The sequence below is a fragment of the Oryzias latipes genome, chromosome 7 (assembly GCF_053564925.1).
Source record: "Oryzias latipes strain Hd-rR chromosome 7, Olatipes_Hd-rR_3.1".
Classification (NCBI taxonomy): domain Eukaryota; kingdom Metazoa; phylum Chordata; class Actinopteri; order Beloniformes; family Adrianichthyidae; genus Oryzias; species Oryzias latipes.
This window is the reverse complement of record NC_136243.1, coordinates 2,409,347-2,672,810: the sequence shown is the minus strand read 5'-3', so window position 1 is coordinate 2,672,810 and position 263,464 is coordinate 2,409,347. Positions and strand designations below refer to the sequence as shown.

Sequence of the window (263,464 nt, the reverse complement as noted above, 5' to 3'; positions counted from 1 at the left end):
GGACTAGGCTATTATATATAGATTTATACATTTCTGACTCAGTGACTGAACTTTTCTTGCAGGTTTCTAATGGATTCAGACTTCAAGAGAAAGTTGGCCTTAGCAATAAAAAAGAGCTAATCCAGATGGATCACTGTGGTACCAACTAGAAATACAGTCTGGATATGTTCAAAACATTTGTTGGAAACAGATTTTGATCAGAGGCCAGACTGTTTGATTGAAACCTGGAACCATACCATCTGTGTTACACAAATTGATCACTAACATGAATCAGTATAAATCTATAGTTATAAACTCAAAATGTATAGTATAATATAAATATACTATATAATATAGTATAGTATAAATCTATCTTTTTGGGAGCCGGTTTAGCTCGTGCTGGTTTGCGGCGCCCTCCGTCCGTGAAACCAGGGTTCGAATCCGGGCTGCTCCCTGTTCCCTTCTCTACTTCTGTGCCGGTCCCAAGCCCGGTTGCTTTGAGAAGGTTGCGTCAGGAAGGGCATCCGGCGTAAAACATTGCCAAGTTTACCATGCGACTTGTTCGCTGTGGCGACCCCTGATGGGAAAAGCCGAAAGAGAACAACAACATAAATCTATCTTTTTCTTCTTTTTTTTAAGGGGTAGATCTGTTATTGACTTTTGGACTTATTGTTGAATTATTGATTTATTCTTATTATTGACCTATTATTGATTCATTCTTATTTATTATTATTATTGGATTTCTATTGATTTTTTATTAGTATTTGTTATTATTGATTTATTATTATAATTATTGACTTATGGATATATTGTTATTATTTATTATCATTATTGACTTCCTATTGACTTATTGTTGGGCTTTTCTAAATAATTTAAATTACATGTCAAAGAGGTCTAAAATTTCCATGTTTAAAATTTATTTTTAAAAATTCTTTGTAATAATCTTTTTTGTCCTGCAACTATGCATTTTTCATTAAAGTTTGTGTCAGGTTGGGAGGGCTGGGCACCATGAAGGACCCAAAACGCAGAGACGGGAGGCACACAGTTCCAGGGCAAGGGGTTTATTCTCAAACAAAAAGCGCTGCAGAGCAGGGAATCCTAAACAAAACTCACTCTGGTAAACCATGAAAACGTGGCAGAAGACAGTCAGGGAAAAGACGTTAATGGACCAGCACAAGAGGAAGACAGAGACAAGACTTAAATAAAAACAGCACTGACAAAACACAGGTGAACTTGATCAGGAGAGATTGGGACTAAGGAAGTAAAACTCAAAAGCATGACATAACAGGAAACCTTTCAAAATAAAACAGGAAACAGAACTCAAACATGACAGAACAAAATGGAAAGCAAAAACCTACTGAGAAACCCAAGACATGACAGTTTGAGCTTTTAAAGTGTGGATGCCATGCTTTGAACAACTTTGTCAAATAAAAAAGCCTTTTAAACGCTGATTCTATTGATACCAATAGTTAGCGTTGAAAAAAATCCGAAGCATATGAATAATAGACATCTTTCGAAGGAATCAGAGATTTGAATTTGCCGCTAAGAGCGCAGGCTGGAAGTGACCTCGATATGACCTGTGACGTCACGAAAGGCATTGACTTTCGCAGTTCCGCTTCGGACAGCATGTAAACAAAACAGGTAGTCTTCGTTTCTCTCGTGTTAAATCTGTTAATCATCAACATGCTAAGTCGTTGTGTGGCAGCTGGATGTAGCAATACATCTAGTGAAAGTGTATCTGTGTATAAATTCCCAAAACAAGAAACGCTGCTGAAAAGGGGAAAGTTCAAGAAGGTGGACGGCGAAGGATTTTTCCCTCCAGATCTGCAGGAGAGAAGTCTGCGTTTTCGAAGGGACAAAAACCGGGACACAAACGAAGAATTTTGAACGGAGAGTTGGGAGGAGGATCTTGGCTTCTGAGTCGAGGAAAGGCGGGTGAGCTGGAAGCGAGCGAGCCGTTTTCTGGGTCGGAGAGGACGGCGCTGGAGACGAGTCGGGAGCGGAGGCTGCTAAGCTAGTGTGCATCACGATGGATCACATTGAGGCGAAGTAGTCGTGTTTTCTGTTGTCCTTGGATCCAACTGGAGTATTTCAACGCACTCAATGTTTTGCAAGAGAAGCAACAGGCCTGCAACGTTTTTTTTTCTTTTGCTTTTGAGGTGCCGGTACCGTGAGTAAACTGAACTGTGTGTGTGTGTGAGCGCACGCGCGCACGAGAAAAGGTTTCAAACTGGTTCAAACAGGTAAAACTGTTAATGTTCCACAGTTGTTAATGGTATACAGTGACTTTGTTAACTAAAGAGTAGTTATATCTGGGAAACTTTTATTTTGTGACATTTATTTTGTAAATTGGGTTGAAAACCAGTGTTTACCTTTGTTTAGATTAGGCCAAAAGGGGACATTTTGAGTATATTTTAGGGTAAGTGGAGTAATTTAATTTTATACATTTTTTACTTAATTGGAGTGGTTTATATTTTTTGTTGGGGTATCAATTTATATTTTATTTACCAAATTATAATTCATTAAACAAAGCTTTTGCAAAATTTGGCTAAATATTGAAAGATCTCTGGAGTCTCTTTATTTTCTTATTAGGAGACACGCTTTGATTTATCAGGTGCACCTTTTCTGGTATCCACCTGGACATTGTTCGAACCCAAGCACCCACCCCCCTACTCTAAACTAACAGGAGGGCTCCACGGGTGCTACATAAAATTGGCAACTAACCATGCCGTGTTCTGGAGTCTAGCCGAATCTTCATGCTGGCTATCGTCATCGGCATCACTAGACCTACTACTTTCTGCTATATCCTCCTCACTTTCGCAAAAGGGTTCGAATCAATACGGTTGCAAAAGTGACTCATCATCATGATAATCTCCGCAACTTTCCTCTTCATCTTTCTGTTCATCTGATGATAAATCGCTAATAGAGACGGTAGCATCACTCTGTGCTTCGCTATCGGTGCTAGCCATGTTGTCTGCCTTTCGTTACGTCACAAACATGGCGGCGCGAAGTCGGCGGAATGCGTGAAGCCGGCGGCCGTCCTCGTTGTTTATATCGCGTTTTTCGCTATTTATTCTTTTTCGAAAAATATTAAAAACAATCGCAACATGAAATAGAGACTATTTACTATATTTTGGCTTATTAAAATAGGCCATGTCACCCACACTTTAAGGCTGACTGTTTCTCTCATTTAACAACAACAAATGATGTATATATATATATATACATAAACATAAATACTTATAAATTATATAAAAGCTACTTAGATGTGACCAAAGGCTATAGAAATCATTGTCATGTGGGCGCCGTCGACCTCATCAAGATGGCGTCACGCTCCGCCACCGTCGGCCAGGCTTCCCAAGCGGGCGTGTCTCCTCTAGCGATATTACTCATTGGGTGAAACATTGATTTAAAAAAAAAACATTTAAAACATTTTTTTCAGAAGTGAAATATTGACTGCATGACAGTTTTTGTATCGCGAAATCAACAACAAAACTACCTTCTTACCGTAAAAATGAAAAAATGTTTTAGCATAATTTTACGGTACCAATTTAGTAACTACAGCTGCCAGTGTTTTACCAAAAAAAACACTTTCTTTTTCACAGTGTGACGTTTCCGCCACCACTATAGCTTCAATTAGTTATTCTGATGAATGATGGATGAATAATGGACCTGCCCCCCATTAATAACCCTAATTAAAACCTACTGGGAGGCGGGGTTGCGGGTCAGAACACAGAAGAGTGGAGGAAGGACTGACTTGCTCAGAACATGTTTGCATTTTGCCAGTGCAGGTATGCGTCATGCAGGAATCTGGCAAAAAAAAAGAGACTCAAGAAACAAACAAACAAACTGACAAACATCTCGGTGTAACTTGTTTTCTAAGGCTCTGAACAATAAACTACACACAGTTTCTGTTTGATTTGGTGTTTCATTCACTCTGCTTTAGTTTTTCACATTTTTATGTAATCTTTTTGTTCAACCCATGGAATAAAAGCTGACAGTCTGCACTTCAATGACATCTGAGTTGTTTTATTTAAAATTAACTGTGGTAATGTACAGAAACTAAATTAGAAAGAATGTGTCTCTGTCCAAATATTTACGGTCCTGACTGTACATTAGATACGAGTAGAGGCAGGCCGAGCTGAGTCAGCATCAATGTCTGATTTTGAGTCAGACTTCATGTACAGGCCTATGCTTGATAACTTCCTCTTGGAAGATGGAAACCCGTCACTTGCTGTGGAAGAAGAGGAGCTTTGCTCTGTCATCAGTTTTCATGAAGTTCATCTGTGACACAGCCCTCCCACATGAAGGACTTCCTGTTGGGAAGCATGTACGACTGTTTCATAAATAGTCAGGCAGTCTCTCAGCATTCCCTGAGGCAGACTTTCTGAATCAGTGCCGTCAGGCTGATAGCAGCTCCAACAACGGCTGGAGGTTAGAAAACCTTTCCTGACAGTCTAATGTTAGTGCTGCGGGTGTCTCCTTATAAAGGAGGGACAGGGAAACAGGCACGGATGCTGCTCTGAGCGTCCTGTCAGCAGCATTCCAGCACTTCCTCCTCCACAGATTAACTTATCTCCCACAAAGCAGGACGGATCCTCACCTGACTGCAGCGAGGCAGACGCTCTAGCACAGCTCATTGTCGTCCTCAGGAGAGGCGCTGCTGTGCAGAGTTCCCTACGAACACCCCTTGGAACTTAGGTTGAAATGTCAGGCAAAGAGCCCCCTTTGACCAACAGTGGGAGGGGCTGAGGTTTTCCTGAAGGCTGGAATGGAGAGCTTTCCAGTCAGGATGAGGGCACATATTAGTTCATACACGCACACGTCTAAGAAACTTTTACCGTGGTGACCAAAGTGTGCTGTGAGCTTAGTAAACCTTAATGATCGGCGGATGGTAGGGATGAGCGGTATGGAATTATATATCACTATATTGTTTAATTCACATCAGGCTATAATATCACAATATAAACCAGATAACTACATTTGTCAAATGTATACACTCTGCTCTGATAGAAATGTGTCATCCTCAGCAGGTTGTTTAGATCTAAATGTTTATTTCTTTGTTTTTTCTGGAGAATCATGGTTTCCTTCAGTGACATTGAACATGATTGGTGGATCTGCTTCAGCTGATAAAACAGGTTAATGCTGTTTCCAGTTTTAGCAGGAACATGACTCCTGCATAATTTGCTGTAAGTTACTCTGTTTTATGTCAGATTTTAACGTAATAACTCCACACAGAGGCAGAAATATAAGTTTTGAGTCACCGACCATGTTGGCCGTCTGATTGGATAACATCTACCAGCTAAACATATTTTTTACTGGCCAAATTATAACATTATTCAAACAGAAATACCTTCTGAATTTTTTTAAAGAAAATGTAACTGCATAATAGTATTTTATAACTGGTTTGAAGACGTCTTTATTGTCATCTAACTATAAACTCCAATTCAAACATGCTGAGAAAACAAGAACAGATTAACACTAGATTTCCTAATTCTGCTTCCAGGTGATCACATTTTATATTAAATCATAACAAAAACAGCCTGAAAACTTTCATGTTTTGGATTATTGTTACTTTCTATCATTGACATTAAAGCTGACGCTGTCATTAGGGAAACAACATCTGACAGGTGACCGTTTTTGGAGGAACACCGGCTCTGTAGCGCCACAAAGACGCTGCTAAAACACAGTGGATTCAGTTCTGTTCTGGTATTTTGTGAGCGTTGGCAGCGATCCAGGCAGACAGCTGGATCAAAATGCAGCAGGTTTATTAGATCAGCTAAAATTCCACAATAATTCCATAATACAGTGCATAATTAGAAAGTTAAAGCTCTTGTTACGGAAATTTTTGTAAATCTTTTTGAGAATCTAAAGGTTCTCTACACATTTTTATCATTTTGGGTAAGTTATAGTTCAGTAGAACTTTTGTTTTGTATTTTTAAGATAAAAATGTATAGGGAGAAAATAACTTTTTTTCAATATTAAATTGACAAAGCAGATCAGACAGAAAGCCAGTAATGTTTCAAGATATCTTTTTCCTTGGCAAAATAAAGTAGATTTCTGAGTAACCTTACGGCATACACATCTAAAATGTCCTTTGTTTTTCTTTGTTTTAATTGAGATTTAGCTAAATGTTTTTGTGTCTTACCGTTTATTTTAATAATCAATAATGGTCAATTATTTTAATAACAACAGCAAAACAAAATGATTAAAAATGTATAGGTCAGGCGTGTAAGGCCAGCAATTGGCTGAGTTGGTCAAGTCCTTGGCCAAGAGGGCAGGCGGCATGGCAAAGTCAGGGTCAGGCCAGCAGTCGGCTGGCGGGTCGGGCCAATATTTAGAGTAGGCCGGTGGTTCAGGCCTGCAGTCGGCCGGCGTGAAGGAACCGGGGTTGGTAGGGACCTCCTCAGGGACATAGGCGGGGCGGGGCGGGGCGACCACCACCAGAACAGGGACGGGCTGGGGTGTGTCTGGGACTACCATCGGAATAGTCGAAGAGGGCAGCGGCGGTCGCGACGATGATTCCTCCTTGAAGAAAGAGTGGGGGACTGGAGTAGGTCAGAATCCCAGTATGAACTGGTCCCGTCTGCTTCTAGGCAGCAGGCCTCCAGAAGCCGCCTGTCCTGCTCAGCTGGGACCAGGAAAAAGTATGGCTGGTCCATTCTGTCAGATGAAAATGAAGGACCCAAAGTGCAGAGATGGGAGGTACACGGTTCCAAGGCAAGGGGTTTAATATCAGAACAGAAAGCGCTGCCGAGCAGGGTAACCAAACAAAAACTGACTGTGGGCTAACCAGGTAAACAGACAAACGGAACAGAAGACGGTCATGGAAGAAGACAGTATGGACCAGCACAAGAGGAAGGCAGAGACAAGACATATATACAAACAGGACTGACAAAACACAGATGAAAATGATAAGGAGAGATTGGGCACAGGGAAGTAAAACTCAAAACCATGACATGCAGGAAACCTTTCAAAATAAAACAGCAAGCAGAACTCAAATCATGACAGTGATGTAACGGAAGCAAAAACCCAAACCATGACACCTTTCAAGGGAGTGGAATATTCATTGGGAGCTGTTCAGCTTGCAGTGCTGAAAATACTCCAGGCCAGAGACCTGGCTTTGCAGAGACAGGATGTAGTAGCTGACTATGAGAATAATCAGAGTACACCATGTGTGGTGCTAGGATAACACACTGCTCAAAAAAAAGGAAACACCTTAACAACTCAGTGTTACTCCAAGTCTATCACACTTTTTTTTAAATAAACTGTCCGATTAGAAAGCAACATTGACAAACATTGAAGACTGAAACACTGGGACTTCCGGGTTAGCATGACGCTGTGACGCGGACCGGCTCGAGACCTGGTGGAAAATAAGATGATTTAATCCTGGGAAACTAAAACAACAAACAAGCCAGCGGAATATCTTTTTTCTCTCTTTTTCTTCTTTTTTTGGATAAATACACCGTCCCAGTGCCATTCCCCTCCCCGATTTTTTTCCAAAGTAAACTCCGAACGTCCTGGAGAGCTGCAGCAGCGAGGAGGATCTGGACAGCCTGACAAGCTACATCGACGAGCAATACGAGCGTCTCGTCATGGGAAAAACCCCTCAGTCAGCCAAGCCAGCCGCCCCCACCAAGCGGAGCCGACCCGAAGAATCACCGGGAGCTTCTCCACCGAAGACGGAGTTTGAATCTAACGCGTGGGATATGCTTCTTAGCATTGATGCCAAACTATCCAGCTTCGACAGCCGTCTTTCCCTCCTGGAAGTTCTTCACCGGGAATTTCAAGAGATCAAGGATGCTCTAGAATTTTCCCAAAAACAAGTGGAAACCCTGACCGCGGAGAATTCAGCGCTGAGGGAGTCGGTAAAGTCCATCACTGATGGAATGAGCCAACTCTCTGAAGAAAATAAGAAGATCAAGGAGTCCATTCTGGATCTTCAATCAAGATCCATGAGAGATAACCTGGTGGTCATGGGAATACCAGAAACACCAGAAGAAAACGCCGAGGAAAAAATTAAAAACTTTATTCAAAGCCAGCTAAAGCTTCCAGAGGAAAAAGTTAAAACCATAAACTTTCACCGTGTGCATCGCATGGGAGCAGTGAGACCTGGGAACCGCAGGCCCAGACCCATCGTGGCCAAGTTTGTCCTTCACAAGGAGAAGGAAGAGGTGAGGCGCCGTGGCAGGGAGCTCCGGGGAACCGACTTCAGGATGGATGATCAGTTCCCCAAAGAAATCTTGGAGCGCCGAAGGATCCTGTTCCCCATCAGGAAGAAATTTCTGAGCGAAGGGGCCCGCGCTGTCATATCTGTGGACCGACTCTATGTGAATGGACAGCTCCACCGCGACCCAAACGTCACTCCCTGGCTCTTCTAAACCAGATATGTATCCACACCCTTTACACTCTCTGCACAGGTGTTAGTTTATGCTTATATGTGACACACTGGGCATAACTCACGGGGCATAAAGGTTTCCACTTTAGGTAAAATCACCACCAGTCTCCTCAGCAGCTTCAAGCCTGTTTATGATAGGTTTGTTCTGTTTCTACCCTCCCTGTTTCCTTATTTATCCCCCCCTCTGCACTCCTTTCCCTTTTTTCTTTTTTCACACACTATTCCCTCCCCCTCACCTAAGCTGCCACATAACCCAGCCACTCTACAATAGTACTGATCTGCACAACACACTCAGACACTCAGGATGTCCAGCATTACATCACATGCACTGTGCATTACACATTAAGCCTCATAGCAACATCAAGCACACAATTATGTGTACATATATACTCATTTTTGCCTCCATCAACAACATACAGTTTCTAGCATTCACCTCAACAGCAGCATGTCCACCCTAAGGTTAGTTACTTGGAATGTGCACGGAACTGGAACCAGAGAGAAGAGACTGAAAGTAATGAGCAAATTAAAAGATCTCAAAACTGATTTTGCGTTTCTTCAAGAAACTCATATGTCTAGTTCCTCAGTGAATATTCTCGCCACAGCAGATTTTCCCAACGTATATTCAGCCTGTTATAATTCTAGACAGAGAGGAGTAACAATTATGATAAATAGGGAAATTAAATTCACAGAAACTAGTACAGTCATAGACCCAGAAGGAAGATTTATAATAGTCACTCTTTCCACCCAAAATATGCAGCTGTGTTTAGCTAATGTGTACGCCCCCAATGTAGATGACCCTAAATTCTTTCATTCCTTCTTCTCTGCGCTATCTGAACATACAGACAAATCGCTAATCATTGCAGGTGACCTCAACATGTGTTTAGATCCAGAGATGGATAGGCTAAATAACACAGGAAATCTTAGAATCTGGCAATCCACAAACACTGTTAAACAGTACATGGAGGATTTTGGTCTTTGTGATGTTTGGCGTTTATTCCACCCCACGAAAAGAACTTATACCTTTTTCTCCACAGTTCATCAATCATACTCCAGGCTAGATTATTTCTTGGTTAACAGCTCCTTGTTGAGCATAGCTACGGAAGCACAGATCCACCCCATTACTATCAGCGACCACGCACCAGTTTCCCTGACTCTTAAAAACAAAACATCACTACCTTCATTAAGGAGCTGGAGGTTCAATACATCGTTGCTCAGAGACCCTAACTTTATAGATTTTCTTGCTAAAGAATGGTCCTCATATCTTCAAAATAATGACCACCCAGGTATTTCCTCGTGTCTTTTATGGGAGGCCGGGAAAGCAGTCATGAGAGGAAAAATAATCGCCTTCTCATCCCACAAAAAAAGAAAAGAAAACTCTAAACTAGTGGATTTAGAGCAAAAAATCAGACTGTTAGAGGAAACCTACAGCAACTCTCCGGATGAACAAACTCTACAACAAATAAGGAAAGTAAGAATCGAATTAAATGAAATAACTAATCAAAGAACACAGTTTTTATTACAGAGACAACTCTTGGAGAGGTTTGATCACAGTAATAAATCTGGGAAATATTTGGCAAATCAACTCAAAATAAACAAAGAGAAGACAACTATTTCATCAGTCATAGACCTAACAGGAAATGCAACACATGATCCAGCTGCAATAAATTCAGTTTTTAAAAACTTTTACCAATCTCTCTACTCATCCCAAATTAATCCCTCTGACAATGACATCAACAGTTTTCTCAATAGCATAGATTTGCCTAGACCAACAGAGGAACAAATCACAGCCCTGGAGTCCCCTTTTACTAAAGAAGAGCTACATAAAGCATTAACCAACATGCCTAGTAAAAAAGCCCCAGGACCAGACGGCTTCCCAGCAGAATTTTATAAAGAGTTTTGGCAAATCTTAGCTCCCATTTTTCTCAGAATGACAATAGAAATTAAGGACAACAATTATCTACCTCCAAATATGAATTCTGCTAATATAATCTTACTTCTGAAACCTGGGAAAGATCCCACATCACCATCCAGCTATCGACCCATATCGCTGATTAATGCAGATCTTAAAATAATCTGCAAAGCTTTGGCGGGAAGGCTGGAGAAGGTAGTTCCCTCTCTAATACATCCTGACCAAACAGGTTTTATAAAGGGTAGACATTCATCTACCAACATGCGCAGATTAATCAACCTCATAGATTATACAACCATCAACAACCGAGAAGCAACCATTTTGTCACTGGACGCAGAAAAGGCATTTGATCGGGTCAACTGGAAACTTTTAATAGCCACCCTGAACAAATTTGGCTTTGGAAAATCATTTATTAACTGGATTAAAATACTATATGCCTCTCCTAATGCTCGTATCAGAACAAATGATCAAACATTTCCAAGCTTTAATTTACAAAGAGGAACCAGACAAGGCTGTCCACTATCTCCGTCTTTATTTGCACTATTTATTGAACCTCTAGCTGCTGCTATTAGGCAAAGTCGAGACATTGAAGGCATTCAAACCAAAAATTTAGAACACAAAATAAGTCTTTATGCAGATGATGTTTTACTATTTACTCCTAATTCACAATCTTCCATCTGCCAAATCATCTCCCTAATTAATAGATTTTCCTCAGTTTCAGAATACTCCATAAACTGGTCTAAAAGCACAATTTTACCAATTAATTGCAATTATCTAAATCCGTCATCTATTAAAATACAAACAGGCAACATAAAGTACTTAGGTATAAATATCTCCTCTAGGCTTTCTGATCTACTCAAGCTAAACCACACCCAACTACTTAAAACAACCGAGGCTGATCTCACTAGATGGAAAACTCTACCCATTTCTCTAATCGGGAGAGTTGCAGCCATAAAAATGATGATTCTCCCAAAAATTAACTACCTATTTTCAATGATTCCTTCCAAACCTCCAACTACTTGGTTCAAATCATTAGACTCATTCATTTCCCAATACCTCTGGGAAGGTAAACCCCCACGGATTAGTTTAAAAACTATTAAAAAACCTAAAGATAGAGGAGGACTAGGCCTTCCAGACTTCCAGGACTACTACTCCGCGAACAGATTGTGTTATGTACAAAAATGGCTGAATCCTGGTGTGCTGGATGAATCCTGGCTAGACATTGAACAAAATCTCTGTGATAACCTAGATATTTCTAATTTACCTTTCTTCTGTTCTAAAATTAAACAACACAAATGCTTCAGAAGTTTAAACATCAGCTCATCCTTAACAGCTTGGTGGGATTTTCTTAAAAAAAACAACCTCACATTATTTCCATGTAAACTTACCCCCATTTGGAATAACCCTGACATTTTGATTAACAAAAACATGATTCATTTTGCTTCATGGAAGAACAAAGGAATCCAGCAGTTCCAGCATATAATTCAGAATAGAAAATTTATGTCCCTCTCAACGTTATCCTCAACCTATGGAATTAATATAAACAAATTTCTAGAATATCAGCAGCTTAAATCAGCTATAAGCACTAAATACTGCCTGACCCAAATAGACCTAGACCCTCCCCTTACAGTAACACATTTCATGGACCTTAAAAATCCCAAACTCACCTCCAAAATTTATAAGATGTTATCAGACATAGATGAAACCATTTACTTACCCATGACAAAATGGGAGTCTGAGCTATCATTGAATTCTAGTGATCAATTTTGGCTACAGATCTGTTTGAATGCCTTTAATATGACCAAAAGCCCTAATCTGCAACTTATTCAATACAAGATTCTCCACAGAACTCACTACACCGGACAGAGGTTATTTAAAATGGGTCTCAATCAGTCTGCTACATGCACACAGTGCATAGGTAACAACATAGACGACTATTTGCATGCCCTGTGGGTCTGTCCACCTGTCCAATCATTCTGGCGTAAGGTTTGTGAGGATTTATCAATCTGGTTTAATCATAAGATTCCTGCTTGCCCCAAATTCTGCTTATTAGGTGACCTGAATAACATCAACATGGAATCTAACAAGGCTTATATGGTTCTCACCGCTGTATGTATCGCAAAGAAAACTATCCTCCTAAACTGGAAATCTAAAAATAATCTTAGCATCAACCACTACAGAAACCTCATGTCAGAGCATATTAGTTCAGAGATAATGTCCTCCACAAAAAACCTGTCGGCTTCAGACTCTCCCTGGCTCCAGCTGGTTAGTCACATCACCTAGTGGGGGTGGGATGGTGATAGGTTGAGCCGGGTCCTGGCTGGTTGGGTGGGCCGGGGTGGGTTTGGGGGGGTGGGCTCTGCCGGGCCTGTCGTTCTCCCGGTTCGGGGCTCTGGTTGCCTGGGTGGGGTGGTGGTGGGGGCGCACACTCTGCCGGCAACTTGGCAGGGGTTCCTGGGCGGGTGCCTGCTGGGCGCAGGGTAGGCAGTGCGGCTGACCGGGAACGGCGGCCGGGTGCCGTGCTGGGTGGCTGGTCGCCGTGGCGGGGGCTGGGGGGGGGGGGCTTGGGGCTCTGGGGCCTGGGGTCGTCTGCCCGTGGCCGGTGTTTCGCCCGTGGCCTGTAGTTGGCGCGTGGCCTGGCCCCCCGGGGGTCGGCGCCGCAGTCACAGCAGGGGTTAATGGGTTCACTTGGGTGGGTTTATTTCATTATTATTATTATTATTATATTAATTATTTTATTATTATTATTATTATTATTATTATTATTAGTATTATTAGTATTATTAGTATTATTATTATTATTATTACTTATTTATTTTTTGGGGGGGGGGGGCCTGGGGGGGCAGTGTGCTAGTCCTTAGGGGGGCCAGGGTATGAATGGTGGGGCTGGACCCCCTGCCCCCCCGTTCTGGCACCGGGACCCTTCCTTGCTGGCTGTCTCTCGGCGCCGCGAGGCTCTGGCCTCCGACTGCGGCTGGCTTGGCGTTTCTGGCTGCCCGGCCGCTCTGGGAGGGGGGGCGCCTACCGCGGCCGGCTGGGGGGCCGGTCGCTCGGGGGAGCCTTTTCCCCCGGTTGTGCCCATCCGCCCGCTCCTCCCCGCTCTCACCCAAACAAATATTGCACACAGGCACATAGGGCCCCGGGATCTGGATGGGAGGGGTATGCTGGCGGGGCTCACTGGGGATGCCCCTCTCTGGGTTCTCGTTGGCACCCGCCCTCCTCTCCGCTTTTTACTTGCATATTAGACACTCTGATTCATCTAGGGCCTTGTGGAGAGGGTCTGGTGGAGGGGGGCACGGTGAAACATCCGTGCTCACCTTTCGCTGGCCCCCCCACAATTTTAACTTCCTCTGTAGACACACACACTGCATGCTAGCAGCACACACACAGCAAATACACACCACTCACAGAGGGACTCCGGAGTGGGGGGCTTTGCGGCTTGGCAGCGGTGGATCCCCCCACACTGGTGACCTCCTATTTTACCTGCAGCACACACACAGCACTCCCACACCTCCATACATGGGTGGGGTCGGGGGGGGGCGGCCGGTCTTCACCCGCCTGGTCCTCTCAGGGCGGCCGGGCTTATGGGTGTCCTGTCGGCTGCGGGAGGGGTCGGGCATGCGGCGCTGGGGGTCGGCCGGCTGGGGGGGGGGGGGGGGGGGGGTTGCTGCTTGGCGGCGGGGGTAGGGAGGGTAACCAGATGATTGTGAGTATGTGTGTGTGAGTGCATGGGTAGGACCGACCTGGGGGCTGGCTCGCTGGGACCCTCTGGGGCTTTCCCTCCCCATCACAGAGAGGGGAGGGCACTGAGAGGGTTGGGGAGGGGGGGTCAGATATTATGGCGGGGGGGGTGGTAGTGCGTAGGGTTTTAGGGGGGTGGCTGTGGCTGTGGGTGCGTGGCGATCCCTGGGTTGCTAAGGTCGCGGGCCTGGGCTGGCTTGCGGGGACGGGGCGCCGGTCGGGTGGTGGCCGGCTCTTGGGTTCCGGGGGCCCTGGCTTCGTCCTGGCCTTTGTCTCGGTGTCCGGCGCCCGGTGGCCCCCATGGCTGCCGCCTGGTACGGCTAAGCGCTCCTGTCTTGTGGCCTGGGGGCCGGACACTGGGTTCGCTTGTGCCTCTGGGCATTGGGGGGGCCCCTGTAGGGGGGCCCTCTCTGTGCCTGGCTGGTGGGGTGGGCGGTCCCCTCCTCCTCCCCTCCCGGGCTGCCTGGGTCCGGATGCTGGGGGGGCTTCTGGCCTGGGGGGCTCTCCTCCCCTCTCCTGGTCTGGCTGGTCTGGCTGGGTAGGATCTGGCTCCCTTTATGAACACACGGTTCACGTCGGCAGCATGCATGTATCTCCACCCCCACGTGCACGTGCACACTCCACACTGCTCCCTGTCTGCTTCATCCCTCCTCCTTACCTACAGTGTATTGATGGACAGTTTTTTTTTCTCGCTCATCTTAGTGTCAGATTTTCACCTTTGATGTAACATTCGTCTTTCCAGCAGATCTGGTATAATTGTTACAGCTTAAATTAATAACTTAGTCAAATCAGTGCTTGTATCCCCCACCTTTTCACCTTTCTTCCTTTTACTCTCTTCCACCCTCCCCTCACATTCTTCCCCTCTCCCTCCCCACACACACTAAATGTAACAAATAAATAAAAAATAATACGACAAAAAGGGGTTTATACAAATCTACACTCTAGTTTCTTGAAGCTATATAACCTCTTTTTGTGATAGTAAAACCTGTCCAACACAAAAAAGCCTTCAGCTCTAATCTGTTTGCTCAGCTGTTGGACAGAACAAGTTAAAAAGAGAAAAAAAAAAAAAAAAAAAAAAGCAACATTGACTGACAATCTATTCCACATTTTTTTGTGTAAGTGGAAGAGCAACAGGTGGAACTAATATGTAATCAACAAGAACCACTCCAGGAGTGGTTCCTTTAGTGGTGACCACAGACAACTTCTCCATCCTTGTTTTTTCTTGCTAATGTTTTGGTGACTCTTGAATGCTGACAGTGTTGTCACTCCAGCGGTACCATGAGACGGCGTCTACAACCCACACAAGTGGCCCAGGTAGTGCAACTCATCCAGGATGCCACATTAATGCGAGCTGTGACTCCATGAAGGTGGTATGAGGGCCTGATAACCACAGGTGGGAGTTGTACTTACAGCCCAACACCGTGCAAGATGTTTGGCATTTGCTAGAGAACACCAAGATTGGCAAATTCACCACTGGTGCCCTGGGCTTTAACTGATGAAAGAACGCTTCATACAGAGCACACCTGACAGACGTGACAGAGTCTGGAGACGCTGTGAAGACTGTTCTGCTGCTGAAACATTGTCCAACATGACCGTCTTGGCAATGGGTCAGTAATACAGATTGGGGCGGCACAGCTCCTTTATCCTATTAGACATGACCAAATCCTGCTAATATATAACAGAAACATAATCATTGAGAGGAAACATGGAAACTTACATGCTCACAAATGCACAGTGTCAAAGAACCAGAAGAGCAGGTCAGTGTCTTCTGGTTGCATTTGAAGAAGTGAGTTTTAACTGAGAACATTTAACTAAGAATAGGTATAATTTTAACTGCAGCATTTCTGCATTCAAATGTGTGGACTGATCAGAGGAGAGGTGTGTATCATGGTTTGAGTCTGAAGACTTTTGCATTTTTATTTTAACAAAGATTTATTCTGAGCACAGACAGTGGTTAGAGGTCAGACCAATCCAAAGTGTCGCTCCAGGTGGAGGGCGGCAACCTGTCTAGAATGCAGAGGCAACCATTCATGAATTTAAAGTCACAAAATCGATTGTGATTGGCTGTGAAGAAGGAAGCCTATTTACTATTTGGTCCAAAGTAAAGGCCTAATTTATGATTGTGTGTTGAGTGACATAACAACCCAGGTCTTTATTGAAATGGCACCAAAGTTTAAATTTGATTTATGGTATGGTCTCTGTGCAGGTTGGCTGTTGCTCCTCCTGGATGAGTCTGTTAGCTGCCTCCATGTTGTCATAGAGTCTATAAGGAGCTGCTTCTTAATGATTAAAAAAACAAGTATTTAGTTTTACAAACAAGAATAGAATTCTGTCCTTGCTTGATTCTCTTTAAGAAGCTCTTTATCCTACACTGGTTAACCGCATTAATTTCATCTGTTTTAACTGCTTATCTGAATAAAGACACCTGTTTACAGCCTTTAACAGGCAGACTGTAACCTCTCCACTATGACCAAGAGCTTTCTGAGGATCCAAGAACGAGATTTTCTGCTAAGGGAATAGAACAACACATCTGTTTGAAGGAAAAAGATGTCTGGGTATTGGACAAAAGCCTCCGTCCATCAATGAGAGCATTGAGGATGCAACATGGCTGGATCTTTCAGCAGGACAATGATCCCAAACACATCACCATGGACCTGTGGACCTCAATCTAATAAAGAATCTGAGGAGGGAGCTGAAAATCCAGCAGCCCCAAAACATCACAGCTTTAACCTCTGTCACTGAAACCAGGGTTACATTATGAAGTACTGAGCAAATCTTATTTTCTGCTTTACTTTAAAAATAAAGTTTTTATAAATCAGAAAATGTGATTTTTCTGGATTCTTTCTCTAAATTCTGAACCAAACGCAGCTTTTTAAATGGGACAAGTTGCAGAATCAATGATGGTCAAATAGTTTTTTTCCCCCCAAGTGTATTTGTTACTATAAAAATTGAGAAGCACATGAAGCTGATTCCCCACCGCACAAAGGTGAGGAGAGTCAAGACATACGTGAAAACCTTCAGACTCAACAGCAGATGTTTGTCAGAGAAGATTTGGTTCGTTTTTCCTCACCACAGCCACGTTCTCAGCTCTGCCGCTCTCCCATGTTTGCAGTCCAGCACCATTTCAAGGAGACCACACTGCTTGTCCCTCCAGAAGCTTTTTTACAACAAAATAATGATCAACCAAACAGAAATGTCCTAACCTTTTATGCTAAAATAGATAGGAGAAGGGATGCACATGTGTAAACCCACACACGTGTACAGTTTAGTTTAGGCAGCTGCAGATGGGCAGACATCAATGTCTCAGTTTGGACACTGACTCATTTCTTCTCTGCATCTAATTTAGCTAAATCATTACAAATACAATGTCCGTGAATGGACTGACTGTTTTGACCTTCTTTCAGTCCACTGCCTGCTCATTTCCATAAGGCGCTAATCATTCATTACCTTTCCAAAAATAGCGGTCAACACTTGCCACTGTAAATAAAATTCAGATCCGGCTCAATTTTTAACTGCTTGGCATAAAAACTATTCCTGGTCCTGGGTTCCCTTTTGCACCTAGGAGGCTTTCATGAGGGGGAGGGGGCTTACAAAAGAGACTTTTGGAAGTTTTATCAAAGTAGAAGGCAGTTTGTGTCCTTTTACTTTAAGAGGACTCGCACAGGTGACATTTAACAGCAAATGTGATGGGACAGTAAATGACAGCCTGACATTCATCAGGCCTTCATCCCTCTCTGCTTGTGGGTGGTGTCAGAAAACACTTTCAAACTTTCACTCAACTCAACTTTCATTTTCTTTTCGCTTCAGATCCATGAAGCTAAAATAAGAACATTCACGTCAGAGCGGCAAGAAAACAACTCTGGACAAGTTAGTCTGTCTGTCCTTCCATCAGGAGGAAACAGTAAAAGCAAAGAGATGATGGATCTGTTGAAGAAGTTTAAGGACTACAACCCAGAAATGCACACGTTTGTTGATAGAATGGCAGTTTTGGCCCATAGATGTTGATTTAAGGGAAAAAAAATCTTAAGCTACGCGGTGGAGCAGTGGTTAGCACTCTCACCTCTCAGGGAAAAGGCAAAAGACTGGCAAACTGTCCAGGGTGTACGCCCATCTCCAGCCAACAGTAGCTGGGATAGGCTCCAGCAACTCTGCAGCCTGAAAGGAATTCTGAAGATGGAGAGACTTGACGTTGTATTATTTTCTGTTAAAAGGGTATTTAGTTAACACAATAAGTAAACAAATTCATCTATCTAGATAAAGAAAGGAGGCACCGATACTTTTCCATATTGAAATGGTCAGCATAAGAAGAACATTCATGAAAACTCCCAACCCACTCCAGTTCAAAGATCAAGAGGATAAGTAGTCAAAAGCAGAACAAAGTCAGGCCTGTTCGGAACCAGAGCCTTCAGCCTGACGACACTGAGCCTTGACTCCTAGAACAGATGAGAATATGAAGCCTAATCCTTTGAAAATTATCAGCTGTTTGCCAGCTCTGAAGTGATCCATGTTCTCCTGATCCGTGGAAACAAACATGTTCAGATCTGGGCCAGCAGAACTGACAGTTCCAGACTGTTTTTCCCTCATCATCCAGTCTAAAACGTTGCAGGTGTTTAACAGTTTTTACTGAAGTTAAGATTAGAAAGCTGTCTCCCCGAAAAACTTTAAAAGGCCTCCATATTTTATTTTTCCATTAAACCGTAATCCTTGTGCTATCCTAGGCACTTTAACATTGGGAGTTGGGTCATCTAGACCCACTAGACAGTGCTCTGAACCTTTTTTCTTCAATGATTTGTGATCTTCACTGGTATCCATGGATTACATGAAATCTTTCCACCTTTATCCACCTTTGTCATGGTAGGGAGAACATGTCAGTGTAAGGGTGGGGTCATAGGATACCACAAGGGTTAAAGAAGTCCCTCTAAGAGAAGAAAAAGAGGAGATAATCCACCTGAACTTCAGCACTGTCATGACTTGCTAGGCGGGACAGGCCCAGATGTTGGAACCCGAAGGAAAACACAGGTAAGTAAGATGGCAAGTATTGAGTTTTATTTTTGGCATGGCTAGGACTCGTGGCGTGACTGGAGGTCTTGGCGTGGCTTGGAGTTCTCAGGATTTTCAGTGAGGATAAGTCTGCTCTTGGAGAAGTGTGACTCAGGTGAACACTCGTGGTTTGAAGTCCATCAGGGGCAACGAACTGACAATGAATGCTGGAACTGGATCTCCTTATGAAGGGTTGGTGGATGATGAGGTGAGTGGTCACAGCTGGTCCACATCAGGAAGCAGAGCAGAGAGGGGAGGGGGAGGAGAGACTGCCAGAGGCACCATGACAAGCACAGCTTCTTCCCTGCCGTGGACAAACCGCAGACGTGAATCCAGTAACAACAAAACATTACCATGCTTCACATCAGCAAGATGTTGTGGGCGGCCGTGGTGCAGCGGTAGGGCGGTCCACCCCTAATCGTTAGATTACAGTTTCGATTCCCGCCTTGCACGCCCATGAGTTGATGCATCCTTGGGCAAGACACTGAACCCCACCTTGCCTCTGGTGGTAGGCGGGCGCCTGTGTTCGGCAGCGGAGCCGCCACCAGTGTGTGAGTGTGTGTGTGACTGGGTGAATGGGTCTGTGACCGTAAAGCGCTTTGGGCCTTGTAGGTAGAAAAGCGCTATATAAGTATACGCCATTTATCAAAAAAAGGATCAGGCATCAACAGTGTGGTTAGTTCCTTCTCCTCCTTGTTGCTGTGAAATGTTTCTCAGCTGTAATAACTTTTTGTGTAACCTCGATCATTTTGCTGAAAGATTTGGGGTCAGCAGGTTTCAGCTTGGTCCTTCTGGGAGAAGCTGGTGGGACAGGTTGATGTTCCGCTCCAGCTTCAGTGTGAAGGTACCTTGGATTCTACCCTTATGCTCAGCAGCAGGGAAGTCCTTCACAGCTGCTGAGTCAAACAAACAAGCATCACTTCAGCAAGAATTCACATGAAACATGTGAAATCTGTCCGCTGGACCAAAGCCACGAAACATTGACTCACATGAGCCTTGAGTTTATGCGACCACCTGATCCGGCTTCTGCAAAGGCTTCACCTTTTGAACTGTTTTCCCTCTGCTGGTTTCTTCTGTCAGCGTCTGTCTGACAGAATCACATCTGTACTTTAATGGGCCGACACATTGAATTAGGGAAAAGCCCATTCTCTGTGAAAAGCACACGGAGCCTTTAGAGCTGCCCTGCAGCCTGAACCAATTTCACATGACAGCCCTCCAGCTGAGAGCCGTCCAAATGTTAATTAGCTGCCCCCCACCTCCACCACAGCACAGCCTCACCGGGGCAAGGATAATTGTTCATCATTTAGCCCTGCTGGCTGTCTGCAGGGCAAAGTTGGAGGAAGCGATGAGGCATGAGAGTGACTAATCGCGTCAGAGCATCTTCTTTTTATTTTCAAAGCGTGCTTTGACAGGATCTATTCCCTGAGTGCTGCCATAACATCCGCCACAACATAAACTGGAATATTTTTTACACTACTCGCAAAAAGTCAAGAATACTGTGAAAAACTCAGTGGATGTATTGAACACAGTTTTTTTTTCTATAGTATTGTGGTGATATACTCACCTCATGTAGTGTTTTCCTCATGATGGTCTCAATGAACCGAGTGTGTGTGACTCATTTGGGCCAAAACCAAAAAATTCTAAAAGAAAGACCATTTCAATGAAGCAGCAGTGTCAACAGTTGTTTGGTGGGTCTAAAAAGCTGTTTTAGTCATGAACTCACAGAGATACGTAACGGACGAGCAGCTCCACCTGGCCATAGCGCCTTCAGGTTGGTGGTAGACAGTCAGGTGTTGCAGGTGAACTTGGTGAGTCTCAAAGTGTCATCAGCAGACTTGCAGTAATACACAGACCTACTGTCAGAGTTTGTGACAGACCCAGGAGTGGACCCTGCCAGTGATAGACCACAACCATGACCAGAACCTAAAGACCTCTGACCTCAGACATGGTTTAGCAAACGCCACACAGCTGCAGGCCCGTTTACCAGGTGTGAGGGGTACTGGGGTCTCCAGACAAACCATTCACAACCGACTCCACCGCTTTGACTTAAATGACGGACGACCGTTGCAGGTGACTCCACTGACACCAATACACCGCCGTGAACGTTTGCAGTGAAGACCATCTGACCTGGACAATGCAGCAGTGGTCTACTGTCCTCTTCCCTGATGAGTGTCGGGTCGCCTTCCACAGAAATGCCGGTGGTCAGCATTGCTGGAGAAGGCGAGGAGAATGATACGCCAAGGTCAACATGGTCCCCAGGGTTTGGTTTGGTGGAGGAGGTGCAACAGTCTGGACTGGCATCACCAGTCAGAGCAAAACCTTTGGGTGGATGGTCCAGTCACTGCACGTTCTTACCTCAGAGACATCACAGAAACATCATCATTCCTTAATTCCATCAGAACACCACCAACTCTCCGTTCATGGATGATAATGCGCCAGAATTATCACAGCTGGACTTCAGGAAGTGAGAGTTCCTCATATGGTTCAGCCACCAATGACCCCTGACCTAAACCCCATAGAGCAGGTCTGGGACCAGCTGAAGCAGAGACTGGGTGATCGGACCCCACCCCCAAATGACCTGGTAGAACTGCATGTCGTACTTGTGGAAGAGTGGAACGCATTTACTCAGAACAGCATCATGAGGTTAGTGAGGAGCATGAACCATTGCTGTCAAGCTGTCATTGCAGCAAATGGGGGAAATACCTACTATTGACATGGTCAGTGTTTGTTGTCATTATTGTCTTCATTTTCTGCGTAATAAATATCAAACTACAATAATGTTTCTACTCGTTCATTATTAGCTATATCAAAGGGAACTTTTACATATTTCATTAAAATTCAGACCAAATAAGAAAACCACTCACGTAAATAACTATATTCATAACTTATTGTGAGAAGTGTATTTCAACCTGCAGAGTGCCATTGTTTTCTATGGATGAGTGTGTGTACGTGCGTGTGTGTGTGAGTGCATGTGTGGGTGGGTGTGTGTGCTTGTGTGTGAGTGCATGTGTTTGTTTGTTCATGTTTTATTCATACTGTTAATAATAAGTTCTTTCTGCTTTTCTAAGACTATCATAAGAAAATAGACACAACAGCTAAATCCGTGTGGATCCATAAGTCTGACAGTCTGGCTTTGCTTGGATCACGAGGCCAAACCTGAGTCTGAAGGCAGAATGCTGTTGGTTCATGCTCATGCAGCCCACTCTCCCCCACAACAGACCGTTTTCCCATGATGATGCTTGATGAGCAAAAGTTTCTGTCTGATGCATCTACTGACTCTCATTTTGAAAACAAAACAAAATCTTAGAATAGCTCTGTTTCCACGACTCAAATGGGCAAAACTTGATCAAAATTCTAGAAATGTTGAAAAAACACACTTTTGAATTTACAGTGTGTCAGTGTGTACTGTAGTGTGTCATAAATATGCAAATAAACACAAATTAATTCACGTGATAAGTCATTCCTAAACACGGATGTGAACAATACCTTGATTCACAGCAGATACCTTCACATTTCTGTCTGTCTTTATTTCATTACTATGCATGGAAGAAACAGAGAATGTTTACAGATGGGATGTAAAAAAGCCTCGATAACCACGTCTGCTTCATGAGCTCATTCCGTCTCTCCCGGTATGGTGAGATTCCCCTACGCTGCAACGAAGCCGCTTTCCGAGGTTCCCTCTGTGTCTCTGTGGCCCACATTAGTTTGAGAGGGGGAAATAAAACAGGAATCAAGCTAGGGGATCTTTTTATTATTGTCTCTATGAAAATAACAAATATTTCATAAGATTTAGGAGGCCCAAGCTGGCTGCCTCCCCATCCTGCAGTGTCTCTCTGTCTGCCGGCAGGCCCCCAGGGACCCCCCAGCGCAGTGAGAGCGATCGCTCCAGCCCCTTGGGCCCCTTCGACTGGCTGGGGGCCTGTCCAGGCTCCATCCCTTCTTCACCCAACAGTAGCTGGGAGAGTTTCAGCAACCCGCCGCCCCAGCAGGTTCAGAAAATGGATGCAAAATGTCTACCTGTGCAGAGTTGTTGATCACATGACTCATTTGATCCAAAAACGTGTTTCCATTTACTAAATGTGTGCATTTCGATGTGTGCATTTAAAAGCCCAAACACTTTTTTTGATACATGCAAGTTTTTTTCAGAAATTGACTTGTTTCCATTAAGCAAATTTACTATCGCAAATCCAATTAGCACAATGTCCTAGGACCTAGTCAAAGGAAACGCGTCTGAAGAAAACTTTGAGGCTTCTGCTTTTAGCCTGGCCTGCTGGTTTTGACAGGTTGCTGCTGAGGTCCAGGCCTTTGACTTTCACTGAAACCTGCAGAGCTGCATCATCAGAGCATCAGCTTTCTCTTTATTCCAGCCTGCTGCCAGCTGTCTTGTTGCTGGGGGGTTAACTTTTCCCTCCTGGTCTCTCCTCCTCTGTGGAGTGATGGAAGCTGCCCTCCTCCCAACAAACTCATGACCCCCTCCCCATGCAGGACCTTACAGTGAATTTAGCAGAAAACAATTCCTGCAGATCCGAAGCTTATGAAGGAGCTCGTGCTGTTTGTGGTCACATTTACCAACCGAGCTCCTGATCCGGGTCACGTATAGGCTACGCGCAGAAACCCGGTTTCAGTTCTGGAAAAGTCCACATGAGCGTCGGTGCTGCAGCTTCAAGGGGCGGAACACCTCAGTCAGCTTCCTCTCCCACGGGTGGGGGCATTAGTCACGGCTCATTAGGTGAGGTGACGGCATGAGGGGCATAAAAGCGGACCTGCAGCGCTGCGGAGCCACAACAGACCGGAACCAGAACCGGACCATGAGCCTGCGCGCCTTCATGCTGTGTGTGTGTCTGCTGCTTCAGAGTGTCGGAGCCAGACCCGCTTCTGAGCTACAGGTAAGTTCACCTGTTTTGGTGGGAGGGGGGGTAACTAAGGCGAGCGCGTGCGCTAACATACGCTCCTCCCACCCCTACCCCCACAGAACCTGGAGCGGCTGCTTCAGGACCAGCTCAGCTCCACGGAGCATCCCGAGGAGGACCGGCTGGACAGGACGCGGGAGGAACCGCAGCTGGGGGGTTCCTCCTCGCGGGAGGCGGCAGATGAAAGTGCGCTCACGCGCCTCTTCGCGGACCTCCTGAGGACCTCGAAGCGCTCGTGGGGGCGCTATAAGAAGGGCGGGATGCGGAGCTGCTTCGGAGTCCGGCTGGAGAGGATCGGCTCCTTTAGCGGACTGGGCTGCTGAGGTGGGGAGGGCGCATCAAATCCCCCACTGTCCAGATCGTCCCGCGCGGGGGCTTCTCCCCCGCCTCTGTTTTGTCTGTGTCCACAGGCGCATGAGTGGGAGCGCCAGGTAGCTGACGCGCGCGCACGCGGGTGGGGGGGGGGGGGTCTTTGGTGATGCTCGATGGTGTCAGTCATGTTGCAGTAAAACTTTGATTCTGCAGTGATGAGTGTCCAGGCTTTTTTGTCTCTGACCCAAACACCTGACGCCGCAGGTGACCATACGCACGCGCACTGAAGAGCTCGGAGAAGCTTCTCTTGCCCTGCACACCCCCTCCGACAGAGTTCGCCCATGCCTTTTGGGTTTTTGAACAAACTGTGTCCGTTTGAAAATAATTGCTGATTTTATCTATGAGTTGAGCTGCAATTCAATGTTTGGCATATTTATTTATGTATTTATTATTTGTGCTGTAAAATGGAAACAACATAAAGTCATTTGGGATCAATTCTGGTGTGCAAACATTTAATATGAAAACTGTCAAAGTGGAGTCAGGGGTGATGAGGAAAAGCAAAGCGGCATGAGTTCCCAGACTCCGCCTCAAAGATGTGCTTCATCCAGATGTGTGCAGATGTGCAATCACTTAAATAACCAGACTCTATAGACACACACTCACACTAGCAACAACAACACACACCTGAGTCCGACCAACATGCATTGGTGAGGAAAAAATCTCTTCAGAGTCCAAGCGTTTCTGTCTGTTTGTCCCCAAATCTGGGTTTATCAGTAACTTCTGTGCTGCACACAGACTGAGGCCGCGCTGCTGCTTCATCTGATCCAAACAGAGCGTTCCAGTAAAAAGCTCCGCTGAGCAACGTTCTGCATTTCTATTAACTTCAAACATGAGAACTTTGTGGGACATTTCAGTATTCTCCCATCTGCTGCCACTAACAGCCAATCAGCACTGCTGGTGTTCAAGCATTGCCAATTTGATTTGACTGGGGGGGGTCTAATCACAAGAAGGTTGCAGCATGTGACCATAAATATGAAAAGTTAAACATGTACTAAAACAATTTGCATAAAGGATCTTAGCTTGAGTGAACAGAGCTTAACAGATATGATATCCTGTTTGTCACCAAAAGAGCAATTTTCCTGATGCTCGGTCATGATGAACTGGTCAGAAATCATGCAGCAGCAGCAGCTCATTAGATAATGTGCATGCAAATGGGAAAATAAAAAATCATCTAAATAGCTTGAAAATAATAAATAGTTTGCCAAAGATGTTTTTGATTTGAAATTTGTTGAGATTTTATTAAAAAAAATATTCACAGGTGAAGCTTTTTGCATGTGCATTTGCACACAGTCTCTTCCACTTTCGGCTTCTCCCATCAGGGGTCGCCACAGCGAACGAGTCGCATGGTAGATTTGGCAATGTTTTACGCCGGATGCCCTTCCTGACGCAACCTTCTCAAACCGGGCTTGGAACCGGCAGAGGTAGAGAAGGGAACAGGGAGCAGCCCGGAGTCGAACCCTGGTTTCACGGACGGCAGGCGCTGCAAACCAGCACGAGCTAAACCGGCTGCTCACAGTGAGATTCATTATTTATCCTTTTTACACTATTTTGTGTATCTATGTATGCATGTATTTGTTTTTAGTGTGTGTGTGTGTATTTGTATTTGCTAAACCAGACCGATGTGCATAATTCTTGTGTAAGGGATGTTGAATTTAAAACTGGCCCTAAAAAGATCCTAAAGTCTGAACTCTTAAATTGGTAGACGCAGGAGTTTCTCACCGACTGTTTAGACTTTACACTAAATCCACTTTAGTCTGTAAAGACCCACTCCCATGAAAATTGTGTTTTTAGAGTTTTTAACATGTTCTTGTGGCATTTTTTACATGATGGAGGACATTAAAAAAGAAAATTAACTCAAAATGGCTTTTCTGAGTTTTTCTTTATTCAAATAGTAATGAATCAGGAGCAGATTTTGTTTGAAAAAGCCTGTAGCTTTGACGCAGCTGCTACGGTCAGTCGGCCGGCAAAAGTCCCCCTAATCTGCTCCATTCTGATCATCCACCTGCAGACAATTAGATCCATGAATGTCTTTGTTTTCCTGGTCTCAGCTAGAATCTGGATCTAAACTGTATAGCTTGATAGCTTCAATATAGCTTGCTGTTTTTGTTGCACCGCTAATGTTAGGTTGGGGTTGTGAGAGGCTGTAAACCAGTGGGAGAGAGTGAAAACAAAGCGATGATGGGAAACTCCACGCCCACTTAGTCCCACTTACAGCTCTAAAGCAAATTTCCTAAGAACTTCTGCCGTTCAACAGAAACTATGTCCTAAATAAGACTTTATATTTTATTTTGCCTGAAATTACATAATCAGATTTAAAAGACCACTGGGAACACTGAAAATGGATCAAAAGATGACTGGAGTAGGAATTCAATGTGTAAAATTTGTGAGCAATATTGGATCTATACAGCTGTCCGGTTCTGATCCAGATTCCAGTTCAGATGAGGAAAGCAAAGACGTACAGTGATCTATTAGTCTGGATGCATCAGAGTGGAGCGGAGCAAGGAGACTTTGGCCTGGGGGGTAAACTTTATAGTTTGTACGTAACAACTACAAACTTTTTCCAACTGCTTTTTTTGTCTTTCCCGTATTTACAACAATTTGTGTAAAGAAAAAGAAGAATTTGGCGGATGAGACCTGCCATTGCAGCAGAAAAAAGTAACTGTGCAAATAAAAAAAGAAATTCTGCAAATAAAATAGAACGCTACAAATAAAATAGAATGCTGCAAATAAAAAAGCCACAAGTGGAGTATCTGGGATTGTTTTTGCACATACATCCCTGTGACAAGAAAGGGAAAAAAAACATTCATTCGTTTTCTACCGTTTTTTTGCTTTCGGGTCATGGGGCTGTTGGAGCCTATCCCAGCCACTTGTGGGCTAAGGCAGGGTACACCCTGGACAGTTTGCCAGCCTGTTGCAGGGCCACACACACCCATTCACACTCACACCTAGGGACAATTTAGAGTAACCAATTAACCAATGAAACATGTTTTTGGATGGTGGGAGGAAGCCTGAGACCCTGGAGAAAACCCACGCATGCTCAGGGAGAACATGCAAACTCCACACAGAAAGGTCCCCCATTGATGTTCTGGTTCAGGTCCCCCAGCTGGGACTTGAACTGGGGGCCTTCTTGCTGTGAAGTAAGGGTGCTAACCACTGCGCCACCATGCAACCCTGAGAAAAAAATAAAAATAAAAAAATTAGAACAGGAGTAGGAATTGGAAAACAAACGAGAAAGTGAAGGTGTTAGCATTCAGGGTCACTGTGTGTTTTCTATTATTTTTTTTACTTCATTTGTCAGCTTTTTCATCCAAAGTATTCCATTACCGTACAGTTGGACCCACATTTATAGATATGGACCAAAAAATTATTATTTTTTCATCCATCTTCTTCTGTTCATTCCCTTTTGGGGTAATGGGGCTAGTGGAGCCACTTGTGGGTGAGGGCAGGGGGCACTCTGGACAGGTTGCAGGGTAGAGTGTCCACAATCACACACTCACACCTAGGGACAATTTAGACTAACTAAGGATGTTTTTGGACGGTGGGAGGAAGCTGGAGTCCCCGGAGAAAACCCACGCATGCACAGGGAGATCATTCAAACTCCACACAGAAAGGTCCCCTGTTGATGTTCTGGTTCAGGTCCCCCAGCCAGGACTTGAACCAGGAGCCTTCTTGCTGTGAGGCAAGAGCGCTAACCACTGTGCCACTGTACAGCCCCCCAGTCTCAATTTCTCACATTCCAGTCATCAAACGCCAAAGATGCTTTCACATATTCATTAAGGGGGTACCATGTCAAGGAAAAATTTTGTTGTGTTGATTTTACCCTGTATCTGAGCTTTCCTTCCTAGGTAGGAAGGAAAGTACCTCTTTTAACCATTGGGACACCGAAGGAGCTTTGTCAGATTTCCAATGGAATAAAATCAGTCTCCATGCGAGTACAGTGCCAAATACAATGGCATTTTCCTGGGATTTGTTTGCTTTATGTTGAGGTGTCATGATTCCAAAAATACCAATCCAAAAGTCAGGTGTCAAATCTTTTCCATAGATGTTGGATAGGACCTGAAAGATATTTCCCCATTAATTGTGGAGGTTGGGGCAGGTATATATGCGCTCATGGGGGAGTAGTCAGACCTGAAACTGGATGGTATTGTCAACTTAGCCTACATTGTTTGTTTGTTTGTTGAGCAACATATCCGCCAAGCCCTCCGAACCTGTGGATATCCCAAGTGGGCATTCACCAGATCCCAACATACAGGAAAACAAGACAAGAAGGAACAAGAGCTGAAAGGGAACAGTATTTCAATTCTGTATATCTCAGGCCTGAAAAACTAAAAAGGATTTTCAATCAATTTTTCATCAAAAAACTGGTTCATCCAAAGGACAAAATTCCCAGCTACAAACAGAGTAATGTTGTGTACTCTATCCACTGCAAAGAGAACTGCAAAGAACAGTATATAGGAGAAACAAAACAACCTCTACACAAGCGGCTTTACCAACATCACAGAGCCAACCCAAGTGGACCTGAGTCTGCAGTGCACCTCCACCTGAAGGCCACAAACCACTCGTTCGAGGACACTGAAGTCCGAATTCTAGCCAGAGAGAAAGGATGGTTTAAGCGAGGAGTGAAAGAAGCCATCTTTGTCAAGAAGGATAAACCTTCTCTTAACAAGAATGGTGGTCTCAGGTTTATTCTTCCATCCATCTACAGCAGTGTTTTGAAACCTAAACAACCCAAACCAGTTCCACCTGGGTCGTTAACAGCTGAAAGAGATGACCAGTTTGGGGAGGGAGGCACTGGCTCCCCAACCCCCAGCTGAGGACAAAGGACTCTTAACGACCCGAAACCATGTAGGCTAAGTTGACAATACCATCCAGTTTCAGGTGTGACTCCTCCCCCATGAGCGCATATATACCAGCTCTTCAACCAGCTAATTCAGAATTGACAAAGCCTCTTGGATAAGGGGTGAAACGTCTACTAACTTTAAAACCAAGTCCAGATGACATTCCCTAAACCAGAGGTGGGCACTGAGGGCTGCATTCCTGCATGTTTTCCATCATACCCTGCTCTGGCATGTTCTAATTGGCTGGACACACCTGAACCAGGTAATCAGCCATGAATAGGACAAGATTATTGGCTGGACACACCTGAACCAGGTAATCAAGGCTCCGGCTGCCGCTGCTGCTGCGGCGGGGGTCTGGGGGTGGGGGTGGCTGGGCGCTCCTCCTCCTTCTTTTCACATTCCACCATCCATTTTAGAAGAACATAAACACTCACCTGAGCACAGGTGTTAGCTCACCTTTGCACTAATAGTTTGCATGATTGAATGAATGAAAGATTTCACACTAGTTGGTTTAAAGGCATAGGTAGGCGTTCGTGAACACTATCTGTTTTGTGTACATGTTGACATGTGGATATTTTTGCAGCTAGCAGGTGTGTTGATAACATTCGAGTGTGTGTGTGGACAGGCCCCGCCCTTTTTGTACTACATTTGAACCTTACCGTAGTGATAAACAACCAGTAAACCTGTCTGCTCTATGCTGCTTATCCCCCCCCTCCCACTATCACCCCCCCTCTCTAACATCCCTCTCTCTTCTTCCCCTCTTTCCTTTTCCGTCCGGTCCAACACCAAAGATTTTCAAACATGATTGAAATTAATAAAGTGGGCCTCAATTATAAAAGAGGTTTATTCAGACATACCTCTGGTTTGTCTGAAGATTAATAACCCCTTTTGTTAAAGTAAAATATGTCCAACACAAGAGGCCCTCAGCTCTCATCTGCCTGCCCAGCTGTTGGACAGGACAAGTTAAAATAAATAAATAAATAAATAAATAAAAAAGAATCAAAGTTTGTAGTTCCCCTATCGTGCGGGCGATTTTTTTCCCTAAGTATTCAAATGTATCCTTTTCTATTTTGAAGGGCAAAGTGGATTGTCACTGTTAATATAATTAAAGGGAAACAACAGACTTCTGGTGTAATTCAATTTATATCCTGAAATGTGACCAAATTGATCTAGCACCTTGAGTAGTCTAGGTATTGAAATAGATGAATTAGAGATATCATTCATTCAATTTCTATTCCATTTAGTCCCTTTCGGGGTCACAGGGCTGCTGGAGCCTATCCCGGCCACTTGCGGGTGAAGGAAGGCAGGGGGCGCCCTGGACAGGTTGCCAGTCTGTCGCAGGGTAGAATGTCCACAATCACACACCCATTCACTCTCAAACTCACACCTATGGACAATTTAGAGTTGCCAATTAACCTATCAAGCAAATTTTTTGGATGGTGGGAGGAAGCTGGAGATTCTGGAGAGAACCCACGCATGCACAGGGAGAACATGCAAACTCCACACAGAAAGGTCTGCATTGATGTTGTGTTTTTCATGTCCCCCAGCTGAAACTTGAACCAGGGGCCTTCTTGCTGTAAGGCAAGAGCACTTACTACTGTGCCACCGTGCAGCCCTGGATTAGAGATATACAACAGCAAATCGTCCACTCCCTTTGGAAATTCCAGCAATCTGGGTGTCCCCTCTGAGAGCTATGGCCAAAGGTTCAATCTTTAAGTCAAAAAGATAAGGCAACCTCTTCCCAGTTCAAAAAATATGTGAAATTAGATTATTTGTGGGTACTGCTGCAGTTGGAGAGAGATATATTATTTTAATCCATTTTTTAAATGAGGGGCTGAATTTGAACTTTTCTAGGACCGTAAATAGGTACTTCCATTTAACACGGTTGAAGGCCTACACTGCATCTAAGGGGACTATTATTTCAGATTTATCTGACTGTTCTTGTGTATATAAAATGTTAAGCAAGCGCCGTGTATTAAATGAGTCTTTGGATAAAAGTAGCGGGTCAAGCCGCCAGGCTGTTCTACATTTAGGAGGCTCATGTAGCTTGATTTCCAGTTGTACTCGGCTGTGATCAGAGATGACGATTGCATTTTATTGACAGACCAACACGTTGGGAAGAATCCTACTATCTAACATAAAAAAATCTGTTCTTGAGTATGATCAATGTACTGGTGAAAAAAAATGAAAAACTGTTTAGAAATTGAGGGAGGGAGGAAGTTCTTATTTCTCCAAGGATCAAAAAGCGCGAAGGATTCCATAAAATTTGCGATAACTGTACCCGCTTTGGACATTATGCTACCAAGTCTGGGGTTTGACTTGTCAAGCTGTGGATTAAGAACACAATTGAAGTCGCCTCCTTAAACCAGTTGTGATTCAGTCAGGTCTGGTAAATTCCCTAAAAAGTTTTGATTGTATGATCCATATACGTTTGCTTAGGTAACCAGTTTGCCATATAGGCTGCCTTTAACGATGATAAACCTCCCTCTAGCATCAGATGTTATTGATGTTTGTACAAATGGGGTTCCCTTCCTAATTAAAATAGCCACCTCCTGGGTTCTGTTATCATTTTTAGAACCGAATATTTGTCCCATCCATGGTTTCTTCAATTTTACCTGTTCACTCAACCGGAGTTGTGTTTCCTGCAGATACATTACATCAGGTCTAAATTTCTTTAGATGTGTAAAGACTTTGGTCTGGTTCATTGGATTATTTATTCCTTTGACATTCCAACCTATAAAACGGAGACATGCCTGATTTTGTGAGTTTGTCATTTAAACAATACTAGGTATATATAAAAGAAAGAAGTATTCTCGTAATCAAAACGCCAAAAGGAAAAGAGCCTCAATCCCCCACGCGAATCTACAAACCCCCCTAAGATGGCATCTCTCCAATCTAGTACTAGGTAGTAGCTAAACTGTCACGGTGCCTGTCAGTCCACCTCCCCCTCCCACAGCTCTCCCACTCTGCTGATTGGAACCAGCTGACCTTCATCTCCTTCATAAGGGAGCTTCTCACCAGAATCCAGCGCCAGTTTGTTGTACTCACTCCGGTGCTTATGTCTGGCCTTTTAGGCTTTGCTAAAGTTATCAAGTTCCTGTTACGTACCTCTTCTAGGTTTCTTCCATTGGTCACGCTGGTTCCTCGCTCCACGCTGGTTACGCCGTCCTTGGCGTCCACGCCTCTCCTCAAGCTGGTTACGCTGTCCTCAGCGTCCACGCCTCTCCTCGGCGTCCACGCCTCTCTTCAAGCTGGTTACGCCGTCCTCGGCATCGACGCCTCGCATCAAGTTGGCCCCGCCGTCCTCGGCATCCACGCCTCGCCTCAAGCTGGTCCCGCCGTCCTCGGCGTCCACACCTCGCCTCAAGCTGGTCCCGCCGTCCTTGGCGCCCACGCCTTGCCTCAAGCTGGTCCCGCCATCCTCAGCGCCCACGCCTCGCTCCCTCTGGTTCCACGGTCCGACGCGTCCTCGCATCTCCTCTCTCTGGCTCCGCTGTCCTCAGCTTCATCAGCTCCAAGGACTTCAGGATCATTCCACGAAGGAACTGAGTATCACATTCTCCTAGAAACTTTATTCTACCCTGGTAAAATAAACCAATTTCAAGCACTTCCTCGTTGCGTGTTACTTCCAGGTTTCAGCATCTGGGTCTGCTACGTCTACGACGTCATGACATAAATATTCTCCTAACTGTCAGAAAGCCCCTCAACTGGGCGAAAATGTATAATATGTATTCAGACTCCAGAACAAAAATAAACAAATAAATAAATGGAGAGGAAAAGAAAAGAAAATCCAGTTCACCAACAAATACCGTTTTTTAAATGATGATCAATTGAACTTCAATGGTAACCCTCTGAGTTTTCAATAGAACCAACAAACAAAAGAAAATATTGCCTTATTCTTTAAACATTGCAAAATAAACAATATTATACAAAGCTACCTTTTAGTCTTTTTTTTCCTAACTAAAATAGAGTCGCGTGATGTCTCCTGATGCAGGGTCATCCTCTTCATGAGAGTCAACTCTGCTATGGAAAAAAATGTCCCACATCATTCAGTAGGTCCAAGTAAATCTTTTTTTATGTAGTCGATTACTGCATACGGATCTGTGAAGCGCTTGCCTGTAAACATAATCATAAAAAACATAATCCCGGAGCATATGTTTCGCCTCTGAGAAAGCAGCTTGTTTCTTTGGGATGGTTGCGGTAAAATCAGGGAAGATGCTGATCCTCATATCCTGCAGAAGCAGCGCCTGTGATCTGGCAGCTCTCTGGAAAACTTCCTTTTTCTGAAGGTAGTGGAACTTAACCACTATCGCCCTGGAGGAGCTTCCAGGTTTCCCCAGTCTGTGGTGAGCTTGATCTAGCGTCGGTGTGAAAGTAAGGTGCAGCATTTCTTTCAACATTGTGGCAATGACTTCCGTTTGTTTCCCAGTGGTTTCTAATCCTTCTTTCACCCCGAGAATCTGTGCATTGCAGCGGCGCTGTCGCCCCTCTAAATCATCCACCTTGTCAGTTAGCTTCGCAACCTCCGACTTTAGCTTTTTAACCACATTCTGCAGTTCCACGGTCTGGTCTGAATACGTGTTCAAACCAAACTCAATACTGTCCAAGCAGGTCTCGTGCTTCTCCTGCTCTTTCAGATCCTTTGTGCTTGAGTCAATCCGCTCCAGGATAGTCTTTTCAGAGTTAGCCATCACCCTCAACCTCTCTCATGTCCGGTGGTGACGCCGCTATGTTCTCAGCAGGATCCGAGGCTTTCGCGGCCTGTTCTCTTTCAGTTCGAGATTTGCTCATGATTTTACAATGCAGCACTGAAAATGCAAAAAATGCTAAACATATGCATGACATAACGGCCGTTCCCTGGCATGTAGCTGTTATGTTGGAGAATACTTGGTAGTTTTGGAATAAGTAATATAGTGTAAAAGTCACCCTTTTGAGGAGCTCTGTAAAACACATTTTTACATGGCTACACTCGCCCCCCCCCCCATTTTTAACATCTTCCCAGGGACTGCAGATGAAAAATAGCCCTTTGGCTAACTCTGGCATATTGACAGAAATGTTTATTAATATGCGCTGTCCCCCCTATTCAAATAAATGATTCTCAACTATGTGTACTTTTTAGTGCGTTATTTGGTTCGGCCATGAAGCCCCAGGTTTGAAGCTAAACTTTATTGTTTGCTTCGGCTAACATGGAGAAGCCAGTGTGCAGAAAGAGACTAACGAGAGGAGAACCCAGTTCTGTAGCTTTACTCCAATATGCAGTAAAACACAGTTTCATGAACCATCTGACTCCAGAGCAGAGTCTACCAAAGACAAACTCTAGCAACAAGTAATGAGAGCCTAGAACAAAAATTGCTCTGAGTGGAAACAACTGAGGGCTGAATACTTCTAGTAGCTTTTTTCCTGTAGTTGTTCTTCTTCTTTCTCTTTCGGCTTTTCCCATCAGGGGTCGCCACAGCGAATCATCCTTTTCCACCTCACTCTATCATGAACATCTTCTACCCTAACGTTAGCCAACTTCATGTCCTCTGTTAAGACATCCATATATCTCCTCTTTGGCCGTCCTCTTGCCCTCCGGCCAGGCAGCTCCATCTCCAACATCCTTCTACCAATATATCCACTATCCCTCCTCTGAACATGTCCAAACCATCTCAGTCTGGCTTCTCTGACTTTGTCGCTAACACAGGCAACGTGAGCCGTCCCTCTGATGTACTCGTTCCTTATCCTGTCTAACCTGGTCATTCCTAAGGAGAACCTCAACATCTTCATCTCCGCTACCTCCATCTCAGCCTCTTGTCTCTGTCTCACTGCTACCGTCTCTAACCCATAGAGCAGAGTTGGTCTCACCACTGTCTTGTACACCTTTCCTTTGAGTCTTGCTGGCACTCTTCTGTCACACAACACTCCTGACACTTTCCTCCAACCGCTCCAACCTGCCTGCACTCGCCTCTTCACCTCTTTTCCACAATCCCCATCACACTGAACTGTTGACCCCAAGTACTTAAACTCCTGCACCTTCTTCACCTCAGTCCCCTGTAACCTAACGCTTCTACCTTGATCCCTCTCGTTCAGACACATGTATTCTGTCTTACTACGACTGACCTTCATGCCTCTTCTTTCCAGAGCAAACCTCCACCTCTCTAGCTGTTCCTCCACCTGCTCTCTACTCTCACTGCAAATTACAATGTCATCCGCAAACATCATTGTCCAGGGAGATTCCTGTCTTACCTCGTCTGTCAGCCTGTCCATCAGCATAGCAAACAAAAAAGGACTCAAAGCTGATCCTTGGTGTAGTCCCACCTCCACCTTGAACTCCTCTGTCTGACCTACAGCACATCTCACCACCGTCATACTTCTCTCATACATGTCCTGAACTACTCTGACATACTTCTCTGCCACTCCAGACGACCTCATACAGTACCACAGCTCCTCCCTCGGCACCCTGTCATACGCCTTCTCTAAATCTACGAACACACAATGCAGCTCCTTCTGACCTTCTCTGTACTTTTCCATCAACATTCTCAAAGCAAAAATGGCATCAGTGGTGCTCTTACGGGGCATGAAACCATACTGCTGCTCACAAATCTCCACCTTCTTCCTAAGCCTGGCTTCCACTACTCTTTCCCACAGCTTCATTGTGTGGCTCATCAACTTTATTCCTCTATAGTTGCTGCAGTTCTGCATGTCACCCTTGTTCTTAAAGATCGGGACCAGAACGCTTCTCCTCCATTCCTCAGGCATCTTCTCACTCTCTAAAATCCTATTGAACAACCTTGTTAGGAATTCCACTGCTGTCTCTCCTAAGCACTTCCATACCTCCACAGGTACGTCATCAGGACCAACGGCCTTTCCGCTCTTCATCCTTTTCAGAGCCTTCCTAACCTCATCCTTTCCAATCTCTGCTACTTCCTGCTCCACAACAACCACATCTTCCTCCCTTCTTTCCCTGTCATTTTCCTCGTTCATCAGCTCCTCAAAATACTCCTTCCATCTTTTCTGTACACTCTCTTGGGTTGTTAGCACCTTTCCATCTCTGTCCTTAATCGCCCTTATCTGTTGCACGTCCTTCCCATCTCTGTCTCTCTGTCTGGCTAGCCTGTACAAGTCCTTCTCTCCTTCCTTTGTGTCTAACCTGTCATAAAGCTCATCGTAAGCTTTCTGTTTGGCCTTTGCCACCTCTCTCTTCACTCTACGCTGCGCTTCCTTGTACTCCTGTCTACCTTCCTCAGTCCTTTCTACATCCCACTTCCTTTTAGCCAACCTCTTCCTCTGGACGCATTCCTGTACTTCCTCATTCCACCACCAAGTCTCTTTACCGTCTTTCCTCTTTCCAGATGACACACCTAGCACCTTCCTACCTGTTTCCCTGATAATCTCTGCTGTAGTTTCCCAGTCATCTGGAAGTTCATCCTGACCACCCAGGACCTGCCTCAACTTCTGCCTAAATTCCTCACAAGTTTCTTCATTCTGTAGCTTCCACCACTTGGTCTTCTTTTCTGTTTTCCCTATCTTCTTCTTCCTGACCTCCAGAGTCATCTTACACACCACCATGCGGTGCTGTCTGGCTACACTCTCTCCTACCACCACTTTGCAGTCATTAACCTCTCTCAAATGACCTCGTCTACATAGGATGTAGTCCACCTGAGTACTCCTACCTCCACTTCTGTATGTCACTCTATGTTCCTCTCTCTTCTGGAAGTAAGTGTTGACTACAGCCATTTCCATCCTCTTCGCAAAGTCCACCACCATCTGTCCCTCCAGATTCCTTTCCTTCACACCAAACCTGCCCATCACCTCCTCATCACCTCTGTTGCCCTCACCAACATGCCCATTAAAGTCTGCTCCAATAACAACTCTCTCTCCTCTGGGAAAACTCTCTATGACCTCATCCAACTCACTCCAGAATCTCTCCTTCACTTCTAACTCACAGCCAACCTGTGGCGCATACCCACTGACTACATTCACCATCACCCCTTCAATTTCTAACTTTAGGCTCATCATCCTGTCTGAGACTCTTTTCACCTCTAGAACACTGTTTACAAACTCCCCCTTCAGAATCACTCCTACCCCGTTTCTCTTCCTATCAACACCATGATAGAAAAGTTTGTATCCTCCTCCAATACTACGTGCCTTGCTGCCCTTCCACCTTGTCTCCTGCACACACAGTACATCTACCTTCCTTCTCTCCATCATGTCTGCCAGCTCTCTGCCTTTCCCTGTCATTGTGCCAACGTTAAGAGTCCCTATTCTCAAACCTATGTTCCTGCCTTTTCCCTTCTCTCTCTGGCAACGGACCCTTCTGCCTCCCCTCTTTCTTCGACCAACAGTAGTCAAATTTCCACCGACACCCTGTAGGTTAACAGCATCGGTGGCGGTCGTTGTTAACCCGGGCCTCGACCGATCCGGTATGTCTAAAGTGTTGTGGATGATTCGCATGGTTATTTTGGCAATTTTTACGCCGGATGCCCTTCCTGACGCAACCCTCTCTATTTATCCGGGCTTGGGACCGGCACAGAAGTTACTGGCTTGCAACCCCTGTGGCTAGATTTTTTCCTGTAGTTGTTGATTTTATCATTAATAATCATGTGAGCAATAATCTAAGGAGTGGAGTTGAAAGGAGTGGGAAGTTACTTTGATGAGTGTGAAGTTGGCTTTTCTATTTGCAGAATTTATTTTTATTTGTAGAATTTCTTTTTTATTTGTGGCGGAGAGCCTTCCTCTTGTGCTGATCCATTAAGGTCTCTTCCCTGACTCCCTTCTGCCGTGTGTTCATGCTATGCCCACAGTAAGTTTAGTTTTGTTTTCCTGCTCTGCAGCGCTTTTTGTTAGTTGAATAAATCTGTTGCCCTGGAACTGTGTGCCTCCCGTCTCTGCATTTTGGGTCCTTCACACTTATCAGCCCTCCCAACCTGACACCCTCAATCAGTATTAGGAGCAAAAAAAAACCACAAACTGCAACCAAAATGTTATACTGCAGCCGGTGTCCAGTCTCTGCAGATGAATGACAGAGCCGGAGGCACACACATGTAGCTGTAGTGAAGCTCTGTGCAATTTCAGTAAGGAGAATCTACCTCATTCACATGTACGCTGCCTTGTTTCTTCACTAAACACCATCACCGATTCACTTTGAACCAATGGCGAAGTAGCCCGCCTTATTTTCAGCCAATCACAATCACATTTTTGCATTTAAACTCACAATTGGTTCTCTCTCTCTCTCTCTGCATTCTACACAGTTCGGCATCCCTCCTCCACCTCCGCCCCCCCTGGAGTGACATTTTGGCCTCTAACGACCATCAGTCTATAGGCTCTGGGTTTTATTCATCCATGGTCCGAGTTCATCCTGAGAACGCAAGACGTCCTCGGCCAGAGCCTAACCGTTAAATGTGGACTTCATTTATGCACATTTTTGTGAAACACAAATACATCTTTACTTGTGTTCCTAACATCCTTTTTTTAAATAAACAGGTTGTTTTTGTGTTTTAGCAGCTCAGTAAACATTGATTTTGGCATAATATGGCTCATAAAATCAGGTTAAATCACTGTAGCAGATCTAACACCTCTGGGTTCAAGTGGCTTAAGCACAGGGACACATGTCCCCAAAAACCTGCCTTGCCTTGATGTAACAAGCACTTTCACTTTATAGACAGAGTTTTTGACAAATGCATTAATCACTTTTAAATACAGACACATGGTTGTGCTTTTACTTTATTTTTCTGAGATAATCTCAATTTTATTCTCTAACTATTATTGATTATGAAAGGGATAATTCCCTACAAGGTGTGTGTTATCAGAAATAAACGGACAGCGGAGGGCCGATGATGTTGGACGGTTGCTTCTGCAAAGTGCATTGATTTATGATGATGGACACCTTGACGGCGGTCATCCTGCTTACATGCTCACTTACTGTCACAATGATCTGAACGAGGGTTCTTTCACGTTATCGTTAATGTTCAGAATGAAAAACCTAGCACCTATGGAGCAAAGAGCTTTTCCCAGCAGGGATGTGGGGGGTGGGTGGGCTTTATCCCACTATGGCCCAGTTCTGTCTTGGTTTGACTGCATTCCTTTGGATCAGGCAAACAGAACATGCCTGCCTTCTGACCATTCAGAGTTTGGAGCAGTCCACTGAAGAAGTTTACTCCTTCAACATCACGTAGACCCCTCAGTTTAGTAACACTGTCATGCATCACACTGCTGACTGGTTCCCATGGTGGTGGGGCAGGAGAGCACTGCACCAGGGGAGGGTTAGTTTTCTGAAAAAGAGGATAGTATGAAGTGGTTCATATCTGAGATCCAGCAGTTTCCGACAGCTCTTGCTATCAGCACGAGGTGTCAGGAATGCCAAACGCCTGATGACAAATTCCTGGCATGGCTGAGTGAGTCAGGCTTCAGTATAAAGAAGAGGCGGACATCAGTGTGTGCTCAGCATCCCGACAGACACCAGGCACAGCGGAGCATCCCTGATCCATCCATCCATCATCCATCCAGCCTCAGACATGAGCCGCTGCAGCTCGCACAGAAGCTCACATATGTTCTTCATCCCTTTTTGGGGGCTACTCTTCATCTTGAACGTTCAGCGGTCCACATCGGTCCCCATCAGCATGGGCCTGACCAACGCAGACGTGAACACTCTGAAGGTGAGTCTGATGCGGCTGTCTGGATGTTTTAGGGGGCGTCAGTTTAGAGTGGACTTTCTGATGCCAGACAGAATAATTCCTGTGGTTCTGAAGAATTCTCGATCAGAACACTAAGTTCTGGATGGTTTGGGTTCTGTAGGACCTCCTCCACCGACTGCAGGAGTCGGTTCCAGAGCAGAGCTCTGTTGATGAGGAGGGAGCTGTAGAGAGGGACACTCTGAACCAGCTGAGCACAGAGGAGGAGCGAGAAGATGAGCCAGGACTGAGCAGAATGGAGGAGGAGGTGATCAGGGAGCTTCTGTCATCCAAAAACCTGAAGAGCCTTCGCTCCGGTGACTCGTCCAGGAGGTCGTCCGGCTGCTTCGGCCGGCGAATGGACCGGATAGGCTCCATGAGCTCTCTGGGCTGTAACACTGTGGGCAGATACAGTAAGTATCAGGAGGCGCTGCATCTGCATGGACTGAACCCTGATGTCTGCTCTGATAACAGCTGCTGTCCTGTTCTCCTGCAGATCCAAAGTGAAGATCAAGTCTTACAGTCTGAACCTGGACCCGCGCCTTTCTACCAAAATCTGTTTTTACTCAACACTATTTATTGACTAATATTTATTGGACATTGTGTCTTTAAAGTATCATTGTTAAGAATAGATGTGCTGTTATTTAATGCTGAATATGTTAATAAATGTTTACAAATGCTCATTGATGAAAAGGTTGTCCTTGTTTTAAAGCTCCAACAGTCAACAATGCTGTGTGAGTTAGAGAGGGGGGGCAAAAGGGGCAGAATGTTGGGAAAGCCGACTGAGGCTGCAGACAGAGTTTTTATGTTGCAGCGATTTCCTCTGAGGTGCAGCCTCAGGTGTTTCTATAACCATCATCACTGCAGTCTGTTCTCCTGTCAGCATCACATCTCCAGGGCTAATGGCAACACTATCTGCCTGCTAAACGCTGACTGGACTTTCCAACGTAAAGGAACAAGGCCCGTTCATCATGTCACCATCAGGGGGCTTGAATCAGTCTCAATTCATTTGAACAAAAATCAACAGTCTTCCAGTCTGGTTCAAAAACAATCAATAGTTTAAAAATCAGTGAGAGCTAGACTGTGGCAGCTGTTCTCATTTCAAATGAGAGATGGGAGAGTGGCCTTTTGATTGGAGGGCCTTGCTGAGCACATATCAACACACCCTTTTTGGGATTGGAGAGCTTGTTCTGCTTCTCAATAGCTTTCAGTCATGTGATGTGTGCACTGAACTGAAGGGCAAAGATGGCAGCTCACAACAGATTTCTGCTCTAGAATGACCAAAAACAGTCCAGACTGTTCTATAGCAGAAAATCTGTTTTCGGACTGTTTTTCAAATTAATATTTCCATTACCTCTCAAAATAAACAGAAAAGATACAAAGAGCAAATTTTGGATTTAGCAACCCATTTCCAACTCCGGGTGGCACAGTGGGGCAGTGGTTAGCATTCTGCTTCACAGCGAGGAGGCCTTGGTTCAAATCCTTTCTGTGTGGAGTTTGCATGCATGCAGGGTTTTCTTCAGGTACTCTGGCTTACTCCCACAGTCCAAAATAGGGGTGTAACTATTGTTTAATGAACTGATTTCTAATCCAGCGATCCAACCAGAGGGATCTGTCTGAAGCAGTATGTAATTGAATCGACCTGTACCATTAAAAACTGTTTCAAAATGAAATAAATTGAATCAAATCAACCTAAACCATTTGGATTGAAACATGGTAGGTTTATTTTACTGTAATGTAAAAATGACCAAGTGCATCCCAGTGGACAACACACACGTGATGACGGAAAAAACGGATATTCATCATTCCAATCCAATGTGTGGAAAGACTTTGAATAAAGTCATGTGACCATCCAGTGTCTAGAATGTTCTAAGAATGTTCCCTTTGGATTCCTTGGATGTGGAAAACAACAGTGGTGAACTTTAGGAAACTAACATGTGAATAGATTTGACATTCATTCTAGTTTACTTGTTTGTTTGGAAACATATTTCATTTGCCTTTGATTATCTTGAAAGAAACACAAGGAATCTGGAAAACTTAATGCCCGACGGTGTGTGCATTATCAGAAATTAATAGAAGACGCGGAAGGCTGAACCATCCGACTTAACATTACATCAGTTCCAGTGACAAAGTCCTGATGTTATCTGTAGAGCTGTTCCCCACTGTTCTCCTGTCACCAACGATGTTCAAACTCAAACTTAAGTTTAATAAGCAAAAAAAAAAAAGAAACGCAAACAATCTCTTTAAAAAATGTTCACTAGTAGAATCTATATAATAATAATAATAATTTCATGGATTTTTCTGTGCTTTTCCAGACAGTCAAAGCACTTCCGTGTCTATTATTCATTCATAGTTGGTGATGGTAACTACTGATGTAGCCTCAACTGCCCTTGGGCGTGGCTGACCTTTTTGTCTTACTCGTTTGTCATTAACCAGAAGCAGCAACTCCAAGGTGACATGGCCTGTTCTGTTACCAAATCCACCTAATTATTTCCTCTTTAACTTGTTCTGTCCAACCACTAAGCAAACAGATGGGAGCTGAAGGCCTTTTGTGTTGGACAGGTTGTACTATTGTATAACCAGGGTGTATACATAACATTTTTATTTATTTTACATTTTATGTTCTAAATATATATGCATTTATATGTGTGTGTGAGTGTGTATGTGAACGAGCAACGAGATAACCGGGTCGACATTCTGGAGAAAAGACTGGACGATGTGGAACAACAAGTAAGGATGAATAATGTCATTCTCACTGGAGTACTGATCAAACCTCGGGCAAAGCTAAATGCAGCTGGAGTTAGCATTGCTAATGCTAATAGCGCTATAGGAGCTCTGAAACAGAGAGTGGTGGAGGGTCTCTGGAACATCAAGTGGAATAATTTCTCACGTCTAAAGGGATTTCCCTGGATCTCAATACCATGGAGACCTGCCACCTGCTCCCCAGGAGAAAGGAGACGGATAAACCAGCGATCCTCATCAGGTTTGTGAATCAAAAACACAAAATAAGCTCCAATGAATCAATGCAAAAATCTCAAAGGATCTGCTGTTTATCTGAACGACCATCTGACCAGAAGGAATGCTGAAATCTCCAAACATGCCAGGCTTCTCAGGAAGCAGATAGGCTGCAGGATTTACGTCAAACCACTCGGTCCACCGGACTGGGCCAAGGTTCTGGTTGTGAACACCATGAAGGACTTTGAGAAGTGTTTGATCACGGTCGTCTGAAACAACATGGAGTAATAAACCAAAGAGCCAAATAATTTCAAGAAATATTACGCCTGGATACAACACTTTCTCCATAAGTCTGAAGTAACCTGATTATCAACAAAGATCTGACATGCAGACAACTTGACCTCAACTCTTAGGCGCTGCTGATATCAGCTGAAGAAGGATATGGACCTCTATCTAATGTCTGCAGACATAACAGCGAAGAGAACTATAAACTGTTTAAACCCAGAAGAACGGCTGTTAATCAGCAGAAGAAGGAATACCAGCCTTGGACAATCGACAGATTTTGGAACCTTTTTATTTTCTCTCACAGCATTACTTTATTTAAAAAAAAATAGTAAAACAAATGATTAATCAATTATTGAAAATGGTTAAATTGATTGACTTTTAATGATACTACTTCACTTGCTCCATAAATCGATAAATTGATTCATAATTTTTTCCTAATGTAACATTTTTTTGCACATATTTTTAACTTATGATACTTGATGAAATTTTGCCATGAAAATCTCTGAAACAGGATTATGTCTATTTTACTGATATAGTATTATTTTTAATCATATCAATGACTTTTATGAGTAACATAATCTGCATATATTTTGGATAACTGATCTGCATTTGCCATGTTGACTTCTGAAAGTTATTTTCAGTTATTTTTACATAATAATTAAGTAATTCATCTTTGTCACGTGCTTCATTGATACTTTATGATTCTTAATTCTGTCTGATAAAAGCTAGGAACCGGATAATGATAAATCATGTAATAAAATGGTTACGGTATAACGAGGTGGGATTATATAAGTTTGCTTCCTTCCACTCCCTTTCAAGCAATATTTATTAATATGTCTAATTATCCTAAGTCTGATTCGTCATTGTATGAATGTATAACTGATGATTATATTGCTTTTGCGTATTCTAATTTGATTGCTTGAAATAAACCATTTCAAATAAAAATAAAAATTCAAATCAAGCTTCCGTTTCTGTTTCACATCTGTTAAACACTCCAGACAAAAACTGAACTGTCACAGTGGAACACTTTCTGAACACTGTGACCAATGACCAGGACTTCTCCTGAGGAAAGGCCTCTGCAATAACATCACTGGGAGATAAAAGCTGGAGACAAACTCTAAAGGGCCTCTGTGGACGTTTTCTGTTTGTGCTGCACAGCAACTTCTAATGACTGTTTCATAACTGTGGGATTCTATGTCAGTCTCACATCGTGCCACAAAGCAACACAAACATATGGACACAAGCACACAAGACACACACCAACACCCACACTCTGGTTGAAGCATCTCTTCAGCAGACATCTGACCAGCAGTCTAATCACTGTGGAGGTGTCAGAATGCACTTGAGCTAAACTGCAGAGAGATGAGCTCATGTCACTGTCTGCCTGACACAACATGTGTGCATGTGAGTGCGCTTGAATGTGCATGAGCATATCCGTGCATGAATGTGCATTAGAATATGCATGGAAGAGTGCATGAGAGTTTGCAGCAAATAAGTGCACGGTGCAGCTTCTGATGTCCGTTCTGTCAGCATTCATGTGAATCAGCCTCAACTGGGCTAAAAGCTACGTTCACACCAGGCATTTGATGAGCGTCCATGAATGTGCCACGCGAGTTTTCCTTGAAGGGCTTCTTCTTCTTTTTCTACTGTTTACTAGAGCATGTTTCCTCTCACAGCTGGAAGAGGATTGGTGCTAAATTGGTGCAAATCTGACGAATCTTGCTCCAGGCTTCGACAGCTCTATTCCAATTCAAAAGACTTGGGCCAAATCTGAATTCTTCCTCTACCCCTAGTTATGGAAAAATAGTGTCTTCTATTCAGATGTCACTCCCAGTCGGTGACGTCATCAATAGTCACCGGTCATCCGCGTTAGCGCTTAGTTGCCAGCGCTCCGGAAAACCGCAACAACATCAGTTTATAACTTTAAAAAATCATGCTAAAACACATAGTCATTACTTAGGTTAAAATGTAAACTTCTGTGCTTCAGAGCACACCCACATGAAGAAATGCGTTTCTCTTCCGCAGCACAGCGCGATGCAGAACACCCTCACGGCGAAAGGGATACAGAGCCCGCCGCCGTGGGGGATTCCAATTCAAAAAACTATTTCGGATACCCTTATCCCTCCAAATGCCCCTGCTATTGGAGGTATAGGGAGAAGCCGGATAAGTAAGGTATAAATTTGGATTTGGCCTTGGTGTCATAGAATTCCAGACCACATTTGTTTATTTTTCCTCTATGATTAGTTTTCAAAGGGACGCTATCCATACTTTATCACTAAATCTGAGTCCCTGACTGGTCAAAGTACAACCCAGTTTAACTTTCAGCAGACTAATCAAGACCTGGAGGCTGCCCTCCGCTGCTTCTGCTCCTGCCGCCAGTCCTCCTGGAGTTTCCTGCTGCCATGGGTAGAGTACATAATTCCCTTACCTCTTCCGCATCTGGTTTTTCCCCCTTCGAGTATTCTCTGGGCTATCAGCCTCTACTATATCAAGATCAGGAGAAAGAGGTGGCCATACTATCAATCCAGCACCTCTATCGCCGCTGCAGGTGCATCTGGAGGGAGGCCCGGGCTGCTCTTCTCCGCTCATCTGCAGCAAATAAGCGGCTGGCTGATCTTCATCGCACCCCGGCCCCGAATTATACACCTGGCCAGTCCGTCGTGCTGTCCACTGCAAACATAAAGCTTTACACCAAATCGCAGAAGTTGTCCCAAAGGTATATCGGCCCATTCGAGGTGGTCAAGGTCGTTAGCCCAGTGGCGGTCAAGCTCCGGCTTTCCAGGTCCCTACGCATCCACCATGTTTTTCACGTTTCCCAGATCCAGCCCCATGTCGTCAGCCCTCTGCAGCATGCCGCTGTCCCCCCCCGCATTGTAGGTGGTCATCCAACCTTTACTGTTCAATGCCTGCTGGATGCCAGGCAGCGGGGCAGGGGTCTTCAATATATTGTGGACTGGAAGGGTTGTGGTCCTGAGGAGAGGTCCTGGGTGCCAGCCTCCTGGACTTGGACCCAGCTAGGGTGTTTTGCCACCACCACCCTGACAAGCCTGGCGGTATCCCCACCTTAAGGAGGGGATACTGTGGGGTATTTCGGGTGGGCTTCGTAATTATATTTCAGTGTTGTTGTTGCCTTCTGTTTCTGGCTCTTTGTCTCCTGTTTTTTTTTCCTTACAGTTTCTTTTCTCTCCCACTTGTCATCGTATTGGGTACACCTGTGTTCCCTTATGTCACCAGTCCACCTGTTTATAGTCCGTGTGTTTCCTACACTCAGCGTTTTGTGTTTCCTCTCGAGTCTCATGAGAATCTGGCCTTGGTTTTCACTCAGTTTCTGTGCTGAATTAAAGACTTTTGTTTCTGCATTCCTGTATCCTGCGTTTGTGTCCTCAACTGGATTCTGACATAAACCTTCATGACTGTTTATTGTTTTCTTTTATTTCACCATCAACATTTTTCTGGTTATTTTCCAGACTCCTTCCTTCTGCGAAGCGGCTGTTATAGCTCCACAGAGGGAGTTGTTGGTAATCATTAAGCCTGTGGAGCAGGCTTGTGGAGATCTCAAAGCTCAGAAATCAGAATGAGAAGCAGCAGTTTTACAGAAGGTGAAGCAATTGCAGCACGCAGGAGGCTGGAGCGACCCGTCTTTGTTTTGAACACTGAGGGGAAAAGTGGCCAAGCTGTTAGTCTTGCCTGACAGCATGGTTCTGGAAGGAACGAGTGTTTGTGCAGACGTTTGAGTAAATGTGCTGTAAAATCTGATGGGAGTCTCCTGAACCGAGGAAAGGCCGGTTTGTGAACAGCTGTGCAGATGTCACACCTTCATGGTTCACAGGCGCAGTTTCCCCAAAACACCATTGGGTCTGAGGAGGAGAAGGAGGAAGAGGAGGAGGAAGTGACTCATGCTGGACTTAATCATGCAACATCCATCTGAAAGGCAACAGGAGGGGTGTCACTGAGGGAGGGGGCAATAATAAGCATGTCTAGTCTGTGGAAATCATGGACTCCCTTACACTCCAATGACGCACAGGTGTGACCCCGCAGTCCGGGCATGGGGCCCAATTCTGACAGCTCCGACCCAGAAGAGCCCACACCTACGCGTGCCCCCCCTCACTGGGCCTGAGGAGTGCTCTGCCAGGCGTGACAGATGTGGAAAACTGCAGGGAGAACATGGCAGGCTCTATGTGTGGAAGCTGTCTCAACAATAGCCCCTCCTGCTGGGGGCTTCACCAGGACAGCGTTCACAGTTCAGCTGTCGTGTTGGCAGCAGTTACCTTACTTTATGGCTAACAAAGACATTACCAATGAAGCACACTCTGCTCCTGCTGCGGATCCGGAGGGTGGCTAACCGCCGTCCTGACCTCCTATCAGCCCGCCGGGAAGGTTTTTTTTGTTTGATTTTCATTATTCACAAAATGTAAAAATACACATTTCTTTACATTTGAAACATTTAAATCCAAAACAGAAAGCAGTATATCATCTTACAAATAAAAAACTAGAACAAAGTCTAAGCAGCAGATGAAGAAAAAAAAGTAATACAATTTAAGCAATAAAAACCACTTAAAAACTACACTGGGGGCTGGGTCGCTCGGTTGGTTTGGTAAAGGGCTACCACGCAGGAATCCAGTGTTTGATTCATCGCCATATCAATGGCGAGCAATTAACATCACCCAGTGGGGGCAAGACCCTTAACGCTACTGCCTCCCTAGTGCGGTTCAGCTGCAGCTCACCGCTCCCCCAGGGGATGGGTCAAATGCGGAGAAGAATTTCCCATTGTGGGATGAATAAAAAGTATCAATTATTAGACAAACAGTACCAAACTTAAAGTAGCAATAAACTACAATTATTACATTAAAAGGAACAAAGTGTTCCCCTCTTTGCATTTTCGTTTCAATTATGACACAGAATAAGTGGTTTTAAAGTAGAAAAGGAAACAGCATTTTGAAGTATTGATTTTTCATTTTAATTTTGAGTTATTTGATGCAGTTACATTTTGAAAATAAAAAAGCATTTCTGTTAATCCATTTTAATTGTCCAATTAGACATTTCTAAATGAATTTTGCTACACATTTACCAGATAACTTTTTGAAAATGAAATGTCAAATACCATTTTCGTTATCATTTTAATTAAGTGACAGAATAAGCAGTGTTGAGGATGGAAAGGAAAAACCAATTTGTCGAAATACTTTTTCATCTTAATCTTGAGTCAAAAAAATGCAGCTTCATTTTGAAATTGAAAAAAAACTTTCAATAGGCTTTTGAAACCTATCCGGAAATAAAGCTTCACAAAATGCTCCACATCTTTCATCTTCAAGCAAGACTCCAATAAACAGACAACTTTGGAGTTTTTTCCTCGTTAATTCACAAGATTTTATTTTGCAAATGTATGACTTTATTCTCGTAATCTACGTAAATTTACAACTTAAAAGTTGTAATTAAAAAGAAAAAATTAAAATTGCCCTAAAACTTTGTCATAAAATTGTCTTAAATAATTTATTTTTTGATCCAACCAAAGTGAATGTTAAGTTTATGAAAATGTTGGAATTGTGGTTTTTGTTCAAAGTCACCTATATATATCATTCCAGAAAATCTAAACCAAATTGCAATCATGAAACGTCCTCAGGTTTCTATATGTTTTGTACATATGGGGCTTCAATGATCTTGTACATTAAATCTTATACGTGAACATTCTTTACATGGATAGATGTCGTTCATGGTTTTAAAATGTTCAGTGCCCGGGATCTGACATGGGTAAAAAAATAAATCGATAAATAAATTGTTCCCACGAAATAATATTCTGATATACATTTATTCTGTTGCATTTGAATGCACCACAGTTACAGGGACAAGTTGATTGGTCCAGATGCATGATGGGATAAGAAACATGTAGTCATCTGATGTAAAGTAACTGCTAACAAGCATGATAATAAAATAAAAGTTACCTCAGCACATCCTGAATATTATTATTCCTGTTTGACCCTAAACTACAACACCTCATACCGCAGCTGCCCGAATACCAGCATGACAAGCCAAACATCTCTGAGGCCGGCCGGCCTGAAAGCTTTAGCGGCAGGATGTAGCTCGCCCACGACCGCAGCGGTATGGGGAAGCAGCCAGCTCGAGCATCCTATATCTCATGACATTTTTCTTATTTTCATTCAGACAATAAAAAATAGATCCCCTAGTTTTATTGTTGTTTTTAATTTTTCCCCTCTTGAATTAATGTGGGTCACAGAGACACGGAAGTGGCGGCGGAAAGCGGATTTAGCGGCAGGATGGAGGCTGTACTGGTATATGAATGAACCCAGACATGGAGACGTGATTACCGATACTTTTGTAGAGGTTTAAAAATGAATAAATCTCATCTCTGAACATCTTCTGTGTCTTCCATGCAATGTAATGAAACATACACACACAGAAATGTGAAGGTATCTGCTGTAAATCCAAAGATTGCTTTCATCCGTGTTTTTGAATCACGTATAACATGAATTGTTATTTCGTAGGAATGAAATATTATTTCGTGGGAATTATTTATTTATTTGTTTTACCTATGTCAGATCCCAGGCTCGATACTGAATAGCTTGAAACTGAATTAATTTTTTCCAGTGAATAAGTCCGTTCCTCATTTCTGTTGTCTTCCACTTCCGTTGTGCTGCGGCTTATGCTGAGCACTTCTGGTTATGCCGTTGCGCTTCTGGTTATGCCATTGTGTTGTTTCTTTTGCATGTTGTGTGAGCCATGTTGGCCATCTTCCTATTTAAAAAAAAAACAAGCAATGGGTAAACTACAATTGATTAATAAGCCTTACAAAGTACTCTGCTTGGTGGTTGGAAAGTGTTTCTATTCAATATTCAACCTATTTCTGAAAAAAAAAAAACAAGACAACTACCAGCTTACCAGCCATTCTTATTTACCAACACATTTAAAGGATCTAGAAGTCCAGTCTGGTTGGTTTTCCAACAGCTCTGCCAGACCTGGTTCTGGGGGTGGATCTCAGTTCATATGAGTACTAGATCAGTTCAACCAGTTCCTCTGTGTCAGTCTAGCTCTGTTCAGGTGAAGTCTTCATGGCAACACGATGACAACGATTTTTTCCCTAAAGTTCCATAAGTTTCTTTGACCACGGACAAGCGAGGAGCTGTGTGGCTGCTGACTACAGCTATAGTTGATCCTAGATCTGGAATCGACACTTCTTGTCCTGGAATGAGTTGGCCAAGGTCCTGTGTTCGATGGCGTTGGTTTTACTGGTGTGCATCCCTCATCCTCCTCATTTTTTACTTTTTAGAAACATCTTGCTTTTCGGGAGGAGCAGGTTGTAGTCAAGCTGGAAATGTTGGCTTTTTTCCACAACGAACAAATCTGCTCCCAGTTTTTGCCATGGTCTCCCAATGTACTGGGTTGGCAACAGTGGCTATGCATGATTGCGCATCTCTTGTGTGAGCACACCCCCTCTCATTGATGAAGGGATAATTAGCCTGTCTAGCATTGGAGACCCTACCCGTGGAAAAAGACCCAGAAAGCTTTGCTCCTGGGATCACTTGAGCCTTCAAACCCTTCCACTGCGTTAACGAAAGCCGTCTTCATACTCATCTCTGATCCTCAGGTGGACATAAGCGTTGATCCAGCTTTCTGGTTGCAATGCTCATCTTTTCATGTATAAAAGTCCAAGCATTTTGCAGAGCACCATAGGGAATCGAACCCTAACCTGCTAAAGCAGGCATACCATTATCAGTCTCTTTATTTTTTGACCAAACATGAAAAGAACTTTTTGAGTTGGTGGTGAATTTTGTTTAGGACATATAAACTGGATCTTTGCTGTTTCTGTTTTTCTGAGGATCTTTTGAATCGCCCTTAGTCCTGCCTGAAGTCTCCCAGGAGCGACACTGCTATGATGGGGCATTTGTCCTGCAGGAGTAGGGCAAATGCACCTGACAACATTGCTCCAGGGGGTACATTCAGGCACTCAAACCCTCCACCACGATAAGGTGGCAATTCAGGGAGGGGGAAATTTAGTTTGTTAGCCAATTACTAATAATTTGAGTGGGAAAACCAAAGTTCTTGGAGGAAACCCACAGGCCTGCTCAACCTCTTTTCATTTGTCACCAATCATTTTGGATGACTGATTTTTTTGTCTGTAGATAAATTTAGTTTGTCAACTCAAGTGAATTTGGATTAGTGGGGGGAAACCGAAGTCCTCAGAGGAAACCCACACAGACACGGGTCTGTCAGGTAATAAGGTTGACCCAACAAACCAACGTGCCGCCCTGTTTTTTCAACCTGCCCCATAGTGAACAGTCTTTCTTTTTTTCCCTTTTTTAGTTTTTTTCCCCCACAATTATAAAAAACTTTGCCTTTGTGTGTTTAAGCATCTATAATAATCTAAAAAGTGATCCAGAGGACCAGGATTGAGCAGGCCTGATTTCTTTGCAGCCCAAATTGTCTAAAACCTTAACCAATAGTTGGGTTGTAACCATGACAACCCAACCATTTACAGCTTAATGACCTACAGTCATTTCAACTCTAACTAACCCCCTGTAACCATAACAACCCAACCATTTACAGCTGAATGACCTACAGTCATTTCAAATCTAACCCCCCCCCCCCCCCCCCCCCCCCCCCGTAACCATGCCATGACAACCCAATTATTCACAGCTGAACCCATCCAGTTGTTTGATGAGCTCAGTTACTTGCTCTTGAAGCCCTTTTGTTTCCTTTTCCTGCAGCTTCAACTTGGTTTTCAGGTCCAGATTGGAGATCACCAACTCATCAAGTTGTGAATTGAGATTTTTTAATTCTTCAACTTCCCCAAAGTCATCGAGCTCATTCAAACACAGAATTTTCTGTCCTTTCTTGAGTTTGGATTGAGTAGGTTGAACTTCTTTGGTAAATTCAACCTCATGACTCTGGAAATCACCAATGACCTGTTTATGTTTGGAGATTTCCTTCTCCAAAACCTGCCCACGTTCATGCTCCACCTGGAACTCTTTTTCCATCTGTGCCAATACTGGGATGTACAGGTCCAAATCTATCTGAGCTGAACGTCTCCTCTCTTCTTCCAGATCCAGAAACATTTCCTTCTTCTGCAGTTTTTCTTTCAATGTCTCGATCTGTTTTTGGAGGTCACTCTCTGTTTCCATTTTCTTCTGAGGCTGATATACCTCTTTTTTGGTCCAATATTCCACATGTTTAGTGTTGTTTTTAGTGTAGTGATTGCTCCTCTCCGGGGCTGTCCTGAGCAAGTTCCTGTTCTCAGATGTTGACATGAAACTATACACTACTTTATTGGCATTATTGAAGACCTTTTTCTTCTTTTTGACCTCTCCGTTATTGACCTGCGTTGGAACATTGGCGTCTGTCTTTTTTGGAGACCGTTTTTCCACTCTTTCAGTCTTTTGAACGGACACCTTAGGGTTCACCTTTTTGAAATCTGTGTTCACAGACATTGTTGGTGTTTGATACGGTGTCTTAAAGTGGGTGTTGGTGAAGCCCAGACTCTGTGTTGCCTCTCCGTTCTTTGTGTGGGTTGGAACGTGGGTGGCTGTCTTTGTTGTGTGGTTGGACATCTTTGTGCTCATTTCTCACGTGCTCGTTCAGAACAGATAGAAGCTTGAAAGCACACGTATACAAGAGTTTTCTTGGAAGCCTTCTGACTACAAATGATGTCATTGTGTGATGTCAAATGAAATCATGACATCTGATGACATCATGACATCATGATGAGATCATTCATGCTAACAGAGTCCACTGGTTTATGTTCTGGGAGCAATGACATCATTCAATATTTCAGCTCACTAGTTATGATATCATTTAACAATAAATTATTTATTTATTTATTTATCCTATTTAAATTTTTTAATTTAAAGTCTTGTTGTTTTATAAATACTTATATATAATATAAAAGGGTAAGTTGATGTAAATGACGTGTTACCGAGTCTGTGCGTAGGCGTCAATGCGCACGTGTGTGTGTGCGCACGTGTGTGCATGTGTGTGCGCCTGCAGCGGCAGCTGACGGTTCTACACCGTCACAAAGCCTTACAAAGTACTCTGCTTGGTGGTTGGAAAGCGTTTCTATTCAATATTCAACCTATTTCTGAAAAAAAAGGCAAGACAACTACCAGCTTACCAGCCATTCTTATTTACCAAGACTGCTGGAAACGGTTCTTATTTAAAGGATCTAGAAGTCCAGTCTGGTTGGTTTTCCAACAGCTCTGCCAGACCTGGTTCTGGGGGTGGATCTCAGTTCATATGAGTACTAGATCAGTTCAACCAGTTCCTCTGTGTCAGTCTAGCTCTGTTCAGGTGAAGTCTTCATGGCAACACGATGACAACGATTTTTTCCCTAAAGTTCCATAAGTTTCTTTGACCACGGACAAGCGAGGAGCTGTGTGGCTGCTGACTACAGCTATAGTTGATCCTAGATCTGGAATCGACACTTCTTGTCCTGGAATGAGTTGGCCAAGGTCCTGTGTTCGATGGCGTTGGTTTTACTGGTGTGCATCCCTCATCCTCCTCATTTTTTACTTTTTAGAAACATCTTGCTTTTCGGGAGGAGCAGGTTGTAGTCAAGCTGGAAATGTTGGCTTTTTTCCACAACGAACAAATCTGCTCCCAGTTTTTGCCATGGTCTCCCAATGTACTGGGTTGGCAACAGTGGCTATGCATGATTGCGCATCTCTTGTGTGCGCACACCCCCTCTCATTGATGAAGGGATAATTAGCCTGTCTAGCATTGGAGACCCTACCCGTGGAAAAAGACCCAGAAAGCTTTGCTCCTGGGATCACTTGAGCCTTCAAACCCTTCCACTGCGTTAACGAAAGCCGTCTTCATACTCATCTCTGATCCTCAGGTGGACATAAGCGTTGATCCAGCTTTCTGGTTGCAATGCTCATCTTTTCATGTATAAAAGTCCAAGCATTTTGCAGAGCACCATAGGGAATCGAACCCTAACCTGCTAAAGCAGGCATACCATTATCAGTCTCTTTATTTTTTGACCAAACATGAAAAGAACTTTTTGAGTTGGTGGTGAATTTTGTTTAGGACATATAAACTGGATCTTTGCTGTTTCTGTTTTTCTGAGGATCTTTTGAATCGCCCTTAGTCCTGCCTGAAGTCTCCCAGGAGCGACACTGCTATGATGGGGCATTTGTCCTGCAGGAGTAGGGCAAATGCACCTGACAACATTGCTCCAGGGGGTACATTCAGGCACTCAAACCCTCCACCACGATAAGGTGGCGATTCAGGGAGGGGGAAATTTAGTTTGTTAGCCAATTACTAATAATTTGAGTGGGAAAACCAAAGTTCTTGGAGGAAACCCACAGGCCTGCTCAACCTCTTTTCATTTGTCACCAATCATTTTGGATGACTGATTTTTTTGTCTGTAGATAAATTTAGTTTGTCAACTCAAGTGAATTTGGATTAGTGGGGGGAAACCGAAGTCCTCAGAGGAAACCCACACAGACACGGGTCTGTCAGGTAATAAGGTTGACCCAACAAACCAACGTGCCGCCCTGTTTTTTCAACCTGCCCCATAGTGAACAGTCTTTCTTTTTTTCCCTTTTTTAGTTTTTTTCCCCCACAATTATAAAAAACTTTGCCTTTGTGTGTTTAAGCATCTATAATAATCTAAAAAGTGATCCAGAGGACCAGGATTGAGCAGGCCTGATTTCTTTGCAGCCCAAATTGTCTAAAACCTTAACCAATAGTTGGGTTGTAACCATGACAACCCAACCATTTACAGCTTAATGACCTACAGTCATTTCAACTCTAACTAACCCCCTGTAACCATAACAACCCAACCATTTACAGCTGAATGACCTACAGTCATTTCAAATCTAACCCCCCCCCCGTAACCATGCCATGACAACCCAATTATTCACAGCTGAACCCATCCAGTTGTTTGATGAGCTCAGTTACTTGCTCTTGAAGCCCTTTTGTTTCCTTTTCCTGCAGCTTCAACTTGGTTTTCAGGTCCAGATTGGAGATCACCAACTCATCAAGTTGTGAATTGAGATTTTTTAATTCTTCAACTTCCCCAAAGTCATCGAGCTCATTCAAACACAGAATTTTCTGTCCTTTCTTGAGTTTGGATTGAGTAGGTTGAACTTCTTTGGTAAATTCAACCTCATGACTCTGGAAATCACCAATGACCTGTTTATGTTTGGAGATTTCCTTCTCCAAAACCTGCCCACGTTCATGCTCCACCTGGAACTCTTTTTCCATCTGTGCCAATACTGGGATGTACAGGTCCAAATCTATCTGAGCTGAACGTCTCCTCTCTTCTTCCAGATCCAGAAACATTTCCTTCTTCTGCAGTTTTTCTTTCAATGTCTCGATCTGTTTTTGGAGGTCACTCTCTGTTTCCATTTTCTTCTGAGGCTGATATACCTCTTTTTTGGTCCAATATTCCACATGTTTAGTGTTGTTTTTAGTGTAGTGATTGCTCCTCTCCGGGGCTGTCCTGAGCAAGTTCCTGTTCTCAGATGTTGACATGAAACTATACACTACTTTATTGGCATTATTGAAGACCTTTTTCTTCTTTTTGACCTCTCCGTTATTGACCTGCGTTGGAACATTGGCGTCTGTCTTTTTTGGAGACCGTTTTTCCACTCTTTCAGTCTTTTGAACGGACACCTTAGGGTTCACCTTTTTGAAATCTGTGTTCACAGACATTGTTGGTGTTTGATACGGTGTCTTAAAGTGGGTGTTGGTGAAGCCCAGACTCTGTGTTGCCTCTCCGTTCTTTGTGTGGGTTGGAACGTGGGTGGCTGTCTTTGTTGTGTGGTTGGACATCTTTGTGCTCATTTCTCACGTGCTCGTTCAGAACAGATAGAAGCTTGAAAGCACACGTATACAAGAGTTTTCTTGGAAGCCTTCTGACTACAAATGATGTCATTGTGTGATGTCAAATGAAATCATGACATCTGATGACATCATGACATCATGATGAGATCATTCATGCTAACAGAGTCCACTGGTTTATGTTCTGGGAGCAATGACATCATTCAATATTTCAGCTCACTAGTTATGATATCATTTAACAATAAATTATTTATTTATCCTATTTAAATTTTTTAATTTAAAGTCTTGTTGTTTTATAAATACTTATATATAATATAAAAGGGTAAGTTGATGTAAATGACGTGTTACCGAGTCTGTGCGTAGGCGTCAATGCGCACGTGTGTGTGTGCGCACGTGTGTGCATGTGTGTGCGCCTGCAGCGGCAGCTGACGGTTCTACACCGTCACAAAGCCTTACAAAGTACTCTGCTTGGTGGTTGGAAAGCGTTTCTATTCAATATTCAACCTATTTCTGAAAAAAAAGGCAAGACAACTACCAGCTTACCAGCCATTCTTATTTACCAAGACTGCTGGAAACGGTTCTTATTTAAAGGATCTAGAAGTCCAGTCTGGTTGGTTTTCCAACAGCTCTGCCAGACCTGGTTCTGGGGGTGGATCTCAGTTCATATGAGTACTAGATCAGTTCAACCAGTTCCTCTGTGTCAGTCTAGCTCTGTTCAGGTGAAGTCTTCATGGCAACACGATGACAACGATTTTTTCCCTAAAGTTCCATAAGTTTCTTTGACCACGGACAAGCGAGGAGCTGTGTGGCTGCTGACTACAGCTATAGTTGATCCTAGATCTGGAATCGACACTTCTTGTCCTGGAATGAGTTGGCCAAGGTCCTGTGTTCGATGGCGTTGGTTTTACTGGTGTGCATCCCTCATCCTCCTCATTTTTTACTTTTTAGAAACATCTTGCTTTTCGGGAGGAGCAGGTTGTAGTCAAGCTGGAAATGTTGGCTTTTTTCCACAACGAACAAATCTGCTCCCAGTTTTTGCCATGGTCTCCCAATGTACTGGGTTGGCAACAGTGGCTATGCATGATTGCGCATCTCTTGTGTGCGCACACCCCCTCTCATTGATGAAGGGATAATTAGCCTGTCTAGCATTGGAGACCCTACCCGTGGAAAAAGACCCAGAAAGCTTTGCTCCTGGGATCACTTGAGCCTTCAAACCCTTCCACTGCGTTAACGAAAGTCGTCTTCATACTCATCTCTGATCCTCAGGTGGACATAAGCGTTGATCCAGCTTTCTGGTTGCAATGCTCATCTTTTCATGTATAAAAGTCCAAGCATTTTGCAGAGCACCATAGGGAATCGAACCCTAACCTGCTAAAGCAGGCATACCATTATCAGTCTCTTTATTTTTTGACCAAACATGAAAAGAACTTTTTGAGTTGGTGGTGAATTTTGTTTAGGACATATAAACTGGATCTTTGCTGTTTCTGTTTTTCTGAGGATCTTTTGAATCGCCCTTAGTCCTGCCTGAAGTCTCCCAGGAGCGACACTGCTATGATGGGGCATTTGTCCTGCAGGAGTAGGGCAAATGCACCTGACAACATTGCTCCAGGGGGTACATTCAGGCACTCAAACCCTCCACCACGATAAGGTGGCGATTCAGGGAGGGGGAAATTTAGTTTGTTAGCCAATTACTAATAATTTGAGTGGGAAAACCAAAGTTCTTGGAGGAAACCCACAGGCCTGCTCAACCTCTTTTCATTTGTCACCAATCATTTTGGATGACTGATTTTTTTGTCTGTAGATAAATTTAGTTTGTCAACTCAAGTGAATTTGGATTAGTGGGGGGAAACCGAAGTCCTCAGAGGAAACCCACACAGACACGGGTCTGTCAGGTAATAAGGTTGACCCAACAAACCAACGTGCCGCCCTGTTTTTTCAACCTGCCCCATAGTGAACAGTCTTTCTTTTTTTCCCTTTTTTAGTTTTTTTCCCCCACAATTATAAAAAACTTTGCCTTTGTGTGTTTAAGCATCTATAATAATCTAAAAAGTGATCCAGAGGACCAGGATTGAGCAGGCCTGATTTCTTTGCAGCCCAAATTGTCTAAAACCTTAACCAATAGTTGGGTTGTAACCATGACAACCCAACCATTTACAGCTTAATGACCTACAGTCATTTCAACTCTAACTAACCCCCTGTAACCATAACAACCCAACCATTTACAGCTGAATGACCTACAGTCATTTCAAATCTAACCCCCCCCCCCCCCCCCCCCCCCCCCCCCCGTAACCATGCCATGACAACCCAATTATTCACAGCTGAACCCATCCAGTTGTTTGATGAGCTCAGTTACTTGCTCTTGAAGCCCTTTTGTTTCCTTTTCCTGCAGCTTCAACTTGGTTTTCAGGTCCAGATTGGAGATCACCAACTCATCAAGTTGTGAATTGAGATTTTTTAATTCTTCAACTTCCCCAAAGTCATCGAGCTCATTCAAACACAGAATTTTCTGTCCTTTCTTGAGTTTGGATTGAGTAGGTTGAACTTCTTTGGTAAATTCAACCTCATGACTCTGGAAATCACCAATGACCTGTTTATGTTTGGAGATTTCCTTCTCCAAAACCTGCCCACGTTCATGCTCCACCTGGAACTCTTTTTCCATCTGTGCCAATACTGGGATGTACAGGTCCAAATCTATCTGAGCTGAACGTCTCCTCTCTTCTTCCAGATCCAGAAACATTTCCTTCTTCTGCAGTTTTTCTTTCAATGTCTCGATCTGTTTTTGGAGGTCACTCTCTGTTTCCATTTTCTTCTGAGGCTGATATACCTCTTTTTTGGTCCAATATTCCACATGTTTAGTGTTGTTTTTAGTGTAGTGATTGCTCCTCTCCGGGGCTGTCCTGAGCAAGTTCCTGTTCTCAGATGTTGACATGAAACTATACACTACTTTATTGGCATTATTGAAGACCTTTTTCTTCTTTTTGACCTCTCCGTTATTGACCTGCGTTGGAACATTGGCGTCTGTCTTTTTTGGAGACCGTTTTTCCACTCTTTCAGTCTTTTGAACGGACACCTTAGGGTTCACCTTTTTGAAATCTGTGTTCACAGACATTGTTGGTGTTTGATACGGTGTCTTAAAGTGGGTGTTGGTGAAGCCCAGACTCTGTGTTGCCTCTCCGTTCTTTGTGTGGGTTGGAACGTGGGTGGCTGTCTTTGTTGTGTGGTTGGACATCTTTGTGCTCATTTCTCACGTGCTCGTTCAGAACAGATAGAAGCTTGAAAGCACACGTATACAAGAGTTTTCTTGGAAGCCTTCTGACTACAAATGATGTCATTGTGTGATGTCAAATGAAATCATGACATCTGATGACATCATGACATCATGATGAGATCATTCATGCTAACAGAGTCCACTGGTTTATGTTCTGGGAGCAATGACATCATTCAATATTTCAGCTCACTAGTTATGATATCATTTAACAATAAATTATTTATTTATTTATTTATCCTATTTAAATTTTTTAATTTAAAGTCTTGTTGTTTTATAAATACTTATATATAATATAAAAGGGTAAGTTGATGTAAATGACGTGTTACCGAGTCTGTGCGTAGGCGTCAATGCGCACGTGTGTGTGTGCGCACGTGTGTGCATGTGTGTGCGCCTGCAGCGGCAGCTGACGGTTCTACACCGTCACAAAGCCTTACAAAGTACTCTGCTTGGTGGTTGGAAAGCGTTTCTATTCAATATTCAACCTATTTCTGAAAAAAAAGGCAAGACAACTACCAGCTTACCAGCCATTCTTATTTACCAAGACTGCTGGAAACGGTTCTTATTTAAAGGATCTAGAAGTCCAGTCTGGTTGGTTTTCCAACAGCTCTGCCAGACCTGGTTCTGGGGGTGGATCTCAGTTCATATGAGTACTAGATCAGTTCAACCAGTTCCTCTGTGTCAGTCTAGCTCTGTTCAGGTGAAGTCTTCATGGCAACACGATGACAACGATTTTTTCCCTAAAGTTCCATAAGTTTCTTTGACCACGGACAAGCGAGGAGCTGTGTGGCTGCTGACTACAGCTATAGTTGATCCTAGATCTGGAATCGACACTTCTTGTCCTGGAATGAGTTGGCCAAGGTCCTGTGTTCGATGGCGTTGGTTTTACTGGTGTGCATCCCTCATCCTCCTCATTTTTTACTTTTTAGAAACATCTTGCTTTTCGGGAGGAGCAGGTTGTAGTCAAGCTGGAAATGTTGGCTTTTTTCCACAACGAACAAATCTGCTCCCAGTTTTTGCCATGGTCTCCCAATGTACTGGGTTGGCAACAGTGGCTATGCATGATTGCGCATCTCTTGTGTGCGCACACCCCCTCTCATTGATGAAGGGATAATTAGCCTGTCTAGCATTGGAGACCCTACCCGTGGAAAAAGACCCAGAAAGCTTTGCTCCTGGGATCACTTGAGCCTTCAAACCCTTCCACTGCGTTAACGAAAGCCGTCTTCATACTCATCTCTGATCCTCAGGTGGACATAAGCGTTGATCCAGCTTTCTGGTTGCAATGCTCATCTTTTCATGTATAAAAGTCCAAGCATTTTGCAGAGCACCATAGGGAATCGAACCCTAACCTGCTAAAGCAGGCATACCATTATCAGTCTCTTTATTTTTTGACCAAACATGAAAAGAACTTTTTGAGTTGGTGGTGAATTTTGTTTAGGACATATAAACTGGATCTTTGCTGTTTCTGTTTTTCTGAGGATCTTTTGAATCGCCCTTAGTCCTGCCTGAAGTCTCCCAGGAGCGACACTGCTATGATGGGGCATTTGTCCTGCAGGAGTAGGGCAAATGCACCTGACAACATTGCTCCAGGGGGTACATTCAGGCACTCAAACCCTCCACCACGATAAGGTGGCGATTCAGGGAGGGGGAAATTTAGTTTGTTAGCCAATTACTAATAATTTGAGTGGGAAAACCAAAGTTCTTGGAGGAAACCCACAGGCCTGCTCAACCTCTTTTCATTTGTCACCAATCATTTTGGATGACTGATTTTTTTGTCTGTAGATAAATTTAGTTTGTCAACTCAAGTGAATTTGGATTAGTGGGGGGAAACCGAAGTCCTCAGAGGAAACCCACACAGACACGGGTCTGTCAGGTAATAAGGTTGACCCAACAAACCAACGTGCCGCCCTGTTTTTTCAACCTGCCCCATAGTGAACAGTCTTTCTTTTTTTCCCTTTTTTAGTTTTTTTCCCCCACAATTATAAAAAACTTTGCCTTTGTGTGTTTAAGCATCTATAATAATCTAAAAAGTGATCCAGAGGACCAGGATTGAGCAGGCCTGATTTCTTTGCAGCCCAAATTGTCTAAAACCTTAACCAATAGTTGGGTTGTAACCATGACAACCCAACCATTTACAGCTTAATGACCTACAGTCATTTCAACTCTAACTAACCCCCTGTAACCATAACAACCCAACCATTTACAGCTGAATGACCTACAGTCATTTCAAATCTAACCCCCCCCCCGTAACCATGCCACGACAACCCAATTATTCACAGCTGAACCCATCCAGTTGTTTGATGAGCTCAGTTACTTGCTCTTGAAGCCCTTTTGTTTCCTTTTCCTGCAGCTTCAACTTGGTTTTCAGGTCCAGATTGGAGATCACCAACTCATCAAGTTGTGAATTGAGATTTTTTAATTCTTCAACTTCCCCAAAGTCATCGAGCTCATTCAAACACAGAATTTTCTGTCCTTTCTTGAGTTTGGATTGAGTAGGTTGAACTTCTTTGGTAAATTCAACCTCATGACTCTGGAAATCACCAATGACCTGTTTATGTTTGGAGATTTCCTTCTCCAAAACCTGCCCACGTTCATGCTCCACCTGGAACTCTTTTTCCATCTGTGCCAATACTGGGATGTACAGGTCCAAATCTATCTGAGCTGAACGTTTCCTCTCTTCTTCCAGATCCAGAAACATTTCCTTCTTCTGCAGTTTTTCTTTCAATGTCTCGATCTGTTTTTGGAGGCCACTCTCTGTTTCCATTTTCTTCTGAGGCTGATATACCTCTTTTTTGGTCCAATATTCCACATGTTTAGTGTTGTTTTTAGTGTAGTGATTGCTCCTCTCCGGGGCTGTCCTGAGCAAGTTCCTGTTCTCAGATGTTGACATGAAACTATACACTACTTTATTGGCATTATTGAAGACCTTTTTCTTCTTTTTGACCTCTCCGTTATTGACCTGCGTTGGAACATTGGCGTCTGTCTTTTTTGGAGACCGTTTTTCCACTCTTTCAGTCTTTTGAACGGACACCTTAGGGTTCACCTTTTTGAAATCTGTGTTCACAGACATTGTTGGTGTTTGATACGGTGTCTTAAAGTGGGTGTTGGTGAAGCCCAGACTCTGTGTTGCCTCTCCGTTCTTTGTGTGGGTTGGAACGTGGGTGGCTGTCTTTGTTGTGTGGTTGGACATCTTTGTGCTCATTTCTCACGTGCTCGTTCAGAACAGATAGAAGCTTGAAAGCACACGTATACAAGAGTTTTCTTGGAAGCCTTCTGACTACAAATGATGTCATTGTGTGATGTCAAATGAAATCATGACATCTGATGACATCATGACATCATGATGAGATCATTCATGCTAACAGAGTCCACTGGTTTATGTTCTGGGAGCAATGACATCATTCAATATTTCAGCTCACTAGTTATGATATCATTTAACAATAAATTATTTATTTATTTATTTATCCTATTTAAATTTTTTAATTTAAAGTCTTGTTGTTTTATAAATACTTATATATAATATAAAAGGGTAAGTTGATGTAAATGACGTGTTACCGAGTCTGTGCGTAGGCGTCAATGCGCACGTGTGTGTGTGCGCACGTGTGTGCATGTGTGTGCGCCTGCAGCGGCAGCTGACGGTTCTACACCGTCACAAAGCCTTACAAAGTACTCTGCTTGGTGGTTGGAAAGCGTTTCTATTCAATATTCAACCTATTTCTGAAAAAAAAGGCAAGACAACTACCAGCTTACCAGCCATTCTTATTTACCAAGACTGCTGGAAACGGTTCTTATTTAAAGGATCTAGAAGTCCAGTCTGGTTGGTTTTCCAACAGCTCTGCCAGACCTGGTTCTGGGGGTGGATCTCAGTTCATATGAGTACTAGATCAGTTCAACCAGTTCCTCTGTGTCAGTCTAGCTCTGTTCAGGTGAAGTCTTCATGGCAACACGATGACAACGATTTTTTCCCTAAAGTTCCATAAGTTTCTTTGACCACGGACAAGCGAGGAGCTGTGTGGCTGCTGACTACAGCTATAGTTGATCCTAGATCTGGAATCGACACTTCTTGTCCTGGAATGAGTTGGCCAAGGTCCTGTGTTCGATGGCGTTGGTTTTACTGGTGTGCATCCCTCATCCTCCTCATTTTTTACTTTTTAGAAACATCTTGCTTTTCGGGAGGAGCAGGTTGTAGTCAAGCTGGAAATGTTGGCTTTTTTCCACAACGAACAAATCTGCTCCCAGTTTTTGCCATGGTCTCCCAATGTACTGGGTTGGCAACAGTGGCTATGCATGATTGCGCATCTCTTGTGTGCGCACACCCCCTCTCATTGATGAAGGGATAATTAGCCTGTCTAGCATTGGAGACCCTACCCGTGGAAAAAGACCCAGAAAGCTTTGCTCCTGGGATCACTTGAGCCTTCAAACCCTTCCACTGCGTTAACGAAAGCCGTCTTCATACTCATCTCTGATCCTCAGGTGGACATAAGCGTTGATCCAGCTTTCTGGTTGCAATGCTCATCTTTTCATGTATAAAAGTCCAAGCATTTTGCAGAGCACCATAGGGAATCGAACCCTAACCTGCTAAAGCAGGCATACCATTATCAGTCTCTTTATTTTTTGACCAAACATGAAAAGAACTTTTTGAGTTGGTGGTGAATTTTGTTTAGGACATATAAACTGGATCTTTGCTGTTTCTGTTTTTCTGAGGATCTTTTGAATCGCCCTTAGTCCTGCCTGAAGTCTCCCAGGAGCGACACTGCTATGATGGGGCATTTGTCCTGCAGGAGTAGGGCAAATGCACCTGACAACATTGCTCCAGGGGGTACATTCAGGCACTCAAACCCTCCACCACGATAAGGTGGCGATTCAGGGAGGGGGAAATTTAGTTTGTTAGCCAATTACTAATAATTTGAGTGGGAAAACCAAAGTTCTTGGAGGAAACCCACAGGCCTGCTCAACCTCTTTTCATTTGTCACCAATCATTTTGGATGACTGATTTTTTTGTCTGTAGATAAATTTAGTTTGTCAACTCAAGTGAATTTGGATTAGTGGGGGGAAACCGAAGTCCTCAGAGGAAACCCACACAGACACGGGTCTGTCAGGTAATAAGGTTGACCCAACAAACCAACGTGCCGCCCTGTTTTTTCAACCTGCCCCATAGTGAACAGTCTTTCTTTTTTTCCCTTTTTTAGTTTTTTTCCCCCACAATTATAAAAAACTTTGCCTTTGTGTGTTTAAGCATCTATAATAATCTAAAAAGTGATCCAGAGGACCAGGATTGAGCAGGCCTGATTTCTTTGCAGCCCAAATTGTCTAAAACCTTAACCAATAGTTGGGTTGTAACCATGACAACCCAACCATTTACAGCTTAATGACCTACAGTCATTTCAACTCTAACTAACCCCCTGTAACCATAACAACCCAACCATTTACAGCTGAATGACCTACAGTCATTTCAAATCTAACCCCCCCCCCGTAACCATGCCATGACAACCCAATTATTCACAGCTGAACCCATCCAGTTGTTTGATGAGCTCAGTTACTTGCTCTTGAAGCCCTTTTGTTTCCTTTTCCTGCAGCTTCAACTTGGTTTTCAGGTCCAGATTGGAGATCACCAACTCATCAAGTTGTGAATTGAGATTTTTTAATTCTTCAACTTCCCCAAAGTCATCGAGCTCATTCAAACACAGAATTTTCTGTCCTTTCTTGAGTTTGGATTGAGTAGGTTGAACTTCTTTGGTAAATTCAACCTCATGACTCTGGAAATCACCAATGACCTGTTTATGTTTGGAGATTTCCTTCTCCAAAACCTGCCCACGTTCATGCTCCACCTGGAACTCTTTTTCCATCTGTGCCAATACTGGGATGTACAGGTCCAAATCTATCTGAGCTGAACGTCTCCTCTCTTCTTCCAGATCCAGAAACATTTCCTTCTTCTGCAGTTTTTCTTTCAATGTCTCGATCTGTTTTTGGAGGTCACTCTCTGTTTCCATTTTCTTCTGAGGCTGATATACCTCTTTTTTGGTCCAATATTCCACATGTTTAGTGTTGTTTTTAGTGTAGTGATTGCTCCTCTCCGGGGCTGTCCTGAGCAAGTTCCTGTTCTCAGATGTTGACATGAAACTATACACTACTTTATTGGCATTATTGAAGACCTTTTTCTTCTTTTTGACCTCTCCGTTATTGACCTGCGTTGGAACATTGGCGTCTGTCTTTTTTGGAGACCGTTTTTCCACTCTTTCAGTCTTTTGAACGGACACCTTAGGGTTCACCTTTTTGAAATCTGTGTTCACAGACATTGTTGGTGTTTGATACGGTGTCTTAAAGTGGGTGTTGGTGAAGCCCAGACTCTGTGTTGCCTCTCCGTTCTTTGTGTGGGTTGGAACGTGGGTGGCTGTCTTTGTTGTGTGGTTGGACATCTTTGTGCTCATTTCTCACGTGCTCGTTCAGAACAGATAGAAGCTTGAAAGCACACGTATACAAGAGTTTTCTTGGAAGCCTTCTGACTACAAATGATGTCATTGTGTGATGTCAAATGAAATCATGACATCTGATGACATCATGACATCATGATGAGATCATTCATGCTAACAGAGTCCACTGGTTTATGTTCTGGGAGCAATGACATCATTCAATATTTCAGCTCACTAGTTATGATATCATTTAACAATAAATTATTTATTTATCCTATTTAAATTTTTTAATTTAAAGTCTTGTTGTTTTATAAATACTTATATATAATATAAAAGGGTAAGTTGATGTAAATGACGTGTTACCGAGTCTGTGCGTAGGCGTCAATGCGCACGTGTGTGTGTGCGCACGTGTGTGCATGTGTGTGCGCCTGCAGCGGCAGCTGACGGTTCTACACCGTCACAAAGCCTTACAAAGTACTCTGCTTGGTGGTTGGAAAGCGTTTCTATTCAATATTCAACCTATTTCTGAAAAAAAAGGCAAGACAACTACCAGCTTACCAGCCATTCTTATTTACCAAGACTGCTGGAAACGGTTCTTATTTAAAGGATCTAGAAGTCCAGTCTGGTTGGTTTTCCAACAGCTCTGCCAGACCTGGTTCTGGGGGTGGATCTCAGTTCATATGAGTACTAGATCAGTTCAACCAGTTCCTCTGTGTCAGTCTAGCTCTGTTCAGGTGAAGTCTTCATGGCAACACGATGACAACGATTTTTTCCCTAAAGTTCCATAAGTTTCTTTGACCACGGACAAGCGAGGAGCTGTGTGGCTGCTGACTACAGCTATAGTTGATCCTAGATCTGGAATCGACACTTCTTGTCCTGGAATGAGTTGGCCAAGGTCCTGTGTTCGATGGCGTTGGTTTTACTGGTGTGCATCCCTCATCCTCCTCATTTTTTACTTTTTAGAAACATCTTGCTTTTCGGGAGGAGCAGGTTGTAGTCAAGCTGGAAATGTTGGCTTTTTTCCACAACGAACAAATCTGCTCCCAGTTTTTGCCATGGTCTCCCAATGTACTGGGTTGGCAACAGTGGCTATGCATGATTGCGCATCTCTTGTGTGCGCACACCCCCTCTCATTGATGAAGGGATAATTAGCCTGTCTAGCATTGGAGACCCTACCCGTGGAAAAAGACCCAGAAAGCTTTGCTCCTGGGATCACTTGAGCCTTCAAACCCTTCCACTGCGTTAACGAAAGTCGTCTTCATACTCATCTCTGATCCTCAGGTGGACATAAGCGTTGATCCAGCTTTCTGGTTGCAATGCTCATCTTTTCATGTATAAAAGTCCAAGCATTTTGCAGAGCACCATAGGGAATCGAACCCTAACCTGCTAAAGCAGGCATACCATTATCAGTCTCTTTATTTTTTGACCAAACATGAAAAGAACTTTTTGAGTTGGTGGTGAATTTTGTTTAGGACATATAAACTGGATCTTTGCTGTTTCTGTTTTTCTGAGGATCTTTTGAATCGCCCTTAGTCCTGCCTGAAGTCTCCCAGGAGCGACACTGCTATGATGGGGCATTTGTCCTGCAGGAGTAGGGCAAATGCACCTGACAACATTGCTCCAGGGGGTACATTCAGGCACTCAAACCCTCCACCACGATAAGGTGGCGATTCAGGGAGGGGGAAATTTAGTTTGTTAGCCAATTACTAATAATTTGAGTGGGAAAACCAAAGTTCTTGGAGGAAACCCACAGGCCTGCTCAACCTCTTTTCATTTGTCACCAATCATTTTGGATGACTGATTTTTTTGTCTGTAGATAAATTTAGTTTGTCAACTCAAGTGAATTTGGATTAGTGGGGGGAAACCGAAGTCCTCAGAGGAAACCCACACAGACACGGGTCTGTCAGGTAATAAGGTTGACCCAACAAACCAACGTGCCGCCCTGTTTTTTCAACCTGCCCCATAGTGAACAGTCTTTCTTTTTTTCCCTTTTTTAGTTTTTTTCCCCCACAATTATAAAAAACTTTGCCTTTGTGTGTTTAAGCATCTATAATAATCTAAAAAGTGATCCAGAGGACCAGGATTGAGCAGGCCTGATTTCTTTGCAGCCCAAATTGTCTAAAACCTTAACCAATAGTTGGGTTGTAACCATGACAACCCAACCATTTACAGCTTAATGACCTACAGTCATTTCAACTCTAACTAACCCCCTGTAACCATAACAACCCAACCATTTACAGCTGAATGACCTACAGTCATTTCAAATCTAACCCCCCCCCCCCCCCCCCCCCCCCCCCCCCCCGTAACCATGCCATGACAACCCAATTATTCACAGCTGAACCCATCCAGTTGTTTGATGAGCTCAGTTACTTGCTCTTGAAGCCCTTTTGTTTCCTTTTCCTGCAGCTTCAACTTGGTTTTCAGGTCCAGATTGGAGATCACCAACTCATCAAGTTGTGAATTGAGATTTTTTAATTCTTCAACTTCCCCAAAGTCATCGAGCTCATTCAAACACAGAATTTTCTGTCCTTTCTTGAGTTTGGATTGAGTAGGTTGAACTTCTTTGGTAAATTCAACCTCATGACTCTGGAAATCACCAATGACCTGTTTATGTTTGGAGATTTCCTTCTCCAAAACCTGCCCACGTTCATGCTCCACCTGGAACTCTTTTTCCATCTGTGCCAATACTGGGATGTACAGGTCCAAATCTATCTGAGCTGAACGTCTCCTCTCTTCTTCCAGATCCAGAAACATTTCCTTCTTCTGCAGTTTTTCTTTCAATGTCTCGATCTGTTTTTGGAGGTCACTCTCTGTTTCCATTTTCTTCTGAGGCTGATATACCTCTTTTTTGGTCCAATATTCCACATGTTTAGTGTTGTTTTTAGTGTAGTGATTGCTCCTCTCCGGGGCTGTCCTGAGCAAGTTCCTGTTCTCAGATGTTGACATGAAACTATACACTACTTTATTGGCATTATTGAAGACCTTTTTCTTCTTTTTGACCTCTCCGTTATTGACCTGCGTTGGAACATTGGCGTCTGTCTTTTTTGGAGACCGTTTTTCCACTCTTTCAGTCTTTTGAACGGACACCTTAGGGTTCACCTTTTTGAAATCTGTGTTCACAGACATTGTTGGTGTTTGATACGGTGTCTTAAAGTGGGTGTTGGTGAAGCCCAGACTCTGTGTTGCCTCTCCGTTCTTTGTGTGGGTTGGAACGTGGGTGGCTGTCTTTGTTGTGTGGTTGGACATCTTTGTGCTCATTTCTCACGTGCTCGTTCAGAACAGATAGAAGCTTGAAAGCACACGTATACAAGAGTTTTCTTGGAAGCCTTCTGACTACAAATGATGTCATTGTGTGATGTCAAATGAAATCATGACATCTGATGACATCATGACATCATGATGAGATCATTCATGCTAACAGAGTCCACTGGTTTATGTTCTGGGAGCAATGACATCATTCAATATTTCAGCTCACTAGTTATGATATCATTTAACAATAAATTATTTATTTATCCTATTTAAATTTTTTAATTTAAAGTCTTGTTGTTTTATAAATACTTATATATAATATAAAAGGGTAAGTTGATGTAAATGACGTGTTACCGAGTCTGTGCGTAGGCGTCAATGCGCACGTGTGTGTGTGCGCACGTGTGTGCATGTGTGTGCGCCTGCAGCGGCAGCTGACGGTTCTACACCGTCACAAAGCCTTACAAAGTACTCTGCTTGGTGGTTGGAAAGCGTTTCTATTCAATATTCAACCTATTTCTGAAAAAAAAGGCAAGACAACTACCAGCTTACCAGCCATTCTTATTTACCAAGACTGCTGGAAACGGTTCTTATTTAAAGGATCTAGAAGTCCAGTCTGGTTGGTTTTCCAACAGCTCTGCCAGACCTGGTTCTGGGGGTGGATCTCAGTTCATATGAGTACTAGATCAGTTCAACCAGTTCCTCTGTGTCAGTCTAGCTCTGTTCAGGTGAAGTCTTCATGGCAACACGATGACAACGATTTTTTCCCTAAAGTTCCATAAGTTTCTTTGACCACGGACAAGCGAGGAGCTGTGTGGCTGCTGACTACAGCTATAGTTGATCCTAGATCTGGAATCGACACTTCTTGTCCTGGAATGAGTTGGCCAAGGTCCTGTGTTCGATGGCGTTGGTTTTACTGGTGTGCATCCCTCATCCTCCTCATTTTTTACTTTTTAGAAACATCTTGCTTTTCGGGAGGAGCAGGTTGTAGTCAAGCTGGAAATGTTGGCTTTTTTCCACAACGAACAAATCTGCTCCCAGTTTTTGCCATGGTCTCCCAATGTACTGGGTTGGCAACAGTGGCTATGCATGATTGCGCATCTCTTGTGTGCGCACACCCCCTCTCATTGATGAAGGGATAATTAGCCTGTCTAGCATTGGAGACCCTACCCGTGGAAAAAGACCCAGAAAGCTTTGCTCCTGGGATCACTTGAGCCTTCAAACCCTTCCACTGCGTTAACGAAAGCCGTCTTCATACTCATCTCTGATCCTCAGGTGGACATAAGCGTTGATCCAGCTTTCTGGTTGCAATGCTCATCTTTTCATGTATAAAAGTCCAAGCATTTTGCAGAGCACCATAGGGAATCGAACCCTAACCTGCTAAAGCAGGCATACCATTATCAGTCTCTTTATTTTTTGACCAAACATGAAAAGAACTTTTTGAGTTGGTGGTGAATTTTGTTTAGGACATATAAACTGGATCTTTGCTGTTTCTGTTTTTCTGAGGATCTTTTGAATCGCCCTTAGTCCTGCCTGAAGTCTCCCAGGAGCGACACTGCTATGATGGGGCATTTGTCCTGCAGGAGTAGGGCAAATGCACCTGACAACATTGCTCCAGGGGGTACATTCAGGCACTCAAACCCTCCACCACGATAAGGTGGCGATTCAGGGAGGGGGAAATTTAGTTTGTTAGCCAATTACTAATAATTTGAGTGGGAAAACCAAAGTTCTTGGAGGAAACCCACAGGCCTGCTCAACCTCTTTTCATTTGTCACCAATCATTTTGGATGACTGATTTTTTTGTCTGTAGATAAATTTAGTTTGTCAACTCAAGTGAATTTGGATTAGTGGGGGGAAACCGAAGTCCTCAGAGGAAACCCACACAGACACGGGTCTGTCAGGTAATAAGGTTGACCCAACAAACCAACGTGCCGCCCTGTTTTTTCAACCTGCCCCATAGTGAACAGTCTTTCTTTTTTTCCCTTTTTTAGTTTTTTTCCCCCACAATTATAAAAAACTTTGCCTTTGTGTGTTTAAGCATCTATAATAATCTAAAAAGTGATCCAGAGGACCAGGATTGAGCAGGCCTGATTTCTTTGCAGCCCAAATTGTCTAAAACCTTAACCAATAGTTGGGTTGTAACCATGACAACCCAACCATTTACAGCTTAATGACCTACAGTCATTTCAACTCTAACTAACCCCCTGTAACCATAACAACCCAACCATTTACAGCTGAATGACCTACAGTCATTTCAAATCTAACCCCCCCCCCGTAACCATGCCATGACAACCCAATTATTCACAGCTGAACCCATCCAGTTGTTTGATGAGCTCAGTTACTTGCTCTTGAAGCCCTTTTGTTTCCTTTTCCTGCAGCTTCAACTTGGTTTTCAGGTCCAGATTGGAGATCACCAACTCATCAAGTTGTGAATTGAGATTTTTTAATTCTTCAACTTCCCCAAAGTCATCGAGCTCATTCAAACACAGAATTTTCTGTCCTTTCTTGAGTTTGGATTGAGTAGGTTGAACTTCTTTGGTAAATTCAACCTCATGACTCTGGAAATCACCAATGACCTGTTTATGTTTGGAGATTTCCTTCTCCAAAACCTGCCCACGTTCATGCTCCACCTGGAACTCTTTTTCCATCTGTGCCAATACTGGGATGTACAGGTCCAAATCTATCTGAGCTGAACGTCTCCTCTCTTCTTCCAGATCCAGAAACATTTCCTTCTTCTGCAGTTTTTCTTTCAATGTCTCGATCTGTTTTTGGAGGTCACTCTCTGTTTCCATTTTCTTCTGAGGCTGATATACCTCTTTTTTGGTCCAATATTCCACATGTTTAGTGTTGTTTTTAGTGTAGTGATTGCTCCTCTCCGGGGCTGTCCTGAGCAAGTTCCTGTTCTCAGATGTTGACATGAAACTATACACTACTTTATTGGCATTATTGAAGACCTTTTTCTTCTTTTTGACCTCTCCGTTATTGACCTGCGTTGGAACATTGGCGTCTGTCTTTTTTGGAGACCGTTTTTCCACTCTTTCAGTCTTTTGAACGGACACCTTAGGGTTCACCTTTTTGAAATCTGTGTTCACAGACATTGTTGGTGTTTGATACGGTGTCTTAAAGTGGGTGTTGGTGAAGCCCAGACTCTGTGTTGCCTCTCCGTTCTTTGTGTGGGTTGGAACGTGGGTGGCTGTCTTTGTTGTGTGGTTGGACATCTTTGTGCTCATTTCTCACGTGCTCGTTCAGAACAGATAGAAGCTTGAAAGCACACGTATACAAGAGTTTTCTTGGAAGCCTTCTGACTACAAATGATGTCATTGTGTGATGTCAAATGAAATCATGACATCTGATGACATCATGACATCATGATGAGATCATTCATGCTAACAGAGTCCACTGGTTTATGTTCTGGGAGCAATGACATCATTCAATATTTCAGCTCACTAGTTATGATATCATTTAACAATAAATTATTTATTTATCCTATTTAAATTTTTTAATTTAAAGTCTTGTTGTTTTATAAATACTTATATATAATATAAAAGGGTAAGTTGATGTAAATGACGTGTTACCGAGTCTGTGCGTAGGCGTCAATGCGCACGTGTGTGTGTGCGCACGTGTGTGCATGTGTGTGCGCCTGCAGCGGCAGCTGACGGTTCTACACCGTCACAAAGCCTTACAAAGTACTCTGCTTGGTGGTTGGAAAGCGTTTCTATTCAATATTCAACCTATTTCTGAAAAAAAAGGCAAGACAACTACCAGCTTACCAGCCATTCTTATTTACCAAGACTGCTGGAAACGGTTCTTATTTAAAGGATCTAGAAGTCCAGTCTGGTTGGTTTTCCAACAGCTCTGCCAGACCTGGTTCTGGGGGTGGATCTCAGTTCATATGAGTACTAGATCAGTTCAACCAGTTCCTCTGTGTCAGTCTAGCTCTGTTCAGGTGAAGTCTTCATGGCAACACGATGACAACGATTTTTTCCCTAAAGTTCCATAAGTTTCTTTGACCACGGACAAGCGAGGAGCTGTGTGGCTGCTGACTACAGCTATAGTTGATCCTAGATCTGGAATCGACACTTCTTGTCCTGGAATGAGTTGGCCAAGGTCCTGTGTTCGATGGCGTTGGTTTTACTGGTGTGCATCCCTCATCCTCCTCATTTTTTACTTTTTAGAAACATCTTGCTTTTCGGGAGGAGCAGGTTGTAGTCAAGCTGGAAATGTTGGCTTTTTTCCACAACGAACAAATCTGCTCCCAGTTTTTGCCATGGTCTCCCAATGTACTGGGTTGGCAACAGTGGCTATGCATGATTGCGCATCTCTTGTGTGCGCACACCCCCTCTCATTGATGAAGGGATAATTAGCCTGTCTAGCATTGGAGACCCTACCCGTGGAAAAAGACCCAGAAAGCTTTGCTCCTGGGATCACTTGAGCCTTCAAACCCTTCCACTGCGTTAACGAAAGCCGTCTTCATACTCATCTCTGATCCTCAGGTGGACATAAGCGTTGATCCAGCTTTCTGGTTGCAATGCTCATCTTTTCATGTATAAAAGTCCAAGCATTTTGCAGAGCACCATAGGGAATCGAACCCTAACCTGCTAAAGCAGGCATACCATTATCAGTCTCTTTATTTTTTGACCAAACATGAAAAGAACTTTTTGAGTTGGTGGTGAATTTTGTTTAGGACATATAAACTGGATCTTTGCTGTTTCTGTTTTTCTGAGGATCTTTTGAATCGCCCTTAGTCCTGCCTGAAGTCTCCCAGGAGCGACACTGCTATGATGGGGCATTTGTCCTGCAGGAGTAGGGCAAATGCACCTGACAACATTGCTCCAGGGGGTACATTCAGGCACTCAAACCCTCCACCACGATAAGGTGGCGATTCAGGGAGGGGGAAATTTAGTTTGTTAGCCAATTACTAATAATTTGAGTGGGAAAACCAAAGTTCTTGGAGGAAACCCACAGGCCTGCTCAACCTCTTTTCATTTGTCACCAATCATTTTGGATGACTGATTTTTTTGTCTGTAGATAAATTTAGTTTGTCAACTCAAGTGAATTTGGATTAGTGGGGGGAAACCGAAGTTCTCAGAGGAAACCCACACAGACACGGGTCTGTCAGGTAATAAGGTTGACCCAACAAACCAACGTGCCGCCCTGTTTTTTCAACCTGCCCCATAGTGAACAGTCTTTCTTTTTTTCCCTTTTTTAGTTTTTTTCCCCCACAATTATAAAAAACTTTGCCTTTGTGTGTTTAAGCATCTATAATAATCTAAAAAGTGATCCAGAGGACCAGGATTGAGCAGGCCTGATTTCTTTGCAGCCCAAATTGTCTAAAACCTTAACCAATAGTTGGGTTGTAACCATGACAACCCAACCATTTACAGCTTAATGACCTACAGTCATTTCAACTCTAACTAACCCCCTGTAACCATAACAACCCAACCATTTACAGCTGAATGACCTACAGTCATTTCAAATCTAACCCCCCCCCCGTAACCATGCCATGACAACCCAATTATTCACAGCTGAACCCATCCAGTTGTTTGATGAGCTCAGTTACTTGCTCTTGAAGCCCTTTTGTTTCCTTTTCCTGCAGCTTCAACTTGGTTTTCAGGTCCAGATTGGAGATCACCAACTCATCAAGTTGTGAATTGAGATTTTTTAATTCTTCAACTTCCCCAAAGTCATCGAGCTCATTCAAACACAGAATTTTCTGTCCTTTCTTGAGTTTGGATTGAGTAGGTTGAACTTCTTTGGTAAATTCAACCTCATGACTCTGGAAATCACCAATGACCTGTTTATGTTTGGAGATTTCCTTCTCCAAAACCTGCCCACGTTCATGCTCCACCTGGAACTCTTTTTCCATCTGTGCCAATACTGGGATGTACAGGTCCAAATCTATCTGAGCTGAACGTCTCCTCTCTTCTTCCAGATCCAGAAACATTTCCTTCTTCTGCAGTTTTTCTTTCAATGTCTCGATCTGTTTTTGGAGGTCACTCTCTGTTTCCATTTTCTTCTGAGGCTGATATACCTCTTTTTTGGTCCAATATTCCACATGTTTAGTGTTGTTTTTAGTGTAGTGATTGCTCCTCTCCGGGGCTGTCCTGAGCAAGTTCCTGTTCTCAGATGTTGACATGAAACTATACACTACTTTATTGGCATTATTGAAGACCTTTTTCTTCTTTTTGACCTCTCCGTTATTGACCTGCGTTGGAACATTGGCGTCTGTCTTTTTTGGAGACCGTTTTTCCACTCTTTCAGTCTTTTGAACGGACACCTTAGGGTTCACCTTTTTGAAATCTGTGTTCACAGACATTGTTGGTGTTTGATACGGTGTCTTAAAGTGGGTGTTGGTGAAGCCCAGACTCTGTGTTGCCTCTCCGTTCTTTGTGTGGGTTGGAACGTGGGTGGCTGTCTTTGTTGTGTGGTTGGACATCTTTGTGCTCATTTCTCACGTGCTCGTTCAGAACAGATAGAAGCTTGAAAGCACACGTATACAAGAGTTTTCTTGGAAGCCTTCTGACTACAAATGATGTCATTGTGTGATGTCAAATGAAATCATGACATCTGATGACATCATGACATCATGATGAGATCATTCATGCTAACAGAGTCCACTGGTTTATGTTCTGGGAGCAATGACATCATTCAATATTTCAGCTCACTAGTTATGATATCATTTAACAATAAATTATTTATTTATCCTATTTAAATTTTTTAATTTAAAGTCTTGTTGTTTTATAAATACTTATATATAATATAAAAGGGTAAGTTGATGTAAATGACGTGTTACCGAGTCTGTGCGTAGGCGTCAATGCGCACGTGTGTGTGTGCGCACGTGTGTGCATGTGTGTGCGCCTGCAGCGGCAGCTGACGGTTCTACACCGTCACAAAGCCTTACAAAGTACTCTGCTTGGTGGTTGGAAAGCGTTTCTATTCAATATTCAACCTATTTCTGAAAAAAAAGGCAAGACAACTACCAGCTTACCAGCCATTCTTATTTACCAAGACTGCTGGAAACGGTTCTTATTTAAAGGATCTAGAAGTCCAGTCTGGTTGGTTTTCCAACAGCTCTGCCAGACCTGGTTCTGGGGGTGGATCTCAGTTCATATGAGTACTAGATCAGTTCAACCAGTTCCTCTGTGTCAGTCTAGCTCTGTTCAGGTGAAGTCTTCATGGCAACACGATGACAACGATTTTTTCCCTAAAGTTCCATAAGTTTCTTTGACCACGGACAAGCGAGGAGCTGTGTGGCTGCTGACTACAGCTATAGTTGATCCTAGATCTGGAATCGACACTTCTTGTCCTGGAATGAGTTGGCCAAGGTCCTGTGTTCGATGGCGTTGGTTTTACTGGTGTGCATCCCTCATCCTCCTCATTTTTTACTTTTTAGAAACATCTTGCTTTTCGGGAGGAGCAGGTTGTAGTCAAGCTGGAAATGTTGGCTTTTTTCCACAACGAACAAATCTGCTCCCAGTTTTTGCCATGGTCTCCCAATGTACTGGGTTGGCAACAGTGGCTATGCATGATTGCGCATCTCTTGTGTGCGCACACCCCCTCTCATTGATGAAGGGATAATTAGCCTGTCTAGCATTGGAGACCCTACCCGTGGAAAAAGACCCAGAAAGCTTTGCTCCTGGGATCACTTGAGCCTTCAAACCCTTCCACTGCGTTAACGAAAGCCGTCTTCATACTCATCTCTGATCCTCAGGTGGACATAAGCGTTGATCCAGCTTTCTGGTTGCAATGCTCATCTTTTCATGTATAAAAGTCCAAGCATTTTGCAGAGCACCATAGGGAATCGAACCCTAACCTGCTAAAGCAGGCATACCATTATCAGTCTCTTTATTTTTTGACCAAACATGAAAAGAACTTTTTGAGTTGGTGGTGAATTTTGTTTAGGACATATAAACTGGATCTTTGCTGTTTCTGTTTTTCTGAGGATCTTTTGAATCGCCCTTAGTCCTGCCTGAAGTCTCCCAGGAGCGACACTGCTATGATGGGGCATTTGTCCTGCAGGAGTAGGGCAAATGCACCTGACAACATTGCTCCAGGGGGTACATTCAGGCACTCAAACCCTCCACCACGATAAGGTGGCGATTCAGGGAGGGGGAAATTTAGTTTGTTAGCCAATTACTAATAATTTGAGTGGGAAAACCAAAGTTCTTGGAGGAAACCCACAGGCCTGCTCAACCTCTTTTCATTTGTCACCAATCATTTTGGATGACTGATTTTTTTGTCTGTAGATAAATTTAGTTTGTCAACTCAAGTGAATTTGGATTAGTGGGGGGAAACCGAAGTCCTCAGAGGAAACCCACACAGACACGGGTCTGTCAGGTAATAAGGTTGACCCAACAAACCAACGTGCCGCCCTGTTTTTTCAACCTGCCCCATAGTGAACAGTCTTTCTTTTTTTCCCTTTTTTAGTTTTTTTCCCCCACAATTATAAAAAACTTTGCCTTTGTGTGTTTAAGCATCTATAATAATCTAAAAAGTGATCCAGAGGACCAGGATTGAGCAGGCCTGATTTCTTTGCAGCCCAAATTGTCTAAAACCTTAACCAATAGTTGGGTTGTAACCATGACAACCCAACCATTTACAGCTTAATGACCTACAGTCATTTCAACTCTAACTAACCCCCTGTAACCATAACAACCCAACCATTTACAGCTGAATGACCTACAGTCATTTCAAATCTAACCCCCCCCCCGTAACCATGCCATGACAACCCAATTATTCACAGCTGAACCCATCCAGTTGTTTGATGAGCTCAGTTACTTGCTCTTGAAGCCCTTTTGTTTCCTTTTCCTGCAGCTTCAACTTGGTTTTCAGGTCCAGATTGGAGATCACCAACTCATCAAGTTGTGAATTGAGATTTTTTAATTCTTCAACTTCCCCAAAGTCATCGAGCTCATTCAAACACAGAATTTTCTGTCCTTTCTTGAGTTTGGATTGAGTAGGTTGAACTTCTTTGGTAAATTCAACCTCATGACTCTGGAAATCACCAATGACCTGTTTATGTTTGGAGATTTCCTTCTCCAAAACCTGCCCACGTTCATGCTCCACCTGGAACTCTTTTTCCATCTGTGCCAATACTGGGATGTACAGATCCAAATCTATCTGAGCTGAACGTCTCCTCTCTTCTTCCAGATCCAGAAACATTTCCTTCTTCTGCAGTTTTTCTTTCAATGTCTCGATCTGTTTTTGGAGGTCACTCTCTGTTTCCATTTTCTTCTGAGGCTGATATACCTCTTTTTTGGTCCAATATTCCACATGTTTAGTGTTGTTTTTAGTGTAGTGATTGCTCCTCTCCGGGGCTGTCCTGAGCAAGTTCCTGTTCTCAGATGTTGACATGAAACTATACACTACTTTATTGGCATTATTGAAGACCTTTTTCTTCTTTTTGACCTCTCCGTTATTGACCTGCGTTGGAACATTGGCGTCTGTCTTTTTTGGAGACCGTTTTTCCACTCTTTCAGTCTTTTGAACGGACACCTTAGGGTTCACCTTTTTGAAATCTGTGTTCACAGACATTGTTGGTGTTTGATACGGTGTCTTAAAGTGGGTGTTGGTGAAGCCCAGACTCTGTGTTGCCTCTCCGTTCTTTGTGTGGGTTGGAACGTGGGTGGCTGTCTTTGTTGTGTGGTTGGACATCTTTGTGCTCATTTCTCACGTGCTCGTTCAGAACAGATAGAAGCTTGAAAGCACACGTATACAAGAGTTTTCTTGGAAGCCTTCTGACTACAAATGATGTCATTGTGTGATGTCAAATGAAATCATGACATCTGATGACATCATGACATCATGATGAGATCATTCATGCTAACAGAGTCCACTGGTTTATGTTCTGGGAGCAATGACATCATTCAATATTTCAGCTCACTAGTTATGATATCATTTAACAATAAATTATTTATTTATTTATTTATCCTATTTAAATTTTTTAATTTAAAGTCTTGTTGTTTTATAAATACTTATATATAATATAAAAGGGTAAGTTGATGTAAATGACGTGTTACCGAGTCTGTGCGTAGGCGTCAATGCGCACGTGTGTGTGTGCGCACGTGTGTGCATGTGTGTGCGCCTGCAGCGGCAGCTGACGGTTCTACACCGTCACAAAGCCTTACAAAGTACTCTGCTTGGTGGTTGGAAAGCGTTTCTATTCAATATTCAACCTATTTCTGAAAAAAAAGGCAAGACAACTACCAGCTTACCAGCCATTCTTATTTACCAAGACTGCTGGAAACGGTTCTTATTTAAAGGATCTAGAAGTCCAGTCTGGTTGGTTTTCCAACAGCTCTGCCAGACCTGGTTCTGGGGGTGGATCTCAGTTCATATGAGTACTAGATCAGTTCAACCAGTTCCTCTGTGTCAGTCTAGCTCTGTTCAGGTGAAGTCTTCATGGCAACACGATGACAACGATTTTTTCCCTAAAGTTCCATAAGTTTCTTTGACCACGGACAAGCGAGGAGCTGTGTGGCTGCTGACTACAGCTATAGTTGATCCTAGATCTGGAATCGACACTTCTTGTCCTGGAATGAGTTGGCCAAGGTCCTGTGTTCGATGGCGTTGGTTTTACTGGTGTGCATCCCTCATCCTCCTCATTTTTTACTTTTTAGAAACATCTTGCTTTTCGGGAGGAGCAGGTTGTAGTCAAGCTGGAAATGTTGGCTTTTTTCCACAACGAACAAATCTGCTCCCAGTTTTTGCCATGGTCTCCCAATGTACTGGGTTGGCAACAGTGGCTATGCATGATTGCGCATCTCTTGTGTGCGCACACCCCCTCTCATTGATGAAGGGATAATTAGCCTGTCTAGCATTGGAGACCCTACCCGTGGAAAAAGACCCAGAAAGCTTTGCTCCTGGGATCACTTGAGCCTTCAAACCCTTCCACTGCGTTAACGAAAGCCGTCTTCATACTCATCTCTGATCCTCAGGTGGACATAAGCGTTGATCCAGCTTTCTGGTTGCAATGCTCATCTTTTCATGTATAAAAGTCCAAGCATTTTGCAGAGCACCATAGGGAATCGAACCCTAACCTGCTAAAGCAGGCATACCATTATCAGTCTCTTTATTTTTTGACCAAACATGAAAAGAACTTTTTGAGTTGGTGGTGAATTTTGTTTAGGACATATAAACTGGATCTTTGCTGTTTCTGTTTTTCTGAGGATCTTTTGAATCGCCCTTAGTCCTGCCTGAAGTCTCCCAGGAGCGACACTGCTACGATGGGGCATTTGTCCTGCAGGAGTAGGGCAAATGCACCTGACAACATTGCTCCAGGGGGTACATTCAGGCACTCAAACCCTCCACCACGATAAGGTGGCGATTCAGGGAGGGGGAAATTTAGTTTGTTAGCCAATTACTAATAATTTGAGTGGGAAAACCAAAGTTCTTGGAGGAAACCCACAGGCCTGCTCAACCTCTTTTCATTTGTCACCAATCATTTTGGATGACTGATTTTTTTGTCTGTAGATAAATTTAGTTTGTCAACTCAAGTGAATTTGGATTAGTGGGGGGAAACCGAAGTCCTCAGAGGAAACCCACACAGACACGGGTCTGTCAGGTAATAAGGTTGACCCAACAAACCAACGTGCCGCCCTGTTTTTTCAACCTGCCCCATAGTGAACAGTCTTTCTTTTTTTCCCTTTTTTAGTTTTTTTCCCCCACAATTATAAAAAACTTTGCCTTTGTGTGTTTAAGCATCTATAATAATCTAAAAAGTGATCCAGAGGACCAGGATTGAGCAGGCCTGATTTCTTTGCAGCCCAAATTGTCTAAAACCTTAACCAATAGTTGGGTTGTAACCATGACAACCCAACCATTTACAGCTTAATGACCTACAGTCATTTCAACTCTAACTAACCCCCTGTAACCATAACAACCCAACCATTTACAGCTGAATGACCTACAGTCATTTCAAATCTAACCCCCCCCCCCCCCCCCCCCCCCCCCCCGTAACCATGCCATGACAACCCAATTATTCACAGCTGAACCCATCCAGTTGTTTGATGAGCTCAGTTACTTGCTCTTGAAGCCCTTTTGTTTCATTTTCCTGCAGCTTCAACTTAGTTTTCAGGTCCAGATTGGAGATCACCAACTCATTAAGTTGTGAATTGAGATTTTTTAATTCTTCAACTTCCCCAAAGTCATCGAGCTCATTCAAACACAGAATTTTTTGTCCTTTCTTGAGTTTGGATTGTGTAGGTTGAACTTCTTTGGTAAATTCAACCTCATGACTCTGGAAATCACCAATGACCTGTTTATGTTTAGAGATTTCCTTCTCCAAAACCTGCCCACGTTCATGCTCCAACTGGAACTCTTTTTCCATCTGTGCCAATACTGGGATGTACAGGTCCAAATCTATCTGAGCTGAACGTCTCCTCTCTTCTTCCAGATCCAGAAACATTTCCTTCTTCTGCAGTTTTTCTTTCAATGTCTCGATCTGTTTGTGGAGGTCACTCTCTGTTTCCATTTTCTTCTGAGGATGATATACCTCTTTTTTGGTCCAATATTCCACATGTTTAGTGTTGTTTTTAATGTTGTGATTGCTCCTCTCCGGGGCTGTCCTGAGCAAGTTCCTGTTCTCAGATGTTGAGATGAAACTATACACTACTTTATTGGCATTATTGAAGACCTTTTTCTTCTTTTTGACCTCTCCGTTATTGACCTGCGTTGGAACATTGGCGTCTGTCTTTTTTGGAGACCGTTTTTCCACTCTTTCAGTCTTTTGAACGGACACCTTAGGGTTCACCGTTTTAAAATCTGTGTTCACAGACATTGTTGGTGTTTGATACGGTGTCTTAAAGTGGGTGTTGGTGAAGCCCAGACTCTGTGTTGCCTCTCCGTTCTTTGTCTGGGTTGGAACGTTGGCGGCTGTCTTTGTTGTGTGGTTGGACATCTTTGTGCTCATTTTTCACGTGCTCGTTCAGAACAGTTAGAAGCTTAAAATCACACGTATACAAGAGTTTTCTTAAAAGCCTTCCGACTATAAATGATGTCATTGTGTGATGTCAAAGGACATCTGATGACATCAGATGTCATGATGTCAAATGAAATCATGATATCTCATCACATTACATCTGAGCCGGGAGTGTTCGTGTCCCTGGGGGGTGGGTTCTGGTCCTTGCTCCTGAGCGCTGGGCCCCGCCAAATTTCCAACTGTGGCCGAGCCTGGTCGGGCCATATTTACAACACCCCTTGTGGGCCCTCTTTTTTTCCCCGGGGATCCCCCCTCCTGGGCGGGGGCGGCGGGCCCCTGCCTTGCTCCTCCCTGGACCAACCATGGGCCGGGCGGATGGCTGCCTGGAGTGCGGAGCGGGTCTCCCTTGGGGGGTCCTGGCTCGTACCTGGGGTTGGGGCGGGGGGATGCCCAGAACTCCTGGGTGGTGGTGGGGTGCTCGTCTGGGGCTGTGGGCGTCCTTCTCCGGTGGGGCCCTGCGTTGGGTTCTCCCGGCGCGGCGGGGGGGCTGTTCTCCTGGCTGGGCTGGGGCGGCGCTCTCTTTCCCTCCGTGCCTCCCTGCTCTCTGGCTCTGGGGGCCTTGCGGCGGTCCTGCTGGCCCTGGCCTGGGTGGCGGGCTTGGTCGCCCGGGCGGCGGTTGTTCCCTGCCGGTTTCCGTGTGGCGTTGGGGGGTTTCCGGCTGCCGCTGCTGCTGCGGTGGGGGTCTTGGGGTGGGGATGGCTGGGCGCTCTCCCTCCTTCTTTACACATTCCACCATCCATTTTAGAAGAACATGAGCACTCACCTGAGCACGGGTGTTGGCTCACCTTTGCACTGGCGGTTTGCGTGACTGAATGACTGAAATGTTTCACACTAGTTGGTTTTAAGGCATAAGTATGCGTATGAGCACCATCTGTTTTGTGTACATGTCGACAGATGGACATTTTTGCAGCTAGCAGGTGTGTTTGACACTTGGGTGTGTGTGTGGACAGGCTCCGCCCTTTTTGTACTGCATTTGAGCCTTACCATGGTGATTAACAACCAGTAAACTTGTTGCTTTATGCTGCTTCATGGTCTTATCCCCCTTCCCCTCGTACTATCACCCTCCTTCCCCCCCTCTCTCTAACGTCCCTCTCTCTTCTTCCCCTCTTTCCTTTTCCGTCCGGTCCAACACCAAAGATCTTCAAACATGTTTGAAATTAATAAAGTTTGGCCTCAATTACAAAAGGGGTTTATTCAGACATACCTTTGGTTTGTCTGAAGATTAATAACCCCTCTTGTTAAAGTAAAATATGTCCAACACAAGAGGCCCTCAGCTCTCATCTGTCTGCCCAGCTGTTGGACAGGACAAGTTAAAAAAGAAAAAAGAAAAAAATGAAATCATGATATCTGATGACATCATGATGACATCATTCATGTTAACAGAGTCCACTGGTTTATGTTCTGGGAGCAATGACATCATTCACTAGTTCAGCTCACAAGTTATGACATCATTTGATAATGCATTATTTATTTATCTTATTTTCAATTTTTTTATTTATTTAATTAAGTCTTGTTGTTTTATACATGGTTCTTATATTTTTTCTATATCCTATCTTATATATATAAAAATAAAATGTATGTATTAAATGAAGCAGAACCATTTTGAAAAGGTGAATGTTGGTTATTAAAAAAAAAAATTAACTGTGACGAAGAGATTTCCTTTGAGTTTTTAACTGAAAGCCTTAAAGACAGACTCCCGTTAAAATGGTGTTTTGGTGTTTTAACATGTTATAAGCTTTTCACTCCTGATGGAGGACATATTTAAAAAAAATTTTAGACTAAAACTGCGTTTCTGAGTATTTCTTTATTCAAATCATGATAAATCAGGAGTAGATGAAAACCTGCGGCTAGAAAAAGCTCAGGTTTGTGACACATTAACTGCCACTGGCGGGCCAAAGTCTCCCTTCTTTGCTCCATTCCAATGCATCCACTTGCAGACAAACAGATCCATCAACGCTTTGGTCTTCCTCGTCTGAGCTGGAATCAGACTCAAAACTCTACAGCTGGATAGCTTCTTTTGTGGTCCGCTAATGTTAGCTTAGAGTTATGAGGAGCTGTAAGCTAGTGGCAGAGAGTTAAAAGAAAGGGTTGATGGGAAATTTGCGATAAGAAAAACTAAGCAGGACTTCCGACAAGATGGCAGATGTGATGCCTGTGTAATTTGCTGCTCCCAACAAAATAGCAAATAGACTCCTCAAAATTCATTATTAGCAAACAGAGCGAAACAATCAATGAAAGGAGGAGTATAAAACCAGAGGAAAAATGAAAAATAAAGATCAAAACTTGCAGACAAACAGATCCATCAACGCTTTGGTCTTCCTCGTCTGAGCTGGAATCCAGTGGCGCCTCCAGAAATTTTTCATGGGGGTGGCCAGTGGGGGACCACATTTAATCTTGGGGTGGCACACAAAAACCATGAGCTATATTTTTAAAATTCATTCTACCAAACGTAGTAAAACAACCTTTAGAAAACCAACAGAAAGATAAATGCCTACTGATATTTTGTAGAACATGAACTTATAGTAGATACTACTAGTATAATAACTAATAGATACTAGTAGATACCATTAGTACATACTACTACTGATATATATTTATTTATTTTTTTGTTTATATTTAATGCTTAGGTGTGTCTGCTTGGGGTGTTCGGCTCTTGACTGAGAGATATCTATAATAAACAAAAAATTAAATCTGTTCTTCTGAAATAATAATAAAAATATCCTTCTAATTATTAATTATATCTGTAGACATTTCTATTCAGACTAATAATCATGAAACATTTTTATTATTAGGGTAACATAATTCTAACTTCACCAGTTGGTCCAGGAACAGGTGGAGCCCCTGCTTATGCTGAGTTCAACTTGCTTCTCTGACCAATGATGCTGACTGTCCCTCCTCTGATGCCGTCTCATCTTTGTCTTCCTCATTCTCTTCTGTCATTTATGCTGCTCTGTCTCATCTTCCTCCTTCTCACTACTCCTCTGTTGCTCCCCTTACCATCTCTTTCACTCCTTCTGCTGCACTTTTATTCTTAAAATAAGAATATATGTTGAATTTCTCTTCATTCTCTGAAAATGGACAGACACAAGCATCAACTAATGACTATAGGTAACTCTGTGGAAACAAAAACACATCAAAATGTTGCGGTAACACAACAACCGGTGCTTAAATAGTGCCATGAAAATGAGTGGCTTGTGACAGGGACATCCTTTTTTTACTTATTAATAAAAGTAATGACACATCTACCACCGCTGATGATGTGGCATATTTGCACCAAGTATTTGCACACTGGGTTTACATGTTTTGCAGACCGCATGTTTTTTACACCTTTGCAGCTGTGTTTATTTAATATTTAATATATATTTCTTTATTTAATAAGAATCTAATTTTTGATAATAATTTTTCACAATAATTTTAGTGATATTTTTAATTATTTAATATAAATGTCATTTGTGATGTCCTTTATTGATGTTATATTATACCGATTATTTCTGAATGTCGTGTTGCTGCCACAGATAAATGGAATTTCCCCATTGTGGGATTAATAAAGTCATCTATCTATCTATCTATCTATCTATCTATCTATCTATCTATCTATCTATCTATCTATCTATCTATCTATCTATCTATCTATCTATCTATCTATCTATCTATCTATCTATCTATCTATCTATCTATCTATCTATCTATCTATCTAAATATCTATCTATCTATCCAGATCTAAAGTACAGTAAACAGATTGTTAAAGACCCACGGAAAATATTTAACAGGAAAAGAAACGTAGCATTTTGGGATGTGTGATTGTGTGTGCGTGCGTGCGTTCACGCGCGCACGCGTGTGTGTGCGTGCTGAAACCGGTGCTCGCGCAATGCAGGAAGAGAGGGGGGAGAGCGCGTGAGGGTGTGGAGCGCGTACACGCGCGGTCAGTCGCCGTTTTTGACTTAAAGAAAAAGTAATAAAGAAAGTTCATCTTTAGTGACTGAGACTGGTTCTTTTGTCTGACCGAGGATCTGAGGGTTCGAACGCGGAAGTGAACCACGCGTCTTATTCATTCTGCATCCAGCGGCTCCTCTTGTCTGCGCACTCAAAGGCAGCAGGGAGGGGTGGGGGTGAGGGCCGGTTTAGGTGATCAGAGCGACTTGCCGCTTGCTGGCTGTGCATTTGGGATGAAACGCACAACTGATGCTACCACAGCTTATAGTGGCTACTGGGGTGGCCACTGGGGTGGCCAGGTGTCGGAGAGGGGTGGCCGTGGCCACCCCTGGCCACCCCCTGGTGGCGCCACTGCTGGAATCTGACTCAAAACTCTACAGCTGGATAGCCTCTTTTGTGGCCCGCTCATGTTAGCTTAGGGTTATGAGGAGCTTTAAGCTAGTGGGATAGAGTTAGGAGAAAGGGATGGTGGGACATTAGCAGAGGCTAACTTCTGCAGAGGCTAACAGTCCTGCCCACAGCTCAGAGGCAAATTTCTGATCAACTCCTGCTGTGCTGCAGAAAATGTCTTAAAAACAAAATAGGCTTTTTGATTTTAGTTAAAAACAGCATAATCATATTTAAAAGAGCACTAGGAACACTTTCACAATAGATCAAAACTGTCATGGTGCCTCTGGCAGTCTCTTCTCCCCTCTCTGCTCTGCTCTCTGATTGGAACCCGTTGTGGACACTCACCTCATCTACTCCAGCCTTCATTAGGAGATCCAGCTCCATCATTCATTGCCAGTTCGTTGCTCCTAACGGTCCATTACCACGAGTGTCCACCTGGAATCCTCCTCTCTATGAGCTGCCCAATCTGACTCACTCCACGCCTTGACTCCTGCCATTCCACTATTCCTGCCTCGCTCTCACCAGCCACGCCACGACTCCGGCCAAGAATCATGCCAGCCACGAAAGACTTCCACCTCTCTTTGTGTCCTGACTCGGCGCCATACAGTACTAGCAACGGCAAGACTGTTGAGTCCACTTACCATCCTTCTATATGGAATTCGATTCTGCCGCATAATTAAAAATAATAGTCAAAACCAGAAATGCTTTTTCATTTTCAAAATGAAGCTGCATTTTTTTGACTAAAAATTACAATGAAAAAGCAATCCGCCAAAAGGCTTTTTAGTTTTCTTCTTCAACACCGCTTATTCTGTCACTTAATTAAAATGATAAAGAATATGGTATTTGACATTTCATTTTCAAAAAGATGTGTAGCAAAATTCATTTAGAAATGTCTAATTTGACAATTAAAATGGATTTACAGAAATGCTTTTTCGTTTTCAAAATGTAACTGCATCAAATGACTCAAAATTAAAATGAAAAATCCATACTTCAAAATGCTTTTTCATTTTCTACTTATTCTGTGTCATAATTACAATGAAAATGCAAAGAGGGGATTGCATTTTCATTTTAACATCCACCCTGCGAACATTGTCGCATTATTCAATTCGACTTAGCATTTCCAGCGGGAAGGCGGGGCGATGACGTCAGTGCTATCTCCGTGTGTCCGTCTAAGAGACACATGCTAGGAGCATTGTAGCTTTGTGTTAGCGGCATAATCATAACAGTAATAACAGCAAATTTAGAAGATAGTCTCCTGCAGCTTCGCGCTGATTTTGCTGTTCGATGACAGCTGGAGTCCCATTAACAGCTATAGCAGATTTCGCCATCGTTTGCGCGATGCTGAGTGCGTGTTGGTCCAACCATCTATCTTCTAAATGTGCTTTTATTGTTGTGATTATTATTAAGGGCCAGCTCACTCATTTTTTTTTAAATCCGTGCAGTCAGTGCTTTTTCTTCGCTGCAAGCAGGACCCGAAAGAGGGGTTAGCATTAGGCTAATATGTGCTAAAAACATTAGCCATGGAGGTACTTAAAGCTCTGAACGGGCAATGAGCATCTTGGATGTAAATATGTGGGAATTACATCATCCTTTATTTTGTTCTGGACACCACTGGAAGCACAAATTCATATGATGGTTTCTCAGATCGTAGCAGCACTTCTGCCTTCGCCGATTGGGAGTTTTGGGTCACGGGAATTTGCGCTCCACTATGCGAAGGCAGCTGCCAGTCCAAACAAAAAAAGCTTGTCCGGGGGGGAGGTTCGACGAACCGTGGTGCGTCCGCAGAAGGTGGATATGCTGCTACGTAGTCCTGAGAAGCTGCGTAAAATCATCTTGTATTGACATTTATTTTTAATTATGCTACAGAATTGCTTCCATACTTCTAACTATAAACTCTAAAGACGCTATTACTTTTCCATTCTGGAAAAATAAATCTGATGTCAATCTACTTCGCCTGAGTTTTCTTCCAGGTTCCAGCATCTGGGTCTGCCACGTCATTTATATCATGACAAAAATATATTGTTTGTGTGGGACTTTAAGGATTTATGTCTTTTCACGTCCTTTATTTTCATCGTCAGACACACTTCCAGATCCCATTGAAATGTAAAATATTTGTAAAAAGTTGTCTTTTTGTTATGAATAATCAATGAGTTCTATCGCTAGAGGAGACATCACGTGGTTCCTCATGGGAGGAGAGCACCGCCATCTTGGTGAGGTCAAGTTACTACTGCAGTGAATGCATGTGAACACATTTTTTGCATAATACCAGTTCATTGTGTGGGTTTCAACTGCCAAAATCAGAGAAATGAGTCCATGAAGGAGGAAGGTATATCATTTCACAGGTAAGTATTTTAATTTTTCTCTTTTAATGCTGCAGGGGCTTCATTAATAGAACACATGTTGACATGTATGATGCTGCAGGGCTGTTATCAACATGCTGCATGATGTACGTATAATTTGCTGTCGACATAAATGTACACTTTATTTTGCTAAACCTGTATACAGTATACTAGGAGTAGGCTATTATAGTAATATAGATTTACACATTTCTGACTCAGTGACTGAACTTTTCTTGCAGGTTTCCAATGGATTCAGACTTAAGGAAAAAGTGGATCTTAGCAATAAAAAGAGCTAACCCAGATGGATCACTGTGGTACCAACTAGTAATACAGTCTGACTGTTCAAAACATTTGTAGAAACACATTATGATGAGAGGCCAGACTGTTTGCTTGAAACCCGACACCATAGCATCTGTGTTACACAAATTGATCACTCACATGAATCAGTAAATCTTTTGTTTTTCTTGTTGTTGTTGTTTTTTAGGGTAAATCTATTGTTCACTTTTGGACATCATTTGAATATTCTTTTTTATTATTATTATTAATAGACTTATTTTTTTATTGTTTATTGGCTTATTATTGATTTATTGTTATTATTTATTGTTTGTATTGACTTAATATTGATTTATTATTATTATTATTATTATTATTATTGACTAATTGTTAGGTTTTTCTAAATAATTTGAATTACATGTCAATGAGGTCTAAAACTCCTAAATGTTTACAAATTATTTTTTTAAAATTCTTATTAATAATTTTTGGCTTTGTAAGAAGTCCTGCAACGATGCATTTTCATTAAAGCTGGAGCTTTTAAGGCTGACTGTTTCTCTTCTTTAACAACAACAAATGATATATCTATATATATATTATATATATAAATATAATATATTTACATATATGTATAAATACATATAAATGTTAAAATATATATAGTACATAAAAGCTACTTAGACACCACTAAAAGCAATAGAAATCATTGTCATGTGGGCGTCGTCGAACTCACCAAGATGGCGTCGCGCTCCACCACCGTTGACCAGGCTTCTAAACCGGGCATGTCTCCTCTAGCGATATAACTCATTGTGAATAATTTCTAAATAATTGTTACTTAGGCAGGATCCCTTTCTTATTTATGTGACAAGGGTGGCTCTGTAACTCTGTGTTGCCCCCAGAGTGTTGGGGGGCCCCAAGCAATTGCAAACTTTTGTCCAATGGTCTATCACAAACACCAGTATATTTTAGCGTTGTTTGTTGTAGTCGGATAATAAAGTCATGATTAGTCAGTATAGAAAGTTTGGTGACTGAAGCTTCAGTATCTTCAGAGCTATTGAGGATTTTTGACCGAATGTGATCCATATTTTAATATGACTAATAGAAAAACATAAAGAAAGCGGTTTTCTGACCAAGTCTTTGTTGTAGTCGGACAATAAGGTCATGATTAGTCATTATAGAAAGTTTGGTGACTGAAGCTTCAGTATTTTTAAAAGCTATTGATCACTTTAATGATTCGTGTCTCTAATAAATGTGAAAAATATGTGCAATAAAATATAATAAAGAAAGACACACAAAATATTTATTTTAGCATGAATATGCTGACAGATATTCATTACCTAGTTCATATAAATGTAGAGATGTATTCACTTTTCAAAAGAATATTGATTTTATAGAATGGTGTTTCACAGAGGTTGCATTTTGTTGACGGTCCCTTGGCCGCCAGCTCGCTGCATGTCTGCATTTACACATCGAAGCAGGGCCGGCCCTGGTCTTCTGGGGGCCCTAAGCGAAATTTAATTTGTGGGCCCTCTAACTGGTCAGCAGCACCAAAAAACGCAACTGTTGTTGTAATATAAATGAGATATCTCTATTAATACATTTGTGAATTATGGTTGCTGCCAAATAATTGAATACAGTATATTGCCTGGATGTTGGATGCACATTAAGTGGTGCCAAACAAATTTTAAATGCAAAGAAAAAAATCAATGACAAATGTATATAGATATATATTTTTTAATGTATTATTAGGCAGTCAACAAATGACATTCACAAAACTCCAACTTATTAAAAACAGCAACTTAATAGCAAATCAAATGACAATAAAACAATCCAACATAAAGAAAACAACAGCTCAATGAGGGGGAGTTTGGAAAGTCAGAGTCTTTCTCAGTCTGAAAAGGACCTCTTTGCACCAAATCCATTCTTACTGGATCGGAGAGTGTGGTTAGACATTCAGCTGGACCAACTGGATTTGAGGTAGGTGGAATTTTGGATCCAGTCGGCTCCTCTTCCATATACGCCTCTCTTGGAGCCCCTGGAACATAAAAGACAGAACTTCAATAAAAGCAAACAGTGAAAAGTCAAACAGTCAAATGTTTCCCCTTTCAACAGTAGATGTGGTGACAGCAGTTTCTTCTGCAGCTAAAAAACAAGAATTATTATTATACAATAATCAATGATAAAGCTAATAAAATATCTTTAGCAGAATACTAATAATACTTTAGTGGCTCATTTAAAATCTGTGTGCAGGTTTTTCACAATTTCATGATCTTTTGATATATTTATGAGAGGTTTATTGTTTGATTGTATATTTGCATAAGGTCATATTTCATTAATTTAATTATGAACAGTTTGGAGCTCCATACTCTTCAGCTGCTGTTTATGAAAAAAAGGGTTTATGCAGACACTGTTTTTTTTATTACTTTACATGCTTTTAAAATTACCTGAGATGAAATCTTCAGTGAAGTCAGGAACATCTTGGGATGTGGACGCTGCACCACCTCCAATACTTTTGATGCTTTTTGAGAGCAGAAGAAACTGTCGGCTGAGACGGAACTGTGCAAAACATCATCATTATGTAGAATCAAAACTGCAAAATACAAATAAGAAATAAATGTACCTACTTATAAATAATAAAACGTGAACACTAATTTGAGAATAAGTGGAAATATAAGCCTTTTATACACTTCTTTTTGTATTATTTTGTATGTTCATAATTTTAAAATTAGTACATTTATTTTGTTTGTCATTTATAGATGAGAACCTTTATTTCCTATGTATTTGGTAGTTTTTATTCTCCATATTTCATGCCAATGCAAGATTTATGACACACTCATTGTTGTAAAACTCAGACTACCTGACTACCTGTCTATAACAGATAAACAGCAGTTTTTATGCTGTAATTAACCGGAGAATGCAGAACGCACTAAATATGTGTTAGCAAAACAATGAAACAAAACAATAACGTGAGTTAAAACATTTTTCAGCCACCATATAGTTGTCATTATTTACTTTTCTTTACTTTCCGCCGTTTTAGAAGGTCATGTCCAACCTCATCTTGGAAACTTGGGTATCAAAATTATTTTCGAGTTTTCCATGGGAAATTACGACAAAGGGGGTCGTTTATGTGCAAACTTCACCTCAGATCGCTTCGTATTTTACGTAAATTGCGCAGCTGCACAGAAATGCTGGATAATGTAAAAATAAAGCCCCAACATCCTCCAAACTTACCTTGTGATTGATGTTGAAGTTCTTTATCTTTTTTTAGCTCCTGGCGGTGGATAAAGTCTCTGAGGCATGACGTTTTCTTGTTGTCGCTTTGATCAGTGTGACAAAATGTGCTGTTTTTTTTTCTTTTCCCCAACTTTATTGAAACAAAATGCGCTCGTAAATGCACACCGTGCCAGACTCAGATGCAATTATGTTGACCAATCGTTGCTAAATGGTGTAACGTCATTATTTGGGTTGCCAAATTGGTTCATGTGTGCTGACAGGGGGGATCATTAAAGTGCAGGCAACTTTCTTTTGCACAACATTCAGAGCACACGTTGGTAAGGAAGTTCTATGAAATGGGTTGCCAGATTTGGGTCTTTTTTAATTTAATTTTTGTCGCCACTTCGGGGCCCTGCTGGTGACGGGGGCCCTACGCGGCTGCGTAATTCGCGTATAGGGAGGGCCGGCCATGCATCGAAGAGAACAATTTTGATCAAAAGGTGAAACAACGATCTTTTTTCTTTTGAAATGCATTTGTAGTTCACTCTCTGTGTTAATACAAAAGGAATTAGATACTTGCTGGCACATTTGAACGTTTATCGGAAGAGTTATTGAGGCCGGAAGTCCGAATCTGTGAATATCTTTCTAACTTTACCGAACTGAGTTCTCCTTCCTGCAGATGTTCTTCAACAGCTGCAGGTTTAAAGCATTGATACATTTTCCCAGACAGTCTGTCTTTAACACAAACTGCGCTCCGTGTTCCAGCTGATCGTGTTTGAGTCGTGAACGGTACCCGTGACTTTACACGACAAAAGTCCGTTCAACTATCAAAGCTTTGACAGAATTTCACTGAGTCACGTGCTGCGATTATCCTCGTTAACGACGTGACGCACACACTCAAGAAACCGGCCCGTGACCGACGCATGTGAACAGCTGCGCGCTCACGTGCGTGTCGGTCGCTCCAGCAGTTCGATTTCGTCGGCACTGCGGTTCTGTGACCGGCATCAGGAGTGAACACTGAGCTCTGCCTGTTTGGGTGAACCTGCAGGAGTATGGAAGCGATTCTGTAGCATAAATAAAAAGCAAAGTCAAAACCAGAAATGCTTTTTCTTTTTCAAAATGAACCTGCATTTTTTGGCTCAAAATTAAAATGAAAAAGCAATCCACCAAAATGCTTTTTATTTTTCTACTTCAACTCCGCTTATTCTGTCACTTAATTAAAATGATAATGAAAATGGTATTTGACATTTCATTTTCAAAATGTTCTCTGTTAAATGTGTAGCAAAATTCATTTTGAAATGTCTAAAATGACCGTTAAAATGCATTAACAGAAATGCTTATTCTTATTCAAAATGTAGCTGCATTTTGTGACTCAAAATTAAAATGAAAAAGCAATACTTCAAAATGCTTTTTCTTTTTAGTCTTCAACTCCGCTTATTCTGTCACTTAATTAAAATGATAATGAAAATTGTATTTGACATTTCATTTTCAAAATGTTCTCTGTTAAATGTGTAGCAAAATTCATTTAGAAATGTCTAATATGACCGTTAAAATGCATTAACAGAAATGCTTTTTCTTTTTCAAAGTGTAACTGCATCAAATGACTCAAAAATAAAACGAAAAATCAATACTTCAAAATGCTTTTTCATTTTGTACTTAAAAACCGCTAATTTTGTTGCATAATCAAAGCGAAAATGCAAAGAGGGGATTGCATTTTCGATTTCACCTCCCCCCCGCGAAAAATGTCGCATAAATCATTCTCAGTTCGCAATACCACTGGGAGGCGGGGCGGTGACGTCATTGTTCACTCTTCTTCTGTGGTGGCGGTGGCATTCTCCACCACTGCCTTTCTTCTTCTGCTTTGGCGGTAATACCACAGGCAAACGGCAGCATGGCAAAATCTGTGCTTGAACTGTTGAGGGAGGCTGCTGCTGCCCTCGAACGGCAAAACCAGCGGGAAGTAACTGCGGGTGTAGACAATAATCCCACCACATCTTCATCAACAACACCGTCTGCTCCTGAGGGTCGCACCGCTCGAGGTAAGATCAAGTTAGCAAAACATGCGTTGGGGTTATCCCGATTGGCCGATTTATTGAAATAAAACACAGTTTGTCCGCTCGTTGTGGGGTTACACAGCAGTTATTTGCCTGTAGATGGCCAGTAGACTTGTAGTCCCTCCCCCTGTTGACATAACATATTTGCACTAATCCTGTTAACTTGCTCCCCCCGCCAGTAGTAAACGAGTTCCATACGTTTTGCTATTTTGTACTAGTAGTTGTAGTAGTTTTCTACTAAGAAAAGATAAGAGGTGCTTAAGCTCACTATTTGTAAGTGGTTGAGTAACTATCATGTTTGTTATATTTCCATTTAATATATTTTTTAACCAAGTTCTAAATGAAATTTGATTTCTCATGCCATTTTTTCTTCCAGCCGAAGTCTTGAGGTTGTTCAGCCCTTACCCTCCACGAGGTGTACCACGGAGGTCAATCCCACCAGCCAATACCAAGAAACCAAAAAAAACCACATACACACACATTTTTTTCTGTTTGGCAAAAAGAAAGGACTGTAATATCCCAAATCCAAAAATGAAAAAATTGCTTCAACAGGCAGGATTAGGAGAGAGGAGAATTACATTCCCAGGTAGGTTTATAGTATGTATTGTATGTGTTAGTGTTGGTTGTGCTATTTAAAATGTCAAAGATTGGTCAGCTACCTTACTTCAGGGCACCAGTCGAGGTTTGTCTAGGTGCAATGACTTGACAAGCTGCTAATAACCTGTCTCTTGGCCAGTCATATGAATTAACAGCATGAAAATGTCACAGTGCTTACACCCAGTGCTTCGTGAACTATGGGTAGCTAGTATTTGTGTGTAGACTTTGAGACCAAAAAATATGTGGCTTGTCTGTATCAATCACTAATTAAACAAGATCTTTAAGTTGCTATTCACAAAATATGCACCTGTTCCTGTACGCATACATTTTGTTTGTATTTATAAATATACATATTGCTTGGTTGACACTCTCTATTTAATTGTTTATAATGCTGTTTTGTTGTCTCCCTCAGATCGATCTTGTAGTGCAACTGAGTTTTCAGATCACCTGCAGTTGTCCTTTCCTCAATTGAAGCACTGTGGTGGGTTTCAACTGTTGAGGAGCCGTGGTTCCACAAGGTCCAGGGTTTTGGATGTCCTTCCATGCTCAAAGGATGGATATACTCCAGAGTTCTTGTGTAACAAAGAACTTGGAGTTGGGGCAGCTGTGATCTACATTAGACCACTCCAAAAAGATATTGTTCTGGAGGTAATTATTAAAGATGTAATATTTAATTTGTTGGTGTATGATAGAAAACAAACAAGGATGTTCCCAGCCAGAAAACCTCTAAATGAAAATGTGTTTGAACAAAATTGACTTTGCTGTCTTGTATTTTTTATTTATTTATGTATGTTATTGTCTTTTAATCAATGCTAGAACACTCCCAGTGCAACCACCTCTGTTCAGAGTACTGGACCTACGGTGGAATGTGTCTACTGCACAGATACATTCACGCACTCTGAGATCGAAGGCCACATCGACTCTTGTGAGAAGTGAGACAAATTTCTTCTTTTCTTTACTCATCTACATATTGTGAATTTTTTGAGTTTTTACCTATGCTGGATTGTATTTCTTGATTTTACCCAAGTTATTAACATTTTTCCTGTTAACATTCCAAGAAAACATAACTCTGATTTGAACGCTGAGGAAACCTCAGAGAGTACCGCGTCAGGGAGCTCTGGAATGAGCCAACCAGGAACCTCTGATGCTACCTCATTAAGCAGCCACAGTCAGAGCGAAGCAAATTACAGTAGCTTTGAAGGTGCCACCGTGTCATTGCTTATAAATTTGAATAATTGACTATCTTTAATTTTTGTCCGGTCTATACTGATAATTCCTTTTTTTAACAGACTGGACAACCGAGCCAAATATTTACAAAGCAGCCAACCTGTTTCGACAGCACTTGATTCACAATGCTGAACTCAAGCCAGAGTTGGTTGCAAGGCTTGATCTCAGAACTACTGAGGAAGATCGGGAAAGGGAGATTCTTACCTTCTACAAGAAGCAAGGAATTGACTGGGCAAGCCCATTTTCTGTAGTACTGGGTGGTAGGTATTTATTGTTTATAGCATTGTAGTATAAGAAATTGAATAAAAACAGTGATTTCAATTGAAAATTAAAATATTTTCTCAATACTAGCCTGTATTCTGCCACATTAGATCTTTCAAATATATTAATGTAAGGATCCACTACTTCCTTTAATTAGAACAAATCTTTTTCCGTCCTGCATTATATGCCAAAGTGATGAATTCAGGTGTGTCTTACTCTAGCAGTTACAACAGCTATAATCAGCCAGAATTGTAGTATAAATTAAGGAAAGCATGTAGGAAATTCCTTCATAGATTGAAATTATTTCGCTTTAATAGATGAGTGGGTAATATTTATGCCCTTTCATGTACACATCCAGCCTAAGTCTCAAGAGTAAGTCTTTTTTCAGGTGATGCTGCTGTTGGGGACGGGGTGAAACGTCATTTTCTTTCGATGGTCATAGAAAAAATTCAGTTTGGATTTGACCTCAATCTTGGTGAGTTTTTATTGATATTCCTAATGTTTGTAAAGATATATAAAATGTTGCCTCAAACACCAGAAGTGTGGTTGTGTTAACTGGTTATGACTAGTTTTATCCATGTACCTGATTGATTTTGAAAGGTTTGCAATAAAAATGTAATTATAATTGACATCAAAAGACACATTATGACGTAGCATAAACTGTGATTATTAGTTTCATTAATCTCTCAAATTTTCATGAACTGAAAACGAAATTTCATACAGTTGAGTCCAGAAGTTTACAAACACCCTATTAAAACACACATGCTCTTATTTGTTGCTGTTAGACATGGAATAAAAAAACTTTGGCTGTTTTAGGCCAATTACAGTAATGATTTTTTTTTGTTATTTCACAAAGAAGCAGTATTTCTCAAAAGTGCTGTAGTATGCATCCACAAGTATGCCTATAATTAACTTCAATTTTGTCATTAAATTTATATGAATCTTCCAAAGAGATGGCATCGTCATGCACAGTGATCTTTGTTTATGTAAACTTTGGACTGTCATAGTTTTGTCTTGTTGTTTCACTCAGAGAACACTGGCAGAACTCTTCTGTTCAATGGGGCTGATGATCACAATGTCCCATCTACATCCAGAGCCCTGATAGATGGAGATCTTTTCAGAGTAGCTGGTCGTGCCATAGGACATTCCTTTATTCACGGAGGTCCCTCCTTCACAGGACTGAGCCCAGCAATGCTGCATTTAATTGTTGGAAGTAATGAGGAGTCTGCTGTATTTGAGCTTTCAGACTGCCCAGATACAGATGTTGTTGAAGTGGTGTCTGTAGTAAGTGTTACTTTGAGTTATTGTTCATTTTTATCATAACACAACTTTTTGATTTGCTATAATGCAAATGTTTGAACGTAGCCAGCAAAGACTGTGTGTAACTGATGTAACATTGCCTTTCTCTATTAATTGTAGCTTGAGAGTCAAAGAGAACTGACTCCACAGGAGGAATGTGAGGTGAACAACCTGGCCTTCTGCTGGGATCTTCCACCCATAAATAAGAACAACAGGAGGTGGTTGTCTGAAAAAATCCTACGTCATGCGGTATGAATAATTCAAAATGAAATCAAGTAAATGTGAAAATATTTATTTTTATAACCACTCATTTTTTATAAACAAACTTAAACTTGGCAAACTTTGATCATTCTTGCAGGTCATTGAACGGCGTCAAACACAAATAAAACAAATACGCAAGGGGCTTAAAGACAGTGGTGTTTTCAACATGATTAAACAGCGCCCCGCCCTAGCCACAGTGCTTTTCCCAAGAACTGCAGAGCAAATTATGGACTCGCAGGTAATTGGCTTCTTATGTAAAACTGCTTAGTAAACACTGAAAAGGTATTTTGAATAATGTGAAAAACCTCAAATTGGCAAAATGTGTATTTTCAGTCTTTGTTCTTTGAGAGAAGTTTCTTATTTCTCAGACAATCTTGAAAAGGATCATTTGGCCAATGCCAGATAGTGAGGATGAGGATGATCACGGCAGCATGGAGGAGGCAATGCTTTGTCACAGGCTTTCTGAGAGACTACATTGAAAATGGTAAGTTTGTAAATGTTTGTCTTAATTTTGTTTTATACTCATGACTGTCTTTGTAGGGTCTTCTCGGGAACTACACCAACTCCTGAAATTTTGGACAGGTTGGAGTATACCTCCCCAGCAGCTGTATGTTGAAGTGTCTTCTGACATTTGCCTGTCTGTGGCCTCAACCTGCATGACGACGCTGAAACTGCCTCAGAAGTGCCCAAGTTACCAGACATTCAAAGAGAACCTTGCGGCAGCTGTTAGAAGTACAGAATTTGGATTTGGAATGATCTGATTGGAATGGAGTGAGAAAATGAAAGTTCAACATTTCAATGCTTCAAATTTTGCTTTGAAATGTCAATTTCTCCAGTTGTTTAAAGCATATTGTTCAAACTAATTTAAAATGTTAATGGCTACATTGATGTTAGCAAGATTAAGGCTTTTTTTTTAAAGTTTCTATTTAGTGTTTTAAAATTTTGAAATTGCTAAGGTTAGCAAGTAAAAACAACGTTTGATACATTTATGTTTTAATAAATGTTACATTTTTGGAAAAACTTGAATTTGTAAAAGTTAGGAAGTGAAAACAAATTTTGATACATTTATGTTTTAATGTTTTAATAAATGTTACATTTTATGATTTACATGTTGAATTCTGTTATTTTTGCAAGCCTTGGAAAAAAAAAACATGTGAAATATTGGTGAGTTGTCTGAAAAGTTGCAATAACAGTCTTGGGCATGAGTATATAAATGCATCTCTGTGCTGAAGATTCACTCATCCAGTTCTGGTTGTGGCTGCATCAACTGTTGTAAAGTGGCTGTGTAAATGTCCAGGGCATCCATAAAGGGAACATTTGGGTCAGGTAGGCCAGCCATGTCATCCTCTGTCAGGTGCCGCTGCAATTGCACTTGTGGTACTTCCACTTGACCTGCTTGATGTTCAAGGTCATCAAAGCCGTATGGTCCATCCCAATCAATACCATAGTCTGCCTCCACCTGACCACATAAAAGATGCATATTTATAAAAAAAGAAGAATTATGCAAGCTTTATTGATACTCATGCAAAGCCTATGCCAGCTTCAAATTTTTAACTTTAGCCTTCTCAATTCATTCTAAAATATTAAGCTAAGAATTCAGTTCAAACTTTTAATGTTTGAGTAATGAAATATGGAAATATCTGAAGCTTTAAGTGCATAATTACAATTGTTCCTGATATGATGCCTTCAACTGTTTTAACATACCTGATCAGGATCATCATGGTGTCTGATTGATGCCCAAAGTTGATAGGGAGACTTGCTACCTGCTGTTCTCAGGCCATGAAGGTTCCAAGCATCCATGAAGAAGGCTAGTTGCTTACGTAACTGAGGCAGGAAAGCCCAGTGGAGAGCAAAAAGATGACTTTCATCATCGGGGTTCAACATCCCTTCCCTCTCCAGATTACAAAAAAGAATATGGAAGGGTTCAAGGACTTGGATGTACACATCTCTCCACAGGCGTTCAATTCTGGAAGAACAGGATCATTATGAAAATGTAAGAAAAAAACTACAATTACAAATGGAAAGAAACATTTCTTCTTTGAACAAGAATTTAAACTGGGTATATTTTATTACAATCAGATGCTCAGTAAAATGTCTAAAAATTGAACTTTAGCCTAATGTGCTCTTGGTGGTATGTTTGCCTTAAAGTATGAAAAGGTTTGTCTATGAAGTTTAATGTACCATGCTTTATCTTGGTGGGCAGAGGACAGAAGACCAAAACATTTGATAAATAAATAGTAAAGAAATACACTGGTTGTGCAATGGTTACCCTCACCGTTGGTTATGAACACTTCTTCCAGTAATGTGCGAGTTTCGGTTAATCCCTCTGCGTTCCACCATGAAATGGGCAACCTCGATATTTTCCCCACCCTTGTCAGAGCGCACACGTGACGGCAAACCTAATTTGTTGACGGCACCAATGAAGGCCTCTAAAACTGTAGCTGCTCGATTGTTTGTTGCAGCACTCAGATAAACAATTAAACGGCTGAAGCCATCTATGCCACCATGCACAACAAATCTCCATCTGTTGTAAAAATAGACACCACAAGTCTTAGGAGAAAGAAATGATGACAGACTTATACAAACTGTCAAAATTGGAAAAAATACCGTATTAATTTGTGGTTTCCATCAATGTGCCACATTGCATTTGGTGCCGGAACCGAGTATTGTCTCCGTCTTAATGTGCGATTGGCCACAGCTCGAACTTCAGTCCCAATCGGATCCACTCTTCTTAAGGAATCACGGACTCTTGTTACTACCACAAAGAAAAAAGAAAAAGTGATAAGTCTTAAAGACGAAATACATTCAATGTGAAGAGCCTTTCCAAAAAATTAGTGTTCATGCAAAATACAATCCATTTAATGGTTTTCAGTCTTTTTTAAATCTTATCTGTTAATGATCCTAATAAACACTATTTGTGTTTGAAGAGCAACATACAACATTTCAGGATCATTTAGGTCCAACAGAGCGACTGCATTTGCTACATAATTCACTTTATATTAAACATACTCTGCACCAGCATTCCTTGGGCTTGAAGGAATGATTTCATCATTCTGTATCCTGTATTTGGGTGACTTTGTTGGATTTCTGCTACGATGGCATCCAGCTCTGCATCCGTCAGTTGTGAATACATGTCTGACTTCCTGAAAAAGAAAAATGGACGAAAAAAGTTCTGATAATAAACACAGATGGTTTATTCTGAATTCTACATTGTTGTCGAATTGTTTCCTCCATCCATCTTCTAATCCTTGGCAAGGGCCTTGCTGGAGCCCATCCCAGCTAGTCGCAGGAGTTGTGTAACCCTGGACATTACTTCCTCCGCCACCTGTATTGTTCTTACAACTTGGGTTTGTAACATAGGGATCTATATGATAGGACATTATTATTACAGTAGCGCTAGCTCAACTACTAATCGATACCCTCCTCTATCAACTTCTGCAAAAATCGAGATAATAAAAAAGTGATACGAACTTAAAAGTTTACCTCAATCCATTTTCGTTCATCCTCCGATGTATGGTATGGCGACAAACGCCAAACATCTCCGCTATTTCCCGAACTTTGATGCCATGCAACAAATATCTTTCGATCGCATGGAAAGGGATGTTGATGACTGGTCGTCCTCTTCCATGTTCGAAGCTGTCCAGTTGCTGGAGGACTGAGAGCAAGTTGACCACGACAACTTCGTCGACATTGGTGTCTGTGACTGCAGCGTGTTCAGCGAAGCTCTCTAAAACCTGCTCAACTCTGTCACGGGCATCACAGTTTGACACTAAACGTAACTCCAACTGCGAGGCTAATTCCAACAAGAATTGTGAACAAATGTTTGAGAACGCCATTTGTTTTGCCTGTGGTATTACCGCTAAAGCAGAAGAAAGGCAGTGGAGAATGCCACCGCCACCACAGAAGAAGAGTGAACAATGACGTCACCGCCCCGCCTCCCAGTGGTATTGTGAACTGAGAATGATTTATGCGACATTTTTCGCGGGGGGGAGGTGAAATCGAAAATGCAATCCCCTCTTTGCATTTTCGCTTTGATTATGCAACAAAATTAGCGGTTTTTAAGTACAAAATGAAAAAGCATTTTGAAGTATTGATTTTTCGTTTTATTTTTGAGTCATTTGATGCAGTTACACTTTGAAAAAGAAAAAGCATTTCTGTTAATGCATTTTAACGGTCTTGTTAGACATTTCTAAATGAATTTTGCTACACATTTAACAGAGAACATTTTGAAAATGAAATGTCAAATACCATTTTCATTATCATTTTAATTAAGTGACAGAATAAGCGGAGTTGAAGACTAAAAAGAAAAAGCATTTTGAAGTATTGCTTTTTCATTTTAATTTTGAGTCACAAAATGCAGCTACATTTTGAATAAGAATAAGCATTTCTGTTAATGCATTTTAACGGTCATTTTAGACATTTCAAAATGAATTTTGCTACACATTTAACAGAGAACATTTTGAAAATGAAATGTCAAATACCATTTTCATTATCATTTTAATTATGTGACAGAATAAGCGGTGTTGAAGTAGAAAAATAAAAAGCATTTTGGTGGATTGCTTTTTCATTTTAATTTTGAGCCAAAAAATGCAGGTTCATTTTGAAAAAGAAAAAGCATTTCTGGTTTTGACTTTGCTTTTTATTTATGCTACAGAATCGCTTCCATACAGGAGCGCGCGCTCTGCAGTGGATCCCATCCCACCGCGCGAACACGCACGGCGGAGCAGCAGAGCCGTGATCGAGAACGAGGACGCTCCGCGAGGCTGTTGCCGCGCGCTGACAGGAAATGAACAAGTTACAGGTGAGTTTGGGAGAACTGGACCTCACCTGATGGTGAACCCGTGTCTGTCCGCGTGCACGTTCAGGGAGTTCGTGGGAGCTCAGTGAAGCTGACCCCCGCCCACTTACAATGCAGGCAAATATGAGCCGTTAGTGCTGTTTGTGTTAGTTTACCCTAAATCCTTTCTAAGTATCAATGTTGATGTTTGAATCAAAAGTCTGGACTTCATTCTGCCGCTGCCCTAAGTTCTGCTGTCAATCTTTGCAGTGAAATTGAACTCCAGTCTCCCTAAAGTCAGCACCATCCTGAAAACGTCAACTTTAGGTCCTAGAATTCCCACTGCAATCCCCTTTGGTTCTATTCTTCAGGTGTTCCCAATGGAATTTTGATCATGAAGATGCAGTTTTTAGACTGTATTTAAAAACCTGTGTTGTATTCTAGGGCATAGTTTCTGCAGAGCAGCAGCAGATCCTTAGAAATTCAATTCTGACTTGCGGGCAGTATCATTGGCGTGGAGTAAGCCCACCCTCATTCCCTGTCATTCATCGGTTAACATGCTCTCCAACTAGGAAACAGCCTCTCACACCTTCAACCTCAAATTCCAAACGACGCTGAAGTTGGCTTCCGATTTGCTAGTGCACTAAAGCAACATTCCACAGTTCTTTTCGCACCAAGATCACCTTAGACCACGTCCTGTTCAAAAATCGCTGGACCTAGACTACTCAAACCTGGATTAAATTAGGATTTAGATAGTAAAGAATGCCTTAAACACAGTTTCTGATTTGTGAAAATGTGAAATAGGATGATTTTTGTTGCATTTTTCGCACTGAGTCCACGTTTTAATGTTTATCTCTTTCTTTTTCAGTTTCGCCCATCTCCTTGATCTGTCATACGTATCTCTCCCTTCCTCATTTTAAGAAAGCAAACAAAGGTTTCACAAAGCAGAAATGGTGTTTAATGTATTATCTAAATCCTAACTTAATCCAGGTTTGAGCAGTCTAGGTCCAGCGGTTTTTGAACAGGACGTGGTCTAAGGGGATCTTAGTGTGAAAAATACAGTGGAACGTTTCTTTAGTGCACTCGCGAATCGGAAGCTGTGAATCGGAAGCCAACTTCAGCATCGTAAATTCCAAGTGGAACCAAAAGGGTGAGCAAAACGACAAGAACAGTCTAGATCCAGACTCCACCTCAGACGAGGAAAACAAAAACATCCATGGATCTATTTGTCTGCAGGTGGATGATCAGAATGGAGTAGAGCAGGGGGCTTGTGCCCCGCCCACTATTTTCTGTCACAGATTAGGCCTGGGCGATAAATCGATCAAATGAATTAATTCGAATTCTTTGTTACGGGCGATTTCAAAAATAACTAAATCGAGTTTTTATGAGGCGCATTTTTGGCTCCCCAGAGTTTCCGTAGCGTTAGTATCACACGGCAACACGCGACAATCGACGCACGAAGCAGCTAGCGACAGCATAGCTACCGGTGACAGTGGGAAGTTTGTTGTTTGGAACTGGTACGGGTTTACTGTCACAGACGTGGAGGAAGAGACACCCCCCCCCCCCCATGCTGCCTAAAGCCCATCGGAGTCAAAGGCTCTCAGGCGCGCTCGCGTGGCACTCTTAAACACGCACGCGCCCTGACACAGAAACACACACTCATTCTACAACGCCTGTATAGTTAGTGTAATGTTTGGTGAATCAAGCTATTGCTTTTGTAATGTCCCTGCCGCTGTCCGTAGTTCTGATTTACGACTGTCGCAAAGCAGTGTATTAAAGTACGTCATCTGAACGACTCGCTCGTCTCATCAATGACCCTTATAAACCTTATCAGCAGGAATATAGATACGTTACATGGTGTCAGAACGCTGTCAAGAACAGTAACAAACCTACGCAGCCATGACGATGCAGTTTGACCACCCAAAAATCGACTGGAAAGCGGTGGATTTATTCCAAGAGTTTGAAAGGTTTAGCAGCCACGTTAGCTTCGTGTTCGCGGGTCCTCTGTCCGCGCAAGAGCCCATACAGAAAGCGGGCTGGCTTGGAACGTGGCTCGGCGAGCAAGGGAGAGAAATCTACAAAACGCTCCAGTTGGCTGACGGTGAAAAGGATGATCCAGTTAAAGTCCTGGACAAATTTGCAGCCTACGTAAGACCTCGGAAAAACAAGAGGATCGCGAGGCATCGCTTCAAGCAGAGGAAACAAGGAGCAACGGAGACATTCGACCATTTTGTGAAAGACTTGAAACTTCTATTGCTGGATTGTGAGTATGGTGACCCAGATGACATGCTCGTGGATGCCATAATTGCTAGTGTGAGGGAAAAACGTGTCCAGGAAAGACTTTTGGACAAAGGTGAGGAGCTGACACTAGCTAAAGCTATAGAAATCCCTCAACAGTTTGAAATGTCACAAACACAGATGAGAATTGTGAGAGAGGAGGACACACAGGTGTCAGCAGTGTCAAGCAAACCAAGGTTTAATGCACAAAATAAAAAGGCTCACTCTCAGTGGCAGCAAAAACCCACACAACCAAGGCAAAATGTGCAAAGTAAAGCAAAAATGTGTTCCAAATGTGGGAAAGACCCCAAACACAAGTGGAGTAAAGGTGTATGTCCAGCTAAAGGATCAATCTGCTCATGCTGTAATAAGCCAAACCACTGGGCATCAGTTTGCCGCAGTCGCATGGTGAGTGCTTTAAATGTGGAGTCAACAAATGACGAGTGTGAGGAGGAAATACTGGACATCAACCTCACTACAGATGCAGTTCCCATGGCAACATTAGTGGAAGATAAGTGGTTAGTGGACACTGACATCCTGTCTAAGAAGGTGCAGTTTAGGATCGACACTGGTGCAAGATGTAACACGCTCACTCTAAACTGTTACCAATCCCTAAACCACAAAGGTGAGCTTAAAACGTCTAAAAGAGTGCTCAAAACCTACTCCAACCACAAAATAAAACCAATTGCATCAGTTGACCTCCCGCTAAAATACAAAGCACACAAGGCCAAGGCAGAGTTTGAAATAGTGGACATTGCACAAGAAAATGTGTTGAGCAGCACAACCGCAGAGGCACTGGGCCTTATCATGAGACTACACACTCTACAAGATGCTGCTTCAAACAAAGCAGGCGAAGTTGGAAATGAAGCTACAACACCAGAGACGCCTGTCGGGCTTGAGAACTTCCCAGAACTGACTCACACTACAGGAACACTACCAGGTAAATACACAATAAAAATTGATCCAGATGCCAAGCCTGTTATACATCCTGTGCGCCGACAGCCTGTTGCACTCAGAGCTAAGATAGTGAAAAAACTGCATGAAATGGTGCAAGATGGCTATATCACAAAGGTTGACCAACCAACCGACTGGGTGAGCTCTATGGTAGTAGTCACTAACAAAGACAAGCTTAGAATCTGCATCGATCCAAGCGACCTGACCAACGCTATAAAGCGAGAGCATTATCCCATGCGCACAATAGAGGAAGTTGTGTCGACAATGCCCAATGCCAAGGTATTCTCGGTCCTAGATGCAAAATCAGGTTTTCTCCAGATTGAGCTAGATGACCCATCGTCATTCCTAACAACCTTCAACACACCCATTGGAAGATTCAGATGGTTGAGACTACCATTTGGTATCAAATGCGCTCCTGAAATATTCCAGCGCATTATGGATCAAATGCTAGAGGGCATTGGTGGAGCCACAGGTGTGATGGATGACATCCTCATAGCAGCGCCAACCCTAGCAGAACACAACAAAATTCTAAAGCAGGTTGTGCAGCGAGCTGCGACTTATAATTTGAGGTTAAACTTCAATAAATGCCACATTCGTCAGTCAGCTGTGCCTTATGTGGGACACTTAATAACAGCTGATGGGCTAAAACCAGACCCAGTGAAAACTGAAGCTGTTAGGTGTATGCCGCCCCCTACAGACAAGGAAGGTGTCCGACGGTTCCTGGGTTTCGTGACATATCTGTCAAAATTTATTCCGAACCTCAGCGAAATCGACGCACCACTAAGGCAGCTTACAAAAAGAGATGTGGAATTCATGTGGCAACCAGCGCAGCAACAAGCCTTTGAGAAGCTCAAGGATGTTTGCACGAACCCCCCTGTACTGAAATTCTTCGATGTGTCAAAACCTGTGGAAATATACTGTGATGCAAGCAGCACCGGACTGGGAGCTGTGCTGATACAGGATGCCCGACCAGTAGCCTTTTCATCACAGTCAATGACAGATGCAGAGACGCGTTATGCGCAGATTGAAAAGGAGATGCTCTCCATTGTCCATGCCTGCACCAAGTTTCACCACTATATTTTTGGAAAACATGTCACAGTATTCAACGACCACAAGCCACTCGAGGACATCTACAAAAAGCCGCTGCTGTCCACACCACTGCGTATCCAAAGAATGCGCTTGCGACTTCAGTGGTATGACATCACAGTCAGGTACAGGAGAGGCAAAGATATGGAACTGCCAGACACACTCTCTCGAGCTCAATTGTCAGACAAAACACCAGAGACAGGAGGTCTAGAGTGTGTCTCCATGATCAACTTTCTGTCTGTGAGTGAAGAGAAATACTCTGAGCTGCAGACACGAACTAACAATGAACTGAGTCTGCTCCAACAGGTCATTCAGCATGGATGGCCGGAGAACATAAGAGAGGTGCCCACCCCTGTGCAGCCATACTGGGACTAAAGAAGTCAACTAGTGGTAACAGATGGCATTATCTACAAAGGTATGCGTATTGTTGTTCCCCCCACCATTCAAAAAGACATGCTTCGCCTCATACACCAGTCCCACTTGGGAATGGTGAAAAGCAAACAGCGTGCACGCGAAGTGTTATACTGGCCAGGCATGAGCGCCAAGATTGAAAACATGATCAGAAGCTGCCCAAAGTGTGCTGAAGTGCAAAACCGACTCCCCAAACTTCCTCTAATGCCAACACCGGCATTCATTTCGGAACTTCATTTTGAAGTAGTTGGCTCCAATCTATTTGAGTTTGAGGATAAGCATTACATCGTACTTGTGGATTATTATTCAAAATTCATTGAAGCAGACAAGCTGAAAGATCAGCGCAGCAGCACTACTATTGAGGCACTAAAAGCTCAGTTCAGCAGGCATGGTATCCCTGCCATCTTAAGAACAGATAATGGTCCACAGTATACATCAGCAGAGTTCAAGGAATTTTGCCAAAGCTATGGAATCCAGCACAAATCATTATCGCCACACACTCCACACTCTAATGGTGAGGCGGAAAGGGCAGTACAAACTGTTAAAAGACTGTGGAGCAAAGCAAAAGACAAATATCTCGCATTATTGGACTACCGGACAACACCACTCGAGTCTGTAGGACTGTCACCTGCTCAGCTGTTAATGGGCAGGAGACCTCGCAACAACTTACCTACAGCCAGAGCACTGCTCAAACCCACGTCCTATGATTCCAATAAAGTGAAATGGTTACTAGACAAGACAAAACATATCTAGAAGCATTACCACGACAGAAGAGCGGTCAGCACCAAGCCAGAGTTACAAGCCAGAGTTACAGAGTTACATCCCGGAGATGAGGTCAGGATGACGCCACACCCTGGAAACCAAAAATGGTCCCCAGCAGTTGTCGTCCGACCACACAGTGCTCCACGCTCCTGCATTGTGGACAGTGAGGGCAAGCTGTTCCGTCGAACCAGACAGCATCTCCGCACGAGCACAGCTGTTGCCAATATATCGCGCCATACCATACCCACAGAGGAGCCCTGGTGTGAAACTGCGGGGACGCCAGAAGCTAAGGAGGAGCAGTGTGCAGTGGCACCCTCAGAGCTACCATCTCAACCCTCAGTGGTTCCCCAGTGTTCTACATCACAAAGGAGCGAACCATATCGCACCAGACGTGGCAGAGCTGTAAAGCCTCCGGATAGACTAGACTTGTAATCCGGCTACATCCAGTGCCAGATAGTATTCAGGGACAGACGTGACGCAGACGTCTGATGGAAGTGAAGTGCTGGTAACCTCTCCTTCCTAGATTAGTTCATAAATGCTGGAAAGCTTGTTTATGATTATTATTTATGATTTGTTGGGTTATTTCAGAACATTTGAGCTCCATGTTAGAGCACCAGGACAGCGTTTAGTTTGTTATTGTTCATAATCGTATTTATGTTTTTTTTTCATAACTGAGAAAAGGGGATGTAATGTTTGGTGAATCAAGCTATTGCTTTTGTAATGTCCCTGCCGCTGTCCGTAGTTCTGATTTACGACTGTCGCAAAGCAGTGTATTAAAGTACGTCATCTGAACGACTCGCTCGTCTCATCAATGACCCTTATAAACCTTATCAGCAGGAATATAGATACGTTACAGTTAGTTCATTAGTTAGTTAGTTGTTACTGTTATTTGTTAATAAAGAATACTAATTATGAAGTAATTATTACTTTTACCGATATATTCATTTGCGACGCGGCCGCCGTAGGATTTTGTGTTCGGAGGAGGTGGCCGCGAGGGGGGGGGGGTTGACCGCGACTCCTGTTGCTTCATCATCTTCTCCGTGGAGAAGACGGGGTTTCTTAATTGAATTAAAACCTTAGAGCCCAGATATGAGCTGTATTGTTAATCCTTTAGAAAATGGTGCTACTCTCACGGTGAATGTTTGTCTCCTTTTAGTCTAGACTACAAAGTGTGACTTAAAACACAGCTGGGACTTTAAGTAAGGAAGTAACCTTTTTATTTTGGACAAGTGAAAACAAGTGTAGAATAACGAAATTAGGCAAAAACAAGACAAAAGTTATATAAAACAAGACACAATTATTTAAACACAAGTCCAAAAAGGGAGTAAGAAGAAAAATCTTATACTTAACTTTGATTCCAAGAGCGTGTTCATTTATTTATTATTCATCCCAGAAATGGGAGTTACGTTTGTCTTGGGTTTGATTAAATTAAAGCAACATTTGCTTGAACTTGTCTGGCGTTTGTACTTATTGCTTTTTGGGCGGAAAAAAAAATAAAATCGGGAAAAAAATCGGAAATCGCCCAGCCCTATCACAGATGGCATTTTTTCATCTGATCCTGATTCACATCGATTTGAATAAAGAAATACTCAGAAAGGCACTTTTAAGCGTAATTTTCTATCTATACATATACGTGTCCTCCATCATGAGAAAAATCGAACAAGAACACCACTTTCACTGGAGTGGGTCTTAAAGTAGAGTTTGACGTAAGCATTCACCCATAATACTGACGGAAAAAAATGATCACAGAAATCACGGCCTGGCTGGATGTGAGATCACCGAACCCTAGCCTGACAGCAACACACACAAGAGTTCACTTCTTTATAACCATTAGTCTACGCTCTCTTTAGGGGTCTTCAGATGCCTGCTTCAATCACCACCTCCCTTCTAGAGATACCCCAGATCTCCTCATTCGTCTTCCTCCAGAATTTCTACTTCTCCTCTAGATCCCATCCTACCAGAGAGGTAAAACCACCAACAACACGCCTTCCTCCTCTCCATCTCAAGGGGAGACAGTGGCGCAGGTGGTTGAGCGGGTCGTCCAATGATCAAAAGGTTGGCGGTTCAATTCCCCGCTCCCACCAGCCAAATGGCATTGTGTCCTTGGGCAAGACACTTCACCCTCCTTGCCTCCAGTGTGGCTCCACTGGTGTGTGAATGTGTATGAATGATCCTGGTGATGGTCAGAGGGGCCGTAGGCACGAAATGGCAGCCACGCCTCTGTCAGTCTGCCCCAGGGCAGCCGTGGCTACAACAGTAGCTTATCATCACCAAGTATGAATGAGGAGTGAATGAATAATGGCCACAATGGACGCTTTGAGCGTCCGGAAAAGCACAGATAAATCTAATCCATTATTATTATTATCTTCCACTAACAATAAACACGTTTCCACCAGAATCCTGAAGGTCAACAGCATCGGTGGCCATTGCGGATTTTTTCTGTTTGTGATTCTCATGACCGATTTGGATTTGGTTATACATCAGATGTCCTTCCTGAAAATAACCATTGCAATTATTGAACTTAGGGCCATGAAAGCACTGTATTGCGCCCTCTTGTGGTTGCACTGGTACTGCAATGTGTTGAAGACCTGTCAAGATTGTTACGTTCTCTTATGTTGAACATCTGTCTATAACTCTGAAGACTGACAATAAACATGATTCAGATTTATAAAATATTTTATAGGACTTTGGATTCATTTGACCTCCTTTGATTTAACCTCATTAAAAACATTTCCTGTTCTTCTCCAGTCAGTAACCTGAGGTGTTTCACTGTGAATGAGTAACGTTTCTGCGCCTGAGGAACAGCAGGAGTTTCCTGTATTTTCCTTAGCGGACACTTTTAACTGCCAGTAGGTCTCATGGTGTGGTTTATTTTATTTTATTTTAGTTTGGTTTAGGTTTTTGACAGCACAGCTGTGTAGATTTTGTTTACTCATGTTTTTCTTTTATGAATAACTATAAATGAAGCTGAATGCATCACATAAATGTTGCTGAAACAGAGGAGTCTCCAAAAATGATGACGTTCATAGAATAGAACTCTTTAGGTATTTGTTGTGGAATACTGATCAAACCAGAAGAAACAAGGAAACTCCACTAGAAAAACAGAAATACTGGAAATGTCCTTTTTTTCAAACATGGTCCAGTTTCAAACCAGCTTCAACCTGGACACTAAATCTGGAAACAAAAGAATTGTCAAGTAAAAAACAACTAACTAGAGCCAGGTCACTTAACTAGGCAACACTAGGTAGCTTTTGACGTGGTCAGGTCAGTCTCATGTACTTTAGTGTAAAGGGTTCGTCTTTACAACAGAAATAACCATAAAGTCTAGTTTAAATATGTGACTTATTATCAATCTACGGGAAGGGGGGGGGGGGGGGGGGGGGTTCTCAGATCAAAACTGCTGAAACAGTCGGGGGTTTCCTGTCCAAGATGGTAACAAACTAGCAGTTTTGTCACATGGAGACACGTTGTCCTTCTTTGTACGGTCTCGTCAGCTGATGGTAGACTCCCCCCACCATTTCAGGCAAAAACAGCTGGAACCCCTGGGAACACCCCTGAGAACACATTAGCAGCAGCTCTTTCTGAGTCATGAGAGCGACTGAATGAGATGTGTTCTGAACATGCTGTTTGGATGTGTGTTTCTGGTATTTGAAATGATCCTGTGAATCTCTCTGCAGGTCCCAAAAACTGGATGAGCGTTCTGATGAAGGATTTACGGACCGGCCGGACAGTTTTCAGGGACTCACGTGACGCTCAGGAAAAAGTTGTCATGACCTCAACACAGCCAGTTCCTCCCTGTCAGCCCCCAGGTGTGTATGATCACAGAATATCACCTACGTCCATTTCTCTGGGAGTTCCTGCCGACTGTCTGTCCGCAATGCTCCCAGACAGTCGTCAGAAATGTATTTGAAGACACGATCACGAACCACTGAGCATAAGAAAGCTGACGGAAACAGCCTCACACCTGCTCAGGTGTAGAACTGTCATCCCAAAATCCATGGCTCTCTTGATGTTGTCATAGCAACCCAGAGAACATGAGGTCACCAGAGCTGCAGTGAGCTGTCCTTTTAAGTTCCACAAGTTTACTCTATATTCAGTTTCCTAAAGTGTACACCAGGGCTCTGCAGTGCAGTGTTTTCACTGTGGGACGGTTCAGATTCTGCTGGAACTCTTGCTGAAGATGTGGTTAAAACTGAGGTTCTACGCCAGCATAACACACGTGTTTCTGTGGGTCATGATGAGCTGAGTTCATGCTGGACCAGAGACAACAAGTCACAAAAAAAAACTCAGTCTACTTTGGTTTTCTAAGCTGGTAACAGGCTGCCCATCCAAAATGTTTTCATGCTGGTCGTTGTGTAGGTGAAGGGGGTTGTGGGTGATAAGGTTCATGACATGATGAGGACCACAACCAGACAACTTCTTGAGATATTCTGGTCCAAAAAGAGGTTCTTACAATCACAGAAGGTGGAGCCTAGAGAATTTAGCACATTGAACATGTAAAAACAGTTCAAATGAGCCATTAAATAAAAATGTCAGCTCGGGTAATTTATCCAGCTTAATATTCCTTAAGCCCCTTTACAGGGCTGGAGGCCACCAGTCCAGACAGCGGTTGACGTCTGGTTCAGGTCACCTGTGGTGAAGCTCAGCTCTTGAATCCCTGCAGGTTCAGAAAGGGAACCTTCTGGTCCAGTTAAAGCCATGCATGCATGCATGGCACCCATCTTTAGGAGGACTGAGGGGATCAGACTGCAGCAGCGTCAGAAACGAGAAAAATCAGGTTTCACTTGTTCCAAGGAAGTAGAAATACCATCACTGCTGAGGATCTGGGGCCTGGACAACATCAGGGACAAACTCCAGTGTGTCACTCAAATGTCCCACAGATCAACTTCAAGTTCAGCATCGTTCCCTCTCTGTTTAGAATAGTTTAAATGCAAACTGACAGATAGAGGCTGCCACTTAAAAACCATATGTTCAGAGTGTAATCCACACACACACACACAGTGTGGTACTCTACCAGCTAATCCTCAGCCTAAATGGCTGATTAGTGAAGCAGCAGCACCCATCTGTTCAACATGTTCTGCATGAATGAGACACTTTACTACCTCAGAGGATCTCTGACAGCAGGGACTCCTCAACAGGTGAACCCCATCAGTACTGCAGATGAGGTTCTAGACAGTGACGCTCATCAGCAAAACATCAGTTAGAAAATATTTGTAAGTATTGGAGTGTTTTGAGTTTGGGATATCCTGGTTCTGGTCCAAACGGAAGCAGCAGTGTTCTGACTGAGCTGCAGCTCTTTGAAGACTGTTACTGTGTTCCAGCCTGCAGGAGGTGAAGGCCTGAATCAGCTTCTGAATCAGATGTTAACAGTCCCTTTGCTTGTGGCTGCAATCTGAGGCCAAAGTCTATTATGACAACATTTCTAACTTGACTTTTGGTCGTTATTCTTGCAGAATTCAGCTCTATGGTTACTTATAGTCTTTTGTTTCCAAAATTAAGGACTGCCTAATTTTTTTATCTCCTGAAAACATCAACTCAGATGTTTAGTTAGTTAGTTTGGAAGAGTTTGTTTCCTCTCAACATTCTTCATCTTCTGCTGTCAGTGTTTTATCATGTGTGAGTCCCTCCAAAGGCTAAAATCCCATTTTATTTATTTTCTGTGAAGTCAGGAGGCCAGCGTTTGGGCTGCAGGACAAGAACAACCCTACCGTCCTTTTCAGAGGCTTCTCCAAAAACTTTCATTGTGTCTGATTCTCTTTCCTGTGTTTCTGTACCTAAATGTGTTTGACATTCAGAGGAAGATGAAGAGGAGGAGACGTTAAAGTTTGGCGATGGCACCACGTCCTCAGACATCTCTTCTTCTTACTCTTCTGTCAAGACAGACAAGTCTGAAGATGCAGAATTGGAGAATCTTTCTGCCATAAGGCAGGTGAGCAGGACTGCAGCAGCCAGCTCAGGTAAGCAGGGTTGGTATGTTGGAGCTGTGGGCTTTGTTTGCAGTTGCTTGTGAAAAATGTCAAACTTTCTGTGGCAGATGTGGAGGTCAGGAGGTCACCAGAGGGGTAAGTAAGAACGACTTTCAGAAACGAAGGTCTGATTGACCTCAGTGATCTCTGCTAAGCCTGAAATGTCCCTGGAAATGTGTGTGTTGTTTCTATTTGTGTAACCTGTGAAACATTTGTCTGGTGGAAGAATAAAGTGTTGTCCTGTGTTTGCTTGTGTCGTTCTTTGTCCTAATAGTTCATGTTTATGTGTTTGTGTGTATTCATCATTATAGTTCTTCCACATTTAAAGGCAGTGGCTCCAAGACACGTGCACTCGAGCATGCATGTGTGTGCACAGTAAACACAGAGCACCCAAACACAATAATAAACAGGGAGAACACTCCCCAGCCCAGAAAACACAAGCCTGAGGGAGGGGTTTTCCTGTTATCTCCTGTTACATTGGTCCATCTACCAAAATGATTGCAAATATTGACAGACTAAGTTAAACCAGAAGATGCTGAGCTTTTTCACTAAGTGCTTTCTGTAAAAATGTTCACCCCAAATTGTCCTAAACCAGCACAAGATTGATCATTTATGCAGCATTTTTCATGCATCAAATGAATCCAGATGAATTGCAATAATACTTAATGGAAGTAAATAACCGACCAAACAATAAATAATATTTTTAGAAAAAAAAAGAAAGAATAGAACTCTGAAAAATCCTAAATTTAAGGGAGTTATTATTGCCTATATAAAATTTTTAACAAGAACTTTTGACCTTCATATGAACGTTTAAGTTCATATGAAGGTCCAAAATTCAACAGGAGCTGCAGCGTGCAAAAGGAAAGTCTGGGAGACGTTTGGCGCTTTTTGTTTGTCATTGGTGTTCATGATGAGCACAGCTGATGCTGCTGCAGCTTCTAGGGTTTAGGTTCTATTAAAGCTCCACATGTTTATACCTCTGTTAGACACAACTTATTATAAGGAGGCTTTCTACACAAAAGTGTCATGATTTGAGCTGACTGATTTAGGTAAAACATGTAACTGGAATTTTTGTTTTATTAACTATGTTTTTTCTTGTATTTACTTTATTCATATTTTAATTGGATTATTGTGTTGATTGGCCCAGGATGGACTGGTGAACTGTCCGTCACTCGTTTGGTTCCAGGATCGCCATGAGCCTGAGAGGGAGTAAAGCGAGTTCAGAAAGCAGGAAAACGAATCAAAATTGTATTTAATAGAAAAAAGGATACTTTTTTTTATACAATCTTATCATGAAAGTCTCAGATAATATTTATAAGATATAAAAAGATAGATAATTCAATTTTTACACATTTCAATTTTGCCATCATAAGAAATTTCAACCGAATACATATTTTGGTATTAAATGCAGCTTTCCTACAACATTTTGAACTGAATCCTTCTTGTAAATAATGTATTAAATAAAAAAACTGTATTTTAATTTATTTAAAAGAAAAATACCCCCCGTGCCTGCAGGCTATATACTTTCACACAAGGATTTTATTGCTGGCCTCAGAGATCATGCAGAGAAAACAGTTTATGCTCACATCAGAGAAAGAAGAGTAAAGTGTCGCACAGGAAGACAGACGGGCAGAGCCTTAGTTTAACAGAACTCTGTTGAATTTCACCTCGATGCCGTAATTTTCTTCCATTACTTGGAGGACATGTCTCAGTCTCAGGTGGAACAGTTGTGTATGTCCCCAGTAATGTTTGAGATATTTTCTGGGAGGCTTGATTCGGTGAAAGACGACTCCTCCTGAGTGAAGACAACACTGTCTGTATTGCTCAGGAGCTTAAACAACCTTTGTCCTCTGAAGTCAGATGACTGCTTCAGTGAGCATTACAGAAGTGTAAATGTGGGCCTGACCTGCAGGTTAACATGCTTATTGCAGGAGATGGACTTGTGAAGCGGGAGCAGCTGAGGAGTCTGGGAGTTTCTGGAAAACGGGCAGTGTTTATGAAAGTAAGACGAGTTTGACGTGAAGACACTGATGATCTCATTGATCCTCTCGCCAAAGTGCTGTTTCTTTTCACAGCCCAGACGTGCCACAAAGCCCAGGAGTGGCTGAGTGTGATGTCGGAGCTCAGTCAACGCCTCAGCAAAGGTACTCCGGCTGCAGCGCTGCCTTACTTACAGGACTGCACCTTAGGTTGTGCTTGTGTTGTTAAAAGCCTGAATATCATCCTGCTTTCCTCAGCTGGTTGCTCAGAATTCTGTTAGCCTGTTAGCTTTTCAATAAAGCTTTCTCAACAGCATCGGGGTCTTTCAGGTGCTGCTACTCGCTGAATGAGTTCTAAGTCCCAAAAGCAGCAGGACTTAAAAAACCATGTCAGTGCTGCAGAAGAACTTTTCATGTAAAAGCAGGAAAACTGATTGACAGGACAGATGAGGTCTGAGGAGGTCTAGAATGGTCACAGCAGACGGGGGTCAGGGAAGAGCAGAAGACAGCGTCTGGCAGACAGGCCAGACGCTGACAGTGAGCTTTCTCTGACTGTTGCTGAGCTGGTAACAGGCTGAACGGGGAAGGAGAACCTTTGGGGGAAAGCTTAGGACATACTGGGCTTCGGCCATCCTCAACCTTTTCATTATCTGCAGACACTTTAACACTTCTCTGCATAATCCAAACAATCAAATGACTTTTTCATTGCAGTCATTTGGATTTAAATGTGCTGTTCAGTTTGACCTCTTCTGTCATGACGGACATAGCTGATGCTACAAGATCTCAGTTAGTTAATGTTTCCTGAGATGTTTTGTGTTTTGTAGGGAAGTCCTCTCCGGATCCCAGAGCTGCTGTGGGAGCTGATGAAGACGATGAGGAGGGATCTTCGTCGCTGAGACTCCAGGCCCAACACTCCTCTGCTGTGGATGAAACAGCCTGTGACAGCTCAGTCACCTGTGAGGCAGAACGCAGCTGCAGACACCCACACATCCTTTGTGGAGGGGCGCAGACTCTGGCTCCTGCTGATGGTGAGTGTCAATGGCGTCAGCGCGCCCCCACATGGAGCAGCTGACCGTCTGCTGAAGTCCATCCCATGTCCTCTGTTCAACAAAGAAATTCAGAGAAAAGAAAGATGGTCTACTCTTTACCAAAACTTCAGACAGAAACAGCCTTTTAAAAGCTAAAATCCTGTTTTGGAGCCACTGATAGAACTCACTCTGCTGTCCTGATCCTGCTGGACCTGACAGCTGCACGGGGCTCTGGACCAAGACTTTATCCGGACACACCTGGAACCACCTCCACAGGAAACACATACCCTTTCCAAAAAAGGAAAGAATATTATGGAAAAGTGGACTCATTTTCATAATTTTATTAAAAACTGTTTTTTTATTGATTGGAGATTCAGGGCCTAATGTGCAATTGCTTTCAGGTATTTGTTGCTTTTTACATAAATTGGGGTTCCAGCTCATAAAACCCACAAAAACAAGATTTCAAAACATTCTGAAAAACCTGTTTTTCATACTAAAATATTACTGCAAGAAATTTTATTAGAAAAAATCTGAAAACATTAGTAATTTTTTTTAAATTTTCTTAATCTGTGTGTAAATCATAAAAAACAGAAAATCCAAAACGCCTGAATGAGTTGAGCTTTTTTTTAAATTACTGGTACATATTTAAGCACCAACTCAAAACTGAGACAAAGAAGACAAAGAAACATCAAATCAAGAGATTGTTTGAGTTTCCATCAGTCCAGATTAAATCCAGATCATTCTGATATTCCTAGACTGTCTTCACTGTTTATACCATCCGTCTACGTGGGACGATGGCTGGAAGCCATTCCCCAGTTACTAAGCTTTCTGGATGATGATGTGTGCAGATGTGGAGAACATGTACGAGGAGGTCCAAACACCTGAGCAGCACAAGTCCATCAGCTGGAGATGTGAAGATCTTTGTGACTCTGGCACGTCCGCTCCACCCTGCAGCAAGAAGGTAAAGTCTCTTTTCTGACATTCCTGATCAGGACCTTCATTGAGGTCAGCTGCGCCTGTGAAAGAAAGAAGGTTTCTTAGAAATGCTGCATTCAGACTCCTCACAACAGGAAACATGGAAAAATCTTTTGCTGCTCGCTGCTGCTGACTTCACCTTTTAGCTATATGATGCTTTCAGCTGTTGGCAGATGTGAACCTTCCAGTTTAGCTGATCTTTTTAGTGAACCCCCAGCAGCTCCAGGCCAGGATGAATCACAGAGGGTTGAAGGTGAACAGTAAGTAGAAGCAAATGAATGTTATTATGGAAACCCATTCCATGAAGCTCTCTGCGTCCTGTTCTTGGGCTAATCTGAAGGTCACATGACGTTTGGAGCTCTGTAGCAATTGGCTGTGCAGAAAGTGGGTGACCTCTTTGCACTCTGAGCTTCAGCATCCTCTGACTCCTCTCCATCAGTTTACCTGGCCGACGACTTGGTGGCTGAGTTGCTGTTGTTCCCAAACTCTTCCATGTTGTTCTGATAGAGCTGACAGCTGACTGTGGAATATTCAGGAGAGAGGACACTTCACCACTGGATTTGCTGCAGGGGTGCCGTCCTATGACAGTTCCACCCTTGGATTCACTGACAGCGGCCCATTCTTTCACAAATGTTAGTAAAAACAGTCTGCATGGCTGAAGGTTTGATTTTATTCACCTGTGACCAGGACGAGTGATTAGGACACCTGATTCTGATCATTTGGATGGGTGAGCCAATACTTTGGTTATATAGTTTAGGCCATTCCATCATGGATGCTATTAGTGTATAGGTGAGCTGTCACCTGTTCTTAGGTGTGTTCTGCTGTGGTGGTTAATGAAATGTATAAAGAGGGAAAGTACCCAGTCACCCCCACACCAAGACCCCTGCCGAAGGCGAGGCAGCAGTGGTAGTCAGGGCCCCCCCAGGACACCCACACGAAATAGCAGATCCAGGAAATCCACCCACCAGGCAACCCAACGTCAGCCACCCAGACCAGCGCCGGCAGAACTGCCACACGGGCCACCAGCGTCAGAGAGCAGGGGGGCAATCTGTAAATTCTTATGTTCACTCTTCTGGAGTATCTTTATTTATCCATCGACCGCCTGTAAGTAAATTTGTAATTTTACGAGTTCCGTCAATGCCTTTTCTGCATTCTGAATTTGTCCTCCAGATCTCTTTTCTTTGCCTTGTCTCTGTATCGCCATGCTTTTGACAATGCTGTTCGTCACGTAAGCTGCCAAAGTATTCAGCCTCATCAAACAACTGACTTTGTCTAAAACTGATTGTATATTAAATGTTTATCTCTTCCCCCGTTAGTAAGATGTAGTAAGATGCCATCTTTGGGCGGCTGTGGTGCAGCGGTAGGGCTGTCGACCCATGATCGTAAGGTTGCAGGTTCAATTCCCTCCTTGCACACCCGTGAGTCGAAGTGTCCTCGGGCAAGACACTGAACCCCACCTTGCCTCTGGTGCAGGCGGGCGCCTGTGTTTGGCAGCGGAGCGGCCACCAGTGTGTGGATGGGACTGTGACTGTAAAAGCGCTTTGTCCTTGTAGGTAGGAAAGCGCTATACAAGTATATGCCATTTACCATGTTATCCAGTGTGTTATTTGAAGTCTTGAGGGGGGATCTATTCCTCGTGACTGTGGTTTCCTGGGGGAGGCCCCTTCACAGCACACCCATCTCTTTGGTGTACCAACAGGAAGTCGCACCTAAAAAAACACTTGAAATGTATCATGGGTCTTCAATAGACAGAAATAAAAACTGAACCAAATTTGAACTTTGAACTTGTTCATAGTGTTGAAATTGATTTGAGAATTTTGATCATAGCATAGTCTGGACTCTTGGGTACAACACCAATACGAGCAAAGCTGAAGTCATAGATCACTCTCTTTCAGGCTCGCACATGTCGCTTTAAAAGTCTCACTGGTTCGTTTTTAAATACAACAATTCAAATTCCCCATCCTGCTCCTTGATCTGTGCAAGAAGAATGAAAGCTGCAGAGATGAAAAGAGGAAGTTAAAAGTTTCTGGCTGTCTTTGTCCTGTCAACACTTCTCGTTTCTGCATCTAAGCTTTCAAAAGCATGCAGGCCAAGTTAGCTCTGCATTTGGAGATCCTGAGGTCCAGCGGGAGAGGCGACTCTGTGTCTGAGAGGAGCTGGGTAATTGGGGGAGTGATAAACTGAGGAAGATGCTGCAAATGCTTTAGATCTGCTAACAGATGAGGTAGGCGTATTTTCTGAACCATTTTTATGAGGAAAATGTTGAAGAGGTTGGCTGTTGTGGAAGCTAGACTGAGGTCTACAGCACTTTGGTTTCATGCAGGGACAGAGAAGCACAGATGAAATATTTGCTTTGAGGATGTTTCTGGAGAAAAACAGAGAAGGTCAGAAGGATCTGCATCAGGTCTTTGTAGATGTAGAGAAAGTCCAGGACAGGATCCAGAGAGAGGAGCTGGTTTGGATGAGGAAGTGTGGAGCAGCAGAGAGGAACGTTGGAGCTGTTCAGGACATGGATGGGAGCTGGAAGACAGTGGTGAGATGTTCTGTGGGTGATGAAGGTGGAGGTTGGACTGCACCAAGGATCAGCTTTGAACTCTTTTTTGTTGACTGTGGTGATGGACAGACTGACAGATGAGAATACACAGGATGTGGATCATGATGTTTGCAGATGACATTCTGCTCTGTATTCTGATCTGAAAGCAGGGAGCAGATGGAGGAACATCTAGAGAGGTGCAGGTTTGTTCTGGAAAGGAGAGGATTCAGCAGGGACTCAGCACACTCATTTGTGCGGTGGTGTTACAGAAACCAAGAAAAATGATGCAGGAAGGTGAAAACAAAGAAAAAAATTAGAAAAAACTCAAAAAATCCAATCAAGTTAACCATTTTAGATTTAAGGAAGACAGTACCTTTGTTACACACAACAGTTAAGACACCGGGGGGAAGACAAAGGCTCTGGCTTTGAATAATTACAAACGTAAAAACTACCAGGATAATATTCAACAAACAAAAAAAAACACTTCATGTGTTCTTCATTTAAGGAGGAAAATCTGAATCTGCACCAGAAAGTTTTAAGAAAAAATCTGACAGAAGAACCCGAGAAACTGAAGAGATCAAAATTGCTTAAAGTCAAAATTGAGAAAAGTGAAATAACAGCTCTGACCCTCCAGCCGCACTGAAGAGGAAGGAAAACTTTTGTTATTTTCCACTTCAGAAAGAGAAATGAAAGCAGGAGTAACATTTGTGTTTCCAGTGTTCTATACACAGAACCACAGGATTGTTCTGCTGTTGCATTTCCTGATTCACAAAAATCCAAGGCAGCGCGGATTCCGTTTGAACAACCAAACAATTTTATTTCAAAAAATTAAAACTAACAATTGTGGAATTAATGGCTAATAAGGCAAATTAGGCAACGTGCTGCTGCTGCCTTCGTTTGCAGTCCTTAGAAGGAAACCCCAGTTGCCTTGGAAACATCCCACTGTCCTAGTTTTGTTTACTACTGCTGTGTTCTACTTGTGTTAACCCCATTTGTGATTATTAATTTAGAAGAAGAAGAGCTTTTATTGTCATACGTACAGCTTTTACACTGACATTTGATATTCCAGTGCTACCCGAACAAGATCAGACAGACAAGAAATACACATACAGTTTGAGTTTTCCTGAGGCAGCAGCAGCAAGTGCGCACCAATTTTCTTAGGATGGGTAAAGATGGTTACAATAGGTGGGTGGGGTGATCGGTGACAAAAAAGTCGTATCGCAACACTGTGATACAATGTGTAGATACAAGAAAAAAACTACACCGGTTGAACACAAAAAGCACATATTCTCACGACGACACAGTACACAAGGATCAGTGGGAGGGGTGGATAGGCTATCCACTAAGCTCAGCTCCATCGCCCTCCTGGTCCTGGCTGAACACGCTCCATCCAACGGGTAGGGAGTCCATTGGCATTGCCAGCAGATGTTACCTGTTGGGGCCCAACTATTAAAAGAAAAAAATATCAAATTTTGATGTTTAATAACGACTTAGAAATCTGAAGAGGTTTGGATATTTTGTGTGGATGTAAAACTGCCCACTGCTGAGATTTCTGAGCTCACTGATGATGATCTTTTTCAGCCTGCAATGAACAACTCAATGGAAAGAACTTTGTGTTTTTTTAAATGTCTGTAAGAGAATGCATTTTAATTCTTAGCGTCACTGCAGAAAACCAGCATGAAGATTTTTCCTTTCAAGTTGCTTTTTGAATCATTGCTTTTATGTAGATTAAAGAAATATAAGAGGAAATTGCGTCTGTTCCACAGGTGCCTGAAGAGTGACAATCTTCAATGTGACTCCACACTTTTGAAAGCAGGCTGGCACTGGAACTAGATACACACTCCTGTGGTTGGGGGGGGTGGAGCAAACTTGTCATGCAGTCATTGATCAGGGGCAAATGACAGCCCACTTTCCTTCTTGTTTTCCAACTTAATCTCTGCTCTGGCATGTTCTAATTGGCTGGACATGCCTTATCCAGGTAATCAGCTGTGAGTACGGCTCAGATATTTGGAAAACATTCAGACACAGCAGCCCTGAGGCCTGGAATTCTCCACTCCTGGTAAATATCCAGCTTGTTGTTCCTCTGCTGGAGGTGCTGTTCAGAGGGCCTTAAGCTGAGGCTGATGCCTTTTGGGTTGTAGACTTACTGGCCACTTTATTAGGCACACCTGTCCAACTCCTTAGGAATTTTTAATTAGCTAATCACATGGCAGCAACTCAATGCATTTAGGCCTGTAGACATGGTCCAGACGATCTGCTGCAGTTCAAACCAAGTATCAGAATGGAGAAGAAATGGGATTGAAGTGACTTTGAACCATGGTTGTTGGTGCCAGACGGACTGGTCTGAGGATTTCAGAAACTGGTGATCTACTGGGATTTTCACCCACGACCAACTCTAGGGTTTACAGATATATTTCGAAAAAGAGAAAATATCCAGTGAGCAGCAGTTCTTTGGGCAGAAATGCCTTGTTGATGCCAGAGGAGAATGGTCAGACTGGTTCCAGCTGATAGAAAGACAACAGGAACTCAAAGAACCACTGGTTCCAACCAAGGTCTGCAGAAGAGCATCTCTGAACACACAACACGTTTAACCTGGAGGCAGATGGACTACAGCAGCAGAGGACCACACCGGGTACCACTGCTGTCTCTCCACAGTCACCAGGGGCCTCATTTATAAAACCTTGCGTAGGATTTGCGTCAGAAGTGGCGTACGGATGAAACATAGGACGTGCGTACGCACAGAAATATTCGGATTTATAAAACCGTGCGCACGCACATCCTACGCATCTTTCCCTTAATGAATCACAACCGATTCTAAATGCAGCGCAGCTTTTGCGGCTTCATGACACGCCCATAGTTGCCCATAAATAGTCCGTGAAACGCCCACAAATGAATATTCATGGATTGCGAAATCATGGCAAACACAGAGAGGAAATCAAAAACAATGTGAAGTAGAAGTTATCATTGGCGAGGTGGAAAAGAGGTGAAAAATGTTGTTTGGGGCACAGTGTGGGCATTACTAATGCCGAAAAGGCACTTGAGTGGCAAACGGTGGCAGACGCCGTAAATGCTGTAGCCTCACAACCTCGGACCGTGGCCGAAATAAAAAAGAAATGGTCGGACATCAAAGTCGAGGCAAAAAAACGTCTAGCGCTCCATCGGGGGGGCGGGGGGGGGACCGGAGCGCCAGATGCACCGGGTGACACGCGTGGTTCCTCCGAGTGCTCTTGTTCTGTAACGCCAAAAGGCAGACGCCGTAAATGCTGCCTGTAGCCTCACATCCTCGGACCACGGCCGAAATAAAAAAGAAATGAAAGAAATGGTCGGACATCAAAGTCGAGGCGAAAGACGTCTAGCGCTGCATCGCCAGAGTGTGTCTGCCACGGGTGGGGGACAGGGGACACCGGAGCTGAGCCCTCTTGATGAGAAACTGGCGACTATTATTTGGGGAATCCCTTTAGTGGAGTGGTGACCGAGGCGGAGGGGGACAGACGCGCCAGATGCACCGGCTGACACGGGTAAAAGAAATAATTAAAATGAATGCAGTCAAGTCACATGTATGCAGTCTACACAATTACAGTTTATTAATATAGAACAATTTTATTTTAGCTGCTGGGTTTTCCAGCGGGGCCAGTGGATGCTGCAGCTGAGCAGCCGTCTGGACCCAGCGTCTCCACGGCACGCGGCTCTCAACCCTCCAGCAGTGGACGTGTCCTCACTGATGCAGTCCTTGAAATGCAGAGGGAAGTCATTAGTTCAGAGAGGTGACCAAGGAGTTGGGCGAAATCAAGACTGACTGAAATAAACTGCACGATGAGGGAATTCTTGAATAAATAATATTTTCCACACCTCTTGTTGTTCTTTACAAGCGACGCATCACTTCCAAACGCTGGCGCACAGCAGCAGCATTTGGCTCAAATGCGAGGGGATGAGGTTCAGGGTCGGGGCCAACACAGCAGTCGGCGCCAGGGGGTAGAGGCACGTTTTTAAGCTGTGCCACATTGTGTAGCACAGCACATGCCGGCACGATTTGGCACACACTGTCACTTTCACGTGTTTCCTCCATCTGCCGACGGTGTCGCCGTTTCTCATTTCACCCGTTTTTGTGCGTACGCCTGGGTCAGAGCTTGCGTGAAGGACCGCACATTTTCCCGTCAAGTTTGCTTTTTATAAATCTCAACTATTGCGTAGAGAGTGGCGTACGCCTTCTTTTGTGCGTACGCAACGTTTATAAATGAGGCCCCAGATCTCAAAAATAGAGAAGCTTTAGGATGTGGTGGAAGACGACAAATCTGCATCAACTGTGTGATGCTGTCCTGTTAATGTGGACCAAAGTCTCTGAGGAAAGTTTCCAGGCAGTTCTGAAGGCTAAAGGGTTTATGTCAGGACACTTTTTCTGAAAACTGTAATGAACTGCTGTAAGTTCATACCCAGTTTTCCGGAAATAAAAAAATATTCAATAAGACTGGAGAGTCAAAAACTTCTTTTGAAGTTTTACTTGCAAACTTGGAGCAGACAGAAAATGGTAACACTGAGAGGCGGGTGGCGAGGGCAGGAGCAGGTAGAGCCTGCAGGCCACAAAACGCCGCTCGTGGCGCTACTCTGTGTTTGTTTTTGAGTATTTTATTATGAGGGGCTTACAGTATTTTGCTATTGTATTGCATGAGTGGGGATTCGTGTTTTTGTGTTCTTGGATGTTTTTGTGTACAGCACCTTGAGCTGTTTTTGTTCAGGAAAGGTGCTTTAGAAATAACATTAATTTGAATTTCATCCAGTCCGTGAAAAGGTTGGAGACCATTGTTCTAGACGACATTTATACTTGGGGATCTAAAATTTCTGATCTGAAACCAGAACACATTAGGTCAGCCATGTTTTTTTAAAGTTGTCTTTTGTTGCTCTTTTCATGTGAACATTTCTCCTGCTCTGTGAAGCTCCACAGGTGAACGTGTTCTTCAGGGTTTCACTTAAGACAGAAGGAGACACCAAATCTCTCCACTTAAGCGGGACACAAATCAGAAAAACATATTTCACATTCTCACCTTAAGTACTCCTAAAATAATAAACAAAACAAAAATAAAATAAAAACTACCAGCTGCAGCAAGCATGAAACTGCGAGGAATTGTCTTTTGTTTTGTGGTCTAAGTGTGGAGTTTTTCTGGGCTGGAATGCTGAACCTGAAGGGACTGTGGGGAAGCAACTGTAAACTGGTTCTGTGAGGTGTTGGAGGATGAGTTGGACTTCTTTCTTCACTCTACAAGTGTTCTCTCTTCTTTGATGGATGAAGATTATGATGTGCCACCTGTCCTTTTTTCTGGGATGTAAGACCTCAGAAGTTTGAACACTTGTGGATCTGACTCATGATTTCCTTCCTTTGGGGCGGCAGCTGCCCACAGATGTCAGGCAGGTGAGCAGGCGAACCGTCAGCAGGACAGAGGTGGCCGTACGAGTCAGTACACCTCATCTTGCCACCATCAAACAAAGCTGTGACACTAAGGTGAGACCGGCTCTCTTTTCTGTCTGATGACTGTAGACTGCTGCTGCACACGCAAGTTAGACTCGGGACAGCAGGTACATTTGTGAACTAACGTCTGGGTTTGTAGGTTCAACAGTTGATGAAATCGAGGAAGAACAGCGCTAAGGAAGGATTGAGAAAAAAAACGTTAGCCATGATCCGCAAAGTGGCCTTCCTGCAGAGGAAAAACTCCACAGGTGAAGAGTGTGGATCTGTGTCTCACGTTGTGTTACATGCAAACGATTGAATGGGATTAGCAATAACCAGGAATTCATTGAAAAAGTTTCTATCAAACATCTGTCTGCTTTCTTCTGAGAACAAAGGCTGTTTTATTTCAGGTGAGGGGAGTGATGACACAGGATACTTGGACGTGTCCATTTGTGAATTGAAGCACCCTCCAGCTGTACTGTGCCCCATGCCGGAGGGGCTCAGCAGCCAGCAGGTGAGTCTGAACTCTCTTTGCCTCTGATGGTTTGTGTGGAAGTGTTTTCTACTGTCCTGTAAGCGTTTACATCTGTAGTGTTTGTTGCTGATCTGCCTCAGATTTAGTTTTTGCACCAAAAACCCTCATGGGTTCATAAACTTTCTGGTGTTTGTTTTTACCATAACGCCCACACCAGCTCAGCACTGGCTACAGTATATTTTCTGGACTTCAGCATCTTTGTGTGCCTTTTTTAATAAAGCCTTGACTCTTTAGCATGTTAAAAGTCTCACATCTTTGCACAGCTGAGCCTCCCACCCCACTTCATTCTGCCGTATCACAACTGCTCTTTTCCTCTCAATGGATCCAACCAGCAGATGTGATGTGGACCATGACTCTGGCTTTGTGCAGAGCCAGAGCCACTAAATAAGTGCGCCCTACCAGAAACTGAACAGCATAAGAACGAGCAGAAGGAGGCAGAAAAACAGATGTGTCCTCCCCCCTGCAGGTCATCCGACGCCTCATTCTCAGCTCTATTGTTCAAAGTGAGAGCAGCTACCTGGACTCCTTGAAGAGGATCCTGCAGGTGAGTCCACAGATTGTGTCTTGTACCTTCCTCCTGATGTTCCTGCTGTCAGGGAATGAGGCGGCTCCCGAACAAGGAAAGAGCCCAGGAGAGATGAAGGAGAGGAGCAGACTGTGCGTAAAAGAAAGAAGTAAAAATGGGACGTTGAGAAGGAGGAAAAAAATAGAAGAAAACAATAATGTCTGATTTAATTATGACAGGCTAGAGACATAGCCAAGTCAACCAGAAGTCTAAGATTACAAAGTTGTATATGTTTATCCTATGAGTATCAATAGGCTTTGTCTGGCATTCCAATGTGACATGTGATACCCTTTCCATCTCATGTTCATGGTGTCTTCTCCCCCCTCCTCTAACAATTACTACAGACATTTCATTCATAAAGTTAAGCTAGTTCCAGCTGCTTTTCAGATGTGAAAAAGATTTGCCTCAATCCTGCTTCATGTTGTTAAATCCCATTAAACTGATTTGCATCAATCAAACTGTTTCTCATTTAGCCAGAAATGCCCACAATGCAAATTCATCACAGGCAAACTTGCAAAACAGATTCCCTTCAATCAGGACGGAACAGCGATAAGAGTAGAGTTCAACAGGGATTTTTTCACCAGTTTCAGAATCAGAATCCGAAATACTTTATTGATCCCACACGTGGGAAATTTGTTTGTCACCATAGCAACTGACAGCAGAGGGGAAAAAAAGACTTAGAACGTTAGAAAGTTTCAGAAGAAAAGTAATTTTCCTTCCAGCTAGAATAACTTCTGGTTCCTTTTACCATCAAATAATGAATTAGAATTTTAACCAACAAACTTAAAAAACAATACATAATTTGACAAAGATGTAGAAATATTGTAGCATAAAACATAAATATGGAGCTTCTAAATGTTAAATACTCTGCAGGTCTGCAAATGTCTAAAACTCCTTTGTTAGATTTCTAAAAAATTACCCTGATAACTTAAAGACTGTCAAAACCAGTCAGAACATTTTTACTGGATCCGAATATCTGTTCTTTGACTGAGATGCACTTTATCCCTCATTGTTCAGGAATACCAAAAGCCGCTACTGGAGAGCCACACTTCCATCCTAAACCCGGAGAAGGTGCATCAGATCTTCTTCCGTCTGAGGGAGATCCATCAGTGCCACTCCATGTTCCAGATCGCCCTGGCATCGCGCGTGGCGGACTGGGATCAGAGTGAGATGATTGGCGACCTGTTTGTGGCCTCGGTCAGTTCAAATGTGTCCACCCTCCATTTTCGCTTTGTGCACAAACATCTGCAGCAGTGCGTCATTCAAAGGCAAACTCACTGAGATGGACATCAAGAGGCCTTTATTGACTATTCAAGAGCTCACTTTGAGCTCCTGGTCCTGATCAGAATTGAATTCACTTTGATTAGTTTAGATTTGCTGTATTAGGGAAGATGTTCAACAGATGCAAGACTTTGAAGAAAAGAATTACTCTCAGACCTGGGCACCAGAGGAGAACCAGAACAGAAACAGAGAAGCAGGGCTGCAGCGGCTTGTTACATCTTGAGAAACCAGAAGTTAATCAGTGGATGAGTTCATGTGGAAGATCCCCATGAACTCCTCCACTGATTCAGAAACTAAAAAATCTAAAGAGTCTGCATATGAAAGTTCCAATTTGTAAACTCCATCAAATCATTTCATTCAGATTGTTGAATTTGTCTGGATCTCATCTTGTCCTGAATATCTAGCAGCACAGACTTTACTCAAGCACACCTTCTCCAGGTGTGCTTGAACAGAAACAGCCGTTTCTGCTCCTTTCGGTCAGTTTTGCTTGAAAAGCAGGAGGAAACATTAACAAGTCTTAAGCTACGTTCACATGGCCCACTGCAACACGTGTTCAACTATCATTTTCTACGACAGGCCGTAAACACGCATGTATTGGGTTTTTGGCAATCACCTGTACCTATAAGATATTATGATGGTTTTGGGGCTCTAAGTACAAAACATGCGGCCATTGAAAGCACGTTGTTAGTTAAAGCAGGTCAAATTTTGACCAATCAGGGACTCAGATTTGGTAGTGACGTTTGGATGGCGTCCCTTTTAATTCACTGAAGTGCCAACAGTTTGAAAATTGATTATGAAGGAGAAATTAATAACTGCAGTTTGTGCCTGGATGGAATTATATGACACCAAGTCTTTCACGTATCAGAATAGAGCTCTGAAAGAGAAAACCTGGAGCTAAATTCACCAGATTTACACCGCTGTGACATTTTACACCAAGTCCCTTCCAACTGTAGGTGCGAACATGTGCTAGTGAACAGTAGAAAAATAAGCTTGTCCAGTGTGAACACCATGGGTTAAATGTGCGTTCAACAACGTACGTCACATGCCCAGTGTGTCCGTAGCTCTAGATGTCCTGGAAGCTCCAGCTCTATTTCTGTGGAGGATGTCCCACTCTTGTGGTGGGTCTTCTTCAGCTTAAGTCGAGCAGAGCAAAGTCTTTGATTCACTTTTTTCAAGTTTTCTGTCCACTGTTTGTTTAGTCAAGGTCATGGGGGGGTCATTTCTCCCATGCTTTACCCCCTCACCATGAAAACTGCTAATACACAAACAGACACACACACACCATGGAGGGTAGTGGATTTTGGTGAGCAGCCTCAGGCAGTCCGGGTTCCCGCAGTGGGCTCTTGTGCATCATGACTTTTATCCAGAAATGATGGTTTTGATTCTGCCCGGTCCCTCTGTTTGACTTCACTATTTGAGCTTTTAAGTGTTTTATAATTCATTTCTCACAAAAATAACCCCAAAGTTGTATTTTGATCCATTCATTCATTTCTGAGTATTCCTCTAAAAACTCGCGCTTGAGCACCAGCCCCTCCCAATCCACAAAAACGAACAAGTTCTCACATTGATATATAGACAAGTGAAGAACAGCCCCTTCCAGGAAGAGTCTGCACTGCCAGCTCCGCCCGCACACACAAAAACCAGGGCAAGAAATGAGAGTCTATAAAGGAAACTTAACATTACACTGCAATTTGAAAAAATCCTTTCCAAGCAATAAAAAAAAAAAAAAAAGTGGCACAATTAACTCTGTTGTGGGCGGGTTGTATCTTTTTTATACTTGGTTAGATGATCCAAAAAAGGCTGCCACACATCAAAAAATACATTTAGCTTATTTTCCAGAACATATCGGATCCTTTCCATGTGCAGAACACTGGTGACTTCAGAAAACCACATCTTAAATAGAGGCACAGTGTCAGATTTCCATAATGTCAATATCATTTTTTTTGCAATCACCATTCCATAAACAACTGCTTTTTGTTCAGAGGAGTTAAAGCACAGAAGAGATGAACTATTTCCCAACAGAGCTAATTTGGGATCAGGTACCAAGGTGCGTTTGTATAAATCTGAGAACCAGTGAAAAATCTCCTGCCAAAAGTGGTGCAGTTTAGGACAGGTCCAGAACATGTGGGTCAAAGAGCCCTCCGCAGATTTGCAGCGGTCGCATATGGGGGAAATGGTAGGAAAGCATTTGTGTAATTCAACCTTTGAGTAATGGAGCCTGGGCAACACTTTAAATTGAATTAATTGAAGTCTTGTATTTATGGAACAAGAGTGGATATTTTGCAGGCTTTTCTCCCAATGGCTGTCCCCAATCTGTAGTCCCAGTTCTTCCTCCCAAGCATTTTTCAAGAACAATGCATTACACCCCAGTTTTTCAGAAAAATTGTTTACATTCCTAGAAATTAAGTTTTTAGAGTCAGGCGGGCTCAAAAGAAGTTTATAAATGTCCTCATCTTCTGGGAGTGATTCAAAATTACGAATATTTTGTTGAACATAATTTCGAATTTGTAAATATCGAAAAAAATGTGTTGCAGGGAGAGAAAAATTATTTTTTTAGTTGAGTAAATGATGCAAATTTTCTATTGATATACAGATGCTCCAAAGTAACAATTCCCTTCTGCCGCCATATTTCAAACGAGGAATCTAGAAAAAAGGGAGGGAAAGCATGATTCCGGCATATAGGAAATTGAATAGAAGTAGTTGGTAAAGCACAGCTCTTTTTAATTTGATTAAAGATTTTAATACTATTTGAAACTATAAAATTCCCACTAGCTTTGGGAGTAGGAGCAGAAAAAAGAAGTGCAGGAAGCGAACTATGGTTAAGACTGCTGTTTTCTATGGCTACCCAGGGTGGAGTTTCAACACTTAAATTGTTCTTATTGTCATGGTGCAGGGTGGCTCGGGAGCCGGTTGGACCCAGATGCAGAGGCGGAGGCATGAGGATATGAGTCTAGAGGGTTTAATGACCAACAAACAAAAAGCGCTGCAGAGCAGGATGACAAAAACCAAACAAAACTCACTGTGGCGAGGAACATGAAACGAGACAGCATGACATGAACACCAAGACAAGGTTAATGGACCAACACAGGAGGAAGGCAGAACAAGACTTATATACAGACAGGGCAGACAAGACACAGGTGGACACGATCAGGGCTGATGGGGACCAAAGGAAGTAAAACACAAGAAAACAGACAAGACAGGAGACTTTCAAAATAAAACAGGAAACAGAAACTAGACAGAATAAGGACCAAAAACAAGACCACAAATACAAATCATGACAGTACCCCCCCCTCAAGGAACCGCTCCGAGGTTCCAAAAGTCACATGAGGGGGGGGCCCCGGAGGATAAACCTCGACGGGCATAAGAGTCCAAAGAGACGGCCGGGGGGCCGAGCGGTCCGGCGAGGCAGGTCCGGAGGACGGCCGGGGTTACGTGCCGTCCGGCGAGGCAGGTCCGGAGGACGGCCGGGGTTCCGTGCCGTCCGGCGAGGCAGATCAGGCATGGAGGCGTCTTCAGGCGTGGAGTCAGGCGTGGAGTCAGGCGTGGAGTCAGGCGTGAAGTCGGGCGTGAAGTCGGGCGTGAAGTCGGGCGTGAAGTCGGGCCAGCAGTCAGGCTCTGGCGGGTCGGGCCAGCAGTCAGGCTCTGGCGGGTCGGGCCAGCAGTCAGGCTCTGGCGGGTCGGGCCAGCAGTCAGGCTCTGGCGGGTCGGGCCAGCAGTCAGGCTCTGGCGGGTCGGGCCAGCAGTCAGGCTCTGGCGGGTCGGGCCAGTAGTCAGGCTCTGGCGCAGGGGTCGGGAACCTATGGCTCGCGAGCCATATATGGCTCTTTTGATGGCCACATATGGCTCGCAGACGAAAAATGTTTTAGTAGACTGCTTTGCACATGCGCGGACCAGTGACTGTCACCGGCGACTGTCACCGGCAACTAGAGGCGGGTTCACAGTCATTTCAGTGTGAAAGTGGCAAAAATACATATCATGCTGTCTAATTATTTATCAATCCTATAGACAACGCAGATGAGGCAGAAACACTGTTCAAGTGGGATTGCCGTATTTTATGTCGTAAAATAGCGGGACGATGTGCGCATGCGCAAAAGGGTCTGCTCAACGGCTTACCGTGAACTCGCATTGTTGCTAACTAACTTTAGAAACCTTTTGAGGCTAAAGATGGCTAAAAGAAAAAAAGTTGATGAGTATCGTACGTTTCAGCAGGATTGGACAGATGAATTTGCCTTTGTGGAGAGAGCAGGTTCTGCAATGTGCCTTATATGCAGTGATAAAATTGCATCAATGAAAAGGTCAAATATCAAACGACACTTCGACACACGTCATGCTGCATTTGCATCGAAATATCCTGCGGGCGACAGCAGAAAAAAAAGCATGTCAAGAGCTACTGTCCAGAGTGGAAGCTAGCCAGCAGCAACTACGTGTTTGGACCCAACAAGGTGACGGGAATTCGGCTAGTTTTGCTGCTGCTTTGGCAATTGTAAAAAACGAAAAGCCATTTACAGATGGGGAGTTTACCAAATCTTTCATGCTTGATGTTGCCAATGAACTTTATGCCAACTTTTCGGATAAAGACAAGATAATAAAACAGATAAAAGACATGCCTCTGTCTGCAAGAACTGTTCACGATCGGACCATCATGATGTCAAATCAAATTGAGGCGACACAAGTGAAGGACTTAAATGCGGCACAGTTTTTTTCTCTCGCTCTGGATGAGTCAACAGACGTGAGCAATTTATCCCAGTTCAGCGTGATTGCAAGGTATGTTGCTGGTGACACAATACGTGAGGAAAGTCTTGCTGTTTTGCCACTCAAAGGGACAACAAGAGGGGAGGATTTATTTAAATCCTTCAATGAGTTTGCTAAAGAAAAGAATCTACCGATGGACAAACTTGTTTCGGTGTGCACTGATGGTGCTCCGTGCATGGTGGGGAAAAACAGAGGATTTGCTGCGCTTCTTCGTGAACATGAAAAGAGACGCATCCTAAGTTTTCACTGCATCCTACATCAGGAGGCGCTTTGTGCTCAGATGTGTGGCGAGCAGCTTGGCGAGGTGATGTCACTGGTCGTTCGGGTGGTCAACTTTATTGTTGCCCGAGCTTTAAATGATCGCCAGTTTAAAGCTCTGCTGGAGGAAGTTGGGAACAGTTATCCTGGTCTGCTTCTGCACAGCAACGTGCGTTGGTTGTCAAGGGGGAAGGTGCTCAGCCGTTTTGCGGCTTGTCTGAGCGAAATCCGGACTTTTCTTGAAAGGAAAAATGTCGAGCATCCTGAGTTAGCTGACACGGAGTGGCTCCTGAAGTTCTATTATCTCGTGGACATGACTGGACATTTAAACCACCTCAATGTAAAAATGCAAGGCGTTGGAAATACAATCTTTTCCCTGCAACAAGCAGTGTTTGCATTTGAAAACAGGCTGGAACTCTTCATCGCCGACATTGAAACGGGTCGTTTACTGCACTTTGAAAAACTGGCAGAATTTAAAGATGCATGCATAGCAAGTGACCCTGATCGACATCTTCATCTTCAGCAGCTAGCAGGCTTCACATCTAATCTCCTGCAGTCATTCAAAGCGCGCTTTGGAGAATTTCGCGAGCGCACTCGTCTTTTTAAGTTCATCACCCATCCACATGAGTGCGCTGTGGACATCACGGACTTGAGTTAGATCCCCGGTGTCTCTGTCAGAGATTTTGAGCTACAAGCTGCTGACCTGAAGGCCTCAGACTTGTGGGTGAATAAGTTCAAGTCACTGAATGAAGATCTGGAAAGACTTGAACGACAGAAAGCGGAGCTGGCGAGCCAACACAAGTGGGAAGAAATAAAAAAACTTCAACCCGCAGACCAGCTGATTCTCAAAACTTGGAACGCGCTGCCTGTCACATTCTTCACACTGCAGCGTGTGAGTGTTGCTGTATTGACGATGTTTGGCTCCACGTACGCATGTGAGCAGTCCTTTTCACATCTTAAGAACATTAAGACCAATGTACGATCTCGTCTAACCGACGGAAGTCTCAACGCCTGCATGAAGCTCAATCTCACATCTTATCAGCCAGACTACAAGAGCATCAGCAAAACAATGCAGCATCAGAAGTCGCATTAATGATAAGAAATGCTCATCATTTACTAGCAACAGCATAGCAGTGTTATTGAAAAGAATCCACAGACTTATTATAATTTAAAAATGTTGAAAATACATCAAATGCACACATTCACTTGTATTTTTAGTTTCAAACATATTGTAGCGGACTGAGTTTGACTGTTGTTGGGTCGCGTTCTAAGTTCAGGAGTTCATTCTGATTGGCCCTTAGTTGTGTCGCTCAGCTTGTCATTGGGGGGGGGGGGGGGGGGTTGGACCAATGGGGTTCAGCTATGGGCCAAATAAGGGAAATGGGAGGGCTGATGTGGCAGGCAACGAGAGAATAAAAAGTTGTGGAGAAGCGCTCTCGGTGGGAGAGATTCAGGAGTTGCTCAACAAGTTGTACGTTGTTTGTTACGGTCTGCACAAACCAGAATAAAGAACATTAAAAGAGGTTAGGTCTCCGTGCCTCTGTGTGGAAAAGGAGTGCTACATTATTGTATGGCTCTTTCGAAATTATATTTAGAAATATTGGCGTTTATGGTTCTCTCGGCCAAAAAGGTTCCCGACCCCTGCTCTGGCGGGTCGGGCCAGCAGTCAGGCTCTGGCGGGTCGGGCCAGCAGTCAGGCTCTGGCGGGTCGGGCCAGCAGTCAGGCTCTGGCGGGTCGGGCCAGCAGTCGGCCGGCGGGTCAGGCGTGGAGCCGAGCTCAGGCGGGCCAGGCGTGGAGCCGAGCTCAGGCGGGTCAGGCGTGCCAGTGAAAGCGGGGACCGGTCGGGGTTCAGGCGGCACCCCCCTGGGAGCTGGAACGGGTCGGGGCGCAGGCGGCACCCCCCTGGGAGCCGGAACGGGTAGGGGCGCAGGCGGCACCCCCCTGGGAGCCGGAACGGGTAGGGGCGCAGGCGGCACCCCCCTGGGAGCCGGAACGGGTAGGGGCGCAGGCGGCACCCCCCTGGGAGCTGGGACGGGTCGGGGTGCAGGCGGCACCCCCCTGGGAGCTGGGACGGGTCGGAGTGCGTCCGGGACCACCATTGGGCGTGGTTGTGGTGCGTCCAGGACCACCACTGAGCGTGGCTGTGGTCTGCCGGGACCACCACTGAGCGTGGTTGTGGTGCGTCCGGGACCACCACTGAACGTGGCTGTGGCGCGTCCGGGACCACCACTGAACGTGGCTGTGGCGCGTCCGGGACCACCACTGAACGTGGCTGTGGGGGACGGCGGGGACGACGGCGACGTCGACCCCCCCTCATGGCGAGACGGCTCCCAGTGTAGTCCGGGCGGCCCCCACTCCAGGGAGATGAGGAAAACTGGGCCTGATCAAAGATCCAAAAGGTTCTAGTCCTTTCCGCTTCCTGGCAGTAGGCCTCAAGAAAAAAGCATGTCCCGCTCCGCTGGGTCCAGAAAAATGGGTTGGTCCATTATGTCATGGTGCAGGGTGGCTCAAGAGCCGGTTGGACCCAGATGCAGAGGCGGAGGCATGAGGATATGAGTCTAGAGGGTTTAATGACCAACAAACAAAAAGCGCTGCAGAGCAGGATGACAAAAACCAAACAAAACTCACTGTGGCGAGGAACATGAAACGAGACAGCATGACATGAACACCAAGACAAGGTTAATGGACCAACACAGGAGGAAGGCAGAGACAAGACTTATATACAGACAGGGCAGACAAGACACAGGTGGACACGATCAGGGCTGATGGGGACCAAAGGAAGTAAAACACAAGAAAACAGACAAGACAGGAGACTTTCAAAATAAAACAGGAAACAGAAACTAGACAGAACAAGGACCAAAAACAAGACCACAAATACAAATCATGACACTTATACCCGTCCTGCCAGTAAGTAAGAGCCCTGACATTCGTAGCCCAATAGTAGTGCTGAAAATTAGGGAGGCCGAGGCCCCCTTTCAACTTGGGCTTGCATAAATGGGTTTTGGAAATTCTGTGGGCTTTACAACCCCAGATAAAAGGCAAAATTATACTGTCTAATGATTAAAAAAAAATCTTATTTAGAAAAACAGGTAAATTTTGAGAGAGGTATAAAAATTGTGGAAGAGAAACAATTTTAATAGCGTTTATGCAACCCATCATGGATATAGGCAGACCTCCATTTTTCAATGTCCATTTTTTTTTCTCTGCTAATTGTAAAAAATTAAATTTGAGTATAAGATTGGGTTTTCTTGGCAAAAACACCAAGATATTTTAATGTGTCTGTAATTTTAAAAGGTAAATTGTACAAGAAGTCAGGGTTGAGGTCAGCACCCAAAGTTATAAATTCACTTTTCTGAAAATTAATTGTATAGCCAGAGATATCCCCAAAAGACTTAACTAAATCTAGAAGTGCAGGGACTGATTGCTCAGGGTTGGACAGGAAAAGGACCACATCGTCTGCATATAAGGAGATGTGATGATTCGTGTTTCCCAGTCTGACGGGTTCAATGAGGGGATTGTCTCTAATTGCTATGGCAAGGGGTTCAATAGCCAATGCAAAAAGTAATGGGCTTAAGGGACAGCCTTGACGTGTTTCTCTATGTAAATGGAAGGGTGCTGACTTTTCTTGGTTTGTGAGAACTGAAGAGGAGGGGTCTGCATATAATAAAGTCACCCAGGATATAAACTGATCGCCCAGCCCAAACCTCTCCAGAACAGCAGCCATTTAAGCCCACTCCACCTGATCAAAAGCTTTTTCCGCATCTAAACAAAGTGCAGCCACCTTAGAGCTCCCCCAATGCTTATGGTACATAATGTTCATCAGTCTTCTGACATTAAAAAAGGAAAATCTTTTGGGAATAAACCCAGTTTGGTCTGGGTGAAAAATTGAATCAATGTGCTTTTTTAATCTGTTGGCCAGTATTTTTGTGAAGATCTTCCCATCCACATTAAGCAGAGCTATAGGACGGTAGGAGGAAGTTTCTGTCTCGTCTTTGCCGTCTTTTAACATCAGGGAAATATTGGCTTCATATAATGTTTGTGGTAATTTCCTGTAATCAGTGGAATGTTTAATCATTCTTAGTAGCAGAGGGGCTATCTTAGCTGAATATTTCTTATAAAATTCAATGCCAAAACCATCAGGGCCTGCTGCTTTACCGTTAGGGAGTGATTTAATAGCATCCAGAATTTCCTGAATGGTAATTTCGGAATTTAAGAAATTTTGAGTTGAATCATCCAACCTGGGAAGATTCAACTTATTTAGCCACGAAGAGATGTCACCCTTGGATTTTGATAAATAAAGCTCTTCATAGTATTCTTTAAATCTATCATTAATAGCTTTAGGATTAATTTGAATCTCGCCAGATTTTGAACGTATTTTATGTATAGCCCTACTGGCCTGTAAACCACGTAGCTGCCTAGAAAGAAGTTTATGTGGTTTATCGCCAAATTCAAAATGTTTTTGTTTGACCCTAATAAGTTTCTCACTTACTTTATTTGATAGGATAGAACTGTGCTCATATTTTAATTTAAGGATTTCTTGAAATATGGAGGGACAGGAGCTGGCCTTGTGAGCTTCTTCTAAGCGCGCTAAATCACTTTCAATTTCTGTAAGGCTATTCTACGTTCTTATCTCAAAGACGATTCAAAAGAAATAATGTGCCCACGTAATACAGCTTTAAAAGTTTCCCATAGTACTGAATCTGTCACATCCTGTTTGTCGTTAGTTTCTAGAAAATCTGAGATTTTAGAAGTCATAAAATGGGAAAAAGAGGAGTCAGATAAAAGGAGTGGAGAAAAACGCCAGAAATATGTTTGTCTAGTGTGGGACAGATCCAAAATGAGAGAGGTTGGAGCGTGGTCTGAGATTAACATGTTATGATAATTTGAGGAGACCACATTGGAAATTAGTTTAGAGTCCAGCAGAAAATAGTCTATTCTGGAATAAGATTTGTGCACCTGTGAAAAGTATGAATAGTCCCTTCCTGACGGGTTGCATAATCTCCAGATGTCAACAACATCGGTTGAGCACATCATAGAGTTTATAACATTAGAAGAAGTAGAAACTTGGGATGTATGGGTTGATCTGTCCAAATGTGCATCAAGTACACAGTTAAGTCACCACCTGCTTTCACATGAGTTTCAGAGAAATTGGGTATTAAATTAAATATTTGTCGAAAAAAGGAGGGGCTGTCAAAATTGGGACCATAAACATTCAGAAGTGAGACATGATAAGAGTAAATGTAGCCAGTCACCAGAAGAAAAAGACCACTAGGGTCCCTTATGGTGGAAAGATGTTTGAAGGGAATAGTCCTTCTAATCAGAATAGCCACTCCTCTGGCATTACTAGAAAATGTAGATTGGTAAATCTGGTTAGCCCAGCTGCATCTGAGCATTTTTTCTTTTTCTGGTTTGATGTGTGTTTCCTGCAGAAAAACAATATCAGCAGCTAGAGATTTTAAGTGGGAAAACACTTTGGCTCGTTTGAGCACATGTCCCAATCCACGCACGGTCCAGCTTATGAATTTATTGCCACTTTTATGCGAGGATGAATTAGGGTACATTCCAAGAAAGAAAAATAGCAGTGCGTAGATAGATTGCCCTTGTGTAACATTTAGTAACCGAACAGGTAACATTAAAACAGAAAAAATAACAATATTACCCCCCACCCACCATCCCACTTTCCCAAACAAAGTGAGAATATACACCCCACATACTCACGTAGTGCTTGCAGGAACATGCAGAGCGACTAATATAACTTTTGAGAGACCCCCACCCCCTCTAGAATGAGTCTCCAAGTTACATTACAAAGAGAGAAAAAAAAGAATTTGAACGAAAGATTGAGTTATGCAGAGTCAGCCTTCTTTCAATGAGTCAGCAAACACCTCTGCTTCATGTAGTGAAGAGAACACCTAGATGGCAAACCCATGCCAGACCCGTAGTCTCGCAGGGTAGACAAATCCGCTCCGCGCTCCGTTGTCATGGAGACGTTTACGCACGTCAGCGAAAGCCCGGCGCTGTTTCACCACCTCAGCCGGGTAACCCGGAAAAATGTGGATGGATTTATCCTTATAGCGAAGAGGGAATTGCTGACGGGCAAGTTGTAGAATCTTTTCCTTTATGTGAAGATGGCGAATTTGCACCAGAATCGCGCACGGGCGGCCATCCGCCGCAGGGACGCGGGCGCCCACACGGAAAGCATGATCCACTTCCACTGGCCCGCTGAGGTTATCCGCGCCCAGGAGTTCAGGTAGAAATTTGGAAACAAATTCCGCTGCGCGCCCGTTTTCGATCTTTTCCACCAGGCCAACGATTCTGATATTATGTCGTCTGGAGCGAGCTTCCAGCTCTTGTATTTTCTGATGGAGAGTCTCATTCTCTGAGTGAAGCACGCACGGTGAGCGTTTTCTCAGCCAGTGAAAGGCGATGGTCATGATCAGAGCTAGCCTCTTCAACCTCTTGTATCCGAGCCCCGAGATTCGCAAGAGATGCTTGGGTTGCAGCAAATGACGCCTCGAGCTTGTTAAATCGTTCATTCATTGTCTTATTATGCTCCGAATTGCTGAAAGGACGTCTGCAGGCTCTGGGTCTGGGCAGTCCGGTCCGCTAGCTGAGTCAGAGGCTAGCTCGGCGTGGTCGGATAGCTCAGGCGGATTAGCCTCCACTCCTGGAGGTTTTAATGGCTTCTTCCATTTTTCGTTTTTAGGTTTTGTCATTTTAACAAAGAAAGTAGTCAAACAGCCTAGTAGTTGTGACGTATGCGAGTTGTTTGTTATCGCGAGACACACACTAGGAGGCGGTGTTGTACATGTGACTGAAGTGCATGGTGAATGGCGAGTCTGTGATAATTAAAGCCTGTTCAAACATTGGAGGTCGTCCTGACTCATCAATATTACATGGTGTCAGAAGAAAAGAATTCGGAAAGAAGAGGAAATGGCGCAGTTTCAACCACCACCGAATCTAAGTTTGCAAGGAAATTTGGCGGAAAACTGGAGAAACTGGAGTCAGCGTTTTGAGCTCTTCTGTACCGCCAGCGGCATCGCGGAAAAGTCCGAGAAGGTGCAATGTGCAACTTTTCTTCACGTCGCGGGAGATGAAGCGGTAAAAGTATACAATACTTTTGAATTTGGAGACGACGAGAAATACAAAATTGAAGTGCTGAAAAAGAAGTTTAAGGACTATTGTGAACCTATAAAAAACTTAACTTACATACGGCACATGTTCTTCACAAGAGCGCAGAAACAGGAAGAAACCATTGATGCATATGTCACAGATTTAAGAAACAAAGCCAAGGACTGTGAATTCAAAGATTTACATGATTCCCTGGTATGTGACAGAATTGTGTGTGGCATTACGAATGACCAAGTGAGAGGCAGATTACTCAGAGAGGCAGATCTGACACTTGAAAAGGCCATTAATATTTGCCGTGCCAGTGAAATAACGACCAGCAAGGTGAAAGCTCTCACTGAAGAGGCAGAAGTGAGTAGACTGACATTCAAACCTGTGAAAGCAGAGCTGAAAGAAATAAACTGCAATAGATGTGGACTCAAGCATGCAGTTAAAAAATGTCCTGCATTTGGACAATCATGCAATTTGTGCAAGAAAAAGAATCATTTTGCTAAAATGTGCAGATCACAAGTCCAAAGGAAGCAGCAAGGAAAGAGAGTGCATACAGTGGAGCAGAGAGAAAGTGACAATGACATGTTTCTGGGAGCAGTAAACACAGAGGAAAAAGTCATTTCTGTGATGGATTCTGGAGATACAAACACTGAGATTTGGACAGAAAACTTCAAGATCAACAAAAAACAGGTGACATGTAAGCTGGACACAGGAGCAGATTGTAACGTCATGTCTGTGAAAACTCTCACTGCACTTGAAGCTGCAGGTTCACTGAAAGCAAGTAAAACAAAACTAGTTCCCTGTTTTGGTCACAAGGTGGCAGCAATAGGCAAGAAACAACTGATCTGTGAGTACAAAGGAAAAAAGCACAAGATTGAGTTTGAAATCACTCAGGAAGATGTGAGCACTATAGTTGGAGGAACTACATGCTTAAAAATAGGCTTAGTTCAGAGAGTATATGCAGTTGGAAAAGAACAAGACATTCTCAAAGACTATAATGATTTGTTTGATGGTCTTGGTTGTTTGCCAGGTCAGCATCACATCCAAATAGACCCCTCAGTCTCACCAGTCGTACACGCACCCAGAAGGATTCCTGTAGCCCTGAGAGACAGAGTAGTTAAAGAACTACAGAGAATGGAAAACATGGGAGTTATTATAAGACAGACAGAGGCAACAGAGTGGGTTAACAGCATGGTGACTGTAGTTACACCCAAGAAAATTCGGATATGCATGGATCCAAAAGACTTGAACAGAGCAATAAAACGAGAACATTATCCATTGCTCACTGTGGAAGAAGTTGTGTCTCGTATGCCAAAAGCCAAATACTTCTCTGTGTTAGACGCTAACCAAGGATTTTGGCAGATCAAGCTGGATGATGAAAGCTCAAGGCTCTGTACATTTAACACACCCATCGGTCGTTACAGGTTTCTACGGCTACCTTTCGGCATCTCATCAGCACCTGAAGTGTTCCAGAGAGCGGTAGCACAAATGATTGAGGATCTGGATGGTGTTGTAAACATCATAGACGATTTGCTAGTATGGGGCGACTCGAAAGAGGAACACGATGACAGACTGAGAAAGCTGCTGGACAGAGCAAGACAATACAACCTGAAACTGAACAGAAACAAATGTTTCATCAGAACTAATGAAATCAAATATATTGGACACACACTCACAGATAAAGGACTGAAACCAGATGAAGAAAAAGTAAGAGCAGTGACGCAGCTACCCCCACCTCAGGACAAACAAGAACTACAGAGGTTTTTAGGAATGGTCCAGTACTTGGCCAAATTCATACCAAACCTGTCAGACATCAGTGCACCATTGAGACAGCTGCTTGACGGAGACATAGAGTGGCACTGGGAAGAAGCACAGAAAAAGAACTTTGAAAATCTTAAACAGCTCGTCACCAAGGCTCCAACTCTGAGGTTTTATGATGTCAACAAGCCAGTGACACTCTCGGTTGATGCAAGTTCACAAGGCTTGGGAGCAGTTTTACTGCAACATGGACTACCTGTAGCCTATGGGTCACGAGCACTAACAGATTGTCAGCAAAGATATGCTCAGATAGAAAAAGAGCTGCTAGCAATTGTGTATGGCTGTGAGAAGTTTCACCAGTACGTTTATGGAAAAGACATTCAGGTTGAAAGTGATCACAAGCCACTGGAGAGCATCTTTAAGAAATCTCTGCACCAAGCACCCATGAGATTACAGAGAATGCTCCTGAGATTGCAAAGATACAGCCTAAAAGTGACATACAAACTCGGCAAAGAACTCCATATTGCAGACACACTGAGCAGAGCATTCTTAAGAGAGAAAGAGGAAGATTTGATGGGAAAAGAGCTGGAGGTAAACACGATTACACCTCAACTGCCAATGTCAGAGGAAAAGCTGAATAAGTTTAAAAAAGCTACAGCAGAAGATCCAGAACTACAACATCTAAAAGAGAGAGTTCAGAGAGGATGGCCAAAAGAGCGGCATGCTGTTCACAAAGACATTCAGCCATATTGGACATTCAAGGAAGAGATCACATACACAGCTGGACTGATGTTCAAGGGATCAAAGCTCATAGTACCACAAAGGTTGAGACAAGAAATGCTTGAAAAAATTCACGAATCACACTTGGGAATAGTCAAGTGCAAAGAAAGAGCCAGAGACATTTTATATTGGCCAAACATGTCCAAACACATTGAAGAGACAGTGTCAAAGTGTGCAGTCTGTAACGAGAACAAGAACAGTAATCCAAGAGAACCATTACTATCACACCCAGTACCAGACAGACCATGGGAGAAAGTAGGCACAGACTTATTTCACTACAAAGGAGCAGAGTTTGTGTTATGTGTGGACTACTTTTCCAAATTTCCAGAGATCATGAAACTGAAAGACACTACCAGTCACAGTGTCATAGTGGCTCTAAAATCAATATTTGCCAGGCACGGGATACCTGATGTTGTGATTTCAGATAATGGACCTCAGTATGACAGTGCTGAGTTCAAGGACTTTGATGAAAGCTGGGAATTCAGGCATGTCACATCTAGTCCCACACATGCCCAGTCCAATGGTCAGTCAGAACGAACAGTACAAACAATCAAAAATCTGCTCAAGAAATCAGAAAATGGAAAAGGAGATCCCTATATTTCACTCCTGGAGTTTCGCAATACACCACTGGAAAGTGTAGGCTTATCCCCGGCGCAGTTGCTAATGGGACGAAGACTCAAAGGAAAGTTACCAACTTCCACTTCTCTACTCACTCCAAAGGGATCAGTTCAAGCACAGAAACACCTAAGAGGAAGACAGGAGAAGCAAAAGCTTTACTTCGACAGACAGACAAGAAATCTTCCAGACTTGCATTCGGGAGAGAATGTAAGGATGCAGAGAGGAACAACATGGCACCCTGCAGTGGTTCTCCACAAGCATGAGCAACCACGTTCATTTGTGGTTCGTACACCTGATGGAAGACTTTACAGAAGAAACAGGAAACATCTGAGGAGAACGGAGGAGAAAACCTTTCCACCAGCAGAGGGACAGAGTATGAATGAGGAAAACAACAACAATGATGAGAGTCAACATACTGAGCAACCCAATGACAATGAACAGACTGTCGATGCTCATGACAATGAGACTCCTAACCAATCTATCTTTTATAGAACCAGATCTGGCAGACAAGTGAGATTACCTGCTAGATACAGAGAGTAAATTTCAGTTACTTAGCATTCTAAGGAAATGTTGTTATGGGTTGGGATGTTATATTTTTTATTATAATACAAATGTTTTATTTGTTTCATTACTTGTTAAAAAGGGGGATGTGACGTATGCGAGTTGTTTGTTATCGCGAGACACACACTAGGAGGCGGTGTTGTACATGTGACTGAAGTGCATGGTGAATGGCGAGTCTGTGATAATTAAAGCCTGTTCAAACATTGGAGGTCGTCCTGACTCATCAATATTACAGTAGTCAAAAAAAATCTGTAAATTGCAAGAATGTTCTGAGAGTGGAGAGCTCGGTGAAAACACGTCTACTCCATAGGCGTTCCCATTCGCACCCACCGGTATGTTTTTTTTAACCAGCCCTGTTACTACTACTGGTGCCGTGTTACTGCTGTGTCACAGGCACTGTTTGGAAAGAAAAGCTCAGGTATTTTATTAAAACTTTGAAAACTCTTTCTATGTACCGTCTTTCTTTGTAAATATCATGTGTTGAACCTTTCCTGCGATTACTTTTTTCTTTCTTTCCTCTACGCTGAAGGCGGATCTTCCTTCGGTTGTTCACTTCCCCGTTTGAACCCTCAGAGCCTCCAGAGTGGGTTAATAAAGAATCATTCATCTTCTTCTGGGGGAAACATTCATTTGTTACAGTTCTCCTTCACTCTGTATATCAAACATAAACACGCATCCCCAACACACTTTTGCTGCACTTGCTCCCTCCTCTTTCTTACACACATGCGCGGTTTCAGCACATACACATCCTCATTCTAAAACACATGTTTCAATGTGTGCACATGCGGCATATGTATGTAGAAAATCGTTTATCCTTTAAAAATGTAATGGGTGTGGCTTATAATCAGGTCTGCTCTATAGTCAAGAAATTAGAGCATGTCCTTCACTTGTGTCGCCTCAATTGGATTTGATATCATGATGGTCCGATCGTGAACAGTTCTTGCCAACAGAGGCATGTCTTTTATCCGTTTTATTATCTTGTCTTTATCCGATAAGTCGTCAGAAAGTTTATTTGCAACATCAAGCATGAAAGATTTGGCAAACTCCCCATCTGTAAATGGCTTTCCATTCCTCACAATTGCCAAAGCAGCAGCAAAACTAGCCGAATTCCAGTCACCTTGTTGGGCCCAAACAGCTGCTGGCTAGCTTCCTTTCTGCTGTCCCCTGCAGGATACTTCGACACAAAAGCAGCATGACATGTGTCAAGGTGTCGTTTATTATTTGACCATTTCATTGATGCAATTTTATCATTGCACATGAGGCACACTGCAGAACCTGCTCTCTCCACAAAGGCAAATTCCTCTGTCCAATGCTGCTGAAAAGTACGATACGCCTCATCTTTTTTTCTTTTAGCCTTTAGCCTCAAAAGGGCTTCTAAAGTTGGTTAGCTAACAATGCGAGTTCACAATAAGCCGTTGAGCAGACCCTTTTGTGCATAGCCACATCGCCCGCTATTTATGACATAAAATACGACAACCCCACTTGAACAGTGTTTCTGCCTCATCTGCGTTGTCTATGGCAGTGTTTTTCAACCAGTGTGCCGCGGCACACTAGTGTGCCGTGGGAGATGGTCAAGTGTGCCGTGGGAAATTGCCCTCATTAACTGATCTAAAAACATTTTTCATCTCCAGGAAATCAGCTCTTTGTTCATCCAAACAGGTCCTGATAAAACACTGAGTAGTTAGGAATATAAAAGATCTTAAAATTACTTTTTCTTTGGGTTTATTTAATTCTATTAAAGACATTTTGATAAGAAGGACTGTACCGCGATTTACCTGCAGCTATGACAGTTTGCGGAAACGTCCTACCCCTTTAACTGTCTCCGCCAATCATTCTTGAAGGTTTAATCAAATGTCATCAGTCTGACCAATCAGAAGTGCCTAAAGTCTTCACTTCCTTGTTCTAAATTCTGCTGATAAAGTCGCTCAGTTCTAACAAAAAGACCAGCTAAAGCTCGTCTTTAGCGGTTTAGCTTTCCACAGAGTCCGGTGACAGACCGTGGAACAAGTGAACAAAACAACGAAGCTCAGAGATGCGAGTCTTTCTGCAATTTTTCGACAGTTTTCACACTACATCTCCCATGATGCATTGGCTTAAAGGGTCAGTGTCCCAGCGCACAACGAGTTGTCCTTGTGAAACGTCTTAAAACCACAACAAACAAACAGTTTCTAAATTTTCTAATTTAACTTTCATTTCATCTCTTAGAAAAAAACAGCCGCAACTTCCTGCTTTTCCGGCCACAATTATCACAAAAATGCACGTGAGATTGCGGGCGGTGGGGGGGGGCTGTCGATCAATACAAACCATGAATTTCTGCTTTTTTTTTTTTTTTTTTTTGGATGCTGGTGTGCCGCGGGATTTTTGTCAAGGTTAAAGTGTGCCGTGGCTCAAAAAAGGTTGAAAAACACTGATCTATGGGATTGATGAATAAATAGACACCATGACATGTACGGTACAGACCAAAATTCTCATTCAAATGAATGAGAAGGTGTGTCCAAACTTTTGGTCTTTATTGTATTTTTGCCACTTTCACACTGAAATTACTGTGAACCGGCTTTCTAGTTGCCGGTGACAGTCGCCGATTCGCGCATATGCAGAGGAGTCTGATGAAACATTTTAGGTCTGCGAGCCAGATGTGGCTCACAAGCCATGGGTTACCAACCCCTGGTCTATAACCTGGACTCGGCTGCAAGCGTCCAACAGACTGTTTACAAAGAGAAAACCAGGCTCCGCCCCATCTCTGATCTTTATCTTCACTAGGGGGTGGAGTCTGCTCACCTGTGTACCTGCACTTCATGAAGAGACTTATGGATGCGAGGACTTTGGGCAGCTTCCCCGCCTTTAGTTAAAAAGCAAAGGTTAATAAAATCTTTAAAGCCCCTCCCACTCTGCTGTGCTTCATCCTTTGATTATAGGCGCCGCCCCTCCGCCGCAGAACTTTTCTCATAGACACAAATTTGGAGAATTTTCTTCAAATGTCTTAATGTTTGTTTCTTTCGCTGGTCGCTCCGCTTCACGTCCTCTAATCGTGGCCGGGCTCCTTTATGACCCCCCTGGGTCACAAACAGATGGATGATATACAGAAGACTGCTGTAGAAAAAGGATCAGTTTCCTTGTGGTGATGCAAAGAAAGCGAATAACGTTTTAGAAGATCTGCTTTTAACATGGATTACTGAGAATATATGGAAAAATCCAAGAAAGAGAAGAAGATTGTTGATACAGAGACTGATGCTTCTAAAAGAAAAGACACGTTCACTAATCAAACATAATACAACGTTCTTATCATTTGAATAAATCCTGAAATGTTCATCTGGTGTTGTTTTCTGCATTTTGTGACCGAATTTCTTTACAAAATGAACCCATTAGCCCTCACAGTTCTGTCTGTGATGGAATAAGAGCTGGGGCTACTAAAGGCAGACATACGGTATTTACATCCATCTCTGCAAAAGTTGGGATATTGTTTGTATTCGTGGGGGAAACACAGACACGCTGCAGAGGCCGGCTCTGAGATGACATCTTGGAATGGGCGGCACCCACAAGGAGCGAAAGGCGGTGCATCGGGGAATAGAGCCCTTTTACTTACAAGCAGGAAAAGAGTTCACGATAATAACTCAAATTTCATAAACAATCTGTTATTTAGTGTGCCAAATGTGATATATGATCATATAGGTGGATATAATTTGGTTTGAAAGGGTTAAGAAAAGGATGGTTATAGGCCCTTTTAACATTGTTTTTGTCCTCCACAGTTTTCAAAGTCCATGGTGCAGAGCGTGTACAGAGACTACATCAACAATTTCACCAAAGCCATGGCGCTCATCAAGAAGGCCTGCGTGTCCAGACCTGCCTTCCTGGACTTCCTGAAGGTGCACGCAGGTTTACACCTTCCTGTTCAAACCCACTTCCCCACCCCCCCTTTGAAGAAGCTGTTAGTACTTTCCAGAGCTGGAGAGCAGAGCTTTGCTTTCAAAAGTCTGACCACATTCATGTACATAAAGAGATATATATAGCTATATTCACATATATAGATATGTTAAAAACAAGTTCACGTTTTTATTTTAAGCACTTTTTATACTTGTTAAGCGGCATTTCTCCACTGAGGTTCTGTAAGCACTAAACAAAAAAAACATTAACATGTGAGGATCAGAGGAGACAGACTTTCTACCAGAGGAAATGCAGATGTTTCTTCAGCAGAGCTGAAACATCAGGACATCAGGGGCCTGGTTCTTCATGTTCCTGCTGCAGATGACCTCCTCTCTCATCATGCATTTCCTCTAAAGTCTTTTATCCCAAATATTTTGTTTTTTGTTTTTGTTGTTTGGGAATTTTGAGATTTAGGTGGTTTTTGGGAACACGGGTGTCAACAGTTTGGAAAAAGGGGAATTTTAATTGAACTTACTGTACTTTAATGCATAAAAGTGTTCCATATTTTGTTCATATAAATGAAAAAAAAACTAAAACTTTTATAAATAATTATACTACATCAGGGGTCTCAAACTCCATATACATGGGGGCCACTGAAGGGTCTAGCTGAGGGAGGGCCACAACTTCAACGCACACACGCAACTTGTGAGTGCCTGAGAGCCAGTAAATTTGTATGGAACATATATTATACTATTAACTGTACTCTATTATTAACTGTTTTCTGTACAAAGGTTACTCATAAAATTCTCATTCAATAAAATAAAATATGTAAATAAAAAAATCAATAAGTAAATAAATCAGTAATACATTTCTGTTCATTTAGTCTTCTATATCTACTGTTTTCTCATTTAAACGTCCTTATTAACACAGTTCAGTTAACACTGTTGAATTATAACTATTAAAACCAAAAGAAGACTCCAATTCTACAGTTCTGTAAATCCATCAATGGTTCTTCTGAACACGGTTCTCTTGTCTTCTTCTTACTGATGGACACTTGGCAGCACTTCCTCCCAAACAGCTGAGACCCTCAGTGTGGATGAAGATTATTGTCTGTAAATCTGGACTGGACTTGGATTTATTGAAATTGAAGGTGGAGACGTCAGAGAGGATGTGCTCCCAGTTTAGAGTCTGTGTTGAATGTTTTTTTTTAAAGTTTACTTTTTAAACCACAAATCAGTAAAGGAGAAACAAAATTCAGAAACCATTTTTGGATTTTCTTTCTTATGAATTTTGCACATTTAAACCATGGTCACAAGTTATTGTAGAGCAGCCGGTCAGCCACTCCTATATTTTCATAGTTGAATTCAAACTTTGGTTCATAAAAGAACAGGTGCCGTTCACTGGATATCAGAACAATCGTTACAGATATTGTGATCAAAGGAAGGCTCAAAAGCGGATTGAATTTCATGTTGGTGACACCAAATAAGTGCAGCCAAGATGCACAATAAGCGTGTTTGAGATCACCCAGGTGGACGAAACGCTGTGCAGATCACCTAGTGTGTGACGGAAGTTTCTGTTTTTGCTCCAACATCACCTGTCAATCATCACAAAAATATCACCAGAAAGGGGCGGGAGCAAGGCGCCAACCTACGCGAACACAGCTGGAAATTTAATACTGCACTGACTGCAAGCTGCCATTTGACTACAAAACATTGCATTATGGGAAACGTGTCCGACGGTTTTTGTAGTTGAGTGATCAATTAAAATAATTTAAAATACGAATTGATTAAAAAAAGGCTACATCCATTACAAAACATTCAAATAAATATAAAATATATAATAATACAGATCGTACTGAGGGGGAGAGGCACATTAAAACTAAATTAAATGTTAAGGACAACTCCAACTTCCTGTTCTCCTTCAGTCTCGCTGCAGCTCCACCTTCACCCCCACCCCACAGTCTGGTCTCGCGAACGATCCAGACGAGGCGCTGGTCATCTCTATCGTTGCATTTTCCTTACTTTAAGTGTGTCGTATTTACTGTTAAAGCCCCGTTAGCTGTCACGCATGTAGGTGTGGGACATTTATTCTCCTCAGCGATCCATCTCTCGTGGGAGTGGTATGCTGCAATGAGTGACAGTCGGGCACGAGAACCGTTTGGTTGGGGTTGATGATACGCCGCCGCGCGCCTAACTGTAACCTTAACCTTAACCTTCCTCCAGGTCCGTGCGGCCCAGAAAAAACTTCAGCACTGACTGCATGTATTTAGAAAATTACGAGCGAATGAATACGTTCTTAAAAGGAAAGTAAGGAACTCCTTAATGTGTTCTGGGGAGGGGGCTGTCAGGTTTCCTGCCTTAAATGTTTCCCTGCTTAAAAAAAAAAAATGTTTCCCTGCTTTTCAAGCTCGGTCAGTGTCACGCCCCCAAGAGTCATATGCCCCACTGTGATTGGTTGCTCTGTCAGCTCCGCGCAGAACACTGAAAAAGTGTCATTCATACAACATTAAACTTTCATATTAAGGCGGGGGCCACAAAATATCATCTTGGGGGCCGCAAATAGCCTGTGGGCCGCGAGTTTGAGACCCCTGTACTAGATAAATAAAGTAATGACAGTAGATCACATGTGGAAATTCAATTTGAGATAAATACACATTTGACATTCTTGTTGGTGCATTTACAGTATGCTTCGGCTCAGCTCTCACTCTTTTTCCGGGGGGTCACGGAGTCCTGCAGGTCTGAACTGAGGCGGCTGACAGCTGCAGTCTTCATACAGAGCAGCTGAAGCCTCTTTGACAATCCTTTAAACCTGAACAGAAACTCTGCAGCCGGTAAAAAACAGCTAAATGCTGCTGTGAATCTGGCTGCTTGTGATAAAAATGTCAAATTTTTCGTTTAAATATCTAAATGTTTTCAGATAACAGAAAAACATAGACATCAAAGGAAACATGAAACTGAAGTGGATAAGGTTGAGCTTGTCAGTGTTCTGATCTGGTTTCCTCTGAATCGTGTAGCTAAAGTTTCTAGTTTGGACTGTGAACGTCTGTGCTGCTCCTTCCTGTAGATGAAACAGGCGTCATCGGCAGACCGGATCACGCTGTACGGGCTGATGGTCAAGCCCATCCAGCGTTTCCCTCAGTTCATTCTGCTGCTACAGGTGAGGTACAGGTTTTTGATTCTTCATTTAGGAACTGTTTTGATGTGAGGAGAAACATGTTTACAGGAAAAAATACATTTTCACTACTTTCATGCTGAGGTGGAGTCTTCTGGTTGTGGTGCCTCAGGACATGTTGAAGAATACTCCGCTGGCCCATAAAGACAGACTTCCTCTGCAGCTGGCTCTCACCGAGCTTGAGATCCTGGCGGAAAAGCTCAACGAAGAGAGGCGTTTGGCTGACCAAGAAGCAGAAATCCAGCAGCTGGCCCATAGCATAGGAGACCGCAACCTCAACAAGGTGAAACGACACACGCTTTCACATTACAACAGCTGGATAGGAGAACAGTGGGTGGCTGTGGAATGGTATGTAGATGGAGAACAGTTATCGTTTGGAAAACAGTACAGTGGGTGGTCAGATACTGTTGTGTGGTTAGAGACCGTTGTGAGGTTGGAAAACAGTAAAAGGGGGAATGAAAATAGATTGATGGACAGCTGTGCAGGTTTAAAGACAGATTTTTGAGCATATTTACAGCAGTTATTAGTCATCTTGAAGCATTTCTTGAATGGTTGATTGAATTTCTTATCACGTCCTGCTGTGTGTTCCAGCTGCTAAACTCGGAGCAGAGGCAGCTGATCCACTCTGAGCTGCTAACTGAGACTGTCTATGGGGACAAAGGTCAAGTCCTTAAGTCTAAGAAGCGAAAGGTGTTTCTCTTCAGTGACTCCTTGATTTGTGCCAACATCAACTGGAAGTGAGGCTGTCTCCTGACCTGAACATTTCTGTAGTTACACTGACCACTGCTGAGGGCACTGCCACAACCTTGACCCTTGTGACCCGTTTGTTCATCAGGGGTCCTCCTGAAATCAGCAGCCTGGTTCCCTTGGGAGCCAAATGCTCCGTGAAGTGGTGTGCCCCTGTGGCACAGATCCAAGTGGAGGAAGTGGGGCAGGATGGGGTTGTGATTAGTAGGCGGCATAGCTCTGCCTCCACTACTACAGGTAGGTCAAAACATGGCACAGGTTTTTAGTGCAAACAAAAATGTTAAACATTGAAAGCTAGCGGAGCAGCTCCTTCAGAAGAGTTTACAGTTTAATGTTTTTATGGTTCAGGTAAAAGCAACTGTTTATTTGCAGGGAGGTTGTTCTTGGGGCCCCCGAGGTTATTCCAGGAACTGGAGGAGCTACAGCATGACCTGGCTGTGGTGGAGGAGGTGTCTCTGCTGGTGGGCACGTTACATGGACTCTACCAGGTACCAGTTACCAGTTCTCCACATGTTTGTATGGTTTAACATACAGCTTTCTTCATGTTGGTTACTCTCACAATTATCGATTTAATCCTGGTCTTCAAGACCGACCACCCTGCTGTCCCTGCAGTTCATGCTGTTGATTACCTGGATGAGGTGCGTTCAGTCAATCAGCATGAGGAGACACCTGAATCAGCAAATCAGCAGATAGGACTGTAACCTTCTAACAGGACTTCAAACAGGGTGACCTTAAAGACTGAATCCTACATACTATCCAGAAAACCACAAGCAGTGGTCATTGGAGAACTTCAGTCAGAAAAGTCTAAAAATTGTTACTCATCTCCACGTATAACAAAAACTCAGACATGAATTTCACAAAGAGGACAAACTTCTCTAAATATTCTCGTATGTGTTTCAGACCTAGGCTCACGCAATATAATAAAACCATTCAAAACTATACACAGTTCTTGAAAAGACTTTATTGTACTCAAGTCCTGTTTTTTTGTTGTTTATCATTTCTATTGTTTAAAAAAAGGACTTGAAACGTTTTTGGGTCAAACCAACCTTTTTCAGGTTAACACTCCTTACAGTTTTCTCCACTTGTCTCCTTTTGTTAAAGCCTGTCTCTGGAGTATAGCTTGTCTCCGGATTCAGTGTTTCAGGAGTTCTTTGGGTTTTTCCTGTTTTTCTGACGACTTTGCTTGTTTGAAGGAAATGTCAGCATCTGTCTCTCTGTCTGCCTCTCCTGGTCAGAACCTGAACAGCACAGTGTCTCAGGACTGGTGCTGCGCTCTGCAGAGGCTCATCCGTCTGAAGGAAGAGCAGATCCAGGACGCCAACAAGTGCTGCCTGCGTCTGTCCATTCCAAGCCGTCCAGACAGGTGAGGCGGCTGCAGCTGCAGAGGAGCTCTGCAGCTCTGTCTGCACGCTGACACGTCTGCTTTCCTTGTCAGGTCTGGACGCCCTGTGAGCATTATGGTGGTCTTCAACACCCTCAGCCCCCACAGCAAAATCTCCTGGGTGAACCGCATCTACCTTGCTAAGCTGGCTCAGAGTAAGCTCCAGCAGCTTCTCCTCCACCATCAGAGTGGAGGTTGGGGTGAGACTGAAGCTTCTCTCTCTGTGTCCTTCAGGAAAGGAAAACTCTCCTGGATGGGAATGTTATGAAGATGACTGCAAGACCCAAACCCTGTTTGGTTCTCCACTGCTGACCTGCTCTTTGCCGGTTCTGTCCTCCAGGACACTCTCTCTGACGGTGAGGACAGCGCCACATGTGGCGCCATGTCTGAACTGCAGGTTCACATCTCACTATGGTTTCACATACTCTTCTCTCTGGCTGCTATGAGGAGCAGCAGCACGACACTTGGGTTTGGCGATTCATCAATCTAATCTATACATTAGAATTTGTTGTTTTAGAGAATTTATTTTTGGGACTATCTGGATTTTATTTTCTCTGCTCTCTTGGGCTTCTGTTGTTTGGAGTAAAGTCAGTCCGTCGGTCTCTTGCAAAGCTCAGATGTGAAAACGGCAGCAAAGAGGAGCCTCTTCCACCAGGCTGAGAAACAAAAACACCAGCCCACGTGACGCCAGAAACGTCCCCCGTGAATCAACTGAAGGCAGAATTAGCAAAAAAGTTATTTTTCTGTCAGTCTGCTCCCCTTTAGTAAATAACATCTTTAGTTTTTCTTTGTAAATTAATGGAATAATAAGTAGATTTTTTTATCTACCAGCAAACTTCTCTGCTGAGTCAAAAATGATTTTGGTCTCTGGTTGTAACCTCAAACTTTGAGCAATCATCAAATCACAAACGTTAAAATCTGTTTCAAGGCTGTTGTTATCAGAAATGCTCTGCTGAGTCATTCTAGTATTTCTCTGTATGAGGTGCTGAAGGTAGCGGTAGCTCACAAAACATCTGCTGCTTACTTCTGCAAACATTTTTACAGCTTGGATTTAGTTTGTATTTGTGTTGGAGCACATTTCCCAAGGAGATGTTAAAATAAAATAGTTTTTGTTAAATATATTCTGTCAGTTGTAAAATTAGGAAGAAAAAAATAAATTCAAAGAAAAACCAAAAAAATTGGTATTTTATTTTTTGGCCATTTGGCCCATGGCCATGATTTGGCCATGAGACCCTCTGAACCCTGTGAGCAGGTGAAAGCTGTCAGGTGTGTTTGTCTGTGTTAGTTTGTTTGAAGAAAACTTTGAGGTTCTTTCAAATAGTTAAACAGTAAATAAACGCTCAGTCTCTCATGTAATTCTATGTCTTGTTTTAAGATTGGCAGGACAGATTACTAATCGGATTTAGAGCTGATAAATGATCCTTCAGGAAAAGCTGGGATTGCTGGTTTGACACATTGGTCTGCTCTGTTCTTGTCCAGCTGAAGGCGGCTCTGCACAGTCCTTCTCAGTCCACCCTGCTTGGTCTCTGCTCCACCACCACATGTCTGCCGCAGGGTTACCTCTGGGTAAGTCTGTTGTGTTTGGTCAGTATGGTCAGACAAAGATATGTTTTTTTCTCAAACTTCTCATGAGAGAATGAGAGCAAACAGGAGGAGGAAGAAGCAGGGACATATCTGCTGTCCATGGTGTGCAGGTTGCTGGTGGTGGAGGCGGCTCTCTCCACGGCCAAGTAGATATCTTTTCTTTGAACCGAACCACACCTCGCTTGGTGAAGAGCATCCCACTGAGGTCCCCCGTCCTCTGTCTGGAGCTTGTGAGGGAGCCAGGTCCTCGGACTGATGAAGAAGAGGAGGAAAAAGAGTCTGGGAGGGTCACAAGGGCAGAGAACATCATCTGTGTGGGTCTGCAGGACGGCAGGTCAGTCCCTCTGCCAGCAGCCCCCTGAAGAACCTTCAGGACATTTTCTGTTTTCCATCATGTCTCCCTGCTGCAGCCCTATGACTTTAACAGTACTTTATTTTATATTTGTGTGTTTTTTCCATTCCAAATGTATGATCTCCTCCCTGTAGTTCCCACCTGAAACCACAATGATCACAGGAGCTTAATTTAAATTGATTGTTCGGGTGGTGGGCGGCTCATGGGTTCTGGGGGCCCTGGCTTCGTCCTTGGCCCTTGTCTCGGTGTCCGGCGCCCGGTGGCCCCCATGGCTGCCGCCTGGTACGGCTAAGCGCTCCTGTCCTGTGGCCTTGGGGCCGGACACTGGGTTCGCTTATGCCTTTGGGCGTTGGGGGGGCCCCTGTAGGGGGGCCTTCTCTGTGCCTGGCTGGTGGGGTGGGCGATCCCCTCCTCCTACCCTCCCGGACTGCCTGGGTCCGGATGCCAGGGGGGCTCCTGGCCTGGGGATCTCTCCTCCCCTCTCCTGGTCTGGCTAGTCTGGCTGGGTAGGATCTGGTTCACCTTATTAACACACGGTTCACGTCGGCAGCATGCATGTATCTCCACCCCCATGTGCACACTGCCACACTGCTCCCTGTCTGCTTCATCCCTCCTCCTTACCCACAGTGTATTGATGGACAGATATTTTCCACTCATCTTAGTGTCAGATTTTCACCTTTGATGTAACATTTGTCTTTCCAGCAGATCTGGTATAATTGTTACAGCTTAAAATAATAACTTATTCAAATCAGTGCTTGTATCCCCCACTTTCTCACCTCTCTTCCTTTTACTCTCTTCCCCCTCCCCCTTCACATTCTTCCCCTCTCCCTCCTCACACACACTAAACGTAACAAATAAATAAAAGAAAAGAATACGACAAAAAGGGGTTTATACAAATCTACACCCTGGTTTCTCTAAGCTATATAACCTCTTTTTGTGATAGTAAAACCTGTCCAACACAAAAAGCCTTCAGCTGTAATCTGTTTGCTCAGCTGTTGGACAGAACAAGTTAAGAAAAAAAAAAATTAATTTGATTGTTTTTCAGCTTTTACTGTATTGTATGTTTTTATCGTTTAGGGATTTGTGATTTTATCTGTGAAAGGCGCTATATAAATAAAACATACTTATTTACTTACTTACTTAGACTGATGAAGCTTTTCAAAAGCATCCTCACAAGAAGAATCTCCTTAGTTAGAGGATGTTGACCTCACCCACAGGAGCACAGGCCTCTCAGTCCCTGAGGTGTTGCTGTTTTGTGCTTCAGCATTCACGTGCACAGCAGTGTGGACACGGCTGTGGAGACTCTGCAGACCCTGGTGAACCCGGACAGCTGTCCTGTGCTCTGCCTCAAACATTCGACCTCCTTCCTCTTTGCTGGACTGGCCAATGGTAAAGTAGCTGTGTTCCAGAGAGCAGCTGGAGGTGAGCTCCCTGCAGGCTATAGGTCCACAGGTCCAGGATAAACCAATCAGAGGCCCGTGTGAGCAGAAATGCTAAAACCACATGTGTCGTCCTTGTCAGAGATGCTATGGGACGCGGACTCGTGCAGACTGGTGCTGCTGGGCTCAGAGCCGGTCCACGCTCTGCTTACAGTGGAAGATGCTGTGTGGGCGAGCTGTGGCCATCATGTCTCTGTCATCCAGGGAGAGGGTCTGCACACACAGGTATGCATTTAGGACCACCTTTTGTTTTAGCGTGTGAACCAGCAAACCCTCCATGGTCATTACCATTGTTATAGTTGTCGTTGAGAAGACGGGTCGTCTTTGTCGGGTGAACTGACATCAATAAGGTAGCATCACTAATGGTAAACTTTATCTCTGACTTCAAAGCATTGGCTGCTCAAGAACTGAGTTTTCATTTAACTAAGTAGCAAACCTTTTAGTTTTCCTGAAACACCAAGCCGGGATCGTGTGCAGACAGAGACAAAAGGATAAAGTAGGTCACAGGAAACACCAGACGCTCTGTGGAGCGTCTGCAGGGTAGAGCATACGCTGCTGTGAAAGGACTCCAAGGACGAAACATCTCAGTCTGGTCACAGGTCCACCTGGCTAAAGGTGGACACTGATGTCTGTGACTGAATCATCCATCCATCCCTTCATCCATTCATCCATCCATTCATCCATCCATCGCCTTAATGATTGGGTGCAGAAATGGTCAGGAGCCTCAAAGAGGCAGCACTACCCTGCTTTGTGTTTTGCAGGTTTTGGAAGTTCACCATGATCCAGGCTGCCGGGTTCGCTGTATGGTGCGTTCAGGAGCTGGAGTCTGGATGGCCTTCACAAAGGGCTCCTCCATTTACCTGTTTCACACTGAGACACTGGAAGCTCTGCAGGAAGTGAACATCTCAGCCCGTTCCAGACATCCAGGCAGGAACCCCATTGATCACATCATGGACATGTCCTGGTGGAATACATCGCTTTGTCTGTCTGCATAAGCAGGACATGTTCTGAACTGCAGTGGCTCCTAGCAGCCGTCGTGGTGCTGGTGTGCTCAGAGTCTCTCTGTTTCAGGTCAGCTCACGGTCTCCTGTATGCTGATTTGCCAGGGTTTGTTGTGGGTGGGCACCAACCAGGGAGTAATCCTCACTTTCCCTGTTCCCACCCTGGAGGGCATCCCCAGGATCACAGGTCTGTGCTGGAACTCCTGGACCTGGTTCTTTCTGTAAATGCAGCTTCTGCAGTCAATCCAGTCCGCCCACCCTGCCAGGCTTCTCCTGTGATCATGAGGTTTACAGAGGACAAAATACAACAACAAAAAACTACTCTTACTGTCCTGCAGAGGGCGCTGTGAATCATCCCAGCTGTTATGACAAAAGATCTTCTTTGGATCCACATCAGCTGAGTTTAAACACAGCTGTTCAAAGAAAAGCCATGAATCCTCTTCTAAGAGATGAAATACTAAACTTATTTTTCCTTTTCAGAACTACAAAAAATAATGGCAAGGCATGTGAATAGTACATGTATAATAAATAAAATATGCCAAAGTAACAAATCCGACAAACATTTGTGTCATGAAGGGATGTAAAAACCAGCTTCACCTTTAACCCTTGTGCTATCTTAGATGACCCCCCCCTTCCATTGACGTGTTCTCCCTACCATGACAAAGGTGGATAAAGGTGGAAAGATTTCATGTAATCCATGGACACCAGTGAAGATCACAAATCATTGAAGAACAAAGGTTCAGAGCACTGTCTAGTGGGTCTAGATGACCCAACTCCCAACATTAAAGTTCCTAGGATAGCACAAGGGTTAAAACTATTTCTCTATCTAACCGATGTGAGGATTTGAGAACAGGAGCCATGTGATGGGTTCTTTTGGTTCTTGTCCAAATCAAAAGAGCTGCGGATTTTTGAGACCTCCAAGTCTCTTTTTGACTGAAATGGAAAAAGAAGATTAGTTTGAAGCTAAAACTCAGCTCTGTTACAACCTCAAGATTTCTAAACTTTCGGTTTTCATTCCTCTCTAAACATTTTTTCCTTTTTTTTTAAATGTAACCCATCCTGAGCGAACTCTGGTTTTTAGGGTTTTTAGACACTTTTTTATAGTTCTGACACCTGAGTAGAGTTCTGTGTTGAATCTTTCTAAAGTCAGGACATTGCAGTATCAGAGGTGGGCTGATTCAAATCTGTTATTCTCCCAGGAAAGGGGAGAGCATCTCTAAATGCTCACTGTGGCCCAGTGGACTTCCTGGTGTCAGCTTCCAGGACTCTGGTTCCGGACTTCCTCAGTCGAGGCCCCGTCCTCAGCAGCAGCCAGGATGGAGAAGCAAGTCTTGGAGTTGATGAAAGGGCGGATAAACACAGCTCCTCCCAGGATCCAGAAGCTCCCCCTTGGAAGGGTCTCCTGCTGCAGTACAGAGTCACGTCCAGCTGCCAGCTGCCCGGGAAGCTGCTGTCTGCCCAGCCGGAGGAGGACGGAGCAAGGACCCCCCCAGATCAGCCAGAGCACAGGCCAGAGGACGGCTCCATCTATGAAGTGAGTGAGGACCCTGATGTGTGGGTCAGAGGCCAGGCCATGGGGTTGGGGGACGAAAGGGAGGGCAAGCGCAGCAGAATGACCTCCACAGCCGTCTTCTCCGGTGGCAGAGGGTTCTGCAGGACCGGGCAGAGCAAGTCTGCTGAGAACTCCACCGAAAACACTCTGCTGGTGTGGCAGCTGCCTCTGATCCTCAGCCAGTGACCTCAGCGAGCCATTCCATCAGTGAGCTTCAGCAGCCGCCCGCATAAGCTGTCTGCAGGACGGAAAACAGGCACCGGAGATCTAAGCTCCACCCACAGAGGCGGCTCTCCTTCACCTACAACCAGCAACTACTTTTTAGAAAAAAAGTCATTTTCAGTAAATTTTTGATTTATTTAACTTCAGTCTAATTTTACGAATCTTTGGATTTTCCCACAAAACTAGAATCAGAAAAATTACTTTGCAGACACGAAGACGATTTCAGTCAGAGGAACACTAAAGCATGGATGATGGCTTTAACATGCAGAATTGAAAAAGAACCCATTCTCCTTCTAATAATTCAGTCCAATTTAACTTTATTTATAAAGCTCTTTAACAGTCTTCGCTAACTCAAAGTGCCATACAAAACAAAGAACCAAAAAAATAAAAATACAGTCTTTTTTCTTCCTAGACATTTTGCCTGGCAGCTCTAGACTCGGCATCCGATGACACATCTCTGCACATCTCCCTTATTCCTAAAACTGGCCACCATCACACTTCTCCACTTCTCAGATATCTTCTCTCCAACTAAGATCCTGTTGAACAACCAAGTCAGAAACTCCACTGCCATCTCTCCTAGAGACTTCCATAACTCCACAGCTATATCATCAGGACCAAGTGCCTTTCCACTCTTGACTGAATATCTTTACTGATCTTTTTTACTTCCTGCTCCACAACAGTCACCTCTTCTATTCTTTGTTCTCTATCATTTTCTTCATTCACCAACTCTTCAAAGTATTCTTTCCATCTTTCCATGACACTACTGACACCTGGGGGGGTTCAGTGTCTTGCCCAAGGTCACTTTGACACATGGGCATGCAAGGTGGGAATTGAACCTGCAACCTTACGATCATGGGTCAACTGCCCTACCGCTGCACCACGGCTGCCCCAGTGGTGACCTCGTCCGTGAAAAGGTTTAGGAAACTTTAATGATTTACCACAATATTATCATAAAAATATTCCTTTTTAACATCTTTCACTGTAATTTGTTCTTCTTCTACTGCATTCCATTTTACAACGTCCTTTTGTAGCTGCACAAAAACAAACAAACCAAATAACCTCAACCTGATTTAGTTGTCAGAAAGTAAAAGTTTAGACAAAATACTTGAAAATTCCCCAACATCTTCATTTTCAGTTTAAAAAATGAAAGTTTTATGGAAATCAACAAGAAGAATTTCTAAAACATGCAGTACATCCTCAGACTTTTTCCTTCTTCTTTGCGTCCTCAATAAGTTAAGTATCTAACCTCATAGTGCTTGTCACATCTGTCATTAAGACTCCCATCATAGCGCTCTATAAATCTCATTGAATATTTTCGTTGGAAACTAAGTGTGGTGTAAGTGTGGTCTCATGAAATAGTTGATTTTTCATTCATTTTCTTCCGTTTATCCCTTTCGGGGTCACGGGGCTGCTGGAGCCTATCCCTGCCACTTGTGGGCGAAGGCAGGGTGCTTCCTGGACAGGTCGCTAGTCTGTCACAGGGCAGTAGTTTATTTTTAATTTGTAAAAATGCTGAGATACATCTAAAGAACACCATACCCATTATGAAGCATGGGGGTGGATACATCATGCTTTGGAGTCGCTTTCTGAAAAGGGGAAAGGATGACCGGAACCATGAATGGTAAGATTTTGGACAAAACTTCCATGGATTTTCCAGCATGAAGATGACCTCAAACACATCACCCAGGCAAACAAAGCAGCGGTCTATCCACAATCCAATACAGAGCCTATGAAGAGGGTTGAAAGTCTGTTTTCCAGCAACAGCCCCAAAACACACAAAGGCGCAGAAGAGGGGAAGACCTCTGGAGAAGATCTGCATGGATGAATGGACCACAATGGCAACTACAGTGCAAATCAGTTGAAGACCTGCAGGAAACCTTTGACCTCTGTCACTGAAACCAGGGTTACATTCAAGTATTAAAGTAAACTTTCGTTATTGACCAAATCATCATTTTCTGCTCCATTATGCAAATAAATTCTTAAAAAATCAAACAAGGTGATTTCCTGGATTCTTTTTCCTTCTCTCTCTCACAGGGCTGGGCTCTAGCCTTGTGGCTGGTTCAAATCCCACCTGGGTCCTTTCTGTGTGGAGTTGGTATGTTCTCCTCGTGCATGTGTAGGTCTTCTCCTGTCACTCCAGGTCCTCACACAGTCTAAAAACATGCTTCATGGGGCAATTAGTATCTCTAAATTGTCCTTAGATACTGTATATCAGAATACAGCTGTGAAAGAAAAACCCTGGAGTAAGATTCACCAGATTTCTATTGTTTTGACATTTCACACCGAGCCTCCTCCAACTGTGCACAAGCGCTAGTAAAAGTAGAAAAAGAAGAAGAAGCAGCCCCTCCCTGCTTTTCTGGTGTTAACACCACCGGCTTTTATGATTTAATAACGTGTCATCTCTAGTGTCTTTGTGTGAACTTAAAAGGCTTTTAAATACAAAATATCATTATTATAACAGGGGTTCGTGTAACCACACCTTTGTAGTGAGGCAGGGCTCCATCTGACACAATCACACTCTGATTCTGTTTGCTGACAGGACAACAAAAAACGCAGCAACTGGATGGACTCTGGCAGACTTGATTTTATTGAACAACCATCTACATACTTTTCATGTAAATGCATTAAACATAATTATCTTTTCTTTTCAAACTTTCCAGCCAGGACTGCATGTCTTGGGGGGTCCAATTGTTGAGAGCTGGCGTCTGTCAGGTTTTCCAGAATTGTTACTTTTCTAAAAACCTCAGACCTGCCTCAGTGTGTCCAGCATGAAAACTGTCATGTCAGGCAGGAGTCCAGGCTCAACAGCCTTTGGCCGACAGGACACTGTCCCCATGTGACCACGTCTGTGACTGTAGAGACTAAATGATGAGGTTGGGGGGATACATACCCAAAAATGTAATCTGTGCTCATTGGTTAGCCGTGGAGTGTTTGCAGTCCACTGGGGTCAGCAGTGCATCCATCAGCCTGTGAGTGGAGAGACCTTGGGTTGGGGGTCAGCAGCGCCTCTGGGTCACGTCAGCTCACAGGAAAGTCTCAGCATCAGCAACATGGAGGGGAAGGAGAGCGAGCGCTGGCTGCTCTCTGCACTGATGACTGTAAACAGACAGGACGACAGTTACCCCCTTGGAACAGAAAAACATGAAAGGGGAGGTCCCGCGGGCCGGAGTAAGAGCTGTTAATACCAGGTCTGTGCTTTTCTGCTGTCATAAATGAAATCTAAGGCATCGATACTTACAACATCTAATCTACCGTATGTAGCCAAAATAATTTAAATAAATATTAGAAAGTAACTAAATGAATTTAAGTTTCAGATATTCAGAGCAACAGGGCTGGTTGTCAGATGTAACTGGAACAAATCTCTAAAAACAAAAGCAAACAGAAGCAGAAACCCACCAACAAAGTTTTCCTTTCCTTTCTTCAGCTTTGGATTGTCTGCAACACAGAATAGAACATCAAGACTTTCTGAGGGGAACTGTCCCTGAAAACACATTCACTGTATATGAGAACTGGACTGAGTGACCCCTCCCCCCTGACAGGAGCAGGAAGTACCTGCTGGTCCAAGAAGCCAAAACCCCATAGACTTCTACAGAGAAATAAACAGCTGTTACTTAGTCATTCCATTGGTCAGAAGAACCGTTCTGGCCCTGCTGCCTTTTTTAACATGATCTTGATAATCCTTTTTTTATGGTATTTGTAGCTCAGGTTATTCAAGTTGTACACTGAACAGTCGGATGCCACCATAGAAGTAGGTGGCCTTGTGTCGAATATTCGAAGTGTTTGATTGACTCCCGCTTTCAGAGGAAGGGGGGGGTGGTCTTCTGACATGCTTGCTCCTTATTGGAGAGAGTGGTTGCTATAGAAACGCTGACTCAGACTCTAGTTCCAAATGGTGCCGACCACATCATGGAAAAATGGCGTCCTAATGGACTTTATTTCAGTGGAACCGGAAGCAACTGGTTTTCTATAGTGACATCACGCTCACTCGGTCCAGTTCTCTTATACATTAATTGGAGGAAACAGACCAACCGAACACGATGAGGCGAGTGTGGGTGTCTGTGGACCCCAGAGGGTTCTGGGCGGTGCAGCGGAACATGGAGCCATTCAGCTCCGCGGGGACTCTCTCCAGAACCAGCTCCCGGCCCTCATGCTTCTCTCTGCCGTCCAGGAGGAGCCCCCCGACTCTGGTCCAGGTGAACATGGGCTCAGGAAAGACCTCCGTCTGTGAGAACAAAGAACAGGCAGGAAGAGCCTCTTCTGCTGGGATTCCACAATAAATGATGAAGTGTGACGGAGAAGTCTTCAAACCAGCTTCACCTTTAATGAGCTCTGTTCAAATCTGCTCTAGAAGGACCAAATGTTTGCAAGAAAGTCAGATTTGTGAGGATGTTAAACATGCTGCTGCTCATTACTGTGAGGACAAAACCTCAGTGGACTTTGCTTAAGTTAACTCTGAATAACTGAATGTGCCGTGAACAGTGGTGGGTGCATGTTTTCAGTGAGAGTGCATGTGAGCGTGGAGGCTCTGATGCCGCCTAAAGGTTTTCGTTCAGAAACAGTAAATCAGGAGAAAGACTGCAGCCTCTCTGTCAGCAGCACCAAACATCAGACGGGTTCAAATGCTGTTTGGACCATCTTCTGTTTCAGCACCAGATCCTTCCTAACCGCACCAGCACCACAGAACCTCTGCTGCTCTGCTGTTGACTGGATGTAAGATGATCACAAAAAACGTTTCTCGTTTTCTCTTTATTGAAAAGCAAACCGTTTCCCTTAGTATGTTTGACCAGCAGCTAACCCATTGCTGCCAGTCAAACATCCAGATAATGCGTCTTAATTTGAAGTGCAGCAGTAAAATCTTTTCTGACTTAAGATTTTCCATCCATCCATCTTCCTCCGCTTATCTGGGACCGGGTCGCGGGGGCAGGAGTCTTCCCTCTCCCCGGCCACTTCCTCCATCTCCTCTGGGGGAACCCTGAGGCATTCCCAGGCCACCAGAGAGACGTAGTCTCTCCAGGGTGTCCTGGTTCCTCCCAGTGGGACATGCCCAGAACACCTCCCCAGGGAGGCGTTCAGAAGGCATCTGGACCTCAACTGACTCCTCTGGATGTGAAGGAGCAGCGGATCTACTCCGAGCTCTCTACGGGTGACCGAGCTCCTCCCCCCATCTCTAAGGGAGCGCCCAGACACCCTGTGGAGGAAGCTCATTTCAGCCGCTTGAAATCAATTTAGTACAAAATGCTGACAGCACCGTCTGTCTCACAAGGGCTGAAAATAACCGGACTACAGCTTTTTCAGAGCTAGATAGAATATTCAATTTGAAGCAGTTTTCTTTGTCTTTTTGGTTTTATTGCTGAAATATAAAATTTGTAAAATGAAATCTCTTTCCAGCTTTAGCTCCAAGTGCTACTAAATGTTGCATTTACCCTTTATTATGTACAAGTAGAGGGTTTCTCAGTGATATTCAGAGCTTTCTACTGTCACAGGAACTCCATCAAGTTTGATTATTTTCGATTAATTTTACCTTAAAAACGTTTTTTCTTCAGTTCAGTGTGTCACACATCATGTCTGAATATCGGAAACTCACAGCAGAGGGTCCAAGTTGGAAACCTCGGATGGCGATCCGTACAGTGTCTCCCACTTTGGCCTCGGTGGGGGTCACTGTCAGCTTTGGTCCTCTGGGGGCAGCTAGAAAACCAGAAAAGTTCATTGAACAACACAAAAGCCTTCTTCCACAAGTGTTGGCTGAAGGCTGCAACCGACATTGCACTTTCTCTCATTTTCACTTTTCCCTCTCTCATTCATGAGTTCTTTTTTTTTCCAAATCCAAAACCATAAATACATGGTCTTGGTGGTCCAGGTTTAGACCGGAACTGACACAAAAGACAGCTCTGCACCATCAGTCAGCAGAGAACATGGACAGAAGGTGGAAGACCTGCTACAGGACTTTCCCTAAACCATTGAACCGTGAATAAGCGGAGGAACACTGTAGTTCAATTCAAAAACCAACGTGAGGAATTAACAGATTCTACTGCCGGTCCACCCGGGCTGCAGAAAAAGCTTTGCTGTTTGAAGACGACTGTGGAAAACAAACTTATGTCACGTTTTTCTACCTCGCTATAGAGTGCTTTGCAGTCACAGTCCCACTCACTCATCAACACACACATTCACACACCTACTCACCATTATATATTTAGTTAAATGCAGCAAACAGTGTGATTGTGTTTTTAAAATAATGAGCTAAGGTTGATGCATGTTTAACCCTTGTGCTATCTTAGATGACCCCACCCTTGCATTGATGTGTTCTCCCTACCATGACAAAGGTGGATAAAGGTGGAAAGATTTCATGTAATCCATGGACACCAGTGAAGATCACAAATCATTGAAGAAAAAAGGTTCAGAGCACTGTATAGTGGGTCATCTAAGATAGCACAAGGGTTAAATGAGCATAAGTCACCCAGTAGAATAATAAAAATATCAGGTATCAGCCCTGAGTGGGACAGTGACATGTTGAACCTTTACAGACACACCTGACCCTGAGGCCTGGAGTTCCCCAACATGACCTAAAGGAACATAATCAGGCCTTCCAGCAGGACTTTGTGGCAGGGCCTTTTGCCATCACACAAAAGGATGTTCCAACACCTTTTTGCTTTCTTTTGGGGTCAGCAGAGTTGGCAGGGTGCTGTTAATTCACTCACTGAGTGTGACCTCCGCCTGCATGGGCATGGACAGAGCTGGATGCTTGACCTCACAGCTGAACAGAGCCTCGTTGTCCAGCTGGGGGTTGAGGCTCCAGGTCAGCATGGCCTTGACGTCGGTGGTGCCGTCACCAGTCGCCTGCTGCCAGTGTTGGAAATAGTAAAGCGGGTCTGTGCTTTGGACCCAGCGTGGGAACTCCCGGCTCACCACGGTCTCTGGGATCATCTCAGTGGTGGTTTCAGGCTGTGAGTCGGTCTCCTCTTCCTCATTTTGTTCTTGGGAATCCTGGCCAGCCAGCTTCCCTTCCTGATCCAGCAGGGACTGAGACCTCTGAAGTTTGGTGTCGTCAAGGTCCCATTTGGTGTGAACTTGGATACTCCATTGATCTGTCTGGTTCGGAGCCCACTTCTGCTCTGAACTGAAACCCATCGATGTTTTTGAAGAGGACTGGACTGTCGGCAAAACATCAATCAGCTCACCGTCCCGTTTGAAGTACACCTAAAAAAGAAAACAGCAAAAGCAGCTGTGTTCAGCAGTGAGGGAAGACATCCCAGAATCTTCTGCACTTGGAGTTTTTATCAAAATGTTTAAAACTGTTTCTTGATGTGAAAGATAAGAAAGATTTGATCTTTGGCGGGGTTAAATGTTGCAGATATCGGGATGTTTTTGTTGAAGTTGCAGAAGAGTTTTTGTCATATATTAGTTTGCCCTTCCAAATCTCACAAGAATTGATTGTTGTCATCATCTCAGATCATTGTGGAGGACGTTTTTCACACTTCTACATCAGAGAAGATCAGAGAACTGCCCTCATCAGGTTCTGGAGGTGTTTGAGGAATTTTGTCTGTTTTTCTTATCACTTCAGATCATGAAAGTTTCTTCTCAGCTCTCCAAAGGTCAACCGTACGATATAAAGATCCAGAACTATTTTCCGGAGGTCCAAGACATTTAAATGTATTAAAGCAGGAAATGTCTCCCAGTTTGAAAGACTTGAACTGCTTCTTGAAGATTTAGTTATCTATAAACACTTTGATAATGAAGCTTAATTGTCTGCCTGCAGATCAGTACTCGGATCACTGGAGCAGAGAAAGTGGCTCACTCACCACAGGAGCTGGTTTTGCTCCTGAAACCACACAGACCAAGGTGAAGTTCTGGGCCTCATAACGGCTAAAAGGCGCCGGGCTGTTGGCGGCCTCCACAGAGATGGACCGAGGAGGAACTGCAGAAAGCCAGATGGATGGTTATTCAGTGATGACCAGAGCTGAGCTCAGTTTTTAGAGTTGTTGATGTTTTATACCTGAAATGTCTGCATCTGTTTAAATCTAAATCTACATCAATAGCCATGGTCAGTCTTTGCAGCTTCAGGATCACTGTGACGGGGTTCTTCTTAGCAGTGAATAAATAAATCACTCTAAAATAAAATGACCGAGCCAGCAGACTCCAAATTCCAGACAGTGGGATTATATTGATCCCAAAACAATAATCAAAGAATACAAAGTTTTTAGGAAACCCTGTTGCCACCACTGCAACCAAGACTGCTCTCCCTTAGCTTAGCCCCTCCCACAGCCCAATTACCCAAACACTTCCAACCAAACAAATTCCTGCCTTGCAACCCAGAGGATTCTTGAACATAGTTCCAAAATGACAAATATTTAACAACAAAAAAATTAGTAGCAATTGAAATGCAGAAACAGATATGAGACAAAATCAATTCAGAAGAAAGAGAAACAAATAAAAGTAAAATAAAAAGATAACCCAAACAATTCTGACATGAGAAGTCACTTCTTGTTTCTTGTGGATATGTATGCTGATGTGTACAATGCTCTGGTTTGGCTGTTTGTGGAGGGAAATCAAGATGGTGAGTAAGATTCTGTTTAAAACCAAGTGTACACCATTAGAATTAAACCAAATAGGAAATGTGAATGATTTGTTTGTGTGCATGTGTCCTATGCAACTATAAACTGCTACTGGGCTGGGAGAAAAGAGACAAAACAAACAATGGAGGCTGGTGTTCAGGCCCCGCCTAGCGATGGACAGATGAGGCCTCGTGAAGCATTTTTTGCACATTGCTCAAACTGTATTAATACTGTGTCACTTGACCCTTGTGCTATCTTAGATGACCCCCCCCCCTTACATTGACGTGTTCTCCCTACCATGACAAAGGTGGATAAAGGTGGAAAGATTTCATGTAATCCATGGACACCAGTGAAGATCACAAACCATTGAAGAAAAAAGGTTCAGAGCTCTGTCTAGTGGGTCTAGATGACCCAACTCCCAATGGTAAAGTGCCTAGGATAGCACAAGGGTTAAAACACCACCTTCAACATCTTAAGTAAAGATTCAGCAAAATAAAAGGTCAAACACAGGTGGGCAGGGAAAACGGGCACAGGGATTGCGAGAATCCTTCAACAGCTGGAAGCTGGGCGTTCATCCGACGCATCAAAAATGGTTCTTTTCCTTACTGTGTTAAAATTACAGCTGGACGGATAAGGCACCCAAGTGACAGTAATGTAACGAGAAGATCCTGTCATTTTTCAAAATAAAATATCTTTCAAAATAAAAGATAGCTTGGAGACCTACAATAAAACTAGCTAAAAACCAACAAATTGACACGAAACTGCCCATATCAAATCTTCTTAGCAAAATCAAAATCAAACCCACCCAACTGGGTGGAAAACCGCATAATCTGACAACACTAGTGGTAGATGCGCTCATTGTTTTGCTCCTCTGTGACACACCAACACACTGTCTGTGTTGGTCACATGACTTCTCCTTAAGTGATACACACCGACACAGGGATTCACTTTATGAGCTGGACACGTGAGCTGACGCATCAGTGTTGCCAGACCATCACTATCAGGTGCTGTCCTGCAACCTGTGTTGCTACTTCGTCACAATCACAGAATGAACAAAGTCACTTCCATGATGTCCTGGGGGAAACAGTTCATTCATCAGGCTGGAATGTTACAACAACTAACAGCAGAAAACCATGAAACTACGTCTCACTCTCCCGTTTTTTCTTTATTAAAAATTAATATTGAGGGGAAAACTAACGGTTCTCGTTTTATTTCAGGGATTTACTGTGGAATTGGACAACACCCAATGATACATACATTCACAACAAGATTCAATTTGTTCCTGACTGGACTCTGAAACTAAGGCCCTTGAGTTTGGTGGGACTGGCATACTTGAAGGACCTAGTTTCAGAGTCCAGGCTGTGTGTTGAGGGGAGCCCAACAATTTCTGACCATTCTTCCAATAGGTCATTGGTGAGGTCACGCACTGATGTTGGTGGAGAAGGCCTGGATCTCAGTCTCCTCTCTAATTTATCTCTGTCCTCCATGTCTTCATGGACCTAGCTTTGTGCTCTGGTACACAGTCATGCTGGAAGAGGAAGGGGCCGCTCCAAACTGTTCCCACAAGGTTGGGAGCATGGAGTTGTCCTAAATGTTTTGGTATCCTGAAGCATTCAGAGTTCTTTTCACTGGAACTAAGGGGCCAAGTCCTGAAAAAGAAGCCCACACCATAATTCCTCCTCCACCAGATTTCACACTCAGTAGTCCAGTCCCAAATGTACCGTTGTCCTGGCAACCTCCAAACCCAGATTTGTCCATCAGATTGCCAGATGGAAAAGCTTGATTCATCACTCCAGAGAAGGCGTCGTCACTGCTCTAGAGTCCAGTGGGGGCCAGGCAAAGGGATTAGGACACCTGATTCTGATCATTTGGATGGGTTAGCAAATACTTTTGATAATAAAGTGTATATCTAGCTGGTACCTCTCAACGTCCCACACAAGTTCAGCTCCTTCCCTCCCAAAGAGGTGACGTTCTATGCCAAGTTCCATTATCTGAGTTTGGTTCACTGAAGCACCCGTCTTCAACTGCCACTCAAACCACACTGCACCAGCCCCTTCTGAGCTCCCCTACAGGTGGTGGGCCCACGGAGAGCGAACCCACATAGTTTCTTCAAGATGGGCCCAACCGGATGCTCGCTTGCGAGCCTCAACCCAGGGCCTTGCTCTAGAGTGGCGCCCCACTGACACCGTTCCGGGTGACGTTATGGAATCTTTGTCTTGTCTTCTCATAGGGATTCGGAACCACTCTTTGTCTAGCTTTTCATGGCCTGTCTGCCATGGGAGACCCTACCAGGGGCAAAAGCCCCAGACAGTTTTCGGTTCACAGAGGGAAGACTATTTTCATTAGCCTGATACACCAAAAACTCAGACAACAATGAAAATAGCCCCAAATAAAAACATGCCTCCTGAAATTCTGCGAAGTGAAACAAACACTGTGTTTACCGCATCCACTGAGTTTTTCACAATATTCCTAACTTATTGAGATTACTGTTTTTGATAGAGAGCAGCTGCTGGTTCCTGTCTCAGAGATGGGGAGCAGAGCAGCTGCTGGTTCCTGTCTGGATTTAATCTCAGCAGGCAACGTGCTGCTGGTTCCCATGGACAAAATCAGCACTGGTAAGCTTTAAAGTACATGTATGTGGATTCTCACCGATGATGGTGAGGGCAGTGCTGTCGGAGCCCAGCAGTAGCAGATCTGGGGAGCTGCTGTCATAGACGCTCACATGACACTCATAGAGGCCGGTGTCCTCCATCTGAACCTCAGGAAGCCTGCTCACAATACACACACAAAACCTACAATTTAGATGAAAACAATTTCATTTCAATAGCTCCTCCAGACTCATTTACCTCATAGCACCCAACTATGAACCCGAGCAGCAGTGGTAGGCTCTCTTACCGTACTGTGGAGTGGTAAACCAGCTGCTCAGGTGTGTCTTCTCTGTGCGGAGGACTTGAGCTGAACGCAGCATCATAGGTAAAAATCTTCTGCTTGGTGCTTCCACCTTCATCTACCTGTGGAACAACAGCAGGAATGTGTGAGGAGTCAGATTTGAATCTGGGGTCAGGCGTCCCGCTTCAGGCATGCAGTGTGTGAAGGTCTGTGTGCATTTGGTCAAACCTTCACTGAAGACCACTGAAGATCATTTCTGACTATTTTCATCACTGTTTCAGTATTGATTGACCGACACCTTAAAGATTAATAACAAAGGAGCATGAAGGTAACTTATAAGTGTAAGTAAAGACATCAATACTGGATCGGTCCTCTCTCTGTAACCCTGTGATGGTCTGGCTCGTCGTCTAGGGGGAATCCCCGCATGTGTGACCCCAAAAGAGATTAGGCGGGTTTAAAGGTGGATGGAGGAATAATCCCTCCTGTTATTCAGTGGAACTGATAGAGTGAAAATGGAGCCTAAAGTGAGAGGGCCCACCTGAACATCATTCAGAGATAGCAATTAGAGATAGCAGAACAGAGTTTGAACCTGCTGTCAATTAATAAAATTAAGAAACTGGAGAAAAAAAACACATTTAAAAGATGTAAACCCCGCCGTCCAGCTGTCATGAATAAGAAATAAAACAAAATATACTGAAACGACCCTCAAAACGTGACTTAACCTAAGCTCATTTCATGTTCAGTCTTACGTGAAGATGTCTCTTTCATAAAGGTCTCAGGTGTGATCCGTCCAGTTATATGTCAACGGCTTGAGTGTGTGTAACGGGACGAAATCTGTTTGTTTTAATCACACAAAATATTGGCTGTCCCTAAGTTTCTTTCCCCCCTGTATTCAGTGTTGGGTTGGTAGCCCCTCCGTAATGTTCTCTTCTTCGCTGGTTTTCCCTTTATAAGTTGGCGCTTGCTTTCCCTCTCCCCTTTCTGTTTTATTGTCAAGCAGAGGTGGTCTCCAAGGGTGCTGCTGTGTCCCGACATCTTTTGACTCCCTCAAGCACAACGCAGAAGTGATCCGGTTACATGAGCATAAGCAAATCCCCCCCCCTGCAGGAGCCTGGTGAGTCAGCATTCCTGGGCTTCCACATGTTTGAGAGCTCACCTGAAACCACACGATCTCTCTGAGCTCGCTGTCCGTCCGAAAGTTGCACTTAAGTGTGACTGTGTCTCCCATCACAACGGGGGGTAGAGGCTCCATGGACACCATCAAATAACCTGCACAGAGCAGGGGAGGCAATTAAGCAGCAGCTCCATGACGACAGAGAAGAGCTTCTAGACTCTTCGTTCAAACCTGGAGAACTGTGGTAATCACACAGGAGCCCCCACCATCGTACAGTAAAGAGGCTTTCTCATCCGATCACCTGATCCAGAAGATCAGTTCCTCAGATTCAGGAACAAGAGTGACTCTTTTCCGCTTTAATCATACTTAAGTGCTATTGGTGGAAGAAATAAGCAGAGTGAGTTTGTGCCTGTACTGCTCCTCCACCTTCATCCTCACAGCCCCATCAGGAGCAAGTCTCCTGCTGATGCTCTCATCCGTTCATCATGATGTTGCTCCACCAACAAAAATCCCGTTCAGGCTTTAAATCCAGCTGCTTCAAAGCAGAGCCAGGGATCACTGGATTTTGACTTTGGAGGATATAAAATATAGGTATAGAACACACGTGTCAAACTCGAGGCCCGGGGGCCAAATGTGGCTAATTTCTAATTTTTTTAAATAAAAATGTTCTTTAGTTGATTACATATTATGTATGTGTAGCTGTTGTAATTGTTCAATGTTTGCAGGTCTGTATGCAGACAAATTGTTGTCATCAAACCATCAGTTGGATGCAAAGCTGTGTACAGCTTTTTTTTAGTAAAATGTTACACTGTAATACATGTTCTCCTTAGCTCAGTTTTCTGTTATTTTTCTTTATTCACTTGGACAGTTTGATCCTTCATTAATGGAGTTATGTGGGTTTTAATAAGTGAACAAAATCTAAAAGGATTTATGCTAAAGTAACAAGCAAACATCTGTTTTCCATGCAACTGTAATTGTCACTTTAAAAAGTGAATAAATAAATAATGAGTTATTTAACATTAAGGAGTAGTTACATTTATTTTTCATTACATTTAGTTACATGTATAAGTTATATCTGGCCCTTTGAGGACAGCCGCTATTCTGATGTGGCCCTCAGTGAAAATGAGTTTGACCCCCCTGCTCTGGAATATTGATCACGGTTTCCCCACCCTGCCATGCATCTCCTCATGTTGGACTTTTCAGTTTTAGAATAACAAATCAAGCTGTAAAGTTTAATGCTGAAACATCTTAACCAGGAAGGGTTTGGTTTTCCTGTTACTGGCTGTTTTTGTGCATCATTTGTCTGCTCGCTAACACAGCAGCTCGTTTTTCATGCAGCAGCCGTCTCATGTTCCCGCCGTGGGAAGGTCAGCCCGGACCGAAGCTGTGGAGCAGGAAAACGCCCAGCGGCGCCATGGGTCCGCCTCACCTCCACAGCTCTGCAGCGTATGACCTCTGCCCGACAGCAGAGATTATTCCTCTGCATGCTCCTCCCCTAATCCGCCCTGCAGCTTTCATAAAGTGAACGTGAGCCGGCTCCTGTCTCTCCAGAAACGCCACGGGTGATGGAAAAGCAAAAAGGCTCATCTGAGAAAAACCCTGAATTGATTCTCTTTAGTTTGCTTTGTTTCTGTCTTACATAGATATTTGTCTCTTCCAGAACAGAGGCTTCAGATTCAGAACTATAATCTGGCTTGTTTATCTGCTAATTGAATGTGTTGCTCCTACAAACTATTCCCTAAATGTCAAAGATATTTGGAAGTTTTCACGTTTTTAAGCTAAACATCTGACATGATGTTTCCTGAAAACTTACATGTCTTAAAGAGTAAATCAGAGGCGTTTGTGGTTCCTAGTATGACTAACCTCCCAGTCAGTCCTGACCTGAGAGGAAGAGGAGGTCTGGAAACAAAAGACAGGGAAACGGGAAACGAGTTTCCTAAAGATACTGAACTATAATAAAACTGTTTTTAATAAGTATGGATTTTTTTTAGTAATTATTTTTTTCCTGAAATTCTGCTGAGTTTGTTGTTATAATGAGAAGAAATGCAGAAATGCAAACAACCATGCCTTATTTTAGTTCTGAATTTAGATTAGTCCTGATTAAACTGTGAACTGCTTTAAGCAGTTTGACCTGCTGAACATCTTTGGCATTATTATTATTTTATTTTATTAAAAGCCCAACATTAAATTAAATTTAAGGCCGTACACCAGCCGTAGGGCCCATCTTTTATAAAAATGAAGTAGTCAGCGCGTCTTCCCTGCAGTGACTGTTTGGGATTCACTGTGACAGGAGGAAATGTCTCACCAGTGCACTGCTGAGTTATTTATATTTTTAGTCAAGATGATTCCTGGTCGCCCCCACAGCACTCCCATCATTCCTCTTCACTCTATCACCCTTGAACTTAAAGGTCTTAGGGACATGCATCCGTATGGGGTGCTGCAGGTTTTTTGGATGTCCGGTCCCGTGGAGGGTCATAGAGAGGACCGGCTGCATCTGAAAGGGGGTGCAGTGTGTCTTACAGATGCAGAGACGTCATGAAAATGGAACGTACCATTGTCATGCGTGTGGTAAGTGCATCATGAAGTTCAATAAGTTACACGGACTTATGACAAACAGCTGAAGCTGATGGTGTCCGTATGTCACACAGTCCAGGGGTGGGCAAACTGTTTGACTTGCGAGTCAGAATGGGTTCTAAAATTTTACAGGTGGCCCGGGCCAGGAGCATTTGGATAGACTGTGTTTGGTCAGATATACTAAAGCGTTGTGTGTAGTGTGCAGACCTAATAGGACAATAGGACTAAGACTGACATCTTTCAAATGTGTAAAATAACTCTCATCCAGATAATATGTTTGCCTCTCTGAATATGCAAGATTACACACTATTTGGCACAATATTGAGAGGAGAAAATGTAAATCACACACTAATCTATCAAACTGGGAGACTGCACATGTTTTTAATACATATCAATTAAAGGCAAAACAGTTAAAGCAATCAACATGTATTGAAAAAAGATGAATGACATCACCTTCAACATCCAAAAGCGATTATGCAACAAAATACTTAATCTGAATCATTCTGCTCTGCTCATTTTCTAATTCACTGCTGTGCGTAAATGCACACTTAATAAAAACACACACTTTCAAACTTTCCACATGCTTTTTTTTAACAAGAAATAGGAAAAATTGCAGCTTCATGTTCAACTCATTCATTAATGAAAATATGTCCATAGCAAAGTCAAAGTCACAAAGCCAGTTTAGCTCAGGAAATTCACTGGATTTGAACAGATCTTCTCTTTGAGCTCCCACACTCCTTGAAACACCAGTCACCAGTGGAGACGAGAGTGGTGATCCGAATCAGTTTCCTCCAAGACCATAACCAACGATGCAGTCTTAAAGACTCCTGATGAAGGATGCAGTGAAGGAAATAACATCCTGCTCAGGGTTTTGATCTTTCACTTTGATCTGGATTCTTTTCAGCAGTCCAACCTTTTTCCAGGTAAATCCGGCGATCCATCCGTGGTTTACTCCAAGGTAGCTTCATTCTCTTGAGGACCGCACACACCTGTTCATCCAAGTCTTTTAATCCTGGGTTCCCCTTTGGTGACTCCATGATCAAAAACTCCTTGGTTATCTCCAAACAGTTAGATGCCCTTTTGGCAACAGCTGTCTGGTTGTTTCTGGGGCTGTATGACAGAAATCACACGGATCAACCTCAAAGCCAAATCAACTCTACAATGTCTCTGCCGATGGGTAGTATTTGTTTATAATTTTGAACTGCATTTCTTTAATTTTGGGACCATTTTATAAATTAGTTGAGCACCTTATGTGACTGACAGGTGTCTCAGTTATTTTATATTTCACTTTTTTCTATTGAAGTCATGGTATAATTTACCTTTAAAGGATTTGTTTATGTATTTAATATCACATTTTTTCACTAAGTTTTATTTCATCTATTACTAAATTTGGTAGTTTAATTTGAACATAGGAGGACAATATTGGATTTTTTATTAAATGTATTAAAGCAATTGGAATTGCTCTGCAGGTTTTCTGGAATTCCTTGGTTGTGCATTCAATATCATATTTATTCATATTTTTATTTTGAAGTCTCTTAACTGAAGAATTTCTCCATTTGAATCAAGAATATCACTTATAAAAATGATCTTGTGTTCAAACCAATTCTGATGGAACACTGTCTTCCTGTTTGTGGTCATTACTCTGCTGTTCCACAGGGGGGCGCAAGTGAGGGGGTGAAATTGTGACTACATATCATTTTCCAGTGGAAAAGTAATTGTTTGTGAAATCCTGAAATCTTTATAGGAAGTTTGGAAATTTCAAAGTCACATTTCAGCAAGAAATCTAATCCACCTACTTTTTTGAAGATGTTTTGGGGAATATTAAACCATATTGAGTCAGGGTCAGCCATAAAGTCTTTTAACCATTTTATTCTAAAGGTTCCAACCATTGATTCAAAATCAATCGTCTTTATTCTGTATTACAAGTTCTCAAATCAAAACTACAAGTGCGTTCTTTTTGACACATTTTTACCTTCATATATAACTCCCAAATTATATTCCTTAATTAGTTGAGATTTTCTGATGTGATGGGTTTTATTTCTCCAAATCACTCCCAATGTTAAAGTGCCTAGGATAGCACAAGGGTTGAGCTGCTGTACATACGCTTTTGGAGATATCGCGAGATTTCAGAACGGGATTTCACAGACAATTTCTGTGTACGTTTCAAAACAAATCAGTGGCGGGGATATTTAACAGACAACAAACGTTCGGGAGTCAACGGTGAAATCCTTGCTGTACAACGCCCTCCACCATAGACCCTTCAAATTCCTCTCACGCTTTAACTGCTGAGTGACGCAGTTTTGTTTTGTGTGTTCGAGTCAGCTGGTGCAGGCGTCAGCTGATCTCAGTTTGTGATCATGTAAAACTATTTTTATTTATAAATGTAATTATGGGTACTCTAAAATAATGAACTATTGATCATGCGCATATTGATTTTGTGAATTATGATTTGATGATGATTAAATATTTGGAATTAATCAGATGTATTCAATCTTGGAAAAATATGCACATTAAGAAAACGAATTGTCATGAAATGATTTTGAAACATAATTCAATGTTTTAATTATTTGGTCCTGTCTATACAGGCCAGGTATTTTTCTCTCCTCCCATGTGCTGATGGGAGCCAGCTGAGCCCGCCTGGACCAAATGCCCAGCAGTCCCCACTGAGGTGGTAGGACAAACAAATCCACACCAACACTCCAGCAATGACTTTTACCAAGCAACAAGCATTGAGCAAATTCATCAACTTCAAAGACTCTTACTGCAACACCCAAAGAGGGTGAACTTGTTTGAACACTGGACTGGAAAAAAATAAAAAAATATTTACCCATTCTACATTTTGTCATTGTTCATTTTGGTCACTGTATATATATTTGCATCAAACCAGCTAAAGGAGTTTATTGTGTGATTTACATTTCCACATTTCCTCCCTGAGACGAACCTGCCTACTCCAATTTCTTTTTATTGTGCACTTTAATCAAAAGTGTTACAAAGGGAGATATAGATTTAGCAGTGAAGTGCTGTTATTCTGGAACTGAAAAACCTTTGACTTCTGTCACTGAAACCAGGGATACATCACAAAGTATTGAGGTGAACTTGACCAAATCCTCATTTTCTGCACCATTATACAAATTAAAAGTGATTTCTCTGATTCTGTTTACAGTCTGTCTCTCACAGTTGAAGTGTTTCTATGATGAACATTACAGACCTCTCAGCTTTTTCAAGATGGACAATTTGCAGAATCTGAGGCTGATGAGAATCTTTAGCTCTTTCTGTAAATTCCTGTTCAAAGAACCGGATTGTTTCTGTGTAAAGGGAGCCACTGTAATATAATGTCAAAAAGTAACAACTAACATAACATAACAGTGGTTCTGTCATCAATTTAGGGTTGATTAATATCACAGCTTCAACTCTGTGCCTCTAATGTTAATGACTAAAGCTGTTTCACTCATTCTTCTCTGTAATTCCAAATATAGATCTACATCATCTAATTATAGGATGGCCTTCATCAGAACAAAGTTTCTCCACACCTTCGTCCAAATTCTTCTCTAAATCAGGATTATAATCTGGTGTAGGGCTGCACGATATGAGGAAAACTCGCGATATGCGATATTGGTGATTAATATTGCGATAACGATATAATTTGCGGTATATAAACAAATAGCAAAACAACCAAAAACATAATTTCCATTTCACTGCAACAGTTTAAAAATTATACTCCAAATGACCCTCGTCGACGTAGGAGGCAAACATCAAACATAAAAGGGCTCATCTGATTGATCAACAACGTAAACGGGTCCTTCCGATTGGTTAAATGCATAAAGGGATTTATTTCATTTGTTCAATATTTCAAGCTGCCATGAATTTGTTTTAGCACATTTAAGGTAACCATTTATTGCGATATTCGCCATTTTTTGCGGTATGCATATTGCACAGCTTAATGTCGCGATAACGATAAATTTGCGGTATATTGTGCAGGCCTAATCTGGTGTAACCCCCCCCACCCCAACTACACGTCTAAAAAAGATATTTGAACACTTTCTGTTGGTGATTTAAATTAATCTGATAACCTACTTTGGTTGTTCATCCAATGACTCTAGTTAGACAACAAGACAGGGTCACGTCCTTTCAAGCTGGAGCCCTTAGACTCTGGAATTCCCTGCCGTTTACCCTCCGTACAGCTGAATCTGTTGGTTCTTTTAAAAAGCTTCTGAAAACATTTGTATTCAGTTCGGCTTTTAGCTATTTTTACTTCTGACTGTCTTTTACTTGTTTAAACTTTTTTTGTCTCTTACCTAAGATGTCTTGTTTTTTTTTTAATTTATAATGCCTTTTTACTATACCATCAAGCACTTTGTGGTATTTTCCTTGTAAAAAAAAGTGCTATATTTTTATATAGATAATTTTCTTCTACTTTTTCCACTGTTCAGATTTTCTGTAAACTCGAGGTGGGTGGAAAGGAGCCTGTGAAAGCTCTCCAGCAAATGTGTGTTCATAAAAGAAGGTTCACCAAAACCATGCAGGAAGCACCACTAGCTTCTCCACTGCAGAATTAGTCATTTCAGGACAAAAACCTGCAGTTCTACAATTTCACAGACATAATTCAGATTAAAACAGGAGTGACACACATTTGTCCACTTTTCACCAATTAATTATTATTAATATTAATGAAGCAGGAGGAGAAAGAAAAACTAAACAGCTCTCAGCAGTCCTTCAGGGAACCCAAAACAGCTCAACATGTTGATCCAACGTCTCCATGTTGGTTTCAATCTCTGTTTTAAACCTATTTTTATATCTATTATTATGTTTTTATGATTACATAATGTGAGTACAGCACTTTGAGCCTCCTTGGCTGGTGGTGGATGGTGCTCTAGAAATGAATAAATGAAAATGAGTCACTGTTGATCCAAAGAGAGGCCAGCAAACAGGGAACGTCTGCGTACGAGGGTGACATGTCATGTGGGGCTCCAACACAACAAACACAACACCTGAACTTAGCAAAAGAACTAAATCTCTCAGAAACAGATCAACAGTCTGAATTCACTGGTGTCTCGCAGACTGTTGTCTAACATTTTCTTTTTTTTTATGACCCTTGTGATATCTTAGATGACCCCCCCCCCCTTCCATTGACGTGTTCTCCCTACCATGACAAAGGTGGATAAAGGTGGAAAGATTTCATGTAATCCATGGACACCAGTGAAGATCACAAATCATTGAAGAAAAAAGGTTCAGAGCACTGTCTAGTGGGTCTAGATCAGTGTTTTTCAACCAGTGTGCCGTGGGAAATTGCCCTCATTCATTGATCTAAAAACATTTTCCATCTCTAGGATATCAGCTCTGTGTTCATCCAAACAGGCCCTGATAAAACACTGAGAAGTTAGGAATATGAGAGAGGATAAAATACTTTTTTCTTTGTGTTTATTTGATTCTATTAAAGACACCAATCTCACCACCAATCATTCTTGAAGGCTTAATCACATGTCATCAGTCTGACCAATCAGAAGTGCTTAAAGTCTTCACTTCCTTGTTCTTAATTCTGCTGATAAAGTCGCTCAGTTCTAACAAAAATACCAGCTAAAGCTCTTCTTTAGCGGTGTAGCTTTTCACAGAGTCCGGTGTCAGACCATGAAACAAGTGGACAATACAATAAAGCTCAGAGACGCGAGTCTTTCTGCAAGTTTTCGGCACTTTTCACACTACATCTCCCATGATGCATTGGCTTAAAGAGCCAGTGTCCCAGCGCACAATGAGTTGTCCTTGCGAAACGCCTTGAAACCCCAACAAACAAACAGTTTCTAAATTTTCTAATTTAACTTTCATTTCATCTCTTAGAAAAAACAGCCGCAACTTCCTGCTTTTCCGGCCACAATTATCACAAAAATACACATGAGATTGCGGGCGGGCGGGCGGGGGGGGGCTGTCGATCAATACAGACCATGAATTTCTGTTTTTTTTTTTTTTTGGATGCTGGTGTGCCACAGGATTTTTGTCAAGGTTAAAGTGTGCCGTGGCTCAAAAAAGGTTGAAAAACACTGGTCTAGATGACCCAACTCCCAGCGTTAAAGTGCCTAGGATAGCACAAGGGTTAAACACACACACAGGGCTGGAGACACCAGCAGGTTTTTGCTGTGTGTGATGTCATGCCAGTTCCTAGAATCCTGCAGCCCAAAATGTTAACTGTAATTAAAGCAGCTGCCCCCGTTTTACCCAGAGGACGTCCTCATTGCCCTGATGCTTGCATGGCGGGGCGGGGGGGGCTTCAGGCTACTGTGTGGTTTCCAGCAGAACACATTTATTCATAATCCAGAATCTAGGCAGAAGCTCCCAAGATCATGGACAGAAAATCTGCGATTTCTGATGCAGGATTAACGTGCGCACTCTTGATGGTTGGAACAGCCACCAGCTTTTAATCATTTCAAAGTACAGATTACCCTAAGCAATGTGGGTCACAGCCAGACAATGGGCTCGCTTATCCCTGAGGGAGAAATCTCCAAACAGCATTAGGTAATGTTGTCCGGCCGCTCTCCTGCTCTGATTGTCTAAGCTCCATTCAGATGATTGTTTCTGGCACCATCACAGCTGCAGGCTCACTGCACTGCCCAGAGGTCTTCTGACGGAGCACCAACAGGCTCAGCAGAAGCCTTACCCCGAATTTACACTGGTCTGTGTGCGGTGCATCTCCACTGAGTGGGGAATCTGTCTCCGGTCCGTCCCCCCACCCCCCTGGATCCAGGAGGGGTGGTTTGTGCTGTCCCCCCCGGTTTCAAGTTATTTTTCTCAGTCTCTTCAATCATTCAACACTGAAACGATCAAAACCCGTGCCCTCTCCCTCCCGAGTCCTTGTAAAATACATGCTTTGTGTCAGAAGGTGTTATGTTTTTGAATGCACGGTCAAGTTTCATCATCCATGGTGGTGTTGTCCGCTGTGTTAATGTGCATTCTCGCGTGACCTCTTTACCATAAATATGAAATTAAATCTTACAAAGTTTTATTTTGAAAGGAAAGCGGAAGTCTTTATTTTGAAACCTGGACCTGGTGCCACGAAACTGACGCGTCATTGAATTGGAAATAGAACTTGGATAAAGCTGGATTCAGACCGGCTGCGTAGACTCTCATTAAAGCAGCCACTTTCAAATAAAGTCTATTTAAACAAATGTAGACCAGATCTTTGGACTTGGGTGTCCGGAACGTTCGTAATCGTGGGTTGCTACACACAGACTCCACATACGAATTTGGTGTTCATTAAACGTGCGCTGAAAGTTCCCCCAGTTGAACCTTTTCACGCTGAATCATGGCAACCTGACTTGATGGGTGTGTAGTGTCCTTTTCAAACAAACGAAGAAGTACCAACAATTGCAAAAAATAATCACAAAAGGACAAATTACATTTTTTCCTTTTGTGTCTTGACACCATACAGACATTTATAGGAACAGAGATCCATCCATCCATCTTCTTTTGCCTATCCAAGACTGGGTCACTTTGGCAGCAGTCTAAGCAAATATGCCCAGACTTCCCTCTCCCCACTGTTATGGCCCTAGTTTTCCCCTCTTTTCTTATCTTGGGCTGTGGTTAAATAATTAGTTACATTTCCTGGAAAAGAAACAAACTGGCTTTTCCACATCCAGGCCATCAGCCTGCAAGAGAACAGCTCTGATCTGACCTGTATCAACCTGGAGAGAAAATGGACCATCAATGAAGAGAGAGCTGAGCCAGAAAGCAAAGCTCTCAATTTACCGGTCGATCTTCGTTCCAATACTCACCTATGGTCATGAGCTCTGGGTCATGACCGAAAGCATGGGTCAAGGATACAAGCGGCTGAATTGAGCTTCCTTCGTGGGGTGGCTGGGCGCCCCCTTAGAGATAGGGGGAGGAGCTCAGTCATCCAGAGAGGCCTTCGAGTAGATCCACTGCTCCTCCACATCCAGAGGAGCCAGTTAAGGTGGCTCTGGCTTTTGATCCAGATAATTCCTGGATGCCTCCCTGGGGAGCTGTTCACATGCTGGAGACACTACGTCTCTTGGGTGGCCTAGGCTGGTATGGTTGTCTTTGCTGAACTCCTTTTATGTCTATCATTTTTCTTATCATTGTTTTTGCTTAAGTTTTGTTCTTTTTATGAACCTTTTGAGTTCTTTCTTTTATGATTTAGCCCCAGTTTTCCCCTCTTCCAGGCCTGTGTGTCTTTATGTGTATGTTTCCCTTTCTTGTTTGCAGGTCCTGGTTGGGCTGGAGTCTCCACCCTCCAGGCTAGGCCTAGACTTGGCTAGTCCCAAAGAGGGTATAAAGGCTGCTGGGATTCGTGGCGTGGCTCTCTCCCACCTGCCAGATGATCCTGCAGCCTTGACAACTCCCTTACTTTTCTTTGCAGATTTAGTTAGGTTCAGTATACGTTCAAAATAATTTTTTGTTAAGCCTTACCCCGTCTCCCTTTTGTTTGTCATGGCTTTTATTTGAGCCGGTTCCTCCAGCTCCTCTGGAGAGACCCCATGGTGTTCCCAGGCTACCCAAGAGACATAGTGTCTCTAGCTTGTCCTGGTTGTTCTCCGGGCCTCCGCCCAGTGGGACATGCCCTGAACACCTCCCCAGGGAGGCATACATTAGGTATCTGGACGAGGTGCCAGAGCCACATTAACTGGCTCCTCTGGATATGGAGGAGCAGCTGCTCTACTCCGAGCTCTCTCCAGTCAACTAAGCTACTCCCCATATCTCTAAGGGAACGCCCAGCCACCCTACGTAGGAAGCTCATTCCAGCCACTTGTATTCGGGACACTGTTATTTCTGCCGTGACCCAGAACTCATGACCGTAGGTGAATATTGGAATGAAGATCTACTGGATGAGCAAACTCCCATGAACTCTCCAGCACACCCTAAAGACGGCCAGTGACCTGGCATAGACTTTCCCAGGGAGGCTGAGGGGTGTGATTCCTCGGTAGTTGGTACACACCCTTCGGTCCCCTTTCTTGAAAAGGGGAGCCACCTCCCCTGTCTGCCAAGTGTACCAGTGGTACAGTTCCAGACTGTCACATAATACTTTAGAAACATGTGAGCAAGACAATAACAGCCTTCAGAGACTTAAGGTACTCAGGGCAGACCTAATCCACTCCCATAGCCTTGCCACTAGAGAGCTCGTGGACTACCACATTGATTTCAGCTTTGGTGATTGACAGCCCAACTATAACATCTTCAACCTCTGCTTCCTCAAAAAAAGGCAAGTCAGCAGGATTGGGAGATCCTCAAAGTATTCCTTCCAACACCCAACAACGTTCCCAGTCAAAGTCAACAGCTCCCCATCTGCACTGAAAACAAAGCTTGCAGAAAACTGCTTTCCTCTCCTGAGGTGCTGTATGGTTGGCAAGAACCTCTAACCAATAGTCCTTCTCCATGGCCTCCATGAACTTCTGACCAAGTTTTGCCTCCACAACAGCCCAGGGCGCAGCTCTTTTAGACTGCCAGTACCTGTCAGCTGCCTCTGGACTCCCACAAGCCAGCCAGGCTTCATAGGACACTTTTTTCAGCTTGACAGCATCCCTTACTTCCGGTGTCCACCACCAGGTTCAGTGATTACCACCGTGACAAGCACCAGACACTTTGCAACCACAGCTCTGACTAGCAGCAGGGACAAGAGAGGTGCAGAACATGGTCCACGTGGACTCAATGTCTCAAGCCTCCATCTGTACCTGTCTGAAGTTCTCTTAGATGTGGGAGGTAAAGACCTCCCTGACGAAGGGCTCAGCCAGATATTCCCTGTAGACCCTTACCATATATTCATGTCTGCTAAGTCCTTCCGGTCTCCTTCCTTGCCAGCAAATCCAAAACACTACCAGGTAGTGATCAGTGGACAGCTCTGCCCCTCTTGTTACCCAGTGTAGTAAATAGTAAAAAAACAAAAAAGAAGAATTGTTTAGTTGACAAAGGTCTTCATCAGTATATTTTACCGATCCAGCTGGTACGTCGATGTAGCAGGGAAACGAGACCTCCAGGTCGCCACAATATTAACTGTAACACCCACCTGGGGAAAGATTAAATAATTGTTATAAATCTTTCCCTCTTCTAATGAGCCTGCATTCATCCAACCACATCTCATTGAGTTGCTGCGTCTCATCGTTGCGGTGTTATTTATTTTTTAAATATGACTTGGAAAAAACTCTAACTGAATTTCAATAAGTCTTTCACTGTAATAAAATTGTCAAATTCAGTTTATTTAATGATCACAATGTTAAGCACTGCAACTGCATCTCATATATAAATTGCCTTTACCTAAGCACATTCATAGTGCTTTTATTTTGGTAACTTAAACTATGTAAAGGGAACAGTCAACATTGTCTGATTTCCACAACATAATAAATTTCAGTATAAGAAAAAAATGAATGTGCCTTAACCAATAAGGTTCTGAAAGTATGATTAAGTCAATAAAGTGCTGTTTGTTTTCAACATTAATGTAGCTTCTCCAGTACTTTTAAATGGTTCAGGAGCCTGAATGGTGCTTAAAAAATAAAGGGGGGAAAAAAACACAAATTCTTTCCCGAAACAATGTGTGAAGATGAGGCAGCATGCCAGGATGGAGAGCTTTAATGTGACAAAGATGCTTTGTTTCCATGACAGTCTGCTCTGCACCGCTGCAGCCACGCTTTCTCACGTGGAAGTAAACTAACGCTGATTGCCACGATGCTGGCCTTTTTTCAGGGCGTTGTACACATCACTCTGATCCATCTGGTCGCTAAACTAGAATCTATTGCTGTGAGGTTCTGCAGAACTTTGGGCAGCTTTGCCGATAGCATTTTGGTTGCTAAGTGCATTAGCCTATCAGCCGCTATGAAGCTGCACTGTTTCACTCGTTCTTATCTAAGCCTCTAAAAAGCACTGCTAAAGAGGCTCTGTGTGCTCTGCTGCCAACTAGGGGTTGGAGGTTGAAGTGGAAAACAAGATTCAAACACTGACGGACGTGCATAAATAATTAACTAAATATCGTCCTAACAGCATTCTGAATCGAAGTATCGCCAAATGAACTATAGTGATATTTTGCCAAATCGATTTTTTTCTAACACCCCTACAGACCAGTGATCTGATCTGCTTTTATTTGTCATTTCAGAAATTTAAGTCACAGAAATCCTTTTTTTCCCTCAGCAAAATGTTAACATTTTTGACTGGATAAAAAACAACCTCCTATGGCTGAAGTTCCCATCTTTTTCACCCAAGCTTCTAACTGTCAAGAGAAACAGTCCAGGCTCTCCACTGACTCCAGAACCACCGAGGACAACTGGATGAAATCAGGTCTTATGTGAGTTTCTTTCTTTAAAAATATGGCAGCAGTTTTGTTTGTTAGAAACATATCATGAACATGACAGATGTTTCTAGGAGGGTTTGTTTGGAAATACTTTAGGAAAATTCCAATGAGAACATGACTTGTCTCTGGTCGTTCCTGCTCCAACCCTTTTTGGATTCCTGTCACTGCACTGCTGTATGCACATGTACACAAAGATGGGAACGATACGTGTGCCTGACCGGGCTGACATGTTTTAATCCCCCTCGTTTCTTTTCTTTATCTTAATCGTAGTTCCTGAGAGCAAAGTTCACTTCATCTGAACTCCACTTTAGCTCCACTCTTTCTATCAGTGTGTGTTCTGCAGCTGAGCAGGACAGATTTAGGCTTTGCACACTGCAGTGGTGTCTTTACTTCTTTTGAGTTTGGTGCTGATCCTGAAGTCGGGACAGAAGGAAAAGAGAAGGAATGAGGGAGCTCTTTAGGAAAAAGTGGTGGCAGAGAGATGGGCAACCAATGATTCAAAATTGCTTTTGTGGCTCATTCCCACACACATTCCAACACACTAACAAGCATGTCTGTACCCAAACAGCCAGGCCTGTGCAGACACACACAGTCTTACTGTGCACCTCACATGAGAACACACGATTATGATCACAAACACTGTGGTGCAGATTCAATATTTTGCATCAGGGTCAGTGTGTGATAGTTGTGTCACATCAGACCATAGTTTACTATTTACAGGTTAGAACTGTTGATGTTTTTCTCATCAAAATCCTGACATAAAACAGAATCTTTTAAATGTTTTAAAGCTAATGGTAACAAACAAACCATGAAGAGTTAATACCTTTAAGGCCTGTTCACACCGGGACGAATTTCGCCGGCGATTTTCGCCGACGTTTAACGCGTCGTGACTAAACAAAGGGCACCAACGAGAGTGTGCACACCGACGCGAAAAAATGCCACGCGTCAAAGCGTCAAAAAAAAAACGCCTCGGGTTCGTTTTTTTCTTTTTTCGACGCGTCGCGTCGAAATCTACTCGACCAATGAGAATGGCGCTTTTGCACACGTGTCTGGAGCTTCTGAAGTTACAGTAAAACACAACTTGGGGGCGCTCAAACACAAAACTGCCTTTCTGAGCACACATACCAGCGAAGAAGATAGACGCCAAGTAGCGTCTACACAGCCGCGAAGCAATAATGACTGACATTCTAAAATATCCCCGAACCAAGCACCAGTTGGAGCTACTGATGCTTGAAATATTCATGTTTTCTTTGTATGATTCTGACAAGCGCGTAAATACTTGCTCTCTTCTTCTGAGTGAAAAGCGACTTTAAGAAGCGTAAAGTTGCGCGGCGCCACCTTGTGTACAGGAGTATTTTTGTTTTACATTAAGCGCCATCTAATGTCAGGGAATGAAATTGCATGTTCACTCCACTCATCGTCAGCGAAAATCGCCTGGGTGTGAACACAAAAAATGTGGCGAAAAACGCTGGCGAATAACGCCTGGCGAATATTCGTCCCGGTGTGTACGGGCCTTTAGGCAGTAAAGTACTGCAGCTGTTCTGACTGTGAGCGACACAGACGAATAAATTAAAACGCTAAAACGTCCGTCAGGTTTTAAGGAAAACAGAGGTTTTGAAATGCTGGGAATCATAATAAACTTAGATATTTGACATGTAATTTTTAGAACAAAAAGAAATGTTTGCTGTACTTAGTAACCGGTGATCATATCACGTATTCACCTCACTGAACTGCACTTTATTTCCTTTTTTGCTACACCATCACTCCCTACAGCTCCCTTTATACCCCAGTGAAGCTGCCTAAATTCCAACCTTCAGTGTATCTCTACCTTAATTACAACTTTAATCTATTGTAACTTCACTTTTCCTCCACTCTTAATTCATTGTAGCTCCACCTTAACACTCACAAGGCCAAGTTCTCTATACAGTCAGTAACTGAAGCCCTTTTTTATTATTATTGAAGCTCATTAATTATTACTATTGCAACATTGTGACTCCACCGTAACTTCTCCCTCAGTCCATTTTAACACCACATTTAATCCACTGTAGTTCGACATTAATCATTCTAACCTCCTGTAACCATGACAACAACCATAGGACACATAGTGTTGTTACTGAATGGCTGCTGCCTCTTTTTTTTTTTTTTTCTTTTTTTTTTTTTTTACTTGTCCTGTCCAACAGCTGGGCAGGCAGATGAGAGCTGAGGGCCTCTTGTGTTGGACATATTTTACTTTAACAGTAGGGGTTATTAATCTTCAGACAAACCAAAGGCATGACTGAACAAACCCCTTTTGTAATTGAGGCCACACTTTATTAGTTTCAATCATGTTTGAAAATCTTTGGTGTTGGACCGGACGGAAAAGGAAAGGAGGGAAAAAGAGAGAGGGATGTTAGAGAGGGGGGGGGGGGGTGATAGTGGGAGGGGGGATAAGACCATGAAGCAGCATAGAGCAGAAAAGTTTACTGATTGTTTATCATTACGGTACGGTTCAAATGTAGTACAAAAAGGGCGGGGCCTCTGTCTGAGCTGCAGCAGGTGCTGCTACTCATTAGCCCTGATTCTTGCCACCTGCCCCCCCTTCCTGGGAATTCTGGCTCTGGGTTTTCAGTCTTTGCTCTAACGTCATCGGCCCCTCATGCAGTGTCATCATTCAGTCTCCATGGGTTAATCTCTGTGGGAACTTTATCAAATCAAATCAGACGTTATCTCTAAAAGTGCTTCTCATGCACTTTACAAAACTATTTACTTTCTTTACACAAGTATTACCATAAAAACCCCACCCACTCCTTACCCCCCCCCCCATCTGTTAACAGTTGGCTGGCTGGCCTGCAGACAGAGATTGCTCCACCTCCATGGGCTCTGCAACAGGCTGATGACCTGTCCAGGGTGTAACCCCCCTTTTCTTAACAGCAGCCAGGACAGTCTAAGTTAAGACAATGGATGGAAGTTTGGGATGAGAGCCCTCGCATCGATCACCCATATTGGATTTGACGGAGACACTAAAACGTTATGGGCCTACAGCTGAGTCCTTCGCCAAAGGTCAGATTTTTTTACTCTTGACGCGCTGCGTCTGACACCCAAATCGCACTGCAACGCTCAAATTGTAGTGCTGCTGGACTGAAACAGCACCTGACGCTTGGATTGCGCAGGAGGACCTCAGATCCCGTCTGTACATCGACTTAAAATTGAAACTGTTTTTTACTTCTTCCTGTTCTCATAGAAGACGCCATGCAGGTGTAGAGCATCTGCACTTCTCAACTCTATTTACTACAGAAAAGTGTAAATATTGAGAAAAGCATTTCCTAAACATGCCACCCAAAAAAAAACAGTGTCGGAGGAATATGAGGACTTCAGGAAGATGCTTGATTTTGTGCTGGAGGAGATCAACGCTATGAAGATTGTTCATCTATGAATTTTGGATGCAATCGAAGAGGGGAAGCAGGTCCGGGCTCTGCAGGAGCAGTGTTTTAACAGGATGGACATAAAATGAATTCATGAAAATGAATGGATGACCAAGAACAAAACTCCAGATCTAACGACGGGATTATCACCGGATTGAAAATCTACCGGAGGAGAGAGACTGACAAACCAGCAATCCTCTTAAAGTTTGTCAATCTGAAACAGAAAGCATCTTCATTCATCTTCATTCAAGCAGTAAAAGACTGAGTAAAAGACTGTAAAATGTATGCCAAACTCTGGCTCCCATGATCAGCCCAAGGTTGTGGACCCTGATGATTTCTTTTCCACTGTTGAGATGGACTGCAAATATTAAAGCATTGATGACTCTAAAAACTTTGTTAACCCAGAAGAAAGACTGTCAGCAGACGCTTGGACTAAAACTGAACGTGACAGAGATGGGAACAACTGAAGTGTGAGGAGCCAAAACCTGAGGTTTCAGGGAACAGGAGGAGCATCACCAACTGAAAATTGAACTGCTAAACAACACCTGAAAATAAAACCAACCCCACAAAAAAAAAGGAAAACAAGAAAAAAAACAATCTGTCATCATAACCAGGATCCTTTACTTCATTTTGAAAGTCTGTCATTCTTCTGGACTCCTGTTGAACTCATCTCCATGTCTGTGAGCCTCCCTCTGAAGTTTCAGGTTTTTAAATGTAATTTCAGATAATATAGCAGCTTTTTCAAAAAACCAAACAGTTTTAACTCTTCTCTCCTCACAGCCATGTCTTCGTCAGGCTCCAAACATGAAACTCTCATTAAAAAACAGAGATGGTTCAAGTTTCTGCATGGTTCTGACTCACAGGTTCTGCAGAGCAACAGAGGAGACTGAAGGAACATCACCAACAACCCCAGCAGAGTGCAGGGCTGAACTCAGAATGTTGTTTCCTTTTAACGGACATCCAAGAGATTCTTTGTTTTTGTTTTTTACCTTTCACATAATTCCAGGAATTACGTTTTGCCCCAAAGCCTCTCAGAAAGTAAACTTTAAAATAAATCCACCTACTTTCTGTTTGGAGGCAAACAGTCTGAAGAACTCAAATTCTGACCTTGAGCACAAATGACCACATCTGAGCATCCCAGAGGGGAACATGGAAAACATCACAGCTCTTTAGCCCAAATCCCTGGCAGCTGAGCACTCTGAGTGGTGCTGATGCCAACAGTCAGCTCACATGCTTAAACTCTGCTTCAGCAGCCGTCATACTCACCCAGTGTTAGACTGACGGCGTGAGCCCAGAGGAGGAGGGTCAGACGAGCCGTCATCCTGCTGTGTGCCGCCGCCCACAACCACAGATGCTCTGTGCGCTGAGAGGGAGGAGGATGAAGCCATCCTTCACACTGAGGCTCAGCGCTCTGACCCGCACTTCATGTTTAGAGGATTACAGATGCCTTCTCTCTCTTTCACCTCCCTCTCTCTGCAGCCAGCCTCCCGTCCTCCTCCTCCACCCTTCATCACTTCAGGAGCAGAGTTTGACCCGCTTTCTGTGGAGAATGATGCATCACTTCAGAGGCTAGGAGAAAACAGCCTTTAAATAAACAAAAGAAATGTTCTGAGACTGAGGTCAATGACTAAACTAGACTAATGTTGCCTTTTGAAGTTTTCTTCTATCCAATCATCCACCTGACTGACAGTTTTCAGGGTCACAGGTGCTGGTTGCTGCTACAGTTGGGCAAAGGGTATGCACAAACCTCCAGTCCATCATGGTGGTGGTCCTTAGAGGAGATAAAAATCCTATTTGGATGGAGAGGAAAAGGTAATCTCATGATATGTCTAGTTTTTATCACTTAAGGAAAAATCAACAAAGTCCAGCAATATGTTCCTCCTCATGCTGTGGAACAAGTGATCCATGCTGTGATCTTCTCCAGACTGGACTACTGTAACTCTCTGTACAGTGATATTGACCGTCTCTGCTCTGCCGTCTCCAGCTGGTTCAGAATTCAGCGGCCCGGCTGTTAACGGGGACCAGACAGTGTGAGCGTATCACTCCACTGTTACGTTCTCTTCACTGGCTGCCTGTGTCTTTTAGAATCATTTGGAAGATTGTTTATCTGGTTTGTAAATCTTTGAATGGTCTGGTACCTCAGTATCTCTCTGAGCTGTTACATCTTTATCGTCAAAGCAGAGTCCTCAGATCTGAAGATCACATGCTTTTAACGGTTCCCAGGACTCGGCTGGTGACTCGGGGAGGCAGATCTTTTTCAGTTGCAGCTCCAAAACTCTGGAATGTTCTCCCCTTTTCTGTGAGGTCAGCCAGAACCGTCAGTGACTTTAACCCTCGTATTCTCCTCAAATATTACTCACATCTTTCACCCTTGGGGTCAATTTGACCCCAAGTATAATAGGAGGGTTAAGACACTTTTAACAACTCTTCTTTTGCCCCAGGCTTTTTACTCCAGCGAGCAGATCTAGTGGGTCAGCTTGTTCATTCTGTTAATTTTATTATTTAATTGTTTTATTGTTTAATTGATTTTGTTGTTTTTTGGTTGTTGTTTCTCTATTGCATCATTTTGTTTAGTGATTTTATTTGATTTTATGTTAAGCACTTTGGTTGCCTCTACTTTTCTGAGTACTATACAAATCATAGATTGATTGATTGATAAAACCTGTGTTGAAAAAACAAAACTGCTGGAAGTTCTGTGTGAATTGTCTGCGATGTTTCACAAAGCATCCAAATGGTGAAAGAAATGACCACAAATGCAGCGGAGAGTCTGACAGAGATGGACGACAGATCTGTGATTTTATCGTGTCATAGTGGAAAATGAAAACAAAATTCACACACATTATGACAAACAGCACATTTTAAATCTGAGTTTACTTATGGGATTGGGGTGCTGCAGGTCATTGATTTAGTATTTTGTTTCAAATTAACAAATTCCTGGTATTTAATCACTTTTGTCAGTAACGGAGTACCTTAATAAATAAAAGGTCCAATTTTGGTGGTAAATTACAATTACAGAAACCCTCGTTACGTCGTTACTTAGATTTTGTAGGCTCTGACATTTTCTCTTGGTTAAATGAAACAAAACAGACATTTATTTTAAATGATGGCGTAACTGGCACCTACGCACACGCATGCACGCTAATGCAGATGGAGACAGGTCACCACAGTACAGACATGCCCTCAATGCTGCAGTCCCATTAATGAAAAATCAAAGTCCAATGGCTCAAAGATGAGATGAAGAGAGACGCTATGAGGAGCAGCAGAGTTGTTGGTTGCCGTGTTTTGTTTTGTTTCGCTTTAATTTTTTTAAAAGGAAAAACCTAAACTTTTCTAAAGTAAAAAGTTGAATTGTAAAGATTTGTTTTTTAGATTTTATAATTTACTGTTTACATTCCGTCTCCGCTAGCCACCCGACCTGAGCAACCCAGAGATTGCCGCACACCCACAGCCACCCCCCATAACCCTACCCACTACAACCCTCCTCCCCCGCCATATTATCTGAGCCCCCCTCCCCAACCCCCTCAATGCCCTCCCCCCTCTGTGATGGGGAGGGAAAGCCCCAGAGGATCCCAGCGAGCCAGCCCCCAGGTCCGTCCCACCCATGCACTCTCGCAGACATACTCTCAATCTTCTGGTTACCCCCCACCCCCCGCCACCACGCAGTAACTCCCTCCGGCCGACCAACCCCCCCAGCGCCGCATGCCCGACCATTACCGCAGCCGACAGGACACCCACAAGCCCGGCCGCCCTGAGAGGACCAGGCGGGTGAAGACCGCCCCCCCCCGCCCCCCCCCCCCGACCCCACCATGTATGGAGGTGTGTGTGTGCTGTGTGTGTGCTGCAGGTAAGATAGGAGGTCTCCAGTGTGGGGGGCCCCACCGCTGTCAAGCCACAGACCCCCCCACTCCGGGGTCCCTCTGTGAGTGAGAGAGAGACACCCCCAGTGAGCCCCGCCAGCGTAACCCACCCATCCAGTTCCCGGAGGCCTATGTGCCTGTATGCAACATTTGTTTGGGTGAGAGCGGGGAGAAGCAGGCCGATGGGCATGGGAAGAAGGCTCCCCCTAGCGACCGGCCAGGCAGTCAGGAGGTGGCAAGCCAGCCGCAGATGGAGGCCAGAGCCTCGTAGCGCCGAGAGACAACCAGCAAGGAAGGGGCCCTGTGCTAAAACGGAGGGGCAGGGGGTCCAGCCCCACCATTCATGCCCTGACCTCCCTAAGGACTAGCACACCGCCCCCCCCAGGGCCCCCCCCTAATATATATATATATATATATATATATATAAATAATAAATAAAATAAAAAATTAATAAATAAATGAAAAAGGATAAAAATAAACAAATAATTAAACAAACCCACCCAGGTGAATCCCTTACCCCATGCTGTGAATGCAACGTCGACCCCCCAAAACCAATCCCATGCGCGGGCAGGCGACCCCAGGCCCCAGAACCCCAAGCCCCCCCCACAGCCCCCACCACGGCGACCAGCCACCCAGCACGGCACCCGGCCACCGTTCCTGGTCAGCCGCACCGCCTACCCTGCGCCCAGAAGGCACCAGCCCAGGAACCCCTGCCAATTTGCCGGCAGAGTGCGCGCCCCAAACCCACCCCGGCCCACCCAACCAGCCAGGACCTGGCTCAACCCATCACCATCCCACCCCTACTAGGTGATGTGACTAATCAGCTGGGGCCAGGGAGAGTCTGAAGCCGACAGGTTTTTTGTGGAGGACATTATCTCTAAACTAATATGCTCTGACATGAGGTTTCTGTAGTGGTTGATGCTAAGATTATTTTTAGATTTCCAGTTTAGGAGGAATCATTTTCATTCATTTATTTATTTATTTGTTCCTTTCATGAAAATTGATGTCCAAATGTTTACATGTTTGTCTCACATATTGAACATTTTCATGATTAGAAGGGAGCAGAATTGAAGAATACAATTCTTATAATTATCTGCTCCCTTTTAAACATTGCATCCTATTTACATTTCTCACACCATCACCTATGCTCAGATTTCACAATATACAGTTCAAATACACAGTAAATACATTCCATTCATTTAATACATATTCCTCTCATGACTGCTTTCCCGGCTTCCCATAAAAGGCATGAAGAAATACCTGGGTGGTCATTATTTTGAAGATATGAGGACCATTTTTTAGCAAAGAAGACGATAAAGTTACGGTCTCTGAGCAAAGATGTATTGAACCTCCAGCTCCTTAATGAAAGTGGTGATGTTTTGTTTTTAAGAGTCAGGGAAACTGGTGCGTGGTCACTGATAGTAATGGGGTGGATCTGTGCTTCCATAGCTGTGCTGGAGGCATTTAATAGTTGTCAAAAGACTGGCTTAGTTTCAGATTTGGTCAGCGGTGGGCCATCAGGGCCTTCAAGGCTTTCTCTGAAGGCCTAAAAATATCTGAATCGAGTGTTCATTATATTATGTCAAAGCATACTCATTAAATCATTCTACATGTCTGTCCATTGTGTTTGTGATGGTTATGCTGCTTCTAGACAGACGTGTTTTCACATTGCAGCATTTAACCATTTAGCCGTTAACCAGCATTTGAGCTGTCCTCTGTTGCCAGGCAGGGTAAGGGCCTTCAGCAAGAGTTGTGAAGGCCTCCTAATGCAAAATCAATGTGGGACATTCATTTCAGTCAGACAACTCCTGCAGTAAAGAAAATGTATTCCATATTTCTTTTAGTTTGGCATAAAGCTCCGTTCAGATACATGAAACAAAGATCTCCATGGAAAACTTTGGGAATTAAACTACCCCTAACGGAGCTCACAGGTGAAAGCCGAAGGAGGAGGGTGGGGTGACGAACACAGAGCTCACGGAAATGGAAGAAGAGGGATTGGAACCTGGAACTTAAGTCGGATGCTGATCAATAAGTAAATAAATCAGTAATACATTTCTGTTCATTTAGTCTTCTATATCTACTGTTTTCTGATTTAAACGTCCTTATTAACACAGTTCAGTTAACACTGTTGAATAAAAACTATTAAATCCAAAAGAAGACTCCAATTCTACAGTTCTGTAAATCCATCAATGGTTCTTCTGATCACGGCTTCTCTTGTCTTCTTCTTACTGATGGACACTTAGCAGCACTTCCTCCCAAACAGCTGAGACCCTCAGTGTGGATGAAGATGATTGTCTGTAAATCTGGACTGGACTTGGACTTATTCAATTCAATTTATTTGTTTAGAGGATAAGCCCCTTGAGATGTGTCATCTCGTTTTCAAGGGGGTCCTCAAAATACAACAAAACAAGCAAATAAATAACTGTAATAATATAACTAATAAATGACATTAAAGGTGGAGAAGTCAGAGAGGATGTGCTCCCAATTTAGAGTCTGTGTTGAATGTTTTTTTTTTAAAGTTTACTCTTTAAACCACAAATCAGTAAAGGAGAAACAAAATTCATTAACCATCTTTGAATTTTCTTACTTGTGACTTTTTGCACATTTAAACTCTGGTCACAAGTTATTGTAGAGCAGCCGGTCAAACACTCCTATATTTTCAGAGTTGAATTCAAACTTTGGTTCATAAAAGAACAGGTGCCGTTCACTGGAGATCAGAACAATCGTTACAGATTCCTGAGATCAGACAAGGCGCCAACCTGAGCGAACGCAGCCGGAAATTTAATACTGCACTGACTGAATGCTGCCCAATGACTACAAAACATTGCATTATGGGAAATGTGTCATGACGGGTTTTAGTGATCAATTAAAATAATTTAAAATACTTATTGATTAAAAAAGGCTACATACATTACAAAACATTAAAATAATTATAAAAGATATAATAACACAAATCATACTAAGAGGGACAGGCATATTAAAACTAAATTAAATGTTAAGGACAACTCCAACTTCCTGTTCTCCTTCAGTTTTGCTGTAGATTCCCCTTCATCTCAGTGTGTTTCTTTAAATTTTGAGGGAATATAAAGTTTTCATGAAATCGTTTCTTCATTTAGTAACAATATTTTGTTCAGATTTCTACAGTATATTATTTTTGTTCTGTTGTCCAGAAAATAATCTTTCAATAAATCAATTACTTATTACATTTATTGTCCATAAGAGGGCATCCTTCATCTGATAGTTGTTGGACAGAACAAGTTAGAAGAAAAAACGTTTAGAAGAAAAAAAAGAATTCTGAGATGGGATGATTGAAGTTATGGTATAAATACAAAATTGCTCATAATCTAATAAATTACTATCCGTGTCCATCAGATCAGTTACCGACTGGTCATCCAAACCATTCAGCACAAAACAAGGACTTGTTTCTGTGGAGGATGTATCTGTTGCTCCAAATAATATTTGAGTGTGGTGAGAAATTATGCACATACAATATTTTCCAGTATAGCAGAATTTGTTTGTGGAACTCTGATAACGCTATAGCGAGCGTATTAACATCAAAATAAGCACCAACTTTAACCCATCTAATTTATTAAATAAATAATTTGAGAGACAAAACCAGAAGGATTGGTTGTGTTTGATCCAGGATTTGAACCAGTTTATCTTCAGGGTTCCGTTTAGGCTGCAGTCAAAATCAGTAACTTTGAGACCACCATCTTTAAATTCTTTGACCATACAGTTCTTTTTCATGTAATGAGGCTTGTTTCGTTTTAACTAGGTTTTGTCCAGACCGTCTGTTTTCATTAGGTTTTTAATGTTTTACTGGACAAATTTTATATTAATGCAAAGAAATTTCAGAAACCAGACCACATTTTTATACACTTCAAATGAAGATTTTTTTTTATGTTTTGATTCATTGAAATTCATGAAAAATAAAAAACAGAAACATTTCTCTCCTTTGTTCTTTCTCACCCTTACCATTTATGTGTGGTTTATTATTTTATTTTATTTTGCCTTCTTCTGTTCAGTGATGTAACTAATTTGTTTGTTCCAATTGTTTTATGTTCATGTGTAGCTCTATTTGTTGTTATGTTGCCATATGTTAGAAGTGTTTCAAAGAAGTGAGTCCCTGTTCTCTGTGGAGTTCATGTTCAGTAGAACCCAGTTGGATCTCTGGTTCTGATTTTCTTCATCATTCTGGAATCTGAGCAGCTTCATGAAGCTCCTGCAGTTTGTGACTCAACAGACATGACTGATGAGGATTTATCATCTTCAAACTGAAACTGAACTTTAGACAAAAGGTGACCTTTGACCTTTACTGCAGCGTGATGGGAGGAGCTTCTGTCTTCATCCAAACATCAGGAGATAAAGTCACAACCATGAAAATAATCTACTTTAACTCTGCATGAGTCGTCTCACTGAAATGATATTTTTCGTGTTAAAAACGTTGATAGGATTGCTGTTTGTATTTTGATTGCATTTACGTCATAATATAAATTTCATTTCTAGTGTTCTTTTAAATTAACTTTTGGTAAATTTAGAAAAAGAAATTATTTTGGGTGTAATTTCACATAACCGTCTATTTTGATTCAGTTGTTGTTGTTTTACTTGACAAATTTTATATTAATATAAGTAAATTTTCAGAAACCAAACGACGTTTAATATATTTCCTAAGATTTGTTTATGTTTTGATTCATTCAGATTCATGAAAAATAAAAAACAGAAACATTTCTCTCCTTTGTTCTTTCTCACCCTTACCATTTATGTGTGGTTTATTATTTTATTTTATTTTGCCTTCTTCTGTTCAGTGATGTAACTAATTTGTTTGTTCCAATTGTTTTATGTTCATGTGTAGCTCTATTTGTTGTTATGTTGCCATTTATTAGAAGTGTTTCAAAGAAAAAAGGTTCTGAATCCAAATGGAGCTCAGAAGGTCTTTCACCTGGACTACAGTACCTTCTACAGAAAGTCTATCAACAACAAGAGCCACTTATCCTGGGGAATGAGCTCCATCTACTGGATCCTAACTTTGCTACTAGAACCAGACACTCATTTGAAGAATAACCACGGTCCTTAAACGCACCACGGGTCATGTTACCTCTTGTTTGTTTAAATACTGTTTTTTTCCAGACTGTCCGTCAACCCCTCCCTTCCTGGTTTTCTTCTTTCGTTTTTGCTGATCCATAAACTGCGTGTTCTTTTTTTCCTTGGATGAAAACCTCCGAATGAGACCAAAGCCATGTTTGGAGTGAGAAAGTCTTTGGTAATCATCCTGTAAAAGAATAAGTAAGTAAATGTTCTTTCCAGCTTTTGTTTAGCAGGTTACAGGAAAAAGACCTGAAACTCTGTTCAACTTGATTCTGTGAACTTAGAAGCTGCTGTTCAAACTTTTTATTTATTTCACTTCATATTAAAACTACAAACTAGTTACATCTGTGAAGGTCAGACTGGAGATTCTTCTCTGCTGTTGCTTTATAGTTTAAACTCTCACTTCATTTTTTTTAACACCAAGAATTAATCTGAACTGTGGTTTGGGGTTTTTAAGACATTTAATGCTCCTAATTCTGGTTTAAAATAGTTTGTCTCTAAATTGAAAAATGTAATGATGGTAGAAAAAGAATCTGTAACTTTTTGCTTTAACTTCTTTTCTTTTTTGAATGTTAAACAGAAAGTGAGTCTAAACATTAAAAACAGGAACTGCTGAGAAACTTGAAACAGCTTCAAGTTCCTGCTTTAACACGGAGGTCAATCACTGATTCAGGCTGTGTCCAAATTCCTTCTCCGTTCACTGCTTAGTGCTTTTTGTAGGACTGTGTTCACCATTTTGTTTCAATTTTTGGGTCACTTTTGCTTTAGTATCTTGACTGAAATGTAAAGCTTTGCTGATCTTCTTGGAGTCCTCACCTCAAATGATATTATGAGGTAATAACATATAAAACGCTTTTTTCTTTATTTGAGTCTTACTCAAGACACAAGAAATAACTGTATCATTAATACAGACCAGAGTTGTTGTTTTTTTTTACATTTTTAGTTTGTGGTGTGACTTGAGATTTGTATCAAGGAACAAATGTATTTCTTCTCTTATAAAGATAAAAAAAAACTTAAATACAGACAGACAGATGCTGCATTTCAAAGACTTTCAGTGTGAAGGAACATCAAGCCGTGGATCAAACCTGGCAGTGAACCATAACATCTGTTTTCTGTCAGTGCAGCGTTCAGCCAATCAGAGCAGAGCAATGTTCCCACAGAGGAACAGGTTCAACTGAAATCAGTTTTCTCTGCACACAGAAACCAGAGAACTTGAGTTCATCATTCATCAGAAAAAAGTTCACTTTCTTAGAACAGACATGGAAGAAACAGAGATGTGGATTTCTCCACTGGTGAGAAGATCTTTGAACTGAAACATCAAAGCTGCTCCAACATGTGAAGACAGGAGATAAATCTGTCTAATCCAGAGGATCCTTCTTCTTTCTTTCAGGTGTGAACTCCTGTTGGTGGATTTGATGGACCAGCATGGTGTCTTCAGCCCAGAAACCTCCTTCTGCTGTAGGAAAGGATGTTAAAGTCAGAAACCTGGACATCTTTGTTTCTCCTGGTAAAATCCTATGTTGCTGTGAACAAATCTCTCTGAGATCAGATCTTGATTCTTATTGTTTGAGGTTGATCATTATATCATTTTATCAAAAGGGTGGAGCTTTTCCAAAGACACACTCATCTACAACCACTTAGGGGCCTGTATCATGCTATTCTTAACCTTTTATAGTAATCTGTATCCAGATATGTGATAATATATTACCTTTGGCACACTAAAGAACAATGTTTTATGAAGTATAAGTTATTTTCACAGCTCCTTTTCCTACCTGGAAGTTAGACGCCTCAATCTCTGAGGCTCCGCCTTTCGCTCCTTGTGGGTGTTGCCCATTTCATGATATTGACCTAAAGTCATCTCAGCAGCGTGTCTGTGTTTTTAAAGCAAACAAAGACACAATCATCCACACACCTAAAGTCCCACTCCGATCATCTTTTGATCTATTTTCAAAGCGTTCCCAGTGGCCTTTTAACTATGATGATGCTGTTTTTAACCAAAATTTAAAAAAAATTAGTTTTGTTTTCTAGGACATGGAGTTCATTAGATATTCACCTCTGAGTTGTGGAGGGGACTGTTGTCGTGGAAGTATTCCGCCGTTGATATCCCAGCATTCCTTTGTTTGCACTCTCTCCCACTAGCTTACAGCCCCTCACAACCTTAACCTAACGTTAGCACTGCAGCAAAAATAGCAGCAATATGGTATCTATCCAGCCGTACAGTTCTGATCCAGATTCCAGCTCAGACTGGGAAAACAAAGACGTTCATGGATCTATTTGTCTGAGACTGGATGATCAAAATGGAGCAGAGCAGGGAGTTTATGGTCCCCCCCATGGCAGCAGCTGCGTCTCTAACCTGAACTTTTTGATCATTTTGACTGCACTGAGTGAGATCTTATATGGAACCCCAGATGGAGGGAAATTGTCAGGGATCTTGTATTTCTTCCATTTTCTAAAAATTGCTTCAACAGTCTAGTTGGACTTTTCTCCCCAAGCTGCTTTCCTTTTGCAGATTCAGTGATCCCTGTCTGGTTCAAGTTTACAGTTTTTTTCTGGTGTCCTTTGACAGCTCCTTGGTCTTGGTCACAGTGAATAGATCCTGATCAAATCGTACTCTGACATTTGAGGAAAAACATTTTTCTGTCATAAATGGTCATATTTACACACTGTTTACAACTGCAGGGTTTCATTTTTTGTGGCAGATGTTTCATGTTTACTTCCATCCACATCACTGTCAGAAAAATCATCCCATGCCCCGCCCACCTTCGGTTTCCTTTTCCTTCTGAACAATGTTGTGTTGGCACTTAAACACACACAACTCAACACAAGACATTTTTGCTGACATCCATGAACATTTGTCTGCAGCACATTGGCAATGGAACTGCAGCCCACAGTTAGTCATCCATCATCCGGATCACTTTTAGTTCTCCATCTTTAACATGCCATCCACTACCAATAGATGAGGCTGCACACATGATACCTTTTAGACAATTCCTCATTATTGCTGCTTGGTAATTTGCCCCTTTTGCTGGGTTTATGTCGAGCGTCGTGTGTGTTGGAGGGATTGATAATTGTGGCAGAGCATATGCCAGGCAGAATGCTTTGTCTCTTGCATGGTTTACATTTTCTACAGATTATTGCCCATATGGTGTCACGGGGAGCGGATGAGGGAGTACCCAAGTGCAGAGAAGGAGAGGAGGCAGGAGGTTGCAGGGGAACGGGGGCTTTAATAAACAAAACTAAAGACACAAAACCAAAACCACTGCATACGGCAGGCTAGAAACTTGAAACACTAAACCAGGGGTCGGCAACCCATGGCTCCGGAGCCAGATGTGGCTCTTTCATCCTTCTGTTGTGGCTCCCTGTGACTTTGGAAAATAATGAGTATTTTATAAAAATTCTACTTTATTTTAGTTTGTTCATTTTTCATGGCATTTCAAAGGCGCTGCTGGCTCCGTGCGAGGCACGTGCCACGTAAAAAACAGCTTCCTTGGTGGGCTCGTGTTTGTCGGCGAGGGCTGAGGAGCTGATAGCAGGAGGAGACACGCGGGGCGGCTTCAATAAACACTCCGGGTCTGGAGTGATTTTCTGCCGGGGGCTTGGCGTGGCGCCGAGCGGGGAGCGGCTTTCTGGTGACGGAGAGTTTGCGCCGGTGTTTTGGACTCCCGTGTGCGGTGATGTGTGTTTCAGAGCAGGGGAGCTCGTTGTGTCGGTCGCAATCGACCGGTCATCTTCGGGGACGTGGGGGAGATTGAAGGGGAAGAGAGTGCTTCTTGAAAATCCACCAGCCAATCAAAATCCTCACCGAAAAGTACGGGACTTGATTGACATGCAGAATGGCCAATCGGACATCTTCTGACACATACGTCACTGCAGACGCGAGTTTAAATTCACTGAGCGCAGGCTCTGTCATCAGAGCGGCTTTTTCTCCCCGCTGCACATCATGTCCCCGGTAGAAGTCCAGCAACCGAAGTTTATTAAAGCCGCCCCGCGTTTCTCCTCCTGCTATAAGCTCTGCAGTTCTCGCCCGATAAATACGAGCTCATCAAGGAAGCTGTGAGGCACGCGCTTTATACTGTTGCTGGGCGGCGCGCGTGCCACGAGGGAGAAGGGGCGTGTGCAGGTAAAGATGGGGGTGTGAGCACGGAGCGGAGGTGAAATATATGAAATATATTGTGTGTTCGGAGGACGGAGCACTAAATAAAGAGTAGTCGTCGTTCCCAGAATAACTGTTTTGGAGTCATTTTTAATCCGCTCTGAAGGTTGAGGGTTTCAAACAGGGAAGTGAACCCCGAAGGAGAATTCCCTTCGGCCCTGAAGGAAATCTCCCCTGCGCTTCTGACCACGGTCGGAAAGACGAGAGAAAAAGAGAAGTCATCGCGCTGCGAAAGGTTCAACAATACGGAGCCAGCAGCGCCAAATGCCTCACAATATGCCACGCTCCCCGCATTGCACCGTTTACAGCAGAGCATGAATACGGTGGTCGCTGCTTTCTGTCTTTGTAATAAAACGCCTCATCTGTTAATACAAAAGTATCTTTATGTAAACTCACTGTGTAGTTTTTAACCATCAGTGCATAAACAATAATGTTGAAATAAACATGTAACAAATAAACATGAAGATGAAAAGAAAGAAGTACTTTTTTTTATCTTTTCTGGACCGTGATCTACACTCATGTCCTTGAAAATCGATCGCGATCGACGTTATGAGCACCTTTGATATAATATAAACATGCATAATATATATAATGATGTCAAAACGGGTTGTGGCTCCGGGTGCTTTTTTTTTCATTAGGGGCGGTCCCAAATGGCTCTTTGAGTAAAAAAGGTTGCCGACCCCTGCACTAAACACTCGAAAGACTCGAAACAGGGCGAGCAGACTTACATACTATGGACCAGCACAGGAGGAAGGGAATGACAAGACTTAAATACATACAGACAAACGAGACACAGGTGAACACAATCAGGAAGGATGGGGACCAAAGTAAAACTCAAAACTACAACAAACCAGGAAACACTACAAAGTAAAACAGGAAGTTAACTCAAAACATCACAGAACCAAAAACAACTTGAACACAAAAGCAGAAAAACCTAAAACCATGACATATGGGTGGCAAACATATTAGCAAATAATTTTAAAGGTGAACTGATCCAGCCTAAAACTTCTACCAAAATTTGAAAATGCAGTGTGGCATTCCTCTTTTTCACAAGCAACAGAAAATGTCTTTTCTTTTTCCTTTGCCATGAAAAGCACTTGTAGAGTCACAACCTGAAAATGTATGAATCCCAAAAAGGGCTAAGCATAAACTGATGCCAAGAGCAGCAGTCACCTGAGGTCATCTGTGATCCTTGTTCTGTTGGAAAGTCCTGTGTGGAAGTACAGGGTAGGTCTTTCTCCAGACTCCAGACAAAGAGGCAAATGAATTATGAGCTTGGGGTTACTTAAAAATTATTTAGTCATTTATCCATACTCCACTCATCAAGATTCTCATGTTATTTCACTGATGAGCTTTCTTCTCAGCTGATTCCTCCTCAGCACCTCTATATTTACAGTAATTCAATCCCTGATGATCTGCGCACTGAAGATCTTGTAGTTGACATCATAGCCTGGTTCATGAAACACACAAACTTATATAATACATTGCATATACAGAACAGACCAAAAGCTTGATCTGTACTGTACTTGTACAAAAAAGCTGCTCTTCCCCTCTGTGGGTGGTTTCTCCTCCAAGCTGGGGTCTTCTACCAGAGGCCTGGGAGCTTGAGGGTCCTGCAGTATCTTAGCTGTTCCTGTTCTTTTCTGGACTGAGAGGTCTGAGGTCTTTCCAGGCATCTGTTGTAGCCACTCCTCCAGCTTGGGGGTTACTGCCCCGAGTGCTCCAATTACCCACTGCCACATCCACCACAACGGCTTTCCTCTGTTCTTTATCCACCACTACAATGTCTGGTCTATTACCAGCTGATCAGTCTGATCTGCTGTCTCAAGTAATTCCCCATCCTGATTGACTGAACACATCTGGTTTAGGCAACCATAGGTAGTCAGCATTAAGCAATGCTGGGAGAACAGGAAAACAGGAAAGGTTTAGGCTCTTGAGGACCAAGGTTGACCAGCCCTGATCTACAACAAAGAAGCTGCATCTTCATCCTGATGAAGAACCTTTTCTGACTCTCCACAGATGATGCTGATGAGAGTCTCCAGAGTTCTCTCTTGTCATCAGACAGAGTATGAGATCAGCGGTGAATGTTGTGCAATGTGTCCTCCTGGTAAGATCAGACTTTGCTTTGGTTCAAACTTCATCACTGTTAGTAAAAAGAAGACACAAAAATCATGTTAGCAGTAATGTCATCAATATGGAAGAATCTGCAGCAGATGAACTGAAATTCTCTTCCAGATATTATTTGACAAAGATCTCTTGATGTCTTTACAGGAAGTCGAGTTCAGAGACACTGCACAGAGTTCAGAAGTACTTCCTGTGTGCCGTGTACTGAAGGAACTTATAATGAGAAATCGAACGGACAACAATACTGCAAACCATGTTCTCCGTGTGATTCAGGTACAAATTTATTGATTTAATTCAGTTATTGATTTATTATTGTCAAAGTAAAGCTTCTTTGCTATAGTATGGAAGTTAGTTTACACTTTACATGCATCAGTTTGTTTTCTTTTTGCAGCCTGGCTGGTTCTGGTAAAAATTGCTACATTTTTCTGCTGTTTTTTTTTCTTGAGCTGAACGTAATACTGACCCAAAATATGAATGAATTAATTCCAATCATTTCTGTTGGCTTTTTGAACTGACGTCAATGCAAACAAAAGAACTTATTCTTATGTTAAGTGTGCGTACAGAAATTTAGAAATGAATCAAAAAAGGAAAAATATTCTGTACATTGCATCTGAACGGCAGAAAAGCACAGATGAAATCTGTCACAAGAACAGGCAGACGGATGGTTCCAACTGCTGCAGGTTTATTAGCTCAGCTTATAGTCCACAAAGATAAATCAGAGTCAGAGAAGTAACAGGAGTAGTCAGGATCCAGGTGAGATTTGGAGCAGGCGGCAGGCAAACAGAGTCAGAGGTAAAACAGGGTCAGGAAACAGAAGATCGGATCCAGGTATAACGCGAAAAGGGGCGAGGGAGAAGGAGAACGGGGGCAGAAGGACGTACACCATAGGCCTGGGCGAAAAATCGATTGATTGAATTTTTTCATCGAATTTTTTTTAGGGCGATTTCAAAAATGATTAAATCAAGTTTTTATGTAATGGCGCTTTTTTGGCTCCCCAGAGTTTCCGTAGCGTTAGTCTCACAAGGCAGTATGGCAAGCGACAGACAACATCATAGCACATGAAACAGCCAGCGACAGCATGGCTACCTGTGAGAGTGGGAAGTTTGTGCCCAAGAAAGGAATAAAATCATCTGTTGATGGAACTGGTATGTGTTTACTGCCACAGACGTGGAGGAAGAGACCCCCCCAACACTAAAACATTTGACTGAAGCCCATCGCAGTCAAAGGCTCTCACTCGCTCTAGCGATCTAGCACGCGTTCATTCCTCTTCCACATGCAGCGTGCTGACACACACACACATACTCATTCTACAACACCTATTTAGTTAGTTCATTAGTTAGGTAGTAGTTAGTTGTTACTGTTATCTGTTAATAAAGAATACTGCGTTGTAATTAATACATGTACCGGTATTCGTTTGCGACGCGGTCGCCAGAGGATTTTGTGTTCGGAGGCGGCGGAGGGGAGTTTGACCGCGACTCCTGATGCTTCATCATCTTGTCTGTGGAGAAGACGGGGTCTATTAATTGAATTAAAACCTTAGATCCCAGATGTGAGCTGTATTGGTAATCTTTTAGAAAATGGTTCTACTCTGAAGGTGAATGTTTGTCTCCTTTTAGTCTAGATTACAAAGTGTGACTTAAAACACAGCTGGGACTTTGATTCCAAGAGTGAGTTCATTTATTTATGATTCATCCCAGAAATGGGGGTTACATTTGTCTTGCATTTGTTTAAATAAAAGCAAAATTTGCTTTATGTTGTCTGCTGTTTGTACTTATTGCTTTTCTTAATAAATCAGGATGTCGTCGATGTAAACGACAACGAAGCATTGCAGCATGTCACGGAAGATGTTGTTGATGAAAGCCTGGAACACAGAGGGGGCGTGACAGAGACCAAAGGACATGACCAGATACTCATAATGTCCTGAGGTGGTTGAAAAAGGTGGTCTTCCATTCCTCCCCTGCTGGAGTGCGGATAAGGTTGTAGGCACTTGTCAAATCCAACTTCAAGAAGAAGCGAGCTGTGCAGAGCTGCTCCAGAGCTGCAGGAACCAGAGGCAGGGGATAACGGTACTTCACAGTCAGGTCATTAAGGCAGCGGTAGTCAATACACTGCCTCAGAACCACCATGAAGCCAGCTGAGGCTGGGATGTGGACGGTCGGATGAAGCCCTTTGCTAACTCCTCTCGGATGTAGGACAGAGTCAGGCTGGGAAAGCGGGAATACCCATCCTTGGGTGGGCATAGCTCCAGGCAGAAGATCAATGGCACAGTCGTAGGACCGGAGTGGGGGGAGCTGTGTGGCACACTGCTTGTTGAAGGCCTCATGCAGGTCCTCGTATTGAGCCGGCCACCCCTTGCATGGGCTCATGGTCGGAAACAGAAGTCCCTAGGAGAAATGACGTTCGCTGAGGCTGCGTTGCGTGGCTGCCGGGTCCTCAGTAGACTATCAAGTTTAATGGTGAGGGCGATGAGTTGGTCCAAGGATAATACGTAGTCGCGACACACCAGTTCCTGCTGCAGCTCGGCCAGATGCATCACTGACAGGAAGGTTGATTTGCAGGCGCAACACGATGGCTTCAGTCGCAGAGGTTAGACGATAGAGCTGGCAACCGTGCCCTAGAAACAAAACAGCAAACCCCGCCGGATTTCTCGGGCTGGGAACTCCTGCTGCTGGATCCATGTTTGGCAAAGTAATCTGTCACAAGAACAGGCAGACGGTTGTTTCCAAATGCAGCAGGTTTATTAGCTCAGCTAAAAGTCCACAAAGCTAGGCACGGGTCAGGCAGGCAGGGGTTGATAATAGATATGAAAACGTCAGAGAAGTAACAGGAGTAGTCAGGATCCAGGTGAGGAAACAGAAGGTCAGATCCAGGTATGATGCTTGGTAATGCAGGCAGAGTGGAACAAACAATACTTAGCACTAAGTGAAGCACAGTACAGTGTTTAAGTATGTTGTGAATGATTGTACATGAGATTTAGGTGTGTCGCATCCAGGAAGTGTGAGATGGGGTTGCTGGGAGATGTAGTGTGTCTGGAACTCTGAAGATGGTTCCCACTGGTGACCAGAGGGGGAGACAGGGTTGTGACTACTGACAAAATCCAACAATAAGCTGATTAACAAGACTAACCTAGTTAGGTGAAAACCTTTTTTAACAATGTGGCAGATGGTCCTCAAGATTTTACACGTCAAACAGCAAATTTGGTTGCATTTTACCAAATGATGATTTGATGATTTACACAAATTCACTTTGATGCAGACTGTTTTTTTGAGTCACACTTATAGAACGTATACATATCAGTGTTCCAGCTTTTTTGAGCCAAGGTGAACTTTTTCCTTGAAAAAATCTCGTGGCACACCAGCAACCAAAAATGTAAAAAAAGTGAAACTCTACAGTCTGTATTGCTCTCACATGCATTTTCTGTAATATTTGAGGCAAACATTTTGAGGTTTCAGCTGTTTTCCTAAAATTTGCATCAAAAATGTTTTATTTCTTTTTAGGGGATTAAATTGTTTCAGTTTATTTAAATGTATCTGTTGGCCACTTCACCTTAATCCTGTTTCTATGGTTTTGTTATTGTTTTTTATTTAGACTTAACTTCAAGTTTTCAAAAGTGTATTAAATCTGAAATTGAATTTGTCCTTCAAACAGACATTATTAGAAAGCTGCTGTTTCTTTCAAAAACATTGGAATCTCTGAGTTGGATTCCTTTGTTCTCCAACCAAAAACCTTGAAGGAGAAATAAACTGTTGACCTCTGATTTCACCAAGAACATTTACAAACTGTTACAACAGAAATTTGTGTTTGTCGTGCTTCATGACAGTCAACAGCAGCGCAGCAAAAGATGCCTGCTGGCTCCAAGAAGCCAAAATCCCATAGGCTTCTGTAGAGAAATAAACAATTGTCAGTCATTCTACTGGTCAGAAGAACCATTCTGGATCTGATACCTTTTTTTAAATCTTAATTTGTTGATCCCAAATTCTGATCCTACTATCAGAAAGTGGCAGCAGAAATCTTCTTTTCTCCAGTGTTGGTGAGTCTGTGTGAATTGTAGCCTCAGTTTCCTGTTCTGAGCTGACAGCAGTGGTACCCGGTGTGGTCTTCTGCTGCTGTAGTCCATCTGCCTCCAGGCTGGACGTGTTGTTCTTTCAGAGAGGCTCTTCTGCAGACCTCAGATGGAAGCAGTGGTTCTTTGAGTTCCTGTTGTCTTTCTATCAGCTGGAACCAGTCTGACTGTTCTCCTCTGACCTCTGGCATCAACAGAACAACGCCCACAGAACTGACGGATATTTTGGATATTTTCTCTTTTTCAGACCATTCTCTGTAAACCCTAGAGATGGTTGTGGGTGAAAATCCCAGTAGGTCAGCAGTTTCTGAAATCCTCAGACCAGCCCGTCTGGCAACAACAATAATGCTGCGTTGAGAGTCACTTCAATCACTTTTCTTCCTCACTCAGATACACTTTTTAAAATTTTACTTATTTAATGATCCCCATTAGTCTTAACCAAAGGAAGGATTTATGCTTTGAACTGCAGCAGATCATCTGCACCATGTGCCTGAATGCATTGAGTTGCTGACATGTGATTGGCTGATTAGAAAGTTGTGTTAATAAGATGTTGGACACGTGTGCCTCATAAAGTTACCAGTGAGTGTGTGAAAAAAAATGTCTTCAGAATAAAGGCGTTAACAGCAGACAGTATCGTGTAAGTTTACTAAACTGTTTATTGAACATTTCAAAGTAATGAGTTTCTTTACTGGCAGTTTCTGGACTGACAGTGAAGCTTGGATGCACACTGACTTCAGACTCGGTGTGTGAACCTTTGGACGGGTTCTTCTGCGTGGACTCCTCCTCAAAGAGCTGTTCAGCAGCACAGAGACACAGCAGCTGTAAAGGAGGACAGTACATCAGACAGAGAGGAACGGCCTCCACAGACACTGAGTGCTCTGACTGCAGCTCAGGAACATTTTCAGATGGAACAGGAGAGTCCTGTCAGCCACACAGACAGTAAGAGCTTCTTCCAGAACAAACAGGAATGTGTTGATCTGAAGCTTCTCCTGTAAAAATGTTCCTCTGTTGATCCAGATGTGAAGCAGAAAACCTGCAGCTGATGGAAGCAGGAACGTCTTCAACTGATGCTCAATGTGGAGAACAACGTCAGGATGTGTCAGCAGTAGTGATCGGTGTTTTAGTTCCTGCTGTTGTTTTATTAGTTATTACAGCAGCTGTTTTATGGCATTTCAGAAAAAATATAAAAGAAAAAACAAACTGTTTGAAAAAAGGTGAGAATGACAGAAAAGACTCAAATGTTTTATGTTAAATGATGTTTCAGTTATTAACAAGTTTTTTTTTCTTTTTTTATTTACAGAGATGAAGCAGAGGTATGTTTGTCTGTAAAACTGTCATTTCACACATTTGTTAAGGAAAGCAGGATTTGTTCAGAGAATCTAAATAGAATCTTTTATCTTCCTGCAGTCAGAGATCAACACAGAAATGGATCTAATGAACCCAGACCAACGAATGTTGACTGTCTGAACTGCTGATGTCTGCAGGTGAAAGAGCAGCTCCTTCATAAAAACAGATCAACTCATGAAGATTTTCCTCTTCACAGCAGAAACTAAAACCCCATAAAGACGTGTGCAGTCCCTGTTCTCTGTGGAGTTCATGTTCTGCAGAACCCAGTTGGATCTCTGGTTCTGATTTTCTTCATCATTCTGGAATCTGAGCAGCTTCATGAAGCTCCTGCAGTTTGTGACTCAACAGACATGACTGATGAGGATTTATCATCTTCAAACTGAAACTGAACTTTAGACAACAGGTGACCTTTGACCTTTACTGCAGCGTGATGGGAGGAGTTTCTGTCTTCATCCAAACATCAGGAGATAAAGTCACAACCATGAAACTAAATTACTTTTTCTATGCGTTGTCTGACTGAAATAGTATATTTCGTGTTAAAAACATTCAGACGATTGCTGTTTGTATTTTGATTGCATTTACATTAATAGTGTAAATTTCATTTCTAGTGTTCTTTTAAATTAACTGTTGGTAAAATTAGAAAAAAAATCATTTTGGGTGTAATTTCACATAACTATCTGTTTTGATTAAGTTTTTTGTTGTTTTACTTGACAAATTTTATATTAATATAAGTAAATTTTCAGAAACCAAACGACGTTTAATATATTTCCTAAGATTTGTTTATGTTTTGATTCATTCAGATTCATGAAAAATAAAAAACAGAAACATTTCTCTCCTTTGTTCTTTCTCACCCTTACCATTTATGTGTGGTTTATTATTTTATTTTATTTTGCCTTCTTCTGTTCAGTGATGTAACTAATTTGTTTGTTCCAATTGTTTTATGTTCATGTGTAGCTCTATTTGTTGTTATGTTGCCATATGCTAGAAGTGTTTCAAAGAAAAAAGGTTCTGAATCCAAATGGAGCTCAGAAGGTCTTTCACCTGGACTACAGTACCTTCTACAGAAAGTCTATCAACAACAAGAGCCACTTATCCTGGGGAATGAGCTCCATCTACTGGATCCTAACTTTGCTACTAGAACCAGACACTCATTTGAAGAATAACCACGGTCCTTAAACGCACCACGGGTCATGTTACCTCTTGTTTGTTTAAATACTGTTTTTTTCCAGACTGTCCGTCAACCCCTCCCTTCCTGGTTTTCTTCTTTCGTTTTTGCTGATCCATAAACTGCGTGTTCTTTTTTTCCTTGGATGAAAACCTCCGAATGAGACCAAAGCCATGTTTGGAGTGAGAAAGTCTTTGGTAATCATCCTGTAAAAGAATAAGTAAGTAAATGTTCTTTCCAGCTTTTGTTTAGCAGGTTACAGGAAAAAGACCTGAAACTCTGTTCAACTTGATTCTGTGAACTTAGAAGCTGCTGTTCAAACTTTTTATTTATTTCACTTCATATTAAAACTACAAACTAGTTACATCTGTGAAGGTCAGACTGGAGATTCTTCTCTGCTGTCGGTTTATAGTTTGAACCACTCACTTCATTTTTACCACCAATTAATCTCAACTGTTTTTTGGGGTTTTTAAGATATTTTAATGCTCCTAATTCTGGTTTAAAATAGTTTCTGTAAATTGAAATATTTACTGATGGTAGAAACAGAATGTGTAACTTTTTGCTTTAACTTCTTTTCTTTCTTGAATGTTAAACAGAAAGTGAGTCTAAACATTAAAAACAGGAACTGCTGAGAAACTTGAAGCAGATTCAAGTTCCTGCTTTTTTTTTTTTTTTTTTTTTTTTTTAACTTGTCCTGTCCAACAGCTAGGCAAACAGATGAGAGCTGAGGGCCTCTTGTGTTGGACATATTTTATTTTAACAAGAGGGGTTATTCATCTTCAGACAAACCAAAGGTATGTCTGAATAAACCCCTTTTGTAATTGAGGCCAAAATTTATTAATTTCAATCATGTTTGAAAATCTTTGGTGTTGGACCGGACGGAAAAGGAAAGAGGGGAAGAAGAGAGAGGGACGTTAGAGAGAGGGGGGGGTAGGAGGGTGATAATAGGAGGGGAAGGGGGGTAAGACCATGAAGCAGCATAGAGCAGACAGGTTTACTGGTTGTTAATCATTATGGTACGGTTCAAATGTAGTACAAAAAGGGCGGGGCCTGTTCACACACACTCAAATATTATCAACACACCTGCTAGCCGCAAAAATGTCCACATGTCAACATGCACACAAAACAGATAGTGTTCACGAACGCATACCTATGCCTTTAAACCAACTAGTGAGAAATCTTTCATTCATTCAATCATGCAAACTATTAGTGCAAAGGTGAGCTAACACCTGTGCTCAGGTGAGTGTTTATGTTCTTCTAAAATGGATGGTGGAATGTGAAAAGAAGGAGGAGGAGCGCCCAGCCACCCCCACACCCATACCCCCGCCGCAGCAGCAGCGGCAGCCGGAATTCCCCCAACGCCACACGGGAACAGGCAGGGAACAACCGCCCCCCGGGCGACCAAGACCGCCACCCAGGCCAGGGCCAGCCGGACCGCCGCGAGGCCCCCAGAGCCAGAGAGCAGGGAGGCGCAGAGGGAAAGAGAGCGCCGCCCCAGCCCAGCCAGGAAAGCAGCCCCCCGCCGCGCCGGAAGAGCCCAACGCAGGGCCCCACCGGAGAGGGACGCCCACAGCCCCAGACGAGCACCCCACCACCACCCAGGAGTTCCGGGCATCCCCCCGCCCCGACCCCAGGTACGAGCCAGGACCCCCCAAGGGAGACCCGCTCCGCACTCCAGGCAGCCACCCACCCGGCCCACGGTTGGTCCAGGTAGGAGCAAGGCAGGGGCCCGCCGCCCCCGCCCAGGAGGGGGGAACCCCGGGGAAAAAAGGGCGGCCCACAAGGGATGTTATAAATATGGCCCGACCAGGCTCGGCCATGTTGGAAGTTTGGCGGGGCCCAGCGCCCAGGGGCAAGGACCAGGACCCACCCCCCAGGGACACGAACACCCCCGGCTCAGGTGTAATATGAACCCCCCCACCGTGCGGAGAGAGCACCGCCGGGCCCAGGGAGCCGGCACCCAAGGGACACGGCCGCCATCGCCAAGGGGCCCACACCCCCCACCAGGGAAGGGGTAGGGGACAGATGGACCCAGGTCCCACCTTCCTTGTAAAATGTGTGTGCGTGTATGGGTGTTTGAGAGGGTGTTTGTGTGCATGTGTGTGTGTTTATGTTTGAATGTATATATTGAAGGGGGAGGGGTGTGTGTACTAAGGGGGGTGCAGTTAAAATTGGCGAGTAGGGCACTAAGGGGACATCTCCTGATTACTCACAGTGATGTCCCCTCACCCTCCTTCAAGTTCCTGCTTTAACACGGAGGTCAATCACTGATTCAGGCTGTGTCCAAATTCCTTATTCACTCACTGCTTACTGCATTGTGTAGGACCGTGTTCACCATTTTGTAGGAGTTACACCCTGCAGGCAAAATGCCAGATGGAGCGCTCCTATAGGCTGAAGCAAACGTTGGTCTTCTCCAAAATACAAGTTGTTGCTCTATGTGGCGCAGGACAAAGGTGTTAAGATAAACCATTTAGAGCAGGGGTCTCAAACTCGCAGCCCAAGGGCTATTTGCGGCCCCCGCCTTAATATGAAATGACGATTTATCGTATTTCGGGCAGATACTCGCTGCAGTGTTTTACAGGTAAATACCCTAGGGCGGTTCAGTCAATTAACTCACCTGCTCAGCGTCCTATTTAAGCCCAGGTGCGCAATCGTTCATTCTCTTTCTTACCTTCAGCGCTCATTCTTCGCCCCACTCTCCTCCCCGGCTTCCACCTGTGGGCTCCGTAAAGGGGGGGTTTGTTGGAAATTTCTCATGGAATTGAACTGAGCCTTATGCCAAACGAAAATATGTGAATGCCAACTTAAAGAATCTGGAAAATGTCAAATATTTCTTACTGCAAGAGTTGTCTGACTGAAAGTTTAATGTTGTGCGTCCCCACCCAGTTTTTTATAAGTAACATTGTTTTTAGTGTTGGGCACGGAGCTGCAAACCAACCAATCAGTGGGGTATATGACTCTTGGGGGCGTGACAGTGACCGGGCTTGAAAGCAGGAGAACATTCAGGCCAGTGTTTTTCAACCTTTTTTGAGCCACGGCACACTTTAACCTTAACAAAAATCCCGTGGCACACTAGCACCCAAAAAGGGAGAAACTTTATAGTCTGTATTGATCTACAGCAGCTCTGCAATCTCACATTCATTTTTGTAATAATTGTGGCAGAAAAAGCTAGAAGTTGTAGCTGTTTTTTCTAAAAGATGTAATAAAAGTTAAGTTAGAAGATAGAAAAACTGTTTGATGTGTGTTTGTTGTTTCAAGACTTTTAGCAATGAAGACTCATTGTTGCGCTGAGACGCTGTCACTGTAACCCAATGCATCATGGGAGATGTAGTCCAATCAGCCAATGAACGCAAACAGACTAGCGTCTCTGAGTTTCATGGTTTTGTTCACTTGTTCCACGGTCTGACACCGGATTCTGTGGAAAGCTACAGAAAAGACGAGCTTTAGCTGGTATTTTTGTTGGAACTGAGAGACTTTATGAACAGAATCAGAACAAGGAAGGAAAGACTTTAACCACTTCTGATTGGTCAGACTGATGACATGTGATTAAGCCTCCAAGAATGATTGGTGGAGACAGTTAAAGGGGTGGGACTTTTCCCCAAACAGCTTTAGCTGCAGCTAAATCGTGGTACCGTCATTCTTATCAAAATGTCTTTAATAGAATCAAATAAACACAAAGAAAAAAGTATTTTATCTTTCATATTCCTAACTACTCAGTGTTTTATCAGGGCCTGTTTGGATGAACACAGAGCTGATATCCTGGAGATGGAAAATGTTTTTAGATCAGTGAATGAGGGTGATTTCCCACGGCACACCTGACCATCTCCCACGCCACACTAGTGTGCCACAGCACACTGGTTGAAAAACCCTGATTTAGGGAAACCTGACAGCCCCCTCCCCAGACCACATTAAGGACTTTCTTACTTTCCTTTTTAGAATGTCATTTTCTAAATACATGCAGTCCGTGCTGAACTTTTTTCTGGGCCGCACAGACCTGGAGGAGGGTTAAGGTTATGGTTACGGTTTGGCGTATGGCGGCGTATTAACCCCAACCAAACAGTTTCCGTGTGCGGCTGTGACTACAGCACACTGCTCCCACAGGAGATGGGCCAGCTGAAGAGAATAAATGTCACACACCTACATGCGTGACAGCTAACGGGGCTTTGACATTAAATACATGCGAGAAAAAACAATATTCAGTCTTAGATACACTAAAAGTACGTGGGGAAAATGCAACAATGAACCAGCGCCACATCTGGATCGTTGGGGAGACCAGACGGCTGCAGGCCGGGAGGGGGGGCGCTGAGATGATGTCCAAGCTGCAGTGAGACTGAAGGAGAACAGGAAGATGGAGTTGTCCTTAACACTCAATTTAGTTTTAATATGCCTGTCCCTCTTAGTATAATCTGTTATTATATATTTTATATTTATTTGAATGTTTTATAATGTATGTAGCCTTTTTTTATTCAATTGGTATTTTAAATTATTTTTGATAACTCAACTACAAAACCCATCAGGACATGTTTCCCATAATGCATTGTTTTGTAGTCATTTCTGGAGCTTTTCTCTGATCTCAGGTATCTGTATCGATTGTTCTGATCTCCAATGAACAGCGCCCGTTTTTTCATTCACCTTAGTTTGAATTCAACTCTGAAAATATAGGAGTGTTTGACCGGCTGCTCTACAATAACTTGTGACCAGGGTTTAAATGTGCAAAAAGTCACAAGTAAGAAAATTCAAAGATGGTTAATGAATTTTGTTTCTCCTTTACCGATTTGTGGTTTAAAGAGTAAACTTTTAATAAAAACATTCAACACAGACTCAAAATTGGGAGCACATCCTCTCTGACTTCTCCACCTTAAATTTCAATAAGTCCAAGTAAAGTCCAGATTTACTGTCAATCATCTTCAGCCACACTGAGGGTCTCAGATGTTTGGGAGGAAGTGCTGCCAAGTGTCCATCAGTAAGAAGAAGACAAGAGAAGCCGAGTTCAGAAGAACCATTGATGGATTTACAGAACTGTAGAATTGGAGTCTTCTTTAGTGCTTAATAGTTTTAATTCAACAGTGTTGAACTGTGTTAATAAGGATGTTTAAATGAGAAAACAGCAGATATAGAAGACTGAATAAACAGAAATGTATGACTGATTTATTTACTTATTGATTTTTTATTTAGGTATTTTATTTAATTTGAATGAGAGTTTTATAAGTACATTTTGTACAGAAAACAGTTAATAATAGAGTATAGTTAATAGTATAGTATATGTTCCTTACAAATTTCCTGGCTGTCAGACACTCACAAGTTGTCGTGTGTGTTCGCTGAAGTTGCGTCCCTCTAGTCCCTCAGCTAGACCCTGCCTTCAGTGGGCCCCAGGTAAATTCAGTTTGAGACCCCTGATTTAGGCAGAGGAGAGATGGCAGACTAAAGTGGTGTGTTCCAAACATCATATTTAGTGATCCAAAGCATCTTTTCAGAAGGAAAGTTCACCTTTTTGCCCAGATTATAAAGCAAAAGTTTGTGTAACCCTTGTGCTATCTTAGGCAATTTGACATTGGGAGTTGGGTCATCTAGACCCACTAGACAGTGCTCTGAACCTTTTTTCTTCAATGATTTGTGATTTTCACTGGTGTCCATGGATTACATGAAATCTTTCCACCTTTATCCACCTTTGTCATGGTAGGAAGAACACGTCAATGTAAGGGGGGGGTCATCTAAGATAGCAAAAGTGTTAAAAGAAGCAGCCGTACAGATTTGTGTGTTTGGACTGACCGTCCTCGTGTCCACTGCGTCTGTCCAGCGGACATTTTCTGCTCCAAAGTGAATTCAAACCTACACAAACACAACTGGACAGACTGAGCTCTCAGCACTGATGATGGAATAGAAAAGGACTTCTGGATGGAACTGAAGACCATAATCTACATGACAGGGTGATGGACTGTTTAGAGGAAAGAGAGGAGGATGGATTTGTCTTCAAATAATCCCAATTTTTGATGAGTGAAATGATAAATATCATGAATAATATTAAAAAGTTGTGTTTTTTTCAATGTTTTTTGTTGGCTATAGTTGCATTATGAAATTTGTTTACTGTTTTGTTGATTCAGTTTATTTAGAGGCATTTATTGTGGCTACAGGAATTTTACGTCTGCAATGCAAAGCTGGTTTCTGCATCATAAAATGGTTCATGAGGGGCTGAGGGATTCAGACGTAGCTCTACTGAAGGAGTGTGATGCACGCTCTGCCACTGCTAGAAGTTAACTGTAGCTAAGGCTAACTGAAAGTTACGCATGTGCGAAAGAAATCTGGATGATAAGCTGTTCCTGTTTTTGGTGATAACATAACAGAAGAAACTCCTATTTTAGCAACAATCGTTGCTAAAATATATTTAAGACTGAAACCAGAAATAGATTAATATGTGAAACAATATCACTGAACCCTATACATAACATATATAATATATTATGTATATATATATATATATATATATATATATATATATATATATATATATATATATATATATATATATATATATATATAAAGTACAAAATACTACATTAAGTAAAAATGTGTTTTTTCTGCAGGTCAAGTTTCTAGGAGCAAAGTTTGTGCAGAGCCAGAAGAACAGATGGTAGCTTTACATGGGAATACAGATTTATGTTCCATATAGTCATTAATTATGGCCCGCAGCAGCAGTCACTGACTGCAAGGACCATATTGTTTTCGCAGTTGGGACTCGCCTTTCAGCGAGAATGTGACCCCCGCCGCATGCTCGAAAAGTCACCAAAACGTGCACACACCTGGGATAAATTGCAAATGAATTTTCCACAGAGTCAACGTCACCCCCCCGAAGACGATGACATCACGGCCAGCGATCCCGTCAAAAAAAGGAATGGGCCGAAAATCGCGCATGGGGCCCAACAAAATGTACTTCAAAATACAGTCGCGAAACCAAAACACACGTGTCGGGGATATCCCAAAGAAGTTTTGAAATCATTACGGGGCGGCCACACGACCTACGGCTTGGCAGCCATTTTGTGGCGGACTCTGAGAATTGGCGATTTTCGTGTTTTCCCACGACATGGGGAAACGACACTTTTGTTTGAGCGATTTTCACGCAATTGCACACACTTGCTGCCAGCTCCAGTCTACAAACACCACAGAAGTGTCGTTGACCTTTGACCTTGGGAAAAGGCAGCCATCTGTAATTTTCTCAAAAAAGCACCTTTAGCACCAGATATAAACGAAAACTCGTCGTTGGAATTTTCATCAATCGTCTCGTAACTTTTCTGGCATCAACGGCCAGCTACTCTGGACAAAATGTTGGAATTAGAAGTTTTAGATTTTGAACGGCGTGCGCGTGGCGAGCTCGCAACCGCTGCCATCTTAGCTAGCTCGCACATTTTTCATCGGAATGTCGTGAAGAGGAAATATGCAATTCCCTGGCCCGCGCTGAACAAAACGATGTCACGCACGACAAGATCGATAAAGGAATGTGGGCGTGGTAAGCAAAAAACCGTCGCAAAAAAATGTGCCGACTCGGCAAAAACGAAAAAATTCAGAACTTTTTTTTTGAGAATGGCCAAACGAAACCAATCTACCCTTGTTCGCGATATCCAAAGAAAGTTTTGAAATCATTACGTGATGGCGACACGACCCACGGTTTGGTGGCCATTTTGTGCCAAAATCTGCCATTTTGCGTTTTCGCGTTTTTACACAATTTGGAAAAATGAACTTTTTTTAGAGCGATTTTGACGAAATTTGACTCGCATGTCCCTAGCGTAAGTATACAATCACCTCTGGAGTTTCGTCGACCTTTGACCTCGGGAAAAGGCGGCCATCTTGGACCTCTATAAATATTACCTTTATTGGCGGATTCAAACGTAAACTTGTTGTTGGAATTTTCAACGATCGTCTCGAAACTTTTTGGGCATCAATGGCAAGCTACTGTGGAAAAAATGTTGGAATTAGAAGTTGTAGATTTTGAATGGTGTCCGCGTGGCGAGCTAGCAAAATGGCGCACTGTTGTAACTCCCATGCTTTTCATTTGAATTCAGTGAAAATTGAATGCATGCATCCATAGCAGGAACTGAACACAATTAAAAACACTGGATATGGACATATAAGGAATGTGGGTGTGGTTAGCATAAAACAACTGTTGCTAAAGACGACAAAAAGTTTACTTTTACCGATTTGTCCGAAACTAACTTCAATCTGTTCGTCCTCCCGAGGGGACCAAAACATAAAATGGTTGCTATGCAGATAAAATCAACAGAAAAGCCGCCATTTTGAAAAAAAATGTTTTTTTTTAACTAACTTATGACATATGGCTCTGACCAATGGAGGAATGTGTTTTTCTGAGTCAGTTGATGATGCTGCTCGCTATGCTAGCACTTTTAGCCACATTAGCATAGCGAGCATAGTTAGCATAATTAGCAAATGCAGTTTTGACCAGCCCTTAATTTGTGGGTGGTGAAGGCGGTGAAGGCGGTGAAGGCGGTGAAGGCGGCGTTGGTGCGTAGAGTTGGGCGTGGAAGGCGGGTTGCGTCTGCGGGCCATACAACACCGCTTGCGGTTTTAATTATTATTTAACTTTAATCTTAAAAAAGCCTTTTATTTCTCGACCCGCTGCATAAGCCTGATTGGTTGTAAAGGATGTGTTGGGAATGGTAGAGGAGCCGTGGTTCCTGCCTTCAGCCTCAGGCTGATGATCTGGAAAATAACATCTATGAGGAATTGCATCAAACACTGGTACAACTCCAAACAAGTTCATGTTCATTTAATCAAAGCTGCAGTTTAAAATGTTCATATTAAACTTGCTTTATGTAAGAGTTGGCCTTTGGTAGCTCCATGTTTACTATTCAAAGTTTTATAGCTTTATTAACAAAGTTGATGTTGGCATTTTTAAAGCTGTTGTTTAGAAATGTTTCTATGCCGGTGAAAAAACTGAATGCTGATGGGGGCATTGGATTAATGGATATGAAAATAATTAAAATGGTTTCATGGCAATGCAGTATATTTATTACTTAACATGAAGGTTTTTTAATAACATAAACAGAGACACAGTTGGGGGATTTTACTTTATGGGCTTCTTAATTCATTTCATCAAGTGTTGCATTTATTCAACATACCTGTCACTCACATTTATTTCATGAAGCAATGCATCTGGAAAAAGTCTGTTTGTGGTTAACAACTGTATTAAAAAGAGTCATATCAGAGAAAGTCTGTCCACATCGCTGATCGGCATCACATCAGTCATTCTCTGTTGAGAACAGAACCTCTCCAGATGAAGATACCCGGGTAGGGCCCCCCGCTCCTGCTCATACATGCTCCCAGCTTCCTCTGCAGCTGGACTCCAGCTCCACTGAAATCCCCAAAAGAAAACTGATCAGCTGCTGTTGGTTCTTCTTGACAAAAGGAAATGCTTAACATGTTTGTTTGGATACAAACAGTGCTCAGCATAAATGAGAACACCCCCTTCAGAAAGTACTAACTTATTTAGTAGATCAATGAACAAAAGAAACATTTCCAAACTTTCCAGAAGGTTGAGTTTTATTGAACACTTCTTTAACTCTATAACATGAAATTAAGATTAATGATCTAACTCTGATCACATCATCTTCAGTTTAACTTCAATTGGTTGAAGCAAAAATAAATACACTCTGCAGCAAAAACTACATCTTGTATTTTGTATGAGCACTGAGATTTTTAAGGACCACAGTGTTTCACTGTAGGCTCCATGCATTTCTCTTTGAAATCCTCACCTTTGTGACGCCGTACAGTTTTTAAACCCTTAGCTCCACAAACGGTGATCTTTCTCTCATCACTCCAGAGTATTGAGTCCCAGTAGTCTTCATCTTCATCAGCATTAGCAGATTCTAGGCGTGCTTTTTTGTGCATGGGCTTTAGGAGAGGCTTCCTTGGTGGACGATAACCATGCATGCAGTTCCTCTGCAGTGTGCGCGTATGATGTCACAGGAAACCGTCACTTTAGTTTGGCGTTCTACTGCTTTAGATAACTGCAAGGAACTTAAATGACGATTTTCTTCAACCCTTCTCATCAGAGGATGCTCCTGTCCAGATGTTAGCTTTCATGGACGTCTCTGTAAGATGGCTGCACTTCCATCTTTGTTCAATTCTTGGATCACTTTTGCTTTGATTTGATTTGAAATGGTTTATTTCAAGCAATCAAATAGGAACAATATACAAAAACAATACAATCATCAGTCATACATTCATACAATGACGGGATAATTAGACATATTAATAAATATTGCCTGAAAGGGAGTGGAAGGAAGCAAACTTATAAAATCCCTCGGTAGAACACCCCTGTTCTACCGTAACCATTTTATGACATGATTTATCATTATCCTGTTCCTAGCTTTGAGAATTAAGCAGAATTAAGAATCCTGAAAGCATCAATAAATCACATGACAAAGATTAATTACTCAAATTAATATGTAAAAAAATTACTTAAAAATCAACTTGGCAAATGCAGATCATTTATCTAAAATATATGCAGATTATATTTATTAAAAAAATCATGTATGTGATTAATAGAAATAATACTATATAAGTAAAATAGACATAACACAAAATTTCTTTTCAAAATTTGATCAAGCATCAAAAGTGAAAATATGTGCAAAATGATGTGACATTAGGAAAAATAATGAATCAATTTTTGGAGCAAGTGAAGTAATATCAGTAAAAATCAATCAATGTACCCATTTTCAATAATTGATTAATCATTTATTTTATTTTATTTTTTTAATTATTTTTTTTTTAATAAAGGTAATGCTGTGAAGTAAAAATAAAAATAAAAAGGGTCCATATTATGTCGAATGTCCAAGGTTGGTATTTCTTTTACTGCTGATTAACAGCCGTTCTTCTGGTTTTAAACAGAGTTTATAGTTCTCTTCACTGTTATGACTGCAGACATTAGATTCAGGTCCTTCTTCAGCTGATATCAGCGGCGGTGAAAGTTGAGGTCAAGTTGTCTGCAGGTCAGAACTCTTCTGAAAATCAGGGTCACAGACTTTTGTAGAAAGCGATGAATCTAGGCGTCATATTTCTTGAAATTACATTTGACTCTTGGATTTATTTCTGCATGTTGGTTCATACATCCGTGATCAAACACTTCTCAAAGCCCTTCATGGTGTTCACAACCAGAACCTTGGCCCGGTCCGGTGGACCGAGTGGTTTGACGTAAATCCTGCAGCCTTTAACCCAAGTGTTCTCAATCTGCTTCTGCTTCCTGAGAAGCCGTGCATGTTTTGAGATTTCAGCATTCCTTCTGGTCAAATGGTCGTTCAGATAAACAGCAGATCCCTTCAGATTCCTCCTTTGATTCATCAGAGCTAGCTTGTGGTTTTGATTCACAAACCTGATGAGGATCGCTGGTTTATCCGTCTCCTTTCTCCTGGGGAGCAGGTGGCAGGTCTCCATGGTATTTAGTATTTTGACTGAAAGCTTTGCTGATCTTCTTGTAGCCCTCAGCTATTTTGTGTAAAGTAATGATTTCCTTTCAAAGATTTTGTGACGTTTCTTTTCTATGGGGAGCCATTGCTGACAGCATGAAGTGGGAGGGGCTTTTCTTTGTAAAGAAATGCCCTTTTCTAGTCACCTGTGAGCTGGATATCTCTTAAATGAATCATTAGACCCACCTGTGGTTGAATGCCTGTTCATTAGAATGTTGTTGTCTCAAGTTTGGCTTTTCTCCTAAGATACATGTGTCAAACTCAAGGCCCGGGGGCCAAATGTGGCCCGCCATGTCATTTTATGTGGCCAGCGAAAGCATACAAGTTTTTAATTTTTTACAATTTTTTTTTTTTTGTAGTTGATTACATAATAATTATGTGTAGCTGCTGTTGTATTTATTCAATGTTTGCTGGTCTTATGTTTGTATGCAAACAAATTGTTGTCATCAGACCATCAGTTGGATGCAAGGCTGTGTGCAGCTTTTTTGTGTAAAATGTTACACTGTAATACATGTTCTTTTTAGCTCAGTTTTATGTTATTTTTCTTTATTCGCTTGGACAGGTTGATCCTTAATTAATGGAGTTATGTGGGTTTTAATTAGCGGACAAAATTTAAAAGGATTTATGCTAGGGTAACAAGCAAATATGTGTTTTCTATGCAACTGTTTTTGTCACTTTAAAACGTTTTAATACATAAATAATGAGTTATTTAACATCAAGGAGCAGTTACATTTATTTTTCATTACATTTAGTTACATGTATATGTTATAGTTGGCCCCTTTGAGGACAACCACTATGCTGAGGTGGCCCTCAGTGAAAATGTGTTTGACCATGAGGTGTACTCATTTTTACAACATGGAATTCATTTGTTAGGAAAGTCCCTTTTTTGTGCAAATGAACATATCTTGTTTTCAATCAATGGCCCAACTTTGTAGGTGTATTTTGTAGTTTAGTATTTCACACAAAATGTTGATTCTGAAAGGACACTACAGGTTTTCTGACAATTGTAGTGAGGTGTACACATTTATGCTGAGCACTGCAAGTATGTGTACGTGAGCTGCAGTTGTCTTGTGTACTTGTTGAGATATTTGTGTGTGAAGATTTTCTTTTGGAGGAAAAAGGTATGTAACCTTTACACCTGAGAGCCATAATGATAAATCTTCAGCAACTTGTTTCTTTTTGTAATGTAATACAATATCAAAATGCTTTTTTTTTCTTCATTTGATTCTTTATCAAAACACAAGAATAACTGTCATTAATACAGACCAGGTTACTTTTTTTTTTTACATTTGTAGTTGTCGGTGTGACTTGAGATTTTTACCAAGGAAAAATGTTTCTTTCCTCCAGAAAGATGTTTTTTTTTAAACCTAACAAACAGGCTGACATATTTTGCATTTCAGAGACTTTGACTATAGAGTCACATGACTGTTTCTTTGTTTTTAACTCTGGACTGAAGTCAGTGTGAAGGAGCATCATGTTGTGGATCAAACCTGGCAGTGAACCATAACATCTGTTTTCTGTCAGTTCAGCCAATCAGAGCAGAGCAATGTTCCCACAGAGGAACAGGTTCAACTGGAATCAGTTTTCTCTGCACACAGAAACCAGAGAACTTGAGTTCACATTTCACAGATCTGACTTGATCAGAACAGTTTGTTTGTTGTATCAGACAAATGAAGAATGGAGGTAAAGTTCACCTTCATATCTTTCAACCTGACAGGCAGACACAGGACTGGACTCAGATGCAGAGCTTGAAAGGTTTTTAATTCTTGGACACAAGAGAGAGCTAGCTTTGACAGGTGATAGCACGTGACAAACAGGCACAGGACAAAAGGAAACACAGGCTATAAATACATGAGGAGGGGAAGCACAGGTGGGAATGATCAGGGATGATGAGGCAGACTCAGGTGTGGGGAACAGACAAGGCAGGAAAGGGAAAGTCTGGAACGAGAGGTAGGTTAAACTTTCAAAATAAAACAGGAAACCCCACAGGAGACAACAGGAAGCTTGATGAGACATGATAGAACCCCCCCCTTAAGGACCGACTCCTGACGGTCCAGGAGCCCCAGACCCAAAGAAATCCGTCAGGAGTGACCTGTCCACAATAAAGCGTTCCGGAATCCATTGCCGCTCCTCCGGACCGTAACCCTTCCAGTCCACTAGGAATTGGCGACCCCGGCCCCGCTTCCGGACAGCCAGAATCTTCTGCACCGTGTACACCGGACCCCCACCCACCATTCTGGGCGGAGGGGGTGGCTCCGAGGGAGGCATGAGGGAACTGTCCACCACCGACTTCACCTTGCTGACATGGAACGTGGGATGGACCCGGAGGGACCGGGGCAGCCGAAGGCGGACCGCTGCAGGGTTGACGACCTTGGTGACGGGAAATGGACCCACGAATCTTGGAGCCAACTTTCTGCTAGGAACGTGCAGGTTGAGGTCCTTGGTTGAGAGCCAGACCTTCTGACCGGGACGGTAAGCTCCCGATTGCCGATGTCGTAGTTGCGCTCCGCCTGAGAGAGACGCCAGGACAGGAACGCACAGGGATGAACCTTCCCATCCCCGGATAAAGCGTCTGTAAAAGTTTGCAAAGCCTAAGAATTGCTGCAGCCTCTTGAGCTGTCAGGTGTCGGCCAGTTCTTCACGGCGCTGACCTTGGCTGGATCCATCTCTACCTTCCCTGCGGACACAATAAAACCTAGGAAGGCGACGGTGGTGACGTGGAACTCACTCTTTTCGGCCTTGACGTAGAGGTGGTTATCCAGAAGTCGCTGGAGGACTGCAGAGAAATGGGAGACATGAGAGTCCAGGTCCGGGGAGTAAATCAGGATGTCGTCCAAATAAACGAAATGATCCAAGAAGTCCCTGAGGACATCATTGATCATGGTCTGAAAAACGGCGGGGGTGTTAGTGAGTCCATAGTGGCCTCTTGGTGTATTGAACCCTGTTTTCCACTCGTCCCCCTCTCTGATCCTGACCAAATGATAAGCGTTACGGACATCGAGCTTGGTGAACACCCGGGCCTGCTGGAGCTGGTCAAAAACAGAGGACATGAGCGGCAATGGATATCTGTTCTTGATGGTTTTGTTGTTGAGTGCACTGTAACCTATGCAGGGTCGGAGAGTTCCATCCTTTTTCCCGACAAAGAAGAACCCGGCGCCAGCTGCAGATGAGGAGGGACGAATGAGACCCGCTGCCAGGGATTCATCAATGTATTTGTTAAGTGCCTGGTGTTCTGAAGCTGCGATCGAGTACAGGTGTCCTTTAGGAATGGTGGACCCCGGAACCAGGTCGATGGTGCAGTCATAGGGCCGATGTGGCGGGAGGCTCAGAGCCCAGTTCTTATTAAAAACCTCGGCCAGATGATGGTAACAGGAGGGTATAGTGCTCAGGTCAGGGGCCTCTGGACCTGAAGCAGGACGAACAGGGACAGGGTTATTGTTCATGACGGTTCGTTTACCTGCGGGATGGGAAATTTTGTGTCTGTCACATCCTGGCCCCCACTCCAGTATATTTCCTGTCGCCCAGTCCACCCGGGACTGTGCTCACGCAGCCAAGGAAATCCCAGAACCAGCTTCCCAGAGGAGCCCCTAAACAGGTGGAAGGACATGACCTCTGTATGGTTGCCTATGGACAGTTTGAGAGGTTCAGAAACATGCGTGATATCAAAGAGACCCCTCCCATGAAGGCCCCGGGCCTGGATGGGTCTGTCTAGAGGCTGTGGCTTAAGAGCTAAGCCGATGGCCAGCTTCCAGTCCATAAGGCTGACATCAGCCCCAGAGTCAATGAGGGCTACGAGAGTCAAATCCCAGTAAATCCCAGTAAAAAAAAAAACAAATCACGAAACACAACAGCAAATAATGAAAAACACAACAGCAAATCATGAAACACAACAGCAAATACGGAAACACAACAGCAAATCATGAAACACAACAGCAAATACGGAAACACAACAGCAAATCATGAAACACAACAGCAAATCACGAAACACAACAGCAAATCACGAAACACAACACCAAATATGGAAACACAACACCAAATCACGAAACACAACAGCAAATCACGAAACACAACAGCAAATCACGAAACACAACAGCAAATCATGAAACACAACAGCAAATACGGAAACACAACAGCAAATACGGAAACACAACAGCAAATCATGAAACACAACAGAAAATACTGAAACACAACAGAAAATCATGAAACACAACAGCAAATCACGAAACACAACAGCAAATCACGAAACACAACAGCAAATATGGAAACACAACAGCAAATCACGCAACACAACAGCAAATACTGAAACACAACAGTAAATCATGAAACAACAGAAAATACTGAAACACAACAGCAAATCATGAAACACAAAAGCAAATCACGAAACACAACAGCAAATCACGCAACACAACAGCAAATCACGCAACACAACAGCAAATCACGAAACACAACAGCAATTCACAAAACACAACAGCAAATCACAAAACACAACAGCAAATACGGAAACACAACAGCAAATCACGAAACACAACAGCAAATCACGAAACACAACAGCAAATCATGAAACACAACAGCAAATCACGAAACAAAACAGCAAATCATGAAACACAACAGCAAATACGGAAACACCAGCAAATCACGAAACACAACAGCAAATACGGAAACACAACAGCAAATCACGATACACAACAGCAAATACGGAAACACAACAGCAAATCACGAAACACAACAGCAAATACGGAAACACAACCGCAAATCACGAAACACAACAGCAAATACGGAAACACAACAGCAAATCACGAAACACAACAGCAAATCACGAAACACAACAGCAAATCACGCAACACAACAGCAAATCACGCAACACAACAGCAAATCACGCAACACAACAGCAAATCACGCAACACAACAGCAAATCACGAAACACAACAGCAAATCACGAAACACAACAGCAAATACGGAAACACAACAGAAAATACTGAAACACAACAGAAAATACTGAAACACAACAGAAAATCATGAAACACAACAGCAAATCACGAAACACAACAGCAAATCACGAAACACAACAGCAAATATGGAAACACAACAGCAAATCACGCAACACAACAGCAAATACTGAAACACAACAGTAAATCATGAAACAACAGAAAATACTGAAACACAACAGCAAATCATGAAACACAAAAGCAAATCACGAAACACAACAGCAAATCACGCAACACAACAGCAAATCACGCAACACAACAGCAAATCACGAAACACAACAGCAATTCACAAAACACAACAGCAATTCACAAAACACAACAGCAAATCACAAAACACAACAGCAAATACGGAAACACAACAGCAAATCACGAAACACAACAGCAAATCACGAAACACAACAGCAAATCACGAAACACAACAGCAAATCACGAAACACAACAGCAAATCATGAAACACAACAGCAAATCACGAAACAAAACAGCAAATCATGAAACACAACAGCAAATACGGAAACACCAGCAAATCACGAAACACAACAGCAAATACGGAAACACAACAGCAAATCACGATACACGACAGCAAATACGGAAACACAACAGCAAATCACGAAACAACAGAAAATACTGAAACACAACAGCAAATCATGAAACACAAAAGCAAATCACGAAACACAACAGCAAATCACGCAACACAACAGCAAATCACGCAACACAACAGCAAATCACGAAACACAACAGCAAATCACGCAACACAACAGCAAATCACGCAACACAACAGCAAATCACGCAACACAACAGCAAATCACGCAACACAACAGCAAATCACGCAACACAACAGCAAATCACGCAACACAACAGCAAATCACGCAACACAACAGCAAATCACGAAACACAACAGCAAATACGGAAACACAACAGCAAATCATGAAACACAACAGAAAATACTGAAACACAACAGAAAATCATGAAACACAACAGCAAATCACGAAACGCAACAGCAAATCACGAAACACAACAGCAAATATGGAAACACAACAGCAAATCACGCAACACAACAGCAAATACTGAAACACAACAGTAAATCATGAAACAACAGAAAATACTGAAACACAACAGCAAATCATGAAACACAAAAGCAAATCACGAAACACAACAGCAAATCACGCAACACAACAGCAAATCACGCAACACAACAGCAAATCACGAAACACAACAGCAAATCACGAAACACAACAGCAAATCACGCAACACAACAGCAAATACGGAAACACAACAGCAAATCACGAAACACAACAGCAAATAACGAAACACAACAGCAAATCACGCAACACAACAGCAAATCACGAAACAAAACAGCAAATCACGCAACACAACAGCAAATCACGCAACACAACAGCAAATCACGCAACACAACAGCAAATACGTAAACACAACAGAAAATACTGAAACACAACAGCAAATCACGCAACACAACAGCAAATCACGCAACACAACAGCAAATCACGCAACACAACAGCAAATCACGCAACACAACAGCAAATACGTAAACACAACAGAAAATCATGAAACAAAACAGAAAATACTGAAACACAACAGTAAATCATGAAACACAATACCAAATTATGAAACACAACAGCAAATCACGCAACACAACAGCAAATACGGAAACACAACAGCAAATACTGAAACACAACAGCAAATCACGCAACACAACAGCAAATCATGAAAATTACAGTCCTGAAACAAATACCGAATTACAAAAAAATAATAAGTTACAAATGACCAAAACTAGAAACACAACAATGAAAGCGGAGACATGGCTTCTAACAGAAATGGACATTATATAAAACTAATTGTGTATGTTTTTTTAAATGTTATTAATTACTGTTTTGTTTACGTGGATATTTTAAATACATGAAACAGTCCTGAAGCATTCTTGCTAGAGTGGTTTTAACAGAGAGGGAATACCCTTAATACCGGAAAAGCAAAAACTTTACCTTGTTAAATGTTGTTGTAATTTTTATTGTAGTAATACAATTGAAGAAATTCAAGATTGTTTTTGTTTTTGTAGTTCAGTATTTGTTAGTTTTCACCCGAAATTGCTTTTGTGTTTCAGGACTCCGTCATTTGTTCCGTGGTTTGCTGTTGTGTTTCAGTATTTGTTAATTTGTTCCGAGATTGTTATTAGTGCTTTGTGATTTATTAGTTTGGGATTTATTGTTGGTTGTGTCCTAAATATAAATGTGTCTTGCACCTCCCGGCCACCATGGGTTTCATGATTTGCTGTTGTGTTTCAGTATTTGCTGTTGTGTCTCATGATTTGCTGTTGTGTTTCGTGATTTGCTATTGTGTTTCCGTATTTGCTGATGTGTTTCATGATTTGCTGTTGTGTTTCAGTATTTGCTGTTGTGTTGCGTGATTTGCTGTTGTGTTTCATGATTTGCAGTTGTGTTTCAGTATTTGCTGTTGTGTTTCGTGATTTGCTGTTGTGTTGCGTGATTTGCAGTTGTGTTGCGTGATTTGCAGTTGTGTTTCAGTATTTGCTGTTGTGTTTCAGTATTTGCTGTTGTGTTTCATGATTTGCTGTTGTGTTTCATGATTTGCTGTTGTGTTTCATGATTTGCTGTTGTGTTTCGTGATTTGCTGTTGTGTTTTGTGATTTGCTGTTGTGTTTCGTGATTTGCTGTTGTGTTTCAGTATTTGCTGTTGTGTTTCGTGATTTGCTGTTGTGTTTCAGTATTTGCTGTTGTGTTTCGTGATTTGCAGTTTTGTTTCAGTATTTGCTGTTGTGTTTCGTGATTTGCAGTTGTTTCAGTATTTGCTGTTGTGTTTAAGTATTTGCTGTTGTGTTGCGTGATTTGCTGTTGTGTTGCGTGATTTGCAGTTGTGTTGCGTGATTTGCAGTTGTGTTGCGTGATTTGCAGTTGTGTTTCAGTATTTGCTGTTGTGTTTCAGTATTTGCTGTTGTGTTTCAGTATTTGCTGTTGTGTTTCATGATTTGCTGTTGTGTTTCATGATTTGCTGTTGTGTTTCGTGATTTGTTCATTTGTACTGGGATATGCTGTTGCTGCATCTTAAATGTAAGCGTGTCTTGCACCTCTCGGCCACCGTACGAGAGCGATTAGGGAGTCAATATCCTGAGGTAAGTCCACCGGAATGAGCTGCTCCTGAATGCGCGGATCCAGCCCCTTCATGAAGAAATCATACAGCGCCACCGAGTTCCACCCGCTCTCAGCCGCTAAGGTGCGGAATCGGATGGCGTAATCACAGACAGAGTCCCCACCTTGGCGTATGAAGGTGAGCTCACGGGCTTTGTCCCGGCTGGTAGACACCGGGTCGAAAGCGTTTTGAAGCGACTCCTGGAAGGCTACGAGGGACGAGCAGAGCGTGGAGGCACGAGCCCATTCAGCCATGGCCCATGCACGAGCCCTCCCCGTTAAATGAGAAATCATGAAGGCGATCCTGGCTCTGTCAGAAATAAAGGCATGGAGGGAATGTTCAAAATGAATCGAACAGTCAGTGAGGAAGGCCTTACATAGTCCAGGTTCTCCTGAGTAACGATCGGGAGGAGCGAGCTTGATTTCCAGGCTCCTGGCAGGCATGGGAGTAGGAGGAGTTGGGATGGACGTAAAAGGTCCTGGAGGAGGGTTGGTCCAGAGTGAACTTGAACGGAGGTCTTGAACTTGGGTAGAGACCTGACCCATATGGGACGCCAGGGCCTTCTGGAAGTCCTCCTGTTGGGCAAGGCGGGCTTCCAGGCATTGCAGGATTGATGTTAATCTACTGCTCTCTGCTGAGTCCATTCTGGCCTGTTTGTAATGACAGGCAGACACAGGACTGGACTCAGATGCAGAGCTTGAAAAGGTTTTTAATTCTTGGACACAAGAGAGAGCTAGCTTTGACAGGTGATAGCACGTGACAAACAGGCACAGGACAAAAGGAAACACAGGCTATAAATACATGAGGAGGGGAAGCACAGGTGGGAATGATCAGGGATGATGAGGCAGACTCAGGGAGGAAAGGGAAAGTCTGGAACGAGAGGTAGGTTAAACTTTCAAAATAAAACAGGAAACCCCACAGGAGACAACAGGAAGCTTGACGAGACATGACAGAACCACTGCTCCATTGTAACAATTCAGCTGTTTGTGCACAAAACCTTCCAAGTAGGACTGAGATGAACTACATCTTTATCCTTCATTCATCTGAGAAAAGTTCACTTTCTTAACAGACATGGAAGAAACAGAGATGTGGATTTCTCCACTGGTGAGAAGACCTTTGAACTGAAACATCAAAGCTGCTCCAACATGTGAAGACAGGAGATAAATCTGTCTAATCCAGATGATCCTTCTTCTTTCTTTCAGGTGTGAACTCCTGTTGGTGGATTTGATGGACCAGCATGGTGTCTTCAGCCCAGAAACCTCCTTCTGCTGTAGGAAAGGATGTTAAAGTCAGAAACCTGGACATCTTTGTTTCTCCTGGTAAAATCCTCTGTTGCTGTAAACAAATCTCTCTGAGATCCGATCTTGATTCATATTGTTTGAGGTTGATCATTATATCATTTTATCAAAAGGGTGGAGCTTTTCCAAAGACACTCATCTACAACCACTTAGGGGCCTTAAGAATCATGCTATTCTTAACCTTAATCTGTATCCAGATATATGATAATATATTACCTTTGGCACACTAAAGAACAATGTTTTATGAAATATAAGTTATTTTCACAGCTCCTTTTCCTACCTGGAAGTAAGACGCCTCGAATATGGAATAAAACAAGAAGATAAACCCCTTATGCACAAATAAAGGAGAATTTATTATAACACAATAGAAGCTAAATAAAAGAGAACCCTGAAGGTGACTGGGCACACCAGGTCCAGGCAGCTAGGAGGACCCAGAACACGAGAGGCCAGAGGACAAGCAGGGCTACGACTCCGGGAGCCGAATGCAAACACCCAGCCATGGGGGAGAAGAAGTAATAGATAGAAAAATGGAAACATAGAAACAGCTCAAATGGAAAAGTTAATGCATACAAAAGGTGGACAATACTAAGCAGACCTCTGAGCCAAGATCTTGGATACTATAATATGATTAATCTGCTCTGTCAAAGACAGCTGATCATCCAATTTGATGGCCAGAAGCTTGTTTTTAGTCACTTTTTCACCCAACTATTGTCAATAGTCAAATTCAGGTAACGTGGTGCATTCAACAAATATTTTGTACCGAAAACAAAGCATTTTGTTTTAGATGTATTAAGAACCAACTGACAATAATAATGTCAATTTCCATATTCAAATTCAAAGTCTTTCTTTTTGCACATCAGTTCTTGTAACACTTTACACAATCTTTTACTGTCATTCATGGAAACACTGATTTTTTTGTCCTAAATATTCTTTTTTTAAAAGTATAATTCTGTAACTTTATTCCTTAACATGTGATAGTTTGTATAATCCTTCACACATTTAGAGGCCCCATTTTCTGCATTGTCTCTCCGCTTCATGAGGGATAAGAATTCCTAACCATGGAACACTTTTACTTTTAACTGTTCTTTTACAAAGTGATTTGCAATTCTTTTTTCAGTCCAGGACTCTTCCAGTTCATCAAATAGCTCAGACAACTCAAGACGCTTGTATGAGACTTTTGCACCTGAAGAATTTCTGAGGAAGTGGGGCAGAGATGAAGAGCACGCCGGCCTCCTAGAGCTGCTCTACCAGTTTCTAAATGGCTATAACAGAAGTTTGTGCCCCTGCATGGAGAAACGGCATCAGCTGACTCAGAAGCAGCTGGGAAATATCCTGAAACACTGAGGAAGATGATCACAGAGAATAATTATCATCCGGATGAATGAATGATGGATGAAACCAGTGCTGTGCCAAGATATGTTTCCCCTGCCAGAATGGGTGAGCTCCGGACTGAGGCGAGGGACCCGACGCTGCTAATGAAGAACCTTTTCTGACTCTCCACAGATGATGCTGATGAGAGTCTCCAGAGTTCTCTCTTGTCATCAGACAGAGTATGAGATCGGCGGTGAATGTTGTCCAATGTGTCCTCCTGGTGAGATCAGACTTTGCTTTGGTTCAAACTTCATCAATGTTACTAAAAAGAAGACACAAAAATCATGTTAGCAGTAATGTCATCAATATGGAAGAATCTGCAGCAGATCTACTGAAATTCTCTTCCAGATATTATTTGACAAAGATCTCTTGATGTCTTTACAGGAAGTCGAGTTCAGAGACACTGCACAGAGTTCAGAAGTACTTCCTGTATGCCGTGTGCTGAAGGAACTTATAATGAGAAATCTAACGGCCTACAGTACTGTTCAGCATGTTCTCTCTGCGATTCAGGTACAAATATATTGATTTATTTAAGTTATTGATTTATTATTGTCTTTCAAGATTTTACCTGCTGTATTTTCTAAGTAAAGCTTCCTTGTTTTCCTCTCAGCATTTAAGTGGCATCACATTAAACATGTCTTCAGAATAAAGGCGTTAACAGCAGACAGTATCCTGTAAGTTTACTAAAATGTTTAATGAACATTTCAAAGTCATGTGTTTCTTTGCTGACAGTTTCTGGACTGACAGTGAAGCTTGGATGCACACTGACTTCAGACTCGGTGTGTGAACCTTTGGACGGGTTCTTCTGCGTGGACTCCTCCTCAAAGAGCTGTTCAGCAGCACAGAGACACAGCAGCTGTAAAGGAGGACAGTACATCAGACAGAGAGGAACGGCCTCCACAGACACTGAGTGCTCTGACTGCAGCTCAGGAACATTTTCAGATGGAACAGGAGAGTCCTGTCAGCCACACAGACAGTAAGAGCTTCTTCCAGAACAAACAGGAATGTGTTGATCTGAAGCTTCTCCTGTAAAAATGTTCCTCTGTTGATCCAGATGTGAAGCAGAAAACCTGCAGCTGATGGAAGCAGGAACGTCTTCAACTGATGCTCAATGTGGAGAACAACGTCAGGATGTGTCAGCAGTAGTGATCGGTGTTTTAGTTCCTGTTGTTGTTTTATTAGTTATTACAGCAGCTGTTTTATGGCATTTCAGAAAATATATGATAGAAAAAACAAACTGTTTGAAAAACAGGTGAGAATGACGGAAAAGACTCAAATGTTTTATGTTAAATGATGTTTCAGTTATTTACAAGTTTTTTGTCCTTTTATAATTACAGTGATGCAGCAGAGGTATGTTTGTTTGTAAAACTTTCATTTCACACATTTGTTAAGGAAAGCAGGATTTGTTCAGAGAATCTAAATAGAATTTTTTATCTTCCTGCAGACCAACACAGAAATGGATCCAATGAACAGAGACTGTTGACTGTCTGAACTGCTGATGGCTGCAGATGAAAGAGCAGCTCCTTCATCAAAACAGATCAACTCATGAAGATTTTCCTCTTCACAGCAGAAACTAGAACCCCATAAAGACGTGTGCAGTCCCTGTTCTCTGTGGAGTTCATGTTCAGTAGAACCCAGTTGGATCTCTGGTTCTGATTTTCTTCATCATTCTGGAATCTGAGCAGCTTCATGAAGCTCCTGCAGTTTGTGACTCAACAGACATGATTGATGAGGATTTATCATCTTCAAACTGAAACTGAACTTTAGACAACAGGTGACCTTTGACCTTTACTGCAGCGTGATGGGAGGAGTTTCTGTCTTCATCCAAAAATCAGGAGATAAAGTCACAACCATGAAAATAATCTACTTTTACTCTGCATCAATGTAAGTGAGGACAATTTAACACGTGTGTTTTAAAAAAGTACTAAGAGCCAAAGGAACACAAATGATATTTTTACATTATTTTCTGATATTTACACTTCAAACATGTAAAATTAAACTTCTTCCTTGATCACATTTGTAATGGACAGCATCATCTGTAGAAGCCAATAATGTTTTTGGTTTAGATTCCACCTTAACTTAGGCTTGTTAGAGTGGTGGACAAAATAGTTGGTACCCCCTCAGTTAAAGAAAGAAAGTCCACAATGCACACTGAAATGACTTGAAACATTCAAAAGTAACATTCATTCATTCACTCATTTTCTATTCCGTTTTTTCCCTTTCGGGGTCACGGGGCTGCCGGAGCCTATCCTGGCCACTTGGCCAAAGTAACAATAAATTAAAATTTATTGAAAATTAAATCATCAAAATCAGCCATTACTTTTGAGTTGTTGATTAACAAAATTATTTAAAAAAAAAAAATCTAATGAAATAGGGCTGGACAAAAATGATGGTACCCATAACTTAATATTTTGTTGCACAACCTTTTGAGGCAATCACTGCAATGAAACGGTTTCTGTGTTTGTCAATGAGCCTTCTGCACCTGTCCACAGGTATTTTGGCCCCCTCCTCATGAGCAAACTGCTCCAGTTGTCTCAGGTTTGACGGGTGTCTTCTCCAAATGGCATGTTTCAGCTCCTTCCACTGATGTTCAATGGGATTCAGATCTGGGCTCATAGAATCCACTTCAGAATAGTCCAACGCTTTTCTCTTAGCCATTCTTGGGGGTTTCTGGCTGTGTGTTTTGGATCGTTGTCCTGTTGGAAGACCCATGACCTGTGACTGAGACCAAGCTTTCTGACACTAGGCAGCACATTTTTATCCAGAATGCCTTGATAATCTGGAGATTTCATTTGACCTTGTACAACTTCAAGACACCCTGTGGCAGATGCAGCAAAGCAGCCCCAAAACAGAACTGAGCTTCCTCCATGTTTCACAGGAGGGACAGTGTTCTTTTGGTTGGATGCTTCATTTTTGAGTCTACCAACATAGAGCTGATGTGCCTTACCAAAAAGCTCCAGTTTTGTCTCATCTGTCCAAAGGACATTTTCCCAGAAGCTTTGTGGCTTGTCAACATGCATTTTTGCAAATTCCAGTCTGGCTTTTTATGATTAATATGATGTTCCTGTACTGCTCGATTGAATGACCTACTTTTATGTTATCAACCCTGGCCACCAATAAAACCAGACTTGATCCACTGAGCAGGTAGAACTCCTCTGTGACAGTTATCGCTGTCACAGACCTATTCTCCTTCTGCAGAAGTCTCATCTCCTGTGTGGTTCTTCTCTTTATTAAGGAAATAGTCAGAACCCTGACAAGTATCTGGTCACCCCCCCACCACCACCACCACTACCACCTGTGCAGAGAAGCACATCGAAGGAGTCTGCCCACCAGACAACCCCACACCAGCCATCCAGACCAACTTAAATGGACCACTCCAGGACCCCCCAGAGGCAAATACCAAGGCGGGAGCACAGAGAGCACAAGCCTTGGCAAGCCAGAGAACAGCCCACGGTCCAATGCAAGACCCCACCCATATGAGAGCCTCCCCAGACAAGAAGCCTACCACCACCCAGGAATCCTGAGCCACCCTCTGGAGGAACCTGATCCCGCCCCCCTCGCAGTCCCTGCATTATTCTGCAAGCAACCCACAGCCTGCCCTGAGGAGAATCCAGCAGAGAGGAAAGGGAGGAGGAAGTTTCTCCCGCCCAAAAATGCAAAAATGTTCCTCTGTTGATCCAGATGTGAAGCAGAAAACCTGCAGCTGATAGAAGCAGGAACGTCTTCAACTGATGCTCAATGTGGAGAACAACATCAGAATGTGTCAGCAGTAGTGACAAGTGTTCCAGTGTTTTAGTTCTTCTACTGTTTCATGCATGTCCAATGCAGGAGCTTTTGAACATCTTTCTCATTTCACGACTCTGGAGGCCGTCGAACTTTGTCAGCAGGTTTAATGACATTTAAAAGGGTAAAACTGAAAGCATATGATCAATACATCCATCCATCCATCCATCCATCTTCCTCCGCTTATCCAGGGCCGGGTCACGGGGGCAGCCGACTGAGCAGATATGCCCAGACTGCCCTCGCCCCAGCCACTTCCTCCAGCTCCTCTGGGGGACCCCGAGGTGTTCCCCGGCCAGCCAAGAGAAGTAGTCTCTCCAGCGTGTCCTGGGTCTTCCCTGGGGCCTCCGCCCAGTGGGACATGCCCGGAACACCTCCCCAGGGAGGCGTCTAGGAGGCATCCGGACTAGATGCCCAAGCCACCTCAACTGGCTCCTTTCGATGTGGAGGAGAAGCGGTTCTACTCCGAGCTCTCCGCGGATGACTGAGCTTCTCCCCCTATCTCTAAGGGAGCGCCCAGCCACCCTACGGAGGAAGCTCATTTCAGCCGCTTGTATTCACGACCTCATTCTTTCGGTCATGACCCAGAGCTCATGACCATAGGTGAGTACTGGAATGAAGATCGACCGGTAAATTGAGAGCTTTGCTTTCTGGCTCAGCTCTCTCTTCACCACGACGGACCGATACAGGGACCGCATAACTACGGACGCCGCTCTGATCCACCTGTCAATGTCATGCTCCGGTCTTCCCTCAATCATGAACAAGCCCCCCAGATATTTAAACTCCTCCACCTGGGGCAGGGACACTCCACCCACCGAGAGATGGACAGCTACCTTTCTCCTGTCCAGAACCATGGCCTCAGATTTAGCGGTGCTGACCCTCATCCCAGCCACTTCACACTCGGCCGCAAACCGCCCCAATGCACGGAACAGGACAACATCATCTACAAAAAGCAGAGAGGATATCCTGTGGTCCCCAAACCAGACCCCTTCCGGCCCCTGGCTACGCCTAGAAAGTCTGTCCATAAAAACTATGAACAGAACCATGATCAATACAATTAATGTATGTATATATATGCATAGCATTGCATCATAACTGTACAAAACAAAAATAATAGAGTGATAAAGATATTTCTTTTACCAAAAATCAAAATTCCCAAAATGAAATTTTCACCATGTACCGGCGATGCAACCTCTGACTTGAGACGCATGCCGCAAAGTCTTTCCACTGAAACAGCAAAGTGCGTGCATGCTAGCGAGTCCTTTCTGTTGCTACATGTGCACTTTTCAATAAAGTTTATTAAAATAAATGCGTTGAACAACAATACCTGGCCCAACCGCTAGAGGTCTCTAAAAACACGTTCAAAACAATCAGCCCCTTAGCAGAAGATTTAAAATAATAATGATGATGGATTGGATTTATCTGCGCTTTTCCAGACGCTCAAAGCGCTTACAATAGCTGCGTTTCCATGGACAAAAGTAATCGGAAAGAACGCCTGATCAGAAGAAAAATGCGTCATGTAAACACGCCGTTTGCAAAACTCTACACCGATCAGACTCGTTCGGATCAGAATTTCTTTCCGATGGAGATGGGTGGGTTATACCGATTGTTGATACGATTGTTGTTATTGTTAACAGTTCATTCCGATCGTGTGTCACTACTGCTCTGGTTTAACGTCACACATAGACAGTGTTTTGCTACAGAGAAGCTTTGGAGCTCAAACAGGACCGACCGGCAGCTCCGTGGGAGTGAACCACGTCTGTGAGCAGAGCAGTCGGACTTATAGCTTTTTGTTTGGGGGGGGGGGGTGCTTTGTTACGTGTGTGCGCCAGAAGGGAGGCTTCCGACCCGCCGCTCTGGGTTAGCTGCTGTCAGGAGAACTGTGTGTCCGATCAGAGCTCGGAGTCGGACTTCCAGCTCAAACAGCGGCTTTGGGGCGGTTTGGGAACTTTTCAAAGCAGAAATGTCGCTCAGTCCTTAGAAACCGTTCAAACAATCACGTGGATTTGTGTTTCCAGTCGTGTCCCGACTAAATAAAAGGCTGATGTTATTCCCACATATTTACATGCAGCCAAGATGCAGGTTGCAGTATTTCCCGCATGGATTTTATGTCCATCAAAGGCTAAATGTTGTTAGTCCGTGTTAGCCTTCTCCATCCCTTCTTCCAGCTCCGTTCTTCCACAAAAAAAGCACTGACCACACGGATTAAAATTAAAATGAGCGAACAGGCACTTCATAATATTCATAACATTAATAAAAGCACATTAAGAAGATCATCTCGTATGTTACCGAGCTGCTCCATAAATGTATATAGCAGCAAGGTTTGTTTACAGCGGGACTCATTTCCTCTTCCGGTATTTTCAGCACTACTGTGGATGTGCAAAGGATTTATTCCGACTGAAAGTGTGACCGTGGGAACGTTTGTTATAATCTGAAAAAGTTTTTCTGGGCCCATGTACACGGTTGAATTCTAATCTGACCATTGATCCAATCAAGATATTTTACACATGTAACCGCGGCTACTGTGTCGATTGTTCATTCACTCTTCTGTCATCCTTGGTGATGGTAGAGGCGTGGCTGCCAGTTCATGCCCACGGTCCCCCTGACCATCACCAGGATCATTCATGCATGTGATGTTAATTCCTCGCCATGGATATGGTAATTGCCCCATTTCCAATGTTCGTTCCCCTCCCCTAAAACACTATGTTGTTTTATCAGTTACAGCAGCTCTGGATTAGTTATTATGGCTCTGCAGAAAGAAAATATTTCGAAAAACAAACATTTTGAAACAAATGTGGGAATGACAGAAAACCCTCAAATGTTTTAAGATAAAATGATGTTTCAGTCATTAACAAGTTTTTTTTCTTTTTTAAATTATGTCACTGCGGTATCAGGATGACTCAGAAGCCGTACCAGATGACCAGTGATTGTCCGGCAACACCGACGCATTGGCTCACGTGTCGAGGCCTCCAAGTGAAACCCCGTGGTGGTGCGCGTATCCCTTAAGGAGAAGTCACGTGACCGATAAGCCACTGTCCTGCGTGTCACAGAGGAGCCACACTAGGAAGCACGTCTACCAGCAGTGTTGCCAGGTTATGCGAGTTTCTATGGAGTGATATTTTTGTCACCACATTGCACACAAAACTTTCTTGAGTTGCAAATGAAAATATTAAAGGAAAATGTTAAATATATATATATTTGTAGAGAAAATTTGATTTAGGCAGTTTCTGCGTCAATTTGGCGGTTTTTAGCTAGTTTTATTGTAGGTCTCTAAGCTATCTTTTATTTTGAAAGATTTTTTATTTTGAAAAATAACCGGAGATGCTCGGTTACATTACTGTCACTTGGGTGCTAAATCAGTCCAGCGTTTAACAGAGTAGGTAGGGAAAAAAACTATTTTTGATGCCTCGGACGAATGCCCAGCTTCAAGCTGTTAAACGATTCTCGCGCTTGTGCGCTCGTTTCCCCCGCCCACGTGTGTTTGACCTTTTATTTTAGTTCAAGTCCAAAAATATTTATTTTGAACAAGAGAAAAAAATGTAGAATAACAAAATAAGACAAGACAAATTCCATCTTCTTCGACAAAGACGGAATTGATGAGGTCATCGTGCTTAGTCTATTTTGACTTAAATGAGACAACAAAACTGTCGACTCCAAAATATATGTACTCTTTAATGTCCTGATATATATATAAAAAAGTATTTTTTTCTATAAGTAAAGATAATAGTTTAAATTAAAGTCCTAAACCAGAAATCAGTCATCTGGGCAGTCAGCCCCTCCTTGCTGTGGTGGAGCCAGCAGCCCCCCCGCCGCCCCTTTCCGGCTCCAGAGTGGGGCCGCCTCTGGACGCAGGTTGGTGTCTTCAGGTCATGCAGGAACTTTGTCGTTAGCTGGACGACTTAAAGAGCTGAAGCGATTCTTTCTTCATCACCTCTTCAGTCTGAACCACACGTTCCCTCTCAGATGACGTCACTGTGTCCATGATGATGATGGACCGCTGCGGTACACGGGGCTCGTTTGCGTGATGGACGTCTGTGCGGGACAGGGATGACAGGACAGCTTTGGAATGGGAGACATTCGCTTTATTTGTGCTTCCACCTCATTTCATCAAACATGGAGCCCAATCTGCTGATTTCTACTTCTCCGGTCATGGATCTGGCAACACGACAGTCTTCTCTAACTTTGACATGGCGGCTCCTCGGTCCGGACAATCTACGCCAAAACTCTGTTTATAAAGGCTCTGATTGACAGGTGGCTGTAACTTTCCGTAACGTGTCGCGATGAAGTAACATGGTTTCCCCGCTGCTGCTGCTGCTGCTGCTCCTCGGTGAGTCTCAGAAACGTCCCGAAGACCTGCGGGTAGACGGTCCCGGGAAAGGCGGGGTCTCGGTGCTTCGTCGGTTCTGGGGTTTACGGGTTCTCCCTGTGTGCTGTTCTCCTCAGTCTGTTTGGCTTCAGTCCTGTCGGAACCAGCGTCCAGCTGCGGGGCCAAAGAATTCCCCTCCAGAGACGGACAGTGCTGCCCGATGTGCAACAAAGGTACAACAACAAAATGGAGGATTCTCTGCCGGAAGTACCTTCTTCCGCAAAAAGTAGCGCAGTTACTTCGTCTCGATGTCAAACAGCCTAGACCTCACAACAATAACAGCAATAATAATAAAACCATAATTATTCAGACTTCAACATATTTTAGTTTCAGGCGCGACAGGCGCTGATGTGTTCAAGTTCTGTCGGAACTTTAGGTTTTGGTCTAATTTAGTAATAAACCACAGAACAAAAGCAAGAGCTACATTTATGAGAGGCGTAGCAAAGCAATCATACTGCTCTTCATAGCAGCAGGAATCTAAAGCTTCATCTGTGCAGAGATGCGTTTACGTTCCCCCTGAGGGACAGCTCTGTTCTGCGCAGTGTTGCCAGATACTGTCACAGTTTTCCAGCCTAAAAGTCATCTGAAAACCGCCAGACCTAGCAAAAAACCGCCCGGGGGCGCCCAACCCAAACACAGTGGCGGTTCTACACTAACTTACTCACTGAGCGAGTTACTTCACCAACGCCACCCCCAGCACACATACAAATTTGACAACATCCTTTTGTGTTCCCTATCTTCTATTCAGCCATTTTACACAAAATGCATGAATTCTGTCAGAGGGATTGGATCTAAAAAAAAACTTATGGTGAATGTCATTTTTAGGTTTTAAAAAACATTACAAACTAAATCATAGAACCCATCAGTGGGATGACTCCAAAAATATTTGGCATTTCCCTAATTTTGTGCAACACCAACAGTAGAAATCCTCCAAAAAAACTAAAAATAATCTATAGTTTATTTCTGATCTCATAAAGTGCAGCTGTTTTCCTGCATTACCTGCTGTCTTTATGTCAAATGCTGACACCAACTAAACCACAGGCAGACAAAGAAAGCATTGATGGAAAATAAAGACATCATCAAATTATCTACAATAGTTGGTAAATAATGACATTATTAACATGAACTGCTGAGGGATCCAAGAGCACATGATCATCCAGGTGTTGCATAATGGAGGCGGAGCTCCTCGCTGCCTGCGCCCGCCACCCCCCTTCCCCCTCCTTCCTTCTGACACACGTGGTTCCGTGTCTATGACGGGAGGCGCGGCTGCAGCCCAGAGTTAATTGTTAGACTAAAAAAGACTCCCAATTACCTGTTAATGTTATTCACCCATCCACCGGTGAGTTGCGCCCCCTCTTGAATTTTAGTACTTATGTTCCAAAGACTACCTCAAACAGGTGTGGGCACAGGTGTCTTGCAGCAGAGGGCGGTGGTCACGTGCACGTTGGGTCTGCTGTGTCGGAGCAGGGAACTGTGGGAAATGCTCCCCATTGCCTGCTCTGGTTGAAAATAGGTTGAGCGCGGGTTTTTCTTCTGCCTGATTCCTTTTCGTGTGGCTGTTTTACGTTGTTTCACTCTGAGTTATTTCATCCTTTTTTTTTTATGCACCATAAGTGTGGAAAGGGGGGAGAGGATGAGGAGATGGGTGTGATTTTCCGCAACAGATGTGTCAAAAATACAAACGCAACGTGCTAGTTGTAGCAGGCATGTCATAATAAAAGTTGACAGTCTCTTCTTTGACTAAGGTATAACTTTGTGTGTAACACAGCGGGCGCGGAAAATGCCGCCTCCTATGAATTGCCGCCCTGAGCCACCACCCACCTCGCCCATATCAAAAACTGCCACTGCCCACACACACATATCAGAATCTTTTATTGTCATTATGCAGTGCACAATGAAAGTGTTTCCTGCAGTTTTTTTCTAATAAATATTACAAATAGATAATACCAAAACTGCTGTGTAAAAAAAGATGAATATCTCACACATGGAATGAGTATGGCATACTCACGGTTGCATAAAAGTGGAACCAGAGCATAGTCGACTGTGTAGTGACAGGGGATTAGTGGCTTATGTTAAGACTGGTGGTGGGGGGGGGGGGGGGGGGGTACCGCCTTCCTGGACTTTCTAAAGTCCACAATGACATTCTTGGTCTTGGAGGTGTTCAGGACGAGGTTGTTCTTGGCACACCATCCTATTAGGTGCTGGACCTCATATGTGTATGCATGTATGTGTAGGGTTATACATACATGCATAAACGGGATCAGGAGAAACCAGCCCTGTGTCCGAATTACCGCCCTAACCCCTACAAAGTGCACTATATAGTGCACTATATAGTGCGTTCGCCATTTTGTAGGGGTGTCTGAATCTACAGTTCCAAAATCGAGTGCACTAGAAATTTCACTCATTTAGTTTTTCACATTTTTATGCAATCTTTTTGTTCAACCCATGGAATAAAAGCTGAAAGTCTGCACTTCAATGGCATCTGAGTTGTTTTATTTAAAATTCACTGTGGTAATGTACAGAAACTAAATGAGAGAGAATGTGTCTCTGTCCTGACTGTTTATCCCTTTTTTGGTTTCAGGAGCCAGTCCCGGCTCCTGTAGGGTGAAGTCGGGTACACCCTAGACCAGAGGTCAGCAACCTGCATGCGGCACATGCGGGTCTGTCATCTCTGTTGTTTTGTAAAATAACTACTATGTTCTAAGAATGTCGTGGTACCTCTATGTCAAAATCTGATGAACTCGGGGAGGGGCATGTCTGCCCACAAGTTTTCTTTTTTTTCCTCTCAGTTTCCCCATAAAATTAATGAAATTTGCTCTAGAGCGCCCCAACTATCGTATCAACCTTCTATAACCGTATTTAGCGCTCTGTGTAGAACTGACTGAGGAGCGGGGGGGGGGGGACAACTTAGCTGCAGATGATGTGAACAGGTGGAGAGAAAAAGCAGGTAGAGAGGCAGGGGAGGGGCTTTGACTTAACGAGGGACAGCAAGCTTTTCACTGGCGGATGTCAACTGCTTTGACTCGTTTTGCATGTTCAGTCACTCAGGGCCCAGCCACTTAAGCAAATGTATTTCTTCACTGGCAGTAAGACCAAAGTCAGCCATGGTGCTCTGAAATGTAGCCTTCCAGCTTAAATAAGTTTCTGATTTATCGTCAAATTTACTCAATCCTCAAGTCACCAGCTGACTTTTCGCCAGAAATCTGACAAGACCGCTGGTACCACTGTCAATAACTGGATAATTAAATTGTGGCACATTAGGAGCAAAACTCTCTTGAGCTGGGTTTCTCTGCAGGGCTGACTTGCCCCCATCTAGTGGCGATAAGTGGTATTGCTTTGCCTCTTGTTTGTGTAAGAAGGTGAGAGAACTGGTGAAGGTTTTACTTGTCTCTGGTCATGACAGATGTCATCAGGCTGAACAAACATATCAGTCTGTCTTTGAGTGGGTTCAAGATAGTCACATTTGTTTATGTAGTAGACAACTTTCTGCATGGGTAAGAACTCTAACTCTCCACTTTGCTCTGCAACTTCAAAGTTGGCTGCAGCAGACTCCATCACTTGTGCAATGGCAGCATCAGCTTCCTTCTGGAGTTGATATGCATCTAGAGTTGCTTCCAAGCGAGCCTTTTCAGTTCTGATGTAAATTTCTCTTTCTGCATATGCTGATCTGGCTTTAGCAGCTTGAGCTTCAGCTTGTGCTTGCGCGGCAGCCATACTTCCTGTTGTTGATGTAGATCAGTGTTTTTCAACCTTTTTTGAACCACGGCACACTTTAACCTTGACAAAAATCCCGCGGCACACCAGCTTCCAAAAAAACAAAAAAAGCAGAAACTCATAGTCTGTATTGATGTACAGAAATCATCAATTATCGAAATCACAGAAAAAGCTACAAGAAACGCTTTAATAAGTCTGTTCAGAGGAATTTAGTTCAAATAAGAGAGCCTGTCTTCTGCTGAATTATTTGAAGTTTGTCATTTTATCTGTACAGAACATGTCAGTGAAGATTCTCGTTCATCCAGGTTGTCTGGAAGTTGAATCACAGCCACTAGACTTAAACACGTATTTGTTTTGCTGCTTAGGATGAGCTCAGGATGATGACTCAGCTCCAAGACGTTGAGGGACTCCTGGTCTCAGAGTTTCCTCTGCTCTGATGGACATGAATGTGTTTTCCAACAGGATCGTTTGTCAGTCGAGACTGTTCAGACGTCCTGGGGACCAAGTGTCTTCCCTGTGAGGAGGGGACCTTCACGGACCAGCCCAACGGCCTGAAGAGCTGCTCCAGCTGTTCTCTCTGCACAGGTACACATCCAGCAGGAAGCCTGCTTCAGCGTCTGAAAGCCAGAGTCTGATGGTTTCCTCCTTCAGGTCACGGCCTCGTCACCAGGCAGAAATGCACCAGGACGTCAGACACGGTCTGCGGCGTCGTGGACGGATACTTTTGTCTGGTTTCGGAGAACTCGGGCTGCAGTTTGGCAGAAAAACATTCCCAATGCAAACGCGGACAGCAGACGAAGGAACCAGGTGAGTCCTGCCTCTGTGGAGATGTTCTCCTGCAGGAGAGTCAGCTGAAGATGAGGGTTTCTTTCAGGGAGCAGCACAGCCAACACTGTGTGTGAAGACTGTCCTCATGGCTCTTTCTCTGAGGACGGACTGAACTGCACTCAGTGGACAGAGTGAGTAACCTTCATCTTCATCATCCATGTTTGAGCCTTCAAGATCCATCAGAGCTTTGAAATGAATCCATCCTTGATGCTGTAGACAAAGAATCCAGGAAATCAGAAATTTTCAGAATTTATTTGTATAATGGAGCAGAAAATGAGGATTTATTTCCAGAATCACAATCACAATCACTTTATTTGCCAAGTAAAGCGCATGTACAGGGAATTTGTCTTCAGTAACTTGTGCTCTCGTGCAAACTAGCAAGGTAAAGAAAGTGTGAGGGGTAAGACAAACAAAAGGATAAATAATAAAAAAGAAGACAAACAAAAAAGAATTCTGTTCCTTACAGACAGATTTTTTTTTGAAAGTTTTGCATATGGCGAGTGATTGGAACTGTTATAAACACATTAAACACATTCATCTTTTTCTGCTAGTCCTGTGTTCAGACTTTCCTTCTTTCCTTCAGACTATTCTTTCCTCTCCCACCGCGCCTGTCACTGCCTCTGCTGCACGTGGCACGCGGCTCCCTTTACACACACAGGCGTGGGCTTTCAGAAACGCACACACATCCTCATTCTACAACAGAAGTTTCCGTCTCGCGAGGAAATACGACAAATTTACTGCTTTCTAATTGTTAATTTCCATTGTATTCATTCCATTACAAGCTGCGTATGTTCTTGAGTGCGCGACACGGCCGCCCACGTAACACCAAACTTGAACGCGCGGCGTGAGATTTCCATGAATATCACCCAGGGCTCCAGACTGCGAGCAATTGGTCGCATTTTGCGACCAAAATTTGAGAGTGTGCGACTGAATTTTACATCCAGTCTCACATGCGCGACCATTAAATTTGCCTCCCCCACCCTTCGTATTTTTTTATACATTAAACGTGGAAGGGGCACTTCAATGATCAATGAAATAATCAATGAGACGCGAGCGCACACGCACGCAGGCAGACACACACACTCGCGCACATACTCATGAAACGCGAGCACACACTCGCGTGACGCCTGTGTGTGAGGCGGCCACTGCGTGTGAGAAGAAAAGGGAAAGCCACAGTGAGTGGCTAAAATGCGTGGAGGGGGAGGGGCCTAGAGATAATCGAGCGCGCGTAAACATCTGTGGGAAGGAAACGGAGACAAATATCACAACCTGATATGTGCGTCTGAGCTATGAGTAAGTGAACTATTGATTCGTTCTTCCGACCTGCAGCTAGTGTACCAGTGCCAGAGTGTTCAGCAGGGGTCTCAAACTCGCGGCCCGCGGGCTATTTGCGGCCCCCAAGATGATATTTTGCGGTCCCCGCCTTAATATGAAAGTTTAATGTAACTGCAGCCCGCCAGTTTGTATGAATGACACTTTTTCATTGTCGTGCGTGGAGCTGACCAACCAATCACAGTGGGGTAAATGACTCTTGGGGGCGGGACAATGACCGGGCTTGAAAGCAGGACACCTGACAGCCCCCTCCCTCCCCGGACCACATTAAGTAGTTCCTTTCTTTCCTTTAGAACGTATTTATTCGCTCGTAATTTTCTAAATACATGCAGTCTGTGCTGAACTTTTCTCTGGGTCACACAGACCCGGAGGAAGGTTTAGGTTTAGGTTTTGGTTACGGTTACGGCGGCGCATCAAACGGTTTCTGCACGGCTCCCGCGGGAGTCGGGTCAGCTGAGGTGAATAAATGTCCCACACCTACATGCGTGACAGCTAACGGGGGTTGAACTTTAAACACGCTCTAGCAAAAACAACATTAGTTTTAGACACACGGAAAACACGTGGGGAAAATGCAACGATAGACGTGTTTGAGATGAACCGGCGGCTCACCTGGATCGTTGGGGAGACCAGGCCGGGGGGGGGCTGTGAGATGAAAGCGAATCTGCAGCAAGACTGAAGGAGAACAGGAAGTTGGAGTTGTCCTTAACATTTAATTTAGTTTTAATATTCCTCTCCCCCTTAGTATGATCTGTGTTATTATATATTTATTTTACGATTATTTTAATGTTTTGTGATGTATGTAGCCTTTTTTTAATGAATTGGTATTTTAAATTATTTTAATTAATCACTCAACTACAAAAACCATCAGGACACATGTCCCATAATGCATTGTTTTGTAGCCTGTAGGGCAGCTTTCAGTCAGTTCAGTTTCCAGCTGTGTCCGGGTAGGTTTGCCCCTTGCTCCCACCCCTTTCTCGCAATATTTTTGTGATGATTGACAGTTGATGTTGGAGCAAAAACAAAAATATATGTCTCACACCAGGTGATCTGTGCAGCGTTGAGTCCACCTGGGTGATCTCAAACACGCTTATTGTGCATCTTGGCTGCACCTATTTGGTGTGACCAAGATAAATTTCCATCCGTTTTCTTTACTTATTCGTACTGTCATGACAGCGATGGTGATGTCAGTTTACCTTCTTGTTGCATCTTCAAAAGTGCAGATTAAAATGTGACACTGAATTTTAAACAGCACATTGTAATTTCTGCATCTATTATTAAAGTATTTATTAGTAATACAGTGGAAATTAGTAGATTTGGTTAGAATGTTGATTTACGGTATGCGCCCCTAAATTTTCTGGTTGTGCCCCTAAAATTTTCAGTTAGGGGCCACTGTGCTCCTGGTGAAAAAAGTTAGTCTGGAGCCCTGTCACTACATGTTTTGTTTGGGAACTTTTTTGTGCAGCGCAACGTACATGTCTGTATAAATACAGACGGAGGAAAGAGTCCAGAGGAACTGGACAAAGACCAGAGGAGAGCTGGGACCACAGTAACAACGGTTACTATGGTAACACGCCACATCTGCATGGATTCAAGTCCTCCAAAGGTTCTCCTGCTTAAGTAGAACATGTCCAGACCCGTCTAAAGTTCTCCAGAGACCATCTGGGAGATCTAGAGGAGGACTGGGAGAAGGTCATGTGGTCAGAAGAAGCTCTTTGGTCCAAACGCCACCCGCTGTTTGGAGGAGGCAAAATGCTGAAGACCTCCATATCCACTGTGAAGCATGGGGGTGGACGCATCATGGTTTGGAAAGAGGACAGGACGACTGATCCGTACGATGGAAAGGATGAATGGGTCCATGTGTGAAGAGATGTTGGAGAAAAACCTTCTTCCATGTGTCAGAGCTTTGAAGGTGAAGCGTGTCTGGATCTTCCAGCATGGGAACGATCCCAAACACACAAAACAGCGTCTACGGAAAACATTCCAGGGTTCTGGAGGGTTCTGGTCGTTCTCTGGACCTCAGTCCAACAGAGAATCTGTGGAGGGAGCTGAAAGTCTGTGTTTTCCAGCCAAAACATCAGAGCTCTGGAGAAGATGGACCACATAGCAGCTTCACTGCAAACCTGCTGAAGATCTACATTAACCTTTGACCTCTGTCCCTGAAACCAGGGTTACATCATAAGTACTGAGGTGACTTCTGTTAGTGAGCAAACCTGTACTTTCTGCTCCATTCTACTAATAGATTCTTTCCAAATCCTGGATTCTTGTTTCCATTCTGTCTGTCACAGTGATGAACATTGCAGACCCGACTCAGCTGTTTAGATGGAAATGCTGCAGAATCAGAGAATGACTCAAACCTGATGCTCCCCACTGTAAAGAAAACAAAGTTTAGAAGTCTGTGAAGTAAAAACCAAAGCAGTAAACTGTGATGCAGTTTTCCTCCAAGCTCTAAACTAAATTGGATCTTCTCTTTGAAGTGTCTTTGTATGAATGGATAACTGCTGATTGTAAAGTTTTGTGTGTTATTCTTGCTTTGGTTCCTTAGAATAAACCATTTTAAATCTAAAAAATTAAATCATATCTTAGAAAAAGTGGTCTTTGGTTCCACGTCCAGCTTCATTTAGATCTTCACAGAGACACAAACCATCAGCTGGTTGCAGCAACAGTTCTGTGCAGACGTGGAAATGAGCAATATTTCAGAAGGACCCAAACTATCATTTTGTGTAATTCTAAAGTTTGCCTTGATTTCATGATGTGAGCTACAGTTCATGCTGCAGGTTTACTCTCCATGCTTCAGTCTCAACAGTTTGCAACAATCTAAATACTGTTTTCCTCCAACAGATGTTCAGAAAATGAGAGACAGGAGACGGATGGAAGTTCAGTCAGTGATGTGGTCTGCAGCTCAGCATCAAGAACTCATATCGCCGCATATTTCTCCTTAGGCCTGTTTGTTGTACTACTTATTGCAATTTCCTTAAAGGCTTATGTGGTTCCTTTCTGCTGAATCCAGTTTCATTTTAAAAAAAATAGATACAAAAGAATTAAAAGACGAGAGTATTCATTTGAGAAATGAAACCTGTTTTTAGACAGGCTAAATAATCAAAAATATTTCTGTTAATATTTGACTCTGCAGTTTTAAAAATGAAGCACAAACAGCAGACATGTTGATGGTGACTGTTCTAAAAAAGAAATGCTTCATGAAAAACTTGAAAGATGTTCCTGAAGATAGAATCTTGTTTTTTACTTTGGAAACCAAAGTTTAGGTTTAAAGAAGATAGTTCTTTATTCAGTGTGTTGATGAACAAACAAAAACTTCACTCAGAAGATTTAAACAATGTTTAAGGAATGAAACGTATCACTGATGTATACATTTATTTTTTATAACTATGCATTTACAAACTAAACACTGAAGAAAAGTTTTTTTGTACAGAACATAACAATTTATGAAGAAAAAGTGAAAAAAGTCGGGTTTATTGAAATTCTGGGAACTAGTGAAACTTAAACAGCTCTCATCATGTCTAAAGCCAGAAACAACTTACTTCCAATAAACTAACCACAAATGTTCAAGGACAGAGATGGGAGTTACAATCTCAGAAATCAGCTGGACTTCAAAAAGCAGAGCATTCACACTACAAAAAAGAAAATGACCCATTTGTGGTGTGGATTTATGGAACGGACTGGTTGTAGGTTTAAAACAAAAACCTACAGGATGTCAATAGCCACGTTTACATGGGCAAAAGTAATCGGAATGAGCGCCTGATCGGAAAGAAAATGCGTCATGTAAACGCGCCGTTCGGAATAGTCTGCCCCGGTCAGACTCGTTCAGACCAGAATTTCTTTCCGATGGAGATAGGTGTGTTATACCGATCGTTTATCCGATCGTGGAGCATGTAAATGGTTCATTCTGATCGTGTGTCACTTCTGCTCTGGTTTACGTCACGCATAGACGGTGTTTTGCTGTGAGAAAGCTTTGGAGCTCATACGGGACCGATCAGCTGCTCTGCGGACGCCCCGTGAAAAGCGCCGCTCCGCTCTTGCCCCACTGGCTCTCCCCTCTCTTGCCCCCCGACGCTCACTCGGTCCACTGGCACCCGAGTGAGCAGAGCAGCCGGATTAATAATTTTGTGTCAGGGGGGGAGGATGCTTGTTACGTGTGCGTTTTGTTCTGTTATGTGTGGAAGAATTCAGACTGTGAGCCGTCCCGCCGCTCTGGGTTAGCGGCTGCAGGACTCAGGAGGAACCGTGTTCGAACAGAGCTCGGGCCGCTAGCTCACAGAGTGGCTTTGGGGCGGTGTGTTAACCTTTCAGAGCAGAAATAAATGTCGCTCAGTCCTTAGAAACTGTCCAAACAATCATGTGGATTTGTGTTTCCAGTCGTGTGCCGACAAAATAAAGGCTGATGTTATTCCCAGACATTTACGTGCAGCCAAGACGCAGATTGCTGTGTTTCTTGCACGGCCCTGGATTTTGTGTCCATCAAGGCTAATGATGTTAGCCCGTGTTAGCCTGCCCTAACCCTTCTTCCAGCTTAATTCTTCCACAAAAAAGCACTGACCACACGGATTAAATATAACGATGAGCGAACAGGCACTTCATAATATTCATGACATTAATAAAAGCACGTTTGGAAGATCGTCTCGTATTAGGGAGCTGCTGCACATGCTGTCTGTCTGTGGCAGTGGTTTGTTTACCACGGGACCTACTTCCTCATCCGGGTGATTTTACACTACTGCGCATGCCCAAATCATTCATTCCGACCGAAAGTGTGACCATGTGAAGGTTTGTTCTAATCGGAAAAAGGTTTTCTGTGCCCATGTGCACGGGTGAACTTTAACTCGACCATTGATCCGATCAAGATATTCTGCCCATGTAACCGCGGCTACTGATGGATCCGTTCAAGGCCAAAAATGCTGGATAAAAACAAACGTGTCACTTCTGCATAGGTGCTATGCAGATTGTAATGTGAATATTATGACCAAATTGTAAATAGAAATACGTAAATCATCAGGTGTTGTAAAAAAAAAAAGGGCAGAGTCATACATGATTTCTCTTCAACCCGCTCTTTTTCAAGCACACCATCTTGTTTTATCTATTTTAAACTCTAGTGTGTTTATTTTCATTTGTGTTTGAAATAAAGAAAATTGAATTGAATGTTTAATTTTATTTTTGAGTCATTTGATGCAGTTACGTTTTGAAAATGAAAAAGCATTTCTGTTCATCCATGTTAATTGTCAAATTAGACATTTCTAAATGAATTTTGCTACATATTTACCAGAGAACTTTTTGAAAATGAAATGTCAAATACCTTTTTCATTATAATTTTAATGAAGTGACAAAATAAGCTGTTTAAGTGGAAAATGAAAAACCATTTGACAGATTGATGACTCATTTTAATTTTGAGTCACAGCTTCATCGTGAAAATGAAAAAGCATTTCCAGTCTTGACTTTTATTTTGAATTATGAGACACATGTGCTTCCAAATACCCCCCACCCCCAGTCCAGGAGTGCATCCTTGTAGCACAGAGGCTCCTTGGTGAGCCACAGCCCAAGTATATGTGAACGCAGCATGTATGCATGTGCATTTCAACTAACAGCCCACCTGAACTCTCGGGTTGCATGGGGTTACAGTTACCTGATGATTGGGGACATGTGTTCATAGAAGACACATCTTCAAGTCAAGAAGACAAACATCCCAATGGCAGCAGGACGCTCAGTCAAGACATTCCCTCCTCTGGAAGCCTTTGCTGTGTTTGAAGCACTTTCAGATGTGGACTCGAGGAGCAGTGAAGAAGATTCTGTTGAAGAATCAGAGTCCATCCTCTGAGAACATGCCAGTACCAATGGATGAGACGTACACATAAAGACCAATGATTGCTGAGGAGGATGAGGAGAAGAAGCCTTCACCTGTAAAGGAAAAGTCCATTCAAGAAAAGCATCAACCTGTTGCAGACAAACAACGGTGCCAAAATGGCATGGTTACTGGAGAAAAGTCTTCCTGGTGGACTTGCATCAGCCAGGGCTGCCTGGTCCCCAAAACCTGTTTTCCTTAGATGTGTAATCACCAGAGAGGGGCGAGGGAGCCGAAGTGTGAGCTGTCCTGCACCTAGATCTAATGTGTAACTGGAGGGTCCAGTCATGAGGGTGACCACCACAACAATCAATTAAAAAGGGGAGGGGCACTGCAGCAGAACTTCCAGAGATTCTGGCTGAAAAATCCTTTCAGAGTCTCAGAAGGTTTTTTTTCATCTTTTGTCTTATAGATTTGTCATAAAAGCTGAGAGAAAACAGTTCAATGTTTCTATCCGCCGCTGAAGTGATGCAGCGCCCAGAAGGATGGACTAAACCGAAGTGAGCTTGAAAGTTAAAGTGTTAGCGGCGGAGAGTTGTCATGTTCCGCTGTGCAGTGACGGTTTTTGATATGGGCGGTCGCCTAGGGCAGAATTTTCCAGGGGGCGGCACGGACGAGGGGAAAAAAATCATTCATTATTTCCTTTCTCTAATTTGAATAGTGACGACATCCATTCTCGTTATCTGAAGGTTTAATTTAAATGTCAAACGGCGCCCTCTGCTGGACGACCCTGAAACTTGCGCCCTCACCTCTTTGCATAGTCTCTGGAACTTCAGGCAAAAAATTCAAGGGGGGGGGGATTCACCGATGGCTGGGTGAATCACACTCACAGGTAATTGGGAGTCTTTTTCAGTCTAACTCTGTCATTGTAGCTCAAACTACTTTCACACCAAATCACATTATGCATTCACCATGAATGTATTTTCAAACCCAATTCCAGTCTCCCAAACACTATGACAAGTATTGGTTTAGCCTGGGGGGTATTCCAGGAAGCATGTTTAAACTACCCTGACTTTAACCCTGAACTCTGCCTGAAATCCGCCTGAACTTGCTTACTCTGATGTAAACCTAAGACAACTTTATTAAACATGCACAATAATATTTGAAGAGTTAGGCTAAGGCTATTGTTAGCGTAAACGTTTAGTTCATCCAAACTAAATGTGTGCACTAAGATAATTAAATACAATTTTATATTCACTCATGTCCAATCAATTTTAATTAATTCCTTCACTCGTACTTTTATTAAAATAGCAAAAAACACAACATTATGAGCCGCTGTCACGTTATTTAGATATTTCTAATGACATATATTCAGTACTTTGTCTCTTATTCTCAGTATTATTAGAATTATTTTGTGGTTGTTCCTCAGCTTGTTGTCAGATATTGCATTAAATATATACAGCTGTGATCCCCTCTACTTCAAATATTTTGTAGGAATGTTCAGTTTTTCTATTCATATTAGATGCACTTCTAAAATATTTTTGGAGCAGCTGCTGTGGTCCCAGACGATACAGATGTCCCACAGCCATCTACCTCAGTCTGTCACTCAGAAGGAGACGGGATCACTTCAGAACCTCACTCAAAAAACGTTCACTTTGAATGAACATAAAAAAATTATGGAAAGGATTTCCACATGATTAGATTGCGTTACATGAACAAAAATGAATCATGTTGGTCCTACTTAATGTTAATATATTTAGGTTGGGTCAACTTAATGTATTTAGGTTGGGTCAACTTAATGTATTTAGGTTCAAACTAATAAATTTAAGTTGATTCAATTTAAATACAGCAGTTGCACCCAACTTTAAATTGATATTGTTGCTCACTCTAGAAAGAAGAAAGTTGATCCAATTTAATTGAATCACTTGAATTGGTCACACATAAGAAAATTAAGTTTATTTAACTTAAATTTCTATTTTTTTCTTTAATTTCATTTACACATCTGTAATTGATACTTTGTTCCAAAGTTACAACCTGTGGGTCTTTTAATTTTCATATCAATGACATGAATTACCCAGCAAGGTCCCACATCACAAGCCAGGAGCTCAATTGCCACAAACTCTGTGTTAAGTATTGGAACATTAGCATTCTACCACACCAGGGGGTTGGTCATCATCCTCTACCAAACTTTAACTCATGGTGCAAAAAAAAATAAACATAACAGTTTAAATCACTAGTTAAAACAGAGTAAAACAGCTAGACAATAAAACCCAGGGACAAAAACTCACACTTAGAGCCCAATCTGCCCAGATAGACAAAGAAAATGGTATCCCACAATTCCTTGCGATTACTAATGCATCCAATTTAATGGTATCACGTTGGATCAACATGATTGAAATTAGTAACTTTTAAATGGATTATTTTTATGTACAATCGACATGATTCATTCACGTAAGATTTACAAACATAAAATTTTCTGGTTGAAATGACAAGTTACTTTTTCGTTAACTTAATTGGCTGGTAATTTCCTTTTTTTGAGTGCTGTTTTGGGTCAGGATGCAGAACCAAACATTTCCACAGACGCTGAAGGCCCATTTGCATCTGATCCACAACAGCAAGAAACATCAGGTTTGCACATCATTTAAATTACTAGTGTAGTAGATATGATATGTATTTTTATAGTCACAGTGTGAACATAATTTCATGAAATGTATGATAATCCATACTGCCTCAAACATTTATTTATTCACAATATATGTGACTTTTTTAGGATTACAAACACAAAAACATCCACATCCATTACAGAGGCTTCAGTGGATGAAGAGCTGCCCCCTGACCCACTAACTGCCCCTCATGACTGACAGGAATCCAACACATCTGGTTTGCAGAGGAGGAATTCAGGTTCCATCCACATTTGTTTCTCTCAAGAATGAGAATGATAGAGGAAGCTGCCATCAGCAGTACTTCAGATGAACTTTAGTTAGTGGAGGAGAGGAGAAAAAACGTGGTTGGTGTACTTAAAAAAAAGGTTCTCGTGTTTTTGCTGCAGACCTTTTTCCAAAAGGAAAATGAGTTTAACAGACCCTGGATTAATGCCAGTTCTTTGATCACCTCACATGACAATAGATCCTATCCACTGCATGAAAACTAGAAAAGAATTAGATGTGAGGATAAGAAAGCTTAAGCTTATCAAAATGTTCCTAAGATCATCCAAGGCTCAAGATCAGCTACCTGGTCTGGTAGCTCTAATCATCAACCACTGAGAAACTAACAAACCAGGGTTTGACTGATGACTTTGCCCGTATTAATGCAAGACTGACACATTTTTAGTTTAAGAGAAGCAGACCAAGTTCATAGTGTAAGCTATGAGAATTTTTAATTTAATATTATGTATGTAGCCCAATATTAGCAAAGTTGTCTCAATAAGCTTCAAGCTTAAATTGCACTAGTTGTTAATAGATTTTTTACATGGAGGTCATTTCAAGCCTCAAGCAAACATGTGTGTTGTTATCCTTGTAAGACTTATTGTTACTTTTGGTATTTTTTTTCCAACAGTCCTATAAGCTGTACGAATTTACAAGCCTCTGGTTGCTTTTTAAAATAATTGTTAATAGTGAAATATTTGAACCATAAAGTAAACCATAATAAGCTGTTGTACTTTTCTGGGTAGTAACTGGGGGAAACTGAGGGGCGCTACTGGTGTGGCTGCCAGAACCGCCACTCCCGCTGTGGGTCGCAGCGGACCCGCCGCGAGGAGCGGAGCGGGACAGGTGAATTCTGACCCCCGTAACCATAGAGAGCCACAGAAATCTATCAAGCTGCGAAGTGAGCAACCTACAGTTGTGCTTTCAAAATAAAAGCATCGGCCTCTTCCTCAATGCTGCCGCTGCCTATCATAGTTTCAATTTGTCTTATTTTGAAAGTGTGGAGCGGAAATGGCCTAGTAGTTATCGAGAGCTTGACGGCTCCACCGTCTCCGAAGCCTTTAATGTTTCTGCACCGTAAAAAAACTTCAAAACCGCTCCGTTAGTTTTCTTTCCGGAAGTTTCCTCCCGGGTCCGCGCGGGATAGTCGCGCTGAATGCCCCGCAGCGACCCGCAGGTTGGGTTCGTCAAAGTTTGGGCCTGTCCCGGGACTTTCAGCAAACTGCGGGATGGACGCGCTGACGTCGAACGGATCCATCATGGACCTGGCCTCTAAGGTGGTGAAGATAAAAGCGCACTTCCGCGGGTAAGTGACCTCCTCCGGCGCGTGGACACCTGCGGAGCCAAGGCGGCGCGCGGTGTAGCGGGCCGGGCCGGGCCGGGCGCGCGGGCACACCTGCCGCCACAAGAATGAGTAAAACAAAAACACCGTTTCTGACTTTCTCACTGCAGGAAAGTTAAATAAGTCCACAAGTGAAAGCAGTGTGACCTGCTGGTCACCAGAAATATCAGACACTGAAAGGTTTGATGGACTTTCGGTCCCAAAGCCTCCATTCTCCTTCAGTTCGGGACATGAAGGTGAGCGCCGCAGTGGCTGATGGGTGGACTCTGACAGCAGGAACCCCAGAACGGTTCCTTCAAACCTGTCTGAGGAACTGGAGGTTCTTCACCCACGCAGGTCAGAGAACAGGTGGAAGTGAAGCAGAAGGACGTCACTAACCATGATCTAAAGGGAGACACGTGAACGCCTCTCCCAGTGTGTGTTCATCTGAACAAACCAGTAGTTGATAGAAATGAGTTTTATTTTGCTCTAGTTCAGAGGTGAACTTTCATTTCCTGTGTCTCCATTGATCTTTGAGCTTTGAAAACATCCCTCCTTGTGGTTTTAATGAGCTGTAGTTGTTGTGGGACCAGCGGTTGCCGGGGCGACCTGCTGCCTGGACTGAAGTTCATTCTTGCAGTGAGGAGTCCGGCTCTCCCTGTCACCTGAAGCTGAGGGGGAGGAGAGCTATTCTGATGAGGAGAACAAACATGATGAGTCTGGAACTAACCTTTAGCTTTGGTTCTCTATCCCACACATGAGGATTGAACAGGAAGTCTTTAAGCATCTATATTAAAGCAAAACTAATCATTTTAGTTCATATTTGTAATAAATCTTTGTTAATGATCCAAACTATTGACATATTAGATGTTAGATGCTGGCCTCCTATGTAGACAAGGGTCATTTGGACTAGGGCTGGGCGATATGGCCTAAAAATAAAATCTCTGATTTTATACTTTTTAATTCGATTTTAAGATTTTTCCCCCCGATGTCCCCCCCCCCCCCCCCCCTTACTTAAGGAAAGCAATAAGTACAAACGGCAGACAACTTAAAGCAAATTTTGCTTTTATCTAATCAAACGCAAGACAAATGTAACCCCCATTTCTGGGATGAATAATAAGTACATGAACACACTCTTGGAATCAAAGTCCCAGCTGGGTTTTAAGTCACACTTTGTAGTCTAGACTAAAAGGAGACAAACATTCACCTTGAGAGTAGCACCATTTTCTAAAGGATTAACATTACAGCTCACATCTGGGATCTAAGGTTTTAATTCAATTAATAAACCCCGTCTTCTCCACGGTATCTATGGGTACCATCTCTTTGGCTATATGCCACCGTGCCCCTTTCATAGGGATGGGTACCGTGCCCCGGTATTGAACGAGCCCCGGGGCAACATTCTTCAAGACTGCAGTATCGTTAAGATCTGACCTCAACGGTTCTGCTATCTGTACTAGAGAAGTCGCATTTTTTCTGTGTCCCACAAGATATAAACAAGAGCTGTGACGGTGTGGGATTTTTTTTTTTTTTTTTTATAACTTTATTTATTGAACATTTTCTGTATTAAACAGACATACAGAGTGTAAAATGAAATGTAAAAAAGGCAATGTGTAAAAATAAACACTCACATGTCAACCCGTCCCACCCACCCCCGTCAACAACCCCCAGAGGCCAAGTCAGACACAAAAAAAATAAATAAATAAATAAAATAAATAAATAAAAAATAAAAAAGTAAATAAATAAAAAACACAAACCACTTGGGCTTTTTTTTTTCTTTTTTTTTAAAATAAGAAATACGTCCAGAAAAAAAAAAAAAAAAAAGAAAAAAAAAAAGGTAATTAAATACGTAGTAATAAGTGAGAAAACCAGGGTAACAGCAGTGGCTTTTTGTTGCACTGGTGCTCAGTCAGCCTCCAGATTGTGAGGAAATGTCAAGGAGTCCACATATTGTAGGAAAGGGCTCCAGGTCTCATGAAACACCCTGAGTGAGCCATGAAGTGAGTACCTAAGCCTCTCAAGTTTGAGATTGTAAAGCACCTCGCGGACCCAGCGGACATGCGAAGGGGGACGGGGGAGCTTCCAGTTCAGCAGGACCAGCCTGCGTGCTAATAGGGTGGTAAATGCAACGGCCCGCTTTAGTGCACTCGGCGTGTCTGAAGTTGGGGGGAGACCAAATATTGCCGACATGGGATTTGGTGTGACGGTGTATCTGTAAGCCCTCGTTAGTGTATCAAATACATCTGTCCAAAGAGCTGCGATCACTGGGCATGACCAAAACATATGGGCATGATTGGCAGGAGAGAGATGGCATCTGCTGCAGGCATCACTAATAGAAGGATAGATTTTGGCCAGTCTGGCATTGGTGTAATGGACCCTATAAACAATCTTACATTGAATCAATCTATGGCGGGCGCAAATAGAGGACAAATGGACAAGAGACAATGCCGACCTCCATTGTTGTTCCGTAATGTTAAGGTTTAGACCGTCTTCCCACGCAGTTTTGACAGTATCGGACGGCTTTGAGGATGCTGTCCAAATTGACTTGTAAACGCTTGAAATGCATCCATTAACAAAAGGGTCTTTGGAGAGAAGAACATCCAGAAGAGTTTCTGGTGGGCGATTTGGAAAATGAGGAAACAGTTTTTTAACATAGTCCCTGATCTGGAAGAAACGGAAGAGATGCTGATTCGGGAGGGCATATTTCTTTGACAATTGTTCAAATGAGGAAAATACATTGTTAGTGTATAAGTCAGAGATTGATTTAATCCCATTCCTGTGCCATAGTTTGAATGACAGATCTGTTTTGGACGGATCGAATCTGCAGTTTTTGTAGACTGATGTGAGGACTGTGGAATTTATAAGGCCGAAATGTTTCCTGAATTGACTCCAGATTTTCAAAGAAGTGGACACCACTGGGCAGGTATGGACACTGGGAAGGGGAAGCTGTGCACACAGTATTGAGCGCAGACAAAATTCTGAAGATTTCCCTTCCAGCTGAGTCCAGCTTGAAATGGCCTCATTGTCATCGTTCATCCAGAAAAGAAGTTTCTGGATGTTTGCTGCCCAATAATAAAATCTTAGGACTGGCAGGGCCAGTCCTCCCTCATCCTTCGGGGCTTGTAAGACTGATTTTCGGATACGAGCCGGCCTGCCCGACCATAAAAATGATGAAACGGTCCTGTCTAGCTTGTCAAAAAATGATTTGCCTAGGAAGATTGGAAGATGTTGGAATAGGTAAAGAAACCTGGGAAGGACGGCCATTTTGACCAGACTAACCCGACCTGCAAGCGAGATCGGCAGAGCTGACCAACGTAAAAAATCCCTCTCTGTCCTGTCAATCAGGGGGGTAAAGTTTGTATGGTAGAGCCCAGACAATAATGGGGTGACCTGGATGCCTAGATATCTGAACCCACCAGGTGACCACCGAAACGGAAAAGTAGAGGAAGGGATCATTCGGGCTAGGTCATTGATAGGCAAAAGTTCGCTCTTCTGATAATTAAGTTTGTAGCCAGATATATTGCTATACTCTTGTAGGATATTAAGGATGATGGGAACGGAGGTGATAGGGTCTGAAACGTAAAGCAAAAGATCATCCGCATATAGCGAGACCTTATGAACTGTGCCTAGACGCTTGATGCCAATAAAGGCTGCTTCTGAGCGTAACCAGATGGCCAATGGTTCAATAGCCAGAAGAAACAACAAAGGAGAAAGAGGACAGCCCTGCCTTGTGCCACGATGTAAAGAAAAGGAAGGAGAAAACGTATTGTTAGTGCGAACTGAAGCTTTGGGGGAAGAGTAAAGCAGTTTAACCCAGTCGACAAACCCTCCCCCCAGTCCAAATCGGGATAGAATGTTAAATAGAAAGCTCCACTCGACCCGATCGAAGGCTTTTTCTGCGTCAAGAGAGAGAATGACCTCAGGCATTACAGAGCAAGGCGAAGAAATTATGTTAAAAAGGCGTCTAGTATTACACGACGATAATCTGCCCGGCATGAAACCTGTCTGGTCCAAATTTATGATGGTAGACAAAACGCATTGTAGACGGGAAGCCAGAATTTTAGACAGAATTTTAAAGTCAACATTGAGAAGGGAAATGGGTCTGTAACTGCTGCAAAGTAGAGGGTCTTTGTCTTTCTTAAGGAGAAGAGATATTGTGGCTTCTGAGAGAGTGTTTGGAAGGCAGCCGGAGAGAAAGGCTTCATTATACATATCTTTTAAGAAGGGGCTAAGCACGGAGGAAAAGGTTTTGTAGTATTCAGTGGTAAAACCGTCAGGGCCAGGTGCCTTACCACTTTGGAGTGATTTGATGGCCTCAGAGACTTCTGCCGTAGTGATGGGTTTACCTAAAATTTCAGCATCCTCATCAGTGACACGTGGAAAAGTAATTTTATCAAGCGCAAGATCTGGAGAGTGTGGACACTCAGATGTATAAAGAGTCGAGTAGAACTTCGCAAATGTCTCGTTTACACTAACTGGGTCTGTGATCGTCACACCCGCTGGAGATAATATTGCTGGAATAAGCCTAGAAGATGCCTCAGCCCTTGCCTGGTATGAAAGAAGCTTCCCCGCCTTGTCACCCGATTCATAGAAACGTTGTCTGGATTTAAGCAGCAGCGTTCTGACCTCCGTGGTAGAGATAAGATCAAGCTCTGTCTGTAGTGCGAGTCGTTTCTTATACAAGTCTGGATCAAAACTAGCAGCTAATAATTGGTCTGTGTCCTTGATGTCGTTCAGAAGTAAATTTGTACGAGCAGACTCCACTTTCCTCTTATTAGAAATAAAAGAAATCAGTTGACCTCTAATGTACGCCTTTGAGGCCTCCCAGAGATTGCTTCTATTTGTTTCTGGCAGGTCATTAAATTCAAAAAATAGAGTTAGTTGTGATTGTATAAACTCTTTATAGGATTCCTCAGCTAGGAGGACGGCATTGAACCTCCACTGGTTCAACAGGCGAGGCCGGGAGAGTATGGCCAGATCAAGAGAAACCGGAGAATGGTCTGATATAGCTATACCGTGATAGTCGACAGAAACCAGATTAGACAGAAGTCGTACATCTAAAAGAAAAAAGTCAATACGAGAAAAGGTGCGATGAACATGAGAGAAGAATGAGAACGATTTTCCCCCCGGGAATTTATGCCCCCATGGGTCAGTAATACCGAACTGTTGAGAGAGAGTCGATAGCATTTTGGCTGCTCTAGTAGGGGGGGCAGAAGTGTTAGAAGATCGATCAAGCTGCGGATCCTGCACAAAATTAAAGTCACCACCCATAATTATATAGTGATTTTGGAGATCTGGAAAAGATGAAAAAAGTTTTTTAACAAAAGCACTGTCGTCCCAGTTAGGGCCGTAAACACAGATGAATAGAAAGGATGTTAGTTGAATCTTCCCAGAAACTATTACATATCTGCCATTCGGGTCTAGCACTGACTTTTCTGCAATAAAAGGAAGATCCTTATGGAAAATTATGGCTGCACCACGGGCCCTGCAATTAAATGTGGAGTGAAAGACTTCCCCCACCCAATGTTTTTTAAGTCGCACAACTTCCTTATTGGGCATGTGAGTTTCCTGGAGAAAATAAATATCTCCTTTAAGGCGATTTAAGTGGGTCATTACTCGCCCCAGTTTTGTAGCGACGGTGTGGGATTTTTGATCACCGCCAGATGAAGCAGCAGGAGTCGCGGTCAACCGCACCCCGCGCAACCCCCCCCCCCCCCCCCCCCCCCTCCACCGCAAATGTATACCGGTACAAGTCATAATTGCAACGCAGTATTCTTTATTAACAAATAACTGTAACAACTAACTATCTAACTAATGAAATAACTATATAGGTGTTGTAGAATGAGGATGCGTGTGTGTTGCAGAGGAATGAGCACATGCCATGCGAGAGTGAGTGACAGCGTGCACAGGTGTTGGGGTGCGTTCATGTTTGGAGTTAGGGAGTGAAGGAGAACAGTAATAAAAGGTTTCCCCCAGGTGTTGGAATAGGTTTGTGGTGCTGCTGCCTTTGACTGTGATGGGCTGTAGGGCTATGTTGTAGCGTGGGGGTGGGGGGGGGGGGGGGTCTCTTCTTCCACGTCTGTGGCAGTAAAGGATTTTATTCCTGTCTTGGGAACAAACTTCCCTCTCTCACCGGTAGCCATGCTGTCACTTGTTTCATGTGTGCTAGGATGTTGTTGTTTGTCGCTTGCCA

General features: G+C 43.0%; 9 protein-coding genes and 2 long non-coding RNA genes across 18 annotated transcripts in view; 9 read left to right on the top strand and 2 right to left on the bottom strand.

The window, feature by feature from the left end:
• The first annotated feature begins 23,848 nt into the window (after positions 1–23,848).
• nppal (natriuretic peptide A-like) lies at positions 23,849–24,500 on the top strand. The gene is given in 2 exon segments (NM_001104683.2): positions 23,849–23,953; positions 24,040–24,500. Coding segments are annotated over 2 exon segments (339 nt in total). The 5' UTR covers positions 23,849–23,875; the 3' UTR covers positions 24,301–24,500.
• Positions 24,501–39,611: 15,111 nt separating this feature from the next.
• nppb (natriuretic peptide B) lies at positions 39,612–40,516 on the top strand. The gene is given in 3 exon segments (NM_001104685.2): positions 39,612–39,821; positions 39,961–40,249; positions 40,333–40,516. Coding segments are annotated over 3 exon segments (441 nt in total). The 5' UTR covers positions 39,612–39,680; the 3' UTR covers positions 40,344–40,516.
• Positions 40,517–90,418: 49,902 nt separating this feature from the next.
• LOC144993886 (uncharacterized) lies at positions 90,419–92,380 on the bottom strand. Its single transcript, XR_013657163.1, has 2 exons — positions 91,145–92,380; positions 90,419–90,735 (listed from the first exon to the last, which is right to left on the bottom strand). It is a non-coding gene; the product is annotated as an uncharacterized LOC144993886 (long non-coding RNA).
• Positions 92,381–93,804: 1,424 nt separating this feature from the next.
• On the top strand, positions 93,805–98,577 carry LOC101162734 (uncharacterized). The gene is made up of 8 exons (XM_078949784.1): positions 93,805–93,952; positions 95,854–96,051; positions 96,441–96,527; positions 97,083–97,336; positions 97,472–97,600; positions 97,710–97,850; positions 97,981–98,096; positions 98,153–98,577. Exons 1-7 carry the CDS (start codon positions 93,805–93,807, stop codon positions 98,089–98,091), a joined length of 1,068 nt encoding a protein of 355 aa, XP_078805910.1. The 3' UTR covers positions 98,092–98,096; positions 98,153–98,577.
• Positions 98,578–102,279: 3,702 nt separating this feature from the next.
• On the top strand, positions 102,280–161,330 carry LOC101172373 (rho guanine nucleotide exchange factor 10-like protein). Of its 2 annotated transcripts, XM_078950034.1 has the most exons (30): positions 102,280–102,413; positions 109,730–109,844; positions 111,557–111,688; positions 113,675–113,836; positions 113,914–113,941; positions 115,777–115,847; positions 115,921–115,989; positions 116,649–116,852; positions 117,701–117,813; positions 125,744–125,854; positions 125,961–126,069; positions 126,211–126,314; positions 126,802–126,879; positions 127,918–128,097; positions 147,772–147,888; positions 150,950–151,042; positions 151,170–151,340; positions 151,649–151,794; positions 151,893–152,041; positions 152,177–152,292; positions 153,040–153,167; positions 153,240–153,340; positions 153,420–153,541; positions 154,665–154,751; positions 154,880–155,103; positions 156,386–156,543; positions 156,643–156,785; positions 157,322–157,487; positions 157,632–157,748; positions 158,761–161,330. In XM_078950034.1, the coding sequence occupies exons 3-30, from the start codon at positions 111,571–111,573 to the stop codon at positions 159,297–159,299; spliced, it is 3,924 nt and encodes a 1,307-aa protein (XP_078806160.1). In that variant the 5' UTR covers positions 102,280–102,413; positions 109,730–109,844; positions 111,557–111,570; the 3' UTR covers positions 159,300–161,330. The 2 variants fall into 2 exon arrangements, with proteins under 2 accessions (XP_078806160.1, XP_023812844.1); XM_023957076.2 differs by lacking the exon at positions 109,730–109,844 and having other exon boundaries at positions 102,335–102,413.
• Positions 161,331–161,899: 569 nt separating this feature from the next.
• Positions 161,900–190,599, bottom strand: LOC101164153 (immunoglobulin superfamily member 21-like). Of its 2 annotated transcripts, none has more exons than XM_011477664.4 (10): positions 190,410–190,599; positions 171,930–172,042; positions 170,780–170,895; positions 170,534–170,652; positions 167,132–167,247; positions 166,031–166,529; positions 164,920–165,020; positions 163,365–163,557; positions 162,732–162,770; positions 161,900–162,431 (listed from the first exon to the last, which is right to left on the bottom strand). In XM_011477664.4, exons 1-10 carry the CDS (start codon positions 190,462–190,464, stop codon positions 162,349–162,351), a joined length of 1,434 nt encoding a protein of 477 aa, XP_011475966.1. In that variant the 5' UTR covers positions 190,465–190,599; the 3' UTR covers positions 161,900–162,348. The 2 variants fall into 2 exon arrangements, with proteins under 2 accessions (XP_011475966.1, XP_078806161.1); XM_078950035.1 differs by lacking the exon at positions 190,410–190,599 and adding an exon at positions 190,251–190,356.
• A 7,509-nt stretch (positions 190,600–198,108) lies between these two features.
• LOC101161312 (tumor necrosis factor receptor superfamily member 14-like) lies at positions 198,109–240,202 on the top strand. Its single transcript, XM_011477665.4, has 9 exons — positions 198,109–198,283; positions 199,476–199,592; positions 204,258–204,345; positions 204,510–204,635; positions 209,121–209,364; positions 209,443–209,639; positions 209,726–209,738; positions 209,833–209,909; positions 239,899–240,202. The coding sequence occupies exons 2-8, from the start codon at positions 199,554–199,556 to the stop codon at positions 209,858–209,860; spliced, it is 735 nt and encodes a 244-aa protein (XP_011475967.1). The 5' UTR covers positions 198,109–198,283; positions 199,476–199,553; the 3' UTR covers positions 209,861–209,909; positions 239,899–240,202.
• Positions 210,983–236,364, top strand: LOC105354482 (tumor necrosis factor receptor superfamily member 14). 4 transcript variants are annotated; one of them, XR_013657290.1, is made up of 9 exons: positions 210,983–211,157; positions 231,758–231,874; positions 233,357–233,444; positions 233,609–233,734; positions 233,957–234,200; positions 234,279–234,476; positions 234,562–234,574; positions 234,669–235,108; positions 235,717–236,364. XR_013657290.1 is itself a non-coding variant. In XM_023957077.2 (8 exons), exons 2-8 carry the CDS (start codon positions 231,836–231,838, stop codon positions 234,705–234,707), a joined length of 747 nt encoding a protein of 248 aa, XP_023812845.1. In that variant the 5' UTR covers positions 210,983–211,157; positions 231,758–231,835; the 3' UTR covers positions 234,708–235,240. The 4 variants fall into 4 exon arrangements, 3 of the variants coding, with proteins under 3 accessions (XP_023812845.1, XP_023812847.1, XP_078806157.1); XM_023957077.2 differs by lacking the exon at positions 235,717–236,364 and having other exon boundaries at positions 234,669–235,240; XM_023957079.2 differs by lacking the exons at positions 210,983–211,157; positions 235,717–236,364 and adding an exon at positions 230,157–231,659 and having other exon boundaries at positions 234,669–235,240.
• A 387-nt stretch (positions 240,203–240,589) lies between the features above and the next one.
• On the top strand, positions 240,590–252,392 carry LOC101161557 (tumor necrosis factor receptor superfamily member 14-like). Of its 3 annotated transcripts, none has more exons than XM_078950033.1 (6): positions 240,590–241,331; positions 241,448–241,596; positions 245,547–245,669; positions 245,736–245,891; positions 245,959–246,043; positions 250,083–252,392. In XM_078950033.1, exons 2-6 carry the CDS (start codon positions 241,557–241,559, stop codon positions 250,243–250,245), a joined length of 567 nt encoding a protein of 188 aa, XP_078806159.1. In that variant the 5' UTR covers positions 240,590–241,331; positions 241,448–241,556; the 3' UTR covers positions 250,246–252,392. The 3 variants fall into 3 exon arrangements, with proteins under 3 accessions (XP_078806159.1, XP_078806158.1, XP_011475969.2); XM_011477667.4 differs by having other exon boundaries at positions 240,592–241,331; positions 241,448–241,543; XM_078950032.1 differs by having other exon boundaries at positions 240,590–241,596.
• Positions 252,393–256,973: 4,581 nt separating this feature from the next.
• Positions 256,974–263,464, top strand: part of prkcz (protein kinase C, zeta) — a 105,215-nt gene continuing 98,724 nt past the window's right edge. The window contains exon 1 of the mRNA XM_023957084.2: positions 256,974–257,259. Coding sequence (XP_023812852.1) covers positions 257,183–257,259 — 77 coding nt within the window. The 5' untranslated portion in view covers positions 256,974–257,182. The remainder of the gene's footprint in view (positions 257,260–263,464) is intronic.
• LOC144993967 (uncharacterized) lies at positions 257,476–261,968 on the top strand. The gene is made up of 2 exons (XR_013657288.1): positions 257,476–259,240; positions 259,277–261,968. It is a non-coding gene; the product is annotated as an uncharacterized LOC144993967 (long non-coding RNA).

Coding starts and splice junctions, on each gene's coding strand:
- LOC101161557 (XM_011477667.4), top strand. CDS start 241,295: ATGGTTTCCCCGCTGCTGCTGCTGCTGCTGCTCCTCG. Junction 245,670..245,735: donor CAGCTGTTCTCTCTGCACAG/GTACACATCCAG, acceptor TTCCTCCTTCAG/GTCACGGCCTCGTCACCAGG. Junction 246,044..250,082: donor AACTGCACTCAGTGGACAGA/GTGAGTAACCTT, acceptor TTCCTCCAACAG/ATGTTCAGAAAATGAGAGAC.
- LOC105354482 (XM_023957077.2), top strand. CDS start 231,836: ATGTTAAAGTCAGAAACCTGGACATCTTTGTTTCTCCTG. Junction 233,445..233,608: donor TTGTCCAATGTGTCCTCCTG/GTGAGATCAGAC, acceptor ATGTCTTTACAG/GAAGTCGAGTTCAGAGACAC. Junction 234,201..234,278: donor TCCTGTCAGCCACACAGACA/GTAAGAGCTTCT, acceptor CTGTTGATCCAG/ATGTGAAGCAGAAAACCTGC.
- LOC101162734 (XM_078949784.1), top strand. CDS start 93,805: ATGGCAAAATCTGTGCTTGAACTGTTGAGGGAGGCTGCTGCTGCCCTC. Junction 97,337..97,471: donor TTGTTGAAGTGGTGTCTGTA/GTAAGTGTTACT, acceptor TATTAATTGTAG/CTTGAGAGTCAAAGAGAACT. Junction 97,601..97,709: donor AAAAAATCCTACGTCATGCG/GTATGAATAATT, acceptor TCATTCTTGCAG/GTCATTGAACGGCGTCAAAC.
- LOC101172373 (XM_078950034.1), top strand. CDS start 111,571: ATGAGCGTTCTGATGAAGGATTTACGGACCGGCCGGACAGTTTTCAGG. Junction 115,990..116,648: donor CAGTCAACGCCTCAGCAAAG/GTACTCCGGCTG, acceptor TGTGTTTTGTAG/GGAAGTCCTCTCCGGATCCC. Junction 151,341..151,648: donor GAGACCGCAACCTCAACAAG/GTGAAACGACAC, acceptor TGTGTGTTCCAG/CTGCTAAACTCGGAGCAGAG.
- LOC101161312 (XM_011477665.4), top strand. CDS start 199,554: ATGTTAAAGTCAGAAACCTGGACATCTTTGTTTCTCCTG. Junction 204,346..204,509: donor TTGTGCAATGTGTCCTCCTG/GTAAGATCAGAC, acceptor ATGTCTTTACAG/GAAGTCGAGTTCAGAGACAC. Junction 204,636..209,120: donor ATGTTCTCCGTGTGATTCAG/GTACAAATTTAT, acceptor CTTTACTGGCAG/TTTCTGGACTGACAGTGAAG.
- LOC101164153 (XM_011477664.4), bottom strand. CDS start 190,464: ATGACGGCTCGTCTGACCCTCCTCCTCTGGGCTCACGCCGTCAGTCTA. Junction 172,043..190,409: donor CGCCGTCAGTCTAACACTGG/GTGAGTATGACG, acceptor TGCTCTGTGCAG/GTTATTTGATGGTGTCCATG. Junction 162,771..163,364: donor CACTCGCCTCATCGTGTTCG/GTTGGTCTGTTT, acceptor TCTGTGTTGCAG/ACAATCCAAAGCTGAAGAAA.